Raw genomic sequence first — 260,051 nt, forward strand, 5'->3', positions numbered from 1 at the left:
GCACTTTGTCATAAAGGGAGTTGCCCTTTTTTTCATATTGTAATAAATCCTTTTTTTTTTTTTTTGCTTTTTACCTTGAGAATCTCTGATTTTAATTGGGGTAAGGATTGCTGTCCCACACAGTTCTGGGGGTTCATTCCCGGATATTTCCTGTTTGTGAGGGGTCTTTCCCATACCAAATTCTTAGGCAGGCATCCTCCAGAGAGTTCTCCTGTGGTCCTTGGGAACTTCTTCGATCGGGTAAATTCCCAAAGAGAGACACTCGGAGAAAGCAAAAACAGAAGTGGGCTATCAAAGATAGAGGATTAATTCAATCAAGAGATAAGCCGGCTGAGAAAATTTTGAAATCAGGTAATTTGTGCACCACCCAGGTAGGGTAAGTGACTGGTAGGGGGAGAAGTGACTTAATGATTAAGAGGACTTTCCCTTTGCCAAGAACTGGTGATCTAGCTGGTGATTAGGACTGGGAGACTTTAAGCAGTTGAAGTATATGAAGGGTCCCATTTCCCCTTGATATTGGGAAGCTATAAACAGTTCAATTCCATCAGGATTCTCCCATTTTCCTTTGGTAAGATCCTGGGGAGCCCTCCATTAAAGACAATAAGATGCTGTGAACCTTGGAAAAGGAACAATCTAAGATAGCTGGCTCTAAAAACCTATTTAGTGTCCTGGGAAGATAGCCCTTTAAAAAGAATTGGGATAAAATACCAAAATGTATAGGGAGTAAATACTGTTGTTTTGTTTGGGCAGGTATACTTGGAGGAACGTTCCCAAGGACTGGGTGTAAATTCAAAGGAGTCTTCAATACCTGGCCTGCCAACTCCTAAGGCTTCTGCTCCAGGACTCCCCTCCTTGCTTCCACCCCAAAGCAGGACTGAGAACAGAAGCTTGATTGATTTAGAAAAGCAGTTTGGGTTTGTGTATTTGAGCCTGTATTTTCTGTTTCTCTTAGCCCAACTATAAAGGAAAAGATTTGGCTATTTGGAATTTAAAAACTGCTTGTGCTTTGTGCATAATTGGATTTATGCAAATAGCTTTTAGCTAGAGAGAAGGATTAGTTCTGAGATAGGAAAAGTTTTTAACTGCCACATTATTTGGAGTTTTGAATTCAGGTATAATTGTCTGGTGAATTGTTGAGCCAGTAATCCACTTAAGGGAATATGCCACAAGCTACTCAGAGGAATATGATCCTGAATTGTTACATGTGGAGACCAGAATCTGGGCAAGAGGGAGGACAACCTTGGCCTCCTCTTAAGGTGGAATCCTTCTGACTCAGTTTCCAGTGGTGTTCCTTTGAATATGAGCCCAGGTGATTATTCCTGCCTCTGCTCTAAAGTGGAATTTTTATTGCATACAATTAGCTGAGGATGTTTTATCTGGTTATGTGTGTGCTCTCAGGCTGAGGTCTGAAGGAATAGTTTTGATGCTGATGTGGGAAAGATTCCTTTCTAGATTCCCACCCTCTCCTAGTTAATAATGTAAATTAACCTTTAACTCACAAATCCTGGTCCCTTTGAATTCCAATAGAAGATCCGGACCTGTCCCAGCCCCACCAGGATCTGAGCCAACTTTGGGACTACACCCAAAAGCTCCTTGAGCTAAATTTCACATTTTAAAAGAGCCACGCTGGGACCCCCTCTTTGCAGAGATTCCAAGCATGCTAGCCATGTGAGGACCCTCTGTCCACTGGATGCTCTGTCCGGTGCCCTCCTTATCTCCATCTTCACCTATCTCCTTACTTCCAAACCCAATAATAAACCTCTTTTGTCAATTTAGCTCTCAGGCCAATACATGCAGGGGAGCTTTGCTTGACTCCCTGTACCCCAAACCTGCCACTAGACCTTAACGAAACCCTAATTTCATTTAGGTGCCCCAAATCTAGACCTCAACAATGCTATTATAATCATGTCCCTGCTTTTTACTCTTATAGCAAATTTCTATAATGGGGCAAGTGTCCAATAGAAACTATGAGCACCATTCAACTATATAAGATCTTGTAGTGAAAATGTGTGGTCATTATATCCTAAATAAGTAGATAAGAATTTGGTCTAGTCATCTATCTGTTGTTAGATGCATATATCTGTCTGTTCCTTTTAGCATTTCTCTTTTTGCTGACTTTTCTGATAGGCATCTTTATTAGTGGAGACACAAATGATTGGGGTGATACATGACCCCAGATGGGGGAGTTAAGAGTACAGAACCCTAATTTGTGTGCTGAATAGGTTCATTAGACTCCAGGATGGTCAAAAATTATTAACAACATATGAATTAATGCCAAATAATTAAGACAACAAAGGCACTGGATTTGTTAACAGACCAGGCCACTCAGACTAGAGAAGCATAGATTGGTATTAGATTACTTGTTGGCTGAAAGAAGGTAGGGTTTGTGGGAAATTAAATTTTTGCTGTGTGAAAACTGAAGATAATAGATAGGGGAAGAAAGACATCAGAAAATTGGCCTATGTCTCATTCCAGACCTGGCCCTCACTTTAATACCTCTTGGTGGTTTTGTAATGCCGGAGAAACTGAGGCAGGAGAAAGATTAGAGAGTTTTTAATATTTTATTAATGGGAGAGTAAGATTGACTGGACAGGACTCTCGTCTCAGATTATCCAGTCAGACAGAGATAAGTATACTGGGACCAAGGAATCCATATTGGTCCCAGGGCTGGAGGACCCAACGAATCCAGCGTCCAGCATACAGCTGCCAGACGCCATTCTCCAGCAATGAATGGAGGAACCCCAACTTCTTAAATACCTTTTTGGAGACAAAGAAAAGAAAGGGAGGGAAAGTTTTTATCAGGGAGGGGAAGCCATAAAACCCTAAAAAATCCGGAGACAAAGAAGTAAAGATATCCTGAGTTATCTTGGAATATTCTAAAGGAATATTGTAAATCCTTGAGGACACAAAACAGTCAGGAATCTACTCTCTTATCTTGCTAATTTATAAGAGATTGAGACAGAACAGTTAAGGAAACTGAGACAGGGAAACTGAGTCAGGACAGTTAAAGAGAACTGTGGCATAACAGTTTTGGTCTGGAGGCAGCTGCTGGAAGCTGAGGATAGCTTTAAGTGGGGTAAAACTGAAATGGGTTGTGGTCTCTTTAAGAAACTGTATTTGTGATTCCTTTCAGATTCCCAGCCCCTCCTGGCTGAGGCATATCAGTCCAGGAAGCCAGGCCTTTGATGCACAAATCCTGATCAAAAACACCCCTTTGAATTCCAATAGGAGATCTGGGCTTGTCCGAGCCCCCACTGGATCTGAACTAACTTGGGCTCTCTCAGCCCCTCCCTACTGGTTCTGAACCAACTTGGGCTCTCCCAGCCCCTACTAGTTCTGATCTGCTCCAGTTGTCCCAGCCCCCATTCTGATGATCTGCTCGGGTTTCCTAACCCACCAAGACAAGCAATATAATGAGCTTCTATCTGTAATGCCGAAGAAACTGAGCAAGACAAGAGATTACAGACCAATTCAATAGTTTATTAAATGGAGAGAAATACTGGGACCAATGGATCCATGGTTGGTCCCAGGGCTGGAAGAGACTATCATCTCAAAGAATCTAGCCCGGAGTATCGGGATAGCAAGCTTTTTATAAAATAACAAGAACAATGATATAGTAGGGGAGGCATCTAGATGGGGATAACCTAATGGTGGGGGAGGTTACTGATATTCAAATGACATTTAAGAAGGAATGTCTATAAAACCTTTATCTCAAACATTAAGAGGGAAAGGTTATAACCTAAGGCAGAATAACTAAATAGGACAATTGGAGAAACTGGGTCACGACATTAAAAAGGGAACTTTGGCACAACATATCAACTAAAATCTTTGCTGGTGGACCTCGGTGGCTTACCCAGCTACCAGGACTTTCTGTCCACTGAGAACTGCATTCTCAGTGCAAAACTCCATTTTCCATAGATCTGCCCACTGGAATAATATTCTTTTCCAGTGCCATCCTCTCTTTACTCTCACCTATTTCCCTAACTAGACTTTATGCTTCCAATCCCAATAATAACCTCTTTTATCAATCTAGGTTTTCGGGTCTGTAAATTCCTTTACAGAGAACCTTTGTGCCACCTGTGAATCCTCCAAACTCCCTACCCTTGCACCAAAACTCAAGGGGTTGCAGGGGAGCCAAACCTCTCCATTTGGTTCTCTGAACCCCGAATCTGCCACTAGACCTTTTAATTTTTTTTATATAACTTTTTATTGACAGAACCCATGCCTGGATAATTTTTTACATTATCCCTTGCACTCACTTCTATTCCAACTTTTCCCCTCTCTCCCTCCACTCCCTCTCCTAGATGGCAAGCAGTCCTATACATGTTAAATAGGTCACAATATATCCTAGATACAATATATGTGTGCAGAACCAAGCAGTTCTCTTGTTGCACAGGGAGAATTGGATTCAGAAGGTAAAAATAGCCCGCCAAGAAAAATCGAAATGCAAACAGTTTACACTCATTTCCCAATGTTCCTTCTCTGGGTGTAGCTGCTTCTTTCCATCATTGATCAATTGAAACTGAGTTAGATCTTCTCTTTGTCAAAGAAATCCACTTCTATCAGAATACATCCTCCCACAGTATCGTTGTTGAGGTATATAATGATCTCCTGGTCCTGATCATCAGTTCATGTAAGTCTCTCCAAGCCTCTCTGTATTCATCCTGCTGGTCATTTCTTACAGAACAATAATCCATAACATTCATATACCACAATTTACTCAACCATTCTCCTATTGATGGACATCCACTCAGTTTCCAATTTCCCTATGAAAAGGGCTGCCACAAACATTCTTGCACATACAGGTCCCTTTCCCTTCTTTAGTATCTCTTTGGGATATAAGCCCAGTAGTAGCACTGCTAGATCAAAGGGTTGAATGGTTGGATTAGTTCACAACTCCACCAAAAATGCATCAGTGTCCCAGTTTTCCCCACAACCCCTCCAACATTCATCATTATTTTTTCCTGTCATCTTAGCCAATCTGACAGATGTGTAGTGTAGACCTTATCATTTAACTCCCTGACCACCAGAAACCCTAATTTCATTTTGGTTCCCTAAATCTAAACCTCATCAGAACCACTCCCTGACCATCTCCCCTGGGTGACAGAGCTGTCATAAAGGGTAGAGCAGACATAACTAGTCAGGATGGTAAAGATTGAACAACTTGGCATATTAAAAGGACAAGGATGGAGCCCAGTAGAGAAAAAAGGGATTGCTCTGGCCTCAGACACTTACCACGTCCTAGCTGTGTGACCCTAGGCAAGTCACTTAACCCTAATTGCCTCAGCAAAAAAAAAAAAAGAAAGAAAGAAAGAAAAAAGAGATTGGAGACTGAGAACAAGATGATTGATGAAATGTATCAAGAATGGTATAAGAGGTCTTCAGAGATTAATAAAGAGGAGGGACTAAATGGGATAAACTGAATGAAGAATGTGGCCTTGAGACTTTGCAATAACAAGTTGTTATGGTTAAAAGCTGGGGGTGTTCAATTATCTTAGATAAACATTTCCCTCCTATCTATCCCACCCTCTTAGTTTGTATTTAAGTACTTAATGGGTAAATCATTTGTTATTTACTAATATTCTTTTGTTTCTGGGATAGATTTCCTCTTTTAGGGTATAAGCCTGGACTCCCCCAGAAAATGGGAGAAAAAGTCAGAGGAGCTGTGGGAACTTCAGGTTAGGATCTGTATAATCTTGTATTTTGCAGTTTGCACTACTGATGCCTTCTGTGTTGGGAGTTGCCTATTTTCTTGAGATCCTAATACTTTTTTTTGTTTTTTACCTTGAAAGTCTCCAATTTTAATTTTAATAAGGGTTATTGTCCCACAGTGAAAAATCAAATCAAACCAGTAAAAAAGAGAGAGGGAGAGAAGAGAGAGAGAAGCAAAATAAAATGCAAGCAAACAACAAAAAGAGTGAAAATGCTATATTGTGAACCACACTCGGTTTCCACAGTCCTCTCTCTGGGTGTAGATGGCTCTCTTCATCTTTGAACAATTGGAACTGCTTTGAATCATCTCATGGTTGAAGAGAACCACATCCATTTGGTTCCCTGAACCCCGAACCTGCCACTAGATCTTATCATTTAACTCCCTGACCACCAGAAACTCTAATCTCATTTTAGTTCCCTAAATCTATACCTCATCACCAGCCCCCACTAAGATACCCAATATAACAGCTTCTCCTTCAACTAAGGTCTTTGCATTTGGCCTAAGCAATTTGTCAGGACCATTCTGCCCACTAAGAAAGCATTCTCAGTGCCAAAACTCCATTTCCCAATAGAAACTGATTTCTATCCAACAATAAATTTTCATTTTTGCAATTAATAATTTGGGAATGAGTGGATTTTTTCACTCCTAAACCTGCAGTCAATTTAAAGGGGATTCTTAACAACTCTCTTATTGCCAACCTCTTAACCACCGGAATTGAGACCACCCAAACTGCATCAATTTCACTTGCCTTCAGTTCATGCAAGTCTCTCCAGGACTCTCTGAAATCATCCTGTTGGTCATTTCTTTCAGAACAGTAATATTCCATAATATTCATATACCACAATTTACCCAACCATTCTCCAGTTGATGGGCATCCATTCATTTTCCAGTTTCTGGCCACTGCTAAAAGGGCTGCCACCAAGTTTTGGCACATATAGGTCCCTTTCCCTTCTTTAGTATCTTTTTGGGATATAAGCCCAGTAGAAACACTGCTGGATCAAAGGGTATGCACAGTTTTTGATAACTCTTTGAGCGTAATTCCAAATTGCTCTCCAGAATGGCTGGATCAATTCACAGTTCCACCAACAATGCATCAGTGTCCCAGTCTTCCCACATCCCTCCAACATACAACATTATCTTTTCCTGTCATCTTAGCCAATCTGAGAGCTGTGTAGTGGAATCTCAGTGTTGTTTTAATTTGCATTTTTCTGATCAATAGTAATAGAGAACCTTAAGAAACTAATTACATAGGAAAAAGAAACAAATCTTAGGTTCTTCAAGTCACTGATATGCTAATTTTATGGTGTAAGGGTAAAATTGAGGAGTATTGAATTCTAGGGCTTCACCCCACTATTGAATTCTGAGAACTTTTGTGATTACTGACCAACCGTTCCTTATCCAGCCAGCTTTATGGCACTCCCAAGGCCAGGTTAGCTTATTATTGCTACATCCTCCTCAGGAACTATACTGCATCAAAATGATGAAATCACAAATCTAGTTGATAATAAGTTTTCTTTTTCCACAATTAAAATGCATAATATCATTTGTCTTGAATAGAAACTGTCTTCCAACACAGGGAAACTTGGGTTCAGACCTTATTCTTTATCTTACAAACTGTGTGATTCTGGATAAATCACTTAACCTCTGCTCTAGTGGAGGAATTGAATGGGAGTTTATTTACAGTTACGAAAATTGAAATTGAACTTAAATTAGAAAATTGAAACTTAAGAACTGAGAGTCTTGGATATGGAACAAGGAAATAAATAAGCCTCCTTGGTATTTCAAGAATGCGTTCATTAGCTTAGACACCTGTTCTTTCAAGACTGTAAAGTAAAATCTTTCCTACATTCTTCAGTGAGTCAGTGAAGTTCTTGTTGAGATATTTTTGTTTTTTACATCTAGGCAACTCTTATGATTATTTAAGTTACAGAAAAAGGGCTGATATTTTGGTTGAGGGAATTTATTCATTTGAGAGTTCTATGTATTATTAAAATCACAAGTCTTACTAAGGGACAGTCTTATTTTTATCTATTAAATGAAACATGGAGATTTATCGGGGCCATTAAATTTTGGACTGAACTTAGAAATTGAAAATTACTTTAAAAAATTATTTTAAGCTTAACAAAAAAGTGAGCTTAAAAAAGTGAGCATTTATTTCTATGTTCATACCAGATAAGATAGGATTACATGTGAAATTGCAGGTCTCCTATGCATATCTTGCTTTGGTTTTTAATTATGTAATAAATTTAACATCCAATTTTTTTTTATTTTAATAGCATTTTATTTTTTCCAATTACATGTGAAGACAATTTTCAACATTCATTTTTTGAAAGATTTTTAGTTCCAAAATTTCTTCCCTCCCTCCTTCTTCTTCCTCCTCCTAGCAAGCTGGTAAGCAATCTGATAATACATGTGCAATCATATAAGACATTTTCCTGTTAATCATCAACATTCAATTCTCAAATCATGTTGTTTATCTGTGCTTCTTTTCTGTCTTCTTGATGGGGATGTGAAACTGTGTTCCCTTTTGATCTGTAAAATTAACGTACTGAAATTCTGTCCCCTTTTGATTCCTGGTCTCTCCAGCTCCATGAATTCTGTGAGACAGCTTCTCAGGCTGGGCCATTTCTAAGGCAAATCACTTCCACTGATAGCCGGATCTCCATTCAAATTCAGGCTGAAAAAGCCTTCAAAGTAATTTCAATTGGGAAATCCTGGTCTGATCAGTTCAAACTGCCCCCAGCTCTTCCCCCCCTCCCCCAAAAATCTGCTCATAAAATAGGTTTCTGATCTCTCATTTTTTTTTTGCAGAATGTCCAAAGTAGCATGCTTTGCTTCTTTGGCATAGCTGCCAGGACCCTGCCTGCTATGAAGACATTCTCTTCTCAGTGCCAGCCTCCATTTCCCTGATAGGACTTTGCCACTGAAGAAGTCAGTTTTTCTGGCAAAGCTAACTTTTCATTCAACAATAAACTTCCCTTTTTGCCACCTAAAATTTTTCACATTCGTGAATTCTTTCACGAAGGACCTGCCCAATCAAAAGGGGATTCCCACAACTTTCTGCCACCAGAACCCCATCATTCTTTTCTCCCTGTTCTTTTTTTTGCACCTCTCTGTTAGAAGGTAGGTAACATTCATCATCAGTCCTACAGAATTGTAGTTGGTCATTATTTTAATTACCTCTTCAAGTTTTTGGAAAAAATAATATTATGTAAAAGGACTGCTTGCCATCTGGGGGAGGGGGTGGAGGGAGGGAGGGGAAAAATCGGAACAGAAGTGAATGCAAGGGATGATGCTGTAAAAAAATTACTCTGGCATGCGTTCTATCAATAAAAAGTTATAAAAAAAATGTTATTTCATTTGTTGGTTCTGCTCATTTCAATTGCATCAATTTTTCTGAAACCATCACTATTGATGCGGGTGTGGTCCCTTTAAGATTCCTTTCTTTCTGATTCCCAACCCCTCCTAGTTGATGCATTATCAGTGCAGGACCTTTTGATTCACAAATCCTAAAGTAAATTGACTTCTTGCTCTAAAGTAAAGTAAAGTAAGCTGACTTCTATAGTGGCAGAGTTCTATTCCAAATGGAGTTTTGGCACTGAGAATGATCAGCGAGCAGGGTCCTAGCAAAGTGCATGGGCCATCTGCAAAGAATGAGTCCAGATACTGCCCTTTTTAAGGAGTCTTAGGGTTTCAGGAGCCAAAGTTCCCAGCTTAGATTCTTATCAGTTTTTAGTCTAGATCTCCTATTGGAATTAACAACACTTCAAAGGGGTGCTTTTTGACCAGGATTTCAAATTGAATCAAAGGCTTTGGCATCCTGGTAAGATAACTTATCTGGGGAATATGCCTTCCCCAGGAGGGGCTGAGATTCTGAAAGGGATCACAGATTAAAAGGAATTACAGTTTCTTAAAGGGAATATAATTTTAGTAAAGAAAACAGTTCTCTCCTGCTTCAATGGGATATAATACACAGGAATTAGCAAGGGAAAGGGTTTTAATAATTTAATAAAGGGGAAAACAAATTCCCTAATGGAACTTACAATTATCCAGAAGATGCTATTGTGTTCAGGATAGCAGTTCCTAGTTCCAAACAATGGGGAGAGAACCAAATGTTGGGGTTTGGTCATGTGAAGAATTCATAATGGCCATTCTTTTTAGCAAAAAATTTATGAGAAAACAAAATAAAGAGGTGAAATAGACACCAGGAGTAATAAATATGAAATAAGAGTTAGGAGAGTATTTAGTAAGGAAAGAGGTTTTGATAATTAATAATGGAAAGGACAAGTTCCCTAGTGAAACTCAGTTAACCAGGAGAAAGGAATATTCCATGAGGGGGAAGCATTCTTGTAACTGGCAAGCTAAATCCTAAAAGGGATTTAGCACCCTAAAAGAGTTAATTAGCTACAAGAAGGAGAAAGTCACCACAAAGGCAGAACTGGGGGGGTGGAATTTAACACAAAGGGGTTCAGCAAATTGTCTGACTGAACATAGCAAGGTGGGGCTACTCATTACCTCCACAGAAGGTGGGACTGTTTTTTTTGTTGTTGTTTTTTTGAGAGAAAAAAGCATTTATTAAACACAATACTGTACACTTCTGGGATTACAAATACAAAGTAAGCAAGACAGTGCTTTCCTTCAAGAAATTTTTAATAGAAGGTGGGACTGTTAAGATTAAATTGATTCCCCTGCTTGTCTCAGAGAGTAATGTTAGTACTTAAGGCTTTCTCTGCCAACTCCACCTAGTTACTTAGGACCTCATCAATGTCATTAAAAAGAATATGCCAGGAGATTCTAGTGTACTAGAATGGGAGGCTAAATCCATAGGGAAATTTAGTAGACAGGTTAGTAAGAGAAAGGGATTACACCATTGATCAGTGAACTAACCCTAAAGGTATTTAGCAAAGATCTATACTTTAGGCAGATATATTATAAGGGAACTACAAACTCAGATTTGACATCATAATTTGGCTTTCTGATTGGATAAGTAAAGATGAGGTTTGTGGAACCTTCCCACTTGAGCAAAACCTTCCTGCTTGCCCCAGGGAGAATTATAATTCCATCAGTGCTTCAGATTCTATCTGCCATCCTATTCTGGATCTCATTACCTACTAAGTGCTTTACAAATAAATATTGTCTAATTTTATCATTATGTCAAACCCAGGGAGAAAGGTGCTATTATTATACCTATTTTACAATGGAGAAAACAGGCTTGGGAAGGTTAAATGACTTGCCCAGCTAATGAATGTCTGAGGCCAAATCTGAACTGACTATACCCATTGCTCACTTCCTTGCTGTACTTAGATGCAGTATAGTATTACATTATTACTGAACTATATAAATGTAAATATGCACATACACACACATATATTTAACAATTATAAATTAATAGCATAGAATAATTTACCTGTCAGATCTAGGGCTAAGGGAAGAATTTATGATAATGAGATAGAGAACATATAAAGTAGATAAAAGGATATAAAATGGATAATTTTGAGTACATTTAAGAGATTTTGTTCAATTGTAAAATCAATGCAGCCAAGATTAGAAGGAAAGGAGAAAACTGGGGGAGGAGAAGGAATTTTTATAAGCAAGTGTCTCTGATGATGGTCTAATTTCTCAAATATATAGAGAACTGAGTCAAATTCATAATAATTCAAGTCCTAATTGATAAATGGTCAAAGGATATGAAATGGTAGGTTTCAGAAGAAATACAAACTACCTATAGTTGTGTGTGGAGAAAAATGCTCCAAATTACTTGATTAGCAATTAAATTAAAAATAATGTGTTGGCAAAGGATTGGACATCGAGGGGATGCTCATCAATCGGGGGAATGGCTGAGCAAGTTGTGCAAGATTGTGTTTATAAGAAATAACAAGCAGAATGCTTTTAGAAAAATCTGGAAAAACATGAAGTGATACTGTTGTGCCACAGTTCCCTTTTATTGTCCTGCCTAAGTTTCCCTAATTGGTCCTGCCTCAGTTTCCTTAATTGTTCTGCCTCAATCGCCTTAGTTGCAAACCCTCCTTCCCCCTCCCCCCCCCAGTTCATTTTGACTGATATAACTTGTGGAGTATGGGCTAGCTCCCTCGAGGGCCTCGGGATCAGCCAGAGTCAGGATAAATTAAAGTCCTTGGTCTTTAGGGGGAGAAGTGAAAGAAGCAGGCAAACTGCCACGAGGCTCTACAATGATGTTTCCTGGATTCTCAAGTCCAAAGTCACCAATCTCTGTCTTCTTTGTCCTGCTGCAAAAGTCACTCTCTCACCCTGCCCTCAAATCCTTGTCTATGAGTATCTTAACACCAAACATTCAGTAAGCACCAGTGAGAAGAGCCATTTATCCAAAACATACGCTAATAGAGTCATTGTCCCACATAGAATAGGTAATGAGCCTTAAGTGCTGGATTGTCTGATTCAAGCACATCTTTTTCTGAGTTTCAATCCTTTACAATAACTCAGGGCTACTTGCTCTAAGATTATGGATTGTCAGTGTATAAACTCAAGATGAGGAGTCAGACGTCCTGGCTCCTAACTTCTGTCATCAAGAATTTATGGTCCTATCCCCCAACCTGTCAGAACCAGGATTGATGGTTCCTGCCTGGAGATTCCCATTCACCACAGTTTGGACTCCACACCACTCCCATCTCCCCACCTTTGTTTAGCTACTGTATATAAATATGTCATGGAGAACTCACATTCTCTGCTGGATCATGCCCCCAGCATAATCTCTCCCTTTCAAATAAAGTATTAAAAACTCTCTAATTTCTATCTTGCCTCAGTTTCTCCGGCATTACAATACAAAGTGAAGTGAGAAAAACCAGAAGAAAGAACATTGTTCACAGTATGAGCAAAAATGATGAACACTGTGAATGATTTAACTATTCTCATTAATGCAACAATCCAAGACAACTACAAAGAATTTATGAAGAAAAATGTCATTCACCTCCAAATAATTGATTGTCTGAATGCAAATAGAAACGTACTTTTTTTCTTGTCTTTTTTTTCTTTTGTTTTCTGTTTGCAACATAACTAATGCAAATATTTTGCATGACTTAACATGTGGTCTATACCTAATTTATTTCTATCTCAGGGATGGGGAGAGAATTTGGAACCCAGTATTTTAAAAAACGAATGTTATATTTTTTGCAAATTGAAAAAAAAAACTTTCCATTAAAAAAAGTGCCATAATTCTAAGTTTTACCGATGTTTTCTTTCATTGTAAAAAATAGCATTCATCATAGTATTCCTTGTGTCCTTTCTCCTCCCCTTGCCACAAAGCCATCCCATGTGACAAATACTATTTTAACAGCAAAAAATAAAAATCAACCTTATATCATAATTTAAACCATTCTCTAATTTTTGAGGATCCTTTTTAGTTCTTTGCTATTACAGAAAGTTTTTATATCTTTGTACGGGGCCCTTTCTTTTGGAAAATGTATTTTGTAAGGTACTGATTGAAATTCATGCATGAGGGGGAGGCAAAAGGCAAAACAAATAAATCTTAAGATTTCCCTAAATGCCCTCTGGAAGTACCAAAGGCATAGAATCATCCGGACCAAAGGAATCTAAAGGAGAAATGGGCGGGGCTAATCGAGCACTGTCTTCGGAACGGGCGGGGCGTCGTCACGTCTAGTGACGTCACAGAAAGACCTCAGGTTTAGGCGCGGGCGCCGCCGACTCTTAAGAGAGTTTGTCGGCCTGCCCCGGAAACGTTACATCCCCCTGGGTCGCCATGGGCAGCAAGATGGCGGCGGCCACTCGGGTCGTGCAGGTAAAAATCAGGGGTTACTTTTCTTGGCCTCCAGGTGGGACTGGGCAGATTCTGGTCAATGGCCACCTCCTCCGGTAGGTAAAGGATCTGATGGCGGCTCTGGGACTGTTTGGGAAGGGGTGAGGAATCCTTGCTGGTGGAGTGTGTGGAGGTGGACGTTGGACTCTGCCCGGTTGCCCTTGCGGTGGGACGGGGTATGTGCCGGCGAGTGGCCTCTGTGAGGCCGTGGAGAGCGAAGGGCTAATGGGTCCCGGGCTGATACGGCCCCTCTTCTCGGCCGGGGTTCCTCTTGCTCCCACCGTTCCCTCTCTGTGTTGGAGCTTTGCCCCCGGTTGTTTGCAGGGAGAGGTGGGGCTCCGCCATTCCAACTCTTTCTCGGCCAATCACAATGCAGGTAATGTTCCATTACAGCCAATAGGGAGGAAGGAGGGGCGGGAAAGAAATTAGGGCGGGTCCGGGAGGACACTTGGTGCGTGCTGTCAAGGACTCGGGAATTCCTCTAGTGAGTGTCCTGGAGGGACCCCAACATCAAACTTGAAGTATAACTGAATGTCATTCAGGAAACGTTAAGCATCTATCATAGCCGGGCGCTTGCTAAACTCTGAGGCAAAGGACAACCCCCTGCTTTTGAGGAGCTGGAAGTTTGGTAATGGAAACATTCAAACCACTAAATGTAATCCCAGACGTGGCTCTAGATAGCCTTAAAGGGAAGAGATGAACGAAAGACTGATGACTGAAGACTTCATCTGCTGTGCTAGAGGCAGCTAGCTGGAGCTAGAGCTGAAAGAAGCACGTGTACATTCCCAACCCCTATCCTTACTAGCCGCATAGTCCTGGGCAAAGTCCTCATCTGTAAAATGGAGAATTTACTGCATTGAGCTGGTGTGATATTTGTAAAGTGCTTTGGAAACCTTAAGGTGTTGTATACGTGTCTAGTCATTATTTCTGTGAATAAGATACTTGAGGTTCCCTAGAATTTTCATTTCAGTATTGACTTGTCAGCATAGCTTTGCTATGTACTGAAGAGAATCCAAAGGTGATATAAGAACTCAGTTCCTGACCTCAAGGCAGCTTGATAATACCTATAGGAGAAGGAAGGTGCTCGATTTTAGGAAGACTGACTTAGAATCCTCTTAAACCCCTATTTTATTAGAATATTGATTATGCATTTTGCCTCTTAGTCTCATCTTTCTCTTTAGTGAATAAGGATACTTGCTTTATCTTTCCATAGTAGTTGTGAGGAAAGTGAATTATAAACCAATAAGTTCCTATAGGTTTGTAACATTTACCTGTCTTTTGATTTCTCTTCCACTCTGCTTTGCTGATCTTCAATTCTCTCCCACCCCCTCCACCTCCTACTAAAAATGTCTAAAAGCTCTCTTTTTAGATCACTTATTTTCCTGTTTACATTTTCTGGATGATCTCATTCCTTCTGGGTTCAATTATGTTACCTACTGAACTAGTCCTAGTAGAGATAATTATTAGGGCAGCTAGGTTATGCACTGCAGTTTCTTGACTCTACCCCTTCAGTCTAGTCATACTGTCAACTACTGTATCAGTTGTCTCTGCCCTTTCACCCAGGTTATTAGCAATCAATTCCTCAATTGATCTTCTTGAGTTTCTCTAATTCAGCCTCCACAGTTACCAAAGTTATTCCTAAAACATAAATTCGACCATGATTCTTGCTCCCTATATTATTTCCTCATGGATAAAATGCAGACTTTTCTATTTGGCATTTAAATCCTTTCATAATCTGGTTCCTATATCTTTCTAGACTGTATATTATTGCTCTTCACACCTGCCGTGTTCTTGCCAAAAAAGTATGGCCTAGTTGCTGAGTTGCTATTCTTAACACAGGACCTTTGATCTCCATTTTATTTATCCTTTTTTTGGAGGAAGGGGCAAATTATTTTGTTAACAAGGCCTTTATTAAAAAGGATGGTTATTTGGCCAACTCTTTTAGACCAAATACATACCTCATTATTAGGGGTTTCTTGGAACTTATGTGTGAAAGGAAAAATGGAAAAATGGATGATTGAGAAATCAAAGGGGACTTTGATAAGTAGGCCTTACAGGTAAAAGAAGAAAATTTAAAAAAAGTAGATGTCTCCCTCCCTCTAGAAACATCTGATGCAGTCCTATGGTTTTGGTGTGGTCTGTTCTGGAGAAGAACACTTCTCAGGTCACTTGTAGAAGTTTCCTACAAAATTGATCTCAGATTTCCAATTTACTTTGCCAATAAACAGGTAAGATAATGAAAGTTAGCTCAAATCTTATGTCTTTCTTCCTATTTGGAATCTTTTATCGGACCAGGAAATTCACAAGCTAAATAACCTATGGTCTTTACTTTAATGACATTGCACAGGCTGTCCCCAGGCATAGAATGTCCTCCTCCATTCTGCTTTTTAAAAACTAGCTTCATTTAGAGTGGAGCATAAGAACTACTTCTTTGGGTTATCTTTCCTAGTTCCCTGTTTTCCCTTTGGAAATAAGTTTCTTGAAAAGCAGGGATTTTGTTATTTATTGGCTTTGTATTTCTAGCACCTTATACAGTACCTGGTTTGTCTCAGGCAATTAATAAATCCTGCCTAATGAATTGATAATATTCAAATAGCTTATGATCTAAAACATGCATTCAGATATAATGCTGAGTAGACTATAAAAAGTACATAAAGGAGGAAGAAAGTATTATGAACAATTGGAAAAGAGTATCAAGGAAAAGGTAACTAGTATTTGAGCTGAACCTTCAAAGATGATTGAAATTTCAGCTGGCTAAGCTAAACAGAAAGAAAAACTTTTATGGAAGAAGGAATAGAGTTTTCCTAGTGGGTTTAGTATTTTTCACGTGTGTGTGTCTGTCTCCCAAATAAGCTGCTATCTTTGTGATTAACCAATCCCAACATGTATATGATCCCAAGGCTTTTATTCAACATTGCTGACAAGTAAACCCCTCACTTCCAAGGCTTTACATACAATAGAAAGAGTACTGGATTTGGAGTCAGAGCATCCGAGTAGAAATTGGTTTTACTATTTTTTGTTATTCAATTGTTTCAGTGTCCCTCTTCAGTGTTCTTCTCTCAAATATAATGTTCTCTGAGAGCAGGTTTCTTGGGGGCTTCTGGAGAAAGCCTTCTTCAGTTAAAAGTAATAATCACCCCAAAGGCAGCCAGGAGTCAAAGTCCAGATCCTTTATTGTTTCCTTCAAAATAGCCCAATTAGCTTTCTTAGAGGCCTATCTCTGTCCTTGGTTCGGAGAGCTCTTGCTAATGGTTCTTTGCGTCTCCAGCTTCAACCTCCAGCCAGCACAAAGGTGGAAGATGGAATGAATCTGACTCTGCCTCTGAGAGTGGGCTTGTGGGCTTCTGTGTCTGGCCCTGAGAGCTTTTTGCTTATATGCTGTGCACCGAGTATACTCCAATCCTTATATCACTAGGAAACCATTATTTATTGTAGGATTAAATCAATGCTAAATTAGATTTAACCATTGTCTCAATTCCACTTAGTACCTTGTTTTAAGTTCTGGCCCATAATATCTCCTTGTAGGATCAGATCAATCATACTGAACCATGCTAAATTAGATAATTATTGTCTCTCTCAATTCCAGTCTTAGTACCTTGTAAGAATCATAACAGATACTGAAGTGGTTTGCCATTTCCTTTTCTAGATCACTTGACAGATGAGGAAACTGAGGCAGACAGGGTTATGTGACTTGCTCAGAGTCACATAAATATCTGAAGGCAGATTTGAATTTATGAAGATGAGTCTGATGTCAGGCCTGACTCTCTGTGCACTATTGTTATGATACAGGAGCCACCTGCCAGTGGCTGCTGGAGGTCTCAGACCTGTAGAATGTATCTCTTCATGAGAGAGGATGATACAAGGAGACTGAGAAGCACTTGCGTTCTCTGACCTCTCTCCTCTTCCCTCTGCCTCCAATTTATTTCATTCCCAATCCACAAGGAACATCTGTTTACTTTACTTATAAAGGCTGCTTTGCAGCTCCTTCAAGTGGTATGATTCACAGCTGTGGAGGCTCTTGGAGAATTGACCTGCCCTTTTACTTAGACATGGTCTATAACACACTGGCATCACCTAGCTGATTCCTTTACCTACCTGCATAACTTTGCAATCACTTAATCTTTTTTTTTTTAATTTAATTTTATTTTATAATAACTTTGTATTGACAGAATCCATGCCAGGGTAATTTTTTTTACAACATTATCCCTTGCACTCGCTTATGTTTCGATTTTTCCCCTCCCTCCCTCCACCCCCTGTAATCACTTAATCTCTTTGGGCTTCAACTTTCTCATCTGCAAAATGAGGTTGAGTTAAGATAGCTTTTGAAGTTTCTCCTAGCTCTAAATCTCTGATATGGGTCCTATAACGATTAGGAAGCTTCTTAGTTTTTTAACATCAAGTTGAAATCTACTATTATGAAACTTTCATTTATTGCCCCATTTATTTCATTTATTAATTCTTTTAACTGAGGTGGAGAACAAACCTAATCTTTTAAACACAGTAGACCTTTAAATATTTGAAGACAAGTATCATGGCATTTTTTTTTTAATAAATAATATTTTATAAGATTTTGAGTTCGAAATTTTTTCTCCTTCTCCAAGATGGCAAGTAATCTGATAATAGGTTATGTCTGTGGAATCATGTTTTCCACATTAATCATGTTGTGAAAGAAGAAACAGAAAAGGGAAAAGTCACACAAAAAAGTGAAATACTTTGGTCTTCATTCAGACTTCATAGTTCTTTGAATGTGGATTGTATTTTCTATCATTCTTTTGAAATTTTCTTAGATCATTGCTGAGAAGAGCCAAATCGGTCATAGTTGATTGTCACACATAGGTGATTGTTCTCACTTCATTCAGCATTAGGTCATATTTTTCCAGGTTTTTCTGAAATCTGCCTGCTTTCTTATAGCACGATAGTATACCATTACATTATATAGAACTTGTTCAGCCATTGAAGGGATGTTGGGCATCCTTTCAATGTCCAATTCTTTGCCATCACAAAAAGAGCTACTGTAAATATTTTTGTACATGTGGGTCATTTCCATATATATATATATCTTGACTTTTCTTGGCTAAATCTAACCATTTATTTTAATTGAATTCCATTGGGTATGATTACTGGTATGTATTACTACAGGTTGTCATATCCTTTCTCAATGTGTTCAAAATACATTTCAGCTGTTGTAGGAACTAGGGAAGAGTAGGACAGGACTATCATTTCCCTCATTATAGAAACACTACCAGCTTTAATGTCACTAATGCTACTGAATTATTTTGGATTTTTGTTTTTTGCATTCTGAATTTAAAATATAAAATAAAATGAGCATTTCCATATGTATAGTAGAAAGCTCAAACTGAATCTCATGTAGAGCTTTTTAATATATATATATATATTTAATATATATATATATATATAATAAATTAGACTCATTTTCAAAACTTTTTCTTGCCCTAATTCCTTTCTGCTCTATGTATTTTTTTAATGCCTCAATGGTGTTCTGTTTTTCTGAGATCATTCTGGAAACTAATGCATTTTTGACTGCGAGGTCACACTGTTAATCCATTTTGAGCTTGCAGTTTGAATCACAAAAACTGTTCTTTTAGTCTCATGTCTTCCATCCTTTACTTGTGATTTTTACTTTTAACTCCAAAATAGAACTGTGACAAATATAGAGCACTGGGCCTGGTGTTAAGAAGAGCTTAGTCCTTGTGGGACCCAGGGCAAGTCACTTAAATCTGCTTGCCTTCGTTTTTTCATATGCCAAATGAGTTGGAGAAGGAAATGACAAACCACTCCAGTATCCAAGAACCTCTCTCCCCTCATAGGGTCATGAAGAGTCAGATAGTAATAAATGACTGCAAAACAACTATGAAATTCACATTAGACTATTTTTTTACCCTCTTAAAATCTTTTTGGATCCTGAATCTCTCATCTAGCTTGCTTTAGTTCTCTCTGAATTTTATGTCATTTGATAAGCAAAAACATGCCTACTTTGATCCAAGTCATTGAAAAAATATTTAATAGCACAAGGCCAAGGATATGGGGCCCTAAGTGGCCTGCTGCACTCCCTTTGGCATGATTGGCATTAAATAGTGCTGTATATTGAGAAATGTTCCAGGTTTAGAATTAGAACATAGGTTCCCATTATATTCTACCCCTCTTCTCTAGTATATATCCTTTTTTCTCAGCTATAAAATGAAGGATTGAGTTAAATAAACTCAAGTCTCAAGATCTAAATCCGGTACCTTAAAAGCTTAAATCTTCCTTTTGAAATATTTTGCAGGAACTGTAATTCACTAGCTCTATAATTTCAAGACTTATCTATTCCTCCTTCCCTCCCTTTTTAAAGGACTTAGCTCTTTTTCAGTCCTTTAACACCACTACCATAATTTTTCTTTAAAAAGTTTTATTGATTTCTCAGTAACACCCCTCAATAAAACTCTTGCTGCAAGAAACAGTTAAGCAAAACAAACCAACGTGTTGATTATTTATTATCTGATTAACATAAGCTTTATTCTCTCTTTAATCTACTAAATTTATACAACGAGTGGGGAGGAAAGACATAACTAGTAAATAGGTTTTTTAAGAGTCAAAATTGTTTAATGCATTGATCCAAGTCTTGATATTTTCCATGTTCCTTTATATTGTGATTACTTTATTTTTACTTCAGCCTTTGTCAGTTCATTTAATTCTAATAAACTTTGAATTCATATTTTTTTAGTTTATTATATTTGTGTCACAATCTGTTCAGCATTTTCTAATCAATGTATATCTAGTTTGCTTCAATTTATTATTAATAATACTATAAATATTTTTAATATACCGGCGGATCTTTCCTTGTAGCTTGCTTTGTAAATGGGTGTGAACAATTGAGTCACTCTGGCTTGATTTAAAATTGTTTTCTAGAACCCACAAATTCATAGCCCCATCACCAGCTGTTCTTCCAAAATTAATTATTTTCATCTATTTATTAAACAATTAATTTGTTCTAAACAGTACCTCAGGTACTGGGAATACCTCTCTCAAGAAACTTAAGAAGACTCATGGTTCCCAAAGACTTGACAGCAGAAGAAAAGCTCTTGTTCTAACACTAACAGTTGAAGCCAAGCCTTTGAGTGGGGATCCAATTTTGGACTTGATTTGATTATTTGTTTCCTGAGGACCAGCTTTGTTGAGTTCCAAAGGGACTATGGAAATTAGCCAGCAAGTGATTTTATTATAGGGTTTGGGGTGGGATGTGTGTGACCACAATAAGAGGTGGGAGAAAAAAAAGTACTGAGTTGGTGGTAAAAGGTACTTCAACCAATGAAGTATGCTTCATTAGCCTAAGTTAATGAAACTGTAGATAAATATAGTATAAGTAGACATTTAGAGTTATTTGATTAGTGACCATTTCTTTACTTTTCCCCTTCTCAATTTTTCTTTAACTGACTACTTTTGGAGCTTTCTTAAATACTTAAAAGTAAAGAAAATCTTATTTTAAGCATTGTGTGAGTGAATAGGCTGGGAGGGATAAAGAGAAATTAGTGTTATTTGAATGTTTTTCCATTGACAATTGAGATACACATACACACATACATAAAATTAGAGGTTTGTTGTTCCTTTGAATCTTAGAAATAATGGATTTCTAGTGATGATCTAGGTCATCAAACGGATGATAGATAGCAGTATTTCCAAGTGGGCCCAATTAGATTAAAATGTTATTGGGAAATATTTAACAAAAATTAATAATACAATAGAAAATAGATAACATTACCTTTTTTTTTCCTTTCAGATTTTGAAACATCTCTTTTTGGTTTAACTTTTTTTTTTTTTTAACATTTGTTGAGTTCCAAATTTCTTCTGCCCCTCCCCCATCTACAGAGGAGGCAAGCAATATATCAGTTATATATGTGAAATCATGTAAAACAAGTTTCCATTTTAGCCATGTTGGCCCCCCCCAAAAAAAAAATGAAAAAAGTATGTTCAGTCTATATTCAGAATTTTATTAGTTTTCTCTTTGGAAGTAGATAACATTTTTCATTATAAGCCCTTTGGAATTATCTTAGATCATTATATTAATCAGAATAGTAAAATCTTTCCTACTTAATCATCATAATACTCCTATTTCTATATACGGTGTTGTCTTGGTTCACTTTGTATCAGGTCTCTTCCTAGGTTTTTCTGAAAGTGTCCCCCCCCCCCTTCCTCATTTTTAATAATATATTTGTACAATATATATATATATATATACATTTTCAGAAATCTCTTGGGATACTGACCTAGGAAGTGGTATTTCTGAGTCAAAGGGTTTGTAAAGTTTTATGGCCCTTTGAGCATAGTACCAAATTGTTCTCCAAAATGTTTGGATCAGAATATTGCATTTTAAAACTTAAATTAATCGTGGTCTGCAAGAATCTTTTTGTATTGATAAATTGTCCCTTTTCTATTTTGAGTTTTATACCACTGGTATACATTGATGTAAGCCAGAATCATATTCTACACCAATTCTTCAATGTACTTTCTTCTAAAAAGTCTAAAAAGTCATGAGGTGATTATGTTGCCTTTTTGTTATATATTCTCTTAGCTCTTCTTCATGCTATAAGAGTTCATACAGGTTTTCTCATGTTTATCATATTTATCATTCCTTAAGAAACTGTAACATTCCATTAAATTAATAGAAATTTGTTCTGCCATCCTCTAGAATAGATGACTTTCTGTTTTGTTTTAGAATTAATAGACAACATTCTACATAGCACTTGCTGTGTGCTAAGCACTTTACAACTCTTATGTCAAATTACATAAATAATTCTAAGGAGATAAGTACTATTATAGTCCCCATTTTATAAATGAGAAAAACTAAGGCAAACAAATTAAGTGACTTACCCAGAGTCACATAACTAATAAGTATCTGATGCCAAATTTTAATTTAGATTGTCCTGATGCCAGGCTCTACACTCTACTGCTCCCCCTAGCCAGCCTAATAATTCCAAATTGATTTCCTAAATAGTTTGATCAACCATTTAGAGCTCTATCAACAGTGTATGGACATATCTGTCACAGTGTATGGATATATCTGCCTTCTCACAATCCTTCAATATTAATCTTTTATCATCTTTGCCAATTTGATGAGTGATTCCTCAGTTGTTTTAATTTGCATTTCTTAGGAATTTAGGGAAAACTTTCTTATCCTTAGACCACTAATTAATCAAGTGGGAAATGACTGAAGTATATGCTTTTTGATATCAACTGAAGAAGAAAAAAGAAAACATGCTATCATGAAGTGATAATGTGCAGTCCAGTAGATAGAAGGATCTCCTGTAGATGATGAGGCATTGCTTTAAAAAAAAAAAAAGTATGTCAGTGAAACAGATTAGATAAGGAGGACTTAGAAGTAAAGGAACATGGTGGACCAATGTTTGTTACAACCAAAAACACAAACTCCATCCTGTTATGGGACAAGACCTTCTTGGCAACTTGCCAGTTATTTGACAGATAAACATCGTATATACCAAAAGAAGCTCTAAATGGATTTAGTGATCTAGTCAATGAAAGTAGGAGAAAATATAAACCTAAAAAAAATTCTTTGCTTCTAATAAAACATAAATTTTTCTCTGACATCTCTAGAGGAATTAATTCAAATCTAAGATAGCCATCATTTCCCTGTAGATTTTTTACTGGCTTAAAGGATATGAAGAAAGTTTTCAAAAGAAGAAATGGAAGCTGTCAGCAGCCATTAGAGGGAAAAGTACTCCCAAACAAGGGGCAATAGTAAGAGAATGCAAATGAAAATTGAGGAATCAGCCATCAAACAAAGATGATAAAGAGTCAGTGTCAGAGGTTTAAAGGCATCCAAACTAGTTGAATGGACAAACAATTCAGGAAATCAATTTGGGATTATGTAGGAGATATTAAACTTCCTGCTCTTTGATCCATTGAACCCACTGCTGGATTTATAGCCCAAGTATGTCAGTGGCAGTTTGATATGCTCCAAATATTCATGATAACATTTTTCATAGTAGTAGAAAAACAAAGTGGGTACCTATTTTTTTTTTTTTTTTTTTAGGTGATAGCTGAACAAACTTCTGTGAATATAATCAGACAAGAATGTTAATGTTTTTGGTCCACAAGAAATTATTAATATGAGAAACATGAGAAAAACCTGTATGAACTGGTACAGAATGAAGAATCAAGCAGAACAACACTACAATGTGATTATAATAATGTAATCAGAAACTATTAGCAACATAATTATTTAAAATGCAGTAAACTAATATTGGTTTTAGATGGGTGTAATAAATTATGAACTACTGGTGAAGGATGCTGCAAATTTGCTTATTGGGAGGTTTTCTTAAACCATTTCTGTTGCTATTAGTGAAGGTATTGATGGGGTGTAGTAATAACTTTAAGGTCCCTTAGCCTTGGGAGTGCTATAGTTTGACAAACATTGCTGGCTGCCAATTAACAATCTATTAGTCAGTGATAACAGTTTCTGAGACAATAATGAGGAGCATATCAGACCACTCAAATCCACCTATAAATTGTAAAATTAATATTATTGATTGACATGTGAAGTACCTGGTCTCTCTTTTTCCTATAAATTTATCTTAATGATTTTAGTATTTTTAAAAACGCTCATTGTTAAAATAATTTTAAAAAATTGTTATTAGAATGTAATTGGCACTTACTCCTAAGATTTCACACCCCAACTTTTATTTTATAACTGAGCTATATGCTGTTATGCCCAAAGGAAATAATGTTCTCTAAAGATGATTTTTCTAAATCTTTTAGCATTTTTTTGGGAGGGGTATATTTTTCTTCTGTGCTAAAAACTTAAGTATAGTCTGGTGGGGAGGAAGGGAGAAACATCAGACTAGAATTCTCTTTACCCACTAGTTTAATGAATCTGGACACGCCCCCTCCTTTCCCTTCCCATTTTTCTCTTGAAAAAGCATTTGCATATAACTAATAGAATACAATTTAACAAAGATGAAATAATGTGAAAATGCTTCTTAAAAATGCAAAATATTACATAAGTACACATTTATAGAGGTATGATATATGATATATCCTTCCTGAAATAACTGAAATGTTGATATTTACTTAGTATTTTTTCAATTAAGAAAGTGATCATGGAAATGATTTTGCAAAGGAAATACATCCACACCATTCTATTAGTTTTCTTTTAAGGGTTTGGGGAGGGTGGGTAAACAACATCATTTATAATTTCTGAATCAAAGTATACTTTGTAAATCTGACTTTACAAGTGATCTTAATTCTCATATTTTTATTTATTTATTTTTTTAGGTAGTCAAGCCACATACTCCATTAATAAGGTTTCCTGACAGAAAAGGCTACCCCAAACTGAATGGTAAGTATCTTCTTACCTCAGATACATATGATAAATTGCATTCTTTCTTATCATTGATTGTTATGTCTTCATAAATCAGGGAGGCTTTTTATTTTTTATTTTTTCAAGCTAGCCATGTTAGTGGATGTTAGTGGAATAGAGTGAGTTTAATTTAACTGTTAATTAATTAGCTACTCTATGCCAGGGAAATTTAGGACCAATTTTTCTATTTATCTTTTTCTTCTAGTTTATACTTCTTTAATGTAAAACTGATAAGGCACATAAAGTATTGGGAAGTGATATAGAGGCAATGATGACATATTAGATTGTTTCTTCCTTTTCATTGATATTGAATTTATGTCAGAAATACAGGGGATGGAGAAGGAACGTAAAATATAATTTTCTTCTAGGTAAAGTATTTTTTTCTTGTGGATCTAATATTTCATTCCCATTTTCCCTTTCCTTTTCTCTCCTTTTTCTTCTAGATGCTTCCCCTAACTTTATCCCTCATTTTATTCTTTAGATCTCTAGACTGGAAAGAAATCTTGGCAATAACTATCTTTAAATGAAAAAAGGTCTTCGGAGGTTTCTCTGCCCTTTTTACCTTTTCCTCTTGCTTTCTCTACCATCTCCTTTATTTCCATTTAAAAACCCTTCATTCAAGCAGTATTCCTATTTGTTAAAGATGTATGATTGGTGATTTTTGACTAATATAGTATGACAAATTATGCAACAAAAGTTGATCCCTAACAACAACTGTTATTTTTTTGCAAATTATTTTATAAGAAAGTAATTAATGGATCTGTTAACTATGCTAACAAAAAACTTTTCAGCTGAGAGAACTCCCTTCTGAAAACATTGTAGTTAATAAATCTGAGAATTCTCTACTTGAGATAGTAGAGATTAAATGGCTTACAAGAGTTACAGTAGCTAGCAATCAAACAAGCACTTAGGCACATCCTATGTCTACAATGTGCTTAAGCACTGAGGATACAAAAGCAAAACAAATGAAACAGTTCCTATTCTCAAGTATTTTATGTCCTGTTCTGTGAAATGACATGTACACACATAAGTAAATGAAAAGTATGTACAAATCAAATACAAGGTAATTTTTTGATTGTACAAGAAAGAGTAAGTGTGTCTGGAACATAATACATAGAAAGGAAGTTATATGTAGTAAGGCAGGCTAGTTCCAGATGGGGAAGGGTTTTGAGTGCCAAATAGAGGTTTTTTTGTGTTTTATCTGAAATATAGGAGCAAGACACTGGAACCCTTTGAGTAGGGGACTAATATGTTCAAAATGTGCCATAGGACTATCACTTGCTAATTAAATAGAAGATTAAATTAAAAAAGAAAGAAACTCGAAACATTGCAGTATGTTCAGTCAGTCAGAAAGCATGTATTAATCACCTGCTGTTTCTTGCACCCTGCTAAGTTCTGAGGATTCAAAGAAAGAAAGTGGGAGGGGTAAAGAGAGGCTGAATTTGGATCGTAGCCATGTGAATGGAGACAGAGATTTGAGACACATTGATATAGAGATGACAAGGTCTGCTTGTGAGAGATGAGGATGAAAAATTGAGGATGATCCTGAGGTTAGAACTAGAACAATGGTGGCACTGTCAACAGAAATGAAAAATTGGGGAGAATTTGGGAGAAAATATTTGAAGTATGGGGCTATCCAAAGGGAAATATCCAATAGGAAGTTGATGATCTATGATGCCGGATGTTGTAATAATGACAGTGATAGCAGCCAACATATATATAGTGCTTACTATGCTAAATGTTTTACAGTAATTATTTCATTTGATCCTCAAAGCAACTATTCCCATTTTACAGATGAAGGGGGACAAATAGAGGTTATATGACTTGCTCAGAGTTACAGGTTAGTAAATGTCTGAGATTGCATTTAAACTCATGCCTTCTTGACTCCAAGCCCAATGTGCTAAGATTTTGGAGTTGTCTGAATAGAAATAACTATGATCCTATGAAAACAGAGGTCACTTAGAGAGATGGGAGACTCAGAACAGTTTTGGTTATTCCCACAATTTTGGAGCAGCACAAGAATGGTTCAGTAAATGAGACTGAGAAGCTGTTGTATTATAAAAGAAGTGTTTCAAGAACACCCAAGGAAGAGAAAACTTTACAGTTTTCTGGAAACTGTCCAGTGCTGCCCAGAGATCACAAAGGATGAGATCAACTGTTTGTGTATAATATGCTACTATATTAGTCACAAATAAACATTATCACGCCTTTTAAATATATGTTGGAATATTGCTTGAATGAAGTGCATCTTAGTTCTGAAGCATGATTTGAGCCAAGATCTTTCTTGATTTCAAGCCTAGCACTCTATTTGCTATATTTTGCTGCTTCAGTTGAATTAGACTATGACACTGTTTTAGTTTAAAAACACAATTTTAATGAAATAATCCTGCCCAGTTATCCAGAGAGAAGTTGACAGGCAGTTAATGTTGAGCAAAACAATGGAAGAAAGCCCTACAGCCTCCCAATTTCCTGATTCCATTCCCCTGTTCCTTGAGGATCGTAAGTGGTAGGAATCTAGAAAATGCAGCAATGCTAAAACTATAGAGCCTCCCAGATAGCAAGGCCTTGGCCAACACTAAGAAAGGGAAGGAGATTCAATGAGGCAGCAGGTGGAAAGGGGTTTTGAGGTAGAGGCAAGGCAGCATAATTTATTTTCTCAAACCTTAATATATTATTCATGTTGCTTCTGTGCAACATTAGTGTCTACAATTGCATTGTAGTTGCAAGAATGGATTAATTTATGTAGTACAAGAAATACTATAAAATTCTTAGATAATTTCTCTGATTTTAAAATTCTTCATTTCAGTACCCGAATCTTTAACATCATCTGTGCTTCCATCTCACTCTTCTGCAATATCACAACATTCTTTGGGTGGTAAATCATCAGGTTTGCCAATGAATCGTGGTCCACCAGATTCTGCTGAAATAGTAAAAACATTACCTCAGAAATATAGGAGGAAATTCATGTCTCCAGAAGAGATGGAATTTATTCAAGTATGTGTTTTCATTTGTTACCTCATAAAAGTATGATAGTATTTTTTGAAACATTATGTAATCTTTTATTTTTTTCTCTTGCAGCGTGGAGGTCCAGAGTAATCGCTGACAAGCATATTATGATTGTCAGACAAGAGAGTGGTTATCTTCACAATAAAGGCCTTCAAAAATGACATGTTAAACTGTATATGAAACCAATTTAATATAAGATGCTGTATAAAATGCAGGGTTACAAATTTAGATAGCCATTTATATTTCCTAATTTGTTTAAATCAGCTTGTCTATAAATTAGGCTGAAGATTTGAGTTATTATTTCTTAAAAGTATAGGAATTTTTGTAATTTAGATAGCATATTAACTTTTGATTTTCAATTATCTCTAATATTTAATGTTGCTCAGGTTTAATTTCCAGTAACCTTAATTTCCCATAATTTTTCATTGTAAGAAATGGAAAGTACTAGTTAGGTAGAATCATTGTTTTAGGAGAAGATATCAGAAGTCTTGAGATCAGATGAGAATCAATGTTGTACTATTCTGACGGGTAAAATTGAGACAGGATAGGTCACTGTTAGTGAGAGTGGGACAATAATGAAAAATGATGATGAATAATGAATGATAAAATAATCAGTTACCAAACTTATGTTTGTCAAAAACCATGAAATGACAAACAAAAAATGAAGTGGAAGTAGGGGGGATATGTTTTAAAAGGTTTTTTGTGTGTGTTTTAAGAAAAGAAAAAGTTCCTGCCCTTTTGAGTTTGTTTTGATCATGTATTGTGAGCACATATCAAATTAAATATTTATTTTTTCCCACTCGTCCCTGTCACATATTGGTTAGTGTCTAAAAGTATTGCTATAACATTTCTAATATAGCAAATTTTTATATTTGGTAACAATAAGGATTTTTTCCATAAAGATTAAAGTATGACAAATATCTTATTGTTGGGGATCTTGGCTCATAAAACTAAATTCCATTCTGGTAGTCCAGCTTTGGTAAAACAAAATGATAAAGCTGTTTTGTATTAGTAAACGTTTTGAGGTATTGATTTCCATATAATTTGTGAGCAATGAATAGTGTATCACTGCTGAGAGCAATTTAGTTTTGGTCAGTTAGGTGGCTTAGTACCAAGACTGGAGTCAGGAAGACTCTTCCTTTTAAGTCTCAAATCTGGCCTCAGATACTCACTATCTGTGTGGCTCTGAACAAGACATTTAACAGTATACCTCAGTTTCCTCATTTGTAAAATGAGCTGGAGATGAAACTGACTAACCACTCTATCTCTCTGCCAAGAAAAACACTAAATGGAGTTATGAAGAGCTGGGCACAATTGACATCTGAACATATTTGGAGTTTACTTGATAACTTAAAAAACAGTTCACTACTCTTTTCTATATACTTTGTTATACTGTGGAAAACTGGCTTTCAGAGTAAGCATCTACCTTTTGATCATCTATTTTTGTGTAAAATATGGTAAAATATATTGAGGAAAAGGGTAAAGAATCACTTTTTATTTTTCTGTATTGGACTGAGTTGAAATAAAGCTATGGAACAGCAGTAGAAACTATATAGTCACTGTCCAATTTACAAGGCAAAAGTCTCAAGTCCAGATGGCTACCCTCTCTTCATTTTGAAAAACACCAAAAACTTGTTCAGATAGTGAAGTTGTGAAAAGTAGGAACACAGGAAACTGAACATAGGTATAGGTCTGAAGAGAGCTTATCTGCCTGTTAGGTGAAAGTAGTTTTTACTGTTTGAAATTCCTTTTCGTTAACAGGCATCCTCTTTTCAAAATAGGGGTTTCTTTGATGTTTAAGTCACTCATATAATGTGAATCAGCCAGCATGCTTGCTTTCTAACACATAATACTAACAAAATGGATCTTTTTTAAAAAGGTGGATGATTTGGAGCATCAAGTGCTTTGGGGGCATGGGACAGACTTGGGTTTGTGTTACAGTGAAAGCCTTAGAGCCATAGTAAGAGTGAGATGAGTGCCTAGTTAGAGGAGTACAAAAAGGATGCTGAGTTGCCATTTCAAGCATTGTCTATTTTGAACTTTTCTAAGGGGAGGAAATTCCCTCTTATTTCATATTGCTTCGTGCTCTTTTTAAAATTCCTGTTAGTCTTGTGGATTGGTGAAGTCAACCTTTGGGGTGCTCTGTATTTGGGCAAATCACAGACCCTGCATATCTCTATTTGTAAAATAGATATAATGGTATCTATTGGGCCTACTTAATGAGAGGCAGCGTGATGGTGTAACAATTACCACCACTACCACCTTGGATCCAGAGTTAAGATAATGAAGTGCGCACAAGTTCCTGCTCCAACACTTAATAGCTTCTATAACCATGGGGCAAATCAATCAGTTCCTTCAAATTTCTATATCTGTAAAAGAATAATGACAATTGTATTTCTTACCTCACAAAGCTATGGGGAAAGGATTGTAAATCTTAAAAGCATTGGATCAATGTATTAGAAGATTGTTGTAAATACTGAGATGTTTGTAAATATTTTTATAAACTATAAGAAACTATATAAATGTACATTGGTTTTATGACTACTGGTCCAGTACTCCTGTAGATAGATCTGATGCCATTAATTTGGTTATTTTTTCCTATTAATGCCATTATAATTCATGAATGGCTGCTTATCTATGCAACTCCTATCCATATCCCCCATAAATCTGGGGACACACACATTTTGGGTACTTTCCTGTATATTTATTGATATTGCAAGGACACTGAAGGGAATACTCAGTTGTCCATCAGTTATCTTTGCTTTCTACCGACTTTGTGATTAGCCCATTTATTTTTTCAAATGGGCACATATTTCTCTGATGCTCTCTTTTATGCTGTTGTGGCATTCTTCTTCACAATGTGCTGCATTAATATGTATTAAACAGCATAAATGTGCTCTTTAAGCCTACCCTGTTATCTTCATTTTCCCCTTCTTAGTCCCCAGCTTCCTCAGTTGTTCAGTGATTGTAGTGTTTTATGAGTCAAACCATAGAAGATCACTGGAAGAACATTGGTTTTTTAAATCATGAGCCTTTTGTTTCAGGAAGAATACTGAATTTATTAAAGGCACTGCACATTTTCCCAAAGGCAGTCAAGTTTTCCAATTTGTTTCTAGATTTATCACAGTACATAGCACCATTGGCATAGGGATGTGGTACACTTTTCAAATAGACACATTTTTCCTATGACTCTTCCCCTCTTAAGTATTTAATATTTGTTGGTAAATGGCTTCCAGCCCAGGAAGGGAAAAGGGGGGGGTGGAAATCACCTGTACATATAATAACTGTCTTTCTTTTACTTCTTGTTTTTAAGATATTTTGAATTTCTAGACCATATGTGAAGTTATGCAAAACATTTCCATAAAAGTCATGTTGTGAAAGAAAACAGATTGCCCACAGATTGAAGTATGCTTCAGTCTGTATTCAGACAAAATCAGTTCCTTCTCTGGGGATAGACAAGATTTTTCATAAGTCCTTCAGAGTAGTTGTGTATCACTGTACTACTGAGAATAGCAGTCATTTATAGCCAATCATCCCAGAATATTGTCATTACTTTGTACACAGTACATTTCACTTTACTTTTTCATAGAGGTTATGACAAGTTTTTCTGAGAGCAAACTGCACATCATTTCCCATATTCCATCAATCACATACCACAATTTATTCATCCATTCCCCAATTCTAATTTATGGAGGAAACAGAACTGGAGGAGGTAAGTGCAATACTGGCTTATTGCATAGCTATGTTAAGAGACAGAATTTGAACTCCAGTCTTGATTCCCAATATATCACTCTGCCCCACTACATCATGCAGTCTTGCAAGACTTGTAAGTCTTGTTTAAAAACAAACTTCCTTGAAATCCCAAGTAAGAATACTAAGCTTCTAAGTCTAGTTTAAAAAAACAAACTTTTTCTTGAAATCCCAAGTAAGGACACTAAGCATACCTTCCACTAGCTGTTACTTTAACTCAGCTTAGACCAGGGTGAAAACACAGTAGCTATTCTGCAGTTTCCAAATTATGTTTCATTTTCAGAAATGATTGGGACACAATGCAAATCAAATACATGTTATGCCAGTGTAACTATTGGTTATGTATAGCGTATTCTCTACCAAAACCATGCCTAGGTCTTATCAACATTGATTCTTCTACACTCCTTTTTTTCATCCTTTTGAAAATGGCCAGTTAGAGTGTTTTGTTCATTGGAATTTTTTTCCATTTCATCAAATGTATTTTTTTAAGGATTTGTTTTCTTCAGACAATTTTTGTTTCCTTTTTCAAACTCCTGCGAAACTCATTTCCTTTCCCCATTTTCTTCTCAAGATCCTTTTTGAATTCCTTCAAGAGAGCCTTTTGGAGAGTTGGAGATCAATTCATATTCTCCTTTGAGGCTTTGAGGAGACAGTTTGCCTTTACTGTCCTCAGATTTGAGGTTTGTCCTTTCCTGTCTCTATAATAGCTATGGTCAGAGCTCTTTTTGCTTTTTTGCTCTCTTTTAAAGGTTGAGGTCTGCTCTTAGGGTACAGGGGAGATTTTCCAGAGCTGCTTTAGAAGATGACAGTTGCTTTATACTGCCCTGGGGTTGGTGGTGCTTCAGACTTCCTACCCAGAATAGGTGGCCTGGCCAAGATCCTGTTATGCTGGGGTTAAGGGGGTTGCTATATTCCTTTTGTAGTTGCAATGGAGGTCTCACAGCTAGTCTGCTGATACACTGGCTTCTGAACCAGGACAGAAATCAATGTTGCAGTATTTTGGCCAAAGGGTGCCTTCTCTGCCCTGGGTTTCCCTGCTCTGGGTTATATCCTCTCCTTCCCCACCTGCCCAATTGAGACAAACCTTTCATGAAACCCTTCCAAGGTATCTACTGGAAATTTGTTATACTCCCAATATTTGTGGGTTCTTCACTCCAAAATTGACTCAGAGGCTTGATTTGGTTTCTGAGGGAAGCCAGGGAGACCTCCTGTCTACTCTGCCATCTTGGCTCTGCCCCCTAATGCTGGACTTAAAATCACTAAGACTTGAATTCAAATCCTATCTTATACTATTGTTGTATGACTAAGCAAATTACTACTTTTCTGAGCAATTGCATCTATGAAATAGATGTAATGTTGCTTTACTACATCACTTTATGAATTTCTCCAATATCCTCATTCTCAATAATTTGTTTTGCTACCTTCCTCATTTTCCATTTAGGGGAACAATCTTCAATTTTCATCTCATCCCATTCTCTTTGTCCTAGCCACTCAAGCCCGTTTTTGCTCCTTTTTCCCTCCATGTCATTCTTCCTAGCTTCTGCCCTTACTAAATCTATTCTAATGGCTGTTACCCTTTTTCTCCCCGCTTTGTGCTTCCTCATTAATTCTGCTTTCTTCCCTCCACTCCACTACCTTTTAACGGTCCTACATGCACCCCCCACAGTTCTAAGTTCACTATCCCCAGGGTGAAACCTAATGAAACAAGCTTTGAAGGTAAAATATATATATGTATATACTTCTTTCCACCAACTTAAGTAAAAGGATTCTAGATTTTGGATAAGGAACTGTAAAGGTCAGTCAGTTAGCAAAACCCTTAAACTCCCCCTTTACTCATAACGAACTGAGGTTCAATCAAATCACTTCCTCAAGATCCTACTGGGCAGCATTCAGACATGTCTCTTCAAATTCAGGACTCTTACTATTCCTTTTTTCTCTTCCCTCACATGTCTAGTTTTTGTTTGTTTGTTTGTTTGTTTTTCCAGGACTCGAGATCAAGGGTATGAATCCTGAATTTGATATTTGGCCCTGGGCAGCTTAACTCCGGAGTCTCATTTTCGCCGTATGTAAACTAGGAATAAAGATACTCGCACTGCTTATCTCTCCAGCTTGTGAGAAAACTACTCTGTAAACCTTAAAGTTTTGTTTTTGTTTTTTTTTTTTAAACCCGAGTTATTGATGAGGACAGTTTTCGGCTCAACCAATGTCTCCCTTTACAGTTCCAGGGAATGAGGCATGGAAAGATGCTTGGTCCAAAGAGCCTCGGATTAAACCGTGGCGTCCCTCGTTACCATGACAATAGGAATGAATGCCCTGAAATTTTATGAAAATGACTCCTCCGTGCCAGGCTCGAGGCGAGGAAGAGTTTCAAGGCCGAGGAAGATTTGAAATTTACTATGGGACCCTGGAGCCTTCCGCTACTCCTACCCTTTATCCTGTATCCCAGATCCCGATTCCCGTTTTCTGCAGAAAATGTCCAATTCTTTCGAGCCCCCAATAAAATGACAGGTGACCGCCATATAGACTCCCTTGGGCAACCTCTTCTTATATGTTCATTTCCGGTGATGGGCGGGGCGGCAAGCCTGAGTCACTAGAGAAGCCACAGCGGTTGCTAGGGCCGGGGGAGGCGGGGATTCGCTAGATATACACCCGGAAGTAATCTCTTTGTCGCTTCCTGGCGGGGGCGGGAGTTGCTGACGCCCAATGAAATGACGGTATCCATAATCGTCCCGCCTATCACGGAAGTCTGGGGCCGAATGCTTTAAGAATCTGTGGGGAACTGCAGGACGGAAGTGACTGTTGGGCCGGCTGAGGTCGCTTTAAATTCCCTTCCCCCCTTCCCCTTCCCGGGCTGTGCGCGGGCGTCAATGGCGTTAGACGTGAAGTCGCGAGCGAAGCGCTACGAGAAGCTAGACTTCCTCGGGGAGGGACAGGTACCCGCGCTCTGGGTGCCTGTGGTCGGGGGCGGGGTGGGGGAGCTCGGGAGTCCTGGACCCGGAGCAGGTGGACCGCGGACGTCGGATGCTGCCCGGTCGGGCCGAGGGCTAGGCCCCAGTGTCTGGGGCCTTCGGCCCGGCCATTCGCTATACTCTCCCTTCCCCTCCCTATTCCCATCAGCCACGCGTGGAGAAAATAACTTTCTGTGTTCTTCCGTTCTAGTTCGCCACAGTATACAAAGCCAGGGACAAGAACACCGGCCAGATTGTCGCTATTAAAAAGGTGAGTTTTGCCCTCTTGTCTTAGGGTCTCGGAACAAATAACCACGAGGATTTTAAGGTAGAGGGAGGAGCATAGGTGTTACACAACACTCCCTTACTTCTTAAGCTGCCCTGGCTCCCCAGTGCCTCGGGCAGCAGCTATAGAATCCGCAGATGTTCATTTAAAGCCCTTCTCAACGGAGTTCCGGCGTGTCTTTACTATGCAGTTAACTTTTTATGCGATATTTGTACCAGCCAAGTAACCTTACTGCTCCTCCTCAGATATCTCCAGTCTTCCGTCCTCCATACTTGGCGTGCCTTACATCCTTATCTCCTCTTCCAAGTTTCTAACTTCCTTCAAGGCGTTGATCAACCCAAGTATCTTTTGTAGATCCACACAGCCTGCCTGGTCTGGTCTCCCTTCCCAGTCTTTGCTTTTTTCTTTCTTTTCTAAAACAAAATATTTAATTTGTATCTCTTTTGTATATAGTTAAAGAGTTATCTGCTCCACTGTACAAAATACGCATCCAGCAAATACAAGGTGAATGGATTGGGATTAGGAATTTACAGGGAAGGTGTTTGTTTATAGGGAAGGCTTCCCTATCCTGATGAAATCACAGGTCCAGTAATACCTATTGAGAGGCACCATGGTGTAGAGAGCTTTCCTGAGAATCTGGAAGTTCTGAAATCAAGTTCTCCCTCGGACACAAGGTGCTCATGTGACCCTGGATGAGTTATTTAAATCCTCTGGGTTGCAAGTAACTCTTGGTAATGTAACTTGTGCTAATAATCTGTGTTGATAAAGGGAGTTCTTAGGGAGGAACTACACTTAAGAAATCATAGATTTAGGTCTAGCTATCTTCACTTATACACATGCATATATATTGACACATGTAATATATAATCTATATCTATATCTATATATCTATATATATATATATATATATATATATACACATTTAAAAAAATTTATTTCCTATTCTATCTTTAATTCAGCAGCATCTGGCACAAAAGTAGACTTTTATTTTCATGCTTATTGATTGAGAGAGTACTTTTAGATTTTATTTCTTCTATATGAATCATTATTGTCAATAGAATTAGAATAGACCGATTTTCAGGTATCATCTCTAACACACATTATTGCCCCTGTGACTGGATCAAATAATTTAGTGTCATTAGCCTGAGCAGATCTCTAAAACTATAAATTCCAGAACAGTTGCAAAAGGAGCTCCCAACAGTAACAAAATTAGAAATTCATTTGAAATCAGGTCATTAACTAAAACAACACCCAGGTGAATCCCTTAGCTTTTTAACAGTTTGTAGGCCTAGAGCAATGATGTTTACTTTTATTTAGGATGTAACATAGAAACTTGTTTGTTATGATCATACAATTTTAAAAAATAAACATAAAATCTTTTTTTACTCATTTTGACCTCTAAACTGCAGATAATATCAAACACTATTATCTTGCTCATCCCAGAGATTCCATGACTGTTTATTTTCTGGTTTGGATTTCCCTCCCCCTCCACTATTTTGTGTTTCTAAGTTTTGTTTTCGTTACTATCCAGGCAACTCACTATTTTGATCCATTATCCCTTGTCGTAGAAATATTTTCTTTTGTAACATAGATGATTTGAAGTTTCTTTTCATTTTCTTTGGCTATAACATTAATAAAGTCAACTTATTTAACAGAAGAGAATTAATTTGAATTATTTTAGTCCCTTGCTGTTTTTTTTTTTTTTTCCAGGTTCAGTGGAAAGGGCACAGAAGACCTAACTTTGAATAAATGTTCTGCTACTGAGTACCTGTATGACCATGGGAAATTATTTAATTTTTTCAGGCTCCTGTTTCTTTATCTGTGAAGATAAGGAACTAGATTTTTGATGATATTTAGGGCCCTTTCCCCCTTTCAATCTTCAATTCTTTTTTCCAGCTGCTTTTGTCTTGGTGACCTTTTTTTGCTCATTCACACTTATTTCCTGCTAACTCTGGGGCTGAAAGGAAATGGCTGGCCATTTGAGGCTTGGAAGCACCTTGCACGGTTCTCATAGCTATCTTTTGCCTTGAGGTAGGACCACATCTAAAATAAACTACCCTGTTGTAGTAGCAATGAGATACTCCTAGAATTATTAGTCTTCCCTAAACTAGCTGGAAACTTTGGAAAAGTAACTTAAGTTTCTTTCTGGAATTTTTAATCTCCAAGATGAGACTGAACTAGTGATTGCTGAAGTGCATTCTGGTTTCTAAAACTTATCACCAAGTCTAGTCACTCAGCTTGCAGTCTTTGAATCATAACTGACTGTTCACACTTTTTTTCAAACCCAATTTCTTTCCCTTATCCCCCAAATCCAGTCAGTTGCCTGGAGCTTTGCCTCTACAATGTCTTTTGCATTTCTTGCCTTCTTTTCAATTCCCTACTTCTAGACTTCCTTCATCAACTTTTTCCTGAGTTATTAATAAAAATGGCAAAAGGCCTTCCTGGTTGGAGGGCTTCCTCATTTCAGATTTTTTTCTTTCCATATCATCTTCTTCATAGCTCCCAAAGCAATTTTTTAAATAAAAACTGTATTTAGTATTTTCCTCAGTTATATAAAAAAACTTAAAACATTGATTTTTAAAACTTTGAATTCCATCCTCTCCCCCCATAATGCAAGCAATTCAGTATATGTTATATATGTGAAGTCATGCAGAATATTTCCATGATAAGTCACATTGTGAAAGAAAATATTTTCATAATAGTTATATTGTGAAAGAAAATAAAGAATTAAAAATTTGCTTCAATCTGCATTCAGACACCATTAATGTTTTTTCTTTGGATAGCAGTCCTTCAGAATAGTCTTGCACCATTGTATTGCTGAGAATAGTTATGTTATTATTCATAGTTGATGATCGTACAATGTTGATGTTACTTTTTACACAGTACATTTCACTTTGCATCAGCTCATGGAAGTGCTTAAGTTTTTCTGAGAGTATTATTATTCTGTTCATCCTTTCTTATAGCACAATAGTATTCCATCATAATTACGGATTACATTTTATTCAGCCATTCTCCATTGATGAGTGTTTCCTCAATTTCCATGTCTTTGCCCCCAGAAGAGTTGCCGTGTGTGTGTGTGTGTGTGTGTGTGTGTGTGTGTGTGTGTCTTTTTTATTTTGTCTCTTGGATATAGACTAATGTGGTATTGTTAAGTCAGAGAGCATATGTGGCTTTCTAGCCCTTTGGGCATAATTCCAAATTTTTCTACAAAGTGGTTGAATCATTTCATAGCTCCACCTTTTGGTGCACCAATGTCTTAACTTTTCTGTCCCCTCCAACATCTTTATCATTTTCCCCTTTTGTCTTATTAGCCTATCTAACAGGTGTGCCGAAACATCCCAGAATTGTTTCAATTTGCATCTCTCCAATCAAGAGTGAGTTAAAGCACTTCTTCATATGACCACAGATTGTTACGATTAATTCATTTGAAAACTCTTCCTTTCTTTTGAACATTTATTAATTGGGGAATGGCTCTTTTTATAAATTTGACTCAATTCAATTTGAAGGCTTGTATATTGAGACTTTCATCAAAAAAAAAAAACTTTCAAATTTTTTTCACAACTACTCTTGGTAACTGTATTTCCCTTTTGTTTATTCTCTCTTTTCATCCTGTCCCTCCTCAACTGTGTTTGGCTTCAGTCTACTCCCTCCCCAAGCAAGCTTAAAATAGAGGCCTGACTATTTAAGAAGCTTTAGTCCTTTTTTTTATCTCTAGAACAAAATTTAGACTTCTTAATTTGGCTTTTAAAGTCTGCCAGCCATGTCTCTTGCTTTTTTTTAAGCCCAACAGGTTTGTAGTTCCCCAAGCTTAATATTTTATCTCCTATCAGAGTGCTTCTGACTGGCCTGTATAACTGGATTGTTCTCCATTCTAAACTCTTCCTCTTAGAATTCCTAACTTCCTTGTAGGCTGAATTGCCCCCAAAGAGCTCTTCTCAGATTTTTAAAAAATTTATTTACTCTATATAAATCAGAAGAGTGTAAGTTCCTTGACAATAGGGAGTGTTTGTTTTGTACCTATATTGGTGCTACCAATATAGGTCATCAAAATGAATGATTTAAATTAACTTTGAAGTTTAGATGATCTGCAATTGTAACTGTCTACTTCTACTTCCCTGCATATATTAAAAAAAATCAGGAGTTCATCTCATGAAGGTGTGCTGGATCCATAGAACACAGTGTTAAATTGTCATTGTTAGCATTTATAACTCAAAAAGTCAGCAAGTGCTACAAAGGGCTTGGTACTTTATTTTGTAGATTGTACTTAAAAAGTGTCCAATTAAATGTTAATACAGATTAAAATTAAAAATGTGTCATGCATACAAGCTGGTTGGTTGTGTGTGTATGTTTTCCCAGAAATCAAGTTGTTAAACATTTATCAACACATCCCTAACATAGGACCTACAGTTGAAATGAACTTTGTTTAGGCCATCTGATATTTTTCTACCCAAATGCAGCAGTCTCTTTTCAACAAAATCTTAGGCATTCTCCTAGTCTACTTGAATGCTTCTAATAAAGGAAAGCTTATTTGACAATAGGATTTTTGTCAAATCCTTTCTATTTCCTTGTTACCTACAAAGGAATCCAGGTGGTCCAGTGGATAGTGCAAATCTTAAAGATCTTTGAATCCTATCTCCTTCACTTATTAGTAGCACCATCCTGGGCACCTAATTCACTTCTCTTGGTCTCAATTTCCTCATCTTTATGAGGATGTTGAATTCATTATTGCCTTGAGGTTCTTTCCAGTTTCAAATCTATGATCTCTTATAGTATTGTTTCCAGATGTTTTACCATCCCGATTGCATTTTATGTCCTCCTCAAAATATGATACATGTAAAATTGCATATTGTATTCCACGAAATATCTGACCAACACAGATTATGATGAAACTTTATTTACATCAGTCTTTTCTAGGGTGAAACAACCTAGGCTTTGTCCCAGGGAAGACAATTTAAATTTACAAAATAAACTTTCAGTACTTAATCAGGATAAACAATTGAATCTAGTAATTCTTTAGGCCGAATAATAGGAAGTAATAATTTAGGCCGAAAAGAAACTTACCTAATAGAAAGAAAGTTAGGAGTCAAGATTAACTCCAGGCTTCTTTTATCTTGAAGGAGAAATTACCCTGTCTTCCCTAACCCAAGGCACATCCTATTCCACTTGTTTGAATTACTGTTTGTGGTGGTTATCCTGGACCCAGAATATCTAGTTTCAGCCCTGAGCTAAATAGTGCTTCTAAAAATTCTGCATTCATTATATAGCCAGTTGATTTCTGAGGAAAATAAGGTTACTTTGCACAACTCTCCTCTTAATTCACTTGTATGTCATGGTATCACCTTCCTGATGTTTTGGTCATATTTAAAAACAAAAGACAAAGGACAAACTATTAATTTATGTCAAATTTGTCCATGTATAACTTGAGATTTTGGAGTTTTTTCCCCAACTTGAGATTTTGGAATTATTTCCTCTTCCCTTTTCATTCTGTTTTGGAGTCAGCAAAATCAGTCTTAGAGTGTTGCCTTTGACTTACTGGTTAAGTCATGTAAGCTCTCTAGTCCTCAGACAAGACACTTAATTGAAGAGTTGTTGAAAACAATTCACCAGTTATTCACAGGTCCCAGCCAGATATCATCCCCTTCTCCAAATTTCATCTTGTTATTTTCACTTCATTCAACCTAGTAGGTTGTAAAGCTCAGTTTTGTTGTTTATCACAATAATTCTCTATTTCAACTTTATATCATCTGTAGATTCCATAAGCATGTCTTCTGCAGGTTCACAGATGTGTTGGCTAAACTAGATTTCTGGTTCTCTCTAAAAACAAATTCGACTTTCTAATCTCTGATGCTTAGTAATGGAAATATTCATTGCAGATTTCATTTGACTTTGCGGTGTGGCATAGTGAAAAAAGCACTAGATGTGAAGTCAAGACATGTAGGTTCAAATCCAGACTCGGCTGTATCATATAAAAGTCATATATCCTTTCTGAGTGATCTTCGTTGCCCCCTTTTGTAAAAGGGAGGTGGAGGTAAATTGGCCTAGTCCATAGAATTCTGGGTTAAATATGCTTAGTCATTTAATATCTTTAGATACTTGAGCAAGTTTTGTATAGTCTGTTTGGACCTTGGTTTCTTCATCTGTTAAATGAGGTATTGAAGTAGATTGGGATCTTAGCCTTTTTTTTTTTTTTTTTTCCAATTTTGATAACTTTCAATATAATTCTTTTTTTTTTTTCTCTAAACAGTTCTGTATATTCAGTGCAGTTAAAAACATTCTAAGAAGTCCATACACTTTACCACATTCAAAAGGGCTCCATAACACAGAGCAGGTTAAAAATCCCTGGACTAGATGATTTCTTAAGGTCCCTTTCAGTTTTAAATCGAGGATTTACTGTTATTTCCTTCATACCCATCCTTCAAGTCCTTTTTTCAATGAAGGTTTTCTTTTTTTTAATTTTAATTTTATCTCTACTTACAAGTCCTCCTATGGCTTCCTTTAGAATTGATGTCATGTGATATCACACTCATATTCTATCTGTAGCTTGTAATTTAATTGTCTACATTTTAGAATGTAACATCCTTAAAGGCAGAGTATGTTTTTACTTATCTGTCACAATGCCTAGCACATTAATGTTTGAGTAGAATGGACCAAGTAGAATTATTTAGTATGTCATCAGATTCTTTTGTCATTATTGAAATTTATATATTAATAATCACTAAAATTTGGGCATGGTCATTCAGAAATCTTAGATTTCATTATCTATATAATCACCTGTCCTATATTTGCCAGTTAATGTGCAAAATATAATGAGACTATGATATATTTGACTTGATGAAATCAAAGTATACAATATCTCCTCTGATTTACCAGTTTAGTAACCCTCTCAGAACAACTAGTGAAACTAATTAAGTATGACCTGTGGGGTTTTTTTGAGGTGAAGAGATATTTAATATTTTTAACTTTTTAAAATTAAAATATTTTTACTTAACAGGCATTTATTTTTCCTTTCTACCTGCCACTCCCTTTGAAAAGACAAATCAAGATACTTAGAACAAATATAAATATAGTCAAAACAAATTCATGTCCAAAAAAAAGTGTCTTATTCTATATTTAGTCTATCACTTTTCTGTCAAGATGTGGGTAGCATGCCCAATCATTTGTTTTCTGGAATAATGATGGATCATTACATTGTTCATATGTTTTTTTTTTTTAATATAGCTTTTTATTTACAAGATATATGCATGGGTAATTTTTCAGCATTGACAATTGCAAAACTTTTTGTTACAATTTTCCCCTCCTTCCTCCCACCCTATCCCCCAAATGGCAAGTTGACCAATACATGTTATATATGTTAAAGTATGTATTAAAGACAATATATGTATACATGTCTATACAGTTATTTTGCTGTACAAAAAGAATCAGACTTTGAAATAGTGTACAATTAGCCCATGAAGGAAATCAAAAATGCAGACAGACAAAAATAGAGGGATTGGAAATTCTATGTAGCAGTACATACTCATTTCCCATACATCTTTCGCTGGGTGTAGCTGGTTCAATTCATTACTGCTCTATTGGAACTGATTTGGTTCATCTCATTGTTGAAGAGGGCCATATCCATCAGAATTGATCATCATATAGTATTGTTGTTGAAGTATATAATGATCTCCTAACTCTCTCATTTCACTCAGCATCAGTTCATGTAAGTCTCTCCAGGCCTTTCTGAAATCATCCTGTTGGTCATTTTTTATAGAACATTCTATATTTTATTAACATTCATATACCACAATATATTCAACTATTCTCCAGTTGATGGGCATCCATTGTTTAGAGTTTTTATGTCTTTCAAAGTTATTTTTGCAATGTTTTTATCTCTTGGTTTGATTTATTTCACTCTACATCAATTAATATTATTTTTCCCAGACTAGTCTAAAATCATCTTTTTACTATTTTTAATATGCACAATAGTGTTGCATTACATTCATATGACATAGTTTGTTTAACCATTTCTCATTTTATGGACACTACTTTAGTTTCCAGTTCTTTATCTTTATGAAAAGAGCTCTGTAAATTTTTTTTAACACAAGGACTCTTTCCTTCTTTCTTTGATCTCTTTGGAATAGGGGCCCTTTAAGTGATATCATTGGCTCAAAAATGCAATTAAGTAATTTTGAGGCTAAGTTCCAAATTACTTACCAAAATGGCTAGGCCAACTTACATATCCGTTAACAATGCATTAATAGTCTCTTTTTTCCTCAGGTGCTACAGCAATTTTCATTTTTAATTATATTTTCCAATCTAATAGATATGCAATGGAACATGAGAGTTGGCTTAATTTTAATTTATATAATTCATGATTTAGAGATTTGTTTTCATGTGGCTTTTGATAGCTTAGATTTCTTTGAAAACTGTGTGTCCCTATCTTTTGGCCATTTATCTTTCAAGGAATTAATTCTAAAAACATTTTTGAAATAAGACTTAGAGAAACTTGCTGTATAGATTTTTCCTCAATTAACTCCCTTCTAATCTTAACTCCATTGAATTTGTGCAGAAGCTTTTTATTTTATATAATCAGAATTGTCCATTTTTTCTTCTTTGATTCTCTCTATTCCTTGTTTAGTCTTGGATTCTCTTTCCCATCCATAAAGATAGTGATTGATTACTTTGCTTTTCTGAGTGCCTTTAAAGCTGTTTTAAAAGCTTAGCAATCTTTGCTCCAAATATAGACATTTAAGTCAGAGACTCGAATTTTGCAGAATCTACGTTTTTTCCCTTTTTGAGAGTGGAGCAGTACTTGCCAATCTTCAGTCTTCTGGCCCTTTGCCTGCTTCCCATGATTTCTTAGATCACTAATGATGATTTTGTGATCATTTTTATAAGTACTCTGGGATACAATTTATCTAAATATGAATATCTTAAATGTAGAGGTTGGACAGTTAATTTTTAAAGTTTCCATCTCTAGGACTTCGAACTCAGGTCTAGTTGTGGTGATCTCTAGAAGTGGTACATGTTTACAGGATAATTAATATGGTACTAAATTTTAATGTATTTTTTTTCCCTCCAGATCAAACTTGGACATAGATCAGAAGCCAAAGATGGTAATCAACATATAAAAATATTTACTGAATTAATAAATGAAGCCCTTTGACATGATGGGAAAAGCTTCTGTTCTTGCATAAAGGGAAGGCTTGAAGGGGTCAGTGAAGTGTAGACATGATGTAATGAGTCCTTGCATCCCAGATGTGACAGAGAAAAAGCCCACAAAGCTCCTTACCATATGGAACCTTTGAGCTTTCCAAAATCACTCCTCCTACAATCTGAACCCTTTTATTTACTTGCCCTTTCCAAGAGCATGTTTCCATTGAATGTGGGATGTGATTTTTTTGTTTCTTTTAATTAAGAAACAAAAGAACTAATAATTCATTTGGAGTTTATTTAATGAAGCTTTGGTTTAGAGAAAAAGAGTCAGTCAGTATACTCTTACCAGACTGACTTTTTAACATGGAGCAGTTTGAGTGGTGAGCAAACTTAATTTAGCCAAATATTGGAATAAAGGAAATGGTCAACTTTAAGGACTGCTTTAAAACTGGATATACCCTAGAGTGGGAGGAAAGGAGGTGGGATGGATGCCAGAAACAGGTCATCCCCAGGAAGAATCTTTGAACGGGCTCTTAGAGCCTTGTATTTGCTTTCTCCCTGTATTGTGATTCCACTTGGCTTGACTTTCTAGGGGTGAATGTTGACTCATGGAGAAAAGATTATGACTTGAGGCCAATCCTGGAGCATGCTCATCTCTCATATACCATAGCATGGTTCTGTGGGCTCTTTGTTTGCAGAGTCTCTGCTGGGAATGCATTTGCTAGATGTTAACCCCCTAGTGTAGCAAAGGATAGGAAACTTATTCTTTTCTTGATTTCTTTTTTTTTTTATTCTTTTTTTAAGCTTAATATTTCCAGAGATATCATGAGTAGAACATACACTCTTTGAGGGCAAGAACTCTTTTCGTTTTTTTTTTTTTTTTGATTCTTGACACCTCCTCCTTCCCTGTAGTTGTTTGCACAGTGCTTTAAATTGATTGTAGTTTAATGAGTACTATACTGAGTATTGAGTACTATAAAAAAAAATTTACACCAGTATATAGAATGTGTGCCCTCAAGGACTATAGCGTCTAAAATCCTATTCCATACAAATGATGTATTTCAAATAAATATATGTTTAACTTCTCTTGTCTCACAGAGGCAAAAAAAACTACTAAGGCAGAGTGTTGTGTATATTATTAAATGCAGGAACTTTTTAAGAATATTTGTTAGATGTCAGAAAAGATGCTTGTATTTCTTCACTTAGAGGAAAGTATATCTCAGAATTGTTGATTCTCTCTTTACTCTTTTGCAGGTATCAACAGAACAGCTTTGAGGGAAATAAAATTACTTCAGGAATTAAGCCATCCAAATATTATTGGTGTGAGTACAGCCTCATCAAAATTTGGAATTTGGGTATCTGATCTTTTATTGAATGTGAGAAGATTGCTTTTTTGGGATGATAAGTTGCTGCCTTAATGAAAAACATTAAAAGTTTAGTAACCAATAAAATGTTGTCCACCTTGCTGCAGATTTCATTTCTTTAACTTCATGGTTAATGAAATAACATTTTTTTGACCCTGGCCAGTGACTAACTGTTAATTTGTATGACTTTTTTTTTGCTTTGGTGGGGAGGACAAAGAGAAGAGTAGGGTGGACAATATTCATTTTAATGCCAGTAACTATCTTCATAGTATTTTATACTTTGTTCTAAAGTATTCTTTAAATTGGGAATCTAGGAAAAAAGTCAGTTCATAACTTCCATATGTGGGGGGGGAATAGAAAGCAATAAGAACTAGAGTTTGTTTATAGAAAAACTAATTAAATTATACCATTTGAGATCACATAAATAGATAATTCAATAACGTGAACTTATAGAATGAGTTTTGAGTACTTAGTGATTAACAAAACATACATGAACTGGCTCATAATCTGTTCATTGTTTCATTTTTAAAATAGGTCTCAGTGTTAATGTGTATGACAAATCCATAAGAATATAGAGGAATAAAAAAATGTTTTGTTGTTTTCAAACAGCTCCTTGATGCTTTTGGGCACAAATCCAATATTAGTCTTGTCTTTGACTTTATGGAAACTGATTTAGAGGTAAGAGTAGCTCAAGACTTCTGGAGGAAACTTATTTGTCTGATATCAAAAGGATATAAAAATTGCCTTTGTGTTTATGAATACACTGCTAGTCAGAGGAATGTCAGTTTTTTAATCATAGCTTTACATGTTCTAAATCTGTAATATACCTAAGTTCTCCACATTTTACCTCTTATTTGATTTATCATTTTCATCTTTATGTAAGCCACACAAATTACACAGAAAATTTTCATTTTGCCCTGTTGATATAGTTTAATTAATTAATTTATTTATGTTACAGTGGGGTAAAATCTGACCTATCATTAAAAGCACAAAAACATTTTTTTCCTTAAATAATCCCTGTAAGAAATAGTATCAGAAACCTCATGATATTTATATAGTGTTTTATTGGAAGAAAAATAATTTCTCTTCCTGAAGTTTAAGTATATACTATGAAATTGTTTCACAGGTAATAATAAAGGATAATAGTCTTGTGCTGACACCTTCACATATCAAAGCCTACATGCTGATGACTCTTCAAGGATTAGAATATTTGCATCAACACTGGATTCTACATCGGGTAAGATATTAGCTGTCATGGTCAGTATGATTGCTTCTATATGTGATGGTTATGACAAATTTAGGGAATCAATAATTAGGGACCAACTTTGTCATTTGAATACTATCCCTGTGTTGCTGTATTAGATAGATGTTCAAGGCCCAGACACTCCTAGTCCTCCTTATTACTAGGTGCCTTTTGTTAGTTCATATTTGAATTTCAAGGAGGCAAAATTACAAAAGTCTCTTAACTCTTTAGCAGTGGTCTTAGGATACTCCCACTACCAGTGTAAGTTAGCACCTTCTTTGCAACATAGAATCTTAAAAAATTGCCTAGAACATTGAGAAGCTGTTATTTTCCCAGTCACACAGTTTTACATCATGGGTGGCCTTCCTGACTTTGAGGCTGCTTTTCACCCATCATTCTATGCTACCTTAATAATATGTGTGTAAATAATCATCTGCTTAGCCAATAATCATTTATTTGTTTCCTATGTGTGGACACTTTGCTAAGCACTGGGAAAAGATTGGATGTGCCCTGAAGGAGCTTATATTCTAATGGGAAAGACAACCAATAAAAGGGAGCTAAAAAATTTGAGGGGAAGAGTAGAGGTGAAGTTCACCTTTGAAGAGGTGACTTGGTAGAGAAAGTCTAATAGAAATTAATGCAGCCTGGAAAGGAATGAAGACAGGGTTGACTTGAACTACCTCCAAATTGGAATTTCTGGGAGGCCCAAGAGTGGAGGTTTCTTTTTTTTTTTTTTTTTTTTAAATTTTTATTTAATAATTACTTTATATTGACAGAATCCATGCCAGGGTAATTTTTTTTTTTTTTTACAACATTATCCTTTGCACTCGTTTCTGTTCCAATTTTTTTCCCCTCCCTCCCTCCACCCCCTCCCCTAGATGGCAAGCAGTCCTTTATATGTTGGATATGTTGCAGTATATCCTAGATACAATATATGTTTGCAGAACCGAACAGTTCTCTTGTTGCATAGGGAGAATTGGATTCAGAAGGTATAAATATCCCGGGAAGAAAAACAAAAATGCAGATAGTTCACATTCGTTTCCCAGTGTTCTTTCTTTGGGTGTAGCTGCTTTTATCCATCATTTATCAATTGAAACTCAGTTAGGTCTCTTTGTCAAAGAAATGAGTGGAGGTTTCTTGAGGTGGAAAAAGTAATCCAGGGATGGAATGAGCATCCTGGATGAAGAGATTACTTGCCTTGGCTTGGTAGACAAAAGTTAGTGGGAATGAGTCTGGAAGATAAGAGCACTGCACCAGGTGCTGGGAGAGATAAAAGCTTAGAGTAAGAAAGCCCCTGTCTTTATGGGGTTTAGTCTCATTAGAATACACTGTGGAAACTCAGGTAGCACAGATACATAATTTGATATAAATGCTTTAGTTATAAAACAATAATTCTCACTTTGCCATTATCTCAGATGGGTGTCCTAAAGCCTAACTTTATTGTGAGGAATTCCATCCAGTTACAATTTTTTTCTCCAGACGATTTGTGTTTTATACTCTATATTCTTTAAAATGGTAATATGCTAGAGAGTCTTACATTAGACTTAGTGCTGATCAATTATAATCATAGCTGACATTTATATAGTATTTTAAAGTTCATAAAGCACTTTATATGTGTCACTTTGTTTGATCCTCACAGCTACTCTCTAAGTTAAGGAGTACAAATATATTCCATTTTATAGATGCAGGAAATGGTTGTTCGCTTCAGTTCTTATAGCTAGTAAGTAACAGAAGCCAGGTCTTCTGAATTTTGCCAGATTTTGTTATACTCAGTTGCCTCCCATTTCAGGTATTCTTAAGTCAGTGTAAGATTTTGTGAAAGCATTTGCTGATATACTTCATTGTGTCAGAGTTCTCATAGTAGTCACAAAACACTGGTATGTTAGTTAGCTCAACAACATGGGGCAGCTAAATGGTACAATAGAGCACTGTCTGAGAGTTGAGAAGATCTGAATTCAAATATTATCTTAGACATTTACTAGTTATTTGACCCTGGCCAAGTCACTTAATTCTGCTTGCTTTAGTTTCCTTGTCTGTAAAATGAGCTGGAATAGAAGATGACAAACCACTCCATTATCTTTTGTCAAGAAAATTGCAAATGGGGTCACAAAGAATCAGACATGACTGAAACAACTGTATCACAATAACAAACACCATGGGATTATAATTAAGGAATACTATGACTTTCCAGATTTCAACTAAAGAAAATGATAGACAAATCTCGCAGCAGATGAAAAGACCAGGCCAGATTCGTGCAAATTCAAAAATATTTTTAAAGAAATCATTCTTTTATTTTCAGGGACATCAGACTTAGACAAACTGTATAGTAGAAGTCCTTTGGGTTTTTGTTTTGAATGAATATTAATATAGATTTTCAATTAGCAAGCTAATGGTCCAGAGTGTTAGCATGCTTCTTTTCCAAAGTATCTCTTCAAATATTGAAATTTGTACACTCTATATAAATCTTACTTTTAGTGACAAATGTACAGTATACATGGCATTATATCATTATAATGTTTTGGCTCTTTTAAAAATCAAATTAAGCCAGTTAAATTTATTATTATAAAATTTAATTTTCTCTTGTTTTCTTTATAGGATCTAAAACCAAACAACTTGCTGTTGGATGAAAATGGAGTTTTAAAATTGGCTGATTTTGGTCTAGCAAAGTCATTTGGAAGTCCCAATAGAGCATATACACATCAAGTTGTAACTAGGTAAGCTAAAGTAAGTGGCTGTGAGATTAAAAATTGATTCCTGGTTCATTGTGGAGGCTACAATGACTGATAATATTCCTGGTGATTTAAGGAAGTTATGAGAATTATTTTTCTATTCCTTACTCACCTCTTGTTAACAGACTTGGAAGAATTTTAAAGAGTAATCATTCTTTTCTGGTTATCTGAGAATGAGGTACACCAGAGAAGAGAAAAGGAAAAAAGTGATACTGATACATAGAGCTGCTGCTAAGAGATAAAAGGAAGTCTGGAATATCAGAAATGGTTGTTAACCACTCAATATATGGTAATAGTAACATTCAAGCTTAGTCTAAGGCTGTGATAAGGGGGATTGTCCCCTTACTTATGATATGGATCTTTGAGGGGGAACAGAAGAGTCACAGCGAAAGGCTGTATATAATAGTGCTTGCACATGGTATGAGGTGGGTGGAAGACTTCTATGTGGCCACTGGCAACTTAGTTTTGGATAATAATTATATCTGACAAATGACTGAACCAGGTCTTGTGAGACAAAATAATATACAAAAGGTTTTAAAGAATCAAAATACACACAATGTAGATTGCTCTCTGCAGCACAGAAGGAGAAAACCCATAACTGGACTAGAATGGATACTAACCTAGCTCTTAACATTTGGAATGTCCACTATGTGAAAGGCACTTAGCTGTTCGTTTTCTCTCAAGTATCTTGGGGGGTTGTCTCAGGCATTGCTAATTGGGTACTGTCAAAAAACCCAAGTCACCTTCAGAATGTCTGCCCACAGCCTGGTGATATAACCTGAGCTTAAAAACACTCTTTTAGGAGAATGATGGCAAGTTCATGGAACAGAGTTCACTAATTGAGACACAAAAACCCCCTACAAGCCACATACTGATATAAACTTAAACTGTAATATTATCTATCTTTTATTGTATTTTTATTTATCTTGTTAATGACTTCCAAGTTACATTTTAATCTGATTTGGACTGTGTGCTGAAGTGTTATGGACTTGTATATGGCTTTGATGTGTTTGATCTTGATATAGAGGATTGGGCTGATGTTTGATTGTCCTTGCTGTGTATCTGCCTTGTTTTATAAACATAGTTCAAAACTTTATTGTAAATCTTTCATGTAAATGAACCTTGCTGTTAAGAGTACTGAAGATCATTTAGTTTGTAATGATAATTTCTCTGCCTGTCCAATATCTCTTATGTAACTTTCAAAATTCTCTCTTAATTTTCCTATCTTAAGTCTTTATACTCCTTTGCAGATCTACTCAGTCTCCCAGATAAATAAACTACTACTTTGAGATTAATTGTCCTCCATTAATAATTTTTCCAGAGCTGGTGATGTATTCGGCACAATCATGTAAGAGGAACTGAAAGGTTTTTGTTGTTATTCTGCCCTTTTCAGTCATGTCCGACTCTCCAAGATCCCCATTTGGGATTTTCTTGGCAAAGATGCTGGAATGGCTTGCCATTTCCTTTTCCATCCCATATTACAGATGAGAACACTGAAGCCAACAAGGTGAAGTGGCTTGCCTAGGGTCATCCAGCTTGTAAGTATCTAAAGCCGTATTTGAGCTCAGAAAGATGAGTTTCTAGCTAGTGATCTATTCACTGTGCCACCTAGTTGCCTAATGTAAAGGTAGTCTTAAATATACCTAGACTTGTAAGCAATGGAAAATGAAATTTTTGATAGCAATTGTGAGGAAAAAAAACAAAAATTGAATGAACAAATCTTTTCTATTACTTTTTGTTTCTCTTTTTTAATATGTCAAAATCCCAAATGACAAAATAGATAAGTAAAACATATTTTTGTATTTCTATTTTATTTTTTAAATTTTTCATTGATTCCATTATGTCACCTACATTTCCCAAGGCATCCCTTTTAGAGAGCCTTCCTTTTTAGCGAAGAATTTAAAAAAAAAAAAAAAAAAAAAAGGAAATGCAAGTTCAGCAAAACTAACCATCATATTAAAGAATATGTAGCAACTAGATGGCGTAGTAAATAGTTCTGAGCCTTCAGTCAGGCAGAACTGAGTTTAAATTTGGCCACTTTTGCTTATTAGCTATTGGACCCATGGCAAGTCAGTTCACCCCTGTTTATCTCAGTTTCCTCTGCTGTAAAATGAGGATAATAATAGCACTATCTTCCAGAGTTGTTGTGAAGATCAAATGAGATGATAATTGTAAAGTGCTTAACACAGTGCCTGCCTGGCATGTGATAAATAAATAAATGTTAACTTATTATATCACACCCATAATTTCAGAAGCAGGCTGAAATGCTTTCTCATATCTCTTCTTTGGGGCCTAGGTTAGTCATTAGAATTTTTCAGCATTCCATTTCAATCATTTTGTTGTATTCCCCATTTACAAAGTTGTGGTTATTGTGTATATTGTATTTCTGATTCTATTTGTTTCATGAAGTATAAGTTCATATGTCTTCCCATGCTTTTCTGTTTTAATCAGTAATTTTTTCAGCACAGTTAAATTCCACTACATGCACAAATCACATTTTGTTTAGCTATTCTCTACTCAATAGCCATCTACTTTGTTTCCAGTTTTTTGTTACTACAAAAAATACTGCCATAAATATTTCTGTGTATGTAGAAGCATCTCTTTTCCATTCTTGTCTTCTTTTAGATGAATGCCTAATTGTTGGTAAATTATTCTTAATCTATTAAATGCTGATAATTAATTTTCAAAGTGTCTGTTGGCAAGATTCTAATTTAGTGTTCATTTGCATTCTCAAGTCTTTTTCTTCTAAATTTGTCTGAGGACATTAAGTGAGTTGTTGATCTCAATAATTGAATAAGCTTCACCTATTTTTAAAAAAAATGGAATTAAGAAAGAAGGATTGTGATTTTATTTCTTGAAGAGCTAAGAATATTATTAAGATGACCTATTAGACAATCTCTTTTCAAAGAAAGCTAATGAGGACATATATATATATCCTTTTGATAGTATTGATTACTGAATTTCTTGTTAACTTCTTTGTCTTTATGTCCTTGCAATTTACAGTTAGTATATCTTCCTTATCTTAAATTTAATCAATATGTAAAATTTCTAATTTGCACAGTCAAAAGAAATAGAAAATCAGTTCGTTAGATGATCAGGGTGACTCCAGTTCTCGTGGACATTATCATACTCTTCCAAAAAGGAAGAGAGAAGCAAAATGGTAAGGTGGAAAGAGAGCTTACCCAGATGTCTCAAATTCTGGATTTTAGCCTTAATCCTGTCACTGATTAGTTGCTGAACCTTGGACAATTCATGGGGGTGTAAACTGGATTAAGATAAAGTGCCTTCTAGCTCTGCCAGTGGATTCTAAATTCTAGCTGGTCCAGCAAAGAGCATTGGGCAAGGTATCAGCAAGACCTGAGTTCAGACCTCTTAGACCCTAGATATAAGACTTAAGTAACATAACTTAAGTCTCAATTTCCTCATCTGTAAAATGAAAATAACGATAATACCTATTTCCCAGTGTTGTTAAATGGACTATGTTTCTAAAACACTTTGTAAACTTTAAAATCCTATTAAGATTATGATTAACTGTAAGCATGGAGTTAGGGCATTTCCCCAATAAGGGAAGTATTACTAGGGTTCCAGGAAGGGGTGCTTTTTTTTTTTTTTTTTTTTAAGAATAAGACTCCAGAGTCAGGGAAATACTTCAGTTTTCATCGCTCTCCTATTGGACAAAAATGCCCAGCATGCTACAAGGTTGTCCCTTTTTCTTATCCCCACTCTGTGGGCTTTCATAATCTTTGGGAATCTATTGCTGATCTTACAATAGCCATAAGGGACAAAATTATATATATTGTACAGAAATTTCCTTTTATGACTTACTTTTCAAAAAATTAATCCATTCTGTAAAGCAAATGTGACCTGTGCTGTTACGATGTAACCAGGAAAATCAGTTGAATTTTTTGTGCTTTTATTGTTAAGAAGGCAATATTTTTAATTCTTTCTTCAGATGGTATCGAGCCCCTGAGCTCCTCTTTGGAGCCAGAATGTATGGTGTAGGGGTCGACATGTGGGCTGTTGGCTGTATATTAGCAGAATTGCTTCTGAGGGTAAGCCTTGAATTTACATATAGACTCTTTTGTATTGTGTGTATGCCTTTCCTTCTATTAACCTGATGAGCAGTTTTTAAAAATTGTGATTAGAAAGCAGACATTTTTCCGCTTTAAAAAAAAATGAAATGTCTAACTGAAAGGATTGATAAGCTAGGTAGTGCTTTATAGTTTGTAGTGTTGAGTTTAACACCTAAGATTATTTAATTTTTATTATTATATGCAGCTATTCTGCAGAATACTCGCACATAATATATGTTGTATATCTGAATCAGTGTTGACTAAATGTGTATTTTTTAGATACATACACACACAAACTGTTCTTCCTTGGAAGCCTAGCTCAAGTCCCATCACTTCCATAGAATTTTCCCTGGCTTATCAAATCTATACTGATTCATTTCCTGCTCTAAACCCTCATAGCATTTGATCACTGTATCATTCTTAATTATATTTGTGATACATCAAAATTTGTGATTTTAACCTGTTTATAAGTTATTCTTAGCATTAGTGTCAGAAGTAGGAGTTCAAGTTCAAAATATGAATAGAATATTCATTTATGTGTGTGTGTGTGTGTGTGTGTGTGTATACACATATAATATATTACTTGTATTGCCTCTCCCACTATTCTTAATTTATAATAATTGCTTAGGTTTTTCTCTGTCAATAACAATCACATTGCCACATTTGCCATTATTTCAGCTTCATGTTTAGAGTGACCTTTTTTGTCCTCTACCTCAAGTCATTACATTAATTTCCATGTAAAGGACATTCTTTGATGTACATTGAGTCATCTTATCATCTAATACAAAACTTTGAGGTCTTGATGAACTTTACGTATGAAATGTTCTCAGGACAATACTGGGATTCATCTGTGTAATAACATTTAGGACAAGGGATCATCCAGTCTCTGGGGCCTCCCCTTCCTTGTTTTATAAAGGAGGAAACTGAGGCTTGCAGGAACCACTTGCTAGCCAGTGGCTGCTAATACGTGCAATGAGCTGGATTTTTAGCATAAGACGTTTGATTGTAAATCCGGGACTAGTTCACCAGACTACACTTGATTAGATTGGAATAACTCATTATTGATGCTTATCAAAGTAACAGTTTAGCTCTAGGTAATCATTTTCAGGGAAAAGTTTCAAATATTTTAGAAACTTACTGGAGTTAGATACTTTTAGGGGTGGGATATTTTATGAATTCTTTTTATAGGAAGTTACTCTTTTTCTTTCTTTCTTTTTTTTTTTTTTTTTTTAAATTTCTTCCAGGTTCCTTTTTTGCCAGGAGATTCTGACCTTGATCAACTAACACGAATATTTGAAACTTTAGGAACACCAACAGAAGAGCAGTGGCCTGTAAGCCTTCCTACATTCTCTTTGACTTTGCTCTCTTTGTTGATGTTGTCATGTGCTTAAATGCTGGCATCAGATGAATTTCACTGCAGGTATCTAGTTTTTTTAGTAGAACAAATAAGTATGGCAATATTAAAACATTTTAATAGATCATATTCCTTGTAGTTGTGGGAATGACAAGACTATTGCAAATTATATAAGGATTTTTTAAATGGAATCATTTAGATATATTAATAAAGTACAATAAAATCATTAATAAGCATCTGAAAAAAATAAAAATGCCCTATGGATTATCTGTGTATTTTTCTTATGAAGCTATATAACTCAAGGGATTTAAAATATATTTAAGAAATAATCCTTCTATAGTGGTTCAAATAGATTTTACTCAGATCCAAGATTAAAGGATAATTCCTTTAATTTTTGTCCTTTTTAAACCATCATTAACAAGTTAAAATTGTTGCATTCCCAGAATATCTAGGCCCTGTAGAAATCTCTTTTCTCTAGATTTCTGCTCCTGTTTTGGATCTGTTTTTGTATTTTTCTTCTTGTTGCCTCAGTAACTCACTGAATGTTATAGTCTTCAGAGTGCCTTTTAATAACATACTTCATTCTCTTAAAAATCATTGTGGGATACTAGAGAACCAGGTGGATTCAGAAGATCTGGGTTCATTCAAACCCTGCTTCTTCCCTATAATGCCTTGTGATCCTGGGCAAATCATTTTACCTCTCAGTGTACTGGGCCATTTCTGTAAGTAAGCCAGTCTCCTCCATTTTCTTTTCTTGCAAGGAATGTTTACATTGACTGAATATTTCAGTAAATGTATAGTAGAGAGAAAGGTCTATGTCTTCAGAATAAAGGTTTATTTCCTAGTCCCCACTATGATCCTTACTATTAAAGGAAACACACTGAAAATGTAATTGAGTTGAGCATGTGCTTTTGCTCTTAATAGTCATCAACAACTTGATGATGTAGATTATGTTCTTCACCTTAAATTTATCAGTGTTATAATAACATAATAATTGAATAAGAAATTCAACACACACATATGTGTGTTGAACAACATATATGTTGTGTGCCAGGTTCTAGAGGTGGTTAAGTGCTACTAAATATTTTGTGATTTAATATATTGCATTCCTTTTTTAAAGCTTTATCTGACAATAAGAGTAAGGTAGGGGCTTCTTCTAAATCTCACCGTGCTTAAATACTTAGCTTCCCTTTTCTCCATATCAAAATAGGGATTTTTTGGGGGAGTATAAAATGTAAATTCTGTCTATAGTCAGTGTAGCCTCACTTAATAAATGTCATTTCTTTTTGCTGAAAATTATAAGGTTTGTAGTACAGAAACTATATCTGTTTGATTTAAATATTTAACATTGCCACAAATAAGTTCTTAAGTATTTTTGGTTCTTTGTTCTTTTCCCATTCCTTTCTTGTATACCTCCAGTTTCTTTATTTTTGGTCCACACCTGTGATTTTACTAGTGTAGAGGATTCTATATTTATGCAACTGCTTCTACTATCCATCAGTAACTACTTTACAACTTAGCATCTTAGAATCTTGCCTGGAACACGGAGAGATAAAGTTGATTTCTCCAGATTTACAAAGACACTATGTTTCAGAGACAGGTTTTGAATACAAATTTTCTTAACTTTAGGGACAGATTCCTCCATATTGAACCTAGCTGCCTCTCTGTGTCTTTAATAATTATTTAGAGTGCATAGTTTAAAAAAAAAAAAAAACTGTGAGCAAATTATTTGCCCAAGGACTGGGAAATGGCGTAACATTGTGGAATATTATATAATGGAATATCATTGCATCATAAGGAATGAGGAGTATGGAAAATTCAGGGAAACATAGACTTATGTGAGATATTTCAGGACAAAGAAAGAGCAGAGCCAAGTTACACAGTCATTTCTGTTTCTGCCAATGTAGAAAAAAATCGGCATGAGAAGCAGCAGCAGAAAGCTCTGGTAAAGCACCAAATCAATGTTGACACTGCGCCATTAAAGTGGAAGAGTATATTGCTTTGTTTTGATAACTTACACACTTTCTAGGGGTAATGTAGGTAGATTGATTGTATATGTACTAGAAAGTATCTTTTGTGTCATATTGGTGGTTTTTTTTAATACATTGTTTTTCCTATCCTTAAGTCTGATAATTTTTACAATCTCTATAGGGAATGTGTAGTCTTCCAGATTATGTGACATTTAAGAGTTTCCCTGGAATCCCTTTACAACATATCTTCAGTGCTGCAGGAGATGACTTACTAGACCTCATACAAGGTTTATTCACGTTTAATCCTTGTACACGACTCACAGCTACACAGGTATTTTAACATATCCTTTAAAAAATGTGTTAAGATAATCTTATAAAAATGTTGGGGAAACATTTTCTTTAATGTAACAATAATTGCCATCACACCTTGAAAGTAAAGTTGCCATTTGTAGTATCCCATTAATATTTTTAAGTTTCTATTTTGGAACTGTAGAAAAATAAGAAGCTGGATTTCATTTATATCTTTTGTGACCTGAATTAGGGAAGAATACTTGAAACAGTTTTCAACAGTGTTGTATTTTTATGATGGAGACAGGAAGGAGCTTTCTTTCTTCACTGAGATTGCTACATAGTATAGAAGAAGTTTCATTTTTCCATAGTATAGTCATAGCTTGGAAAACAATCTATTTTACAGACTCAGTTGTTTTTATTGAAATCCAGGACCTCTCTATTGGATACTAGAATTTTTAGACCACAGTTGCCAAGAGTTTGTTGAATTAATAATGGGAAAATTAAGTTAAGTGGGAGGTTATTCTTTCAAGTTTGTGTATTTGTATGAAAAGTACAAATTCTGTGGAGAAGATAAAAAGCAGTAGATTTGGGTTCTAGTCTGAGCCCTGTCACACTTTAGCTAAGAGATCCTTAGACAGATCCTCTTGTGAAATGAACTTTGATTATTTAACCTTAAAAGCGTCTTTGAATCTTGTGGTCCTAGAAGCAGCTATACCCAAAGAAAGAACACTGGGAAATGAATGTAAACTGCTTGCATTTTTGTTTTTCTTCCCAGATTATTTATAGCTTCTGAATCCAATTCTCCCTGTGCAACAAGAGAACTGTTTGGTTCTGCACACATATATTGTATCTAGGATATACTGTAACCTATTTAACATGTAAAGGACTGCTTGCCATCTGGGGGAGGGGGTGGAGAGAGGGAGGGGAAAAATCGGAACAGAAGTGAGTGCAAGGGATAATGCTGTAAAAAAAATTACCCTGGCATGGATTCTGTCAATAAAAAGTTATTTTAAAAAAAAATGAATCTTGTGGTCCTGTTCTCATTAAAGTGACCATTATTTTCAGTTTTTTGGGTGGTAATATATCTGTCCAGTTTTTAACATGTTTGAAAACCTATCTTGCAAATTTATTTTTTTGAAATATTTAGACTCTCATTAAAAATAGAAATAAAGGCATCATGATGGCGAGGCCATTTTGGTGCACAAATAATCCTTTAAAAGCCAATACCAAATACAAAGCAAAGTAAATAGAGTCAGGAAAACAACATACACAAAATCAAAAGTGACTTACAAAATTACAAAGAACAGACATAACTTGAAAAAAGAGGTATGAAAAGGCATTCCCAGTCCAGCATTAACTAAACTTGAGCTAAGCTTTTAATTTTTATTTTTCTAATGCAATTTTCATTTTTAGGGATACTGATAACCCAAGAAATGTTTATACCCCAATTAGATATGCTTGGGCCTCCCTCAGTGAAAAAACATGAGGTTTCTGTGATGTTACTTAAACATTTAATTTGTTCAGGCTAGAGAAAAGAGGAAATATAATGAGAAATTTGATTGCTTATTTAAAACTACTTTGGTACTTTTGGCTTTTTTTTTTTTTTTTTTTTTTTTTAAGGCATTGAAAACTAAGTATTTTAGTAACCGACCAGGGCCTACTCCTGGATGCCATCTGCCGAGACCAAACTGTCCTGCAGAAGCATTGAAGGAGCAACCAACTCTAGCTGTGGCAGCTAAACGGAAACGGACAGATGCTTTGGAACAAGGTAGAAACACTGGGTTTTTAAGAAATATACAGAACTCTATAGACTATAGATACAAATATTTTTAATAATAGTAATGGCTAGCATTTGTAGGGTGTTTTGAGATTTAAAAACTTTGCAACTAATATCTGTTTTGATCCTTACAAGCATCCTGGGAGGTAGGTGCTCTTATTACCCCCTTTTAATAGATGAGGAAACTGAGGCAAGCAGAAGTGAAATGACTTGCTTAGGGTCATGCAGTTAGTGTCTGAGGTCAGATTTGTCACTCACTGATTCTGATTCATTGTTTTGACTATATCACCTGGCTGCTAACTAATGTTAATTACTTAGTTTAAGAAATACAGATATCCTAAAATTTCATGATCTTCATCTTACACAAGATTTAGATCATCAGTAGATAGATTTAATCTGTAGGATTTTTAGTTGAATATTTTATTTAGGTTTTACCTTTAATAAGAATTTATCATTAATTTGAATTTCCCCCTTAATGTTTATCTCTTACTATAAATATGAAAATGTGTTAGTAAGCATTTATTTAGCACCATATAATGTTCTAGACACATTTCAAATATTCATTTGATCCTCACAATAACCCCATAAGATCAGTACTCTTATTATCCCCATTTTATAGTTGAGGAAATTGAAACAGACAGGCTCAATAACTTGCCTATCTTTGCCTAGCCAGTAAGTGCCAGAGACCAGATATATGAGCCTCTTGACTTCAGGCCCAGCATGCTATCTACTACACCCATTGCCTGGATCAAATATTTATAAAGACATTTGGATTTTCTACTGACATTTATTATTATGCTAATTAAAGCACATTAATGAAATATGACAGAAGTAAAGTTGGAAGATGCCATTTTAACTTTTTCATTTAATAGTTTATTGATGCCTTTTGTTTTTATATCAGTCATTTCCAAATATATACCCTCCTCCACTCCCAATGACTCTTCACTTCTAATTTAACTTTTTACAAATTTAAATTATAGAAGTTGAGCAGAACATATTATAACTTTATATGCTTCTATTGAAAAGTGCACATCATTTACTCAGAAGATAGCAGCCTGCATTTCATACAGTAAATTAGCAAAAAAATGCCTGGTCTTAATATTTTTTTTAGCGAAGGTTGTGATAAATTTCTTTTAGTATAATTAGTGCTGAGTAAGTGATCTTAGAAAATCTTAATATGGGAGAGATAATTGGAACTTATTAACCAGTAAAATTGTTACCATTTCTTCCTAGGAGGATTGCCGAAAAAGCTGATTTTTTAATTACTGTGAGTACTGGACAGCATTGTGCTGATGAAAATAGGAAAAAAAAAAGCAATAATGGGAAAATACTAAACATTAAATGAACGCTATAAAAAAGTGACTTTGTAAATATTCTACACATGTAAAATATGTAAAACTCTTGGTGAAATAAAAAAATTTTGTAAAAAAATCTGGTTCCTTAAATGAATTATTCTGTAACTGATTATGTCTTGATATGCCAATTCAGATTTTAAAATAGTGGTGCCCTAACCCTGCAGTTGGTTCACTTACTGATTGTTTGTTTCTCCTCCCTTCCTTTACAGTACTGATTCATACTCCTAACCAGTCAAGAGAAAAAAATTGGATCCCAGACTGTTGTTGATTTTGACTTTCATCCTGAATGACAATGATTGCATATAAAGAGCTGGATATGAATTCTCTAGATCATTAACCAGTAGATATTGGAGTCTGTGTCTCTGTCTGTCTCTGTCAGCATGGCAGTGTCGGGTGGGGATGGTGTCGGATTTGGAGGGGAGGGGTGGGTAGTGATGATCACTGCTTATTATGACCAGTGACTTACAGTTTTTTCTAAAGAAAGTGACCTAGTTAAGAAAATGGCATTTGAGATTTATTAGGTTTAGATTTCAGGAGTCATCTTAAAGTCCCTCATGATCCCTACAATCCAATCTTTCCAGAGTAATTCAGTATCAATCCTTGTCATAATCATGTTTAATCCCAAATTACCTCTACATGACATTCCTGCCCCTACCTCCATGCCTCTGCTCAGACTGTCTCCTCCTCTTCCCTGCTGCACCCCCCCTCTTGGAAACCCTCTCTCTCTTTGAGTTTTAGCTCAGTGTCCACCTCTTAAAACAGGATCTTTCTTGATATGCTCAGTTAAGTTACCATTCTTTCCAACCTCACTCTCCAAATCAGTTAGGATTAACCAACTTACCCAGTCACACCACTAGTAAGTGTTAAGTGTCTAAGGTCATATTTGAACTCAGGTCCTCCTGACTCTAGCATCTGTGCTCTATTCATTGCGCCACCTAGCCTCTCATATCTATTTTATATTTACTTCTCTGTGTTCCTGTAGTTGTTTTGTTTCAAAAGAATGGAAGCTCCTTGAAGATAGGAACTATTTAGTTTTTATCTCCCCAGTGGGTGGCACATAGTTGGTTGGGCTTTATAAATGCTTGTCAAATTGAGAATTACAACAAAAAGCTAACTCTCAAAGAATTGAGTAATAGTACTCCCAGATATTGCAAACTTGGATGTGTCTGAAAACATTTCAGCTCTTGGCTTTGAAAAATTATCGCACTCATCCTTTATCTCTGAACTCTAAATTTCCATGACATGGTGTTGCCTTAGAATATCTCTAAAGGTCCTTTCCAGCTTTAACAAACTTCACAAAGATATAAATGCATCTTGTTGCCTTGGCAGTCATGATATGAAAGATAAACCAGAGGTACCAAACTTGCCTGTGCAATTCTTGAGTGTAGTTCAGATTAGATTGTAATTGGAAAATGCTTCACAAAATAAAAGTATAAGATGACATAGATGTTAATTTGTGGTTTTCTAAGTCAACTCATAGCCTACAGGGATCTATTTTTATTTAAATTTGACACCATAGATAGACACTTATGTGTTTGATACTATGTCTCTAACTAGTAGATTCTGTTCTGCTTATTTCTCTTATCTAACAATCCATATCCACATAAAACAATTTGCTCTCATAGAGATAAAGATAGATGAAATCATCTCAGCAGCAGCTCTTTTCTTCGTTTCAGGCCTGCTTCTAACACAGACTTAAAGTTTTTCATTTAAACACTTGATTTAATGTTCATGATCTCCATTGTTCTAGCATCTCACAATGAAAGAATGATTTGGCCACCTGGCTTCAGGTAGGTATGTGAAAATATTGGACTTATTCTGGAAATAGATCTAATAATGAGAAGAAATGTGGAGGAGTGACTACAGAGCCATCTCAGAAGATAGAATGATCTGGATCCAAGCCTTATCTCCAAACATATACGTGTGATCCTAAGTCACTGCAATGTCTCAGTACTCTAGGCAATGTCTCTAAGATTATCAATTGCACAGCAGTTACCAATTCATTGGCAGAGGGAGTTTTTACAAGTTGATTTATCCTTCTAAACACTAGTCCTCTAACCCAATCCTCCAGAGTTAGCATCTGTTGTCCATCTAACCATGCTGTTTACAAGTGCTTTTGCAAGAGAGATTTGATCTTTATTATTATTTTTTTTTATTTTTATTTTTTTGCTGAGGTAATTAGGGTTAAGTGACTTGCCCAGGGTCACATAGCTAGGAAGTATTAAATGTTTGAGGCTGGATTTGAACTTGGGTCCTCCTGACTTTAGGGCTGGTGCTCTATCCACTGTACCATCTAGCTGTCCCAAGATTTGATCTTTAAAGACATGTCACCGACTCTCCTCAACAGTGAGGTGATTCAGGCCAGTTCCAATGGTCTTGTGATGAAGAGAACCATCTGCCCCGAGAGAGAGGACCACAACCTAGTATTTTCACTCTTTTTGATGTTGTTGGCTTGCATTTTGTTTTTTTTCTCTTTTTCTCATTTTGATCTGATTTTTCTTGTGTAGCATGATATATGTAGAAATATGTGTAGAAGAATTGCATGTGTTTAACACATATTGGATCACTTGCCATCTAATGGAGAGGGTGGAAGGAAGGGAGGGAAAAGAATTAGAACACAAGGTTTTCTAAGGGTGAATGTTGAAAATTATCCATGTATATATTTTGAAAATAAAAAGCTTTAATTTTTTAAAAAAGAGAATGTTCTTAATAAAAAAAAAATTAAGTGGATTTTTCAGCCCCATTTGCCTTATTATTAAATAATTCAATAGAAAAAAAAGATGTCACTTCATTGTCAAATACACGATCACATGTGAGTTTGTGGGTTTTTTTTTTTTTTTATTCTGTCCACAGATACTGATTTTTATAAAAGTAACCACAAGTTAATTATAGCTTTTGAAAGTTTCGTTCCAAAGTGTACTTCAAAGTACTCTGAAGATACTGCTTTGTGGGGAAATGAAAACCTCAAGTTTATAGTCTTAAGTCTTAAATTGATCAATCTTGAGCTTGGATCCCAAATTTAGAACTGAAAGGGTCCTTAAAGAACAGAGAAACCAGCATTTTCATTTTACAGATAAGGAAAGCAAGATCCAAAGAAGCAGTTACTTGTTGATGGTGACACAGAAACAAAGGAGCAAAATTAGGATTTGGACCATTATCTGACTCCAAATCCAGCTTTCATTACACTGAATCACAATTCCTCTAGAATTAGTCTGCCATTTATGATAGGAAATAGAACAAAAAGAAATTAGGAATTCCCATTCGGCCACCACTCCTGAGTTTTGGTAGCTGCTACGTATTATCACTCAAAAAATATTGTTTAAAAGATGAGATTTTTTTTTCTTTAGAGCAGTTTAAGATTATTGAAAATGGTATGTGATTTCTCAAATATGTTCCAGTCTACTGTCGTCCTCATATTAATATCTAGACTCGGGCATCTGTACTAACAAATTAATTTAACTCTCCATCCTGGTGTTATGGTCTAGGTAAAAGACAATTTTCATCCATTTGGTTTTAATGTATAAATAGTTAATGATTGATTCTTTTGACTAAAATCTGTGTTCTGGAGCTTGATATAAATAGCACATTTTTTACAAATATGAACATAAAGAACTCTGTCATAAATAGGGAATTCCTCTTCCATATGTACTCTGCATGTCTTTGGCAAACATTTGTTTTATGTTTCTCTTGATGTTGATAATATGAATTTTGGGATTATGTTCTCTCTATGGTTACATTTGTGAAGGAATCTTGAAATGAGATATCTTAATATATGCAGTGGTGATATTTTGTTGGAGAAATGCCATTGAGGGCTGCCATTTTGTTCTGACAAATCAATTTTTTTTCTTGTAACCAAGAACAATAAGTAGTGAAAACTCTTTCAGTCAATTGTATGACTGATTTTCAGCCCATGAAGAAAATGGAATTTAGTGGCCACCCACCTCCAAGCTGCAGGCAGGAGCCACATGAAAGGAGATTGACCTACCAGGTTGAGTTAGCCATGTTAAGGTTAGATTTGACAAAATTCCACTAAACCCCCAAATAGAAGTCTTTAATGTTGGTAGAAGTTTTGTGGGGGTGGAGGAATAATGGGGATAGGTGACCCCTTTCTACTGCCACCATACATCTTTAGGAATGGGGAAGGATTTTTTTTAAGACTAGTCCCTAGAGATTATTTTTTTTTTTTTTCATTTTGTTTGGGAGAGAGACTCAAGGGGATATGGGTCATTGGTAAGTACAATATGGTGCAATTAGTTCACTTTAGTGTTGCAAGGAAACAACTATGTAAAGAACTATCAATACAATTCACTTTTTATTATAATAGTTATAAAAGGAAAGCTAAGAAAGAAGGGAACAAAGGGAGCAAAATTACAGTAGGACAAAGAGATAGGAAACTTTTGCGATAAAGGTAAAACAAGGTTTGGAGAGATAAAACAGTAGCCATGGGACTAGGTTAGGGTAGTACATGTGAATTTGGGTTATTTGAATACTCCATTTACATATAAAAAGTCTACTTCGACTTAGATTTTTAGAAAAAAAACTCAAGTTTAAGACTCAATGTTAGGGTTTTCATTTTCCTCCTACAAATTCTTGTATTTTTTACCTGATGATATCCAACACATTTTGGAAAAGATTTTTGTATTTTAGGAACAGATTTAGAACTAGAAGGTGCATTAGAATTAATCTGATGCAAACCCATCATTTTCCAAAGGAGAGAACAGGCCACAAAAGGTTAATGTACTTGCCCAAGTAAGAGGCAAAAGAATTTCACTCAGGCTCTACATATTTGGCCAATTACACTTTACTCTCAAAGCATTGTGTGAGACGGCAACACAACCCCTGACTCAAAATGACTATTCAGAGATTTTTCAAACTGAAGATTAGAAGTTTTAGAATCTCTTGAAAAGTGGGCAGTCTGCTCACTGAGTGCTGAAAGGAAACTGATGGTTTTAGAGTTAGAAACGACTAAATAGTCAAAACCATAGAAACTCATGATCCCCACCCCTTATTCGGTTAATTTTTACTGCTCAATGCTTGCTCAAGTGGAGGTAGCAAAGGTTTGCTAAATTCTAGTGGAGTGGATATGGTTGACTTATTGCAGTTGTGTTTCCTAAATTTATTATGGTAGCTTGTTATAATGTTTGCTCAAGCTTGCAGGTGTGTTTGCCCAAGTTTATTGCTTGTTACAATGTTTGCTAATGCTTGCTTGAACTGATGTGAGCGCTCTATTGTAATGTTTCTACAAAGAATTTCATTCTTCCCAAACCCTTCAGAGTTTCATAAACTAAAATTTAGGCTATAGATTCAATCTATCTTATTTAATGATTTTATGAGAAACATACTAATCCCTCTCAGCATCATGAGGTGGTTAGAGAACAGACCCAATATAAAGATGAAGAGCTATTAAGACAATATTGACAATGCAATAATTAATTTGTAAAAACTAGTTGTTCTAACTACATGAACAGAATGCCATCAATAATTAATCTTACTTTATAATTGATCTTTCTTGGCTACCTGCTTTATTGCATAATTTCTGAAGGTATGTGTGAGCCACTGATAAAAAGATGTCTAGAAGAATCCATTAGTTTGTTCTATATTTTTGCATATATCTTGTTGTCCATCAAAGTTCTGACTATATTTAATCTGAATATCAAAAGGATTAACTAAAAAAAGAAAAAAAGTATTAACTTTTTCTGGGAATGGAAATAGCAAATTTGTGTATGTATATGTGTGTATATGTTTATAAGTGTATGTCTACACACATCTTATTCATATTTTGTATTCTTTTGGCAGGGTTTTGGGGTTTTGAAAATAGTTATCATACTAAACTTCCAGTTTCACATTCCTTCTCTCTTGTGATGCCCAAATAAAACTTTCAGAGACTAGAATGGCTTTCATATCCAATCAAACATCCTTGCCATTTTGAATGTAAGTTATTTAAAACAGCATGAGAATTAAATGCTCATATAGTTAGTTCTCAGTATGTTTGTTCCCCTTTCTCAGATAAAAGAATTGTGGGTGAATGAATGATAGTCTTGATGGTAGTTATACTGTATTTAAAGAAACAGAATTAACTCAATTTCTGGATAAAGTCTAAGATACGTATATATCTAGATCTATATCCATTTATCTATATATCTACAAATATATAGATATAGATATATCTCCAGTACAGTGGTCAATAATAGCAAAGTTTTCTGACTTTTGAGCTTTCACTTTCTGTGTATTCTAATAATATTACTATGGATTTTTTTTGCCTCCTTTATTAAGGCTACGAGAACGAATTTACCATAACGTTCAAGTTAATACACCTTCCCTTTTATCCATTACATAGGATTTTGTTTTGAACCTCCCTATTTATTGCTGCAATGTGTTACAATAATCCACACTTAATTAAAATATGTTGTATATCATGCTAATATGGCATATAGTTGTCCATTCTCCTCCATGAGGGGTAGGATTATGTCACATCTAAACTTTGTACTACATCTAGCACCTAATACTGTGCTTTTTTCACAGTACCTAATGAATCATCATATTTAGGATTATGGGATCACTTCAAAACTACAATGACAAAAATATTTATACATTATATGAAATAAAAAAATACTCATATAAAGAAAAAAAATTATACCTTATATGAAACTGAAAAAAAAAGATGCCTATTTATCAAAATCCAGGTGTTATAAAGAAAAAGAGTATACTTGTCAAAGGAAACTGTATATCATTTACCACAGAAGATAAAAAAAGGAGTTATTTTCTGAATATAGCCAATTTTACTAAATCAAAGACAACTTCTTGTTAGGCTAGACAAGGGAAGATGTTCCAAGTTCTCTGGAATCCTCCATCTTCAGCAAATAAGTCTTGTTTGTACTGATAAGAATATGTTCAAGGACACTAGCTGCTGAAACTGGGCTTGTAATGAATAAAGGAATCACACCAAAATGGGAGAAAGAGAACAAGATGGAGTTAGTTATATTCTTCCCCAAAATTCACTTTCAATAGTAGTGACTAATGAGTGTCTACATTATCTATCTATCTATTATTATTAAGTGCTTAGTCCTTGAAATAAAATGTCAAGGCAGTTACTAAAGTGAAAAAATATTTTAGTTACAATGAACAAACATTAAGAAAATTGGTATCTTAAGTATAAACTCAACTTAATTTTTTCTTCTACAGAAAAAAAAATCAAAATAAAAAAAATGCCACACTAACTAAGTATTTTATAACAAAGCATTTTAGTAAAATATAGGATTATATTCTTATCATTAAGCAACCTATGTTTTAATAAAATACAGTAATAAATATGGATTATTAAAGCAAACTATAAGTGATTTACACTATAGTCAAGTAGGATATAGATGATATATAACACAAGCAATTAATTACAGCTGAGAAATATCTATTCAAATAATATATAAGGCATAAGTTTTTCAGAGCTAAGTATTGTTCCATTTTTTTCCTTTCTCAGCAAACTATAATAGTTCTGTAATTGCTCAAAGTAAAGACTGAATTACTTAGGCTCAAAATTAGTTAAATGTTATTTCATAAATCAAAAGTGATAGCAAACTACAATAGTTAAATTATTGAGTAAGTGATTAGGCTTTGGGGGGAAAAGATGAACAGAAGAGGACAGGGGGTGGGGGATGAAATGAGAATAAGTTAACAAAGCATTTTGAATAAATAAAGACGAAAGAAAAGACTTGAGAAATCAGGTAAAATTAAAGATAACAAAGTAAATAGATGCCCATCAATTGAAGAGTGGCTAAACAATTTGTGATACATGAAGGTGAATGAAGAAAAGCACTGAAAAATTTATATTATCTGATACAGAATAAAGTTAGCAGAGCTAAGAAAACAATTTACACATTGCTGCAATATAGATGGAAGAAAACAATCACAAGATAACCAAAAGTTCATGTTACAAAGTTATGAAAAACAAGCATTGCTTCAAAGAAGAGATAGAAAATGCCTCTATCCCATTCTTTTGCAGAGGTGAGAATTCCATAAGGGTGGCACATTACACATATTTTCAAACTTTTTCTATATTTTCATCAATTTTGCTGATTTTTTCCTCTTCTTTTTTTTTAATAAACACTCTAGTTACCATCTAACTGCCTTTATCTTTCTGGACAAAACAGCAATCATTTAACAAGCATAGTAGAAGATAACTAAAATTAGACAAATGCAAATTAATTAGACTTGCTATAAAAAGAAAAGAATGGAATTCATTTTTAGAAAAATTCATGCAGAATCCAACACTATGTTGTCTCTGAGAAATACATCTAATGCAAAAAGATGGATATGTTTAAATGGAAAGGTTGGACTAAACTCTCATTCCACAGCTTGGAAATTTATATTCTATCTAAGTTCATTTCAAATCTCAAAGCACTCAATCATTCTTTTAGCGAATGCTTCATCTTAATGATAATCAAGAATGCTTTTTCCCAAACCACAGATCACAAATTATCCATGCAGTCTCATTCTATGTCCAGGTCCTGCTATAAAGCTTTTGTAGAGAAACTATCCAACATGCTAGAAGTTTTAGGTATTTTAATATTTGGTGGATAACAATGCAGGTTGGTAATTGTCCTTTGCTCTTTCTTCTTTTAAAAAAAATCATTTTTGTTTTCCTAATTACATGCAAAGATAGTTTTTAACATTCATTTTTGCATGATTTTGAATTCCAAATTTTTTCTCTCTCTTTTCCTCCCTTACCTCCCCAAGATAACAAGCATTCTGATATAGGTTATATATATATACAATCTTTTTAAACGTTTCCATATTTCAGTTTTCTTTGTAATCATATAAAATTAGATTCTTGTTCCACAAGTCACCACTGGTAATATTCTACACTTGACAATCCATGCTACTTTTCTTCTTCATATATGTGTGTTACACTATTTTATTTCATTGAACATTGTGTGTTCCATGATGCAAAGCTATAGAGCTTCATCATTATCAAGAACCTAACCATGCAAGCTATATTATGATTATTGACATAATTTTGACTCCATTTGGCATAATGACTCCAGGCTTGGCACTTTATCCGCTGTGCCACTTAGCTGCCCTTTCCTGACTCATAATAGGTATTAAATTAATGCTTTTTGACTGATCTCTTTGAGCCTAACTTTCCACTTATAAAATAGGGATAACTCCTCTTCCTGCCTCACAGGATGGTTGAGAATAAAGTGCTATGTTAATGTATTATTTTACACTTATAAAATGTTAGTATTATGATAGCAGTTTAAAAAGAAAAAGTCCATAGTTGGCCAGGAAAAATGTGTATAAAATTTATAATAAAAGATGTTAAAATCTGTCAGAATATGTCATATCAAACAAACAAAATAAATAAAAATAAAAAATAAAGATGAGCAGAATGTTGACAAATTGAATTTAGGAGATAAATCAGATAATCTACTGGAAAAAGCAAAGATGCACTTTTTTTCAGTAGTGCATATATTATTCCAGCTAGTATCCTCAGGTAAAAGAGGCTCAGCTCAGGTTGTGGCCATATTTGCTCAGATATTTATTATATGGAAGATATAAAGCAGGAACAAGTACCTCCTCAGTCTCACTGTCACTGTGTCTCAGTTTTCCCCAATCTATTTGTCTTCTAGGGCAAAAGTGGCGAGTGGAAATCTCTTTAAGACAGTTTTTAAAAGTACTTGAATACAAGCGTCATGTTCTCCAGAGCTGTCTTTTTTTCCAGGCTAACTGTACCCATTTCTTTCAAAAGATGTTGTCAGAGAATTCACCAACCAAGAGATCGTTCGGGATAGCTCAAGATCAGCTGAGAAGTTGGCTGTGGGTGCTGGCTTGTTACTTAGCTTCAGACAAATAAAAAAAATTTACAAATCATATACATATCACTTTTAGGCATTAAGGAATACTCCATTGAGAGATTATGCATTACAATATGACCAATTGGGCCTAAGAATTGCACTGAAGCTTCCTAATTCCAAGACAGAAATTAGGCAGCATTTGATTAGGATTGTGTGAGGGTGTACCTGAGTCCTATTATATATTTCTTCAGGAAAACAAGCATCAATTGTCTTGAGCCAGAATTCCTTATATGGACCAGATGTTAGGTGTGGACATAGAAATAAATAATACTAGGAATATAAAGTGGAGTAGAGTAGATCAAAGTACAAGAGGATTGTTAGTCATGACATAAACAATCTGTGACAAGCAAGTCCTTACAAAATACAAGGAATATCTGTCCAAAAAGAGCTTGATCTCTGACATAGAGAATGTTAGGTAAATTTAGAATTTTATATGCTGTATAGCCCACAATGCAATGGAATATTAACTTGATAATATGATCTAAAAGTGTTGCTCTGAACAAATTGGACAGCAATTTAATTTTTTTTTAAAAATTTATTGATATTTTGTTTTTACTTTAGCTAAATTTTTCCCTCCATCTCTCTCCTTTGTCCTTCTCAGAGAACCATCCCATACTGCAAAAAAATTAATTAATTGACTAATTAATTACTTTGAAAATAGATTTTTATTTTCAAAATATATCCAAAGATAGTTTTCAACATTCACCCTTGAAAAACCCTGTGTTTCAATTTTTCCCCTCCCTTTTTCTACCCACTTCCCTAGACAACAAGTAATCCAGTATGTTAAATATATACAATTCTTCTATATATATTTCCACATTTATCATGCTGCATAAGAAAAATCAGTTCAAAAAGGGGAAATGAAAAAGAAAACAAAAAACAAGCAAACAAAAACAAAAAGGTGAAAAAACAAAGTTGTGATCCACATTCAGTTCCTATAGTCCTCTCTCTGCATGCATGTGGATCTTTTCATCACAAGTCTATTGAAATTGGCCTGAATCATCTCATTATTGAAAAGAGCCAAGTCCATCAGAATCGCTCATCGAATAATCTTGTTGTTGCTGTGTATAATGTTCTCTTGGGGAAAAAATTAATTTAAAAGGAAAAAGAGAAGAAGAGAAAAAAGCCAATTATATATTAATAAACTCAAAGAGGGGGAACCCACATCCCTCATGGCATCTTATTTGTTTATCCTAATTGTTTGGGAGTTCTTCATGATATCAAGCCTAAATTTGTCTTTTGCAACTTCCATCCATTATATCTCGTTCTGTCTTCTAGGGCCAAAAGGGGCAAGTGGAATCTCTTTAAGACAGTTCTTTAAGTGCTTGAAGATAAGCATCATGTCCTCCAAGTTGTCTTTTCTCCAGACTGATTGTGCCCATTTCTTTCAACTGGTTGTCAATAGAAATAATCTGTAGGGGCCTTTATCAATCTAGTTCCCCTTTTCTGGATACGCTTCATCTTATTAATGTCTTCTTTGAACCGAACAATACTACAGATGAGCTCTGAAAAGAAGAGAATAGAATGGAACTATTACCTCTTTATTCCTCAAATTTGGCTTCTCTTAATGCATCTTTGACCTGTGGTGGTTGTTGCTCTATTACACTACTGACTCACTGAGCTTGCAGTCTACTAAAATCCCCAGTTTTCCCCAAAATTGTTGTTTAACTATGCCTCCCCCAACTTGTACTTTTGCAGTTGATCTTTTATGCCCAAGAATAAGACAAGACATTTAGCTTTATTGAATTTTCATTTTGTTAGATTCAATCCAACGCATTAACCTGGGGTCATTTTAGATCTCTTCATCCATATCATTTAGCAGAGTATCTGCCACAAAGTAAGCACTTAATAAAAATGTTGATTGATTGACTGATTTATGTTAGCTATCCATTCCAGTTTTATGATATCTGCAAATTTGATGAGCATGCTATCTGTGTCTTTAAGTCATTGATGAAAATGTTAAAGAGTACAGGGTAAAGTAGAGATCTCTACAGTCTTCCATTAGATATCTACTTCCTGCCATGAAGACACTGAATTATTAACGATTATTCTCTCAATCTAGTCCATCCAGGCAATTCTGAATTCATGTAATTGCATGAACATAGTCCATGTCTTTCCATCTTCTTCACATATTGAAGGTTTTGCTAAAATCTAGGTAAATTATATTGAAGCATTTCACTCGTCTACTAGTTTAGTTAGCCTATGAGAAATGGAAAAGTTCCTGGAAATGACTTTAATTAATGACTCATGCTGATTTATTTTAAGCACCTCTCCCTTTTTTAGCTGTTCACCAATCATCTCTTTGGTCTTTTATGAAATTCTCCCAGAAATTTAAGTCAAGTCCAGGGAATTAACTTGAATTTTCAGGTTATTCTCTCCATCTTTTTTGAAAAGGATACATTTGCTCTTAGTCATGTGATATGACTCCAATTTTCCATGATCTTTCAGTTTCATAGATAGTAGGCTCAGCAGTCACATGGGCCAATTCTTTCATCATATAAGGATGTGGTTTACCTGGACCAGGTGATTTAAATTCATAAATAACCAGACATTTTCTTACTGTCACTCTACTTATCCCAATTGGGTGTCAATTCTCTTTACATCATTTTTGACATTTCAAGTATAAGAATTACTCTTGGTAAGGAAAGAATAAACTAAAGAAGAATAGAATAGTATTGCCCTCTATTGTCACTTGTCATCATCCAACCACTCCTTGTAAAGATTCTCTCCTTTCTTTGATCCTTCACTTTATTATTATTATTTTTTAAAGGACCAGTAAATTAGTGGAACATATCACGTACTCAACATACGGAAGCAAACAAACACAGTTGTATAGTGTTTGATAAATTCACAGATTCTAGTTACTAGGGAAAGGACTCATTATTTGGCAGAAAAATTCTGGGAAATCTAGACAGCAGATTTAGACCAAGATCTCATACCATCTGCCAAGATATATGAATATATAGATATAAAAATAAAAGGTCACATTATAAACAAATTAGAGAAGCAAGGAAGTAATTATCTTTCAGTTCTATGGATAGAAGAGTTCATGACTAAACAATGATAGATAGGATGACACAAGACAAAATAGACAATTTTAATTTTTTAGATTTTAAAGTTTTTGCAAAAATTAATCTAATACAACCAGTTAAAATTAGAAGGGAAACAATTAAGGGTGTGAGGAGGAATCTTTGGTGTCTCTGATAAAGATCTCATCTCTATGAAACCTAACGATCTACTTTCTGGAGGAGAAAATGAAGGGATTCAAAGAATATTTGTTTGGGGAATACTAATCTCCAGATTTTTAGTGAAAATGAAAGAATTCTATCTGTCCCTGTTATCTTTCTTGTTTCTTCTGAATATGGTATGCCTATCCAGAATCAAGATCTAATCATGGATTTCTTCCCACTAAGTCTCAGGAATACAGTTGAGGTTAAATTTGCCTGCTTGCTTTAGAAATTCTAGTTCTTCTTATGTATTTCCTAAAGCTTGGTCATTTGTACACACATAAAATTTGAAACCATGAGTTTTACTAGTGGCTCTTTTTTAGGTTTGGTCTCCTGGGAAGTTTCAGGTGTCTCAACTCATCTTCCTTCTTTGTAAATACTCTCCATGGTATCTAAATTGAGATATGCATAGTCAATCTTCTCACTTCCTTATCCTTTTTAACTTAAAGCTCTTTTAATAAGATTCGTAAGACACCTGGAAAATACCTTCTTTTTGGCCTTTATTAGATACACTCCATCTCTGGCCAAGAATCTGTCATTCCTAAATTTAATATCATCCTGAAGTCCAAATTTCATTCTCAGATACCATCTCATTAAAACAATATATATATGCAAATGTTTTTTATTATTCATTAAAACATTTCTTTGAATTTAAATTTTTTTTCATTCTTTCCAACTCCATTCCCAGAATGGAAGAAATATGATATTGATTAAACATGTGTAGTCTTGAAAAACATTTCTTATTGGACATGTTTCAAAAAAAAGCACACAAACTGAAAAGTAAAGTTTTTTTTTTAAAGTATGTTTCAATCTGTATTCAGAGCTCATCAGTTCTCCCTTTGAAGTTAGATAGCATTTATGGGGCCTTGGATTATTGTCTTGATTAGAGTAGCTAAATCTTTCACTTAATTACCTTTACAAGACTACAGTTGCTGTATACACTGATCTTACTTTGCATTAGTTCATTTAAGTCTTTACAGGGTTTTCTGAAAGCATTTCCCCTTGTTATTTCTCACAATAGTGTATTATCTCAATCATATACCTTATCTTGTTCAGTCATTCATTCCCCAATTAATGAACATTCCCTGAATTTCCATTTTTTCACAACAAAAGAGATGATATAAATACTTTGTACATATAGGTCCTTTTTCTTTTTCTTTCATCTCTTTGGGATACAAATTTAGCAATGCTATTGTTGGATCACAGGCTATATACACAATTTCATAACACTTTGGATATAGTTCCAAATTATTCTCCCGAATGGTTGAACCAATTCACAACTTCACTAGCAGTGCCTTAGTGTTTCAATTTTTCTATATCTCATCATTTTTCATACCATTTTCTTAGCCCTTCACTTCCCAAATTAATTTCTCTTCAACCTTCCTTGTTTTCAGTAGACAGCAATGATAAAGTACAACCTGTACTTCTAGTTTCTTTTCCAAATTTTCATAACATGTAGCAATGTTTTAATAACACTTTAGCAATAAGTTCTTTATGCCCATGTGAATCACCAAAAGTGGGGTAGTTGTCACCTTTTGATAAATCTTATGAAGTTCTCTGTTGCATATTAAATATATACTCCAAGAAAATAATAGACCGCTCTCTTGTTATATGTCAGGTTGAAAAATAACTCCTTCAGTCATCCAGAGCAAGAATTCACCAATGAACCTCCCTTTTCTCTTCTTTTGGACTCTTATTGGGTGATTTCTTTTTCTTTTTTTTTTTTAATTAAAGCTTTTTATTTACAAAACATATGCACAGGTAATTTTCAACAATGACTTTTGCAAAGACTTCTGTTCCAAATTATCCCCTCCTTCCCCCCATGCCCTACCCTATATATGGCAGGGTTAAATATGTTAAATATGTTAAAACATATGTTAAATCCAATATATATATACATCTTTATGCAGTTATCTTGCTGCACAAGAAAAATTAGATCAAAAAGGAAGAGAAAAAATGAGAAAGAAAACAAAATACGAGCATACAACAACAGAAAGAGTGAGAATGCTATGTTGTGGTCCACACTCAGTTCACATGCTTCTCTCTTTGGGTGAAGATGGCTCTCTTCATCACTGAAAAATTGGAACTGGTTTAAATCCTCTCATTGTTGAAGAGTGTTACATTCATCAGAATTGATCATTGTATAGTCTTGTTGTTGCTGTGTATAATGATCTCCTGGTCCTGCTCATTTCACTCAGCATCAGTTCATGTAAGTCTCTCCAGGCCTCTCTGAAATCCTCCTGTTGGTCATTTCTTACAGAACAATAATATTCCATAACATTCATATACCACAATTTATTCAGCCATTCTCCAACTGATGAGCATTCACTCAGTTTCTAGTTTCTTACCACTACGAAAAGTTTCTTACTACCACAAACATTTTTGTACATGTGGGTCCCTTTCCTTCCTTTAAGATCTCTTTGGGATATGTTACTGGGTGATTTCTTACTTAATAGGTTCTATGGCTCTACTATATCATCTATATTATTCCTTTTGGGGGGTATTAGGTGTCTTTGTTGAGGTTCAGAAGGGACCCCAAAAGGTTGGGGTCATAGACCAGTGCACAAGGTATCTCAAAAGAATTTGCAAGCTTGAACCCATCTCTAAATCAAGGGGCAAAGTTTATTGTAATTGTAATGTCAATTGAAGTGCACTAATTTCCAAAGGAATTTTGCAAAGATTCGGGAGTAAGGAGACAAATTTGTTCAGTTTTTCCTGTCATTAATATATTAATTTTATGGCCTAGAGATAGAACTGTGGAATAGTCTCAGAAATTTGGTTATCACTGACCAGCAGACCTGGGACTATCCTAACATCAGGAGACTTTAGAATCATTGACAGATTGTTAGAACAATAGCATTCTAAGGTCAGAGTTGCCAGAAGATCCCTAATTTATCTTCCTTAAAGTCTAAGGGAAGAAATATTATTATATTCCTAGGCCAGAAGACTTTTACAATCATTGACTGACAGATTGTCAGAACAATAGCATTCCAAGGTGAGGGGGACCTTAGATTCACCAATTCCAAAGCCAGAAGATTTTAGAATTACTGACAGACTGTTAGAACAGAAGCACCCAAGGTCACGGGGACCTCCTTGTTGCTATATCCCCATGAAGCTATTCTCCATCAACACTATATCATCTTGATCTCACTCAGGTAGAAATACAGAACTCAGTCTAGGCCCCAACCTAACCACAGAATAACATGGAAACTTTGATTCACTCCATTTCCTAACTGGACCAATTCAGCTCTTCTTATGTAGTCTAATAGTCTCCTGCTCTTGTCCCAAGGGTTCACCATATTTATACCAGACAATCCAGATCCCTTTCATCAATCTAGGACTCTTGAATTCAAGGATCCAACTGCCTCAGCTTTCTCCAGTAGCAGGAATTACAAGAATGTGCCACCTTTTTTTTATCATTCCTGGGAGAACAAGAAGCTTCTTCCTCCTTAGAACATTCAGGTCTTTCATCTTCAGGAAAAACCTTGTCAGTTTTTAGATTCTATTTATATCTGTTTATTTCATGTCCTTTAGATAATATTTTCCATTCTCTTATATCAGGGGTCCTCAAACTTTTTAAATAGGGGGCCAGTTCACTGTCCCTCAGACTGTTGGAGGTCCAGACTATAGTAAAAACAAAAACTTTGTTTTGTGGGCCTTTAAATAAAGAAACTTCATAGCCCTGGGTGAAAGGGATAAACGTCCTCAGCTGCCGCATCTGGCCCAGGGGCTTATGTTGACAAGAATCAAATTTCTAGTTTACTTTAGATCCCCAGTTTTACATTGAAATCTCACTAAAAACCTAGAGCATAAAGAGTCCTTCTTTGAATCCTTCCATTTTCTTCTCCAGGAGAGAAATGATTGAGAAGGGGATGAGAAGAAAGGGAAGGAGCCTACTACGTACCAGGCACTGTGCTTAGAGTTTATGCAATATTTCCTCATTTGATCCTCACAACCACCCTATAAAGCAGGTGCTTTTACAGTGGCAGAAACTGTGGCAGGGGTTAACTGACTTGCTCAGGATCACAGAGCTATGAAGTGTCTGAGGTTGGAATCAAATTCATCTTGTCTTCCTGCCAGTGCTCTGTATTCTCCTCTGCTTAGTTACTCAGCTGTGGCAGAAATACAAACACCATATTGTGAGCGCAAGTCACTGCACAATTTCCCCTATTTTACATAAAAGTTAAGGTTTTTTAGCTTAAAAAAAAATTACTTGGGGATATTTTTAACTCAACCCTAAGCACCTGCTCAAATCTTTTAGCCAAACATCACCCTCTTGATAACTTGACAACCCCATTCAACTTCCTTTTTTTAGTTTTGACAATCTGACAACCACTTCTTCAACTTTGCACTAATCAACCTTCGCCAGTGTGCCCCATTAACCAATCCCTTCTATCAACTCCTTAACTGTCCCACTTACCTAGTGATGCAGTTGCTGGGCCTGGACACAGGAAGATCTAAGAGTTGACCCAGAGGTCCTCAAACTTTTTAAATAAGGGGCCACTGTCCCTCAGACTGTTGGAGGGCCGGACTATAGTAAAAACAAAAACTTTGTTTTGTGGGCCTTTAAATAAAGAAACTTCATAGCCCTGGGTGAGGGGGTTAAACGTCCTCAGATGCCGCATCTGGCGTAGTTTGAGGACCCCTGCAAGACAATTCCTAATGCAATAGACCACGTAACATCTAGCTGCCTTCATTTCCTCCACTGTAATATGGGAATAATAGCAATACCTCCCTCTCAAGGTAAGGAAACCAGTGAAGTAACATTGCACCTCATGCAATGCCTGGCACTCAGTAAGTGCTCAATAAATGCATCATCTCTTTTCTTCTTCTTTATTTACTCTGGTCTTGTCAATTATCTTTTCTGTTTCTTCTGGAGTCTTCCTCGGTTCCACTTCCTAAACCTACTTGATGAATGGGACTGATTGAATGAAGAATTTCTCAGCATTGAGACTGAGTCTGGGTCACATGATCCCTATTCCCAGAGCAGGAGGATGAGGTCTTGGGGCTCAGATTTTAGGAAGTCACATGATCCCTATTCTCAATCTTGAACCCTGGGTTGCAGGGATTCATGTGGACTCTAAAGATCACACCTTCGAGTCACCCTCACAGGAAGTGATGTGACCCACAGAAGTAGCAACATTGGTCAAGGATAGTTACTTCCTTTTAGTCTGTCCAACAAAAGGGCTCGGGATGGCGCAGAACCAAGATGGTTGTGAGGTTACACATTTCGTTCTGACCTTCTCCTACATCCCTCAGATTAATTAGCAAACCCAGCCTCTGAATTAGTTCTGGACCTGCAGAATCCATGAAGATTGGGAGTACAACAAATTACCAGCAGAAAATAACTTTGAAGATCACCAGAAAAGTTCTGTTTCAATTGGAAATGGAGGGAGACAGCCAAGCACAAGCAGCTGAGCACAGATGCCAGAGTAGACAGTGCAGAGTCCCAGGGCAGTGCAGAGTCTGAAGGGAGGGAATATACGGGGAGGAAGCCCTAGCTGCAAGCCAGAGGATCAGCAGAGAAATTAGAAAACATCCCACACAAACATAAAAGGTAAAAGAGTGAACCCTGAAAGACCAGAATCTCATGGGACCTGGCCATGCCCACCCAGCACTGGGAGTGAGTCAGCTCTGACCCAGTGCAGCCGCAGCAGCTTGTAGAGGAAGCTTGGAAAACCTCCCCTCCCTAAAAGCAGGTCTTAATACTTTTTTAAAAAAATGAGTAAAAAAGTAAAGAGAACTCTGATGATTAACAGCTTTCATAGCGAAAAAGAAGAACAAATTTCACACCCTGAGGAGACTAAAAGCAGATTGTCTCCAGATGAAGCCCCAAAGAGTGATATAACCTGGTCTCCATCACACAAGGCTCTCCTAGAAGAAATTTAAAAGGATCTCAAAAGAGAGCTAGAAGAAAAAAGGGGAAGGGAAAGGAAAACTTTGCAAGAGAGTTTGGAAAAGACATAAACTCATTAAAAGGTAGATTTGAAAAAATGGAAAAAGAAAACAACTCCCACAAAACAGAATTTGTGAAACAGAAAAAGAAAATAATTCCTGAAAAGGCTTGGGTCTTTTCCTATCAGAATTTGTGAAATAGAAAAAGAAAATAATTCCTGAAAAGGCTTGGGTCTTTTCCTATTTTAACTGGCTGTTCTACTTCCTACTAATCAGGTTCAGGAGCACATGGTGGGAGTTGGGATGGCTCCTGGGTATGTCTGGGCCTCTCCCTGCAGGGTTTAAATAAAAGCTTTCTCTTTGAATAAAAGCTTTCTCTTTGTACCTGATGATGTCTCTGATTAGTTAATTTGGGAAAGGGGAGAAATGTCCCTCACATTGATCTTTCTTAATTCTTTTGTGTCCTTCTTACTTGTTCTTGATTTTGCTTTTCTTTCATCCTGGAAAGAGAATATAGACAAGTACTTGGACCTGGGGATTTTTCCCCTTCTACTATCCCTCAGTTTCTCCTAATTTCTAACAAATTTCTCTTCTCAAAAATCAACCTCTGACCTACTTCATTATCCTACACAATTTTCTTCTCTTTCTTATGAAACATTTTTGAGATTGAAAGATTAGAGAACTCTAAGCAACACAAAAACCAACCACAGTTCCAGAAAACCAAAGATGAAGCATACTACTACTTCTTGCCAAAACCATGAAAGACTCCAGTTGAAAAATAAGATAAATATTTTTAGATATGTACAATATAAGAATTTGCTTTCAGTGACTATGTGAATTTGTTTAAAATGTCTTTTTTTCCCCTCCCTAATATGCAAAAGGGAAGTGAGATAGAGAGATTAAATGCTTGCTAATTAAACAATAAAATTGTTTGTTGTTTTTATTTGTCTTTCCTTCTTGAAAAGGACCCTTTCATCTGGGAGATGATGCCTTGATTTGCAAGTGAATTGGAATGAAGTGAGTGAGGATTGTAAAAAGTCACCAATCTCACTTTCTCCTCTAGAGTCATCTGAGTCCAATGGCAAGATATAGATTAGTAAATCTGGAGATGGCTCTGAGGGTAGTGGGAGACTTTTCAAGCTAAGATCTTTAACAGGTCTCAGTTGGACTGGGCAATGTCCAAACAGTGATTAAAGATAAGTGAAAAATGAGGCAGAGAAAGGCTTTTTGTACATACTTAAAAAAAAAATCATTCTGAGAGGGAAAGAGTGTTTTTTGCCAAAACAGTTAGAATTGCTCTTTACACTCACTCTAAGCTAATCAGAGCCCAATAATCACCTGGAGGTTGGGCTGATACCTATTTCTGATCAATCAGTGAGAGCCAGAATGATATGGTTTAAGGTATGGTCCTAGCCTGTAAACACCAGCTTTGAATTTGGATTTGTCCTGCCAGATTTCAAAATATACTAAACAGCATTTATTACTTAGTATTGTTGTTGCTTGTCCTTTGTTTTCTTTAATAAATTTATTTATTTAATGTTTTTCCCCCAGTTATATTTACAATGATTTTTTTTTACATTTGTTTTTAAAACTTTTGAGTTCCAGATTCTCTCCCTTATCCCCAATCTAGTCCCCATTAAGAAACCACATATGAAGTTATAAAAAACAATTATCCTTTGTTTTCAAAGAAATCCAATGGCACCACAGGTGTTGTCTTGACTAGCTTTTGAACTGGATTTAGGTGAGGAGAGTTGTACAAAGTCATTATCTTCACTCTCTCTTCCAGAGTTTTTGAAGTCAATGGCAGGACAATAGTCAGGACAGTCAGTGATGACCTAGGATGCAATGGATGACCTTGGCATTTTCCATGTCTAACCAAGCTTTGCATGTTCTACAGGACCTACTTCAGCCTCCTTCATGGCCATTAGAACAAATGGTTCTCATCTGTCCATTCTGCTGGGGGAAATCTTCACATGTTTGGAGTAGACACTCTTCCTACCAACTCATCAGTGATTTCAGTCCTGTAACCCTCAACCTGGTTTAACCCATCTGCTGAGACAGTTTATCAAGGTGTAAATACTGTGCAAACTACAACTTTTTGGAGTTATAGTGAGAGTTGGGTGAATCAGATGGATAAAATAAGTAGATGAGCAGCCCTGAAAAGGACTCAGCAAGCCCTCACAACAAAGTTAGTAGTCCTCCCTGAACACCATTACTTGGTACTTATACTCCATACTAAGCACCGACATTACAAAGAGCACAAACAGCTGCTTCCCTCAAGGAGCTGACATTTCAATGGGGAAAGCAAGATGTATAAATCAGAACAAAAAATATAAAGAGAGAATAGATAGGAGGTAATAATCTCTGAGGGTATCAGGTAAGGCTCTGGTACATCTTAGCATCTTAAAAGAAGCTAGGAATTCTCAGAATTAAAAAATTGGGGAAAAGAGCATTCCAGAAAAAGGAAGCAGCCAATTCAAAGACATGGAGATGATAAAGTATTATATTAAAAAGTGGGAAAATAGAACACAAAGTGATTGTAGGATGTGATCTTTTTGCTTCTCTTCAGCCCTAAAATGAAAAAATCATATGATCATATCAATAAGCTAAAGAATTCAGAAATGGAACCAAATAGTTATAAGATAAATAGTACTTGATAAACCCAAATTTGGAAAATAATGTGAAAAGTCATTCAATAAAAAGGAACTGTATTCAATTATAAATTATTTGGAAATTTTAAGTTAGGATGATGAAGTGTTTAGTCACTTCTTAAAAGACTTTTACTACCATAAAATCCAACTGGATCAATAAGATAAAAATTAAAATAATAAACATAGCATGACCTACTTCCTTATCTCCATCTAGGTATATTTTAACATTTGGAGAAATCAGATCTACAGCTATGAACCTCCTAACATAATATTTCATATTATGCTAGATGAATTCAGAGCAAATGGCCTTCACTGAAACAATGGCATGGAACTGAATCAAGTAAAAGTTCTCTGTACCTGTGAGAAACGGATGTCAACTCCAACACTTCCAGAATAGAGGTAGTCATTTTCCACTTAATTCTGATGTCTCCCTAACATAGCAGGCAAGGGAAACTGTTAAATTCCTCATGGCAAAATGCTAAAGGTTTACATCTGAAGCTATTCTGCTTAATCACTTCCTTTTCTTCTCAATACTCAGCATTGATTTTTCTCAGTCTATCAGCCAAAGAGGCACCAAATGCTCAGTGAGATAGTCTGAGGACAGGCTGACTTCTCTTGTAGACCCAATTCTCTTTGCTACCATCATCTGTTTCTTCTCTCTACTTATGTCAATCTAATGTGTTGTAAACATGCGCAATCTTTTTCTTCCATTCAAAAAGGTCAATAGACACTTATTATGTACCTACCATTTGCCATCTGCTGTGTTAAGTGCAGGAGATGAAAAAAAAAAGGTAAAACATGGTCTCTACTCTCAAGGAGCTCAGTCTAAAAAAATTTCTATAAAGAGATCAGGGGAACAGTCATCCAGCAAAGAGACATAATGAAATCCTGCAGCCAGATAGGAAACGGGGAGATAACTGCCCTGGGGAGATTCTCCTTAAACAGAGCATCTAAGGGGAATTCTAATCAGGGGAAGGGATGGGGAGGATACTTTTCAATCAGGCTGAAAGCATCTAGAAGGCACACTGTTCTATGTCCTGGGTCTTCCTTCATTGGCTGGATCATGGAACTTGTACGAAAACCAGTCTGTTTGAAGGGGATTATCATCAGTTCGGCCACCAGGTGGAGGTGTTGCAGTCATTGCAATTCATGAAAATCTCTTTCCATGTTGTAGAGAAGTTGCTACCTATGAATCAACAGACACAAAAATGAAATTAAAATTCTTTTGAAGCATTGAAATAAATAAAAATGACAATTTTCTTTTTACAATATTTTAGGAAGAAAGAACCTATTAGCACAAAAATGATCATTGTTACTTTATTTGAAAATAATCTATATACCTAATGATTAAAGGATGACTAAATAAATGATGGTATGTCAACATGGTGGGATATGTGCAAAAAGAAAGCAGAATTAAAAGATCACACATATGGACTTTTATTATTTGAACGTCAGTTCAGGCTTATAGAGTATATAGAGTATAAAGTATAGAGAATACATTGTGCTTTGTACAAGCTAATATTATTATTATCATAACTTTTGTCTATACTTAGAATTTTATTCCTTTTTATTTCATTTGTTGAAATATGTTAGGTTTATAATAATACAAATGATTAATTTAAAAAATCAAAGGTTTAAGGTCCTTTGATCCTTTCTGATGTTGGTAAAGCATCACTAACTCAGCCCTTTGGGGCTTTTGTTTTCTCTTCCCTTTGAAATTGGATTTTTGCTTTCTTTGTAGTTTGCCATGAAATCTGATCTTTTCCCCTTTATTTTCAGTGACTCTGGCTTGGCCACTGTTATTGGCATCCCATGAGATAAGTTTCTAATGTGAGCATGCTTATCTGAAAATGTACATGAAAATACCATTGTTGATTCACAAGAGTTGAGAATTTGATCCTCTCCCGGATCTTATGTCTTAATTCTTCCACTAACCAAAGGAAATCTTTTTCCTGTTCTGATTTATTTTGCACTTATTTTCTTAATCACCCAACCATGTTTATTCAGTGACTGTTCTATAGTAGATGGAAATTCACAGATAAAGTCTTCACCAGATCTGGGAGAATATGCTAACATTCTTTGTTTGTTGTTCATTTGTGTCAGTCATATCTGAGTCTTCATGACCCCATTTGGGGTTTTCTTGACAAAGATAGTGGAGTAGTTTGCCATTTCTTTCTCCAGGTCATTTTATGAATGAGGAAATTGAGGCAAACAAATTTCTTGCCCAGGGCCACACAGCTAGTAAGTGTCTGAGGCCAGATTTGAACTCAGGAAGATGAGTCTTCCTGACTTCAGACCTGACATGCTGTGTAATATGACACCACCTCGCTGCCCTTTAAATCTTCGATTTTTAGAATTTATAAAATTTTCTGACTACTAATGTTTTAATAGAAATGTGTGGGATGTAGAAGACCTTTGCCCAAAAGGACTACTCAGAGATCACTCAAAATAGAAAGCAGAAAGGTTGTTTATTATACCTCCAGAGAATGAGCTGTTCTATCAAGAGGTATAGAAAGAGAAAGCTCGTGGTAGGAAGGCTAAAGAAGTAGTAAAAATACATAGCTTTTATACAAGAGATTACATCACAAGTAAAAGAGCATTGAGAAGGGGAGGGGGAAGCATCTAATTGGTTGTTGCTCTCCAGAGAGATTGGAATGGAAGGTTTCTGTTTCCCTGAAATCACCTGATTTCCAGGAAAGAGAAAATCAGGCCTTCAGGCTTTTAGATAATTAAACAGACAATGGTGAAGATAATAGACTAAATATCGATAAATGTCAAATACTGATAAATGTCATCAGCTCAGGTTAAGTAAATATGTTTATAGCTGGCCAAGGCTCAAGTAAATATGAGCCTGCACATATTATACAGGTCATAGGGGAAACACAGAAATAATGAAAATAAAATACAGGAAAAGAATTCATACATTCCTGTAAGTTCTTCACCTTATCTCTCTATTCCACACAGAAAGACTACTGATTTGGGGGAAAGGAACATCAAGAGACTCTGACCTTTCTGTGTGACCTCAGCCAGTGAACTCAAGCTTCCTGTACTTTAGGTCTTCCTTTTCATGTTTCTATGAAATGCTCAATAGAATATTTAAAATTTTCTAACATTAGTTCCACACAAAACTGAGTATGAGAAATAGAACCTCAGTTGCTTGAGGGAAGAAACTGAATCATTTTGTCCTTGAATTTTAAAAAATGTATTTATTTTTAATTTATGAAATAAAACAAGTATCAGTTTTGCAAGCTTTATAAATGAATGAAGAGAAAGAAAGATTTAATGAATCAAGAATTGTGAAGGCATTTTTATTTGGAAGGACCTAAGAGGAAGCCTTTGGCTAAGTAGGGCAGAAACCTTTTTGACCTGATATAGACAATATCATATACACCAAGAGGAGAGCAGATAGTTACATTTTCTAATTTCTTCTTTAAAATTAAGGTGAATTATGGACTTTTTGATTTATTGTAGATGAAAGACAGTTGCCCAAAACTCATTAGCTGCTTCAGAAATACTCTAGAGACTTGTAAGTTAAGAACTTACCAATTCATGAAAGGAGGAACTGATTCTTCCATTCTTGTGGGATATTTTTTGTTATTAACATAGACTTTGCTAGTGGTTTACTATCATCAGAAGGAGTTTTCTTTTTAAATGTACTAATTATTCCTGTAAGTAACTCTGGGAACTATATCTTTCAGGCCTTGGTTTAGTCAGTGCTACAATGAGAGGATTGAACATTGGATCATCTCTACCATAATTATCTTCTCCATTAGAACATAAGCTCCTTAAGAATAGGAATTATTTTATTCTTTGAATTTATATCTCTAGCACTTAAAAAGGGAAATGCCTGGAACATAGTAGGTGTTTAATAAGTGCTTATTGATTGATTGACTGGTATCAGTTGATTTTTGTTGAGTCCTGGCCCAGTGCAGAAGTGGTAGAAAGGGGTCAGTCATTAAGGGCAAACAAGAGAGTCTACAATCTTCTGAGGAAATAAGGCTTAATTTAAATCATGGTTAGATAGAGTAAGCTAAAATTTAATGGACTGAATCAGAGTTCAACAGAACACCAAGTTGGGAGTCAATATGGTCCCCTCTGCCTGTTTCTGCACTATGAATTTTATAGAATGCTTTTGAAGAAAGTCAAATTGATCCTCTAGTGCCCAGTTTCTTAAACTGTGGGTTGAGACCCCCTATGGGGGTATTTCTATACCTATATGCCCAGGGACACATAAAAATTTCTCGGACAAAAAAGGCTTGTGATAGGGGCAGCTGGATATCTAGCTTCAAATCCAGCCTCATACACTTAACATTTACTAGCTGTGTGACCCTGGGCATTACTTAACCCTAATTGCCTTGCCCTCCAACTCCCCCCAAAAGGAGGGGATAGTGAGTGGAAAAAGTTTAAGCAGCCCTATGTCTAAGACACTGAGACCGTTGTGCAGAGACTATATGGATACCCTATTTCCCATAAAAACAGCACTTAAAAAAAAAAAATTCACATTTGTCACTTTCCAAATGCCTGTCTCTGATCCTCCCCCAAAACAAAGACAGAGAGTGAAACAAAACTAATTATCTCCCTGACCACATGGGATGATATATGGCTCATTCTGCCCCCATGGTTGTTCAATCTTGTGCATAGCCCTGAGGTCTATGGCACACCAGTGCTGTCTGTGGGGGTTTCTTGCATAGATACTGGAGTAGGTTTCCATAGTTCCCTACCTGTCTTCTAAGGGGTAGTCTAATTTCTCCAAGGATAGTAAACCTTTTAGCCTCTCATATTCTTGGCTCCAGAAGCAAGGCCACAAAGAGCATCTCTGTTTCTTAATGTTAACCTCCTCCGCCTGTTTAACTTGCTCTCCGCCTTTCCCCTGATAGAGGGGGATTGTAGCCATTGATGAAGCAGGGCCTTGAGGAGTAAATACTGGGGGAGAGCAGCTGCAGCAGGATTTGTGAGATGAGGCTATCTTTGCAAGGGCTCCCCCAGATCTGTTGGGCAAAAACAAAAAGAAAACTAATCTAAGATCCTGGCAGGGCTTTTCCAAGCACAGAAAATGATAAATATGTGCAAGATAGGCTCTTTGAGAGTGGGCCCAATAAGTGTGATCTAAAAAAATCCCCCAAAACTGAATGCTGTGTAGTTGATTATTCAGTGTGATCTAGAGAAAAGTTGAGAAAATGTTCCCAGCCCTGGTTTTTGGCCCAAGTGGAAAAAACTGGATATGGGCCACTGGATATCCAGACTTCTTCAACTTTTTCCACTCACAACCTCTCTTTGCCTGAGAAATTTTTATGTGACCTTGGGTATATACAAATATAAAATAAGTATGCAAATCAAACATTTGTTGATAATCAATCATAATTTTACAACTTCCATATTCAATTATGCTAACCCATATGAGATTGAAACCCACAGTTTAAGAAGCTTTGTCCCATACTATAAAACTCTCTTGATTTCACAACTATCCCCGCTTTGGTGCTAATCATACTCATGGAGCAGCTCCATAATGAGACCTCCGTGGATCCCTTATTCTCAAATGCCTCTTCTTAGTCTTGTCTGTTTGTAATTTGGGCCTTCAAAGTGATTTTGCACACTAGGGAAGACATCGAAAACATATACAGCAAACAATCCTTGTAAGGAAAACTAATAAAAAACATACAAATGTACTGTTTCATAAAAAAAAAAAATGGGTGGCCATGATGTTAGCCACTTACAAGGAGATCAAGGCTCCTTCTTATCTGTCTGGAATTTATTTTACGTCCTTGGCCTCCAGGTAGGTATGAAGGGATCAGGAGTGCAGCCAGGTAAAGCACTTCTGACCTATGAGGGAGCATACCTGCCCCTCTCTGCCAGGACTAAGTCTATAGCCAGCCTATTTTGCAAGGCTTTGCCCTCAGTGCATGAACTACAGAGTCCCTCCTGCCACAACCAGCACTTAAGTTCATCCTCTTCAGGAAGGATAAGATGCAGGCTACCCCATTCTTGCACAGTAAGGTGCTAAGGATTTGCACTCAGGTCTTCCTACCAAAAGGGATAAACAGCAGATACGTAGATGGTTACATGTTTGCTGTGTGAGTATGTGTTTGTAGGAAGATCAAATGTGTCCTGGGGACATCCCGTCCCACAACATCCCTGACAGTTTTTGAGAAGCTAATGCATGTTTTATTATTGCACAAAAATAAAATCCCAGAGGGGCTCTCAGAAAAGCTTATCAGTATATATTTGTTCTCCCTGGAAGAAAAATATTCTCTATATGTTCCTTATTCCACTTTCTTATATGGACACATGATATAATTACATGCTGCCAACTATTACAGAGCAGCTAGGTGGTATAGTGGATAGAGCACCAGGCTTGAAATCAGACTTCAAATCCAGCTGTGTTACCTGGACAAGTCCCTTAACCCTGTCTGCCTCAGTTTCCTTATCTGTAAAATGAGCTGGAGAAGGAAATGGTAAACTACCTCAGTATCTTTGCCAAGAAAATTCAAAAAGGGTCATGAAGAGTCAGACACTACTGAAAATGACTGAATCACAGCATTGTTACATCATGTTTGCCATCCTATTACCTGTCCATTTGTCCCCTTCGGAGCATAACACAGTAGGAGCCCTATAGTCCTCCAAGGTGAAAGGGGAGATACGGTGCACATCCAACCATAGTCCAGTTAAGGGTGTGATTGGGATTTTGGTCCTCTTCCTCTTGGCCAAGGACCACTTGTTTGGTGTTGGGGTCTCCTTTTAGCCTGATTGGATGCAGGAGCTGATCAGGGTTGCTTCCTGTTCTGGGCTGAGATCAATCACGACAGGCTTCCCACGGGAGTGATGTGTCCAGGTCTTCTGCTTAGCCACAGGGATGGCAGTAACAGCAGAATCTGGAACTCCTTCAGGAATCAAACTATTGACAAGATAGGCAGCTAGAGCTCTATGATGGGCCTCTACATAAACATCATTGGCAAACCATGACTTATGAACTTGTATCTATCCAAACAGAAAAAATAATCAGCTTACAGAAGAGGTAACAAGTCCATAACATACATACAACTAATAAAAATAAGCAAAATTACAATAGGTGAATAATGAAATACAAAAAGGCAGCAGTTTTAGGGGTGTCAAGTCCTTTGACAGCAAGCATAATTTTCAGGAGTCTATGCAGATTGAAGTATATATTATTTTTACTTCTTTTTTAGTGGTTATTTTCCCCCTTTCATTCTCTTTCTTCTTTTATAAGATGATTAACATGGAAATGTGTTTACATGATTGCACATGATATAATGTATATCAAATTATTTACTATCTTTTGTATAATAAATGTAATAACTTACATTTATTAAATGTTTTACAATGTATAGAGCATTTCCTCTTGAAATCACCTTTGAAATGTTTATGGCAGCCCTCTTTGTAGTGGCCAGAAACTGGAAAATGAATGGATGCCCATCAATTGGAGAATGGCTGGGTAAATTGTGGTATATGAATGTTATGGAATATTATTGTTCTGTAAGGAATGACCAACAGGATGATTTCAGAGAGGCCTGAAGAGACTTACACGAACTGATGCTGAGTGAAACGAGCAGGACCAGGAGATCATTATATACTTCAACAACGATACTGTATGAGGATATATTCTGATGGACACGGCTCTCTTCAACAAGATGAACCAAATCAGTTCTATGGTCAATAATGAATAGAACCAGCTACATCCAGCGAAAGAAGTATGGGAGATGAGTGTGAACCACTACATAGCATTTCCACTCTCTCTGTTTTTGTCCACTTGCGTTTTTGTTTTCCTTCTTGGGTTATTTCTACCTTATTTCTAAGTATGATTTTTCTTGTGTAGCAAAATAACTGTATGGATATGTAAATATATATTGTATTTAACATATACTTTAACATATTTAACATATATTGGTCTACCTGCCATCTAGAGTAGGGAGTGGGGGGGAAGGAAGGGAAAAGTTGGAACAGAAGGTTTTGCAAGGTTCAATGCTGAAAAATTACCCATGTATATATCCTATAAATAAAAATCTATAATAATAATAATAATTGACAAATAAATATTACTTTAAAAAAGAAATCACCTTTGAAGTAGTTAGTACCAATATAATTTCCACATTCTACAACTGAGAATCCATGGCCTTTTATTTTATTTTATTTTTTAAATAATAGCCTTTTATTTATTTATTTTTACTAAAATGGTACTTTATTTTTTATTTTTAAAAATTATTCCTTTTTTATTTTCAAAATATTCACATGGATAATTTTCAACATTCATCCCATCAAAACTCTGTGATCTAATTGTTTACTATCTTAGGGAGAAAGTTAGAATTCAAAGTTTTATTTTTTAAAAAAAGAATGTTAAAAATAGGGAGTCTGGCAAACACCTCTCATGTATCTCTGCAATATTTATACATGTTTGAGGACAGGCTTGTGTTGACTATCTCCAGGTTCCAGGTATTTTTTAGAGATTCTTTAGGTAATGTTATTAAGGTATGCAAGTGATAAGACAGAATTTAATGAAACATGCTAAAATCTAATCAAATTGACCTTCCAGTAATTCATGTGCTAAAAAGCAGCTCAGATCTTATGGATGTAATTCAAATACTAAGAAAGCTATAAGAATACCTAATTAGGAACCCATTATTCTCTTGAAACTTCAGAGAATTTCAGTTTTTATATAGCTCTTGCTCTTTTTATCTTTACCCAGGCTCTGTATCTGATATGGACAATGCCATCAATGGGTTGAATGAAGAGTATTATAAAGATCTATCAAGGATTGAATTGGAAAATGAACCTTTCCTTTAATATTATCAGAGACTTAAAAGTATGAAAAATATGATTAAAATTTTTCTTTCTAATTATTAATGCAATTTATATGTAAAATCCTTAATCCAGTTTTTAGAACTTAATACTAAAACATGCTTAAAGCCTGTATTTCCCATCAGAAATATATGGAAGTTAATCATGTATCTATCCTAATTCTTAAATTTAAAAAAATTAATCTTTTTTTTTAAACCAAAGTTTATTACTCCATTACATTTTTAAAAAACCCATTTGGGGCAAAGATGATGGAATGGTTAGCCATTTCCTTTTCCAGCTCATTTTACAGATAAAGAAACTGTGCAAATAGGATTAAGTGACACAGCAGGTAAATGTTCAACTCAGGTCCTCTTGATCCAATCTTGGATGTTACACAAAAGTTTTAAGGAAGGTTTAAGCATGGTCCCTCTTAGGTCTGCTTTTCACAATGAGTTAGCTAGGTTTGCTAAGCTGCCATTTCTTCTTTCTTTTTAATGGTTCTCTGGAGAGATGTGTGTAGTAGGGAAACAGAAAAGAAGTTGACATAAAAACAAAAGATAGCTGTTAAAAAAGCTGTTTTAGAGTTGTTTACCCCTCCCCCAAATAGATGTGGTCAATGAAGCACTGAATAACCTCGAAGGTATTTTAGAAATGTTAGAGAAGACCCTTTAAAAAAAAATCTAGAGTTACAAGGGTAGGAATTAAATTCCTACCAATTGGGCAGGAAATGAAATATTAGGAAGGATAAGGATGTAGGTAAATTTATTTCTGTGAGATGACAATTTAAGAGAAGCGGCCTGCCCAGTAAGGAGCTAATAGAAGAAAAGTTTGGAAATTACTTTGAATAACAATCACATATTTTACAAATAAATTCCTTTAAGAATTCATATCAACTTCTATTGATATCAGAGTGGGAAGAGTAGAAGCATTGAAGGGAAAGGAATTTAAAGCTCAAAATAATAATAATTTTTAAAAAGAATGTTAACTTTTTTATATGTAATTGGGAAATATTTAACCAAATAAATAAAATATATTATTAAGAACTCATATCAAAAATAAATAAATAAATACACAATCTAGAGTCAACTATCCCAGCTCCTTTGAGAGATGGCTACTATATTTTATTTAATGAGTTGTTACTGAGTAGGAGGTTCCAGGGAGTAATTCTGCCTCCACGATGACAAGTGATGAGGGTGGGAGAATATCTTTGTCTCTCCCTTTCCTTCTTTCCTAGTAAGAAAAAATGACAACTAAACTGAGTGGTGCTGGTGAGCTGCCTACCCTTGTGCAGGTGGCCGGAAAAAGAGTTCAAGGATTCTGAATTCTTCTTGTGCCTATATTGTTTCCTTTTTTTTTTTTTTTTTTCTTTTCCAAGAACAGATGATAAACTACTTTGTAATTTTCTGGTTGAAATCTCGGTCTAAAAACTGAAAGAAATCTTGAAGCATTTTCAAAATCATGACCAACATTTGGTAACAAATGAAATGACATTTATTTACTGCTTCAAATTTGCAAAGCACTCAAAATATATCATCTCCCTTGATCTTCAGGATAACCCTTTGAAGAAGTCATTACTCCCAGTTTACAGATGAGGAAACAGATAAGTTTCAGAGGTTAAATGACTTTCTCATAATCAAATGACTATTGTTAGAAGTGGGGTTTGAACCCAGATATTCCCATCTCCATATCCTACAGGCTGCTCACTGTGCCATTGTAATGCTGGAGAAACTGAGGCAGGATAGAGATTAGAGAGTATTTAATAATTTATTTGAAAGGGAGAGATTTACTGGGACCAAATGGATCCATGGTTTGGTCCCAGGGTTGAATGAGACTATCATCTCCAAGAATCCAGCAAACAATATGAGTTCTCAATGACACACACACACACACACACACACACATATATATATATGTATATATACCTACGGCTCAGACACGGGAGGTAGACTGAGGCAGGGGCAGAGTCAGGATGCTGAGAGCAGGAATGGGATTCTGACAAGGTGGGGTGAGCCTCTGGAGAGGGGATGACATAATGGGGGGAGGAACCCCAGACATGGGGAGAGGCATTCTGATATTTTAAAATGTAAGATCTTTTATCCTTATCAAATGTTCTGATGATTAAGAGGGAGGGATGGTTGAGCAGAAAAATTAGAAACCGAGGCAGAACAATTCAGGGAAACTGAGTCAGGACAATTTAGGGAAACTGAGTCAGGACAATTAGAGAAACTGAGTCAGGACAATAAAAGAGAACTGTGGCATAATATTCCATGCTCTCTCTTCTGAATATTCAAATCATTGAATTACCTTCCTCTAAACAGATCTTAGCACCATAATTTTGGCCAACCCTATGTAAAGCAAATAAACCAAAATAAAACTAGAAAAATGCAAGGACTTATGACAAGGACAACCCCAGAGTTAATCAGTTCCCTGTTGCAAATGTATCAGGTCCTCTACAATTGGGGCATCTCAACCAGAGAATCCAGTTTAAAATGGACAGTTCAGTGTGAGTTAGGTCTGTGGTCATATGTGCATTTAACTCAGCCTCTATTTATATAGGGAATAGCAGTGCTCGAGACAGTCCTGCTGCCCATCCTAAGAGACCCAAGTCTGTCAGGGAGTCCAAAGGGGGGAAAAGTGGGGCTTGGAGTAGATCCACCTGTCCCCTCTCAGAAGAACAGTAGCTGTTACTAGGATTCAGATTTCTGAGCAGATTATGCACAGTTAGACCAAGGCAGGCAACCCCAAAATATTAGAGGTCTGATACCAAACTGCAGGATCCTTTGAGAATGCTGAAATACAAATTAAGGAACTGGAGTTACAGGAGTGGGAGTGGAGAAACAGATCAGAGAGACAGCCAGTCCCAAAATAAATGTTTTTCTGGTTGTTTCTAAAAAATAATCCCCAAAACTGAGTCTGCCAGGGCAATTTTACAGAAGAAGGGATTTCAAAGTTAAAACATAACCAGCAAATCATAGTCCAGTAATTTTAAGCAAGAAGTAAAAACAAAAAGGACTGTTTAAATAAGGCAAAGTGAATAGGAATTGTTCCCATTCTTTCAAGTATATTTGAGAAAATACACAAGTTTCCCCAATTTCCTATCTCTTCCTCTCTTTTTTTCTCATGGAAAGGAATTATCAAATAACCACATCACATATAAATCCCAAAAGAGAATCAAAATGCCTATACATAACAGACTAGTACAGTAAGTTTCCTAAAAATCCCTCAAACATACAGCAATAGTTACACAAGTTTTACAAATTCTATCCCGAATCTTAAACACATAGCAATAAATGATCCAATCAGAGTTCCTAAATTCTCCCATATCAGTTCATCAGGGGTAAGGAATGAAGCCTCATTCAAAACTGCTTTAGGCTGGGCACTTATGGTGGAGACTCTCAGCCCATGCAGGGGATACATGTGGTGTGCTGCCTGCTATCTAAGCTTCGGATGGACCGATCCATGTCCCAGAAGGGGTTCAATAATCTATAATTTGACCAAAATCTAGAGCAACAACAAAAAAAACCTCCACATATCTAACAAATAAAGGTTAGAACAGTCTGAAATGGAAAGAGTTGGTTCACGAGATTGCTACAAAATGTGAAGAGCCAGTAGCTTCCTATGTGAAAAGATGAGTTTGCTTAAGAGGACAGACAAATGAATGTCAGCTATAATCCCAAATAAATAGCAGTTAGGTCTCACTGTGCTAATTATCCTGTCATTATTCAGGAACCTTTAAAAACCTGAATATCCACAGACACAAATATTCCATAACAGATAGATGACCAGGGTAAATTGCTCTGATCATAGAAATCAAAGGAGGAAAAAATACAGGAACACAATTATAACATAACATAAGTAGTTAAAACTCAACTTTCAACACATCCAGGATAAAATAGCTTTAATTCATTTTTACTCCAGTTAATTGTCCCACTAACTGTCAGAGGGTGGAGCTTTAAAACTCCCAAATACCATTAACTGTAAGCCCAATAACAAATCCCATTAACCAAAGTTTCAGATAAATCCTAAACAGATATTTACCATAACCTTATATTTATAACAGTATGAATATGTCTCAGTAAGTTCACTTCTTTCATATCTAAGTAGACAGTTTCATAAGTGAACATTATACATACAAATCATTTTGCTTTTAAAATGCCCAATACATAGATATTCCAAATTACATTTTGTCCATAACAGAAACATTTTCAAAAGGACAAAAAATATTATTTTCAGAGGCTCCTTAAATGACCTCAGGATGACCCAATACAATCAATTAAAACTTAGAATGTCCTAAACAGAATATCCTAATATCACATAAAAGAATCCGAGATTCTTTAAAAAATTAAACTTTTAGACATACCATAACCTTATATTGATAACAGTAAGAAATTTGTCTCAGTAAGTTCACAAGTTATCTTTCATATTTAACAGAAACATTTTCAAAAGGACAAAGAAAAACTTTTATTTTCAGAAGTCCTTTAAATGATGGGCATAACCTCAGGATACAATCAATACAATCAATTAAACTTCTACAGAATATCCAATTCCACATAAAACAATCTGAAAGATTCTTAAAAATATCAATTAAACTTTTAAAAATAGCTCTACCAAATTATAGATCATATTTATGATCATATTCCTTAACCAAGGAAACCATTATGCATCAAAAGAAACAAATATTCAGTCAATTAACTTAAAATCAGGCCTATCTCTTGAAATCATCTGCCAAAGCCAAGCCTCTGCAGAATGTGGCTGGAACACATTTAGTGAGGGGGAGAGGATCCCACGTGGCTGCCCTTCCTCCCACTCCACCTTCAAAGAGGCAGGGGGGAGGGAAGGTGAGCCCGTTTCTTCCTATCCCACCCAACTTCTTTTCTCCTCCCAAATACCTTCCCAATACTTTCTCTTATTCCCTAAAATCATCCAAACCTTTAATTGCTTCTACAAAGCAATCTTTCATAAATCACCTGCATTCTTATGTCCAGCAGAGCTGGAGTTGAAGCATAACCAAATCTAGCCTGCATAGCAGGCAACAGTAAAATTATTTCCCACAATTTTAAAACTGCCCAAAAGAATACTCAGAACAAACCTGGCATGCAAAGGCAAGAGTAAAATTATTTCCCACAATTTCAAAATCATCCTAAAATTCCTAATCAGATGTTTTCTCCTGCCTGAGTTCCAAAGCAATTAGCATAAACTCCTTTGTCCTCCAGAGGCCTTATCCGCCCAGCCCAGTCTAGGACAGGTTTGAATTTGAATCAGGTAAGGTTTTATTGCTCTTTCCCTTGAAATCCTATTAGTGGCTTTGAAAACTGCTCCAAAAGAAAAAATTGTCAGCTGGTTTAGAAATAGCCACAATTATTCTGTTCTTACAGATCAGTGCAACAGGTTGCAGGGGTCCTCAAACTTTTTAAATAGGGGGCTAGTTCACTGTCCCTCAGATTGTTGGAGGGCCAGACTGTAGTAAAAACAAAAACTTTGTTTTGTGAGCCTTTAAATAAAGAAACTTCATAGCCCTGGGTGAGGGGGATAAACTTCCTCAGTTGCCGCATCTGGCCTGTGGCCATAGTTTGAGGACCTCTGGAAGGAATTGGAAATCACAAGCAATTTTTATACTAAGTATGGTTGCAACATTGAAATAATCAATCCCCAAATTTCTTAATCATTGCTCTTAAAACTTAACAGAGATCTTAACCAACAGAACAGACAGATAAGTCACACAGAACACAGATCACCCAGACATAGACTGCACAATAACATTTAACACATATAATCAGAGAGTGCCCCAAAAGGTGCTCAGAGTCAGATCAGACCAGATGGGTCTTAGAAGACACAAAACCAGAGGGATCATCCAGGGTCCTGTTAATGGCCTTCTCAGAATTTAATGCCCATCGGCATTCTATTATTCTGAGAATCCAGATGCTACAGACAGACAGAACAGGTAAACAGATCATATTATGTCCTAAGACATTCAGACTTACTTTCCAGTGGCCAAAATGAAGGGGTCCCCAGTCAGACCTGACTGCTACTGAAAACTGCTCTTTCCTGGAGACTCTGGTAAAAAATCTCCAGAGGGCCAGCTTCTCCAGGCAAGAACCCAGATCTCCAGGAGCCCTGAGGCCCAAAGGGGAGACCTGAAAGTCTCTACTCTCTAATCCTGATCATTTTCTAACATCTCGGTAGGAAGCCTCCAAAATGTAATGCCGGAGAAACTGAGGCAAAATAGAAATTAGAGAGTATTTAATAATTTATTTGAAAGAAAGAGGTTTACTGGGACCAAATGATCAATGGTTTGGTCTCAGGGCTGAATGAGACTATCATCTCCAAGAATTCAACAAATAATGTGTGTTCTCAGTGATTCAGACAGGCAGGAGCAGAGTCAGGATGCTGAGAGCAGAAACAGGACTCTGACAGAGTAGGGGAAGCCACTGAAGATGGGGAGAGGTATTCTGATATTCTAAAATATAAAATCTTTTATCCTTATCAAATATGCTGATGATTAAGAGGGAGGGGTGGTTGAGCAGAATAATTAGAAACCGAGGCAGAACAATTTAGGGAAACTGAGGCAGGAACATTTAGGGAAACTGAGTCAGGACAAATAGAGAAACTAAGTCAGGACAATAAAAGAGAACTGTGGCACAACACCATGCTGCCTCCCTAAAAAAATTCAAATGTTTCTATCAGTATTATATACATTTACCACGAGTAAGAATTCTGGGAAATGCAATTCAATTTATGCAATTCAAATCTGGAAAAAAAAAAAAAAGACAAATGTAGCCCTCTACATTATCCAGTCAGATTGCCCATTTATTTTTAAATGCCTCTCCAGAGGTCAATCAAAGAAGTCTTCATTCATTCATTAATTCAGGAGCTATTAACATCTACTATGTGTTAGGCACTATAACAATCTCCTTACAAACAATGTCATGTAATTCTTCTGGGGTTCAACGGAGACATAAAAATGTTGGGATCCAAACCAGTGCTGTGAGGTGTCTCAAAGGGCAAAGTTTATTATAATTGTAATGCCAATTAAAGCAGAATAAATTCCAAATGGGGTTAGCAAAAAGCTAGGAGCAGGAAGATAAATTTATAGAGAAAAGTTAGAGAAACCAGGTGCTTCATGTCACCCATATGCTACTTTTATGGCTTAGAGGTGGAGTGGAGAAGTGGTCTGGTTCTGACTGTGTGCGCAGGCACAATACCTGTAGTGCCCTGGGCAGAGCTGGTGGGAGGTGGGGAGGGGACTTTTCACAGGTATGTTTTTGGGCCTGAAAAGTCACTAGGTCAAGTGAAGGGCACCCGATTTTGTTCTGCACTTGCATTAACTCTAAGTACCTCATTATTGTTGCTCATTGTTCTCAGAAACCCGTTATCACTAACCAACAGACTGTTATCTGACAACCAGCACTATCTGTGGGCTCAGCATCCTGGTCAGATGGAGGAAATTGGAGCAGGATAGCCCAAGGAACGAAATACATCATTTCTAACTGTATCACTCCCAAGGCCTATGGGCTTGAGGTCACTGATACATCCTTATACCTCTAAACTCCTCCAGTCTCAGCTGGAGGTCTCAGAAGTCTTAGGAGCCTCTGCAGGGTATCTCCTTGTTGAGGGTGAAAGATACCCCAACAAGGTGAGGGGGCCCAGGTCAGTGTTGCAGGTATGGTGAGAGAATTCTCAAACTTCATTTGTTTCTGAATTAAGTGACAAAGATTTCTCTCGCTGGCAACAGTAGTTTATTAGCAAAAAGTATTAGTAAAGAACCAGGAGCAAGAAGATAAATTTATAGGAAAAAGACAGAAATCTGGTGCTTCATGTCACTGATTTTATTTATTTATTTATGCTAATTTTATTATGTATCTCAATATTGAATTTTATGGTTTAGAAAAGGAAAAATTGGAAAGTGTGCATCTCACTATTTGTCTCAGAAACCCTGTTAGCCCCGACTAACAGATCTTTATCTGGAAGCCAGCATTCATTGACCTACAGATTGTTATCTAGCAGCCAGCATTATCTATAGAACTAGAGCATTTCAAAGGCCCCGTGGCCTTAGGGCTACAGCCGCATTTCCCTAGAAGCTGTATACCATCATCCTTAGATCACAGAGGTCAGGCCAGTTAGTAAAGAGTGCAATGTTGTCACCCTAAGGCTTGTAAATAAACCTTTTTTTGTTCCTCACAAGACTACTCGAGAAGTCACACCTGCACGATTATCCATTTTACATATGAGGAGGCTCAGTAAGGTGATTTTTCCATAATCCCAGGGCTGATTAAATGAAGGTATTTCTGAATTCAGTCCAAATTGGCAAGCAGAATGAATGTCTCCTTTCTCCTCCCAACAAAAAAACAAAAGATAAAAAGTTTTTAAAAAGCTTTTGAAGCCCCCTCACTTCCAGCTGCAGTTCAGAACAAAACATTATTGTTTTTTCTCTTTGGGACAAGTCTATACTGACTTTTTTTTTTTTTTTTTTAACAATAAGATATCACTGTTTTACATTCTCTTCTTTCAAAGGAGTTGCTGGAAATAGCTGATGGAGAGTATGTAGCATAAGCCCAAAACAGCTAGGATTGGTGACCTTTTATAGTTGACAAATTTATAAAGATCTTAGAGTGCTACAGAGAGGCTATTCTGCATAAACAATCCCCTATCCTCAGGATACACTAAATTATTTTGAAATTATAGGCTCAGGTCTTTGAGGCTGGTTCCAGAGGAAGCTGCTGGGGAATAAGGGACAGTTTTGGTTTCCAGAACCCCTCCAGATACTAAACAAGATGAGACATGAATGCTTCCAGGATTGTCAGGTGTGAGCTGGCCAGGAATAATGCTTGACACATTGTCACGGATCTCTGGTCAAGAGACTAGCCTTGTTTCCTTGATTCTCCGGGATTTTAACTAGAGTTATAAAACCAGCAGAGCTATCACTAGGAATTATGGCTTCCAGGGGGTGAGAGGAGAGACAGAAACCAGAAGCCATTGTGGAAAGGTCAACCTTGCTGCTTTTGTTAGTGATCCTGTTATTCATCCCTGGAATACTGTGTGACACAGGTCCCCTGATCCCACACTGAAAGGCAGGTAGTCCAACTTAATTGGGTAGGGATCCATTTGTCTAGGGTGGAGATGGGGGTCTCCCCAAGATAAAGGTGTGTTAGAGGGAGAACCTTTCAGAAAGGAACTGCTGCCCGAGGTCAAGTGAGGGAGCATGTTATCAGGCTTTTTGGAGGACAGCCACAGGAAAAATAACAGGTCTCCCAGATGTTGATGTCCTAGGACGAAAACCAAGCCAGTTACAGCTCTGCAAACAGGCTTAGGTGCTATATTTTCCTTTTGTTTTTAATTTCATTTTATTGGGAACATTTTAACATTGCCTTATACCAGTTTTACCTTTTCTATCCTTCCATATAACCAAGAACACCTAAGCAGTTAAGCAAAACAAGACCAAATCATATTTTAAGACTCCATCCCATGCTACTCTTAGTCCACAAAACGATCTACAAAGGGGAGGGAAACATTTTCTAATTTGTTCTATGAAACCAAAATTGGTACTTGAAATTCACATGATTTCAAGTGCCTTTAAATGCTTAAAAAAAAAACCCTCAAATATTATTGTAATCCTTTTTTATACCATTCTCTGTTTTCAGTCAGTGTTTACCACAACCCTTCCTCACTTAAACCCAATTTATTTGCATATCATGGCATTGCCACCACCACTCTTCCAGAACAAAGGACAAACAGATTCTGAGTTGCTCCACAGGGAACCCAACTGGAACTGGCCAGTTTGAACTTTCTTTGGTTAGTTTTTCTCTTCTTTTCTATCTTTTTTCTCTTCCCTTCCCTCTGTCCGTGTAGGGTATCATATTCTTCCTGCAGGTGCTTTGCCCCCCAAAAAGTATAAATTTTGATTGCTGAAACCTCACAAGAAATCTTGGGGTTTACATGCTAGGACCATACCTTAAACCATATCATTCTGGCTCTCATTGATTGATCAAAAATAGGTATCAGCCCAACCTCCAGGTGGTCATTGGGCTCTGATTGGCTTAGAGTGAGTGTAAAGAGCAATTCTATCTGTTTTGGCAAAAAAAACTCTTCCCCTCTCAGAATAATTTTTTTTTTAAGTATGTACAAAAAGCCTTTCTCTGCCTCATTTTTCACTTATCTTTAATCACCGACTGGACATTGCCCAGTCCAACTGAGACCTGTTAAAGATCTTAGCTTGAAAAGTCTCCCACTACCCTCAGAGCCATCTCCAGATTTACTAATCTATATCTTGCCATTGGACTCAGATGACTCTAGAGGAGAAAGTGAGATTGGTGACTTTTTACAACCCTCACTCACTTCATTCCAATTCACTTGCAAATCAAGGAATCACCTCCCAGATGAAAGGGTCCTTTTCAAGAAGGAAAGACAAATAAAAACAACAAACAATTTTATTGTTTAATTAGCAAGCATTTAATCTCTCTATCTCACTTCCTTTTTGCATATTAGGGAGGGGAAAAAAAAGAAATTTTCAACAAATTCACATAGTCACTGAAAGCAAATTCTTATATTGTACATATCTAAAAATATTTATCTTATTTTTCAACTGGAGTCTTTCATGTTTTTGGCAAGAAGTAGTAGTATGCTTCATCTTCGGTTTTCTGGAACAGTGGTTGGTTTTTGTGTTGCTTGGAGTTCTCAAATCTTTCAAAGTTGTTTTTTCACTATAATGTGATTGTTATTATATAAATATTCTTCTGGTTTATCTCGCTTTACTCAAAGGTGCTGAATTATTTAATTACTTCTTAGAGTTTTTGAAAAGGCTTAGAACTAACACATTTTAACACATTCTCTTCCCTTTGAACCTAAGCATACATATTAGCCAGTTACCAAATCTGACTTTGAAATGTCAGTATTATTAATAAATGTTTTTTTTTACTAACTTGCTCCCTGGATTATGTGAAGTAATCAAAGGGAAAAAAACACACACACATTTATTACAGCTATGTAATTAAAGACAATACACCTAAAAGAAATATAAACCCTGTATCTTTGGTTTCATATCTGGACATGGGGTTTTCCAGTGACTAGAATGAAAAAGAAGATGTAAAAGGTGGGGAATTTGTCAGTGTGGTGTCAGCAAAGATGCTGGCAATAGCATCGTGAACCAAATGGTGGGCAATGGTATCAGGAAATGGACTTTAGAGGTCCTAAGCCAACTTCTTTCTTATGGTGATGTTGGAGTCAGCACAACAAATGGGCTAGTGGTGGTTGAAAATAAAAAGATGCGGTTGCTGATAATTCAACAGATATTTAATGAGAGAAATCATATTGCTTATATATATATATATCTTAAAACAATATGTTTTTATGAAAAAACATTGTTCTGTAATCAACCTTGGTTTCTGTTTTCTATGATCTAACTCTCTGAAGCATGCTGTTAGTTTTTAGGGACTCAATCTTAGTTAAAGTTCACGATGTCCCAGTAATTGTGTCAGGACCTTAAGTTTTTTTTTTTGTTTTGTTTTTGTTTTTTTTAATGATTGCAAGCTTAAATGCACTTTTGATTAATCTTAGGAGGAGGGGCACATTCCAGTTACTGAAATTTCTAGCGTCCTGGGAGTTCTCTATAAATGAGGCTTGAAAAAGTGGAATGATTTGGCCAAATCTACATTTTGTTAGTGGCAGAGTAGATCCCAGGTTTCCTTACTTCCTGACCAGTATTCTTTAGAAAGGAGGAAAGTTGAGGAGTGGATTTGACCATGGACTTCCATGCGCAAGTTCTTGGGAACAACTAAGATTAATCCAGTTCCCCTGGAAGGGAAGAGCTATTTTTCAACCTTTTGGAAGAATTATAGAGGCAAAGAAAATGAGATCATATGTTCATAGGATTTATAGTTGAAAAGGACCTTGGAAGTCATCTAGTCCAGATCTCTGTCTAGCTCTCTCTGTGTCTTTGTCTGTCTTTTGGTTGGGGTTATCACCTTTTCAAATTTAAATTTTTTTAAAGTGATAACTTTTTTGTGGTGACAAAGAATTAAAAGTTGAGGGGATACCCATTAGTTGGGGAATGGCTGAACAAGTTGTGTTATATGATTGTGATGGAATTATTGTACTATAAGAAATGATGAGGGTGATGGTTTCAAAAAAAAAAAACTGGAAAGACATATAAACTGATGCAAAATGAAGTTAGCAGAACAAGGAGAAATGATACACACAACAGCAATATTGTAAGATGATCAACTGTTAATGATTTCTCAGTAATAAAAAGATCCAACAATTCTGAAGGACTTATCATAAAAAAAATGCTATCCACATCCAGAGAAAGAACTGATAGAAACTGAATGCAGATTGAAGCATATGAGTTTTTATTCTCTTTACTTTTTTCATGGGTTTGTTTGTTTTGTTTCGTTTGTGTTTTCTTTTACAACATGACTAATATGGAAATATCTTTTGTATGACTGTACAAGTATAACCTGTGTTAAATTGCTTTGTCCTTTTAGGGAGAGGAGAGAGGAGGTAGGAGAGGGAAAATTTACAAATAAAAATTTCTTTAAAAATGAATGTTAAAATTTGTTTTTACATGTAATTAGAAAAGATAAAATATTAAAGTAAAAAAGTGCTCTCTTTTTCTTTTACATCTTTTTCATTTCTGTATATATCTCTCCCTTGCCTCTAACAAGTGAGCTGTCTCTTCTAAGAGAAAAAGAAAGAGAAAAAAAAAAGTAGTTTAGTAAAACTAAGCAACACATCATCTGAATCTGGGAGTACAAATAATGTTCCAAATCCAGGAATAGTGACTGTCTGGTTTAAGGCATGAAGATGGAATATAAAATGTTATGTGTGAGGAACAAGGAAAAGGGCAATTTGAGTATGTGAGTACACTAAAAGATATAATGTAAAAGATATTATGCATCCTCAAGGCCCTAATTACTGGGGGAAAAGACTCATTATTTGACACAAATTCTGAAAAAGCAATCTGATAAAAATTAAGATTAGCATTTTGCATCATATATACCATAATAAATTCTAAATGAATACATGATCTGGATATAAAAAGTCATATCATAAACAACAGGATTAGAGAAAGAGATGTCACATTACTGTTCTTTGTTGTGTCCTGCTTTCTAGAGCCCCCAAGTTGGGGTGACAAAATGTACTGTGCTTTCTAGAGCCCCCATGTCAGGGTGATTAAAATATACCATCTTAGTGGAGGAGTGATGAGGCAAGACTCTGGAGATTGGTTAAAATATGGACTCCATTTATTCTAAGGTCTCTTCCCCCTATATGTCCTTATACCCTTATATAACCAAAGCAACACTGCTTATGCGCTAAGTATATACTGCCCATGTGGGACCACATAAACAACTTGCTATTGTATGTAGTTTGCCACCCGTATCACTCTGACTTCTCAGGAAGGCTGAGAGCCTTTAGAGGAGATAGAGAGCCGAACCAGACATTGTCAGCAGTTCCCTCTGGGCTGAAGGGTCTTATGCCTCACCCAGAGTTCCCCCACTATCTGTGGCCTTCTACAGCTCTTGATTAAACAAAAGAGAAATAGAGCCTCACAGTAGTTAAACAAGATAATTTTTATTAATTAAATTAAATTAAATTAAAAGGGTTTGCACAAACAAAATCAATCCAGCTAAAGTAGAAGAAAAACAGTTAACTGAAAAAAATCTCTATGGCAAACTTTTCTGCTACATACCCATTAGCTAAGATAATAGGGAACTGATTCAAACATAAAATAAGATCCGGTCTACAAGAGATAGGATATAAGCAGGCAGTTTTCAAAAGAAGATATACCAACTACCAACAAATACATTAAAATGCAACAAACCACTAATATTAGAGAATATTAAATTAAAAAAACTCTAAGGTTCAAGTTCACATTGATCATATTGTTTAAAGATGACAAAAAGAGAAAATGGCAATTGTTGGAGGGGCTATGGAAGGACAATGGAAAGTTCTTATGGGCTAACATACCATCTCACCAAGAGAAAACAAAAATTTAGGAGAGAGGCCCATTTCATTTGTATTTTTTCTTTTTTCCTAATGTTTTCAACTTTCTCTCTTTTTAATCATCTAGTGGTTGAAGTCATCTCTCCTTACTAAAATCCTATTATAAAGTAGATTAGTTTCTTCACTTGCCCACTCTAGGGGCTTTCTTTACAGTCTTTCTGGCCTTTACAAAATAACATAAACTTTTTAAAAATGGCATACACTTATAATTACCTTTGATGATTTTTAAAAATTCAAACATGGTAGTCTACTTATAGACTATCACTACTACATTGAATCTATTTTAAATGCCATCAAATAAAAAGAATTATGAATGATAGAGACATCTTTAAATTGGAAGTTAAATCTATTTATATACATATGTGTACATACTTTTATAGCAATGAATATTTTATATATATGTGTATGTATATGTTTATATATGTATATATATTAAAAGATTAAGATTTTGAAAAAATTATTGATATCTGTTGTTTTTATACCACTTTCTTTTTGAAAATATTCCTTTCTCTCCTCTTTGTGTGTGTATATAATCACTGCTCTTTTATTGACCAAATATCAATCCTTTTTTTTCTTTCTTTCTTTCAAGTAACATTCAGGGAGAGGACAGTCTGTTGGAACTTATAGGACTAGATTGCTTCAGGGAGTAAGTATGACAAAAGTTCTTTAGTCTCTTCTTGACTCCCTGTCCCCACAAAGTCAAATATATTTTAATTTGTTTACTTGAACTCAGGGAGATGACTTTTCAAGCCAAAGAAACAGGGGCAATTTTCAATGGTATGCCTTTGCAGAAGAGCCAGATTAGCTGTTTTTATACATGACTGTTTCTTTTCCTGAGAAGTTGAATATAGCAGTTATTTCAATTACTGCTTGTCTAATGTGTCCAAAGATTTCTTTCATTGAAAAGGGTGGTGGAGTCTTATTTTCCATTCCTTCAAATCCTTAACAGACTTTCTTTAAATTCAGACTACAGAAATGATCAAAACTCTCTGTTAAATATGACTTGGCTGAGAGGATATGATCTCTAATGAATGAACTTCAATGTGCCTGGGCATACAGTCTATTTGGACTGCTTGTTTTTATTTTGTGATATTGTTGTGATTATAATTATCAGAGATTGCTGGAACAAGAGTCATTATGGGAGTTATTTAACACTTAAACTTTTTTTTGGGGGGGAGATTTTTTATATTTAAATTTTTTAATAGTATTTTATTTTTACAAATATATATTAAGTTAATTTTCAAAACTCATTTTTGTAAGTCTTTGTGTTCCAAATTTTTCTCCCTCCCTTTTTTTTTTTTACCTTTCCTTTCCCTAAGACCAGAAGCAATATGAAATAGATTAAATATGTGCAGTTCTTTTAAACATATTTCCATATCATGTGAAAGGAAAATCAGAAGGGAAAAAAAAAAACACAAGAAAGAAAAAAAAAAACAAAGAAAAATATGAAAATACCATGCTTTGATTCACATTCAGTCTCCATAGTTCTCTCTCTGGATGCAGATGGTATTTTCCATCCCAAATCTATTGGAATTGTCTTGGTTCACCACATTGTTGAGAAGAGCCAAATCCATCACAGTTGATTATCACATAATCTTGTTATTGTGTATGATATTCTCTTGATTCTGCTCTCTTCACTCTATCAGTTCATATAAGTCTTTTCAGACTTTTCCAAAATCAGTCTGCTCATCATTTCTTATAGAACAATAATATTCCATTTCATTCATATACCATAACTTATCTGACCATTCCCCAACTGATAGACATCCACTCAATTTCCAGTTCCTTGCTATTACAAAAAGGGCTGCTACAAACATTTTTGCACATGTGTGTTCCTTTCCCTCTTTTATGATCTCTTTGGGATATAGAGCCAGTAGTGAGACCGCTGAATCAAAAGGTATGCCCAGTTGGATAGCCTTTTGGGCACAATTCCAAATTACTTTCCAGAATGTCAACACTAAAACTTTATTCATATCTTTTGAACCCAGAAAATGCACCACTATGCATACATCCCCCAAAGACAGAAGGTAAAAGACAAAGCTATTCACAGCAGCATACAAAGAACTTGAAACTAAAATAATTCTCTGTTGGTTGGAAAATGGCTAAACAAATTGTGGCATGTAAATGTCATGGAATATTATTGTGGTATAAAAACTATGACTATAAAGAAGTCAAAGATGCATGAGAGGACATAACTCAATAGAGTAAAATGATGAAGTACAGAAAAATAATATATACAATGACTACAAAATGGAAATTAAAATATAAGGGTAGGAGTTGCTTGAATAAATCATTGTAATCACCCTCCCCTACTTAAAGGTAGTGAAAAGGTGCTAAGCCTGTTACATTTACACATCTAGATAAGAACACCTCTAGATAGTTCACTGATGATGCTGTTGCTGTTTGTCCATGACATTAAGGAAGTGATATACAAATGATATACAAATGAATTGGATTTAAGTAAGGAAAGGCGATACAAGATGACCTGCCTCACTTTTCCCTCCCTGGCCATCTGTAGATCAAGATAACTAGAGATAGATGCAATGGGAACAAGATGTGGATACTTAACTTCAGCTGAGTTAGCTAAAAGGACTGTTCTGATTGGTAAGAGACTTATTAACACCATGAAAACATATAATACCTAAAAAACCAGGTAGATGGTTCAGAATTCAAGAAATCTGAAAAGTAGAAAAGAGAAAGTTTTCCAGCTAAATTTCTGAGAAATTGAGGGAGTGGGAAGGGAGGTATAGAATGCTAATTCTTGATGTCACTCTTAATTTCTCCACCACTTTTGATAAGAGTAGAATGCTGTAAACTTCAGAAGTCTCTTTCTTTCCCTTAGAGTCCCAGCAGCACTCTCAGCTCAGCTGATGTTAGTCTGCATGAGAAGCCAAAAATCTATTAAATGAAGTGAATAAAATAGATTCAAGGGTCTGCAAAGCATTCAGAAATATTGGAGGGGAACATTTTAAGGGCACTAGCAAAAGAATTCCTAGGAAGTATGAGTTTCCTTTTGACACATGGAATTTCTAAGCTTGAGCTCTAGTTTGACATCTAGTTTCTAGGACAATATGCCAGGGCTTTTGAAGCAGGATATTTTGTACTAATTGTTCTTCTCATACCACCTGAGTAAATTAGTTATTGTTGAGTCATTTCAGTTCTGTCCAACTCTTTGTGACTTCATTTGGCGTTTTATTGGCAAAGCTTTGGGAGTGATTTGCCATTTTCTTCTTCAGCTCATTTTATAAATGAAGAACTGAGGTATAGTGGCTTGCCCAGGCTCACACAGTGTCTGAGTTCAGATTTGAACTCATGAAGATGAATCTTCCTGATTCCGATGTGCTATCCCATTGTGTCACCTATTTATTTGATTAAATATCCACTTCTTAGAACTAATTTAATCCATCAGACTAATTCATATTAATTTATAATCATACCAGTAGAATTAACATTAACTGATAATCATGGTAGAAAGCACAATAGTGGGGGCTTCTGAACTGCAATAGTGGAAAGCCAAGCGCCATCCTAAACTTTCAGGGTTAATTTCCTGAGGAGATATAATAGACACACTCTGGTGACCTGTCTTGTCTTGTCAATGAAATGGGAGCCATGAGAGTTGCTATATGTGTGTTCCAGAAAGAATAATAACAAAATAATCAAAAGTGAATGCTGCGAAATTGCAATCAGTAAAAAGATTTTTTAAAATCCTCAAAAAAATTTTTTTTGGTAGAATTGGGGATTATGGCTATGGAATAGTGCAGACCCTGCTTAAAGTGTTTATTTTTTGAAAAAAAATTTAATATCTTTTGTTTTTTTATCTCATCTTTATTCCTTTCCCCTTTCCTACCTAATAAGACATTGTAACAAAGAATTTTTTTTTAAGAAAAGAGAGAAAGAATACGCAGTTCAGTTGATGTATCTGTTGGTTTTGCTGAACTGCTTTTTCTTTCTATTTTAAAAAAATTCTTTGTTTCAAACAATGTCATGTTGAGTAGGGGAGGAGAAGGAATAATTTCAAAATGAGGGCAAGGTAAAAACAGAAGATATCAACAAAAATTAAAAAAAACAAATATTTTAAATTGAAGTTCAAAATAAAACATTTTGTTCATTGTCTACTAAATTGGAATTGTGATTCTTGGGGTGTGAGGAAAATTATTAATTACTGAAATGTGGGGAATATTATTGTATTATTTGAATCTGGCCTTGCATAGCAAGAAATTAAACTTGCATTGTTTAAAGATCAGATTAGTTTGCCTAACTCAGGACATGCTGAACTTAGAAAACAACAGGGGATCCAAAGATTAATATTCAGAATTTCCAAGTTCCTGAGAAATAAATTTTAATTAATCTATGCACTTTATTTGAAAACACATTACACATCAAACAATCAGATGAGTATTTCCTTATCCCTTTGTTTGATTCCTATATAGTGTGAAATTTATCAAGGTTTGGGGGAGTGAAACACCTTTCAACTCTGAACAATTTAATAAACTTCTTCCTAAATTTTTCTAGTTCTGAGTTTTATTTTCAGCCAAATGAAGAAAAAATGAAGAAATGTCTATCTATGTCATAGGGAAAGTTTAACTCGATTATGTATGTGTGTATGTAAATAAAATATATCTATAACCCTTTATGTATGTTTTCTCCTCTCTCTCTCTCTCTCTCTCTCTGTCTTTCTCTCTCTCTCTCTCTCTCTGTCTCTCTCTCTTTTTCTTTCTCTCTCATATTTACTTTTTCTCTTTCTTCTACAGGTTTCTTAAACAAATTAATAATGTAAAGAAAATTGGACAATGAATATTAAAATGTCAAAGCTTTATTTGAAGCTTTCTGGGCCTATTCGTTGACATTCTGATACTCTAATATCTGTGATGTCATTGATGTGATAGTCCCTCCATTCATGCAGGGTACAATACATCTTGGCAGTTAAATGTTACAGTTGATTGAGCACTGAGGAGTGTAAGGAACAAGCTATGTTTGCCTCAGTTTTCTCTGCTTGTTTTTTTTCCCCTTTGAAGAACTGGTGTTAATTGATTTGATCAGTCACACAGACTCAAGTCCTCTTGACTCCAAGGCCAATGCTCAAACCAGTGTATCATCAAGCTCTCAATTCCTTTCAGCTCATTAGCTTCTACTTAGAGCATTGTGGGCACTTAATAACTGTTTATTGAGCTCAGGTTTAAAATGGGTATGACAATAACAAACATAAATAAAGCTTTGTAAACCTTAAAGCATTATAAAAATATAATTATTATTAACTTGCAAGCCTGGATGTCCATCCAAAAGTTAGAGGTCTTCTTTGAGTTCCTTTAATATTTCCAAAATGCCAATAGATACTGTTTATTTATAGTATTCACAAAAGAGTTGATAATGCTAATTACAAATCATTTAAAACTTTTCCACTAAAGCAAATTTCCTAAAAGTCTTGAAAATGTTTGATAATTCAGACTTATTCCTTTCAATTAACAGGAATTATATTCCTGTTTCCCATTTTACTCTATTGCCTATAAATACCAGCAGGGAGAAGGGCAACAAATTCGTTCCTACTCCTACATTAAGCTTACATTCTAGGAATTTAAACCCCATTTTATAAAGGAAGGCACAAAATACTGAAGTTTATTGGCTTAGTGAAGTCCACACAGGGAAACAGTTTCAGAACAACAATTAGAAAACTGGAAAAAAAAATACTTAAGTGTTCTGCTATACAGTTAGAACTGCTTCAGTTCAAAATATTTCAATCCTTTTCAGTATGTCATGATTTGGAAAAGCAAAACTTTTTTTGCATCAAAAATTGTATAAGTAAATTTGAAAAAAAAAAGTAATGTGACTACTTATCAACTTCCTATACATTTGTTGAATTGAATTGAATTATTTTTCTTTTTCTTAAGATCAGCTAAAAAATACTTATGCTATTTCAGAAAATCATTTTGACAAGTGTACTCAAATACATTTCAATATATTTAAAATTTTTAAAATTTCCTTTAGTCTCTAAGAAGTAAAAAAAAAAAGAAAGAAAGAAAGAAAGAAACAATACAAAACTCCAATGTAATCATCTCCTAGTAGAGAGCAAGAATATGTCCATAGAAAGAATAATGTACAAAAAGCAATGAAAACACCAGTTACAAAGTTCCTAATTAAAAGAGGTGAAGGTCAGGGGAGGAAGAAACTTATCTGAATGAATGTTCCTAACCCTATCATGAACTACTCTCTCTATTATTGTTACTGAGTTTTTATAAAATAAAATGCAAGCTCACGTATAATTTACAAGAAAAGGACTGCTTTCTAAAATATTTCTTCTAAAATATTTGCTAGTCTTTAAGAACTCAAGATTCTGGGAGAGGGCCCTTTTACTTGGAAGGAATGTAGTTTTTCTAAGAAGCACAATGATGCATGATGAATGGAAGACTAGCTCTTTTTCAGGCTTTTTATATATTACCCTTTGTCACGATTCCACAGTCCAGCCAAGATGGTATTCTTGGTGTTTCTCAGAAATAACATTGCATCTCTATTCTTTCTGCCTTTGAGCCAGACTGTTCTCCATATCCATGATCCATTCTCTTCCTACCTTTACTAGCTGCTGCTAGCTCAGAAAGTCTAAGCCCAATCTCCCCCTCCCCAATTCCTATTATTTTACCCCAGCCCCACCTCCTACTCCCCAGGTACAGCCTGTGAAGTAGAGCCCAGCTTAATCTGGCATCAATGGGAAGCAGACCAAGCTCCCTTGGCCATTGTTTGGGCCCTGATTAACTCAGAGGGAATATAAATAGCATTTTTTTCTTTTTTCTGTTTTGGCCAGAAACTCTGAAGGTCTTCTTCCATACTGGATTTTTCTTTTTGCCTAGGTACTAGAAGACATGCTCTGCCTTATTTCTTAACCACTGATTGGGTATTGTTTTAGTCAAACAGACCTGTTATAAATTTCAGCTTAAAAAGTTCTCCCACTACATCCAGGGCCATCTCCAGTTGTCCTGATTTATATTTATAGTTTTATTTATGTGACTATGGAGGAAAAAGTGAGACTGGTGACTTTGCACAGCCCTCTTTCACATAAATCCAATTCACTTGCATGTCATGGTATCACCTCCCTGATGTCATAGTCATCTTCAGTAATGAAGAATAAACAATAACAATAATAATTTCACCGCTTAAAATTCTTAATTTTCTTCAAAATTCAGCTAAAAGGTGATTTGCGATGGTAACCTTTTGGTCTTACAGTAGAACCTGGTATTGATTTGGTAGATTCCCTATTTAAGAGAAGTCACATTCAAACAATTGAATTCCAGGCAGTGAGTTTGTTGTTGGAGTATTAGGAGGTCCTTATTTCTACTTTAACCTGAATGGTCTACTAATTTGAAAAGATATAGTTACAAATGTTATCAGAAACTTTCTGATGCCTTTACAAAAATACCCAATTACATTAGAATTTTTTACATGAGCTAAACCCTCAAAATTCTTAATGAAAATCAGATTGACTCTTTACTGACTTGCTTATTAACCACATGTTTCATAAGAAAAATTCAAGATACGAAGGTAAATATTAGAATTGGAGCTAGGGAAACAGGTTCTTCCAAGTGTTTCTTTAAGTATACATGTGGCCCAAGTAGGCTTTATGAGGGATCAGGGCTCTGGATCTGTTTATTTTGTACTTAATATGGGGTTAGGTATTGTTTCTAAAATCTGTGGTATGTTTTTGAAAGACTGAGGAACTCTTATCAACCCAATGAACAAGAACACATAATGAAACATGTTACCCATTTTCAGATAAAGAGTTGATGAATTCAGGACGCAGGTTGAAACATTTTTTTTCTGGGCAGGGAACATGACTGATGTAGGAATTTGTCTTGACTATATATGTTTCAAATGGGTTGGAGGAGGCAAGGGAAGTGGGAGTATGAAAACGTGGACCTGAAAATAAAATAAAGTTGAATTTAAAAATTCTTAATCATGCCATTGAATTGTACTTTAATAATATTCATTGAACATCAACAATTAAGTGTTTGTTTTTCAGAGTTATGCTGATGGAATCTTAGCTGCTGCCCCAGCCCCAATGTATCCACCCTTTACAAAAGCATCTTTTACCCTTTTCCATGCATATCCTGAGATATATCCAATGATAGGAATTTTTCCCATGTCTATCTTATAGATTGTCCAAATGTATCTGAGATTGCCCAATTTCCCTTTTTCCTATCCTTCTTTCTTCTCTATACAATCCTTCATCTTCCTGTGCTGCTGTGCTGAGGTGCATCATCCCTCACTTCAAGTAAATGTTCAAATAAATGCCCTTATTTGATTTGGAGATGGTTTGAGCCTGAATTCTTCCAGAGATAACACTGCAACATACTTCAACACCCCACATTTTGGGGTACCCTAACCATAAATATATGACTTTCTTTTTGAAAGTTATCTTTTAAAAGAACTTTCATGACTGTAACTTAATGTAAGTAGTTTAATGAAAACTAAACAATTTGAATCTCTCCAAATCCCTCTCTTCTTCACTTTCACACTTGACAGTTATTTCTTATATACATACATGATTTCATATTTCCATTTGAGAATATGTAATTAATATCTTCAACAACTATGGGATATTCCATTTATATTTTCCCATTATAGTTGAACTTTTGAGTTGTTTCTAAATTTTCAAAGAATTTCAAAAACTGAAAATCCCCCAATAAACAATAAAGAGATGAATTGTGAGTGCCAGCATTAGAAAACACAAAGGTATATTATAAAGTGTTACTCAAAAAAAGTAGTAAAAGGAAAAGATTGGAGAAATATATGATCACAAAACAAGGTGAGCCAGTCATATTAGGAAAGCAAATGATTAAGAATAATAATAATTAGTATTTGTATAATTCCTTATGGTTTGCAAAATACAATTATGATCTTATGATCTTATCTGATCTCCACAACAATCCTATGAGGTGGATGGTTCTATTATTCCCATCTTACAGGTGAGGAAATAGAAATTCGAGGTTAACTGATTTGCCCAGGGACACATAGCTAAGGTAAGAAGTGTTTGAAGTTGTATTTGAACTCTGACATGGGTATGCTGGAGCAAGCTTCCAAGAGCCAGTTTGTTAAATTTTCAATATAAAATTTAATAGTTTGTAAATTCTACAAATTGGGGGTTGATTTATTGTTCTGTTAATTTTCTAGATTTAAGTAGTGGAGAAAATGTTAACAATATAGATTAAAATTAAAAGCATGTTAATTGGACCATTTTTTCCTCCTAGAAAGCTGGTTGTTAAATATTTATTAGTGCATCACTGTATCTTTTTGATCCCAGACCCAAAGTTTACTATTACATGCTCCAATGGTATTCACACTAAAAAAAATTCACAATTCTCCAGTAAGTTGGGTGGATCTCTTGGGGAGAATTTTGGTGGGGGATGGATGAATTGCTTTATGTGTGAGACTTCAGATCTGCCTCACTGGAGAGAATAGTCATCTTGTGTCATACAGAGAAAAAAATACTGGATTTCATGAGCAGATGGGTTTAACCTCTGTCTGTGATATGTACTGCCTGTGTGGTCCTGGACAAATCCCTCTGTGATCCTCATTCGTAAAATGAGGGGATTGGATTAAATGAGGGCTTCCAGTTCATCAAAGTATAAACGTTACTATCATGAACCTCTTTGTATTGGTTACTTTTTCCCTTCGGGGTAATTTCATTGAACTATAGATTCTAAAGTAGAACTGTTGAATAAGAGCATAGAAAACGATTGTATAGCTCTTGTTACATATTAGTCAATTGGTTTCCAGAAAGATGGATCCAATTTATAGACACTAGAATAGAAAAGTGTATCTGTTCCTCAAAACTTGGCTGATCTTGGGTTTCCAAATTTCTATTCTTTGGCTAATTTATGGTACCATAAAGTTGATTTATCTTTTTTTTTTTTTTTTTGGTGAGGCAATTGGAGTTAAGTGTTAAGTGTCTGAGACCATATTTGAACTCAGGTCCTCCTGACTTCAGGGCTGGTGTATTTTCACTGTTAAGTGAAAATTAGATTGATTTCTAGTTTTGTGTTGTGTAACCTTCAGCATAGGAATAAGTTATCTTAAATCCAAATTATCTTAGTTTTGAGAGGGAATTTTAAAATATTAGCTTTTATTTCTTCTCAGCTACCATGCTAACAAGATCTGGAATTAATTAAAGTTGTCAAAGGGAAAGAAGTGGGTAGTAGATGACTATTTTCTAATAATACACAAATCAATGTTTATTGACTTGTACAGTTTAATTTTTGTTTGTTTTTTTTTTTTTTTAACTCAAGATTGTTCCCCTCCCTTCAAAAACACTCCAAACCTAGGAGTGAAAGCTGGTTATTTATAACATTATGAATGTGTGCATGCATACACCAGAGTTATGATGTATAAAAGAAGCCAACTCAATTTTATTTCAGGAAAATTTTGTGGGGAAGAAAATCTTGGCCAACTTGCAAATAGACTGTTTCTTGAATCGGAGAAAAAACACACATCAAAAGATATCCATCCAAACTCTACCTACACCTCAGGAACAGTATGTTCAACTTTCTCCCTCAAAAAAGAAAAAGGTAGGGGCAAAGTCTATGAGGCTTTTTAAATTAAAAAAGAAGCAGTCTCTGTTGTTAAACAGTACTTTATGAGTACTTTATAAGCAAGGAGGGTAGATGCTCATAAAATATTCCCATACAGGATTTCTTTTTCTTTTTAATGTTTTGTTGATATCTTTAAAAAAATTTCTTGTTACTTTCTGATGAGTCCCTTACCCAGTCTTGAATCCTGAAACATATGTAAAATATAATCAACATATTAATCATTTCTGACAATAGTAGAAATATATTAAGACCTCTCTTTTACTTAAGGAAAATGTTAAGAAAAATTATTTCAGTCTAAGTCTTGAATGGACTTCCCTGAATAGAAAAAAAAACCACTCAATATTAATCTTATAATTATTAATACTTAACTTCCAAAGAAGTAAGGCCCTTTTGTTTCATGTCTATCAAAAATCTTATCAGTTTTATAATGGGAAACAAATCACAATTTTCTTGAAGTTAATAAGAAGAAACTCAAATTCCCTGAAATTAAATTAGGATGGTAAGATTAAAGGAACTCTTCTGATTGATGAAATTAAGAATAACACCTTTTTCTTCATCCTTGAACAACAATACCATGGTAAAACCATCCCAGCAAATGTACTATATTGAGGGAAACCAAAGGCTTTAGTGAGTTAGGGGATGTTTATCCCAAGCAAATGATGGAATGGATAGATAAAAACACTTTCTTCCAACAACCATGGAGGCAGTTGAAGCAGGCTGTAAAATGTGGAATGCTTAGAATTTTGTCAGACATGGAATAGACTCAGATAGAGTCATCCACTGCATCCCAAGACGTGGTTAGTCACACTGACTTTTATTTTGCCTTTGGTCTTTAATGACTCATAAAGAGAGAACAAGGCTGATGAGTTTGTGAAACTCTTATCTCAGCTGATAGGCAGATTAAGACATCATCTTGTCATTGAAAACAAAGAACATTATTTTATTACAAGGATTTTTCTTCCTCTTTTTCAGGGATGGGGATAAATAAAAATAGATGAGAAGGAATGGGATGACTAGATTTGGTGGATTATCAATAGGATAGCATAAATTTTAAAAAAGAAAAAGAAAAGATCCAGGAGGCATTTTTTAAAAATGCACCAAAAAAACACCCCAAAACACAGGTAGACGGGACAGCTTTGAAAACTACAGGCTGAATTTACTTATTTTAAAAAGAAAAGCAATCTAAACCTACACACAGATCTACAATTTTCATACAAAATCTTTTTTTTCCTGTCCTAGGTAGATGAAAAATGTTTGTTTTATTTTATGTTTTTTAATTCGGAATAAAAATAAAAATTTTTTTAAAGTACTTGTGGGCCATTCTGGCATTGAGTTATAGAAAAGTCATACAAGAAGCTTTCTTTAGGCAGGGAATTCTTTATAAGGATTATCAGTCAAAGCTAACTATATTGATTAGTGAGAAAGACCCTAGCAAGGATTTGTGCTTGAGTACAATATCTGGATTTTTTTTCCAGATCCCCTAAAAAATGAAGGGGCCAATAAGGGGCCAGCAAACCCTGCCTTATATAAGGCAGAATGACTCCTACAGAGCTCTGCCTTTACCTCTTTTTTGATTTTGCTTTATTGTTTCTTGATATCTCATTGATTTAGTTTCTACTTCCCCAATTCTAATTTTTAAGGAATTATTTTCTTCAGAGAGCTTTTGTACCTTTTCTTCCATCTGGCTTTACATAGTTCTGCCTCCCTTAAATCCAATTCACTTGCAAGTCAAGATACCATAATCCTTTTGCCATTAATCCTAGTCAAGAATGAACAACTGTTTTTTGAAGGGTTCTTCTCTTTAGTGGATTTTTTTGTGTGCCTCTTTTACATTTGGACTATTTTATTTTGTAAGATGTCATTTTTTTCAGAATTTTTTGTACCTCCTTTACCATGCTGTTGACTGTTTTTTCATGATTTTCTTGCTTCACTCTCATTTTCTTCCCCATTTTTGTTCTACCTCTATTATTTGATTTAACTCTTTTTTGAGCTCTTTTATGACCTGAAATCAATTTACAATTTTCTTTGAGGCTTTGGATTTAGCTTTTTTGACTTTTTTTCTGAGTTTTTATCTCTTTTCACTGTAGTAATTTCTAAGATCAGATTGTTGTTGTTGTTTGCTTGCTCATTTCCCCAACCTACCTCTCGACATTATGTTAAAGTTGGACTCTGCTCCTTCATTGCCCAAAGTTTCAGAGTTTGTGTGTGTGTGTGTGTGTGTGTGTGTGTGTGTGTGTAAGATAGAGAGAGAGAAAGAGAAACAGGGAGAGAGAGAGAGAGACAGACAGACAGACAGAGACAGAGACAGACAGAAACAGAGAGAGAGAGAGAGAGAACTATTGTTTTCAGAGTTAGGTGGGGGGGGAGGCATCTATAAATTTCAGTTTTTCCAAAGTGATAGTGATGAGATTGTAATCTCCAACTTGTTGTGTCTCAGAAACACTGTATCTTAGTTTATACTTTGGTTCTAAGTTGGCTTGTCTTGGAAAAGCTGTATTTTTTAGATTGCTTTAGTTGATATTTTATCTTTAAGTTGTCTTGTAGGACTATTGTATCTTACTTTAAATTATTTTAGTTTATACTTTTATGGCCAGGATGCTGGCTATATTGACTTAGTTTGTGGCTGGGATTCTGGCTCTGAAAGGAAGATGCTTAACCCTTAACTCCCACTAATTTCTAAATCAAAACTAGTATATTAGTGGTATCCTAAAAGCTAATAAATCCAATCCCTTAGCATATCAGTGGTTTCTTGAAATTAATGAGTCTAAGCCATAAAATTAGCACCTTAAAATTAATGAACAATAATAATGAAATACCTAATCCACACACCCCAATTCTACCTCTATAAAAGTTTGTGGCCCACTTCTTAGCTAAACTTCCTTTGGGAACTTAGCCAGTTGCCAACAGCTGGCTATAAATGAAATCTTTACTTATTGATTTGGAGATGATCTAACCCTACAAAATCATTTGAGACACCTCAGGAGACCAGTTGGGATCCCCAGTATTTTAGGGGTTCAGAGCTTCTGTACCCCAGTAAAAGAATCTAAGATATGATCTCTGTTGTCCTGGTCTGTGGTCTAAGTCCGTGCAGGACCACAGGCACCCTTTCCACCTTGGACTGTGACCAGGGTCCCTACTGCTAACATGCTAGTTCTTGTCTTGGAACTGGGACTGTGACCTGCAATCTCTTATGGGCAATACAATAGAGTCCTGAATTCCCAAGGTTCCCGTAATCTTTTGACCAGCTGCCTGACCCCCTTTACTGTCTGTGGACTGAGGAGTCCCCCAAACTGTTGCTATGCTGACTTACCAGGCATGGCCTGGCATAGCCTTATGACCTTTAAGTTGTCTTGGGCTGGAAAACTGTTTCATGTCATTTTGCGGGATAATTTTAAAGTTGTGTGGAGTGGAATTTGGGAGAGCTCAGGGGGGACTCTACCTAATTTACGTCACTGTTTTTGCCGTTTCCTAGCTAATACCCATGGAACCCTCTGAAACTGAACCCCAAATTACATCTTAGCATTTTATGGAGCGCTCTTAAGTGGACAAAGCGCACGGCTCACAGGTCTGCAGGATATGTGGTGCAGGTATAATTATCCCCATTTTACAGAAGAGGAAATTGAGCCAGAGAGATAAAATGAGTTGCCCATCCTGCACAATGTAAGGCAAGATTTTCAAGCAGGTTACCTGTTCTACGCTCCAGCCCCTCCGAAGAGCGGCCTTTTCTCCGGGATTTTGTTATTTCCAGCGGATTTTTCCCTTCAGATCTGAGTAAAGAAAAAAACCTAGGGAGAAAAGCCGCGTTTCCTTTAATCAGTGCAATCAGCCACCGTTTGCTCCATCCCGGCCCCCTACCCCGTTCTCTATGTAAGAACGGGGAGCTCAGAGACAGCTCTGCTCCCCTTGCACAGAGGTGTGGGAGAGGAGGCAAATTTGGGGAGCAGCTACTTCTTCCCACCGGGAAGTAATTTGCCGGCCTAGGCTGTCCTGACGACAGCGGAAGTCAAGGGCGAAGCTAGAACCTATCACTCCCCGGCTCCAGAGAGGCAAGGGTGGAAGGGGGCGCATCGCGGCTCATTGTCTGTCCTGGGCGGGGGGGCGGAGCCTGGGGTTGATAGAGGGGGCGGGGCTCCCGGGCGTTTGTTTTTCCTGGGCTGCCCCGCGAGCCCGGAGCTGCTGTGGTCGCTGGGAGTGGGAGGCGCGTGAGGTTTGGTGTGCACAGTGTTCCGGCCGCTGGAGCCCGGGAGCCGTCCGGGCTGAGCGCTGCTCCTCTGCAGCCGCCGCCGCCGCGATGTCAGCCCCTTGCTGCGCAGGCCAGGTGAGCTGGGCCGGCTGGGACCGGGGGGTGGCTGTCACCGCTCCCGCGCCTCCGGGGACCGAAGCTTGCTCCGCCGGGGAGCTCCGTGCTGGGAGCAGGGTTTCCCGATTCGTTTGCCCTGGGGGTTAGTGCGTGCGGGGCGACACCCGCCAGCCTCCCAGTCCTGTCCCGACCCCTGGGAGCGTGGTTAGCGCTCCGACTCGCTGTAGTCCCTTTGGGCCGTCGGAGGAACGGCCCGGCCTGGACGGTCCGCGCGTCCCTCGGTTCGGGTCCCACGGCTGGCGGGCTATCGGAAGGGCTGAAATGCTCTTCGGGGAAAGAGGAGCCTGACCTTACTCGGGCGGGTCTCCTGCCCTGCTTTTATGAGTATTTCGCTTTGGTATCTCTCCTGCTGATCTCATTGCAGCCTAGTTTCTCCTCTCGAGTGAATCATGGAATCCCAGACTGCGTGGGAGGGGCCACCCGGGGCGGGCTGGTGTATCCCCCACCTGTGAGGGAATCCCCGCTGCTGCATCTCCGACAGGTGGTCTCCGGGCTTTAACTGGAAAGCTTTCGAGGACGGGAACCCGCCTCCTCGGAATCTGGGGGAAAGCCCGGCCAAGTTGCACTTTCCAGTCCTTTTTGGCCAAAAAGCAGCTTGAGTTCGTCCAGTAACCGTCCTCCGAAGAAGGAACTTGTGAGGAGACAGTTGTACCCTTTGGGTATTTCGACTTTACATGTGCTATAAAGACTGGAGCTCTGGCGTGCGCAAGCTGATTTTTAAATTTATTTTCCTTAGTAGGACTTGCCTTAACTTGTTAATGTGAGCCCTTCCCCTTCGGTTCCTTTGGGATTGGTGCATTTCCAGCTCATTAGTTTTTTATTCCCGGGACACAGTGGATTGATTCGGGACTTGTTCTTTTCATTTTATTTCATGCCCAGCGGGCCTTTGGTCTTAAAGGATTTAGGAGTGCTCCTACCTTTTCAAATTTTTTCTTCTGAAATTGTGTCCGCCTATCTTAATTCAATAACCTTAACCTTAACTCCTTAACCAGGAATTCTCTTGCTTAGTGAATCCGGATTGATTTGGGGAGGCTACTTGGTGTAGGTATACACATATAGTGTGTGGGGGGAGGGGAGGAGGTGACGTCAGCAAGACCTGGGTTCAAATTCAGTCAGACACTTAAGCTGCATATTTTCAGTTTCCTCCACTATTAAAGGGAAGGGATTGGGTGCAAGACCTCTGAGATCCCCAAATCCTTATCTGGACTTTGAGAGATAGCCCTTCTAGAGTGAAGACTTCTCTCTTCTCTCTTTCCTCAACATCTACCAAATCATAGGTGCTTAATAAATGCTTATTGCCAATGCAAGTTGTTAAAAATAACCCACTTGGGGAATATAGTTGTATAGTTAATTATTGTTAATAGGTGTAGCTCATAGAGAAGTCCACAAATGAATTTGACGTTGGAATAGTAATTGATTTGTTCAAACTGGCCATATTTTAGATGATCTGCTAACTTCAAGATGGTTCTGAAGTCATCACCTGTATCTTAGTTTTAACACCGTACTTAATATTCATTCAGCCAGGTCTTTGTACACATGAGAATTTTAAATCGAGGTTAAATGACTGACCTGGGTCAGAACCAGTATTTTGAGACCAAAGTAATGTTGTAAAACTTTACTCCTGGAGAGTTAAAGGTTCCCAGGCTTGTAAAAGCAAACAAAAATTTTTTGATGGAAGGCATTGATCGTTTATTGGTACCAAAGAGTAGTAGCTAAGTTAATCGGTATTTTGGTTGAATTGTATTTTCATTTTTCTAAAATCCCCCCTTTTGATACCTTGGAAGGAACAAATTACTAAGATGTTCATCAGTCTGTGAACTTGTGTTTTGTCCCAGTGTATTTTCATGGCTGTGAGTGAATCATCACTGTCTTATTTGGGTCTCAGCAGCAATGGGGGTGTATGTGGTGTATGTATATAAAGATGTTTGTAAGGAGCAGTGGGACTCATAGCAGTTACAGTGAACAGTATCGTACTGAAAACAGTATGATACTGTAAACAGTACAAAGGAAACCTCATTTGAGAGTTCCTAACACTAGCTTTACTGTATCAACCAGTCTTTTTTTTTTTTTTTTTCCCATGAAGGCAAAGGAAGCTTGTGTTCTTAATAATGATATTAAAAGGCCACTTTTACATAGTGATTTTCACTTTTCCCAACAGCAGCCCTCTTCATATTATCTCCATTTTATAGATGAGAAAACTGGAGTTCAGAGAAATTAAATGATTTGTCCATAGGCATAAGGCAGAGTGGATAGAGTGCTGGCCTGGAATTTGGAAGACTCATTTTCATGAATTCAAATTTGGCTTCACATACTAGTTGTGTGGCCTGGGCAAGCCACTTAACCTGTTTATCTCAGTTTCCTCATCTGTAAAATGACTTGGAGAAAGAAATTGCAAACTGCTGCAGTTTATTTACTAAGAAACTCCTAAATGCTGTCATGAATAGCAGCAACTATAACACAGTCACTTAAAAATGTGGGGAGGAGATTAAGCATCTTTCTCAGAGTTTGGCACATAGTAATCAAGCAGGCAAGCAGCATTTATTAAGCATTTACTCTATGCCTTAATAAATGCCCAGTTGACATAAGTGGCAGAGCCAGAACTCCAGCCTATGCTTTCTGAGTACCAGTCTTGTGTTCTTTCTATCACACTTGGGCCAAGGTAGCAAATAATTCCTTTAAATTATCTGGGATTTGTCAGACATATGAGGTCCCATTTTATTGCTTTGATCATATAATTATTTTGATTTTTTTGTGTACACCCATCCAGAATTGGAAGCTACCCCCCCCCTTTTTTTTTTTTGCTTGGTTTTTCTGCTGCCTTAAAATCATGTTTTTCTCCCTGTTAGGCTAAAGTTTTGTGTCAAGCCTATTTGGCTTAAAAATACATTTCTAGATCTAAAATTAAGGACACATTTTTCCCAATATGAATTAATCAGGAGATCACTGGAGAATTTGTAATTATGTGAATAATGTAACAATTTTGATGCTGTTTGTCTTTTAATATATATCAAGTGCAAGTTTGAGATTTTAAAAACTGAACTTGGCACTTATTCAAAAGACATTTTTTGAATAGTTACTTAATACATGGGTGCCCAGTACTTTGAGAGATCTAAAAGATATATTTCCTATTTCTCCCTAATGTCTCCCCATTGAAATTTGTTCCTTCCCCCCCATTCCTCACCACCTAAAATTAATAAAAAAGAATTTATTAATAGAAAATTGGACTGCTAGGTGGAATTATGATTATAGTATTGGGTCTGGAGTCAGGAAGATATTTTCCTGAATTCAAATCTGGTCTCAGACAGTTACTACCTATGTGACCCTAAACAAGTCACTTAACCCTGTTTGTCTCAGTTTCTTCATCTGTCAAATGAGCTAGAACAATGAAATGTCAAACCACTCCAGTATCTTTGCCAAGAAAACCCTAAATGGGCTCACTAAAAGACAGACGTGATTGAAATGACTCAATAAACAAATAGAAAACCAGAGGGGACCCTACCATATTCCATCTGTACCCCTTCCCATCTCTGCTAGATTTATTTCCTTTAATGATCTTTCCCCAGGCTATTTGCCACTGTATTCCTCTCTCATTGTTCGGTGTTTTTTCTGATGATAAAGGAGATGTAAGGTTATTGTCCCTTTGAGTGTTCTCTTTGGCTGGAGAGATAGTAGTGTGAGTGGGAGGTATATGAATGTTGCTTATAATCAGATGATCATTATTCTAGCACGTCTTAGTTCTTATTCAATTAAGCTGTTAGGGAGCTGCCCCAAGAATACAGCTTAGTTTTCAGAGCAGTTTAAAAATATATACATATTGCTGTTGCATTTTGTAGATTTCGAATTATTCTAATGATTAGACTTTATTTTAAAGACCTTGCCACTTTTTTTTTAAAGTGCTGATTTGTAGATTTGATGTGTTTTATACAAGGTTCTCTTTGTTTTCCTTAGGCTTAGTAAGGTGTGTGTGTGTGTGTGTGTGTGTGTGTGTGTGTATGTGTGTGTTTAAAATTTCATTTTAAATCAAAGGCAACCAGCTGATATCTGGCCAAGAGAATCAGACCTAAGCAAGGTGCCTCCCTCCTCCCAATGCTACAAAGAGGAGAAAACCACTTCTGATGTTTAGAGAAGATATATTCAATCCTTTCTTTAAGAGAGACAATGATAGCCCACATAGCGTTTATTAGGTCTAAAAGGGTAGATTAACTTTTTAGTTTTGCACAGTATCACTTGGTATTTTAGTTAGTAACCTCAGGGTATTTGAAATTGAGTGAAGGAAGGCAGATATACTCTTGAAAAGGCATTTTTTTACATTTTACTTTAAATATCTGTAGGATTGACTTGACCAAGAGGTGGGGTGGTTGTGGGTTAGTATTGTTATCTATCTATCTTTTGATGTTTTTCCAAATACATGCAAAAATAGATTTCAACATTCATCTTTGCAAAACCTTGTGTTCCAACTTTTCTCCCTCTTTCCTCCCCTTTCCCCCCCAAGACATCAAACAATCCAATATAGATTAACCATGTGCAGTTCTTCTGAACCTATTTCCATGTTTATCATGCTGTGCAAGAAAAATCAGATCAAAAAGGAAAAAAAAGCAACAGAGAGAGAGAGAGAGAGAGAGAGAGAGAGAGAGAGAGAGAGAGAAGCAAACAAACAATAACAAAAAGTGAAAATACTATATAGCATTGTTATTTGGAGCAGGACTTCTAAAACTTTTTTCCATTACTGACAAATAAATCCTAAAGAAATTTATTTTAAAATAATTCTTTAATATACATATAATTTACCATTTATTAGACAAAAACAAATTTGCTTACCAATGAGAGGGATGTGCTTGTTTGTTTTTACATAAAGAATTAAATCTTGCTAGAATATTTGATACTGCAGGACATAGAGTATTCAAAAACCTTTTATTGTTGCCAAATGTTGAGTGACCTTCACATTCAGTTACCCCACATGGGATTGGGAGCCACAGTCAAGAAGCTTTGATTTACAGTACTTCAAATTAGTTAAAAACCTTTTTGCTTAGTTTAGTTCGGACCTTATTTACTCATTACCCAGACTGTCTTAAATAGCATTTTAATTTTTTAAAATAGTTTTTTATTTACAAAACATATGCATGGATAATTTTTCAACATTGACCCTTACAAAACCTTCTGTTCCAACTTTTCCCCTCCTTTCCTCCATCCTCTCCCCTAGATGGCAGGTAGTCCAATATATAGCATTTTAATTCTTTTGTTTACTTTCTGTATCTCTCCCTCTCCAGTTCTTCATTTTGAAGGGGGTGCAGTGTCTAGGAGAATACAGCAGTATTCTTGAGGCCCCCCAAACCTTGAGAATGCTATTGACAATGATCCTAAAATCTCTTGGCTTTAGAAACAATAGTCCTAGAAACTCTGACTGACAAATAACAATCTGTTCATCCGTGATAATAGGGTTTCTGAGAAAAATGATGAGGTGCATACAAGACCACTCTTCTTTTACCTTTGGGCCATAAAATGAGCATATCATTGACATGAAGAACCAGATATTTTCTATCTTTTTTTATAAATTTGTTTTCTTGCTCCTGGTTCTTTGCTAAATCCTTTTGGAACTTGGCCTGTTTTAAGTTGCTTTTACAATTTTAATAAACTTTGCACCTTGACTTGGAGATGGGTTCAAGCCTGCAAATTCTTTTGAGATACCACAAGACATCAGTCTGTGACCCCATCCTCTTGAGGGTCTCCTTTTGAACCTCAACAACTTAACTGCCACGTAATTTTTCTGAGACTTTTTGTCACTTCTGGTTCAAAACCTAGAGTAGCTCATTCATTGTAGACTATAGAAAGAATTTAAAATCTTAGAGTGGCATTTAAGATTACTTTCCCTTCCAGCCTACTTTCCTAACTTGAAATAAGCGTGATATAATATTTCTTTAAACTTTCTTTTCATTCCAGCTCAATTGGACTGGATGGGGTCACAGAACACTGCCCTCAAAGAGCTTACAATGTAATAAGAGAGACAGCAAATGTACAGAAAAGCTATAGATAAAATAAATAAGAATTAACAGAGGGAAAGCAATAGAATTAAGAATGGTTGAGAAAGACTTCTTGTAGGAGATGAGTAGAGATAAGGCTTCACCAGAATCAAGCAATAGAACCTCCAGAAGTCTCTGTATTTTACCTGTAAGGTGTAAGAAGATTGGGAAGATGGGAGGGGGCTAGGTTAAGAATGGTTTTGGGTGTTAGAGGATTTTCTATTTGATTCTGCAAGAGAAATGAAAAGCCTCTGGAGTTTGTTATTATTAGCAGAAGCTATTTCTTTCTCACTCCCCACATCTGTGGCAGAACTGGACCTTCATCTCTGCCTGGAAGAAAACCATTCCCTGTCTTTAGGGCCCAGCTCTGGATTGTTAATTTGGAGTTGGTGGGCAATTAAGAAACCCACCTAGTTTAGCCTTCCTCCTTTTAAAGAAGAGAAATGTAGTCTGTGTAAGATTTAAGTGGCTTGCCCAAGGACAAACAGCTAATGAGAGCTTCACCTCTGCTTTTGACCTTCCCTGGTGTTCTTTCCCTAGTACTGATGCTGTTTCCCTTCCTTTATATTTGTATTATTCTGAAACGTGATCTTTGTTCTTTGTTTTTGAAGCTCCTTTTCTAAAGTCCAGACCTCTCCTTTTTTTTCCCCTTACTATTTTCTTCTGAACATTTCCTCCTCTCTTTCCCCCCTTCTCCTTTTTTTTTTAGATTATAAACTCTTGGGTTATTTCCATTTTTATACTCCAGCATCAGGGCCTGGAGTCAGGAGAATTCATTGTAATGCCAGAGAAACTGAGGCAAGATAGAGATTAGAGTGTTTTTAATGTTTATTTGGGTTTCTGAGAGGGAGAGATTTACTGGGACCATTAAAATCTATTTTTGATCCCAGGGCTGAATAAGACTTTCATTCTCAAAAGAATTCAGCAGCGAATGTGAGTTCTCAATGACATATATATTACTCTAAGCTCAGGTAGATAGACAAAGGCAGGGGGTGGTGGAGTCTACCAGTTATTGACAATGATCCTAAAATCTCTTGGCTTTAGAAATAATAGTCCTAGAAACTTTGACTGACAAATAACAATCTGTTCATCTGTGATAATAGGGTTTCTGAGAAAAATGATGAGGTGCATACAAGACCATTCTTCTTCTACCTTTGGGCCATAAAATGAGCATGGAATCTCCAGGAAGCGACCATCAATCTAGTTCTGACAAGTTGGGGAGAAGCGGGGAAGGGATAGGACCACAAATTCCTACAAATTGGTAGGATTTAGAGGTGTCGAACTAAAGCCAGGAAGTCTGAAATTTAGAGATAGAAGATGCCAATTAGGTAGCTGAGATAGAACATCTGAAGTCTTATCTTTTGGAATGCCAGATCTCCACAGCCCTAATTATCTCAGTTCTAATGAGCAGAAAAGGGGTGTTGCAACCATGGGGATTAAAGCAGAATAATTCAAGGAACTGAGGCAGAACAATTCAGGGAAACTGAGGCAGGACAATTTAGGGAAATCGAGACAGGACAATTTAGGGAATTGTGGCACAACATCATCTGTCTTCAAACACTTATTAGCAGTGTGACTTGGCAGGTTAAGGAACGCAATCTTTTTTGCCTTAGATTCCTCATCTGTCAAATGAGTTGAAGAAAGTCAATATCCCTGCCAAGGAAACTCTAAATTGGATCACAAAAAGTCAAGACAGAACTGAACAACATTCTCAGTATTTCTAAGGGTACCCTCTACCAATGGGTTCTTACAGCGTGTTTGTTGAACTTCAGATGCTAGAGCAATAGTAGTTTTTTGTTTAATACATTCACTTTGTGTACAAAGATTTATTCTTTCTGTGGCAGATTGTGGAAACTAGTGGTAAGCCTTTTACTGCTTGCATGATTTTTATATGTTTACATTGAGATGCTTTAAATTTCTTTTCCTTGCCTTAAATTCTAAGAAGGGCAAAGTATGTGGTACTGGTTGACTGTCATTTTTGTATAAAGTTTATTTACTTAAGCTGTTTTTCTGAACTGACCTTAGTTGCCCTGGATGAAACTGGCAAATAATCTGATATTGAGAAAATTGTCTAGTGGAGTCCTTTGCTTCTGGAGGGAAAAATTTGAGAGTGTCAGACCTGTAGAAATGGTAACTTTTGAATCATTTTAAATTTTGTTTCAATTTTTATTTTGTTCTGAACAAAAAAAAAATACACACACACATTATATATATCGACAAACAGCACTCACATATAGAGAGCAGAAAAAGGATTGGATGTGTTTGCAAATCCATTATGTAAAGAGTGCTTTAAAATATATATTAGTTTCAAACTTACTCTGAATCTATGTCTCCTTCTGAACCTCCTATTCTCTTATGGACATTTTTAAACCTGTTTTTAATCTCTCTCTCTTCCCTTCTTCCCTCTCTCAAGTGACTTGCCCAAGATCACACAGTTAGTAAGAGTTCAGATTTGAATTTAGGTCTTTTTTAATACAGGCCTGATACTTTATTCATTATTTGACCCATTTTAAACAAATGCTGAAATAAGCTCCTTTCTTTTTGGTATCACAGTTTCTAATCTTTTTTTTCCCCAAACTGCTCCCTCCATTAAAAGTGAATAATAAATAAGTATAGTCAACTAAAACTAATTCATATATTTGTATGTCCAAAAATTTTTTATCTTAGTTCACCCCTAAATCTATGCCTGTCAATCAGATGATAGTGTAAAGTGTTCTTTGTCATTATTTCTCAGGTGGCATAGTTGATTGTATTGGTTAGATTTCTGCTCTATCAACCAATGTTTTTCTTTACAGTGTTGGGGTTTTCGTACAAGTTCTTTTCCTGGTTCTGTTTATTTCACATTGAATCAGTTCATATAAAGTTTCTTAAGGTTCTTTGAATACATTTACAGCCCAGTAATATTCCGTTATCTACATATGCCCTTAATTTAGTCAGCCATTCCCAACTTAATTTTTGTGCATATGTGAAAAAGGTGGCTTTCTGCATTGGTAAATAAACAGTTTCCTGATAATTCCCTGAACCAGTGAGATCACAGACCTAATCATTACCTTATCTCCATGAATTCCGACTCATTTTTGGTCATGGTCTTTTTTGCTAAAGGGTAGAATTCAGGACTGCTCCTTTATTATTATTTTTTATTAATAATAATAATATGTATTTCATAAATTCCTTTTATAATTTTCTAGTTTGAGATAAGAACCCAGAAAAAGTAAAAGGAGCTATCCTTAGAAACTTAATTATTCTTCAGCTCTTTCAGGCCTTCTGCTTGAAGGCCCTCATTTTACAAAAGAGAAAAACTAGGGTGGGGGAAAGGGGATGTATCTTGTCCAACATCGCACAGTTATTAAGTGACAGGGCTGAACCCAGATACTCCAAACCCATTGGAGCCTTTTCTGCTGCATCAGGTTGCTTCCAAGATCCATATTCCAAATAAGAAACCTCAAATGAAAACATTTACTTGTGTGTCAGACCAGTTACTAGCCCCATCCATCTCAGGTAATTTGGCCTCTAGAAGAAAATCCCCTAATAAGATAGCATGTCTAAGGAGCCTAGTCTGATGCTTATCTCGGTTTAGTAAAGCCCTATTGAATTGCCCTATTGAATAAGTCAGTGTCTCTTGAATTTGCTGTTGCTTGCGTGCCTTAGTCAAGTGAATACAGAACTGAGATTTGTTGCTGAGTAATATTTATGAAGTTATATCCTGTGCCTAAGCTGGTGTCCCTAAATATTTGTTTGAATCTTAATGATCCTATTTTAAAGCCCATTTTTATCAGCGGGGATATCCCCATGACCTTTTGTTATTAGCATGTGGCTTTTTCCTCCCTTCAGTTCTGCCCTATCTTATAAAATAATACGGCGTACAGTAGATGGGGTGGAGCTTCACAATAGTGGTTTGATTACATAAAACATCTGTTTGAATTTTACAGGAAACAGGATTTTACATTTGGCTTTTCCTTAGTAGTGTGCCTCATGAGACGAAAATTGAGCTCGCATTGAAGGAAAACAGCTGTTGTGGAAAAACTTAGTTACACTGAACTTCTTATTGTAGAATAAAATTTACATGAAAAAAGAAAAGCTTTACAGTATAGTGTGATTAGATTCAGTCCTGTGGCATCCTTTCCTCCCCCTCAATCAGGAATGCCTAGTCAAAACAAAATTTTTTTTTTAATGGTCATGTATATACAGAGATAATTAGGAGAGATTTAGCATAGCAGACTTCTGTTTGTGTCTTTAAAAAAAATTTTTTTAACATCATTGTCATTTTCCCCATAGTCTCTTCCTCTACCCCTCAGAGAGCCATCCTGTGTAACAGAATTTTTTTAAGACAAAAAAAAAAAGAGAAGAAAAATTAGCACTAGCAATCAATACGTTGAAAAAGTGTGAAAACACATGCAGTTGCACAGTGTAGACCTTTTGACTCTGAGGTGGTCTCTCATCTTTTTTTTGAGTTTTGCTTGATCTTTATAATTTTGCAGCCCTCTCTTTTGATTTTTGAGTGTGTGGTTGATATACATTGTTGTAATTGTGTGTGTATACATATATACATACATATATATATATATATATATATATTCCTCTTCCCTTGGTTCTGCTTACTTCATTCTTCATCAGTTCCTTTGTATCTTTACATGTTTTCATGTATCCATCACATTCATAGTTTCCCATAGCACAAATGTTATTTATGTACACTAGGGCATGTACATAGTGCAGTGGATAGTGTCCCAGACATGGAGTCAGGAAGACTAATATTTCTGAGTTCATATCTGGTGTCAGACACCTGCTAGGTGACGTTGGGCAAATTCAAGGGCAACATCAGTTTGCCTCCACGTTCTCTTCTGCAAAATGAGCTGGAGAAGGAAAAAATTATTTTTGCCAAGAAAAATCCAAATGGGTCATGAAAAGTCAAAAATGACTGAAATGACTGAACCATAGTCTACTACCTTCACAGACCACAGTTTGTTTAGTTATTCCCCAATTGATGGGCATTGACTTACATAGCTTTTATAAACAAATCAGCTCTATTTTAAATTATATTGTACAGGGTTTTTGTTGAATTTACATGGTCTGGTCTGTTGCTCATGTCTTCTCACAGATGGAAGAAATCTGCTGTAGGTATGAGTTTGGATTGGTGATCTAATTGTCCACATTGCCTTCATTCTTGGCTAGAGTTTGACTCTCATTAGGAGCATCAAGTGACATGCTGGTAGCCAATGGGAAGGTGGTATTTTGTTTTTTTTTATCTTAGTATTCACTGAATCATTCTAACAACTGTGCTTTCTAATAAAACTGGCTTTTTAATCAATCAACAAGCATTTTATTAAGCAACTCCTGGGCTCTCTGCTTTGGGACATAAAGAAACAATTTTTGCTTTCAAGGAAAGTTATGTGCATAAGATATGGCCAAAAGGTAATGGAAGGCGTAGTCTGTGACTAGAGACAGTGGTATGTGAGCAGCTCTTTACCGTCTTTCACTACCAAATGTTGAGTGTTTCTCATGATTTCTATACATTTCAGTGACCTCTTCTTTTAATAATAATAAAAAACCCCACTAACTTAAAAATAGCAAAAACTTGACATCAGTATTAAGATGGGATGTTTTATTTTCCACAGTGGGGATTGATTTTTTTTTTAATCATTCTTCATTCTGAATTTATTATTCTCTTTAAGCTATTCTTTATAACACAAGGAAAAAGAAGGAGTTGGTGGGGGGAAGACTGGAAGCAGTTTTAAATTAACCAATTGAGTCTATTAGCCATGTCATGTTCTGTACAAAGAAGGATATATAAAGTAGGTAATTGTAAGTATGACCGTGGTTTTTTTTGGTTGTTGTTGTAATAGTTCTTTCCATTTGCATTGTTGCCCTCACTTAATCTAAATCAAAGCTTCTTAAACTGTGGGTCAGGACCCCAAATGAAGTCCAAGTAATTGAATGTGGGGGTTTTGAAATTATGATTTATTATCAGTGAATGTTTGAGTTGTATGTCTATTTTATATACCTCCATATCCAGACTGGAGGAAAAATTTCTTGGACCAAAAAGGGGTTGCGAGTGGAAAAAGTTTAAGATAACCTGGTCTAAATAATATGCTTTGCTGGTTCAAGTCCCTTCTTTCAGGAGTGACTGTCAGGAACCTACATCAAGAAAACTTTTGTAGGTGAAAAATGATGGGCCTCAAAAATTAGTCCAGGGAATATGGAGAGGATTTGGATGCCTACACCCAATTTACCAGCCTAGATTTCAGTCATGAGTGATTTTTTTTTTCCTCCTCTTTGTTTCATTTTTTGCATGTAATACTTCTGCAAACATATTAGTATAGTTGAATTTTAATGGTGTATAGAAAGATACAGAAAAATAGGCAGTTGAGTCAGTGATAATACTGGAAATAATTAACCAGGGCTTCTGACTCAGTGTTGAATGTGGAGCCACTAGATTGTCTGTCATTCTTGTATATAAGTTTAATTGCTAGAAAGAAGCTCTTTCTTGCCTAGAACAGATGATAAGAGAACTTGGTGAATTGTGGAGGAACTTGGCTATTTTTTGGATCACCAGTACCAAAGGGGAATCTTGCAGAGGTGGAAGGAAGGAGAGATGGAATTAATTTTCCCACAACTAGAATTTACAGACCAAGTCTTTACTTATTGATAGCATGTGAAAATCTCTAAAATCCTTAAGTGGTTTTCATTGGGCACCAGAGAAAGAAGAGAAGCACTTCTGGTAGGACCTAATAGTTGTGGTTGGCAATCCTGAGAATCACTTATGGTGGTAACCAATGGAATTTTTGACAAAAATCAGATGCTGCTATGCTAATGGAAACTGACATACTTTTATCTGATACACCATAGGTAACCCTTGATTTACTACAATAATAGAAGGAAGTAGAGGCTGATAATTATACAAAGGATTGGTCTTGGTATTAATTATACAGTGGAGATAACATAACTGAAATAAACAGGGGCTATGGCCCTATTTTTTGGTCATTCAACAAATTCATTAATTTTCTATATGTAAGGCACTTCAGTTGGGACTTCCCCAGTTCTAACGGAAAAGAAATGAAAAAGTTATTTCTGTTTTTTACTTTTTGAGTTAATCAGGGTTAAGCCTCTGACTTTAAATATATAGTATAGGAAAAAAGTTAGTTATCCAGTTAATTGCAGTCACAGAATCACAGAAACCCAAAGCCTTAAAGGATCATGTAATCCATTTCCCTCATTTTATTGATGAGAAAAATGAGCCCCAGAAGTGAAGTGACTTGGGATTTGTGCTCCTAGTCTGGTTCAACAACCATGGAGTGAGTCTGTGTCCAACTCTTTGCTCTCTAGATTTGACTTTTCCAGTCACCCACCAAAACCCTAAATTTCGAAGGCAAGGCTTGGTTGTGGTGTTCCCAACCAGTCTTGGTGGGACATTTCTCCTAGATAGCACAGAGGGGTAATACAGTTTATTGTTAAGTCCAGGAAGACATAATTAGGACCCTGAGAAGTTACAGTATCATAAGATTTTAGAGGTGGAAGGGATACATAATTTGGATTCAATGCTGGAATGATGGATGAAAAAAAAATTAAGAATTTACAATATGCTAGGCTTTAGGGGTAAAAGTAGAAAAGTAAGATAATTTGCCTTCAAGGACTTTACATTCTTGGTGGGGTGGGAATAATACATATGGAAAGTTTCAGCTGCCAGTCAGATAGAAAGTTCTCATGGACTTAGGGTATAGTGGCAAAGCATTAATGCTGATTTTTAATGTCTTTTGCACCGATTAAAATCCCATCAGTTTCTATTGTTGAACTGGGAAGTCTTGAGTTTGAATTCCAACTCAGACCCTTACTAGCTGTGTGATCTGGAGCAAGTCCCTCACATTCTCTGAATTTCAATGTTGTGTTTTATAAAATGGGAATAATAGTATCTCTTGGAGTGGTTGTAAAAATGAAATGTAATGTTTGTAAAGCAATAAAGCACTAAACTAAACAAGCATCTATGAAGTATTGTTCAGTAGAAATACCACATTTTTCAAATATTCTATTACTTCTAATAAAAGCATTTGTCTGATTTGATTTGAGTTTTGGAAAGCATTTACAAATTGCGGTTAAGTGACTTGCCGAGAGTCACACAGCCAAGAAGAATTAAGTGTCTGAAATCGGATTTGAACTCAGGTCCTCCTAACTTCAGGGCTGGTGCTCTATCCACTGCGCTACCTACCCATCCCTTGGCTATTTATACATGCAGCTGGGTATCTTAAGTATTGGGATCTTTCTGACTCCAGGTCCAGTGCTCTAACCACTAAGATATTGAACCTCTCAATCATTTCACTTTTCTAGGCCCCAATTTCCTTAGTTATAAAATGAAAGGGTTGAAGTAGATGACGGATAGGGCCCTTTTCAGCCCTAGATCTGAAATCCTATACTTCCCTCACAAAGGCCCCTAGTTATGATTTGGGATTGTGTAGAGGGTAAAATTCTGGATCTAAGTAACTTGTAATCACACAGCTGGGTCTCTGGACTTCAGCTGAGGCTTCTGGATTGTCTTAGTTTGTTTTCTGACTTCAGTTACTTTCTTATGGTAATAGCTGGGAAAATAGCCACACATTTTTGAGCCCAAGTCTATGTAGCTTGGTGAACAAGAATCTGGGCTAAAAACGGAAGTATCTTAGGACACAAAGGCCATTTGCACCCTGGGATGAAGGAGAAAGGAACTCTTACATTACCCCGAAGAAGGGGGCTCCTAAATCCTGGATGGAGTTTACTATCCGCTTTTGTAGTGTCATATAATGGTTCTGCCTTTTTTGGAATTAAGGTACTAGTTATCTAGCTTAATTAGATCATCAATGGCAGGCCCAGCTGGCTAAAGCTGCTTTAAAATATCACTGTTCTTAAATGATTAACATTAGGAAATAATAAAACATCTTCCTCCAGGAAGTCTCCTTGGAGTCTCTTATGGTTGGAACTTATCTACTCAACCACCTGCCTTAGGAGTTGGGATATGAGAAGAGATTTAACTTTCCATTATTTTTACACACACACACACACACACACACACACACACACACACTATTAATATGTGTACTGTATGTGTCCTGTATGTATATAGTGTATGTGTGTATATGTATACTGGCCAACAGTCTTTCTTTTTCTACTGGGGAAACCTTCCACCATTTTGCTTTCTTGTAATTAGAACTGGGGTATTAAAAGTTCTTAGTCTGTGAGTGAGTACTACACTGATAGCCCCTTGTCTCTGCCCGCTTCTCTATTCCTTGGTAATTCCAGCAATTTAAAATGTTTTTTTCTTAAACTCTTTTCACATTTTGTGAGCTGAGTTTCCATTTGGATCCCCACCTGCATTGTTGAACTTAAAATGAGGCATATGTTTAAATCTCTAGGATGAGAGACCCAAATAATGGCTGACATTTTGTTCAGAATTTCTAGACTTTGAAAGGGAATCCTTTCTGAGATGCCTCTCCTTAAGGTAGTTTTATAAAAGTTTCAAGTGGTTGATTATTTTTTGCTAGGACTACTTTGGGGAAGTGTGGTTAATGAATTGAGACTTGGGTTGCAAATTAGTTTAAACAAATTCTATCTAACCTAAAGTTTCAGCTACAAATAATTCATGGGGTGGGGTTGGGGGAAGGAGTGCTTAGGAGGAGGTAGAAATATTAAAAAAAAAAAAAGAATAAAAATCTCAGGGCTGTTTTGTGTTCTTTGTAGTAAAGCGATCCTGTTCAACTTGTTCTTTCTCTTCTGTAGGTGTGGAGAAGGGAGGTAAGGCTCTAATCAATGGAAGACCAAACAGGCTTTTAGCTTGTTGTCAATCCATTTTAGCAAGGTGAGCAGAGAGCCTAGATCATGTAGACATTTTTATGTGAAAGATTCTGAAACTTAACCCAGCAGTGTTTGAACTTTGTGTTTAAACTAGTAAAGGCTATTAAGAAGGAATGTTCTTATCTGTGCTCCTGAAACTACTAACTTGAGATCCCTTTGCAGATTTTTTAAAAATTTAAATTAAATTTTATTTGCAAATTAGTATCAGCCATCTTTCCCCTTCTTCCTCTGTCATTCTTGAGAAATTGAGGAAAAACAAAACTTGTAGTTAAAACAAATTTTTTTCATTGGCCATGTCTATATATACACATACATATATATACATACAAACGTATACATATACATACATGCGAATCTGTTTTCATTCTGAGCCTATCAGGTGTTTCGTAATGAGTCCTTAAAAATTGTAGTTGGTCATTGTATTATTGGAGTTCCAAAATTTTCTTTTTTTTAAAAAATTTTGTTTTAATTACTTAAGATCTACCTTCACAGGTAGATCTATCCTATCCTATCATTTCCTATCCTAACATTTCCATTTTTATTGAGAACCTCCCGCCCCCCCCCCCCAAAAAAAAAAAAAAAACAACAAAGCCTGTTACAAAGATGTAGTCAATCAAAACAAATTTCCATATTGACCAGGTCCTAAAAAAATTTGTCCTTCTATACTCTGAGCTCTTCATCTTTCTAATATGTAGTGAGTAAAGTAGCACGTTTCCTCATTAATGCTCTGCAATCCCGATTGGTTATTATTATGATTAAGTGTTCAGTATACAACTATGATTGAGTGCAGTAAACCAAGAGAATTTGAAACTCGGTGGAAAATGCTATTCATATGCAGAGAACTGTGGAATCTGATTGCAGATCAGAGCATCCTATTTTACCTTTTTTGTCTTTTTGGATTTTCCCTTTTATTCTGTTTCTTTCACTATATGACTAATGTGGAAATATGTTTCCATAATTGCAAATGTATTAAAAAGACTTCAGTACAATAATACTCTATCCCATTTATATATCACTTTGTTCATGCTTTGTCCAATTTATGTGCATTCTCTTAGATTCCTATTTTAAAAATAATAATTAGATTTCTATTCTTTGCCACTTCAGAAAGAGCTAATTTTTTTTGTATACCCTTAGAATTTGTTTTTCTTGGGACTTTTTTCTTATTCTTTACCCTTTGCCTCCTTTGATCCTATTTCATTGTTGAGAGAAATGTGTGTGTGTGTGTGTGTGTGTGTGTGTGTGTGTGTGTGTGTGTGTGTGTAGATTTCAAAGACTATTGCATTACCTCCTGCTATCAACCTGCTCCACTCTCAAATTTGGATTTCCAGGGGAGAACAAAGCTGTGTTCCTATTTCTTCTTCCACTACACTGAAGGGTGATAATCAATCAGCTATCAGGCAATCAACAAATATCTATTAGATTTCTGCTGTGTGCAGAGAAGCACAATGCTCCCTACTTGGGACACAGATGCTAAGAATAAAGTCATTTTACTCAAGAGAGAAGGAAAAACAAACATTTAAGTGCCTACTACTTGCCCCCATGGTGCTAAATTATCTTATTATATCCTCTCAACATCTGTGGAAGATAGGTGCTGTTTTTGTATCTATTTTCTTTTGTAAGCAGTTGAGTAAACCAAGAGGGAGTTTTAGTATTTTGTTCAGGGTCACATATCTAGTGAGTATTTGAACCTGGGTTAGAACTCAGTTGTTCCTGATTTCAGGTTCAATAATCAATCCATCTAGCTACCTAGCCATTAAAGTGGGAGAGGGGAGAGCTTAAATATAAAGAGAATAGCAAAGTACATAAAGTAGTTAAATATAAGATAGTGGGCAGAAAGGCACTAGAAACTGGCATGAGAAACTTTATGCCCAAGATGGTGCTGGAGCAGCTAGGTGTTAAAGAAAAGGGCCTTTCAGTTGAAGGTAATACCAAGCTTAAGGAATGACCTAGATAGGGGTGTTAGTGTGAGGAACAAGAAAAAAGCCTGCAGGCCATTCCTGATGGAAAGGAAAAGCTAGGAATCCTAGTTCTCTCAACATCTGTGTGAAGTTAGATTTAAAATATATGGTTCAGGGGAAGGTTAGCAGTGATTCAGGTGGCCATATCTTTAGTTTGGGTTCTGGAGCAAAGCTTTTTAAAACTGTGGCTCTCAACCCCATATGGGGTTGCTTAACTGAATATACGGGTCACAGGAAATTTGGCAACAGTAAAAATGTTCTGAATGTTCCATGTCCTGCAGTATCCAATATTCTTCCAAGATTTAATTTTTATGTAAAAATAAACATCTCATTTAGTATGTAAATTTGCTTTCATCTTTAATAAATGGTAAAATTATATATATATATATAATACATTATGTATGAAAGATTTGCTTTAAAATAAATTTCTTTATGATTTGTTATCAATAAGTGTTTGATTTGTGTACCTGTTTTATATATCTATACCCCTGGGGTCAAGTAAAAATTTCTTAGGTGAAAAGGGATGGACAGTGGAAAAAGTCTTTGAAACCCTACTCTAGAGCATCATTTTTAGAACTTGCTTTGGTTTACATTTAGCTATTATATTTTTATTTTACAAGGAAGGGAAATATACTCATCCCTTTGTCAAATATATCCATAATTTATAGCTTAAACTAATGTTTTCCCAACTATGTTTTAGCCCAATGTAAATAGCATTGAAAATGTCAGTGCTGGTATTATTTTTCTCTTTCAAGATATTATTTATGAAATCAAACATTTTAAAGCCTATACTTCATCCTCCACCTTACCCCATCCCACATGCAGCAATTTCTTAACAGTAGGCTTACTTTCATCTTACCTTGCTCTTAAAGTGTCTTCATCTTCTTTTTAAGTGGTTTAAGAACTCAAAAACTTGGGGAGCTTTTGGATCCCTTGCAACATCATTTATGGGTTTTTTTAATGTATTCAAGACCAAAAGTGTTGGATGGCCAAGTGAGTGGTAATTGAGCTTACTTTCCACCAAATTTACCAGTATCTTTTTGAAAAATAAATGTGAAATTGGAAAAACTGTTTTTTTGAAGTAGTATTGACATTCTAAGAGTATCTCCCAGTATTTTTCCCAGTATTGAATCCTACCCCAGTCCTCTTTGGGGGAGGAGGGATGTGTCTATGACAGCAACAAATGGCATCAAATATGAGAGGTTGCCTACTGTGGAAAAGTTGGGGCAATTGGCTTGCTTTTTTTTTTTTTTTTTCATAGTTCTTCAAGACAATGCAGAGAATTTTTTAACCTCTCTTATCCTTAATTTACATATCAGCTGATTTATAGGAGAAAAGTTTTAAGATGAAGTGGGAACTGAGGAAAAACCATCCTTGCCCATAAAAATGGGGTGAAAGATTAAATTTAGCAATCAAATCACAATCAGAGCGGTGGCTTGATTAGCTGCAGATGTCTTGGGGAAATTCTAATAAAAGAGTCTCCATGGACCAAAAACAAGGAAAATCTGTATTGGTGTGAAGTGGGGCCTTGAACTAAAATTTATTTATGTGAAATGGATAAGCTCCTAGGAAAACAAAATGTCCAAATCATAAAATACTATGGAAACTTTATGAAGCATTTTACAGCAGAGTAGTAACTTCAGAAACAAATGAAAAATTATCTTAACTTATAAAATATAGGGGATTTGCCCCTGGAGGGGAGGAGGAATTTTTATTCCTTTATAAATAAGCAGGTGTACCAAAAAAAAAAAAAAATCCAACCAGAAAAGCTCCAACCATTTAGTCTTAAATTGTGGTTGGAGAAAATGTATTTTTTCCCATTAATTCTTAATAGTTCAGAAACCTCAGCAGTTCTCTAGGTCTGGGATATCCTATAGCTGAACAGATCCTCTTTTCTGTTCCCTCTAATAATGTCCCCAACAAATGATTTTCTAGCGTCTGCCTAAAAAACTCGAATGAGAGAGGCCGGCTTTCCTCAAAGGCAACCCATTTCCCTTCTGGATAGACCTATTATGGTTTTTCCCATGCACTATATCTTTTTTTTTTTTCCTAAAGCAATTGGGGTTCAGTGACTTGCCCAGGGGTCACCCAGCCTGGAAGTGTTAAGTGTCTGAGGTCAGTTTTGAACTCGGGTCCTCCTGATGTCAGGGCTGGTGCTCTAACCACTGTGTCACCTACCTGCCCTCCATGTACTATGTCTTAATCAGCTTCTTTGCAACTTTCATCCTTTACTTCCAGTTCTGATCTCTGGAGCTAAAGCAGATCAGGGTCTAATCCCTTACATTCCCTGACTGATGCTCATGGGGTATGATCTTGACTCCATCTTGATACCTCTTCTCTGAAAACTCTAAGTTATCAAGATCCTTGCAAAAAACTGCCACAAAGAACGAAATAAGAAAGTACGAGTGGATCTGGACTGATTAGGAGAGAGCCATCATATCATTACCCCCCTAATTGCTGGACATTATTCGTTTCAGTGCAGCTAGATAGCTTATTAGGCTTCTTGGCTGCCATATGACAATATTGGCTTATATTTTAGACCACTAAAATCCCAGCTCTTTTTCAGATAGACTGATATCTACCCATATCTTCTTTATCTTGTAGTGTTTCCTTTTTTTTTAAAGTCATGTGAGACTTTACATTTATTCCTATTACATTTTTATTGATATTGTTTGTTTTGCTATCATCTAGATTTCCTCCTTGACATCTGTAAAGAGCCATTCCTTATAACAAGCGTTTTAAAAAATAAAAGAGAGGGGAAAAAAAAGCAGTGAAACAGATCAGTACTTACAGAAAAAAAAAAAAAACTCTTGATATATGCAATATTCCATACTTTTAGACCTCTGACTTCTTCAAAGGAGTGGGAAAAGGTATCTTGTCTCTTCTTTGGGACCAATTTTCTTTATATATGTTTCGTGGAGGCTGTTCCTTCTATTTACATTATTTTAATCATTGTATATATTGTTTTTATGTCTGTGCTTCACTTTGCATTTTGTCATGAGTCTTTCCACATTTCTGAAGTCATCATGTTTGTTATTTCGTATATTATTCCATTATATTCACTTTTGATTTTTTTTAAATGTGTGATTGCTCTTTCCATTTACTTGTTTTAATAACTTTATATATTTATTTTTTGGTTCTACTTTCTTCCTTCTGCATCATCAGTTTATGTAGATCTTTCCATGTTTCTCTATATTCATCCCATCATTACTTTTCTTTTCTTTTTTTTTTAATTGTTATTTAATAATTACTTTATATTGACAGAATCCATGCCAGGGTAATTTTTTTTTTACAACATTATCCCTTGCACTCGTTTCTGTTCCAATTTTTTTCCCCTCCCTCCCTCCACCCCCTCCCCTAGATGGCAAGCAATCCTTTATATGTTGGATATGTTGCAGTATATCCTAGATACAATATATGTTTGCAGAACCGAACAGTTCTCTTGTTGCATAGGGAGAATTGGATTCAGAAGGTATAAATAACCCGGGAAGAAAAACAAAAATGCAGATAGTTCACATTCGTTTCCCAGTGTTCTTTCTTTGGGTGTAGCTGCTTTTGTCCGTCATTTATCAATTGAAACTCAGTTAGGTCTCTTTGTCAAAGAAATCCACTTCCATCAAAATATGTCCTCATACAATATCGTTGTCGAAGTGTATAATGATCTCCTGGTTCTGCTCATTTCACTTAGCATCAGTTCATGTAAGTCTTGCCAGTCCTCTCTGTATTCATCCTGCTGGTCATTTCTTACAGAACAATAATATTCCATAACATTCATATACCACAATTTACCCAGCCATTCTCCAATTGATGGGCATCCATTCATTTTCCAGTTTCTAGCCGCTACAAATAGGGCTGCTACAAACATTTTGGCACATATAGGTCCCTTTCCCTTCTTTAGTATTTCTTTGGGATATAAGCCCAATAGAAACACTGCTGGATCAAAGGGTATGCACAATTTGATAATTTTTTGGGCATAATTCCAGATTGCTCTCCAGAATGGTTGGATTCGTTCACAACTCCACCAACAATGCATCAGTGTCCCAGTTTTCCCGCATCCCCTCCAACATTCATCATTATTTTTTCCTGTCATCTTAGCCAATCTGACAGGTGTGTAGTGGTATCTCAGAGTTGTCTTAATTTGCCTTTCTCTGATCAATAATGATTTGGAACACTCTTTCATATGAGTGGTAATAGTTTCAATTTCATCCTCTGAAAATTGTCTGTTCATATCCTTTGACCATTTATCAATTGGAGAATGGCTTGATTTCTTATAAATTTGAGTCAGTTCTCTATATATTTTGGAAATGAGGCCTTTATCAGAGCCTTTAACTGTGAAGATGTTTTCCCAGTTTGTTGCTTCCCTTCTAATCTTGTTTGCATTAGTTTTGTTTGTACAAAGGCTTTTTAATTTGATGTAATCAAAATTTTCTATTTTGTGATCAGTAATGGTCTTTAGTTCATCTTTGGTCACAAATTTCTTTCTCCTCCACAAGTCTGAGAGATAAACTATCCTATGTTCCTCTAATTTATTTATAATCTCGTTCTTTATGCCTAGGTCATGGACCCATTTTGAACTTATCTTGGTATATGGTGTTAAGTGTGGGTCCATGCCTAATTTCTGCCATACTAATTTCCAATTATCCCAGCAGTTTTTATCAAATAATGAATTCTTTTCCCAGAAGTTAGGGGCTTTGCATCCCATCATTTCTTACAGCACACTAATAATCCTTTGCGAGCATATACCACCAGTTCATTCATTCTTTGTTCATCATTCCTCAGTTGATGGTCATCTCCATTGTTCCCATTTCTTTGGCATCACAAAAAAAGTATTGCTTTATTTTGGTTCAAATGTATGCTTTTTTTTTGGTGTGTTTTTTTTTTTTTTTTGTCAATAATATCCTTGAGGGACATAGATATTATTCACATAATTCTAAATTGCTTCTCAGAATAATACCAATTAGACCAGTAATTGAGTATGCATGTCTTTCTATAACTGCTCCAACGTTGATTTTCATCTGTTTTCCATTCTGCTTGTGTGAAATAAAGCCTCAGATTTATTTTGAATCAGTTTCTCTTATCAGTGGTTTGTAGCATTTTTAGCAGTATGTTTAATAGTATACAATTCTTTTATTCATATTCACATTCCTTGAGTACTAATCAATTGGAAATAGCTTTTGATTTTGCAGATTAAATTTTATCTTAATAGATTTGGTTTGACTTTCCTGTCTTGCAGGACCTTTTTTTGGACCTTCCCCCTTTCATCCCTTATGTTAGCTCTCTCCAATTTTCATGGAATCTGCCAATTTGATGGGCATGTTTTTATCCAAATCATTGATCAAAATGTTTAGCACAGGGCAAATGGCAGATTCCTGGGGTGCTCAACTGGAGTTCTTTTAAGTGAGCATACAATGATTAATCACTGCCTTTTGGGTTTGATCATTCAGCTGGTCAGTTTACCCAGCGGAATTTTTGTCTAATTTATCTCTCTTTTCAGTTAGACTAGCACGAGAGTCTTTTATCAAGTGCTTTTGTTAAAATCTGGTTCTATAAATGTTTAGCATTTTTATGACTTGTCAGTCTAGTAACCCTGTCAATGAAAGGAAATGCATTTAATCTGGCATGTGAGGAAGCTGTTTTACCACTTTGGGATTGCCACTTCCTTTTCTAGGTGTTCACTAACTTTTCCTTTAATAATACGATTTCTAGAAAAATCTTACAAATCAAGTTTATTGGCCTATAGTTGTAGATTCCAAAAATCAGGGAAGGCCTTCTCCAGGGACAATGGGGAGATCTTAATTTTCACAATCCTTAGATCCCAGAAGGTCCAGCCCCTTCATACGAGAGCTGATCTAAATTCTTGCAGATAGAGCTTCTATTTTTAAAACTAGATTAGGGGTCGGCCTTTAAAGAGATCACCAGGAGTACCTAAGTATCTAGTTCTTTCCAGTTACCCCAGGATTTTAGTTTAGTGACTTGACGTCTTGAGGGGCAGGGTGAATTGTCTACTTACTATTTTGTTGCCTCAACTTTTAGTAATAGGGATCGTTTTTATTCTGTTCTTTCCAGTCCAAAAAAATCATTCTCTCCAACAACAGAAATGCAATACCCAGTACATAGTGAAACCCTTACTAATCTGTTTATCAGCATTTCTTTCACATAGCCATTCAGGGCCATTTCCAGTCATTCTGATCTGTATCTGGCCACTGGACCTAGGTGGCTCTGGAGGGAAAAGTGAGGCAAGTGATCTTGCCCAGCCTTTTCTTATTGAAATCGAATTCATAAGAGACTCTTAAGAGTCATTAAAAGAACTATGTAATTACCTAAAAGCAATCCATTCCATTTTTCTCCTATCCAATTCTGGGCATACTGTTGGATTGATTCTGTGGCTTGTCCGTCAAAATACATGCCATCATTTGGACAATAGGCATTTTTTATTTATTTATATTTCCTTGTGTTGATAACTAGGTTGAATTTTTGAATGATTATGATTATCATTTAAAAAGCTCAAAAATGTTGAATTTTTGAATGATTATGACTATCATTTAAAAAGCTCAAAAATGTTCCAAGTTTGATACAGTTAGCATGATACCATTAGTATATCATAGCTTTTGAAGAACCTCTCCATCTTTAGGGAATTCTTTTTTCCATTTGACCTCTGTAATGAATCTGCTCCAGGATGATGGAAGACATATTTGATAAGCATTTGCCTCTCAGTTTTATGTCTTACTTAATATTTACCATTAATCAATTAAGTGGATTAAAAATCCACTGAATCCTACTCCTCTACCTCATTCTAGTGCCATGTGCTCCAGGATGGTGGAAGACATCTTTGACAAACATTTGCCTTCCAGTTTTATGCCTCACTTAATATTTACCATTAATCAATTAAATGGATTAAAAATCCACTGAATCCTATTCCTCTGCCTTATTCTAGTGCCATTGTGCTATGGTGACCCGGATTCTTGGAGGGAGTGCCAGCAGAATACAATCTGACTTTTTCTCCCATGTTAGAAAGGATTAGAATGGGGTCCTAGCCACAGTCTGCTTGGCTAAGTGGATTAGTATATTCTAAGCACTGGCTGCTTGAGGATGAATTATTTGGGTATGACAAGCCCAGATACAGTGAAAAATGGAAAATGGCCTTTTGCTCTATCCTGCTGCCTTCCATTTTTGCAGAGATAATGCCACAGAGACAGAAAAAGGGAAGAGGAGGAGACCTAAGAATTACATTTTTAGACCATTTGTAAATATTACCTTGAGCAGCTGGTAGTACAGTGGGTAGAATATCAGCCCTGGAATCAGAAGATCTGAGTTCAAATGTGTTTCAAATACTTCCTAGTTGTGTGACCCTAGGCAGCTTACTTAACTGTGCTTGCCTCAGTTTTCTAGATCTCACTCTTATTGATCAACATAATGGACTTAACTGAAGGAATTGATTCCTATCAATATTGATATAGTTATTGCAAACAAAACCAGAAGGCAAAAAGGAGGTTGCCATTGCAGCTAAATGGGAAGATGACCAGCTAGACCAAAAGATAAGAAATTGATATCTTTTATCGTTCTGTTTCCATTGATCACTGCTGAAATATTCTTAATATTTATTGTTGGTCGACTACTTCTACCTTGCTTCTGGGGATTTTTTCACATATCCTAATAATCTGTGCTACTGTCTTTCTATTTACCCACAATTTGCTTTGAATAAAGTATAACTTTCCAGAGCTATACTGTAGTCATTATCCCATTCTATGAAGTCTCAGTGATATCTTACATTCAGAATTTTTAAAATTCATATTTTTCTTTTTTTAATTGATATTAATCATAGCACTTTGTTGATCATATTCTGTGTGGTTATGTACCTTACACATTATGAACCATAATGTGGTTTTTTGGTTTGTAATCATTGCCACTTTCTACCTCTTTTCTAAAGCAATTTTCTTTTCTTTTCTTTTTTTTTAAATAACTTTTTATTGACAGAACCCATGCCAGGGTAATTTTTTACAGCATTATCTCTTGCACTCACTTCTGTTACGATTTTTCCGCTTCCTCCCTCCACTCCCTCTCCCAGATGGCAAGCAGTCCTTTACATGTTGAATAGGTTATAGTATATCCTAGATACAATATATGTGTGCAGAACCGAACAGTTCTCTTGTTGCACAGGGAGAATTGGATTCAGAAGGTGTAAATAACCCGGGAAGAAAAACAAAAATGCAAGCAGTTCACATTCGTTTCCCACTGTTCTTTCTTTGGGTGTAGCTGCTTCTGTCCATCATTTATCAATTGAAACTCAGTTAGGTCTCTTTGTCAATGAAATCCACTTCCACCAGAATACATCCTCATACAATATCGTTGTCAAAGTGTATAATGATCTCCTGGTTCTGCTCATTTCACTTAGCAACAGTTCATGTAATTCTCTCCAAGCCTCTCTGTATTCATCCTGCTGATCATTTCTTACAGAACAATAATATTCCATAACATTCATATACCACAATTTACCCAGCCATTCTCCAGTTGATGGGCATCCATTCATTTTCCAGCTTCTAGCCACTACAAACAGGGCTGCCACAAACATTTTGGCACATATAGGTCCCTTTCCCTTCTTTAGTATCTCTTTGGGATATAAACTCAGTAGAAATACTGCTGGATCAAAGGGTATGCACAGTTTGGTAACTTTTTGAGCATAGTTCCAAATTGCTCTCCAGAATGGCTGGATGTGTTCACAATTCTACCAACAATGTATCAGTGTCCCTGTTTTCCCACATCCCCTCCAACATTCCGCCTTGTCTTTCCCTGTCATTTTAGCCAATCTGACAGGTGTGTAGTGGTATCTCAGAGTTGTCTTAATTTTCATTTCTCTGATTAATAATGATTTTGAGCATATTTTCATATGTCTATAAATAGTTTCAATTTCTTCATCTGAGAATTGTTTGTTCATATCCTTTGACCATTTATCAATTGGAAAATGGTTTGATTTCTTAATTAGAGTCAATTCTCTATATGTTTTGGAAATGGGGTCTTTATCAGAACCTTTGACTGTAAAAATGTTTTCCCAGTTTATTGTTTCCCTTCTAATCTTGTCTGCATTTGTTTTGTTTGTACAAAAACTTTTCAATTTGATATAATCAAAATTTTCTATTTTGTGGTCAGTAGTGATCTCTAGTTCTTCTTTGGTCATAAATTGTTCCCTTTTCCACAGGTCTGAGAGGTAAACTATCCTATGATCTTCCAATTTATTTATAATTTCCTTCTTTATGCCTAGGTCATGAACCCATTTTGACTTTATCTTGGCATACGGTGTTAAGTGTGGGTCAATACCTAGTTTCTGTCATACTAATTTCCAATTTTTCCAGCAATTTTTGTCAAATAATGCGTTCTTATCCCAAAAATTAGGATCTTTGGGTTTGTCAAACACTATATTATTAAAGTTATTGGCTGTTTTGTCCTTTGACCCTAACCTGTTCCATTGATCAACTAGTCTATTTCTTAGCCAATACCAGATGGTTTTAGTAACTGCTGCTTTATAATATAATTTTAGATCTGGTACAGCTAGGTAACCTTCATTTGATTTTTTTTTCATTAATTCCCTTGAAATTCTTGAACTTTTGTTTTTCCATATGAACTTTGATGTTATTTTTTCTAGGTCATCAAAGTAGTTTTTTGGGAGTCTAATTGGTATACGTTAAATAAATAGATTAGTTTAGGTGGTATTGTTCTCTTTATTATATTTGCTTGCCCAATCCAGGAGCATTTAATATTTTTCCAGTTGGTTAGATCAGATTTAATTTGTGTGGAAAGTGTTTTGTAGTTTTGCTCATAAAGTTTCTGATTTTCCCTTGGCAGATAGATTCCTAAATATTTTATATAATCAGTAGTTACTTTAAATGGAATTTCTCTTTGTAACTCTACTTGTTGGGTTTTGCTAGTGATATATAAGAATGCTGATGACTTATGTGGGTTTATTTTGTATCCCGCAACTTTGCTAAAGGTGTGGATTGTTTCTAATAACTTTTTAGTAGAGTCTCTGGGGTTCTCTAAGTATACCATCTTATCATCAGCAAAGAGTGATAATTTGGTTTCCTCGTTGCCTATTTTTATTCCTTTAATCTCTTTCTCAACTCTTATTGCCAAAGCTAGCATTTCTAATGCAATATTAAATAGTAACGGTGATAGTGGGCAACTTTGTTTCACTCCTGATCTTATTGGGAATGGTTGCAGTTTGTACCTGTTACATATGATGCTTACTGCTGGTTTTAAATAGATGCTACTGATTATTTTAAGGAAAAGTCCATTTATTCCTATACTCTCAAGAGTTTTTTAATAGGAATGGGTGTTGGATTTTATCAAATGCTTTTTCTGCATCTATTGAGATGATCATATAGTTTTTGTTAATTTGATTATTAATATGGCCAATTATACTGATAGTTTTCCTAATATTGAGCCAGCCCTGAATTCCTGGTATAAATCCTACTTGATCATGGTGTATTATCCTAGGGATGATTTTCTGTAGTCTTTTTGCTAATATCTTATTTAAGATTTTAGCATCAGTATTCATTAGGGAGATTTGGTCTATAATTTTCTTTCTCTGTTTTCAACCTGCCTGGTTTAGGTATCAGTACCATGTCTGTGTCATAAAAGGAATTTGGTAGGACTCCTTCAATCCCTATTTTTTCAAATAGTTTATAAAGCATTGGGGCTAATTGTGATTTGAATGTTTGGTAGAATTCACATGTGAATCCATCTTGTCCCGGGAATTTCTTTTTAGGAAGTTGATTAATAGCCTTTTCTATTTCTTTTTCTGAAATGGGACTATTTAAGCAATTTACTTCCTCCTCTGATAATCGGGAAGCCTATATTTTTGGAGGTAGTCTTCCATTTCGCTTAGGTTATCAAATTTATTGGCATAAAGTTGGGCAAAGTAACCCCTTATTATTTCTTTAATTTCCTCTTCATCGGTGGAAAGTTCTCCCTTTTCATTTTTAAAATTACTAATTTGATTTCCCTCTCTCCTTTTTCTATAATCAGATTTACCAAAGGTTTTCAATTTTATTGTTTTTTTCATAAAATCAATTCTTAGTTTTATTTATTAGTTCAATAGTTTTTTTTACTTTCTATATTATTAATTTCTCCTTTTAGTTTTAGAATTTTAAGTTTAGTAATTGATTGGGTTTTTAATTTGGTCTTTTTCTAGCTTTTTAAGTTGCAGGCCCAATTCATTGATCTTCTCTTTCTCTATTTTATTCAAGTAAGCCTCTAAGGATATAAAAGTTCCCCTTATTACTGATTTGGCTGCATCCTATAAATTTTGGTATGATGTCTCACCGTTGTCATTATCTTGAGTGAAATTATTAATTGTGTCTATAATTTGCTGTTTCACTCAATTATTCTTTAAGATGAGATTATTTAGTTTCTAATTACTTTTTGGTCTATTTACACCTAATTTTTTTTTGAATGTAGTTTTTATTGCATTGTGATCTGAAAAGAAAGCATTTACTATTTCTGCCTTCCTGCATTTAATTTTGAGGTCTTTATGTCCTAATATATGGTCAATTTTTGTGTAGGTTCCATGAACTGCTGAGAAGAAAGTATACTCCTTTCTGTCACCATTCAGTTTTCTCCAGAGAGCTATCATACCTAATTTTTCTAATATTCTATTTACCTCTTTAATTTCTTTCTTATTTGTTTTGTGATTTGAATTATCTAAATCTGAGAGTGCAAGATTGAGATCTCCCACTATTATAGTTTTGCTGTCTATTTCTTCTCGCAACTCTCTTAACTTCTCCTTTAGGAAGTTAGATGCTATACCACTTGGTGTATATATGTTTAATATTGATATTGCTTCATTGACTATAGTACCCGTTAGCAAGATATAATTTCCTTCCTTATCTCTTTTAATTAGATCAATCTTTGCTTTTGCTTAATCTGAGATAAGGATGGTTACCCCTGTTTTTTTGACTTCACCTGAAGCATAATAGATTCTGCTCCAGCCTTTCACCTTTACTCTGTATGTATCACCCTGTTTTAAATGTATTTCCTGTAAACAACATATTGTAGGGCTCTGACTTTTGATTCAGTCTGCTATCAGCCTCCTCTTTATGGGAGAGTTCATCCCATTCACATTTATGGTTAAAATGACTAATTCTGTATTTCCTGCCATCCTAATATCCCCAGATTATACTTTTCTTTTTCTTGCCCTCCTTAAAGCAATTTTCTTAAGCAATTTTAGGCACCCAGTTTTGAGTTTTTCTACTTTGTAACCTTTGTTCATTTTTGTTCTATAAAATTAATTCCAAGACTGTTTCAAGATGATGTTTTATTTTAATATGTTTGAGTTTTTGTGATATCTTCTGGTGTGACATTCACTTAAAAAAAATTAAAGAGAATTAAATAATTTTATTTTGAGCTTTTGAGAGGATAACCCCCTAAGATAGTCAGACACTGCAATGCTGCTAGATGGAAATTGTCAGCTACAGCAACAAAGAGTATAGATGATGCTTTCTTCTGTTAAGCTCAATGCTTTCTCCAAGGATCAGTTTAAATTTCTATTGATAGAATATTTTCAGCACTAGATGTTTGGGGGAATGGTAGTGCAGACAATCATACAATATAAATAGTAATTTTTTTTATTCTTGATCCAAGCCGGTAATTTCATTTGAGTGCCAGGGAAGAAATTCCCATTGGTAACTTGCTCTGCCTCTTAAAATCTTAGTAAGTGACTTATGACATTTTCCTGCTTGTCCAGGATTATATAGCTAGCAAATATATCAGAGATAGGCCTAAATACCTCCTTGATTTTTGAAACTAGCTTTCTGTTCACTGGGTCTGGCTGCCTTTTAGTAACCTGAAGTAAAATTCACATTCTGTAATTGTGTTACCAGGTAACAGAGCTGACACAAATGGACAAGCTTCTTAGCCAAGTAACATACAGTTGTTTAGTTAACATTTTCATTTAGCTAAGTGGTAATTTGAGAGTAAAGTGAGGATTTTTTTTTAACTTTCCAAATCAGTTATTTTTATAATCAGTTCTGTTCTCTTTTGACTTTCAAGTTTCCACCTCTAAACTATAATTTTTTAATCGTGGTCTGATAGGTTTTCTTAAGCTCCCCATTAAAAAAAAATCATTCCTCTTTTGTAAATGAAAAATTCACAAATATAGCATAGTATAATAATAGTATTATATGAGTAGCTTCTTGGTTATCATTTAAAACTTGCAAAACAAAAAGCCCAGTTTTTATTGCTATTCCAGTCTGTTAAATAGAAAGCAGGCTATAAGCAGGAAAACAGCCCATATTAAAAATTCAGGCAATACTTTATGTTGTTTTGAAAGGAAATATGCTCATAATTCAGAAAATCAGACACTTGAAATCTTCCTTGAGCTTTTTGTTATTGATATACTGAAGAAATAGCCATAGAAATAGAAATATTAATTGTTATTGTGACTTCTCTTTGGAGCCACAAATAAAAATTTTTTTCTCTCCCCTAATTTTTCTTGACCGAAAAGTCTCTTTTATTCTTTTATTAATTGTAAAATTATATCATGTAAACATATTCCTTCTTGAATGAATAAATAGGGAATTATTGTCATAACTCTCTATACAGATTCCTTTGGATGCTGTGTAATTTCTCTATTTGCATTTATAGTAGAAACTTTTTTTTTTAATTTAAACTATCCTAGGTGGTAGGCCTGGAGTCAGGCAGATTTATTTTCTTGAAGATAACTTATTAGTTCTGTGACCCTAGAAAAGTCATTCAACCCTGTTTGCATCAGTTTCCTCATCTGTAAAAAATGAGTTGGAGAAGAAAATGGCAAAACCATTCTTACATCTTGGCCAAGAAAACCCCAGATGGAGTCATGAAGAGTCAGACATAACTGAACAACACTGAAATCCCTTTTTAGAAATGTTCATATTGTACATAGGGCAGGAATATACAAGTGTGTGTGTGTGTGTGTGTGTGTGTGTGTGTGTGTGTGTGTGTATGAGAGAGAGAAACAGAGAGAGAGAGAGAGAGAGAGAGAGAGAGAGAGAGAGAGAGAGAGAGAATCTTCTGTGTGTTTTACTTGAAAAGACATTCGAGTCAGGAGTTTGGAATCTTTTGGAATCTTTTGGAAGTTTGGTAAAGCCTGCCCTTCTCAGAGTAGTGGTTTAAGTGCTTAAAATACATAGAATTACAGGCAAGAAATAATGTTGAAATACAGGTCTCAAAATGTTAAAAAAAAAAAAAAAGTTCATGGAGCTCAGGTAAAGAACTTCTGTTCTGGCAGAGGGTGTGGGGATGTGGGTATGCGTGTAGGTGTGACTGTGGATAGACTTTGATTCCCAATACTTGCAGTCCCACCCTTCTCTCAAAATATATTTTGAAAACCCAAACTGAATTCAAGTCAACAAACCTTTATGGAACATCTACTATTTGAAAGAACACTGGTTCTTTAATCCATCTTGGCTGAAATGTAGAACCACATGAAAGGGGAGTAACTAATGGGAAACAAGACTGGAATAGTAGGTTTGAGCCAGATTATGAAGGGCCTCTAACATCAGGAGCTTTAATTTCAGTGAGAAGCAAGTGCAGGTTTTGGAGTAGATGAATGATATAATAATGGAAGGGTTGAATTAGATGATCTTGTAGGCTCTTTTCAATTCTGTATGTCTGATGTCTTTGATTACAGGATGACTATAAAGTGTTAGGCTGTGTGTAGAAACAACTGGGAGTCTAGATTAGACAGTACAGACCAATAACAGTAGCATTTTTCCTGATGAGCTACCTTTAGTCTCTTAGGAGCCTCTCTTACCCAAGTCAGGATTTTGGGAATTTAGAGCTGGTAACTATATAGTCCAGACATTTTGTGGTCTAGGGGAGCCTTGGGGTTTCTTAGGAGCTTTTCAGTGGATCCATGAAGTCAACTTTTTATTTTTTTATTTTTTTTTTAATTTTTATTTAATAATTACTTTATATTGACAGAATCCATGCCAGGGTAATTTTTTTTTTTACAATATTATCCTTTGCACTCGTTTCTGTTCCAATTTTTTTCCCCTCCCTCCCTCCACCCCCTCCCCTAGATGGCAAGCAGTCCTTTATATGTTGGATATGTTGCAGTATATCCTAGATACAATATATGTTTGCAGAACCGAACAGTTCTCTTGTTGCATAGGGAGAATTGGATTCAAAAGGTATAAATAACCCAGGAAGAAAAACAAAAATGCAGATAGTTCACATTCGTTTCCCAGTGTTCTTTCTTTGGGTGTAGCTGCTTTTGTCCGTCATTTATCAATTGAAACTCAGTTAGGTCTCTTTGTCAAAGAAATCCACTTCCATCAAAATATGTCCTCATACAATATCGTTGTCAAAGTGTATGATGATCTCCTGGTTCTGCTCATTAAGTCAACTTTTTATAATAATATTAATAGAAGTCAATTGATAGATATAAACCCATACAAACAAAAGTTCTTTGAGGACCTCGAATTGTCAATCAAGAATTTATTAAACCTTATGTCTCAAGCATTTGCTAGATCCTAGGAATACAAAAACAAAAATAAACCATTATCTGGTCTCAGGGAATCTGTGTTTATCAAGAGAGACAATACAAATATAAGCAAATATAAAATCAATATAAATTATTTTTTTTTGGTTGGGGGAAGACCCTAGCAAGTACAAAGATCAGAGGTTTCATTAGAAGTCTTCTTTTATATAGGTAAACTAGGTAATGTCTAAAATCTCTTTTTGATCTAATATTCTATGTCAGGATGGGAAAGGCAAGATTGGTGGATGGAAGCTTATCTTAAAAAAAAAAAAAAAAGCTTGGAATTCAGAATTTTTAAGAGTGTAAAAAAGGTATCTCAAGACCAAAAAGTTTGAGTGCTACTAATACTGTCCAACCTTTTGTTTCCAAGATGATGAAGTTAAGATCCAGAGAATTTGTGATTTCCTCTAGATTTTATCATTGCAGAGGAGAATGATGAGTGCTGAGAGTTTATAAGTTTAGGGGTACAGAGATCTCTGCTGCTGCTAAACTCCTCTTCTCCTTTAGGAATTCCTGTGAGCACTGAGTGGGGTGTGTCAGGAATAAGCAGCCTCATATAGTTATTTATATATTTATATAGTCTTCTTGTTAGGGTAGCTTGGGACAGATGAGTGATATCTTTGCATCTTCATGTGACTTTATGGACAGAATTTTTTTTCCCTCTACATTTAGGAATCACATTTCTGCTATTTATTTGTCTAGACATCATTTCCCCTGTTTATTTAAGTCTTGTTTAATAGTGTAGGAGGAGGTTGATTTCCTGTTTATATTTGTTTGTAATTTTCCTAGTGTTGGGGACATCTAACCTTTAGATATCACAAATATTGTTGAAAAGCTGTTGTATCTGTGAACACTAGAGTGGTAGAATTGTTTGCTATAAAATAATCATGAGGAAAAAAGTTGACTATGATCGTATTTCTGACATCTGAAATACTGTTTTTTGAGACCCAGTGAAGATTTTTCCAAAATTGCTAAAAAAAATTTGTTTCAAGTCTAATATTTTCCTTTTCCTTTTAAAAAAGGGTCAACTTTTATTCTCCTCCTAACTCACTTTTGACCATTGTGCACCATCACCATCTACTGTGCTATCTCCCCTCTCCCATTCCATGAGTTCCTTCTGCTACCATTGACTCATGTCTAAATTTTCTTTAAAAAGTCATTAGAAAGGTACTCATTAATATTCAAGGTAGATTTAGTATAGAATGGCTAAGACTTAATCATTCATGGACAAAAAATTAAAACATAGAACAGTAACTTGTAACTTCTGTTACTTTTCTGGGAGATTGGTACTTAAAACAGTAACTTGTAACTTCTGTAACAGTAAAACCCCAAACCTTTAGTGGGTGTTTTGAAGAATCATTTCATCATCATTTCTGTCAAGCCAGAGCAGCCTTTAGAGTCTGGTGGGCATTTCCTTCTTTGAGAAAGAGAAGATGGTAACGTGGAAACTTTATCGGCTGCCATTCAGCTCCGACCAAGGAACCCAAGAATTCAAAAACTCCAGAGGTGGCCAAGAGAATTTATTTTGTTGCCTGAGTCCAGGCTCAAGCTTAGACAGTCTGTAGCTGCATGCAATCTCCATTACTGAAGTAGGGATGGATTAGGGATATCCAGCCATGAGGAGTCTGAAAGGTGGAAAGAGGGTGTCAGAGGGTGGAATAATTTCTTTTAAGATCTATATTGACTGGGCTGTTCTTCCTGGCCTTTGCCATCATGGAGATGAAGAAGTTTGTCTCAAAGTACTTCAATATGAACCCAATTCTATCATTCAGTAAATAATTATTAAATGTCTACTCTGTACCAGTCATTGAGCTAAATATGTGGATATTTATGTGGAGCTAAATCTGTGCCTTCAGAATTTAACAGGGGAAACGGCATGCACAAACAAGCTATATACATAATAAATACTTAAAGTGTCTGAGGTCGGATTTGAAGTCAGGTCTTCCTGACTTCAGGACTGGTGCTCTATCTACTAGATAAAGTTATAAAATAAAATTAAGCTGAAACTTGTGTTATGCTTGATAGGATTGGGGGTTGGGAAGCTAAATAAGTTTTATTCTTCATATTCATATTCCTTACTTTCTTGATTCTTTTCTATAGTTCAGGAGACTGCCTGTTTATTACAGATTGTGTTCAGCTTACAAATGGAATGTGGCTTTTTTTTTTTAAGTTCTTGTTAAATCTTGGGGTTTTTGAACCTTCAGATGCTAAATATGGATGCATACCCAAATAATGTTTTGTCTGGTTCCTGGTCCAAACCACAAAATACTTTTATTTTTTTTTAAACCATAATATCCCAGAAGTATATACTTTACTAATAATGTCATAGGTATTAGTTAACCACCACACAACTGTATGACAATGTATTTAAAAAAAAATCTAAGCTAGCATCTTGTTCCTTCAACCCAAAACTTAACTGGGTTCCCATGGACACATCTTAATTTGGCCAAATTCCCAGTCATTCCTAATTTTTTTTTAACTCCAGACTTTTGTCCCCTTCCTTCCCTTTCCACTGCCACCACCTGTTGCTTTGGACCTCTCCACCCTTCCACCCCCACTTTCTGGCAAACAGTCAGAACCGACCACTACTTTTTCTATTCTTTGCCCTGTTGTGCAGTAAGCACATGGCAATAAACCCCCCTTAGAAATGCTCCAAAGGGCTAACAGTAATAGGAAACAGATGTAGTGAAAATGATCATGCATGGAAAATGATCCCTTCTTTTTTCCTCCCTTTGTGGGAAAAAATAAAGGGATGTTCAACAAGTATTTATTAAGTATTAACTGTATCCCTTCTCCCCATTTAACTTACTGCTTAGATACAATACACAGTGATAACTAGAATACAAAATAATACATAAGAATATTAGAGGAATTTTAGTGCTATCATCTAGTCCATTCTATCCATTTTATAAATAGGAAAACTGAGGCCCAGAAATGTGACTGAACAACAATGTGAACATTACACTATTTATGGCTAGTCACTCATAGCAGTAACCATTAAACATAGTAAATGTCAAATTTAAATTATTAAATGTTGTAAGTTTTATTGATTATAATACTAAACTATTTATATGTACCCAGTCTTCATTTTGTAGTTTTGTTGTTCCAGATTTAAAGTTTAGACCAGATGTTCTTAATAAACAGGAAATGTCAGGATAGGGGGGTGACTTTAAGCAATTCATTCAATGTCTCTGGGCCTCAAAATTATTATTATTCTTTTTATTGTGGGGGGGAGCGAGTTTCATTTTCCTCAGAATTATTATTATCTGGAAAATAATAGTATTGGACTAGATGCCTCAGGTCCCTTTTAGCTATAGTACAGCACTGTGATATTATAGATGACAGGGGACTAAAGCATGAATGAATAAGCATGCTGAATGAGTGAATAAAATTGAGGGTTAATGAAGAAGAGGAGAGAATAATAGAAGTATCTCTTGAATATTCATAGATATTGGCACACACAGTGATTATTTAATTTAGTTTTAGTTCAGTTCATCCTCTTTTGGGCTGTGCTAAGGTTTTATTTATTACTGGCTATTATCTCTTTCTTTCATTGCTCCCACCTCCCAATTAAACAAGAATTCCACTTCCAATAAACTGTTACAACAACAAGCCCAAATTATTCCCCCAATTTGTTTTACTGGATTTTGTACTTATTGTGAAGCTTTTAAAAATTTGTTTTGTGAGGGGAAGGTAATAGGAAAGAACTAATTAAAAAAAAATCACGATTATTTTTATGAATTGTTTTTAAACAGTGTTAGATTTGGTGTCAGAAGAGTGCTTGGTCCAAATCTTGATTCTGATATTTACATATTGTCAAACTGGACGAGTTACCTACCCTGTAATACCCTCCTTTTTCCCCTTGACAACTTCACATAGTCCAGCAATTTTGCCATGTTCAAAAATGTTTTTCTTATTTTGTATTTTCCAACTGTTTCCTTTCTTGTAGGAGAGATGGGTAGTGTGCTTCACTTTCAGTCCTAGACTCCTGATTTACTTTGATCAGGGTTCTAAAGTCTTACTCTCCCCCCCCCCCCCCCCTTATAATGCTGTCATTATGTGAATTTTTTTTTTTGGCTCTGCATCATTTCATAAAAGATCTTCCTGATTTCCTGTGAAACTGTCCATTTCTTAAGGCATGATAATATCCGTTACATTCATACTTTAACCATTTCCTACTAGGTGGGACACCTTATTTTCAACTTCTTGGTTACTACAAAAACATTTTGTACAAAGAGGTCCTTTGCCTCTTTCTTTGATCTCTTTGGATATAGGCTTATTAGAGATGCCAGTTGAATTTTAACAGCATTAAAATAAAAAAGGATTTTATTTGCATACTTGATAAGTCTGGACAGGTAGCTGCCACTTAGGGCTGGGCTGCCCTTATCAGAAGGAAAATAACATATCTTCAAAGAGGTCCCAGTTAATATTCTTCATCTGATAACTTCAATGAGGTGTTAAACTGGAAACAGCCCCACACCTTTAGGGGTTGCTGATAATAATCTATTTTGTAAGCTTGCCTAAGCTTCCAGGTAAATGGGGATTGTCACTGCTCAGATTGAAAAGATCAGTAGCCATAGAAGCAGAGAGCCAGCAATAAAGTTAAGTAAGCCTAAAACTTAGGCTAAACCTAAACTATGGCTAGTTACTATTCATAACAGTAACTATTAAACATATTAAATGTCAAATTTAAATTATTAAATGTTCTAAGTTTTATTGATTATAATACTAAACAATATTATTTTCTATTAAACAGGGCTCTGTAGGTCTCTCTACAAGTGCCAAGGGCTGGACTATAAAGGACAGATGACGAAGCCAAGGGAATTATCCATTAGGAGCATATGTAATAATTCAAAGTATTTTAGTTGAAATTTAGTTCAACAGTAAACTAAGAACTCCTGGCAAGGTGTTCAGTAAGAAGAGCCTGTAGGGAGAGTTGGAAGCATTTCTTCTCTTGATTTCCTCTTTCCAAGCTTGTCCCTGTGTAGAGATCATAGGAGGGATATTGTGACCCTTCAAGGGTCTAAAGTAGGTGTCCAGTTTTTTATATATAGTAGGTAAAAGATGAAGATAAAACTGCTAATCAATTCAGCAGTGGTTTTTTTTTTTTTTTTTTCCTTCTTTAGTACTGATCATATGTAAGGCACAGTGCCAGGCTGCTGGGAATACCAAGAAAGGAAAAGTTCACAGAATTAAAAAAAAGACACCATACTATTATATAAGAAAACTGAATGGGAAGCCAGATAACCTAATGTCAGCTGTCAAATCATTTTTCGCCTTTTTTTTTTTTTTGAGCCATCTTAAGTTTCCTCATCTGTAAAATGTGGGTGAGATTAGCAATGAGATCCCTTCCAGCTCTGCAGTTCTGATTCTTTGAAACGGAGCTTAGTCTAATCAGACACTTTTGCCTCATTTATATATCAATGACTGCAGTCGACTTACTGTATTTCAGACTATAGAGCTCCTTTACACCTTGCTTGATTGCACAGGGCTAAATGTACTAAAGCACAAAACCTTTAGTAGCCTGCCAGGGCTCAGAGAATTGGATTGAAATGGATACCTGATGGAAGGACTGGCCAGATCTCACTGCTGTAGTGTGGACCCCTTACTCACCACTATTATTCTCTAAGTCTTAATGCTTCTCATTCTCATTTACAAGTCTAAAACAGTAAAAATAGCAGTTTGTTTGGTCTGCTTCCTTTACCAGTAGTTGTTTTCTGTCCATTTAATTCTTATTATACTTTGAACAACTGAGGGAAAAAAAGACTTATCCCTTATTTCCTATCTCAAAGGATTCTGGTTTTTTTTATTTTTGTGTTGTTAAAGGCTTTTGATTATCAGGAGTGCTTTTTGTTGTTTTGTCAAAGGAACATGACAGTGGGGGGTGAATTGGATTGAAGTGAGGGAGAATTGTGCAAAGTCAACAGCCTTTTCTCCTCCAGAGCCAGGGTCCTGTGGGAAGATACAGAGTAATATGACTGGATATGGTCCTGGATGCAATGGGATATCTTGGCCTTTTTAAGCTAAGGTCTTAGTTTGTCTAAGACAATTCCCATTCAGTAAAAGACTTGATAAGAAATGAGGCAGAGAATGGACTTTTTTTTACCTACAATAAAAAACAAGTGAACAAAAAACTGAGGGGAAAAAAAGAGGTTTATTCCTCAATGTCTGCCTTGCTAAAGGCCTTTTATTATCAGGAGTGCTTTATAGGTTCATAGGAAAAGAATTTGGGAAATGCTCCCTCAGATTCATATTAGGAAAGTCACTTTGTATTTTCCAAGATACTTAACTGTATTTCATGAGTGACTAGTAAATTCAGTCTTTTAAATTTTATTGACCATCACTGATATGCTCCAGTTTGAAAGTCCTTACTACTTTTTTTTTGTTTGTTTGCCATACTTAAGATTCATTATTTGAGGTTTTTAAAACATTTTCTTCCATTTTCAAAATTTTCTTTTTTGTTCAAAAAATTGAGTGCTTAGCTTTTGTGATTTTTTTTTTTGCTTGTTTGCTTTTTGAGAATTAATTATATCCTATACTGTTTTAGATTTTGAAGCCTTTGGTACAAAAAATATTTTATTAGAAAGAGTTTAGTTACTACAGAAATTAAATAAAAAGAACTTTTCATTAGTGTCATGTTTCCTGTTTTTACATCCTGAGTAGTCTTTTGCTTTCTGCTATGCACGAAGTGTTTTGATTTCAGTAGACCATCTCTCTCTAAAGTGCTATACTTTTTAAGCAGAAGATGGAGGGCCAGGGTGAGTCAGAACTGGACAGAGCTCTGAATCTCAGAAGTCTTATCTTAATCTGAGAATCAAATGACAATTAAATTGCTTTATAATCCTTAATGGGCTAGATAAATTTTAGTTATTGCTTTTTTTTTTTTAACAAATTTTCTTTGCAGGAAAAAGAATAAAAAGAATATATGATTGTTAGCTTTAGTTTAGTAGTCAATAAATATTTCTTAAGGGCCTGTTATGTACCAGGCACCCTATTTTGCTAAGTACTGGGGATACAAATAAGAAAAAGACAGCTCTTGGCTTCAATGAATTTATAATCCTAGGAGGAAGACAATAAAGAAACTATAGGAAGCTAAAAAAAGTTTGGCATGGGAAAGAGAACATCAAGTTTGTGGGCCAAGCAGAGCACCTGATGAAGAATGAATAGTTAAAAACTTCAATTATACCCCAATAAGAAGGATTGGCTGAAAAGTTCTGAACTCTTAATAAAGGCAAGGTTTTGGGAGGAATTTATTGCTCTGCCCTTCAACCCTCCAGTCTTTGGAAAAAGGCTATTATGGGTACTAAGATATGTTGAGTATCAAAACTTAGTTAATCTCAGTGAGGATAAGCTTTGAGTTGGGAAATAATAGACCTTTCTTTCACTATTGATTTATATATATGTATATGTAAATAATATAATTTGTGTGTGTGTCAGAGAGAGAGAGAGAGAGAGAGAGAGAGAGAGAGAGAGAGAGAGAATGTGGCACAGGAATGATATAAAGTATAACCAATTTATCATATACATACACATGTATGTATACTATAGATTGAAGTTTTTCTGTGCTCTCTTGAAATACCAGAAATAGAATGGAGAATTTTTTTTTCTCAGCCTTCTATATCCTGAAATTCTTTGATCTTGCTTTAGACTTAATTGAGACAGGCTTTATCATTAAGTGCAGTTTCAGGCAGGATGTTGACAATTTGAACAGCTCTTTAGATGGAAATATTTTTGAAAGTAGAAAGCAATATACTTGAATATGCAGTTGACACTTACCTAGGAGATGACCTGTCAAAAACATCCCATTATCTGAAGATCTTTGTGGGTGGTGATTTTTTAAAGGTAGATTTTATTACGTATCATACATACACATAGACTTTGAAATGGCAGAGCAGATCTGTTTAAGGGTGAATAGTAACATTTCCTTAGAATAGCCATTACTGTGCAGAACATGAAACTTCACAACATGGTGTTTGTGCCTCTCCGTTTTATTTTTTTTTTTTGGGACGAGGTGACATGACTCAAAACCTAGGACAAGAGGAATGCTGTCTGACCTAGTTACACACCTTTCCCCACTGTGTGGGACTTTACCTGAAAGAATCACTTTGGAAGTTTTGGGCTGAGAGGAATGATTCTTTTGAAATTTAAGTAAGTGCTATCTCATCTAAGCTGGGTTGCATTTGTTTAGTCTATTTGATTAGAAACAAATAACTCAAAAGAACAAACCCCTGCTCAGATATTTGTGTGTGAGGCTATTTTTTTTTTTAAAAATCATTTAATAAGCATTTCATTGTAGTCCCTGTAGTCACCCTGAACTCTTGAGCTACAATTCAGAGTTCTAGATCTTAGTTGACTAACTTTTGCCCAGTTATCTTGTTGCAGAAACAAAGTAACTAACTTTATAAATTAAAAGATGTAAATAAGACCTTTTTTGTTGTATTAGTTTTACCATTTTGACTTCCATATTCTATTCTGTTCTCCCTTAAATTTGTTTTATTCCTTGTTGATGTTTGTACTTTAGGAGAAAATTTTCTGGCTTTGGCAAAATGTTAATCTTTTCAGATTCTTCTTTAAAACAAATAGTTTCTGTGAGCCATTGGTACCTGCATAGTGGTGAGAATTAAAGGAATTCCTCCAGAACTTTTGGGAGGGCTAGAGAATTTGGTATGAGTTGCATATGGATGAGAATGTGTTCACCCGCTTATTGGAGTGAGTACCCACTTTGGTTGTTGATGTCCCTAGAAGTGCTTTCCCTGACCAGGTCAAAATTCAGTTTTTTCAGAGAAATTGTGATTTCAAAGCTCGTCAGAAGTTAGTCAGTGGAGGGAGATTATTGGAGCAAAATATATATATATATATATATATATATTTAAAGTTACTTTGGGACTGAGGAAAGAAAGAATAAGAAACATTTCAGAAGGAAAATACGATTAGTCAAGATATTTGTGTTCAGTACTTATTGTAGTATTGGCTTCTTTTTTCACAAAATAAGTTCTTACATAATAAAGGCTGTTTCTCTGTTTACCAAAACTTTTGTTACAGCTTCTAAAATAGAGATTTTTAACCTGGAGGGTCTGCAAACTAAAATTATTTTTTATTGATAACTATTTCAATGTAGTTGGTTTCCTTTTGGACCTACGTATATTATGCATTTAAAAGTATGATTTTGAGAAAGGGTCTTTAGACTTTTACCAGTTTGCTAAAGAGTACCATGAGCAAAAAAAATGAAGGAGTTTTTTGCTCTGGGACTGGACTTCTTACCTTTTTAAATTTTTTTTTTTTTTTTTTTTTTTTGCTGAGGCAATTGGGGTTAAATAACTTGCTCAGGGTCACACAACTAGGAAGTGTTAAGTGTCTGAGGCCAGATTTGAATTCAGGTCCTCCCTACTCACCACCTAGCTGCCTTTGGACTTCTTAAGTTTTTTACACATTTGACCCCTTTTCGCTTAAGAAATTTTTACGTGATCAGGGATAAAAGGATATAAAATAGACATACAAATCAAGCATTCATTATAATAAATCATAAAGAAATTTATTTTAAAATTATTCTTTGGTATACATATAATTTTACCATTTATTAAGAATGAAAGTAAATTTGGATACTAATGATGGATGTGCTGTTTATTTTTACATAAAGGAATTAAATCTTGGTGGAATATTTGGTACTGCAGGATGTACACAGCATTCAGAAACGGTTTACTGTTGCTTAATTTTTTTCAACCCCTATCCCCCATATTGTTATGCAACTCTATATGGGGTTATGACCCACAATTTAAGAAGTTTTGCTCTAGGAAAGGTAAGGCTTTAAATCATGTGGATCTTAATAGTATGTAAGAGTCAACATGAAATCCAGCTTTTGGTTGATGATATGTAGGTGTAGTTCTAATCTTTTTTTTTTTTTTTAATTTGCCAGGATGTTGAGTATCTTACTTGTAGTGAGCGCTTGTTCACGGGATCATAACTGCAAAAGTGAAAGGCTATTGAGACTATTAAGCCTAATGCCTCCTTTCTGCTCTAGATGTCCAGTGATTTGCCCCAGAAGGGGAAACTGCTTGATAAGCTTAGATAGTCTAGCTAGTATGTTAATGAGGTAGGATTTGAATTCTGTTCTTTCTGACTGCACAGTGGAGAAGGCAGGGCAGTTGAGCAGTGTGCCTCCTCTCTTTTATACTGTGGGACTGCATGCAATGAGCTCATAACATTATCTGATTGACAGCTAGCACTGGAGGCTTTTTGCTGACCAGCTGCTATGAGCTGTAAGGCTCAGGAGATCTTCTCTCCTACATCCCCAGTCCTTCCAGCCCAGCTCTCCCAGGCAACATCCTGGAAAGCAGCTCCACTGAGAAAGAAACTGTCCCCATCATCTGTCACACACAGGGCAAGCCAGAATTCCTCAGCTAAAACAGCAAGGAGAGAGAGAGAGAGGACCTCCTCTCAGACCCTGATGAAGACAGTCCAGAACACTGAACCCAAGAGCATTGGGAATAGCAGTATTTCCATCCCAGAGCCCTAAGGAATCATCCGGGAAAGTCATCTCTGGGGATGTAGCCTGCTGACTGCTCCTGCAGGAGCTATAGCCACATCCACAGCAGACTCATAAAAGAATATTTTTGCTATCATAATCCATGGCACTATCTATGGTTCAACTTCAGAAAATGATCATTTTATGAGTGGAAATGAAATCAAATAAAAGGCATCATTTGGGACCATGCATGGGGGCTTTGTCTCCCCCATTAGAATATGAGCTCTTGGAGACTGGCTAATTGTATTCTCAGTTATTAGCACAGTATTTTGCCCAGAGCAAATACTTGATAAATTCATTCATTCATTCATTCATTCATTCATTCATGCATTTGTTATTATTCATTCATTCATCAGAGTAGCATTGTGAGAGTAGGATTTAGGTGTTTCTGGATATTCTCCCCATTCTCCCTGGAGTGTTGAACAAAGATTTGGTGACAGCTGCTTCGTTCTGAACCATTTCTTTTCCCTAAAGTGTGTTGGTGTTAGATATCAAGGGATCCTGCCAATAGTTTTTGGCTCCATAGCCTGTTTCTGTGCATTTTTGAGGTCCAAAAGATTCTGTGCCGCTACTGCCTTAGACATAGGGGAAACTGCTTGTTGGCTTGGGGAGACTGGAAAAATGTGTTTATGACAACATTATTGCTGCCTAGGTGTTTGCTTGGCTTTTGATTAGGTATCCCATTTTATTGCTGTAGTTTGAATAGTTACTTAGCCCTGGGCAAACATAGAGATAACTCTAGAATCTACAATCCTAAAGGAGCATGGGTTTAAAAACCTTGTGTGATTAAAGTATAGCATGGAAAAGTGAAAAGGATGCTAGATTGGAGGCAGAAGACCTGGCTTGTACCATTTACAACTTGTGTGTGTGTGTGTGTGTGTGTGTGTGTGTGTGTGTGTAAAACTGGACATTTCATTTTATTTTAAATAAAATATTTAATATATAAGTAAAAGTATTTAATTTTCCCTCACTTCCAAGATGAGGAGGTTGGACTCTGTGGTGCCTTTCAAAATTTTCAGTTTTGACATCTGTATTCCAAAGAACTGCCCAAATTCCCAATTATGGAAAAATATATGTAAGAGTAGGAATCCTATATTTTTCAATTTTCCAGTGCTGGTGACAGGGTAGCCTTCTGCTGCCATCCTGGGAATGGTAATTACCTTCTCCAAGCAGGATTCCCCATTGACTTTTTTGCCAGGTTTTGCATGCTGCTCTATTCTTGTGCTAATCTGAGCATGATTGTCCTGAGTATCTTCCAGCTGCTGACACATCTGGCTTTCATCTTGGCTCTTGCTTTCTGCTTTATAGCTATGGTGGAGATTGACACAAGATGGTAAGAAAGCAATATTCTCTCTTGTTGGCCGTTTGCCTATTTTGAGAGTAGCTCAGGTGTTAATGGTAACAATAACAAAGGAAATGTTATGTTAATTTCCTCGTGTAGTTATGTTTAGATTTAGGTACAGTTGCCTTAAATTGGGCAGTCTGGCAGGGGTTTATTTATAACTTTTCTGCAGGCTAGCAAGGAGGGTAATGAATTCCAAGATTTTAAAGTACCGCCCCAATTTTGAAAAGTGTAATTGCTACATTTTTGCTGAACTAAATGGAAAACACTACAGAGATAACCAAAAGATAATCAAAACTCCCTATATTCTTCTTAGGTTTTGGTAGCAAAGTTTGAATCTGATTAAATTAGCCTAGCTTTCCTTTCAAATTTCCCACAATCACATTTCATTTGCCATGATTTGTCTGACTGCCAATAACCAATTAGGTACACATTCTATGCATTCATTTGTGTATCTGTTAATAATTGGGCCCAGATGCTCGGAAAATTGATTTAAATGTTGAAGCTACTGTGGGGCTGGTTAGAGCATGCATTAGCTTCCTTTAAAAATGTTTTTTCTTCATAATGCTAGGTAAAATTACCTGTATTGATGGAGTAAAAGCTCATTTGTAGATCCTGTTCTTCAGAAAAGAAGAATTGTTAAAAGTAGGAGGAGAAAAAGAAAAGCCAAAATGAAGGAAAAAAGGAGGGAATGAGTTGAAACTATGGAAGATAGCTCTGAGACCAGGGGGCATGAAGGGAGTCTTGGGGGGAAGAAAGCTAATTATTTCAAAGAGACTCTTCAATATATATTTTAGGATTGATAACTATGGTACATTATTATTATTATTTTGGTGAGGTAATTTGGAGTTAATTAACTTGTTCAAGATCACACAGCTAGTAAGTGTCTGAATCTGGATTTGAACTCAGAGCTAGTGCTTTATTTACTACATCATTTTGCTGCCCCATTATCATTTTTTAAAATAGTTATTAATGTCCTCACAACATATTTATCTTTGTTACTAAATTTAGATACATAGTACTTCGAGCTTCTATAACATAAAATTAGTAGTAGTATTCTTGCTGTTGTTTCTGAAACAGAATATTGTGAATGTATCTTTGTAAAGAAGATGGGAGGAGGAAAGGAAGGAAGCTAGTGGAAAGGCTGTTCTCATATAATATAGTGTGTTGAATAATGAAAAAGCATTCCTTTTTTATCCACTGTTTTACCACAGGGTACCGAACCAGGTTTGGCTTTTGTTGTTGAGGCAATTAGGGTTAAGTGACTTGCCTGTATTCCCATAGCTAGTAAGTGTCTAAGTTAGAATTTGAACTCAGGACTCCCAATTTGACTTTTAAAGGCTTCTATCATGTCTCTTATTTCCCCTTCTTTCTAAAACAAGTATTACCTCTGAAGTTCATTACGTCTCACTTGAAATGTTGGAATGACCTTCTATGGACTTTCTTTTCCCTACTAACCCTCAAGTATGTTCTTTGAGCAGCAGCTGGATGAGGTCATCAAAAGTCATCAGTGATTCCATGGTGCCTACTGAAATTAAGTCTGAACTCCTCAGCCTGCTGTTCAAGGCTTCAGTTAATCTTTCTAATTTTCATTTAATAGCCAGTCTGGAGTACTCACTATGTCTCATGCTTTCCTGCCTGTGTTTCTTTTTCGTATATCTTTGGATGTGCTCCCTCTCTTTTTACTCATCAAAACCCAAACCTTTTTTAAAAACTTCTTAATGCAACCTTCTTCTTTCCTGATCCTAATCCTCCTGAACTTCCATATACTTTACGTAGCTAGATAAAATATTACATTCTTATTATGAATCAGGTACTGTGCCAAATGCTGGGGATACAAATACAAGCAAATGAGACAATCCCTTCCCTTGAGTATATATTTTGTACATTTAAATGGGAGAAAACAGCACTTAAATGGAAGCTGGAAAAGGTGGGGTGGAGGGAGAGCCAACACAGAGACAAAGAATATCTATAGATGGCAAGGAGTGACTTGCACACCTGTTTCTTGCCAAGATAAATATTAAAAGTGAATTTAAGGAAGAATATAATTGACTCTTATCTTATTCTGTATTAACTGTTTGGCTGTGTATCACCCCACATGAACTTCCAGACCAAACACAGCAGCTGGTTTCCTTTAGTTTTTCTTTCTTCTTATTGGTAGAGAAAAATTTAAGGTGGAGTATTCTGGAATCCTAGGAATGTTATCTTCCCATGTCTGGCCTGATATCCAGTTTGCTCTGGAACTTCAGAAAAGCTACTAAGAAGATAATTCCCTTATCTATTTCCTAAAGCAAATGGTATAAATTTTCTTTTACCAAAAAAAATGCTATTTTTATTTGTATGGCCCACCTGCATTTTAATGATGTCATCTTTCTTGATTTTTTAAAATAATGTATAATTCTTGCTTGCTAAATCACAAATGGTGTATTCCCTCTCAGGAATCCCTATCAGTTGCTAGAAGGAGAATGACAGCTTTTTTCTGATTCTAAATTCTGACTTATTTAGCGGTAACTAGTTAAACTGATAAATAAAGAATCCAAAAGAAAGGAAAAACTTGCCTATCAGAGGCGGGGGTGGTCCAGGGACAGAGATCATGGTTTTTGTTTGAAGAATGAGAGTAGATCACTGGCAGTGTGATACTTTTGGCACATTTACTTGTGTATCTGTCTGCTTGTATACCTCTTCTACATTGTAAGCTCTTCTCAGTAGCTGGGACTTTTTTGTTGTTGTTTATCTTCAGATCTTTTTTATCAACTAGCCTGCTATTTGAACAAGTATATAGGAGGCAGGTAATAAACTGTGGCCTAATGGTACATGTGAGGAGAAGTCTTCTCATTAGGGTGAATTTGAAGAAAGCCAGAAAAGAAACCACATTAGCACAAAGTCTTGTAATGATGGATGCTTTTTCCCTTAAGAAAACTTGGTAAAATAAAAGAGGCGTGGAAATCAGTAGGGGGATTGGAAGGATACTAATGATACATGCATTAAAGAATGCTTTTGCTTTTAATCATTTGAAATGGACTGAGATTCCAGGGAAGAAGGTTAAATAACTTGAGAAAAGGCAGCTTGATAGTTTTCCTGTATAAGTATGTTAATAGACAGTTATTGTATGCCTAGGTTATGTTAGGGCACAATTTATTTTTGTGCAACAAAGGCACAAGAACCTTTTTCAGGGATTTATTTAAGAAATCTATGTCTTATGATATAGTCAACCCATTTTCCTGTGCTTTTTTTCCCTGAGGCAATTTGGGGTTAAGTGATTTGCCCAGGGTCACATAGCTAGGAAGTGTTAAGTGTCTGAGGCTATATTTGAACTCGGGTCCTCCTGACTTTAGGGCTGGTGCTCTACTGCTCCAACTAGCTACCCCTTTCCTGTAATTTTGATACAGTCAGTGCTAGAGTAATACTAGTTATCTTGTAGGAAGGATCCCAGGGTAGGGCAAAATACCGGATTTAGCTGTATAATCAAAGAAATATATTGTTTATAGGATAATACATTGATGTTAAGGGACAAGTCAGTTCTCCACAGCTGTGGATTTTAACATCTGAAGGAGCTGCAAAGCAGCCTTTGCTGACCCAGGTGTTGTGGACTGGGAATAAGATAAATTGGAGGCAGAGGGAAGAGGAGGGAGGTCAGTCTCTCAGTCAGAGAGGTCAGAGAACAGCAGCTGTCTCTGTCTCCTTGTACCATCCTCTCACAAGAGGAGATCCATTCTGGGTTGGAATTCCTGCAGCCACTGTCAGGTGGCTCCTTTGTATTCCAACAATAGATTGAGAACTAGAAGGCACCCAGGAAGCCTTATAGACTAATATTAATTTTACAGATGAACAAAGTTAGGCCCAGAGACTTTGCCCAAGGTCTTTTGCACCTCAGGCGGTTCCCAGGTTCAGAATAGCTGGCTCAGCTTTGGTGTCATAGCCACCTTGGGATTATGCTGGTTCCTCTAGGGAGATGATCTCTTGGGAGATCAATCAGCTCAGGTGTTTTATGAGGGTGGCAGAGAAATCTGGTTAGTTTCCGCCCTAGGATCACAGGCAAAGACGCACCTCTCAGGTAGCTGGGATTTTGTGACTACAGAAGATGTAGCTAAATGGGTTTCAGAAAAGAAGATGGGGTGAGAGTAAGGACATTTCTGAAGAGAGGAGAGGAGGAGAAGGAGAGAGAGAGAGAGAGAGACCAGTCTGGAAAAATTCCAATAGCTTTTCTGAAGTGGTAGAATGAATTTTAATTTATTCCCTTGGTGTGGAGAGCAGCAGAAAGGGAGAAGAGAGATGAAGGGAGGTAGTTAGGGCTTTATTTGTTTGAAAGGCTCTTCAGTCATACAAATCCCCTTCCTAAATTCCAAATAATCTAGTATGACAAAAGAGAATTTGACTTGGCTGTTGGATGAAGTTCAAAATAACTTTTTTTGCCATCTTGAGGCATAAAAAAAGGAAAATGATTTTTCTGGATCCTGCTTTCTCTTCCTACTCTTTCTTTTTCCTTCCACAGTCCTTACTTCCACCTTGTTCATTATAATTTATCAAACATCGTTGGTTCTCAATGCAGGAACACATTTCATTTTTCTGTTTTTGTTCTGGATTTGCAATTTCTTTGGTGTAAGATTTTCCTTGACCAATGCAAATTGGCAGCAGTTCTGCAGCTTAGTTGGTTCACAGAGCCAGTATTTGCAATGCAGGGGGCTGATTGTCTTCCTGCTATCTCAATGCTGCTTTCCTCCCTCCATCCCTCCATCCCTCCATCCCTCCATCCCTCCATCCCTCCTTCCCTCCTTCCCTCCTTCCCTCCTTCCCTCCATCCCTCCATCCCTCCTTCCCTCTCCCTTCCCTTTTCTTTTCTCCCTTCCTTTCCCTCCCTTCCTTTTTAAAACTATAGGGTGAGAGAATTTGGAAAAACGAATTACATGTAGTTGAGGTTTTTGCACCTATAACTTCACAATAGTTATATAAGCACAGAAGTTTAAAGCCCTGCACAACTTTTTGAACGTCTATTGCTGTCTTATTCTCTTTTAGTCCAGAGGTTTTGACCTTTGGGGCTCAGGAACCTCTGACTTAACTACTTTATTTTCCATCTAGAGCTGCTAGAACATTCAAAGAACATTGAATTTGAAGTCCTCAGACCTGTGTTTGAACTTCCTGCCTTTGTGACTCTCAGCAAGTCATTTTACCTCTTGTGAACCTCAGTTTCTTTATCTTTGATGTCTCAGAGGCAGGAAAATCTGACTTTAATTTGGCTTCAGATCCTTATTTAGCTCTCTGATTTCTAGTCAAGTCACTTAACCTTTGTATGCCTCAGTTTCCTCATCCGTAACACAGGGATAACAATTCCTATTTTACCTACTTCCTACTTCCCAGGATTGTTGTGAGGAACAAATGATATAATATTCATAAAACACCTCATAAACCTTAAAGTACTATGTAAATGCTAGATGATATTATTGTTATTGTTGTAACCAAGGGACTGGTTTCAGAAACTTCTAAGTCTTGTATGAACTAATCCAAAATGAAGTGAACAATACCAGAAGAACAATTTATATAACAGCAACAACACTGTAAAAAAAAAAAAAACCAACTTTTAAAAATTCCAGGAATTCTAAGAGTTATAGAAATACTAGGCTGCTAGTATTATGCCACAGTTCTCTTTTATTGTCCTGACTCAGTTTCCCTAATTATTCTGACTCAGTCTGCCTCACCTTCCCTGCTTCTCAGTTCTGCAAAACCTCTCACTCTTCATCAGAATACTTGATAGAACATCAGACTGCCTCTCCTCTTGTCTGGGGCCCCTCCCCTGATTATGTCATCCCCCTTTCCTGGAAGCTCACCCTACCGTGTCAGAATCCCGTTCCTGCATTCAGTACCCTGACTCCACCCCTGCCTCAGTTTGCCTCCTGCGTCTGAGCCACATGTATATATGTCTTTAAGAACTCTCATTATTTGCTGGATTCTTGGAGATGGTAGTCTCATTCAGCCCTGGTACCAAACTATGAATCCAATTTGATCCCAGTATATCTCTCCATTTAATAAATTATTAAATACTGTCTAATCTTGCTCAGTTTCTCTGGCATTACACTAGAATAAAATAATAGTAATGATTATAATTATACTGTCATTCTCTTCATCCCCAAATTTTTGTGAATAAAGTTCTTTTTAAACTTAAAACTATAAATATGAAATATAACTAGTCACAGGTTAAGTTTTTGCCTTTAGTCTACTTAGCCTCTGGAATTTTAATGTCTTTTACTGCCTGAAATTATTCTTTGCATGTACCATCTGCTTCACTTTTAGCTAATATTCATCCCAAACACTGATAAGTACTTATTTTTGTGTAGAGCAATCTGCCTTTTCACCTGGGAGAAATGTAAAATTTAAAGGAGTCTGACCTCTTGGAATTCAGATTGTATCTTTTATCTAAGATCTTTTATCAGCTTTGGAGCCTCGAAAGCTCTCTAAGAATTTTACAAAACTCACACTGGAATACTTGTCACTCAATAACTAGGGCTATTTCCTCATCATGTTTACAAATAAATTTTGTTATTATTTTTTCTAATTCAGTAAAATGATTTGTTGGCAATTTATTTTGGATGACATTGAATATATAAATTAGTTTAGGTAAAATTGTCATTTTTACTACATTGGTCCAGCCTATACATGAACAATTAATATTTCTTCAATTATTTAAATCTGATTTTATTTGTATAACATCTAAAAAATTTTTTTTGTTCACATAGTTCTTGGATTTGTTTTGCCAACAAGCTTTTAGAAAATCTAGTTCCCAAAGAGACCATGTCTTTTTCATGTCTGATATTTACAGTAATTTTTAAGGTATTTATACAAGTAGCATTCCCATTTTACAGATAAACAAATTGGATACAGAGGTTATGACTTGCTGTCATCAGCTAGTAGGGGAAAATATTCCATTTAACATCAGGGTTGTTCCCCCATATGAATTCTGTTGGCTTTTACAACCCAACTTAGATTTTAACATTGTAGCATCCTTCTTTTTCACATTTACTTTGGGGAAAGGTAATGGATTTTTTTCATACTGTGAATTAAGGTTTATCAAGTGAACATTTTTGGATTGTCACTTGGGAGATGTCGGTGAAGTAATCAAGGGAGGTGTGTTGAAAACTGACAGATGGAGTTGACCTTCACAGTTCTGTCTCTCTTGCTAATGATAGGCCTTTCCCTAACCCTGGCTATAGGGCCAGGATTAATTTAACTCCAGTTAGTTTGGTTAATTAGTCAGAATTTAATAAAGCAACTAAGGATCTAACCAGAGATTTCACCAAGAAGAGGAACAAGCTCCTTGAGAAGAGTGAGGTATCTGGGCTTTGTTTCCAATTCTTTGTGAAATGTTACCTGACTTATTAGCAACTAACCCAATCTGAGGAGCGCCTTGGGCCCTGTGGGTGAAGGATGATATCATTCTTGCCTCTTAAAGAAATCTGCTTCCAGTATAATGGCCATTAAGCCGGACTCTACATTATAAAATGCTTTCTCTTTCTAGCATATAATTATTTTTAAAAAATAATAGCTTTTTGTTTTCAAAATACATGCAAAGATAGTTTTCAGCATTCATCCCTGCCAAACCTTTGTGTTCCAAATTTTTCTCCTTTCCTTACCCTACCCCCAAGACATCAAGCAATCCAATATATGTTAAATATGCAATTCTTCTATATGTATTTCCACATTTATCATGCTGCACAAGAAAAATCAGGTCAGAAGGGAAATAATGAGAAAATAAAACAAAAGTAAGCAAACAGCAACAAAAAAGTTAAAATTACTACGCTTTGATCCATACTCAGTCCCCATGATTCTCTTTCTGGATGCAGTTGGTTCTCTCCATCACAATTGGAATTGGCCTGAATCATCTCATTATTGTTGATCATCATATAATCTTGTTATTGTCATGTACAATGTTCTCCTGGTTCTGCTCACTTATAGTCTCTCCAGGCTTATCTAAAATAATCCTGCTGATCATTTCCTATAGAGCAATAATATTCCATAACATTCATATACTGCCATTTTCCAGCTGATGGGCGTCCACTCAGTTTCCAGTTTCTTGCCACTACAAAAAGAGCTGCTTTAAACATTTTTGCACACAGCTTATAATTCTTGTATGTGGTTCAGCTCTATTTTTTTTTTTTTTTTTTTTTTTACCATTCTCAGCCTTCTGTATTTCATTCTTATCTTTCCCAGGCTCCCTTTGTTTCTTTCTCCTCTTTTAGACTTCTTCTACTGTGTTCTAGATGCACAATCCTCATTTCTGATTTCCTAAAGCCTCCTATTATATCTAAACCTGTGATCCAGGAAGTATCTCAATATTTCAAAATGATCTCCACCCAACCTTCCTTCCTAGAATGTTAGCTTCTTAGCAAAGTAACCTAGTCATTGCTCCTATGTCTCTCATGATATTTTTACCTAATTATCTTAAAGCCCAATAACAGTGATGTAAGTCACTGTCTTTATTGTAAATGTTTATTTCCTACTGGCATCTAGTCTTAAAGCTTTCTTGTATAGCATATGCCCCAAATCGGAGGATTCGAGAGTTAGCAGAACCTTAGTGTTCATTTAATCCAAAGCATCTGTGAAAGACACCCCCTTTATAACATATCTGACAAATGGTCTTCCTTCCTCTGCTTGAAGACCTCCAAGGAAGAGAAACACAATAAGCCTTGAAACAGCTCATTTAATTTTTCAGCAATTCTAATTGTTTTTCCTGATAACATTTGCCCTCTGTACTTTTGTACTCTGGGATGAAACAGGACTAGCATTATCCCTATTTTATGTGATATCCCTTTAGACAATTTCTTGAAGACAATTTCTCAGGTCCCCTTTGAGGCTTCCTTTCTTCAGGGTAAAAATACCCAGTTCCTTGAAATGATTTCAAGACTTTTTACCCTCCAGATTGCCCTTATACAATTTCCAGCTTACTCCATCCCTAGCAATCATTTCATCCTGGAAAATAATTTCTGACAGCTCCTGGGATCCTTTCTTCAAATTGGATGATGACTCTAAAAACCTCCATTTAAAGAAACTGTCAAAACTAGCCATCTCTTTGTTTTCTGATATTGGTAGTCTTTCCCTCCTCCCTCGTTCCTTTCATGTCTTCCCCATTAGAATATAAGCTCCTTGAGGACAAGGACTGTCTGTCTTTTTGCTTGTACATGTATTCCCAGCACTATGCAAGTGCCAGACTTATTGACTTGATTAAAATACATTAGTGATTTAGTACAGTGAATAAAACTTTGGGTAATGTTCTTCCTAAATGGTGGCACCCAAATGGGAACATCATGACTACAATAATTTTTTTTAAAAAGTCTTTTATTTTCAAAACATATGCATGGATAATTTTTTAACATTGAGTCTTGCATAGCTTTGTATTTCACATTGTCCCTTCCTTCCCCCATCCCCTTCCTTAAATAGCAAGGAATCCAATATATGTTATACGTGTTAAAATATATGTTAAATTCAATATGACTACAATAATTTAATTGAAAAGTTTGATAAACTGCACTTAGATTCACTACCAGAAGCTGTGGGTTCCCAATACCTGTGAACTCCTGTGCTTAAAGACATAACAGCATTTTTGTGTGTATGTTTTTTTCAGTTGGCTTGCTGCTGTGGATATGCTGGGTGTGCCTTGTGCTGCAAATGTTGCCCCCGGATCCGGCAGTCCAGGAGCACTCGCTTCATGTACGCACTCTACTTCATCCTCATCTCTATCATCTGCTGCATCATGATGTCCAGAACGGTAGCCACAGAAATGCGGAAACATGTAAGTCCATTTAGATGTGGTGGATGCATTTTTGGTCCAGAGACCTGGGATATTGGGTTCTGCCTCCTTATTCGAACTGTTTAACCCAGGACAAGTTCCCTCACCTGTAGAATGAACATAATACAAAGGAATTTAAGGTGAGAAATGAATTTAGATTAGGGTTAGAGTCAATCAGTAATTTTTGTTAATAGAGTTGCCTACGGCTCTGATGTTGCCTTATCTACTTCTGTTATTTACATTTATTTTGTTCAATATTTCCCAATTATGTTTTAATCTGATTCTGGTTCATTAAAGTCTTATTTGATGATATTTCTGTAGTGGATAGAGAGTTGATCCTGGAGTCAGAGAGGCAGGGGTTTAAGTTCTGATTAAATTATTTAACCTTTTTTTTGGGGGGGGGGCTTGTTTTGGAGGCAACCAGGGTTAAATGATTTGAACTCAGGTTCTTCTGACTCCTGTGTCACTGCCCCCATTTAATCTCTTAATAATGCAACCTAAGATATGGATGATTTGTCAGTTTCCTCAATGATAACTATTTCTGTGATAGAAATTTTCTATATAGGTAAGAACATGGTTCTAGAGGAAAAAAAAAGAAAGAAAAATGCTTTTATTATTTTCTTCAAAAGGTTGTCAGGAAACACACACAAAACCCTGTTTATATTGATGAATTCAGTGTTCATGATAGGTGCAAGAATCCTAACGGGTTGAATAGCAGCATTGTAGGAGTGGAGAGATGCTCCTACTACTCTTTCTTATCTGTCTTATTGAGGACAGGCTGTTGCTGGTGGGGTGGGGGGATCCTTTCCAGTTTTCTAGAACAGTAAATACAGAGCTAGGCATATTGCCATAGACTCAACCTATTTCTGGGTTTCATTCTTCCTGCTTCAAATAGCGGGTTCTTTCCATATTGCAGTAATGCTGTGTTTAGTCAGCCTGGGAAAATCATGTTAATTTGGAATTCAGGAATAACAAAGGGGCCTGCACTCAAGTTTATAACGCCATTTTGTCTAGAAAGAAAGGGCAGAGTAAGCATAATAGAGATAAGATTTCAAGGAGAGTGCTTTAAAACTGTGAAAACAACAGAGCCATTTCAAGCACTTAGGAAACATTGCTAATATCAAATTCTTACCTAATCAGTGATTTAAGTGATTGGATTTAAGGGGCTTTATTACAAAATACTCTATAATTGTGGTTGTACATAATGTAAGTACTATAAAGTAATGAAGTGGGCTTTCAAATATTCTATAATCCAGATTCTTCCCTCTCCTTTGGATGGACTTATTAAACTGTTACTATATGTGTGCTTTTGCCGTGATTTATTCTTGAATACTTAGGTTAGGAAATTATAGAGCAAACAAGATCCTCATGTCCTATTTAGGATCAAGAGCTGTTACTTTTCAGTAAGCATTTAGGTATCTACTATATGCCAGTCACAAAGCAAACTATATATTGGATAATTAGGAAATAAGTGATAGAAGAAAGGAAGTGGAATTAAGATGTTGAGAAAGGCTTCCTGTAGAAGGTGGGATTTTTAGTTGGGAGTTAAAGGAAGTCAGCGTGATTTTGCTGGGAAGTTCATATAGTGAAGCAGCGCCCTTCTTAGGTGTATTAAAATTAGCTGAAGATTTTCAAGCATTTCTTTTTTTTTAATTTCTTTTTTCATTTACAAAACATATGCATAAATAATTTTTCCAACATTGACCCTTGCAAAACTGTTCCAAATTTTCCCCTCCTTTCCTCCACTCCCTCCCCTATCTGTCAGGTAGTCCAATACATGTTAAATATATTGAAATATATGTTAAATCCATGTATACATATTTATACAGTTATCTTGCTGCACAAGAAAAATCAGATCAAGAAGGAAGGAAAAGAAAAATTGAGAAAGAAAAAATGCAAGCAAGGATCTTACAACCACTTGGTGCATATATGTTTAATATTGATAATGCTTCATTATTTATGGTATCCTTTAGCAAGATATAGTTTCTTTCCTTATTTCTTTTAATCGAATCAATTTTTGCTTGATCTGAGATCAGGATGGCTACCCCTGTTTTTTTTTTTTTTTTTTTTTAATTTCACCTGAAGCATAATATATTCTGCTCCAGTCTTTTACCTTTCCTCTGTATGTATCGCTCTGTTTTAAATGTATCTCTTGTAAACAACATATTGTAGGATTCTGGCTTTAAATCCAGTATGCTATCTGCTTATGTTTTGTGGTAGAGGTTACCCCATTCACATTTACAGTTCTAATTCTGTATTTCCTTCCATTAACCCCAAATTATACTTTTCTCTTTCCTTTTTCCCTTTCTCTCCTTTCCAGTATTTTACTTATGAGCACTACTTGTCTCAAGCAGTCCTCCCCCTTTAGTGATCCTCCCCCTTTCTTAAACCTTTCCCCTACTATGTCTGATTTTCCTTCTATTTAGCCTACCCTTTCCCTTTTTGCCTTTCCTCTCCCACTTTTCTATAAGGTGAGAGAAGTTTTTTGGTGAAACCAGAGATATCTAATATTCTTTTTTTTTGAGCCAAATCTAATGAGAGTAAGATTCACACAATATTTGTCACCCTCCCTTCTTTCTTCAATTATAATAGGTTTTCTTTGCCTCTTCCTGAGATGTAATTTCCCTCATTTTACCTACACTTTCCCTCTTTTTTTTCTGTTACAATCCCCTTTCCAGCTCTAATGGAATTTTATATATTATTATAACAGTAAAATCAGATCATATATGTATTCTCTTTGTATATCCATAACAAAAATAGTTCTCAAGAACTAATTTTTTTTTCCTTTTATCTTTTTTTGCTTCTCTTGAGTTCTATATTTGGAGGTCACATTATCTGGTCTTTTCATCAGAAATGAATGGAATTCACTATTTTCATTGAATGTCTATCTTTTCAAGCATTTCTTATCTAAGATAAGGAATCATACAGGAAAAAAGAAATTAAGGTATCTTATGGGGCAGGTAGGTGGTACAGAGAGTAGAATAATGGGTCTGGAGTCAGGAAGGGTCATCTGGAGTTCAAATGTGGTGTGGCCTTAGACATTTATTAGCTGTGTGACACTGGACAAGTCACTTTAACACTGCCTCAGTTTACTTATGTGTAAAAAGAGTGAAGGAAGTCACAAACTACTCCAGTATCTTTGCCAAGAAAACCCCAAATGGGGCCAAGAAGGATTGGAGAGGAGTGAAAAATGACTTGACAACAACAAGCTTTATAATCACCTTCCTCAAAAACTTCCAACAGATATTTTCTTTGTTTATTGATGGATCCACCACTGGCTTCTAGCTGTGTGAAGTTATCTTTTGACAAATAACTTTCCTCTCAATTAGCCCTTTGTAAACTCTGTAGATATAGCCTTGAAGTGTAAATCTTACAAGTTTGGCTTTGAAAGGGCTTAGCTTTGAAAGGTAATTCTCTTTTATCTTTTTAGGTCAAAGTATTTGTCTTTGTTTTTCCTATTCTTGGGTAAGAATCTTTTTCCACTTTAACACAAGTATAAGACAAATAAAAAAGTTAATAATTATTATAATTATTTAATTTAATATTTTTTTCCTTAGTTACATGTAAAGCATTTTTTAACACTTGTTTTTTGAACTTTTGAGTTTCAAATTCCCTTCTTTCCTGCTTTCTCACCCATTCTTTTGGAGAAGGAACATTTGAGGTTATGCAAAACAATTTATTAAAATTATTAAAATTATTTCTTTCTAACATAATTAAAAATTATATAAACCATGTCAACTCTCTCTCATAAGGGCCCCAAATTGACTAATTCTGGTTCTGAGCTTAACTTTAAAAAAACAAAAAACAAAACCCCCCCAAACTTTGGTTTTTCTTCTTGGCAACAGCAGTTATCAGCTGACTCAGATATATTTTCCTTTGATAGTAATAAGGTCCATTCCCTTTCTGTTAAAGTATGTCTCAGACATCTGGCTTACATAGGGGTCCTATTTCCTACCTTCATACACAACCTCTAAAGCCTTGACTTAGTTCAGTGAGTGTTGATTTAGCATCTTTGATGTATTCCAACATTGTCCTGAGCACCCTAGAAATCTATGGCATGTTCCCTCAGAAACCTTTCAGTGTTTAGGGGTGAATGAAAGAATTAGAAGAAAATAAAAATAAGCAAAACTTGTAAATTTAGATATAGTTATATATCTGTTTATGACAGATGCATTTGAACAACCCACTTCAATGTCAGATTTTGTTACCAGAAGTAAAAATAATAGAATAATCAATGTTAAGTTTCTTGCTTTCTGAAGGGAAGAGGAGGAAGAATAAAGAATTTAGAACTCAGACTATTAAAAGATTGTAAAAATTTTCTTTACATGAAATTGGGAAATATTTAGCAAAATAAATAAATAGATTAAAAAACAATAATGGAAACATAAGGTAGACCTTTCTCCTCCCATCTTTGGAGTGCTGACCTCTACTAGACTAGATTCCTAGTTATCCTAGGCTTTTTGCAAATTAGCATAACGGTCTTTTCCTCTTTGGCCAAACCACAGACCTAACCCCGAGGAACCAGAATTTTTTCCTATTGTTTCTGCATCCAGACTGGATATGAATGGTAATTAGTCAGGCACCATTAGACGCTGCCTAATGTGGATTGGCGGCCAAGATAGTTCATCTGCAAGCATTTATTAAGTGCTTTCTTTGTGCTGAGGTCTAGGGATACTAAGGAAGGAAAATGCCCTCAAGAAACCCCTTCTAATGGGAAATAACATGTAAATAGCTAGATACATATGAGATAAGAGTAGATAAAAGATAATCCTCGAGCAGAAAATACTAGTTGGCCATTGGAGAGTGAGTGAGATGCAGTTTGCCTGAAGGGAGATTTTTGAAGATGAGAATATTGCAGAAATAATCAGAGACACTGAGTTGAGAGATGGAGTGTCATGTGTGAGGAACAGCAAGTGGGTCATTGTGGCTGGATTATAGAATATATGTAGAGGAGTAAAGTGAAAGGCTTCCAAGATGATAGGAGAAAGGACCCAGGTGGAAGACTTTAAATATTGGAAAAAAAAAAATTGATCCTGGAGGTAATAGAGAGCCATGGAGATGTGAGTGGTAGGGAATGGGATGACATGGTCAGAGCTATGCTTTAGGATTTTGCTAAAGTTGGAAGAGGTTTGAGGAAGAGACTAGAATCTTGTTGCCAAAAGAAATATTAATCCTGTGCCCAGATATATGATATGAGCTAAATACTATAAACTTGAAAAAAGAGATAGTTGGAAGTAGCATGAGATATAATGTATTTTCTAGTGTCAGAGACCTTGGTTTGCAACTTGCTTCCTGTATAGCAAATCATTTTCTCTCTGATTCTCAATTCCTTCATCTACAAGAGGAGGGAGTTGGGCTAGATTACCACTAAGGTCCCTTGTAGCCCATGGCCTTTGATCTGTTGATAATTAGAAATAGAATTATCTGGGAAGCTTCAGGAATGAGGCAAGTTTTGAGATGGGCTTTGAAGGATTGGATTGTAAGATTGAGATTGGTGGGAAAATGGAGAAAAGGAAGGAGAGTATTCCAGATAGGTTGGGTAGATGGAAATGACATGGGAGCTGCCAACGAGGCTGAACTCAGAGAGATGAATCTTGCTGACTCCAGCTCCAGCCTTCTATATCCTTTGTGCAACCTAGTTGCCCAGAATGTTCCCTATACTTAAATATTAAATTCCATTGGAGAATTCTCTTCCAAATCCTTCATTTGATGGGTCAATGCCTTAGCTGACTGATCAGTTTTACCAAAATAAATATTACAATATGCCATGTAGATTATAGAAAATAGAATTACTTTTTTTCTTTTAGGCAGCAGGAGCTATTTCAAATTCTTAAGAGAGAAAGGGGCAAATTTTGGAAGCCATTTGCAGGATAGATTGAATGTTGGACTGGCAAGATCAAGAGAATTAAAAGAAAAGGTGATAGTAATGAAAATTTCTGAACTTTTTTTTTACTGATTATAAATGTGACTCTATTAAAATTCTCCTTCATCCCCTTCTTGAGCTTTTCCATGGAGCAACAACTAGAGTATCATGGAGATTTTCCAGCATGCTAACCTTGGCCCACAGTCACTTTTGTCTCACTCGCATTTTTTCAAAGTTTATAATAAGAGCTGCTGCTATCATCATCATCATCATCATCATCATCATCATCCCCTCACAGTTCCTTCTGAATGGAAAGGCTCTCAATGGTTCAGAAGTGAAAGAACTCCTTGTGGAGACTTAACTATGAGCCTTTGCTTTGTTTGACCCTGCTTTGAGAGCCTATGGAAATTTAGGACCATGTCTGAGAAAAGAAGAATGAGAATTGTGAAATTGCCATTGCTGGGAAGAAAAACTTCTTTTACACCCACACCAACATTCTTTCCTTTCTGTTAACTGTATGCATGCTCTGTCTATAGTCACATGAACCTCTGGTGTGTGGGAGTGAGCAACAAAAGTACAGTCCTTTAGCTTGATTTATTTAGAGCATATCCTGGTAAAGAAGTCATAGAAGGGGAAAGAACAGGAGAGATCATCCAGTCCAGGAATTTTTCAACTTTTGGGGCTCACTGGCCCCTTGGACAGTTAGTTCATGGAAAGCTATGACTCCTCAGAATAATATTTTTAATGCATAAAAGGATTATAAGAGAAACTAACTCTTCTGATGTACAGTTTTCAAAATATTTTTTTAAAAAGCTCATATACTTCAATCTAGTCCAATTATATAAACAAGGAAATTAAAGCCTGGGGAGCTGTGGTGCTCTCCCAAACCACAGAATTCTGAAATGACACTTAAAGGATTTTTTTGGTATAATTTGTCATACCTGGATCTCTTGATTCTAGGTAAATTCAGTATTGGAAAGAGCTCTGTTTTTGGCTTCAAATCCTAATATTTCTATTTACTAATGTAAATAGAATTGTAGCATCCCCAGTGTTTTCATTTATAAAATGAGAATGAAAAATAGGTGTGCTACACTTAGATGTAAGTTGTTCTATCAAATAAGGCAGTAAAAATAAATTGCTATATAGCTGACTGCGGTTATTTTTTAGTAATAGTTTGTGTTTTTTTACTTTTTTACACATGCTCTCCTATTAGTTATTTGTGCGTAATTCTTGGTCTATCTTTCCTCTCAGTACGTCATAAATGTTTGTTCAATTGAATTGGATTTACAGTGGCTTCTCATACCTTCTTCTCCTTTCATTTTAATAATAATATTTATATAGTTCTTTACTATGTTTGAGGTGTTGTGCCATGTGCTTTACAAATCTCATTTGATTCTCATAACCACCCTGGGTTATAGGTTATTATCCTCATTTTACAAATGAGAAAACTGAGGCAAAGAGAGAGATTAAGCAGCCTGTCCAGAGTCACACATCTAATTTGAGGCCTAATTTGAACTCAGTCCTTCTGACTCCATACTAGGTGCTCTAAACACTATCTACCACTAAAGAGTAATGTGTATAATTTTTAAAATTTGCAACTTTTAAATTAATTATTATTTTAAATGTTCAATGTAAAAATATTTTTTAAAATTCAGAAATGAGAAATTTGTTTATCCACTTTGGTTGCTTAGTTTATAATTTCTTTTGTGATTTTCTTCCAACTCTTAATCTGTACCTTTCCCTTTTTTTCAGGCCTGACTTTGCCAGAAATCATTGCTGGCATCCTCTTGGATGATGGTTCTTTGTGTGCCTTTTCCTCTCTTCTTCCTTTTGGTTCCCACTAATTTGTGAATTTCTTGGGAGTAATGTCATTTTGGCTCCCTTTGCTGTCCTTTGCATGTGATATCTCCTTTTAGGAATGAAGTTATTTTGATAATGACTTGCTGAAGCTGAAAGGGAGGGTATGACTGCATACTATCCGTAGCACATAGTTATTTGGCCATGGGAGATAAAATAAACTCTTTGCTCTTAAGATTAATGAGTATTAAAAAAAACAAAAACAAAAACAAACAAAAAAGATTAATGATTTTAAGGAGATGAGACATATTCATGTTATAAGGATATCACATATATCAGGCTCTTTGTAAGTCTTAAAGTGTCATATAATAAATGTCAATTATGTAACTTATTTATACAAAATATAGTATGTTTTAAAGATTCAAGTGATTGTTAAGACATGATTATAATGATAAGTAACATTAATATTTGAAATTACTTTCTTCACATATCTTGTCATATATATTTAAACAGTTCAATCTGAATCCAAGAAATAGTTCCCTGAAAAACCCATATCCTACACTATTCCTTTTTACTAATGTGGTTTAGGTTTCTGAAAATGTTTCAGAATTTTTTGAGACCCTCATTCTTCCTGAAACATCTCTTGGTCCTAATGTAGCCTTCTGTAGCCAGCTAACACCCCTTTTCCATCCCTCTGGGTTGAGTATTTGTGGAGAAGCTGTCTTTAAAGCATGGTGGTTTTATTAGGAAGGAGGAGGGATGAAACTGTCACCTTCAGGATGTATTTATTTGGTGGCTTTCCATGTGAAATAGGACTTGCCTTAAAGTTGCTCTGAAAACAAAGAAACTCTTCGTTGGCAAATAATATTCAAGTTTAACCCAATGTTCCCTGTAGCTCCCCCAAAACCAAGCAAACCAGATCTGTCTGCTGAATGTGTTAATTTGGACTCTGGTTTGAATGGAAGATGCTTGCCGACTTAAGTGAATTTTGTACTTGAGACTGAGTGACCATAGATGCTAATGGGAATGTTGAAACCCCCTGGTGGAAATGGGTATTCTTAGGCCAGCTTCCATGTAAAATATGAGAGCCAGACCAGCTTCAAAAAAGAGAGTTGTTAACCCAGTGGGTTCTTTTGTCTCAAATTTTTTGAAGATTCCTTTTATTCCCCTACATTATATGCTTTTCAAAAGTTTTCTTAATGAATTCAGAGAGGAAAGTATCCTCAGAGATGATGAACATGTTGAGGTTCAAGTTGCCAAGGGTAGAAAGGGATTTGTGCTTTTTGCTGGGGAACATCAAAGATGGGGCGGAAGATTAAGGGGAAACTCATTAGGGATGTGTGTGTGTGTGTGTGTGTGTGTGTGTCTGTCTGTCTGTTGGCAGGCATCTGGGGGAGACCTCTGTTCCTTCCCTCCCTGTCTGGTTGATTGTGAGAAAATTGGTTTCTAAACAACTTTCTCTCTCATCCAGATATCATCCAGACATAACACTGTGTGAGAAAGTAATAGTTTCCCATAAAGAAACTTGAATAACTTGAAAGGCTTTCTTTAACCTCTTCCCCATCCACCCTCCCCCTACTTTCTTGCCTCAAGGGATATCCTTGTCCCCCTTTTCCCCACCTTCCACCCTGGACCCACAGAAATGCCTGCTGGGAGAACAGCAGTAGAGAATGAGTTCTGTACTAGATGCACCAAAGTGAACTAATGCTATCCTGCTGAGATTCTTTTTGAATCTGAACCAAGGACAAAGAGGTTTGATTCCTATCCAGTAATTAATAAGGTTGCCAGGAAGTAGAAGAAAAGAAACAATACTTATTGTCATGAGCTGATGAAGATAATTTGTCTTTTTTTTTTTTTTTTTTTTTTTGGTGTCAGATGTTAGCTAGATCTTTGCTTCACAATTAGCTTATATTGTGGCTTTGTTTGGGGGAAAGGGAGGAAAAAAAGATGGTCAGAAATTGTCTTCCTAAGACTTTCCCTCCTCCCCCCAAATAAAAGATGCTTTTTTGCTCAAGGCTGGCATGTGACAAGGAAAACAGGCCCAGTTGTCAGGCTTTTGTGACTTCTTACAGTTTGTACCAGAAGGTATTATCATTTCTTATAGATCTATTGTGTAGCAAGAAGAGCAAGAAGGTGACATTAAAGAGCAAAAATGAAGACCTGTGAATTTTAATATATATTTGATTGTGCCATACTTTTGCTCACTCATGTTCTGGTAGAATTATGGGTTTAGGAATCCAGATCATTTAGGTTCTACTTCTGCTTCTGACACTCTTCCCCTTTCTCAATTTGCCCCTTTTGTTTCCCCAGCTTTTACTATTAATATTAGTTTCTGGCTTTTTTTTTTTTTTAAGTCTGTGCTAGGACCAGGTGTCCCTTCCAGCCCTAAAATTCTCTAATACATAATGATTTCATTTATATTCACTAATACCAGTTGGCAAGTCACTTAATCCCACTTGTCACAGTTTCATCATCTGTCAAAAGAATTTGAGAAGGAAATGGCAAAACCATTCCAGTATTTTTGCTATGAAAGTACCCCAAAAGGACCACAAAGAATTAAGTATGACTGAAAACCAACTGAACAATAACAATAGAGTCAAGGATAGGGTTCAGTTTTGTGTTGCTGCCCCCAGGGTGCCCTCTATGGTAAAGATGTACTGTTTACTTCAAGTTGGAAACTTAAAATCAGAAGGAGTTCTGAGAATTGATCTAGCTCAGACAGTCAAATAGTATTTTAAAAGTGGATTTAAAGAGGATATAATTTTTGGGACTCAGATCACTATTCCCTCAGAAGTGCTGAGGGAGGATTGGCTTATACTGCAGTGTTGTTTGAGGGAAAGGAGGAGAAAAGATGATCAGAACTTACCTTTAAAATGGTCAAGAGATCTAGTTAACATCCAAATACCTCCCCCTTCCAAAAAAAAAAAAAAAGAGATATAAAAAGAAAAATTATCTTCACCAGCTTAGGACAATAACTATTGTTTCTTTTCTTCTATTTCCTGGCAACTTTATTACTTTTACTGGACAGAAATCAAGCCTCTTTGTCCTTGGTTCAGATTCAAAAAGATTCTCAGCAGGATAGCCATTAGTTCACATTGGTGCCTGTGGTTGGAGGCTGGGAAAAAGTAGATTTGGAGGCAGTGATGAAGATCCCTGAAAGTGGGGCCATAGGCTCCAGTCACCAAAGGCTAGGATATCAGGAAATATGTCTGGTTTATCTCTCTCTAGTAGTATGTCTAAGGATTGTTATCATTTTCCTTCATTTATTGCTTCTGATTTCTCCCCTAAATAGGCTAGAATTCACCCCAAAAGAAAATGTCATATAACAAAACCCATCCCAGTCAGCTGAGAATCCCAATTTTGAAGGGTGCCAGAAAAAGAGCTTTTATAGTCTTGATTGGCCATCCTCATCACTGTTTAACAACTTTGAATTGCTAGGGAATAGTTCTTTATGTTTAATCTAATTCCCTCTCCTTGCAACTTGAGCCAATTTTTTCCTACTCTATTTTTGGTGGAGATTAAATTCAGATGAGCACCATCTTGGGTGAGAGAGCTCTTCATATGCTTCACATATTTGAGTATTACTATTCAGTCACATTCAATAAGCCCTTTCTTATTCATGTTGAATAATTGAAAAAACTGAGGTCTCTTACTTTTAACTCTTTAATTTGTTTGTTGAGAGCCCTAGTATCTCATTCTTTTTTTAAAAAAATTGATAAACATATGTGCATATATGTGTCTATATATGTATATATGTGTGTATATATATATATCACTTTGATTTCTAAGTAAAATCATTGATCCCTTGTAACCAACAATTTTAAAAAGAAAATGATAAAATGAAAAGCAGTTTAGCAAATATAACCAATGCTTCAACTAAATCTGATATTAAGTACTGTTCTACTCCCCTACCCTTTTATTTCAGTAAAGAAGGCACAGAGAGGTACATTTTCTTCTCTCTTTTTTCATGACCAGTCTTGATCATTATAATCACCACAGCATTCAATTTCTTTCTTTCTCTCTCTCTCTCTCTCTCTCTCTCTCTCTTTTCCATTTACAGTGTTGTCATTGTTTTCTGATTTCTTTTTTGACTGTATATCATTTTATGGAAGTCTTTGAGTCTTCATCTTTAATATTCTTATTGTACAATATATTCCATTACCTTTGTATACCACTATTTGTTTCTGCATTTGCCAGTCCATTAACATCTGTTTTCTTTACAATTTTTATTGCTACTGTAAAATTCTTTGTCTTTGATCTTGGGGTGTGTGTGTGTGTGTGTGTGTGTGTGTGTGTGTGTGTGTGTAATATATAATATATGCACAGGAGTAGGATTTTTAGGTTAAAGGATATGAAATCATAAATATCATATGATACAAAATAAGTTTAATTCCAAATTCTTTCCCAAGATAATTGGACCAATTTGTTGTCATACCAACAGTGTATTAATCTTACAGCATTAACTTTAACATTGCAGGTTAAACCACGGCAGATAATTTTGCAAAATTTTAGTTCCCCTTTTGGCTGTTAGCTGAAGCTAGCAATGTAAGCGTCCTGTCACATTAATGAAATCTGTCCTAGGAAAACATCTTTGTTCAGCCCTGATACCCAGGAAGGATCCTTTTGCCTATTAATATGGGAAGAAATGTTATACAGAAACCAATTCTGTTATACGGAAACCAGATATAAGTTCTAAGCTTGTTGAGGACAGAGACGGTTTCATTTTCCATTTTTGTATGTCTTGTGCCTTAATCTCAGTGAATTTAAGGTCAAATTTATGTTGTGACTGTTCCAGAATGCTAGGAGTTCAGTGACATCTATTTATCCTTACCCAACATGTACATAACTAGGAGAAATACAAATACAAACTCTTAAAATCTCAACATTAAAAAGGATCTCAGAGGTAATTTATGGCAATTCATATCTGATTAGGAATTCCTTCTACTAATAGGTACCTTGTTTCAACTTCAAGATTTCCAGTCTTTTTTTAGATAAGAATATCCCTAGGTCATTTAGCCTATCCCTATATGACTTAGTTTCAATTTGCTCTTTCTATTGCCTGTTAATATGGCACTCAGATCTGAACATCCCAGATTCTGAGGAGATTGGGACTATTTATTACTTTTGAAGATGCTGCTTTTGGAAGGGGGGAAGAATAGTATCTCTAATATAATATCTATGTGTAGTACATAGTAGGTGTCTAATAAATGCTTGTTTAATAGCCTAATGTAGAATTGCAACAATATAGAATTATTATTATTATTTTTTGGCTTCATTGTCAAATTAGTAATTTCTATTGATCTTATAACTTGTTGAAACTCCCAGGTCCTCTTCATACAAACTAAGATATAGTTGGGGGAATTTTAACTAACATTTACACACAAATAGAATAGCCTAATTGAAGATGAAATAGATTTTGCTTATATAGTAAAGGTTTTACATGATATTGATATTGGAGAGCTACAGCATTTCTAGAATAATAATTCCCATCTTCTCTTTCTGCTGCTTTCAATCTTCATATAACTTTTGTTCTTAAAGTCTCCTTTCAAAGGCTGCCTAAATAGCTGTCTGTCTGTCCCTCTCTCTTTCATTCCCCCCACCCCCCAAAAAAACCCCAGAACATAGCATAACACCCACAACTATATTTGCTGTATTGGGAAACAGAATTGGCTAGTATGCTTTTTCTCCATTTCTTGGCCTTGGCCTGTCTATCCACTTTTTTCTCACTGGAATGCCAGGGATCCTAGAAATTAACAACAGAAAGGGATGTTTGAAATTTAGTCTAGCCCCTTTACTTGTTAGGAATGAAAAAATGAGGACCTAGAAATATTAAGTGATTGGTCCAAATTACAGGTAACAGAGCCAAGGATTTAAAGCTAGATCTTTGGAGTAGGGGACAGTTGATCTCATATGTGCACATACATGCTTTCTTCCAGGTATCATCTCCCTTTCACAATCTATAGTGTTTCAGTTCACAATACACAAACTTTTCTACTAAAATACTTGTCTGTAGGCATAACTTGCCTTAAAACTTTTCATGGACTCCTTTGAATACAGATTTGCTTTTATTGGAAAAGCAAATGGAGTTTCTTATGCTAAATTAATATGTAAAGTGAATATCTCCTAATTTGTTGTGTGAGCCTGAAATAGTTTTACATTTGGTTAAAGTGAGGTATGCTTGTAGAGGTCTAGAATTGGTTATTTTCTGCTAAATGGACAGAGACCACTTACATTATTTTGAACTGAGTATTACTTTTTAAAACAATTTTTGGCCTTGAATTTGTTTCACCCAACCTTCTACATGGCCATCTTGCTTGTAGAGAAGTTGATACAGGGCCAGACAAATCAAACAGATCAGTGACCTTGATGTTCAGGAGAGGTTTCTTCTGAACGTTTGGTCAGTCTAAGGAAGTAACACCCTTTGGCCTGAGATATATTTATCTTTTTAATATAGAATGTGTGTGTAGCCTCTGTTTTCTTTGTTAAAAATCAGGAAAGGGCTTGGAATAACAAATATTTGACCAGAGCAAATTATCCTTGTTAAAATTTAGCCTTCTTTCCCCTGTATAAATTTAACTTTTTACTTAGGACTAATACTGTATTAAGTCATGTCTAGAACGTATAGAAGGTTTGGGTAAGTATTTGGGGGTGAGTATTTCTCAGGGCTGAGGTGTGTGAATGACCCATTGATTCAGTGTGGTGGAGGCAGAGTCCATTTTCACTGCTACTTCTCTTAGAGCTTTCATCCATCTTCATGTTCTATTCTTTCCTTTCCATTGTGACAGCCTTTGCTCTCAAGCTCCCTCTGCATATTACTTCTACTCTTATGCTGTTTCCATCTTTTTGCAGTCTTGGAAACTTACTCTTCTATGGAAGCGTCTTTTTCTTGTCTCTTCTGTGACTTCTGCTCCTTTACTTCTACTCTTAGATACACAAGAGTCAGAAAATAGTTACCTTACTCCTTGTTCCTTACTTCCCTCTGCTTCTGTCCCTCAGGACACTTGCCTTCCTTAAGGCCAACAGAAACAAAGCTCAAACGTAAACTAGAGGCGGAGGGATAGGATATCCCTCCAGCCCCAACTTAGGTCATGGTACCCATGCTGTAGATGAACTTAGAGATATTCACCTGGATGCCATAGGAAATAGAACACCTTTTGTCTTTATCTCAGGGCTGGACTCAATTAATGAATGAACTTATTGATTGCTCACTGATTTGAACAGTAGGATAGATAAGTAATCAGGAGCACTATAAAGTTGAACTTATGATCTAAAGGGGTCAAGAAGGGGAAGGGCATGAAGCAGGAACAGAAAAAGGGATGATGGAAGTGTTTCTCTGTGTGAAGGATAACTATAGAAGGAATGAGTCACAGGGAGAACTGGAAGGACAGAAGTCCATGTTCAGTGACAGGAATTTCAGTCTTGTCAAGGAGAAAGCTTTCTTTCCTTGTCTTGTGACATTTGGATAGTATTACTGACCTAATGATATGAAATTTGCAATAATAGGATACTTCATACACAAGCATTTTCTTATTGGACTGAACAAAGAAAAGATGTTTTCCTACAACAGATTTCATTTTGTGTTGAGACTGTCCACACAATTGCAGACCTCAGCTGACAGCTAAAAGAGGAAGTGAAATTCTGCAAAACTCTGTGGTGTGGTTTGACATGCTGTGTCTCGAATCAAGAAGTATTTCCCAAAACAGTATCAGCAAAACAGTAATTCTTTGTAATGTCAAAGTTAATGCTATAAGAACAGTAGTACAAAAGAGGTTATGAATTTGTCCAATCATTTTGAAAAGGAATTTGGAATTAAGCTTATTTGATATAATATGAGAAAAAATGACTTTATTTTTTGCCCTTTGCCTGAATCAGTTTCCTCCACTGTAAAATGGGGATAATAATACTACCTACCCTCTGGAGTTATTGTGAGAATAAAATGAAACAATATTAGTAAAGTTTTTTGTATCTCACACTGAATAGGCTCTTAATCAGTTCTTGTTTTCTTCTCCTATTCCATCCCCCTAAAGAATTAAAATCTTTCAGAGAAAAAAAAGTTCTTGGAAAATAATTTTGTTTACCTTAAACCTTGTTTCTCCATGCCTTTCCCCCCTTAGTCCTACCCCATGGCTTTGATGTGGAAGCATGTATGTTGACTAATTTTAAAAATTATTTCTTCTTCTCCTTTCCATTCAGATTCCTTTTTTTGAAGATATTTGTAAAGGCATTAAAGCAGGGGACACTTGTGAGAAGCTGGTGGGCTATTCTGCGGTTTACAGAGTGTGTTTTGGAATGGCCTGTTTCTTTTTTGTCTTCTGCTTATTTACAATCAAGATTAACAACAGCAAGAGTTGCCGGGCCTACATTCACAATGGGTAAGTGGCTGTTATGTGGGTTCCTGTTTCCTTTTGTTGTTAAAGTTTAGTCATTGTAGTCGTAACCATTTTACAGATGGGAAGACTAAGGCGTTGCAGGGTTAAGTGATAGTGATGTGCCCAGGGTTACATGGTTGCTAAATGTTTGTGGCTGGATTTGAATTCAGATCATCTTGACTGGATTAGACATTGTACTATCTACCTGTCCCATTTTCTTACCTTGCTAATTTCTTTACAGTTCTGAAGAACCTTTTTGATTTACTCTGAACACACTTTCTCCCTGTTTTTCAGCTGAAATATAGCTAGAAAGTAGTATGTCATGGGGGGCTACCAGGGCATCATGAGGTCTTGAGAAATTTAAGTCTGAAGATGCTGAAATCTTCTTTGTGTAGGGTGAAAAACACCAAGTTCATTTCACGTATCAGGAGTTTTATATAGCTTCTCTCTCTCTCTCTCTCTCTCTCTCTCTCTCTTTTCTTTCTTTCTCAGTAGTATTTTATTTTTCCAAATTCCTATAAAGATCTACATTTTTGGAAGATTTTTGTGTTCCAATTTTTTTTTCCCTCCTTTCCTTCTTTATCTTTTCTTCTCCCCAAGACAGCAAGCCGTTCTGATACAGGTTATTCATTACGTAGCTTATCTTTCTCTCTGTTCATTTGTGGAATTTTTGCTTCTTGTAAGACTCCAGAACCCATATCTCTATCATCACAGCTATGATCATATATTTAGTTGTAAGAAACCATTAAAAAAAAAACAAACTTTCTTTTATTTCAAATTATGGAATAAAATAAGGATTTTCATAATATAATATTTTTAAATTTTTTATTATAGCTTTTTATTTACAAGTTATATGCATGGGTAATTTTTCAGCATTGACCCTTGCAAAATCTTCTATTCCAACTTTTCCCCTCCTTTCCCCCACCCCCTCCCCTAGATGGCAGGTAGACCAATTCATGTTAAATATGTTAAAATATATGTTAAACACAATATATGTATACATATCCATACAGTTATTTTGCTGCACAAGAAAAATTGGACTTAGAAATAAGGTAAAAATAACCTGAGAAGGAAATCAAAAATGCAAGCAGATAAAAACAGAGGGAGCAGAAATGCTTTCATAAACGTAGTATTAAAAAATTACACATGAAACTGCAATTCTATTATGTATAATTTGATGTTCCCTTTAAATATATTATAATCATGTCGATTTTTTTTCCTTTATGTCCCACTTGCTCTGCCCTAGAGATAGTTACCATTAGACACAGATATGTATATATGTGTGTGTTTATGTATGTGTATGTAAAAATCATTCTGAACTTCTATTAATCAGTTCTTCCTCTGGATGCAGATAGCTTCTTCTTTTCTATATGTTTTCTAGTTAATTTGAGAGATCACTTTAGTGAATTGTTGTTCACTTTCTTTTAGAATATTTCTTTTGTAAGCAAGTTACCCATCTTTCTTCAATGTATTTAAATTATATTTTTATTTTATACTTAACATTTAAATTCCTTTTCCTCCCTGGCAGATTCTGGTTCATTAAACTTTTACTTTTGGTGGCTATGTGTTCAGGAGCATTCTTCATCCCAGACCAGGACACATTTCTGAAAGGTAATAATAGGCAGTTTGGCGTCTCCATTTTGTCTTGTATAATTAACCACTGGTGCAAGCTAAAGGGAGTTTATTGATCAAAATGATAGTTTTCTTGGACCTTTTTCAGAAAGTATTTGCTTCTTTCCTTTGTTCCTTTGTTTCTACCCAATCTATATTTTGCTCCTATTTTCATATTATTTACATTCTTGCTCCTTGACTATATATATCCTGTTAGTTCTGGGGTAATTAGTAAATACTATGAAACTATAACTTAGAAAATCCCAGAAAGTAATTTAACAAGCATTTATTTTCTTTTCCCTCTCTCCTCTAAGTTCTCAGCTTCCTGGGGAAAAAAAGACAAAATCCTTTTTAACAAACTTGATAGTGAAGAAAAACAAATTCTCTCATTGCTCATATTTTAAAATGTATATCTCAGTGAGCAAGCCTGGAAAAACTTACATGAACTGATGCCAACTGAGAAGAATCAGGAGACCATTGTACATAATACCAGCAAGATTATATGATTATCAACTATGACAAACATGGTTCCTCTTAGCAATACAGTGATCTAAGACAATTCTATAGACTTGGGATAGAAAATGACATATGCATCTAAAGAAAGAACTATAGAGACTGAATGCAGATCAAAACATAATATTTTTTGTCTTTTGTTGTTGTTTGCCTTTTATTTCTTGTAGTTTTTCCCTTTTGTTCTTATTTTTCTTTCACAACATGAATAATATGGAAATATGTTTAAAATGATTATACACGTATAACCTATATCAGATTTTTTGCTGTTTTTGGGAGGGAGGACCTAAGGAAGAGAGGAAGAAAAAAATGGAATTCAAAAATCTTACAAAAACGAATGTTGGAAACTATCTTTCCATGTAATTGGAAAAATAAAGTACTATTGAAATTTTTAAAAATTGTATATCATTCAGAAATGTAGCATAATAAACTATGAAATTTATTAATATATTAATTTATAAGCCCTAAAATGCAATAATAATATATAGATGAATTAATCTTAATAATTTATTGATTTTGTGTATGTGTTGGTTTCTGCTTTGCAGCATGGCGCTATGTGGGGGCTACTGGAGCGTTTCTTTTTATAGGAATACAGCTCATCCTACTTGTGGAGTTTGCACATAAATGGAATAAAAATTGGTATGTATTATTATAGTAAAACATTATAATGGTACTTGTCAAAGTCAATTTATCTTAGGCATGAATGTTCCTTTTTTCTTTCGAGAGGTTTCTTAGTCTAGTTATGTTCTTTTAACTTAAAAATTTTTTTTCTCATGTGCTCTGACAAAAAGTTCAAAATCAATTTATGATCTACTAAATATTAAATATATTTAGGTTCTATTAAGTAGTTATGGAAGCATTTAAGATCCTTATGGCAAAAAGCTGAGTATAATGTATGTGCTGGATAATAAACAGATATACATTCATGTGTATAATATGTATGTATATAATATCCACATATACACATACATGTTTATAATGTTGGATCTTTCAGCTATACTGCTGATTACTTCCTTCTTTAATTATCTCTATTTCTGATTCTGACTTTTTGGTCAAAATTATTTCATGTCACTCCATTTGGAGTTCAGTCTTCCTACTTGTCTTGGTTGTTACTTTATCACATTTAGTGGTTTCTGTAAAAAAGAAGTAGTATGTTTAAGTGGAAAGAGCTATGTATTTAGAATAAAAGAACCCAAGTTCAAATACAGGTTATGCCTCTTATAAAAATGACCTTGATCAAGATAGTTAACATTTCTCAGCCTTCATGTCTTCAATTGTATAAAATGAGACAGTTGGAGTCAGTTGGCGTCCTTTCCAGTCCACTTAAGGACTGTGATCCCAAATCATTTATGTACATTTATTATACAGTTTTAACAAGATGTCATTATTTTTTTTCTTGCAAACTGTTTTTTTCTCAGAAATTAGGTACATAGTTCAAAGATGGAACTTAACAATAAAACCTAGTGTCCTTGGCAAAGTATCATTTATTTGCCTATAAAACAAATAGTGTTCTCTTGAGACTGCCTGTTGTTTTTTTGGCTCTGTTATGTTCTGATTACTTCTGAAGCTATTTTTTTCCTGGGCCTGTAATATCCATGCTGTTTTGTTGGCTGGCACTTCTGAAAACGGTTGGTTTATTTTAAAACTTTTTAGAAATCATCATGTGAGCAGTTTAAGCCTGTATAGTCAATGCCCTCACTTGTGCCCTTCCTGACCTTGCAACTGATATCTCAATGAAAATCCTGTATTAGCATCTTATTAATAAAATTTATACTTCAGTTTTTAAAATAAAGAATTAACTATTCTGCTCCAACCTTTTATCTTTATTCTGTAAAAAAAAAAAAAAAAAATTAACTATTTGAGCCAGTAATAATGTTCCCCATAATGATCCGGTTTAGTAGGATTTTTCTCTTCAATCAAGAGCTCATGCTGCAGGAAATGGGTTCGGTTCTTTCTTCCATAAGTTTCTTTCTTCCTTTTAAAGGGATTTTGAGAAAGAAGATTTCACATAATGCAGTGCTATGTAAACTTTTGTTTTTAAACTAGAATGTAGAGATCATGAAGAATTTTCCCTCCCACTAATGAGAACAGTCTTCTGGATTTTCAGTTAAGATTCAGGTATTCCCTAACTGATTTTCCCAGTCCTGCTCACTGCCCAGCCAGCTCTTTATATGTCCAGTTTCAGCTTGCCAGCAGTCTGGTGCTGTCTGTTTCTGGACCAGCCCCTTTCCTGGCCCTTCTCCCACCGCTCTTGCCTATTCATAGAAGAACAGCAAAACAAATATATTTCAGAAATCTTAAAAGATACTATCCTGACAGGTTTCTTAAGATGTGCGATATTCAAAAAAAAAAAAAAATTCCCCTTTATTTGGTAACTGAGAACACTAGGCTGGACATAGAATCAACAAGGCCTGAATTATCCAGTCTCAGAAATTTGCTAGCTATATGACCCTGGGCAAGTAAGTTAACCTCTGTTTGCCTCAGTTTCCTCAACTGAAAATGGGGGTAATAACACTTACCTCTCAGGATTGTTTTCAGAATCAGATGAGAAAATGTTTGTAAAAAGTACTTAACATAGTGCCTTCCAGCAAAGTAGTTCTATAAATGCATATTCCCTTTCCTTTATCATCATCAACATTATTTTATTTTTTATTTTAGTTTTTGATAGGAAAAAACTCAAAGCAATTACTCTTCCAGGAAATGTTAATTCAATCTGGGGGAAGTGAGAAGGTGAGCTCCTTGATAATATTCATAAGTCCTTTTGTCATTTTAAAGACTGGAAAACTCCGCCATTACCTCCTCAGGCCTTACTTTAATGCATTGATGTGACCCTGAGTTCTCAAAATTTATGTCAGTAGACTGTAAGCAGTGAGCAGAGGAAAGATCATTGCTTTCTAGACTCAGAGGACCTGAGTTCAGATCTCATTTTTTTTTTTTTTTTTAAATCTTACTTCTGACACTATCTGTGTGAAATTGGAGAAGTCACTCCACTCTTTCTGGGTCTCAGTTTCTTTGTCTGTAAAGCAAAATTAGACTAAATGGTCCTTGAAATCTCTTCTTATCATCTTAAATTCTCCTAACCCAGAAAGATTTCATGAACATTTGTTTTAGAGTCATTATCTGAATTCAGATCCTCTCAGAAATACTAATCCAGTGACTCTGGTCTCCATTTTCTCATCCATAAAAAGAAGGTGTTGGACTCTATGGCCTGGAAGATCCCTTCCAGCCTTAAATAGAAATCCCTCACCTTATGAATATAATCCTAGTGATACAAGTTGGCAGTTAAAGATCTAATGAGCTTAAACTTTGAGGAAGCTCAACTGATTTGTGTATGAGTCTGTGATAATTCATTATAAAAAAAAAATCCAATATTGAATTCCATTCAATTTGTGACTCCTTCCCTTCTCCAATGATGGTGGGAGAAGGGGTGTAGATTAGGCGTTTTAAGACATCATTTCCTACTCTTAATGTATGATTGTTGTCTGGTAACCAGTGAATAATTTTCGTATGCTACTGGTGGAACCAAACAACATCCTTATTAACATTCACTTTATAGTGTATTGAGATTGTTAGTCACTTTTCCGTCGTGCGGTACATTAGCTGCCATTTACAGTTTCATGGCATCTGCAGATTTGACTGTGCCTTCTATGACTTTAGTCATTAAAAACTAATTAAATTAAATAAAAAATTTTCATAATCTAATGTACAGTGTATATACATATTATATATGTATGTATATATAATACTTGCACATACAAGTCAAAGTAAAGATCAAATTAGAAAAGAAGATAGTAATAAGATTGTAATTAGAGTAGCTCCAGTCCAACCTGTTAAAATGTCCCAAAACTGAATAATGAATAGAAGCAAGAACTATTGATTCTCTCACCATTCTGTCATGACCACCAAGAGTCTGAAAGAACCCAGAAGCCTCAGTCAGCCAATATTTAATCTCCTTATCCAAGTTCGAGATTGATATACTTTATAGCTTCATTTGCAAAAACATCTTAGGGGATGATGGAAAATTAAGCTGTGTTGCCTCATAAAACAACCCAAGATGATAACTTGGCATGAGATTCAATTGAGTCATTATCACAAAGACATTCATAGATGAAACTGGGAAGGGCCCCAGATATATTAGCATTTTAATAGCAATTTTATAGTCATCTGTTTTCATTACAGTGATGGGAAAACGATAATATTAGCACTCTCTTACCTTCCCACTTAAAGTGCTACGTGTGGAAATGGAAATGATTGTGATGAAATTGGGAAGAGCATCTGGTTCTGACCAAATATATACAAAGGAAACGGGCAGTTGAGGCACCACACTTCTAAGAACACCAAGAGTCTTTACTCTGTCTTTGAGATACCTCAGAACATATTCTAAAAGAATGGGAAAAAGTCTTAGCCGGTGCTCCTGCTCTGCCCCAAGTCCTTTGTAGCACTTAACTGCAACAGTGAGATGATAGCAATTATTATTGATACCTACTTTATTAACTTGCAAATTTTAGTTCTTCACGAATGCATGAGGTTAGTTATTTTATAGAGTAAATAAATTCCATTTCAAGGATCACGGAACTCAGAGGTTTAGAAAATATGAAAATTTCATTGTGTTATTTTTTTTGTTTATTAAAAAAAAAAAAAAGAATTGGTAGCAGGGCAACTAGGTAGCATAGTGGGATAAAGCACTGGCCTGGAGTCAGGAGGCACCTGAGTTTAAATTCAGCTTTAGGCATTTGACACTTACTGTGTGATCCTAGGCAAATCACTTAACCCCAATTGCCTTGCTTTCACAACCAAAAAACAAAGAAAAAAAAATCTGGTAGCTTGGTGCAGTAGAAAGAAGATTGCCTGAAGAATATTGAATTGAGACTTCTAATTTTGTCTTTATTTTTTATTATCTGTGGGCCTTCATGTCCTACTTTGTAAAATGAAGTGAGACTAGATTACCTCTGGGAAGTCCCATACTCAGCTTCCTAAATATACGACTGGACAAAACAGACTATAAGCTTGGAGATCTTCTCCAATAAAAGGTCTTCCAGACATACATATTAGATTCTAGGGCAAGGGTCCTCAAACTACGGCCCGCGGGCCAGATGCAGCAGCTGAGGACGTTTATCTCCCTCACCCAAGGCTATGAAGTTTCTTTATTTAAAGGCCCACAAAACAGAGTTTTTGTTTTTACTATAGTCTGGCCCTCCAACAGTCTGAGGGACAGTGAACTGGCCCCCTATTTAAAAAGTTTGAGGACCCCTGCTAGGGGCATATGTAACCACAAAGGTAACCTTATTTATTTTTTTTTTTAGCAATATGTTGAATCAATTGAGGTGCAAAGTGCAGAAATAAGTGTTTTCCTATGCTGTTTTTCATTGTCACAGAAGGTGATTTGTGTAAAGTTTAAACAAAGTGTGGATTCCCTATTGATAGCAAAGCTGTCTAAATTTTCCTATTTGCATATAACAGTAACAAGCCCCAGAATAGCCTGGGAATACCTATTTCCAGAATAGTTTGGAAAACTTTAGTGAAATCCATATCCAATGTGAAAAATGTTGATTAAGCCATCCTTGTTGGAAAAACAAAATGGATGGAAAATTAAAATAGTGACATAGCTGAACTGATAGCTGAATGAATTAGTTAATGTGTCTTAAACAGATCCTCTTGATATATAAATTGAGTAGGTAGAGATTAGGTTGGATTTCTTTTGTAAATTGTCCTGTGCTTTTAGTGATCCCTACACAACAACACATTTCTTTATCTCCAGTGTCTTTTAGGGATTAGGCATTACTTTCTATCACAGAAGACCACTGTTTGAGAATTATCAAAATTATAAAAAGCCAAAAGGGCAGTGGAAAGACTGTTGTTGAACATAATTAAGCTGTAGTATGTTCCTACATTAAAATTTTTCTTTTCCCTTATTTGTATCTCTAGCCCTTAACCGAATACCTGACCTAGGTGCTTAATAAATGCTTATTGACTAACAGACCCATTAATTTCATATGAATTGTAGTATAAAAAATATTATCAAAATTTTTTTTCTATTCAGTAGCCATGAGTTGGTCATGAAGCAAGAATTCTAATCAAAAGATGGGTGATTGAGGATGTTATAATAATATTCCTTAAATATGGAAGGAACCATAATAAAAACATTGGTTTTCCTTTCTGGAGGATATATGGAAAGACGAAGTAAGAATTTTATAGTATAAGAAGGTGCCTAAGGGGTTGTAAGGGGTATCTTTAATGGTTAAGAGTGGGTTGTGCCAGAATCCTGTTAGTTTACTTTTGAGATCTCAAACTGTGATTCTCATCATTGAACAGTTAACAAGAGATTTTACCTAGAGAGGGCCAAGAAACTGTATCAGTATGGATACACTAGCCCTTAGTTAGAGGCCTCCTTATGGAACTTGTCATCTGGACAGTGTATGGTGACTGGTGGTCTGAGAGCACTGAACTCCACATAAGTGGGATACTAGAATGGGCTTGGTATGTTGAGGGAGGCAGAGAGGAGGCAATTTAACCTTGTAAATATTAATTCTGTCTCAGAGTCTCAGATGGACTCACAGGTCCATCAAAGTAGTGAGTATAAAAGACTGGAAAACATAACATAATAGATCAGGAGAAAAAAGAAGGGGCAAACTCAATAGAATATTATTTTTATACAAGTCATTTTCTCTCACTTTTTTTTTAAATTGTTCATCTGCTAGCACAGTAAATAGATCAGAGTACTTACTCTAGTGTCTGACATATAGTACACTTAATAAATGTTTTCATCCTTGTCAAATTTTTTCCTACTTTATTTTTTCTTCTTTTAATTGGGGATAATTTTGTGGTCAGTAGTTTGAATCATTATTGGACTGTTATTTACCACAAAATGATTGCCATCCCATCTTTTCCCGTTTTCATTCATCTTTGGTTATGGTAACTTTTTTTAATCATGGACTTCCTTGAATGCTTTCCAATTTTCTCAGAACAGTAAGAAAATTTTTATTCTCTCTCTCTCTTCCCCCCTCCCTCCCCTCTCTCTTTCTTTTTCTGTGTTCTTTGAGATTGAGGTTGCAAGAAGCAACCTAATTTTAAAAGTCAGATGATAATGATTCATGAAATGTTTTTCTTCCTTTGTTTCTCTCTCTTCATTTTTAAAGGTTTGGAATCATGCCTTTTCCCCTTCTCTCTCCCACCAACATTACTTTTTTTGGTGTACAAGTGTTTTTTTTTTTTTTTCCTATCAACATTTTTATTGAGAAACAATAGTTAGTGTCACTCTGCCTTTTCTTTGCCCGATGTCCTCTCCTTGTTTTTTCTTATATAAAAATTCTCCTTGCCTCCTCTTCTAGTTTTCCCAGGCCTATCTTTGTCTTCATCATTATAATTTGAGTTGTCTTGCTGTCCCTCTTACCTGTAGTCAGTAGTAAGGTATAGAAAACATGACTTTGAATGATGGTAATTTGGTCACAACCTGGAAGAGAGAAATGCTGTCCAACAGAGCTTCTAAGGCAATTCTGGAATCGGTTTGGTTCATCTAGCATTTCTTAAGTGCCTGCTCTGTGCCAAATACTGTGCAGGATGTAAGGATTGCAAAAACCAAAAAGGGACAGTCCTTCCTCTTAGCAAACGTAGAGTCCTTTGGAGGGAAGTGACATCTGTACAGATAAATAAATAGAAAATATGTACAAAGTAATTGGAGAGGGCAGGTTACTTATCTAGGGGATTCAGGAAAAGGTCTCATGAAAGAAATTGAAATTTGATGAGATCTGTGAGCTCCTAGAGACAGAAATGATGAGGACTTTCAAGGAGCAGAGGATGATGTGTGCAAGAGAAAGATGCGAAGGGAACTGACCAGTGTGAAAATGGAGTGTGTAAAGGGGAGTAATGTGTAATCTACTTGGAACCTAGCTTGTGAAGGGCTTTAAAAGCCAAGGGGACTTTGTTTAGGTATTACAGTGGATAGAGCTGGGCCTGGAGTCAGGAGATCCAACTCCAAATCTGGTCTCAGATACTTTCTAGCTTGGACAAGTCACTTAACTTCAATTTCCACATCTTTAAATAAGTAGAATAATAGCGCCCACTTTCCAGACTTCTTGTAAGGATCAAATGAGATAGCACTTAGCACAGAGCCTGGCCCATAGTAATCACTACATAAATGTTAGCTATTGTTTGTCCCAGAGGCAATAGGAAGCCAATCATTGAAGCTTTTAGAGCAGGGGAATGACATGGTAGAACCTAATAAAATCACTAACATACTAGAATAATAAGGAAAGCTTCTTTGAACAGAGCCTTGGAGAAGAACTGCTGTAAATAGTACTAGAACTCTACTGTATCATGTAATCATGCCATTGTTATTAATGGTTTCCTTTCAGGGCTTCATGAAGATGTCCCAGAGTAAAAAGATAAAAATATCCTATGTTTCTAAATCTCAAAAGTTCTAAATCCAAGTATCCCTTTAAGGCGATGGGGATGATAGTGGTGGGGGGTGACTGTCCAACTTAGACCTGGTCAGAAGTAGAAGCCCGAAGCAGTTTCCAGTGGGCATTTATAAATTCCTTAGACCAAATGGGTCAAACATTTCCCAGCCATCTAGCATTGTCATGGGGTGCATTCATTTCAGAAAGCCTTTTGTACTACTGTTACATCATCCTGGGGGCTGAATACAAGGGATTTATTACTTCAAGAGTATTATAAGACAAATGATCCTCTGACTAATCTTCCTCCCTCTCTCTCTCTCTTCTCCCCTTCTTGGAAATAGGACTGCAGGCACAGTTCATAACAAAATGTGGTATGCCTTTCTGGCCCTGGTGACTCTTCTCATGTATACAATTGCTGTGGGAGCGCTGATCCTGATGGCCTGGTTTTACACCTGGGAGGAAGGCTGCTTGCAGAATAAAATTTTCCTTGGTGTGAGTGGCGGCCTCTGCTTACTTATTTCCCTGGTAGCCATCTCGCCCTGTGTACAGAATCGTAAGTATGGGGACTACTTCCTTCCCTTGCTTCTGCCTCATTGTCTTGGAAGTCCTAGAACAGTGATCTCAAACTCAAATATTGACTCAGACAATCACCAGTTAGCATTATCTGTTTTGCATTTTTGTCCTTTTAGTTAAAGATTTCCCAATTAGATTTTAATCTGTTTCCAGCATCAGAAAATAGCTATGTTTAGCACTAATGCTCTAGAAGCTTGTGGCTTTCTATTGGAAGATGTTGTCATTTATTCACCAATGTGCTTAGATTGATGGTAATAGGAGAATTGGAAATCCCACCTGAGATTCCATAAGGGATCCTATCCCTAGGTTACATCCCATATATCGAGACTAAATAACGTACATGTACAAATATGTGCCAGTTAAATATTGTTAAACTGAATTTGCAAAAATCATTCAAATACATATTCCTTATCTTCAAGGAATTTGGAGGGCATAGAGATCTGGAAAGGCATGTATGAGTTGCTAACTAACAAATGTACACATGTTCTCCTAGTCATCTATAGCCATGAGGTTCTGGTAATTTCTCCTATAGGAGAATATTTTGTTCTTATTTCAGAAATAATATATTAGAAGGACATCTTTAAATTTACTTTAGTCCTAAAACTCCCCTCACATTTTTATGATCCAAGCCAGTACTTTTATCTTTGGGGTAAAGAAAAATGTGGTGGATTCCCATGATGACATGACCTTTTTGTCATGTTCACTCATCACTGCCTTGCCTAACAGTTTCAAGAGGGTGGAGAAGAATGTTGTTGGGTTAATAAACTTGTGCCTTGAGTGTCTTAGAGGCGAATAGATTATTAGTATTGATTTTTAACTAATCTACAAAGTTTTGGGGACTAAGAGAAGTTTGGATTATTATAATTGAGAGTGTTTTTCTTAAGGCTTGAACAAGGTCTATTGTGATTTCAGCTTGTAAGTAAATTAAAATATATGCCAGGTTAAATATTCCCTTCCCATTCTTCTCCCCATCACTGCTTGATAATTTTGGCCACTAAATAGAATCATCCCCTCAATACCATGTGACAAAGAGACCATATCTATTACGAACATTTTGTTTGAATTTCTTATTCTGGAGTCCATAGAGTCTGTGATCCATGAGTAAATTTCAGAGAATCCCATGGAGTTGGATGGGAAAAGAAATACATTTTTATTTTCACTAACCTCTAACTAAATTTAGCATTTTTTTCCATCGTGAATTTTTAAAAAATACATAACATTCTGGAAAAGATCCATGGACTTCAGCAGGCTGCCAGTGTTGTCTGTGACTTAAAAAATATATATTTTTAAAAAAACTTCTACTTTAAACATATTCAATGGAGGTTCTAAATCATGATGACTTTATCTGAGAAGGGCACATGTGAGAGTTGGCTTCCGTGACTGGCAGTGCATTTTTCATTTTCGTTTTAAAGATTCAGTAGCATGATGAGTAATTTGTGAATTCCTTGTCATAATTGTAATGTCATTATAAATCAAAAAAAATTACAACAAAAATGATTAGTCATGAAACAAGTTTAATGTTCCTATGCAGGAGCTAAAAACTCTAAATTGTAGCTGAATCAGTCTGTTCATTTAAAATTCAGCATCTTAGAAGCCAGGGAGACCTTTCTTTTTTGGAGCCTGGCTCCCAACAAATTTCTTTCTTAATTGGCACTTGTTCTGTTCTTCACTTAGAACTCCATCAAGCATTGGTGTCTTTGCCCTTTACAGATGAAGAAACAGAGATGTCTTTGCGTACCTTTCTAGGGAGATGATGTGCATATAGCTGTGGAATAGAGTTTGTAGTCTTTTGTTTATTCCACTGAGCTACTGGGGATCTCTAACAATAATTGGAGTGACACTTTCCTTGTACTGTGCTTAGGAATCAGATTAGGTCCCTGGAGCTGGTTACATCTTCAGGTGTTGGCAAAAAACTCCATAGTAGTATGGGCCAGGGTTCTGCTTTTCATTTACGCAAGTTCTCCTTAAAAAAAAAAAAGCATAATAATTAATATATTACAATGTATAATAAATAATATAAGTAAAATATGTAAAGCATAAATATATAAATACACATAAAAAAGTTTTAAAAACTTAATTATCTTGGAAAATTCTCAATAGTAACAGAAAGTACCTTTTGTGTGAGAGTATTTGTAATTTCTTTCTCCCCAGTTCCTTATAAACTGTGGCAGGCCTCTAATTTCAGAATCAGGAAGTTAAGAGTCAAATTTAGAGGATATCCACCAGGAAAAAATGATGTTTCCCCTTTCTTGATGTTTGTACCATCTTTATAACAGCATAGTACAATAAAGCATTGGAATTTGGAATTGGAGATCCTTGGGTTGGAATTTTGGTCTTTTTCTTGTCTTAAGTTTGGGAATTTGGGCCTTAATTTCTATTTAAAAAAAAAAAAAGGCGGTTGAACCAGATGGTATCTCAGGCCCCTTCTGGTCTCCTAGAATTCTCTGACCATGTATTTCTTCTCCATTTTCAGGGCAGCCTCATTCAGGATTACTGCAGTCAGGCCTCATTAGCTGTTATGTCACTTATCTCACCTTCTCAGCTCTCTCCAGCAAACCTGTGGAGACAAGTGAGTGATTCTTTGACTCATTATTTGTGTTGAGTACATGTGATTTGTGGGGGAAGGACTGTTCTTTCACATTTAAAAGTTGTCGTTTGAAAACATAAAAACTCAAATGAATTGTTATTTCCAGGTCTTTTAACTTAAAGAAATCCTTAATTAATGCAAAAATGGCAGCCACTTGTGCTATGCTGAAGCAAAAGGATCCATTTGGAAGCCTCCTTTAACATGAACTCGTTTTTATTTCTAAGTGTCTGACTTAGCCAAAAGTTGCTTCTGTAAGAACATTAGAAAGGACAGGTAGATGGACTTGAATTAAAGTCTGACTTCAGACATTTACTACTTTAAGTCATTTAATCCTGTTTGCCTCAGTTTTCCTCATCTGTCAAATGAACTGGAGACTGAAAGGGCAAATTACCCAGTATCTTTGCCAAAAATACCCCAAATGGGGACATGACTAATAGACTAAACAACAAAAGTCTTGCTGTGATTGAATCCTGCAAATAAAGTTCTAAGTTTTTTTTTCTTGCTCTGGATTTCAAGCCATTCCCTTCTCCTTTTAGACAAAGTAGTGATTCATCTTTATTAAAGCTATCTTCATAGTATAAAAGCTTGAGCATGGCTGCTGGATTGTGCATAATAAAATAGACAAATCTCCTGTGTATGGAACTTTAAATTCATTACTAATCACATAGTCTACATCTTCCCTCTTGGAATGAGAGAATTTTGGAGGCTCAGTATGCACCATACCTAATTTTTTTTCCTATGTATCTGTTCAAAAGAGGAAGAGTTGCAGATTTGAGTTTGTAGATTATGACATTAAAGTACTTACTCTCATTTAAAAAAAATAAACAAAGAGAACAAGCTGGATGTTTTTGCTTTAAGCTCAATTTCTTTCATGGCTTTTCACGGACCTAAGATTTTGACTACTGTGCTACTTGGTTATGGCAAAATCCTTGAAGTCTTGCACCAGCACTGGGTGCACAATTATTTTAATTTCAAACGGCTATACTTATTCAGAATAATGCCGGTTTGTGGCTGAGATCAGACTGCTATTTAGAAAACGATTTTTTCCACTGGACTGAAAACCAACACCCTTCAAACCACTGTGTGCATAGCTATTTTTAAAGTGCAATTGCTAATAATAATTTTAGTGCAACTTCAGATACCTAGAATTTGCATGTTTATGAAATGGTTTCTAGGGTGTTAAAGATCTGTGCTAATTATATATGGTCAAAGCTAGTAATTAAACCTGACTTCTTTATTCAGAATTGGTGTCTATGTGCACTAGGACATTGGGTAGTATTAAGGAAGTTATTTGTTATGATAAACTAGTTGATGTAACTTTTTCGATAAGTTTTTATTTTTAAAGGGCCTAGTTTAAATATTTTCTTTAAATATCCTGCCTCCTTCTTAGGAGGTATAGGAGTACAGAATGAAATAAAGGCGCCTGTTTTACAAGGTATTTACAGGGAAGTAGCCTCCAAAATGACGCCAAGCTTTTTTAGTATGATTGTCTAATATAGAGCTCATTGAAAATATATGCATTTTCTCATCTTTTTTGGAAGAGGTGGGCCTCCAAAATTTATAAAGAGATAAGGGGAAGGGAATGGGATAAAGTGAGATATAGAAGGACTTGTAGATTTATCGCCTGTGGGATATAGTGTATAGATTCATGAGAATTGGGATGAAGAGGGAGGGAAAGGGTAGTTGAAGAAAATAAGGGAAGGATTTATGGGTGAGGGGAGGTTAAGCAATAACAAGGCAAGTTAAGGAGTAGAAAATTTAGCAGGGATAAGAAATAAGAGATATGCACAAACACAATAACAAAGGTCAGGAATAGAATTTATTAGAACAAAAAGTAGAGCTAGTAATCATTGATCTCAAAGAGTAATACTTAAAATTTCAATCAAGAGAAATCTACATTATATGTCAAGCCATATTAATAGTGTTTTAGATGCATGTCTATGTATTTGTAAACATGTATTTATATATGTGTGTATATATATATATGCTTGTGGGTACATATATGTATGCATGTGTGTGTGTATATGTATGCATGTGTTCTATTTAAACACACCCACCCACATACACATAAATATATTTGTGCTTAACTGTGGCCTTCTTGGGAGACATGGTGAGTGGGGGAATAAAAGAGAAGAGAAAGAATAAAGTAAAAAGTACACAGCAAAAAGCAAAAGAGTAACTTACAAGGAAGCAAAGAAAAGATGGACAGTCAAGAATATAATATCTTCTATTATATGCTTTCTTGAAATTGAAATTTATTGTTACAAATTTTGAATTCACCTTGATGTTCTGCTAGGCATTTGACAGTGTGGTGTTTTTTTCCTTTTTGACTTTATTTTCCTATTTTTTTTTCTTATTTTTTCTTTAGTTTTAAATAAATAAAATTTAATAACTTTTACAAAATGAAGAGATGAGAACCAGAGCCTATCAGTTTTTGGAACTGTAGGATTCATAGTCACTTGAACCTGTCTTTAGGGCAGCCTCAGCCAGAATGGAGTCTAAGGACTTGTTCCAAATGGGGATGCAGATCTCTTGACTGCAGCTCCTCTTGGTGAATCCTCAATAAGGAAGTGGGGTTGACATTCTTTAGAGAAATAATCTAAAGTCAATCCTGTACAATGTTAGACTTTGAAGAACAAAGCTACACCCTTTGCTCAGCCTTTGGGATTCTGAGGGAAAGCAAAAGTTGGGTTTTGTTGTTGTTTTTCAATCATTTCCAAATCTTCATGACCCCATAGATCATCACATGTCAGATTCTTTTATTCTCCACCAAAGTCTATCCAAGTTCATGTTTATTGCTTCCATGACATCTGTCCATCTTGTTCTCTGCTTTTCCTTTATCTTTTCCAAAATTGGGGTCTTTTCCAATGAGTCCTGTCTTATTACATGGCCAAAGTGTTTTAGCTTCAGTATCTGTCTTTTTAGTGAATAGACTGAATTAATATTTTTTCCAAATTTATCAATATTATTTTATTTTCCCCCCAAATATACATAAAGTTTTCAATATTCATTTTTGTGAAACTTTGTGTTTCAAATTTTTCTCCTTTCTTCTCCCCAAGACAGCAAGCAATCTGATATAGGTTAAAAAATGATTGATTTGATTTCCTTGCTGTCCAAGAGACTCTCAAATTGGGTTAGCTTTTCCTGAATGTTATCATCTTCTTCTGTGAGTTGATGGTAGGTTCCTCCCTACTCACTGTGGTTACTCTGTTTTTCCTTTCAAGTTTTGGATAAAAACCAGAAGAATATAACAATTTGCTCACCTAACTTTGGCCAGGAATTCCACAGAGATGAAAATCTGGTTACAGGTCTGGGTACCACCCTCCTGTTTGCTTGCATCTTATACTCTTGGTAAGTATTTGATCCCATGAGCAGCTTTGAGGACTTAAACAGTGGTGTTGGAGGGGAATATTTGGATCAGAAGGAAGCAAGTACCAATTTGGTTGATGATACTCTTGGAAATTAAAAGAGAATGCTAGAGTGAGATAGTTTCTTCTTTGGGCTTCTTATTCATGAATCAAAGAGAGGAAACTTGATGTTTATTGCTTCCATTGACTAATAACCTTTGATCAAAGACTCCTAATTGACTCCATTTGAAATTCCATGTTCATTGAGTTGGGGAATACAAGGGCAATATTAGCAACTTTATTATCCAAAGACATTCCTTGGGCTGCCATCAATTTGTAAGCTGTCCAGAAAAGATGGGAAATTTTCTTAGTGCAAAAATGCATGATACAGCCCTCTCCAGTAGTTTTGGCAAGATATAGTGAACACAGGACTTCTCTGCTTTGTATTGTGAAATTGGTTTGTGTGTATTGGTTTGAGTTGTTCTGTCTGAAGAAATCTGGATTGGAAAAGGGGAGTGAAAAAAGATAAGTTGATTTCAAGATATAGATTTCCTTTAACATGGCATTTACCTGTCTACCATTGTGTTTTGAGCCACATATTTGGTTTCTGCATGAAATTCAGTTTTCCCAGTGAGCTATCATAACCTTCCCATTACAGAATTTAAATAATCATGATGATAATGGTGTATTGATGAAATCCTTTTTCCTTTTAAAAATTTTATATTCTAAATATTCTTTTTTTTTAAATTTTGGGTTCCAAATTATCTCCCTCCCCTCTCTCACCCACTGAGAAGCCAAGAAATGTGATATCAATTATGCATATGAAATCATTAGCCATATTGCAAAAGAGCAGTAAAAATAAAGTGAGAAAATTATATTTCAATTTGCACTTAGTTCATTTCTCTCTCTGGAAGTGGATAGTATTTTTTCATCATGACTCCTTTGGAATTATCTTGGATCACTGTATTGATCAAAGTAGCTAAGTCTTTCAAAGTTGATCTGATCATTTTCTTTATTTTCTCTTCCAGAGAATACTAATGGTAGATAGCTCACATTTACATAACCCTTTAAGGCTTGCAAAGTGCTTCATGTAAATGAATCTCATTTAATTTTCATATCAGCCCTATGCATTAGGCCAGTATCTTTTAACCCCATTTTATTTATTTATTTTTATAATAATAGCCTTTTATTTTCAAAATACATGCAAAGATAATTTTTAACCTGCCCTTGTGTCTCATATTTTTTCCCTCCCTCCATCCCCTTCCCTAGAGAACAAGTAATCCAGTATAGGTTAAACATGTGCAGTTCTTCTATACATATTTCCCCTTTTATCATAGTGCACAAGAAAAATTCAGATCAGAGAGGAAAAAAAAACTGAGAGAAAAAAAGCAAGCAAATGACAACAAAAATAGTGAAAATACTATGTTGTGATATACATTCAGTCCCCACAGTCCTTTCTCTGGGTATAGACGGTTCTCTCCATCACAAGTCTATTGGAATTGGCCTGAATTTGTTGAAAAGAACCAAGTCCATCAGAATTGATCGTCATATAATCTTCTTGTTGCTGTGTACAGTGTACTCTTAGTTCTATTCACTTGGCATCAGTTCATGTCTTTCCAGACATTTCTGAAGTCATTTTGCTGAGCGTTTCTTACAGAACAATAATATTCTATAACATTCATATACCATAATTTATTCAGCCATTCTCCAATTGATGGGCATCCATTCAGTTTCCAGTTTTTTTGCCACTACAAACAGGGCTGCCATAAACATTTTTGCACATGTGAGTCCTTTTACGTCCATTAAGATCTCTTTGGGATATAGGCCCAGTAGAAATACAGCTTGATAAAAAGGTATGCACAGTTTTATAGCTCTTTGGGCCTAGTTCCATATTGCTCTCCAGAATGGTTATATCCCTTCATAATTCCACCAACCATGCATTAGTGTCCCAGTTTTTCCACATCCCCTCCAATAGTTATCATTATCTTCTCCTGCCATCTTAGCCAATCTGAGAGGTATATAGTGATATCTCAGAGTTGTCTTAATTTGCATTTCTCTAATCCAAAGTCATTTAGAACATTTTTTCATTTGACTAAAAATGATTTTAATTTCTTCATATGAAAATTATCTGTTCATATCATTTGACCATTTATCAATTGGAGAATGGCTTGTATTCTTATAAATTTAAGTCAATTCTTTATATTTTAGAAATGAGGCCTTTATCAGAGCCCTTAGATGTAAACTTTCCCCCCCAGTTTTATGCTTTCCTTCTAATCTTGACTGCATTGGTTTTGTTTGTACAAAAATGTTTTAATTTAATATAATCAGAATTATCCATTTTGCATTTGCATTTAATGCTGTCTAGTTCTTCTTTGGCCATAAATTTCTTCTCTCTTCACAGATCTGAGAGGTAGACTATCCCTTCTTTTCTTAATTTGCTTATAGCGTCACCCCTTTATGTCTAAATCATGAACTCATTTCGAGTTTATCTTCGTATAGGGTGTTAGATGTTGCTCAGTGCCTAATTTCTGCCACATTATTTTCTGATTTTCCCAGCAATTTTGTCAAATATTGAGTTCTTATCCCAGAAACTGGAGTCTTTGGACTTATCAAACACTAGATTACTATAATCATTGATTATTTTGTCTTATGGATCTAACCTATTTCACTGATCAATTACTCTAATTTCTTAATATTAAATGGTTTTGATGACCACTGCTTTATAATATAGTTTTTAAGTCTGGTACAACTAGGTCTTCTTTATTTGCATTTTTTCCCACAAATTCTCCTAAAATTCTTGAAATTTTTGTTCTTCCAGATGAATTTTTTTTTATTATTTTTTCTAGCTCTGTAATTTTTTGGCAGTTTGATTGGTATGACACTGAATAAGTAGATTAATTTAGGTAGAATTATCATATTAATTATATTAGCCCAGCCTACCCATGAGCACTTGCTATTCTTCTAATTGTTTAGATCTAACTTTATTTGTGTGAAAAGTCTCATAACTATATTCATATAGTTCCTGGTGTTGTCTTGGCAGGTAGATTCCCAAATATTTTTATATTATTCATATATTATATTATATTATTTTTCTTTGTATATCTTAGTGCTGGTAACATAGAAATACTAATGATTTATGTGGATTTATTTTGCATCCTACAATTTTGCTAAAATTGTTGATTGTTTCTAGTAGTTTTTTAGTTGACAATCTACAGGGCTCTTCAAACTTTTTAAATAGGGGGCCAGTTCACTGTCCCTCAGACTGTTGGAGGGCCGGACTATGGTAAAAGCAAAAACTTTGTTTTGTGGGCCTTTAAGTAAAGAAACTTCATAGCCCTGGGTGAGGGGGATAAACATCCTCAGCTGCTGCATGTTGGCCCGCGGGCTGTAGTTTGAGGAGCCCTGAATTTTATCATATTATTTGCAAAGACATTTTTTGTTTTCTCATACCTACTCTAATACCTCTAATTTCTTTTTCTTTTCTTATTGCTAAAGCTAACATTTTTGAATGGTGATAGTGGGCAACCTTGTTTCATCCTTGATCTTATTGTTAACCCTATTTTATAAATTAGGTAACTGAGGTTCCAAGAATATGAAATGACTTGTCCAGAGTTTAAATCTTAGATCTTATATAAAGCAGGATTCAAAGTGATGTCATGTCCAGCTCCTTCTCTAATCTGCTGCTTTGCTCCTTGTGATCTTTTCCCCTGTTGAAGTAATGAGAGGGAACGAAGCTTAAAAGATTTATAGTAGAAGAGAACATTAAAAGTTTCATAATATATACCTTCTCATTTTAGGGGTGGGGCAGAATACAGGTTTAGAGAAATCAATAGACATGATCACATATCTAGTAAATTGCAGACCTGGTGAATTAAGACTTGAGTCATTTGAATGTGAATTCTAGGGTTTCAGTTTTTTGTTTTTAATAAGGAGACTTGGTTATTTTTCCTACCTATTTCAGCTTATATTTGGCAACAAAGATTTCTCCAAAAGAAAGGTTAAGTGATAAATCAAAATTCCCATTAAGGAAGGAAAAAGGAGAAAAATCTGTGTACAAGAATTAGATTTTCCAGTGGGTCTTATTAGAAGATATTCTCTACAATCAATTGAGACTACAGAAGGGTTGGAGTTGGGAGGAAGGCCTGTGGTATTACAACACTGTAATTGAGATTATGGTGTGATATCCTTCAAGGTTTGCAAAATGCTTTTTATACTTTATCTTATTTTGTCTTCACAACAACATATAGGTGCTATCATTATCCCCATTCTGCAATGGCTTCTCAGCTTTCCTCTTTTGCTTAAGAAAAGTCCCTTCTCTAATTCATATAAGAAATGACCTCTTAGTTTCCTGGAATTTTTGGATGATGATTGGTAATGAATAAGACACTGTTTGTTGTTATTACTTCGAGAGCCAGACTTTGGGATTTGAGGGCATTAGAGCTGGTTGAAGGGGATGAGAGCTGTAGTATTAAATTGCTCCCTTTGACCATCTGCTTGAGAACTACTCAAGGTAGTAAGTAGAGAATGGATCTCAAGTGCTGTGAGGCTGTTTGGGCCCAAATGAACAATTATCTCTAAAAAAGATAGAAAGGTTTTAGGGGTGACAGCAAAGGAGAATGAGAAACAATTAAACCCATAGAGCCAGGGTTTCAGGGTAATAACCACTTACTATGGACAGAGTTGGGAAAGGCAGCTAGTGGTTCATTGGGTAGAGTGCCAGGCCTAGAGTCAGGAAGACTCATCTTCCTGAGTTAAAAATCTGGCCTCAGACACTTACTAGCTGTATGAACTTGAGCAAGTCATTTTACCCTGTTTGCCTCAGTTTCCTCCTCTGTCAAATAAGCTGAAGGAGAATATGGCAAACCAGCCCAGTATCTTTGCAAAGAAATCCTTAAATAGGGTCATGAAGAGTTATTTACAATTAAAATAGTTGGACAACAGTGAAATAACAACAAATATGCACAGGAGCTTTCCTAGAAAGTTCTGCCTCTAAATTGCTTGGCCATTGTCAGTATGAGCGCCATGGGTTTGAAGTCTGAGAAAGTCTTTCCTACTCTATTTGTCTTGAAGTCATTTGGTGATCTGGGTTTTTGATTAAACTCTCATGAACTATTCCTCAAGTTCTAACCTGCTGTAATCTAATCAACCTACCCTAACCTACCATAGGGATGGTGAACAAGTTTAATGTTCATTCAAGGCCTTTGGTTCATTAGTTTATATATCGGGGTGTTTTGCATCTCTGAGATGGCTCAGAAGGCTGTTATGTGGGTCTATGGTAGATTTTAACACAGGATCTTCAGTTCTAAATCCAACCCACTTTCCACTGTAGTATGTGCACATATAATTAATACATAACATGTCATTAAGACAGTCATCTAAGTTACTATTAAGGCAGTTTTTGTTTGCATTTCTAACTTTGAGTCTGTATATGACATAGAGACTACTTCAAAAATGTTAATGACTACTTTTCCAGGTTGAACTATAATCATCATAGTGGCTATCATTTATTTACACTTCAAAGTTTGCAAAGTGCTTTTTTATATGTTATCTCATTTTATCCTCACAAGAACCCTATCGGCACTCTCATTATTTCCCTTCTACAAATGAGGAAATCAGTGTCCCAAGCAGGATTCGTACTGGGGTCTTCCAGTCTCTCCATACAGTGAATGTATCATTGTATCACCTAATCCATAAAAGGAATGGGTGGGGAGGGGGAGGATAATGAAAAAGAATTATGAGTGCTACCAAAGATAAGGGAGTACAGGATCTAACCATGAACCCATGGGCTTGTGTGAAGCTGACTTTTAGCCAGAGAAAGAGGCAGGGCTTATGCTGATTTTAATGTTTAGCAGTACTAGTAAAATTCTTAATCTCAAATGTCTGTACATAGATAGACGCCCAAATTTACCTAGTAAGCAAGAAGAGTTAGAAGCCTTATTAACGCAAGGGGATAAAGCCATGTAGGAATTACTGAGTCATAGAACTCAGGATTTATAGACATCTATCTTGGTGGTACAGGGTTTAGAACCCTGCTCTTGGACTCAGAGAGACCCAAGTTCAAATCCTGCCTCAGACTACTTACTAGTGATGTGAGTCAATCTCTTAACCTCTGTGTCATCAGTTTCTTATCTATAAAATGGAATAATAGGGCCTACCTCATAGGTTTGCTGTAAGAATCATGTAAATGCTTTGCAAGCCTTAAAGCTCTTTAGAAAAGTGAGTATTGGGACTGCTAGTTGTTTGAATAGTTCAAATCTAGTCTTAGACACTTAATACGTTCTAGCTGTGTGACCTTAAGTCACTTAACCCCAATTGTCTCAGCAAAAACAAAAAAAATTATATATATATATACATATGTGTATGTATATATATGGTGAGGATAATAATAGCTGAGATGTATTTCTGAATGAAGGAAAGGCTTAATCCAAAAGAAATAGGATTCAAAAAGGGATGATTGGGAGGAAGGAAGGTTTGGTTAATCTTGTTCACTCAAGTGAGGATGTCCAGAACCTAAATAGGGGAGCAGAATAGAAAATATTTGGGTGAAGAGCAGTAGAAGCAGAAACAATTTTTTTCTTTCAGTCTACTACAGATTGGGCACAGACGTGTTGTATAGTAGTGGTGGGAGACCCCAGTTATCCAAATGTCTACTGAATGCTTCTCTCTAGACATGTATTAACCAGTAAAATTCAGTCTCTTGTGACTTTGGGCAGTCCCTTAATGTTTGTGGACCTTTCCTCATCTTTAAAAGGATGTTGTGCAAAATTTGACTCTAAATGTACAGATGACTTTGAGGTTCCTTCTCGTTGGAATGGTCCTACAAACAAATTTCATTCCACAAATGGTGGAGGAAACAGCAGGGGAAATCTATACTAGATCTGATTACCCCTGATTACTGGGATGGAAATAATGGGAACTTTGGGGAGAAGTGGCCCTTTCCTCCTATAACTGGTGATAGAAAACAAGAAGAAAACCAAGTACAGTCTGATTTAATAGTTTAGATTTGAGGAGATCAGATTTCCAAGGGTTTGGAGGGAAGAAAAGTGTAGGGTTCCCTGTGAACTAAATTTCTATATGGAAAGTCAACTGACTTGGATTTGAATGGAAAAACCACTCTTGTTCATCATATATAAATACCAAATGTTCTGTTTGGCATTCAAACCCCTTCATAACCTAGTCCTCTCTTACCTTTCCAGTTTCCTTACACCTTATGCCCCCAAATGCACTCTTCACTCCTGTGACACTAGTTTCCTGGTTGCTCCATGAAAAAAACACTCCTAGCATATTCTCTCTGACTATCCCCCATGTCTGGAATGTTCCCTGTCCTCCTGGGCTTTCTTTAAGTTCTAACTAAAATCCCACCTCTACAGAAAGCCTTTTCTAACACCTCCTTATTCCAGTGCCTTTTCTCTGTTAATTATTATGCTATATATAGCTTACTTTGTAAATGTTTGTTTATTGTATCCCCTATTAGACTGTAAGCTTTGAGGGCAGGAATTATCTTTTGCTCTTTTGTAAAGAGCACATAAAATCTTTGGCACATAAAATGAATGTTTATTGAATTGAATATAGAATTTACCCTATGCTTTTATAATGTGAAGCAGTTTGGATTTTTCTCCCTTTTAAACAAATCTACAAATTTTTCTTCTATAGAACGTTTAAAAAAATTGCTCATTGACATTTACTTTAGTGACAATTTTTGTCCCTTCCAAAACTTAGAACCAAACAGTGGGGCATAGGAAGATCTAGTATGGTCTTCTCCGAAGTTGTCAATTTTTTATGTTGACACCTGATATCTGCAGATGCTGAAGTGTTAACAGTAAATCTATAAAAACTGTATTAATAGAAGGAAGAGAGGAGGCAGAAGCAGCCACATGTAGCAGTGGTGGGAATTATAACAATCATGAATTTAGAGCTGGAATGAGCCTTTTAAACCCTCAAGTTCAGTTTCTTCTTTTTATTGGTGAACTAAGGAATATTTTCTAGAATAAGTGACATGCTCAAGGTCACCCAACTAAGGAATATCTGAGGATGAAATTCAAATATAGGTCTTTAGGACTGCAAATCCAGTTTTCTCTACCCCGTGGTAAACTGCTTCTCTGAGAAGGAAGATTTTTCTCAGTGGAATGCTAACATTTCCCATGAGTGTATCACTTGTTGGAAGTTGGCGAATTCTCCTGGCAAGAAAGAGAAGCAGCTTGTCAGAGAGGTCAGTGATTAATATTTAGAGTAATAGCAACCTCCTGCAGATCTGCATAGACTTCCAGAAACTTTACTAAGCAAATAGTTCTTCAAGTTTGTGGAAGGAAAGGATGAGATGGAATGGAAATTAGGTTTGGAGTGGGACATGGCAGATAGGGCACAGTAAATCAGGCCCAGAGGGAGAGGATGAAATCAGTCTGATTGGGGAGGCCTCCAATTATGAGTGTTTTACAGTTCATTTTTGCTTTGCTTCTTCCCACAAGTGATTTAAAAAAAAAAGTTTTTAACAACAGGTTTAAAGGATGGGGATGAAGGGGTCTCTGTTAAACTCTGATGTTTCAAAATTATATCTCTTAAGATTTAGAAAATACTCATAGAAAAGCCTTAATTTAAAAACTTTTTTTTGGAAGGCGGTAGAGAGAGGAGGCTATCCCTCCTTCCTTGGAGTGTTAAAGTTATATTTTTGACGCATATCTTTTGGGTCCTGACATTGAACTTTCTATTTTTTTAAAAAAAGCATACAATCTTTCATATTGCTGATATATAAATATACTATTTGCTCTTGGATCAGAAAAGTCTTCCTGCTTTTTTATTTAAGTGGTGATGTCAAAGGAACTACTAGCTCCTCATTTCCAGCCTGTCCACAATGCCTCTTTTTTGGGGCCTGCTTTTCTCTTCTCCTGTCTGCTCTTTTCATACATATATACCATGGATTTGAAATAGGAATTGAGAGATGGATAGCAGTTTTATCTTGGCACCTTGTTCTTTGATCATACTTTAGTCCAGACTACAAAATTGTGCTTCATTCTTCTTGCTCATTCACATTTATATTATCAATGTTTCATAATGGTCTGTTTGGGGTAAATAGCGTAATACTAAGAATGATGACAATGTTGTGTATTGTTTCCATTCCCCTTCTCATTTTTAGATTGTAAGCTCCTTTTATTTATATCCCCAGTTTTTAGGACTGTATCTAGAATTCAGTAGGCAATAAATGTTTATTGACTGAGTGATTAATAATTAGTGATGTGGGGACTTCTTATTCTCAGCTGCCACTTTGTCCATTATGGTTCTGTGCTATCATTTGATCCAAATGTGATGCAAAAAATACACTGTTTAACCTTTTTAAAAATATTCTTCTAGACCAGAACTTCTTGACCTGGAGTTCCTTGACTCTGAAGTTTTTTGTTTTTGCTATTTTAATGCAATTGGCTTTTTTTTTTTTTTGGTAATTCTAGGCATTTTGTTTTATGTATTATTGTGAGAAGGGGGGGGGGCATAGGCTTTTTTAACTGGCCAAAAGGATCCACTTAGTTTTATGATAACTTTTTATGGAGATTTTGCCATAAATACTGATGTATTGCTATGGGCAGCCAGCCTGCTTCAGCTCCCTGCCTCCATCGTCATGCAGTATCTATCTCTACTCTTTTGAGAGACCTCACAGGGAAAGATAAACAGTTGTTTTTTGGTAATGGCTTGAAGTTCAGACTTTCTTAGAGACAGGAAGGTGAACTAACCTAAATGGCTTCTGTGATTAAGCACACACAATTCTATAATTAGAAAACAATGAGCAACAGGAAATATTTCTCTAACACTTTGAGCTTAACTTGGTTTAAGGAAAATGCTCATTTGCTGTCCTGCTACTTTTGGGGGCACTGTCATTATAGGTATCAAATTGGTGTCTGTACAGGAGTCTGTATATCAAAATTCTAAATGGCATTTTTTGGTGCTTGGGGTAGAAAATCAGCTGTAGAAAAAGAACGGGGATGTGTTGGGTTTGGAATGGAGTATGATTGAAGAAAGGAAATAGTCAGGAGAAGAGATTACAGGAGCCAGTATTATGTGGTGGAAATGGGGTTGGATATGGAATTAGATAGATCCGGCTACAGATCTTGGATCACTTATTATTTGTGTGACTTTAAGCCCGCCAGTCAGGCCTCCTATTTGTAAAATGGGCTGATTGGATTGGATGATTCCCAAAAGTCCTTCCCAGCTCTTGAAGACAGAAAACCTGGATTCTAATCACATCTCAGTTATTTACTAGTGTGATTATGGATAAATTGCTTACCCTTTTATCTGAGCTAATTTTTCTCAATTGTAAGAGAGAGAGTATTTACACAACCTACCTCACAGGATTGTTAAAAGGAAAGTCCTTTGCAAACCCCAAAGTGCTGTCTAAATGTGAGTAGTTATTTTTCTGGGGCATTTAGGCGGGACAGTGAATAAAGTGCCAGATCTGAAGTTAGAAAGACTCATCCATCTTCTTGAGTTCAAATTTGGCCTCAGACACTTAACTAGTTGCTTGACTGTATGTAGTAAGTTACTTAATCCTGTTTGCCTCAGTTTTCCTGTCTTTAAAATGAGGTAGAAAAGGAAAATAGCAAATCACTTTAGTATCTTTGCCAAGAAAACCTCAGAAAGAGTCAGACACAACTAATTGCAAAATTACAACAAACCACTTTAGTATCTTTACAAAGAAAAACCAGATGGGGTCATAAAGAACAAGATATGTTATAATTGTGCATGTTTATTAATATTTCTATTTTTGGTGAAGCTTGGTCTTTTGATCTTATTGCTGTAAATCTCTGCACTTAGAAGAGAATTCTAGTCTCTCCTTCCTTTCTTTCTTGCCTCTCTTCCCTCCTTCCCTTTTCCCCTTCTTCTCTCTTCCCTTCTTTCACCTCTCTCTCAAACACATCTACCTTCTCTCTTCTTTTTTTTTTTTTTTTTGCTTGCCTGGTTGCTTATTCATTCATTTATTCATTCATCCATCCATCCATCCATCCATATCTGTTTATTTAGTGAGACAGTTGGGGTTAAGTAACTTGTCCAGGGTCAAACACCCAGGAAGTGTTAAGTCTCTGAGGCTGGATTTGCACTCAAGTCCTCTTGACTTCAGGGCCAGTGCTCTGTCCACTGTGCCATCTTGTTTCTCCCTTCTTTCTTTTTAATAGTGTGATTCTGGCCACCTTCAGCACAAATGAACCCTTCTTAAAGAACCAATAATACCAGGTTATGGACAACAATACTAGAGAGCCTTAATACATCCACATTACTTCTGGACAGACTTCTATTCATTAAGGAGATTAAACTTTATAGACTTGGAAGGGTTCTTTAGAAGTCTTAAGTCCAACCCAGATCTGAACAGGAGTTCCCTCTGTAGCATCCCTGCCAAAAGTAGCCTTTGGGCCTCCTGTCACAGAATTCCAATAAAGTGGAATCCATTATTTCCCAAGGCAGTCAGTTCTACTTGTGGATATGTCTAATGGCCAGGAAATCTTTCCTCACATCAAATTGAAATTTGTTTTTTTGAAACTTCCATCTCAAACATTTAGAGTCCCATCCGCATTTGCTGCTATGTGATCATTTAACTTTTTATTTTTTATAATAGGTTTTTATTTTTGAAATACATGCAAAGATAGTTTTCAGTTTTCAGCATTCACCCTTGCAAAATCTTGTGTTCAATTTTTCTTCCTTCCTTCCCCCGACCCCGCTCCCCATAGACAACAAGTAATCCAACATAGGTTAAACATGTACAATTTTTAAAAAACACATTTCCATATTTATCATGCTGCACAGAAAAAATCAGATTAAAAAGGGGGAAATATGAGGAAAAAAACCAAGAAGGGAACAACAAAAAAAGGTGAAAATACTATGTTGTGATCCATATTCAGTCCCTTAGTCCTTTCTCCGGATGCAGATGGCTTTCTGCATCACAAGTCTATTTTGGAATTGGCCTGAGTCACTTCATTGTTGTAAAGAGTCAAATTCATAACAGTTGATCATCACATAGTGTTGTTGCTGTGTACAATGATCTCCTGGTTCTGCTCACTTCACTCAGCATCAGCTCATATAAGTCTTCCCAGGTCTTTCTGTCATCCTGCTGGTCATTTCTTACAGAACAATAATATTTCATTATATTCACATACCATAACTTATTCAGCCATTCCTCACCTGAGAGGCAGCTACTCAGTTTCCAGCTGTTTGTTGTGACTCTTTAACTTTTTAAGAAAAATAAATACAAGTGTGAAATTACACACGTGTCCAGCACTAGTATCAGAGTCACCATTGGGTTCTTAGGGAGATTCCATCTGGCAGGTTGCAGAGTGTACCAAAGCCTCTGTTGGGGAAGGTTAGTATTAGATGTAATTTTTCACCATCCCTCTCTAGTCTTTTGAAGATCTTTAGAAAGGTTGAAGCAAGCAGGTTACTTTTGGATGAAAATGGGCCTTGGGTAGCAAACCTGCCCTATTACATAGGGCAACAACAACAAGTCATTCTGCCTCCAGTGAAGAGGTCCAGGGAGGCTTGAAAGGCTGAAGGCAGAAATGTTGGGTTTCCACCTACATTGTTATAAGGAAGCTGACAAGTCTTAGCAGAAGCTAGAGTGCTAAAGATGAGAATTTCCTGGGCTAGAGTCATTGCAAGTAATAACTACGCCTACCCTTAAATTCTGTGTTAGTCAAAGTTAGAATGCTGTAACTGACTATTTAAAATTAAAAAATCTTTATCATAAGACCAATTAATTGCCCCAAGTTATATTCCACTAATACTTATCTAAAAATGTTTTCTAAGAAGAAAGAAAAGATAGTTCTTTAGTATTATCTTGTCCTTGAGAATATAGGCCTAGAAAAACGAATGGAAAAATTGGAACGGAGAAGGGGCAGGCAGAACTCTCTTACTCAATTTTCCCAAAGATGTTTTTTATTTTGAACAATTTCTGGATGATGGTGAGGGGAAGCAGAAAAGGGATGGGATGGAGAAAGGAAGGATAGGAGAAATATATGTATTTTTAAATTTTTATTTTTTTACAAAATTTAAATTGATTAAGGAAATAGGTCACATATGACTGGTTCTGTCACTAATTTGATCTTGCATCAATCATATATTTTGGGGCCTCAGTTTCTTTATCTGTAAAACAATGAGGTAAGCTTTATAAGGTTTCTTTCAGTCTCCACATACTAAATTTTATATTCATATATTGCTCCCAAGTCTTAAATCTCCCCCTTTCCACCAAATGACTTCTAAAAACTGTGTAATAGGAAGTTTTTACATAGAAGAGTTGTTTCTGTTAGATCCCTTTCCTTTTTTGTTCATCACGGACAAACAGAAATAAAAGGATGAGAAGAGGCATTTCTTTTTGCCCTCAGAGGCATTACTATTTTAAAAGGAAAGGAATCAGTGCCTTCTTTGCTCATGGATTTCCTTTTCATGACTTAATTCTTAAGGTTTTTTATGTCATAGACCTTTTGATAGTCTTATGAATCTTTTAGAACTTTCTCAGAAAAATAATTTTAAATGCATAAAATTAAAGACATAAGGTTCCAAAGGAAACCAATTATATTGAAATGCACTTAGCACACTAAAAACATATTAGGAATCTGTGATCTACTTAAGAGTGGGCAGAGGTATACTGCAATTATTCCCCTCACCACACCCAGACTCCCTCCAGGAAGAAGTACAAGGGATGATAACATTTGGTAATATTCTCAAGCAAGCAGCACCCCTAGGACTTGAGGCTGGGAAGTACCTTCTCAGTGTTACAATATACAGAACACCTTCAATGCTAGGTGCCAGAAAGTAAGCTATTCTTTCTACTGTCTCCCCCCTGCAATGCAAAGTATGACACAAGCTCCTTAGTTCCTTTGACCAGGTTCATATTCTGCCATCTTTTACATATTATGAAAGAAATTAATCTAGGTTGGGAAATGTTTGTACCCAGGTTAAAAATACCATACCAGGGGAAAGGGTAGAAAACTTTAGACCAATCCAGGTAAAGAAGCTTTATTTTTCAGAAAGCTTTGAAGTTAACTGTGACCCATTGGTATTCAGGGCCCATTGATAATCAGAACTCAGAAAATACTAGTATGATTAAAATCAGTATTTTACTACTTCTTTTCCTAAAATTAAGTGATATTTTTTATCACTTTAAATACTTTAATTCAATGCTCATATTTAAATTCTCCTTGTGTCTTTTTTTTTTTTTTAACTTTCGGGGTGAATTTTCCCCCAATGGTTTAAAATTTTCTAGGAATATTTTTATATTCCTAGCATATTTATATATTCTTGAGACTATGAAGGACATATGAGACAGGAAACAACAACTTTTTCTCATTGCTGATATTTTCTTGTCAGCCCAAGTTTTAGTCTGCTTCTTATAAATTCAAGAATCTGATATCTGAGATTTTTATTTAGATTTTGGTAGCATGCAGATGCCTTGGTAACAGAATTTAAAACATTTAAAGCCAAATTCACTTAGTAAGCTTGTAATTCTATGAATAAACACTACTTTTAAATTAAGTATCATAATTTGGTTTGCCAGATTAGACACAGATAGTGTTTCAGTTAAGGTAGGGTGTGGAGTCAGGAAGATGTGAGTTCAAAGTTAGGGAGTTGGAATATATGACTTCTGGCTTTCCTTCTATTCTCTGAAACTATTGAATAAATTCTTGCCTATAATATGTGTTGCCCATTTATGAACATGGCCAAGTTGCTTAATTTTTCTTGTCTCAAAGACATCTATTGATCTTCACTGATGAAGGGGGTTTCTATACCAGGAATCCCCTTCACCAATGAAACCACAAATCTGCACTTAAGGAATAAGAATCTTGGACTACATAATCTCTGAAGGCTCTTCCAGTTATGCATAACATACATTTTGTTCTTAAGTCAGTAGTGTTTTTTAAAACTAGAAAGTTTGTTGCCTGATCTGTTCATATATTCTTTTCTTCACATGTTCTTTATTTTTAAACATTCATTAAAAAAAAAAAATTAAATTCTTTCCCTTCTTCCTGCTCCATCCTTACCTATTGAGAAGGCAAACAATATAATATTAATTATACAGCATATATATCTTGTTAAAAATAGCTTGCCTTTCTATAATAGCCTACAAATTCTGAATTGATTTCAACAGTCTTTGAAAATGATGATGATGTTACTTCCTTTTTTATGGTTGAGGGACCTGAGGCTGGTGGAGCCAGGATATTAACTCGGGATTCTTAGTTTATCATTCTCATTTTTTTTTAAATCAAAGCAATTTTATTCATTTATTTTTGATGGAGGTTGAATCATGTTGGGAGAGAAAAATCAGAACAAAAGGAAAAAACCATGAGAAAGAAAAAAAACTGAGATGAATATGGCATGTGTTGGATCTATATTCAGTCTCCATGGTTCTTTTTCTGGATGCAGATGGCATTTTTCCATCCAAAATCTATTGGGATTGCCTTGGATTAGTTTATCATTCTTGATACCACCTCTTAAACATGCACCTTATATGTTTGCTTTTGATAATAACTGAGAAACCTTAATATTCTTCTACTAGCTAGTTCCTATTATTTGCATCCCCTCATTATGGGTTTCTTAGGACTCAAATTTCTTATGATTAAATCTGTAGCTCAGACATGCGTTTCCTTTCTTGAATATTACATTTTGTTTAAAAGATTTCCTCTTCTCCCAAGTGTATAGCTTCTACCTTTTCTCTCCTCAAACTTAGTTGCCCATATTTAAATTCTTAAGATGTTTTTCCCAACAGTTTAAAATTTTCAAGGAACACACACACACACACACACACACACACACACACACACACACACACACCCTCCCCACCCTGAGAAAAATCACAGAATTTTTTCCACCTCACTTGCTATTATTTGCCAGATTCTGAAAGGAAAACTAATCTGGGTGTGTCAGTTACACATCCACCTTGTGAATTATGTAGGCATTCGTTTCTGTGCCCTTTGTAAATCTGGCTTGGCCCTTTCTTCTAGCACCTCTCTCTAGCAAAAGGAAAATGAAAAAATTGCAACCCAGACAGAACTTAGATGATCGCTAGTAAAAGGTTATATGAAGGGGCAGAAAAACCAACCAAACAAACATAAGCTTATGATGGTGGGGAGGAATGGGGTTTAGCCAAGAGTGGCTATTCTTTAAAAATGCCTCAAACAGATTTTAAAGAAGGGAAAGGGATTTGTATGTGCACGAATGTTTGTGGCAGCCCTCTTTGTAGTGGCCAGAAACTGGAAACTGAGTGGATGCTCATCAATTGGAGAATGGTTGAATAAATTGTGGTATATGAATATTATGGAATATTATTGTTTGGTAAGAAATGACCAGCAGGGTGATTTCAGAAAGGCCTGGAGAGACTTACATGAACTGATGCTGAGTGAAATGAGCAGGACCAGGAGATCATTATATACTTCAACAACAATACTATATGATGATCAATTCTGATGGATGTGGTCATCCTCAGCAATGAGATGAACCAAATCAGTTCCAATGGAGCAGTAATGAACTGAACCAGCTACACCCAGAGAAAGAACTCTGGGAGATGACTATGAACCATTACATAGAATTCCCACTCCCTCTATTTTTGTCCGCCTGCATTTTTGATTTCCTTCACAGGCTAATTGTACATTCTTTCAAACTCCAATTTTTTTTTTTGTACAGCAAAATAACGGTTTGGTCATGTATACTAATATTGTATTTAATTTATATTTTAACATATTTAACATGTATTGGTTAACCTGCCATCTAGGGGAGGAGATGGGGGGAAGGAGGAGAAAAATTGGAACAAAAGGTTTTGCATTTGTCAATGCTGTAAAATTACTCATGCATATATCTTGTAAATAAAAAGCTATAATAGAAAAAATGCCTCAAACAGTGGATGCTTATGAACAAATGAAATCTTACTACCAACCAATCAACTTCCCTCCTCCTCAAAAACCCCACCAAAAAAAACCTCTCTGTTCCTTAATTTCTTCATCTATAAAATGTAATGGTACCAACCTCAGAGAGTGGTCATGAGGCTCAAATAAGTGAATATAGGCAAAGCACTTTGCAGGCCTTAATACATTATAAAATGCATTAGAATTTAATACACTTAATATTATTCTTAATTATTCTCTTTTTGTATGAAGTATAAATTTAGGGTGATCCATGCTTTGACCTAGATGTTAGCCTTCCAAATGACAAGATAACCTTTGTGACATTAGGAAACCTTCACCAAACAGGTCCCATGGGAAGATATGTTTCTTAAAGGCTTTTGCATTGACAAAATAATTTGTATTGGCGACTTTCCCTTCTTTTTCTGTTTTCCCAGTCTAACATCTACAACACGGTCCAGTTCAGAGGCTCTTAGGGGAAGATACGCTGCTCCTGAACTGGAAGTAAGTTTATTTCTTTCCTCTGTTTTTGCAACTTCTCTGCAAACTTTTTTTTCCAGGAATGCATTTAGTCATTTTAAATCTTATTTATCTACCCCTGTGTTTATTTAGCTGTGCATTTTGTATGTTGCATCCCTGTTGGTCTGTATTCGTCATCCGCTCCTCTCCCTGGGAAAGAATGAGAAGATTAAAGACAACGCTAGTTGGCACCTTCCCATGTGTGCTGTGGGGGCGAAGTTGTTTAAACAGTTTTGAGGCTCCCACCACCAAAGCTGGCTCTCTGAGCACAGCTCCTGCTGCTTGGGCCCCCGAGCAGATGTTTGATTAACTGCTCCATGCTGTGCTCTTGAAGCTCTCTGCTGCTTCCCTCCCGAACATCCTGCTTCTGGAGGCTCTGAGCTGTAGTGGAATGTTTGATTCTTACTTCCCTATTGTCATGAGTGAAGAGCTGAGGGCTTGGGACAATTACATGAAAGAATAGGACACCTTGGGCTGCAGGGACAATACCTAGGCAGGCAAAGGGGAAATAATGGTGCAACGGCCATTCATCTTAGGTCTGGGCCCTGAAACTCTCTGGTTCTGGGCTTCCCAGTTCTGGTGTTTTGCTTTGATAAGTCCATTTCCTCTTCTCTACAAAATAGTTTTCCAGTCCATCCCGAAACAAGCCCTGCAAAAAAAGAAAAAACAAACAAAAAACCTGAGCTCAATACAGTATAGAGAGTAACAGTGATAGCAAAGCCCAGCTGCCAGCCCCGTAGAAATGCAAACTTTTATAAAGTAGGGCTGGTCTGGACTCTGGCCCCGGGTCAAAAGCACGAGGCCCATTTTGACCTCCGGCCATTGGATAATTTTTCCTGCACCCAAGCTGAGATGGTTGAGGTTGTTTCCCAGCCAGTACATCCAATTGGATCTTTCTGGCACAGAAGAGCAGAGATGACTGAGCAGAGTTTTGAATTGATTACATAATTGCCCATCCTTTATGAAAAGAAAAGCCTCCCTTCTTGCTACTGAGTGGGTGACCACCTGCTGAGACCATCCTGTCACATTTTCAATATCTTGATTGTGTTTAGGGTTTAAACAAAAAGCAACAGCCAACCTCATGATAAGATTTTTTTTTCTCCCTTCTGTACTCAATCTGGGGGGAAAAACCTATTATTTTTTTCTTTCTGAACTAATGAATATATGGTTTGCTGTTTACTTACCAGGAACACTTATTTTATGAAAGTGTGCTTTTTGGAGACAATAATAATTTATGTTAAAGCTCTGAAAGGGACTTGAGGCACTGCTGGATTAAACCCAGGTCTGAATCCTGCTTCATATATACTTATTTATATGTCCACGGGCTAGTCATTTACACCCTCTGCACATTCGTTTCCTCATCTGTGTAATGATGATAATAAAAATGTCCATCTTTCAATGTTAACTGAGACTCAAGCGAGGTGTTTGGAAACAGTTAATGCACTTCATAAATGTGGTCTATTGCTGCTTTAATTAGGAGTGGGATTTAAAATGCACTGACATCATTGGACCTCTAAGAGAAATAAATGTTATTTTGCTTTGGAGGAGTGCATCTTGTTTTCATTAGGGATAATGACTAGAATCTTCAGGAGAGCTTTCCATTTCTCAACTAAAAGCGGAAAAAGTTGGGTTTCTGGGGCTAGCTCTTGTCTGACTGAGGCTATGAACCCAGATGCTGTGTTTTACTTTGACATTCTTTGTTCATTAGTTCACTGTGACAATCAGAGTCATTGTGGTGCAAATAATAGCCTTGGCTGGATCCATCTTGAAAGCTGTTAGGATCCCAGCCCCAAAGTCAGGAGGACCTGAGTTCAAATCTGGCCTCAGACACTTAACATGTCCTAGCTGTGTGACCCTGGGCAAGTCACTTAACCCCAATTGCCTCAGCCAAAAAAAAAAAAAAAAAAAAAAGGCTGTTCGAATGAATATAACTTTGTTCCCTTTGAACATCTTTCATTGAAAAAAGTTCATTGAACTGTTGGGACATGCAGAATCTTTCACATGCATGCTGGAGGTGGTGTTCTATATTGGGAACACTGAATTTAGAAACAGGACCTGAGGTTTCTTTTGTTTGTTTGTTTTTGTTTTGTTTTTGGATGGGGAGGCAATTGAGGCTGGAAAGTCAGAGGCTGGATTTGAACTCCTGACTATGGGGCTGGTACTTTAAGGGACTCTGCTACATTTAGTTTTGGTCAAATTAAATTACCTCCTCAAGTCTTAATTTCTCACCTTTAAAAATAAAGGAATTGGACTTAGAAGCATAATGGATAAAGTGCTGGGCCTGGAATCAGGAAGGTTTGTCTTCAGATCCTGCCTCAGACATTTACTAGCTTTGTGATTCCTGATTTTGAATCCTGTTAACTTTTCTCAAGCCTCAATTTCTTCCTCTTTAAAATGGGGGATAATTATGGTATCTTCATAGGGATGTTTGTTGTGAGAATCAAATCTATAGTTAACATATAACTTTCTTAACCTTAAATCACTATGTCTTGCCTTAAACCACTGTTGATCTTGTAACAACTCTCTGTTCTGAAAGTTAAATTTTGTCTTATAGGTAGCTCGTTGCTGTTTTTGCTTTGCTCCTGATGGAGAAGGTAAGTGGGAAATTGGGTTTATTTGTTCCTAAGTCTGTCTCACCCATAAGACCTGATATATGGACACTTTAACTTCGGGTAGAATAATTTTGTCAGTGGTAGAAGTGTTTGACATGTTCTCTCTCTCTCTCTCTCTCTCTCTCTCTCTCTTTCTCTCTCTCTCTCTCTCTCTCACTCTCTCTCACACACACACACACACACACACACACAATTTCCCCATTTCTCTCCCCTTGGGGGTTATATTAATTTCTCTCATTTTTTGCCAGGGCTTTTGTTTACATTAAAACAGTTGGGGGGATTTGGAGGAATTGCAAGCCGCTTTAAAAAAAAAAAAAGGTTTGAAAATAAAAATGTCAGCAGTTCTTAAAGTCTTAGGTTTTTTTCTCACTTCCTTTCTTTCTCTAGAGATTTTCCTTTTCCTGTAGAGTTCTGTAGTAGAACGGCAGGATACGGACTGGACTTGTTATTGCGTTGGTAGAAGGAATTCCTAGATGAGAGAATTTCTTCTACCAATGCAAGTCAGCACCTTGTCTGGAACTTGGTCCTGGAGAGAAGCCTTAAGTGCCTTGCTCAAAATCGACATAAATCCAGGGCTAGACTCCCTGGCTCTTAGACCTGCTCTCTGTCCACTATGTAATATTGCCTCTCCTTAGCTAGCTAGAACACAAGGCCTGATCTAGAGACAAGAAGACTGGAGTTCAAATCCAGTTTCAGGCTCTTTCTACATCAGTCCTCCTGGGCAAGTCACTTAAACTCTGCCTCAGTTTCCTCATCTGTAAAATGAAAAGCATAATAATAGCACCTACCTCCCAGGGTTGTTGTAAAGATCAAATCAAATAATTGTAAAGTGCTTAGCACAGTATCTGGTACATTGTAAGTGATTGATATATATTGTTATTGTTACTATTATTGTTTTTGTTATTATAATTGAGAGGTGTACTAGTTTAACAGGAAGGATATTGGCATTTGGAGTTAGACATTTTACCTTTACCATTTTACTAGCTCTGTGATCATTAGTAAGTTATCCCCATCTTTGAATCTTCAATTTCTTCATATGTTATATGAAGAAAATAATAATACTTAGATTGTTCATTTTAATAGATTATTGGGAGAATCAGAAGACTCCTCTCCACTCTTTTCTCTTCCCTCTTTCTTTCTCTTTCTATTCCCTCCTTTCTCCCTCCCTCCCTTCCCTCCTTTTCTTCCTCTTTCCTTTCTTCCTTCTTTTCTCCCTCTCTTCTTCCTCACTGTCCATCATTCTCTCCCTTCCTCTCCTTTATTCTCTCCCTCCCTCTCCTCCTTCTCCTTTCTCCCTTTCCATCTCACTACCTCCCTCTCCTTTTTCTTCCTTCATATTCTCACTCTTTCTCTCCCTCTCTCTCTTCCTCCCCTGGGAAGTTGCGCCAAAATGAATAGGGCTCTTGAGTGAATCTCCTTTCAGCTAGAAAGTGCTAAGGACAGTCACCCTTTTGTAAGGACATTTGAGCCAGGATGAAACCTGCACTAAGGACCCATGGGGCTTCCTTCTGCATTTCTTCCATGGTTAGAATCAGAAGGAGCTGGGGGTGGGAACTGCCCCGTAGCAGCACAGCCCTTTACTTCTTCCCTTATTTCCAGCAGATGTTGACGAATCTGATGGTCGGAGGGGAGGACAACAGGTCATCTATGATGAAAAGAAAGGCACTGTCTACAGCTATACCTACTTTCATTTTGTCTTTTTCTTGGCCTCCCTTTATGTGATGATGACAGTCACCAACTGGTTCAAGTAAGTAGCCTTAGGGGTTTTTCCTTAGGGGTTCAAGGTGGGTGGAGGAAGGGTTGTAGGAGCAATTTTGAATGATGTAATAATAATAAATAATTAATAACACACTGTAATAATAGCATATTACACAATAGTTAATTATGGCAGGGATGGGGGGAGGAACAGATTCTGGAGAAGGAAGAGTTTTCTTGAAAGTCCGTAGGACAGAAGAAGCTTCTTTGAGGGCAGCACTGTTCTGTGTCACATATGTGTGCATATATGTAGTAGGTGTGTAATAAATCATTTATGGTGTAAGTGAATTAATATAGCTCTGAGACGTAATTTCTGAGTGATTAATCATTTTGTTAATGGGGCCAGCACATTTATTAATAAGAAAGAAGTCATTTGTCCATCTTAGACCAAAGACAACCATGGTGGAAAGATTACAATTTATATATTCTTTCAAGAGCAGGTGTTCCTTAGGATAGGAATCAACTCTTGAGTGATTAGCAATTAATGAGAGAATGTTGAAATGAAGGGAGCTGAGAGTGGCATCACGTTACCCTAGGACTGAGAGACTATTTCTTTCTTTTTCTTTTTCTTTTTCTTTTTTTATTATTAAAGCTTTTTATTTTCTAAAACATATGTGTGGACAATTCTTCAACATTAGCCCTTGAAAAACCCTGTGTTCCAATTTTCCCCCTTCCTCCATGCCCTTTCTTAAGATGACAAGGAGTTTAATATATGTTAAACATAGTAGAAATATATGTTAAATCCAATATATGCATATATATTTATACAATTATTGTGCTGCACAAGAAAAAAAGGAACCAAAATAAAATGCAAGCAAACAACAGCAAAAAAGAGTGAAAATACTGTAGATGGTTCGCTTTATCACTGAACAATTAGAACTGGTCTGAATCATCTCATTGTTGAAAAGAGCCATGTCCATCAGAATCGATCATTGTATAATCTTGCAGTTGCTGTGTACAATGTTCTCCTGGTTCTGCTCATCTCATTTAGCATCAGTTCATGTTAAGTGAGACTATTTCTATACCCAGACCACCCCATCCATGGGTAGTCTATTCAGAGAATTTATTCTCCATTCAAGCCTGAGTAGAACACAAAGCTACTCCATCTGGGTGGAGTCCAGTGTCATTATTGGCAATATCCCTAAACTTTTAAAAATTGGGACTTTAGGGAAAAAAAAAGAGTAGCCTTGGATTTCCCTAAATCATTGGTTATTAATAATCATTTTTCTCAGTTGCCAAACTATCCACACTCTTAAGAAAGCTTGAGAGAGGAGGGGCAGAGCCAGGCTGGTAGAAAGCATGAAGTAAGGAGTAGGGTGTGGAAGACCCAGACTCAGGTTGTATCTCTGACACACAAACTGACTATTTGACTTTAATCAAGTCCCCTACTTCCCAAGTAACTGAGAAAGTGCAAATCTGTCTTCTCTCTGGGGCTTGCTTTCTTATAATAAAATTACAGGTGGAGTTTTTAAAAAGATGGCTTTTAAAAAAGCCACAAATTGAGAGTAAGGGATTAAAACATAGGAGCTCCACATGGCTCTGTTGGTACCACGTAATGTCAAGAGAATGAGGAGACCCTTTCCACGCTGCTGGACCCCATGGGGCTGATTTAGGGGAGGATATCAGCAGTCAGACCAGATGAGTAGATGATGGACTCTGAGCATCATTATTGGAAAGGATGCTGACATCTTTCAGTCGAATACCAAGCATGTATTAAGCTCCTATAATGTGACCTTCTGTTCTAAGTACTGGGATACCAAGTTGCCATTTTAATTATGAGATCCTGGATGGTTTGAAGCATGATTTTTACAACGAAGAGAGTTAAGGGGAAAAGAACTAACTTTCAAGAAGTCTTAATCTGTTTATCTTTTTTTTTTTCAATAGCTATGAAGGTGCTCACATTGAAAAATTCTTCAGCGGAAGCATATCTTTCTTCTGGGTCAAAATGGCATCTTGTTGGATGTGTGTTTTAATCTATCTGTGGACCCTCTTAGCACCTCTCTGCTGTCCTACTAGAGAATTCTCCGTTTGAAAGATCTGCAAGCCCTTATCAACAACCGTCATTCAGTTTGACCAGTCTGCCAACTAAAAGATTGTATTTTTTAAAAGGTTTTTTTTTTTTTTTAATAATAATGTCAGTAATGATTGGAATCTAAAAAACTCTCATGAAGTTGCTATAGCACCAGATTGGCTCAACAGGGCTCAGGAGAAAAAAAGCATTCGATAAGGATGTTTGGATTATATTGAGTTTTTTCCCTGTGAAATTGTGAAAGAAGCTACCATTCACTATGGGAAACAGTCGATTTTTTTTGTAATCTTAGAAGAAAGAACTGTTTGGATCCACACTGATCATACATATGCTTTTGACTTTCATAACCTTTTATAATAAAATGATGCCATTAAGTTCAAATTCAACAAATATTTATCAAGTGCCTACAATGTGCAGAGCACTATACAAGGATTTTGGTAGAAGTGTTGTAAAGATAAGTAAGACATGGTCCCGGCTTTCGTGAATTGAATAGTTTACTAGGTCTCACTTGACATACACAAGTAACTAGTTGTAATATACCTTTCAGAAAGCAGGATATCAAAAGATTTAGTAGTCTTTTTACATTTATTTTCAGTTTCTTTTTTTTTTTCCCCTTAGAAATCTTGCTGGTAAATCTGAAAGTTATTATTGTTGCAGCAGATTTCTCTCCCTCCCCAAAAATAGAGATCCAGGGTTAAGGATATTTTTGTAAAGGAAAGTAGCCTGAAATCTGTTTTCCACATACAAAAACATTTTAAGCAGCCTGAAGCTCAGTCTTTGGTCTTATGTATAACACTAAGATGATTTTTGTCCTTTGTTTCTGGGATGAAGTATGTTTGAAGCATGGAGTTCTGGTCATATTCTTCATAGTACCCAACTTCCTAATATTTAGGGATTGAAAGAGGAAGTACTTACTCTCAAGGCAGGTGAAATCTATCTTTCAACACAGGTGAAATGTAGTGATTTTAATTCTTTAAACAAATCCCAGAGATTTTGTTTAAACCTTTTTTTTAGTCTTGTTTTCCTGTGGACATGTACATGTCTTTCCCTGAACTTGTGATGCTGGAAATCACAGGTATCATTTATTGTCTTCCTTGTTTTCCTGGGTCTCCTAACCTATTCTCTGCCACTTGTTTATTATAATGTGAATAAGCACAATTTATTGACAATATGGTCTCACTTTTTCGTTATTACTTGATCAAGGTATTGCAGTAATCACAACTATTATTTGTGCTGTTGCATACATAATTTTAGGATAACTACAAAGTTGTCTTTTCTTCTATCTAAACTATGGATAGATGCTTAGATAAGGGATTTAAAAAAATTGTAAGTACTTTAATAATATTCTTAAAAGGGCTTAGATCTCAAAATTGCTTTTTTGGCTGAAACCTGCTAGGCATATGACTATTTTTTTCTGTCCTTTCAAATAAATTTGATGTTTCTGTGCCTAAGAAACAGCTTTGATTATGTCCCCTAAGCTATTAGCACCTTTATTATTTCTATGGGATATATTATGTCCCAAGCAAACTTTGGGACCAGAGTAAAGTAGGTCTGTTGTGAATGTGACCCTTAGATTCAAGAAATTTGTATTATGGGAAAGGATAGTATTTGTCCAGTTTACATACAGCATCCTTGGGCATTTAACAAGATCAATGCTTTAAGTTATTTTCTGTAAGAAATTGGATTTCTAGCCATTGCACAAGGAAGACTTAATAAAATCAGCTGAAACAGGTAACGTGATCTGCTGGATTACTCTGGGTGCTTTATGCTAAATCATTCTTGCCCTAGAAATGAGAGCTGGGGCAAGTGAAGAGCAGTGTTCAGAACAGCTTCAGGGCTCGGTCTAGGAGCTCTTTTTTCTCTCCTGTAAATTGAGAGGACATTCTAAACCATGAGATTTCTTAATGATGCTCTCAACCTTCCAAATGAAAGTAGTTTTTTTATGTGTAAAAGACCTAGTAAATTGAAGTAACCTAAAACATGCTAAATGCCAGTGTTAGAAGTAAGCAGCCAGATAATTAATCTAATGGGAGCACATACATTCCATTTCTTCTCTCTTCTCCATCCATATTATTTTCCTCTTCCCCCTCTCCCTCAACCCCATTCCCCAGACTATACTAAAAGATAGATTCTTCTAGAAGTGTTTGTATCACATACATAACATACATATATGTATATGTGTGTGACACATATATGATACATATAATATATATGTGATATACACAGTTATGCATGTGTTTATATTGGCCACAGTATTCAGTTTTTAAACAGTCATGTTGAATTTTTTCCCCTGTGAAATGATGATAGAAACAATTATCAGTCATCATGGAAAGCACTTTTTTTCATCTTAGAAGAAAGATTTTTAATCCATAGTAATTATGGATAATAATTATGGATAACATTGTACGTATGTTTGTAAATTCCGTTACATTTTATAATTATGAAGTATCACAGGAGCAGAGTAAAAAGGGGGAAAAAATTAACACTGAATGATCACCATGTTCTTTGGATCCATTTGGGGTCATAACTTGAAGCATTTAGATTTATACTAACTCTGGAAGCCTCTGCTTGCATACAGCTTGGTAGCTTTGCAAAAAAATCCATAGTCATGGTCATTATTTATTGCCTCTAAGGCACCGTGTTGTCTGAGAGTCAGGTAGTTCATTAGATTAGGGCCTAGATTGGATAAGGTTTAGAAGCAGCCTGCAGTAGAAGTTAAAAGGAATAATTTGAACCTTTTTTGGAAGAGTAAGTTTTTGTTATTGATGGTGGTGGTAGTTTTATTCTGTGAGGAGAATATTTCTTAGCTTTCTCTCACATTCTTCCTTTCCCTGGGCAGTAAAGACCCTATAATCTAAAATTGAGACAAAACCAAAATTCAAACGGTATCTTGAAACCCTTCAATTATTGTGTCTTGCTCATTTGAGAGAGTAGTCCTTTTCCTCCAAGAACATCCGTTGGCAAAAGTTCAGGGTACTCTTGGCCAAGGACCAGTTCAGAGGGACCATGACCTCATTTTGGAGATTCCATTATCCATCAGTCCTGTTCTATTCCTGAGTGTGACTTCTGAAGATTTGGTATGTAGTACATGACTTAAAATCTGAGGTGCCAAATGGGGAGATTTATATGCTGCTGCTTTGGCCATTGTTTAATTTTTTCCCCTCTTTTTAAAATTTTAAATATTTGCATTGATGCTATAAACATGAAGTTGATGTGCCCAAATATTGGTGGCCTAGGGGACATTTGTAGAAATCTACCTTATTGTAGTACTCAGATGAGTCAATATGTATGTATACTTGTCTTTTTGTGTGCTATGGGATGTTGTGATTCTGGTGATAGAGAAACTGGAAAAAAAAAAATCTGTGCCAATATTAGTTACCTAGTCTACTTTTGGTTGTTTGAACTCAATCATCTCACTGGCCTTTATCCAAAAAAAAAAAATGAAGCTTCCTATGAATATTTAAAGAAATTACTTTTAGGGAATCTATTTTGCAAGATTTCCTCACTTGTAGAAGCTAGAAAATGTCCTCATTGCAAAATCCCTTCATTCTTTCTCACTTGATGTTCAGATTGTTGAAGAATAACTCTTATTTTTTTTTTCTGTCTGTTTTTATGATAAAAACACTAAGATGGAAGGTCTTTGGGGATTATTGTATATAACATATAAGAATATTACATTTGATGACCATACGTCCTTCTAGAAACCAGCCTATAACATATAAGCTATTAAAGGGTCTTACTCTATAGATCATACTCTGTGCCACATCCAGCATTGCCTGACACAAATTTTTCGTGTCAGATTTTGGAAATACAGATTTTCTTTCTTTTTTTGGAGGGGGGGTGGTGGGATAGGAGGAAAAGCTTGAGGAAACTTTTGCAGAAGAATTGGGAACCATCTTTTTTGGAGAAGTTAGGGAAAGGGTTATGCAATATAGATGGATTGGGGGAGTGGGATTTTGAGGATCTTAGTTTCTGTGTCTATGAATAGGAGGTTTACTAGCCAGAGACTTCCATTTTCTTTTTTCCTAGTCTCTTAGTGGAATTTGTAAAGTGAGCAGCCATGAACTTTGGGATAGAATCTCCCAAATACCATCTTTACCTTGCGTTATAAAATATTCACATGTTTTTTCTCCCACGAGTTAACTACACTGGTGCTTCATGCTATCCTAAGAAAGGAAATTCCAGGGATTGTATATAAACTGCTGTGGCTACTCTCTTTCCCCCTTTCCTTCTCTCTAAATAATGTCAATTTGATGCATACTTGAATATATATGTTCTTTTTAAATCAAAGAATGTTCTCTTGTGAAAGGAAAGGATGCAGTTTCAGGAACATCAAGCCCAGGAAGAAAACTGGGTGGTAGGACCTTAGATTGGAAGGACAGGGACAACTTGGGATTTGATCATGAATTTATAGGCCACGTCCTGAATTTAACCTTCCTGTAGTATCATTTGCTTTCTTTCCATTGTCTTGGAATCATTAAGCTTTCAGCAGCTTTAAACTTAGTGCTATATTCTGGGTGCAATTGGGATCTTCTCTGGACCTTCCATAACATGAGACCCTAGGAGAGCTATTCACATAAATTATGGGAAATATTGTCCAGTCTGAAGTTTTCTTATCAGCTCTCCAAAACTCCTCCCCAAATGGATGCTTAATCAGAACCACAGAGGCAGTCATTTTGGAAGAGAGGGGGGTAGTATTTTATTTTTAACCAAAGAGTCCCCTTTAAGAATTTTTAAAAAATCAGTCATTTTGATAAATAACTTAATGGAGAGAAACAAAATGGGGTGAGAATTCAAATGTAGATGAAGTTGGATCTTATTTATATGAGCAAAGTTTAATGAAAGTAAATCAATAAGGTGATCCTTTCTGGTGAAGGAGCCGTGGAAATTCTTGCAGGGGAAGCTTGTGGCAGATTTATAATATATGTCTTTAGAGGATATTTATAAGAAATTTAAGAGGATGCTTTTTTTTTCTTCTTCAATAAAGATTGAAATTTAACTTTATTTACAAAAATGGCTGCAAAAAAAGTTTTTGCAATTTTTAAACTTTGGTGATACGTTTTACAAGAAATATTTTATAAATGTTTTTACTTTCCTGAAACAGAGACTTTTTTTAAAATGTAGTTTTTGGAATGTTTTTACTTAGCTGTAGTCAAATAATGTGGACATGTTTGCTAGATTAGAGTTTGAGGAATAATTTGTATGCTAAATGTACCACTGTTTTGAAGTTTGTATTGGCCTCCACTCAGGTGAGGGTTTAGCTTCTTACTGACAATTGGATTTGTATGTGTTGGTTTCTTTTTTCTTTTCTTTTTTTAAGCCAAAAAAACTTCCCTGTTTTTAATAGTGTCTAAAGCAGTCTTTTATGTATAATACTTAGAAATTACTATGTACAGAATTGAATAAAGTTTAAAATGTAAAAATTTGTTGTTGTTTTTTTCCCCCCTCTATCAGGTACAATTTATAAAGTTATCGCCTTGGTGGTGAATTATGTTTTCTGGTGTAGAAAAGCAGTATTTTGTTGAGCACAAAGGTCGCCAACCTTTTTGGTTTGCTGCTTTTTTTGCCTTGTCCTTGTGATTTTCATGAAATAGCTTAAAAGGGGAAAAAGAGAGTGAGAAATTTGCTTCACCCTGGTTCTTTTCAGTGTTGCCAAGTAGAACCCTTGGGAATGATTTGCCAAACCCAGGGAATGATAAGGTTTGAAAATTCTTTTTAATCCTTAACTTAGGGGGGAGGGTAGGAAAGAAGGAAGAAGGGAGAGCGGGACAGGGAAAGAAGGGGAGAAGGAGGAGGAGGAGGAAGAGGAGGAGAAGAGGAGATAGAGTGTGTGTATTTCTGCATCACAAAAGATCTTGTGCTATAAACTAATAAGAAGATGGTAGATGTCCTGCTGCTTTGTTCCCTGTCCCTCTCTCTCACAGAAGAAACCACAGTGCATTTGAAGACCACCTGATGACAGTCAGCTAGCATTTATTAGGCACCTACTATTTGCCAAGCACCGTACTAAATGCTGAGACTAAAAAAATGGCAAATAGTAATAATTCTTCCCTTCACAGAACTTAGTCTAATTTGGGAGACAACATACAAACAAGACATAAGATAAATTGGAGGTAACCTCAGAGGGAAGCACTTGGATTTGAGGATTGGGAAAGGCTTCTCAATGAAAGTGGGATTTTAGGTAAGTCCTAGCTAGGGAAGATATGAAGAACAAAGGATTCCAGGTGTGGGGGATGAGGACAGTTAGTCTTAGTCAAGGAACAGATAGAGGCACCTATCACTGAATCACAAAGTCTATGTCAGAGAGTGAGATGTTAGAGGATTAGACAGGTTTTAAAAAACCAAAAAAAACCCCAAAAAACAGGCTTGAGGGATTTAAGCTAAATGTGGAATTTTACAGTTGATGCTGGAGATAGCAAGGAGCCACTGGAGTTTATTGAGTGAATAATTAAGTGATTAGAATTGTGCTTTTTAAGAAACTTTGACAGCTGGGGACATGTTAAATTTTTTTTTTTAATTTGTTTTCCACAGTTACATGTAAAAAAGCTTTTTTTTTTTTTTTTTTTTTTTACATTTTTCCTTATGAATCATGTTGAGAGAGAAAAGGAAGAAATCACAAGAGAAAGAAAAAGGAAAAGAAAGTGAACATAACATGTTGATTTACATTCAGTCTCCATAGTTCTTTTTCTGGAGGAAAATGATGTTTTTCATCCAAAGTTTATTGGGATTGCCTTGAATCACTGAATCGAAGAGAAGAACCAAGTCTCTTGTAATTGATCATTGTACAGTTTTGCAGTTGTTGTGTACAATGTATCCCTGATTCCGTTTGTTTTGTTTAGCATCTTTCATGTGAATCTTTCCAGGACTTTTTAAAATTAGCCTGTTCATCATTTTTTCAATAGAATGATAATCCATTATTTTCATATATTATCACTTATTCAGCTATTTCCCAATTAATGAGTACTCAATTCGTTGTCACCACAAAAAAGAGCTGCTACAAACATTTTTGTGCATGTAGATCCCTTTCCCTTGTTTATGATTTCTTTGGGTTACAGAAGCAAGGGTGGTCAAAGGGTATGCAGTTTGATAACCCTTAGGGCATCGTTCCAAAATGCTTTATAGAATGGTTGGATCATTGCACAACTCCACCAATACTTCATTAGTGTCCCAACAGCTGGGGACACTTTGACAATAGGGAAAGAGTTGAGGCAGGGAACTCAGCCAGCAGGCTATTGCAGCAATCATTGGTTGAGGTAATAAAGGCTTTCATTAGGATGGTGGCAATGTCAGAAGGGAGTGTCGGAGAGAAAACGAAACACTAAAGAACAATGGAGATAGCTGCCCAGAGGAGAGGAGACACAGACACAACCCCTTTCCCCATAGTGATTTGCCAAATGTTTTTCACCCATTTTCAAACCTCCCATGCTCTCCCCTCTCAGCTGAGGACCTTACTTCCTATTTCACTGAAAAAAGAAAAGAGATCATTAAAAGACAACTCCCTCTTCCCTTTCCATATCAGAGGTCTATTATCTCCTTCAGCTTGCCTTGCTTTCTTTCTCATACTTATTAGTGCTGAAAATGTTCTTATTTATTTTCTTTTACTTAGTTATTTTCTTCAAAGCCATCTGCCAAGAACTCTCTTACATCCCCTTCTCATCCCACACTACTGAGATGCATTCTACTCACACCTTTACCCATGTTTCTCTATATTCCTGCCCCTATTCTCCATGTCCTAAAACCTCATCAGATCTAAAAAGTAGGATCTCTGAGACACTGATAGGTTTAAGCACTTGTTTTTGATCACAGAGATGAATTTTAGGAATACTGTTATTTCAATTGAACAAACATTAAGTGTCTACTTAATGGTGGTAAGCACTGAAGCTACCCAAATAAAACACAATAAAAAAATCAACAAGTACCCTGCATGTACTTACATTTCTATTTTTATATTAATTTAGTCCATGTTTTGTATAGATGAGAGAATGATTGTGTATATCACTTATGTGATAAAAGCAGAATAAGACCTACTATGCATCTCACTTGAAATTCAGGTTAGAGGTAAAGAAAGTGAACAAACTAAAAATAAATGAATCTACTTTTTTTTTTTCAGAAAGTAGAAGTTCTGAATTCATACATATCATAAAAAACCAAGCAAATAACAAGATCCTTCCTCCCCTTAACAGTATCCTTTGGATTATACAGACATGGACCAGATTTCTTGAGACTAACTTTTTATTTTGTCCTTTCCCTTAATGGTGATATAGTAGTTGGGCTTGGAGTCAGGAAGACTTATTTTTTTGAATTCAAATCCAACCTCAGACATTAGTTGTGCAAATCACTCCACCCTGTGTGCCTCAGTTTCCTCATCTTTAAAATGAGCTAGAGAAGAAAATGGCAAACCACCTTATCTTTGCCAAGAAAATCCCAAAGGGGTCATGAAGAGTTGGCCATGATTGAAATATTTGAACAAGTTCTTGTTCTCCTATTGTTTAAGAAAAGAAAGGAAGAGAAGACTTTTTATTATAGAAGGAAAAGCTCTTGGAATTGGAGTCAGAGGGCCCATGCTCACATCCTGTCTGATGGCTTTCTATTTTATGTGATCTTGGGCAAGTCTCTTTTCATGTTTGGAGTTTATTTCCTCCTTGGTATGATAAGGGGTTTGGATTAAAAGGTCTCCCTTTCAGTTCTAGGTTTTTCCTCTAGAAACCATTCAGAAATCGAAGAGCTCTAGAACAAGAGCCCTTAGATTATAGCCCCTCAATAAACTTCAGTGGCTTCCTACCATCCTCAGGCTCATATATAAAATATTCTGATTGGCTTTCCCCTTCCTACCATTCCAGTCCTCTTAGACTTTACTTGCTCCCAAATATTTTGTGATCCAGAGAATATGGCTCACTTTCTGTTCTTCAAACAAAATATTTCATCTGACTTCAGACTTCTTCAATGACTATTTCTCTTGCCTGGAATGCTCTGCCTCCTGCGTTGCCTGGATTCTTTCAAGTCTCAGCAAAAATCTCTCCTTTTATGGGATGCTTTCCCCAATTTTCCTGAATCTAGTGATTTCCCTTTATTTAAGTTTTTTTTTAATTGTAGATTTTTATTGACAGAACATGTGCATGGTAATTTTTCAACATTTTCCCTTGCAACAACTTCTGTTCCAACTTTTCCCTTCACCCCTTCCCCTAGATGGCAGGCAGACTCATACGTGTTAAACATGTTAAAGTATATCTTAAATACAATATATGTGTACATATTTATACAGTTCTCTTGTTGTACAAGAAAAACCGGATTTAGAAAGGTAAAAATAACCTGGGAAGAAAAACAAAAATGCAAGCTAATGACTTCCCTTTATTGATTATTTTCAAGTTATCCTCTATATAATTTATTTGTACATAGCTGACTACCTGTTGTTTCCCTAAATTAAAAGTAGATTGTTTTTTTGCTTTACTTGAGGGGGATGGGGATTCTTAGGACTTAGCACAGTGCCTGGCACATAGGAGGCACTTAAATGCTCTCTGATTATGTGGATAATCCTGAATGTATAAATCTTAGACCTGGAAGTAACCTTAATCATTCAAGTACATCCCCCCCTCTCCATTTACATGCTAGGAAACAAAACCTTACAAAATCATTAGGACCCCCACTTTCTCCCCTTTCCTTTTCTTCCTTAACCCAACACACATTTCTAGCTTAAGTCTTTATTCCATCTTCCATTCAGCTGTCAGTGATCTTTCTAAAGTACATTCCTGATACATCACTTCCTTGCTCTATAAATTCCAGTGGTTTCCCATTGTTTCTAGGATCAAATATAAAATCCTCTTTTTGTCATTTAAAGCCCCTTCTTGCCTTTCCTACCTTTCCCATCTTATCTTTTATTCCCTTCCATGTTCTATGATTTTTACACTGAACACCTTGCTGTTCCTTCCCTGCCCCCCTCTCTCTGTTTCTGTCTCTCCTACCCCCATCTTTCTTGCCTTCTTTCTCCTGACTTCCTTCAAGATAACTGCTTGCATCCCATCTTCTGCTGAAGGTCTTCTCCCCCTCCTAACCACTCTCAATCCCTTCAGAAGTTTCCTTCCATTTACACTGAACATGTCTTATTTGTACATAGTGCCTTAGATGTTTTCTGCCCCTTATAATGTTAGCTCCTTTTGCCTTTCTTGATATCCCCAGGTTTAAGCACAGTGCCTGTTATGTGGTAAGTATTTAATAAACGCTTGTTGACTGACATGTATTTGGCAGATGGATACCTCATGGGAGGATAATGAATGGGGATAGCATTCCTCTGGAAGGGCTGGGGTGTGAAGGAGAGGTTTGCTTCGGGTGGGCCCTTAAAGAAACTTGATTCCAGAGAGCATCTGCCCCATTCATGCTAATTCCTTCTTGCTGAATTTATGGGAGGCCCCTTAATTATAGCTTCTCACCCAGTTGTCTTTTCTAATGTCTGATAATTTGTATTAAGCTGGAGAATATCCTTTGCCAGGTATCCCACCGGGTATGAAGGATTCAGAGAGATTCAGGAGATTATCCTTTATTTGGGGAGGCAGGATAAACTCCTAAGAAAATAACAAAAGAAAGTATGTGATAGGAAGTACTATCACTAGTGCTTCAAGCTAATATGATCACGGAGCACTGGGGTTGCCAAGAAAGATTATGTGGCTTGTGAAAAATGAAATGACTGAGAAAACAAAGATTTGATCTTATAATATTGAAAATAATTCATGGCAATTGCCCAGCAAACTAGAACTCAGATCTCTTCAGCATAGTTAATACAGGGGGACACTGGCTTTTGTACATTAAAACAATAAAATAAAACCAATTAATTAAAAGGAAACAATATAGCTTTGGGTAATCTGATTTCTATTAGATGAAAGATTTCAAAGTTGGGAGGGGGAGAGTGAACAGGTAACTTTTCCTGAATTCAGAAAAAATGTCCTATTCTCCTTACATATCTATAAATAATCAATGAAAATGATAATTGATTAATCAGTATGGGACTACTTTTTAGGTAAAGTATATAGTTTGTTTGAAATGTACAATTGTGAGAAAACTGCATCATTCTTTAGATTTGACTGGGTTTCTGGTCAGCATAGACTTAGGCTTTGTCAAGGATCTCTAAGCAGCAGGTAAGGGTGGTCCAGCTTCCCAGTCGTACTGGGCTAAGCTCAAACAATACAGTAAGGTTTTCTCCCAATTCCTACGACTGAATAAAGTTTTCTCACAAGGAAAAACATTGGCTAGACCTGTAATTGAGTAGAAAGGGAACTGAGCTAGCTCCAGAATTGAGTCATAAGATAGAGTCATCAGATAGAGTTCACTCAGTTGCTATGATTAACCACTTGCTGTCTTCATCTCCTCAATTATTTGATGATAAGGTACAGCTTCTAGGGGAAATATAGCAGTAATCCTGAGGTGCTCTGACCTAGAATGCTTTGTTCTAACGATCAGTGTGCCAATGATTCTAAAGTTTTCCAATCTTAAGATAATCGTCTAAAGACTGCTGACTGTTGGGTAGATAATCCGCTGGTCAGTGGTAACCAAGTTCCTGATTCAATAATGAATAGACCATTCTTGGTTCTATTTCAGGATCATAAAAAACTGTCTTTTTGCTCTTGGTTCTTTGCTAAATCTTTTTGGAACTGAGCCTGCTTCAATTGGTGTTAAAGTTACAATAAACTTTGTCCTTTGACTTGGAGATGAGTTCAAGCCTGCAAATTATTTTGAGACACCTCGTGGACACTGATCTACAACCCTCCACCTTTTATGATCTCCTTTTGAACCTCAATATTCAGTTAGAATAGATATGAGTCTTGAGAAGACTTCAACAATGGATAGCATTTGCACAGGTAGGAAAGAGTGGGTACTTGGAAGCAGGAATCAAAGTCTTCTATGTTTTCTCAAAATCAGATGTTTCCCCAATGTAGAATCATCTCTGTAATAGCCTGGCACATGTTTGTATCCTCCTGGGGAGAGGTAGCTCACTACTTTGTAGAGTAGTGCATTCTATTTTGGGATAGCACTCATTATTTGAAAGCCCATTCCTTTTATAAGACTGTGTTACAAATTTTTCTCCTTTCCTCCCTCTCCCCAAGACAAGTAATCTGATATGAGTTAAATACGTGCCATCCGTTTTAACATGACCATATTTGTCATATTATGCAAGAAAAATCAGGCCAAAAATGGGAAAAAATAAGGAAGAGAAAACCAAACAAACAAACAAAAAAAAGGTAAAAATACAGTGCTTGGATCCACATTCAGTCTCCATAATTCTCCCTCTGGTTGTGGATGGCATTTTCCATCCCAAGTCTATTGAAATTGCTTTGGATGGCCACATTGTTGAAATCATCACAATTGATCAACATCTTGTTACTATATACAGTGTTCTCTTAGTTCTGCTTACTTTGTTCACCATCAGTTCCTATAAGTCTGAAAGCCCATTCTGAGATCAGGCATTTCTACAGTGTTGCCCATTGGTTCTAATTTTCCTCCTAGAGCAACAGAACATTTACTCTCTCTCTCTCTCACATAATTGATAACTGTAATGGTATCTTCCCCCGAATCCTTCTGAGCATCCAGGGTCCAGATGCTTCACCATCCTAATGACCACCTTGTGGACAGTGTTCCTTCCTGCCCAGAGCAGGACCCTGAGTATTCAGGGCTTTTTTATGGAATGACCTATAAACAAATCTGATTGGAGGGGAGAGTTCACGTGGGGGAATAATGGAAAACAGGACTGGAGGGGTAGGGGTAGGATAAGATTTTGGAGATCCTTAAATGCTTAAATTCCTTAATTTTCCAGAGAGGAGCTATTGAAGATGTCAGAACATATATGAAATGTTATTTTAAGAAGGTTAAGCTTCAGGATCAGTTTTAACTCCTCTTTGGCATAATCCCATCATTTGAGTATTTTTTAAAATGCCAACTATATTCCAGTGCTATGCTAAATGGTAGGGATATAAAAAAATGATAGGGATGTATCATCTGGTGAGGTCACTTTGGTATTCTTCAAGAATGAAGAACAAACTCTGTCATAGTGTAGTTGGCTTTGAAAATTTTTTGTGTGTGGAATATAAAGCAAAAGCAAACCCTTTGGCCTCCTCCCTTGTACATCTCATTGCATTCTTTTGTGCTGATTTTGCTGATGTGAGGGAATCTTGACCTTCAGCAACAGGAAAAATTGATTTTCTTCTTGGCATGAATCTTTAAACCCAGCACAGTTTAGATTGTTTTGCATGTTGTTTCTCTGTAGAACAAAATGCTTAATGACCTTATGGTTTGGGAATACCCTTCACACAAAATATTAATAGGATTTTAGAGCCATCTTTGAAATTATCCTGTCTGACCATTCCATTTTCTTTTATGGAGGAAGAAATCGATACCTTGAGATAGGAAATGACCTTTTCTACGGTCATATGGGTGACAATTGGAATTCAAATTCAAATCCTGGCTTTAAACATAATCTTTTCATTATGCCATTTGTCTTTTGTTTTGTCTTTTTAAGACAATTGAGATTTAAACTCAGGTCCTCCTGACTCTAAGCCCAGTGCATTATCCCTGGACCACCTACCTACCCCATACCCTTGCATCTTTTCTCTTGCTTTCTTAGTTCTAGTTTATATCAGTTAGCAGGCTAAAGTGCTTATGAAAAGCATAGGAGACTTTGTTCTAGATTCTTTGTGATCCCATTGGAGATTTTCTTGGCAGAGATACTGGAGTGGTTTGCCATTTTATTATCCGATTCATTTTACAGATGAGGGAACTGAGGCAAATAGGGTAAAGTGATTTGCTCAGGATCACAACTAATAAGTGTCTGAGATGAAATTTGAACTCAGGAAGATGATTCTTCTTGACTCTGAGCCCAACACTCTATTCACTGCACTACCTAGATGCTCTAATGACTTTAAAGATCACATTAAATATTGAACCTGTCTCATGTTAGGTTCATGAATCAGTGAGAAGGATTGATGGACTTGGTGTTTGGGCTTTTCTGAAGAAAAGGAAAACTCATAGACCGGGTTTAATCCCTTGGCTAGTATTAGTATCATTAGTGCCTGATACTTGACTAGTGAAGGCTACAGGGTATAGGTCACAGGAGTCCTCAAACTACGTTCCACGGGCCAGATGCAGCAGCTGAGGACAATTATCCCCCTCACCCAGGGCGATGAAGTTTCTTTATTTAAAGGCCCATAAAACAAAGTTTTTGTTTTTACTATAGTCCGGCCCTCCAACAGTCTGAGGGACAGTGAACTGGCCCCCTATTTAAAAAGCTTGAGGACCCCTCGTCGGAGATAGGCTTCTGGATTTACATTTAGGAAGGCTTGAGTTCTAATTTCACCAAGGATGCTTATTAAGATCTTTGCACCTCTCTGAGATTTGAATAATGTTCATCCTTTGAAGAGGACCTATGATATCACAAGGATGATATTTTGACTCACACATGAAATGGATTTTATTTAGGAAGAGTTGTACAAAATCATCAGACTCTCTCTTTCTTCCTGATCTTCAAAATCCAGTGGCAGGACAAAAGTCAAGATGACTAGTGATGGCCTGGGATGTAGTGGAGCTGACCAAGCTCTAAGTGCTCCAAGTACTTCTTAAACTACTTTCATGGTCCTTGGAACAAATGGTTCTCATCAACCCATTCCACCTGGGGAAGTCTTCACAAGCCTGGGGTAGACATTGCAGTGTATGCTCACAGGTCATCAGCAGAGCCCTGGGTGAGAGGTATCCAGAAAGTACAAGGGAGACCCTGGAAAAGAGGGGATGACTTGTTCGATTTCAGTCTCTAGCGCAGTTTACAAAGCTTTTTGATCCTGTTCTTTCTCCCACTGAACAGAAACTGTCCATTTGGGATTCCTTTGAGATGGAATTTAATTTGCTTTTTTCCCCGACCACTCCTCTCCAGCTTTAGCTAGAGTTACATACTCAGAAGGAAAGTCAGGGGGGAAAGGACTCAGAGGGGAGAGGGAAAAAATTTTTTGGCCCCCAAACCTGGCAGGAAAACCTGGTTTTAGGATCAAAAACTTGATTTCACATGTCTTGCTTTTCTCTGAAGAGGAGAGACAGGTCCAAGTATGAGAGAAGCCAAATGTCAGGGGCCTATTTTCAGATGACTGTAGAAAAGGAAGGACTTCTTTCTCTCTTTTGCCAAGGCAACAGCCTCAGCCTTCCCTGTCAGATTTCCCAGATGTGGTCCCAGATGTAGGTTTCGGAGTCTAGTGTGGGATGAATTTGGATATCTCCTTTATGATACTCATTTCTTCATATTTTTAGTTTGTTAAGGACCAGCTAAATAATGTTAGCTTAGGTTCATCTTCATTCCCAGTGCTGGATGGGTTCCCGTATTTTCCCTTTGAAGGAGCAAATAGATTTTGTTGATGGCATAGGGAGTATTTCCAGCCCTCTCTTCAATCTGAGGTGCTATTTTTTCCTGTTATACTTTTAGCTTAAAATCAAAAGATTAATCATAATAATCAGCATTTACATAATACTTCTAAATATGTTAAGCACTTTGTATATGTTATCTTATTTGTTCTTCATAACAATCCTATAAGTGGGTGTTGTTATTATCTTTATTTTACTGATAAGGAAACTAACAGCTGGAATAAAAATAAAATTACCATCTAGATAGCACTATGTGCCAGATCTTGTGCTAAGAACTTTAAGATGATCTCATTTCATCTTCACAATAATCTTGGGAGGTGGATGATTATTATTGTTTTATTTTTTCTGGTTATACATGTATATTAACTTTTAAAATACATGTTTCTTTATGAATCATGTCGGGAGAGAAAAATCCGATCAAAAAGGAAAAACCATGAGAGAAAAAAAAAAACAACAAACAAGATGAGAGTGAACATAACATGTGTTGATTTGTATTTGATTTCCATAGTTCTCTTTCTGGATGGCAGATGGTGCTTTCGATCCAAATTTTATTGTGTTTGCCTTGAATCACTGAACTTCTGAGAAGAACGAAGTTTTTCATAATTGATCATCACACAATCTCACTGTTACTGTGTACAATGTATTCTTGGTTCTATTTTGCTTAGCATCAGTTCATATAAATCTTTTCAGGCCTTTTTAAAATCAACATTTATTATAGAACAATAATATTCCATTACTTTCATAAACCATAATATATTCAGCCATTTCCCAATTGATAAGCATCTAAATAGGTGATTATTATGATCCCTATTTTATAGATGAAGAAACAGGCAAACAAAGGTTAAATGACTTGGCCAGGATCACACATCTAGTAAATGTCTGAGGCTGGATTTGAACTTAGATATTCCTGATTCTATGCCTGGCACTCTATCTAGTTTGTCACTTAGATGACTAGCGATTTGTCTAGCCACAAAATTAAGAAGTGTGGGAAGCAGGACTAAAATTACATATTCTGGACACCAAATTCATTGCTCTGTCCAATGCGTCATTTATCTGTCTATTTAAACAATATCTCTTTTAGAGAGAGGAATTTGCCTTGAGACATACCCAATAATTGGAATAAGGATTTTTCCTTTTCTCACCTGTTTTTTTTTTTTTTTTTTTCCAATGAGGAAGATTTATCTGTTCACAGAGTCTTGGCTAAAATTTCTCTTCAAAAAAGAGTTTCTTTGCTTTAAAAACCAAGCTCTTTGAAACACAGAACACTCTAGCTCTTTAATACTCATATTTTATTTTTAAATTTATATTTTTAGATTTCCATTTCCTGTTCATTAAGAGCAAGGATCAGAAGCCATACTTTGACTTAGAGTTAGAAATTCCTTTTGGCTCTCTGATTAATTACGTTGACTAAACTGCAGCTAGTCAACATCTGTTTGGAAGCTGCTCTTCCAACAAATTGCAAAGGGATCTCTGGCTCGAGTCCATCACTTTTTCAGCTCTCAAACTGGACTCCCATACAATAAATAATAAAGGAAAAGGCACAGAAGCAAAGACCACCAAGGAACTTGGTGGCAAGTTTCTTGCCTTCCTCTGTTAATGGGTACATTTCTGGCTTTACATATGTGATTAAGAACAAACTCCCCTACACCCTCATTTCCTTTTCCTTGACCTGGCCTTAATACTGTATGTAATAGTCCTTCCGAAGTTGTGTAAGAGCCACCGTAGAGTGCAAATGATTCTGTCTTGTTAAGAGAATCAAGTATGTTAATAATCACCTCTATAAACAATGAGATCAACAGCTGGTACTCTAAATTTACAAGGGAGTCAGCATGGCCCCAAGGGAAAGAACAAAGGCTTCTTGAGCTCTGATCCCTGTGCTTCTCATGCATGGTTGGCCATATGGAATGGAAATATTTTCCTTGAATTTTTCCTTTAAAAAAAAATAACCAAAAGGTCTTGATCATGCCCTGCCATCGACGTAGCCTTCAGAAATATTTGGAAACAGGTGAAAGGTTGTAAAATGGTGCCACAGGAATAGTGCTGGATTATTTGGAGTTGGAAGACCCCATTGAAACTTAATTCTGTTGATTTTGTCTTTGTGGGACTAGAGGGAGATGTTTATGAGTATCTTTGTTCATGGCTTGGCTGGGCCAGAATCACATAAAAAGACTTTGGTTGAGACATTTCACTTCCGTAGTCCTTAATTTTTTTTCCCTCTGTATTTGAATAGGGGTTCTTAATTTTTGTGTGTGTCATATACTTCTTTGGTAGTCTGTTGAAGCTTATGGACCTCTTTTCAATATAACATTTTTAAGTAACTTAAGGAAATGCTAAGTTGTAGTTAGAAGTTAACAAATATTAATTTCCCCTCCTCTTTCTTATCCAACTTCACAGATTCACAGAAATTGTTAGACTTTTGGCTAAAAACTTTTAGACTAGATTAGAGGTTCAGACATGTAGTCAGCAACCTTACTGAGAGCCTCCAGAGTACTCCTTGAAGCAGATTAAAATGTAATTGAAAACCATTTAACAAATTTAAAAAATATAACAGAATCTATTTTTTAATTTTTAAATAATTCACTTTTAAAAATTTTGTGTTGCAAAAACATTTTTTTCAGTTCGAAAATTTTTTTCCTTCCTCCAGCTCCTTTCTTCTCCAGGCAAGCAATACATTAATTATTCATGTAAAACATATTTCTGTATTAGCCAGAACATATATAATGCTAATATGTGGTTTTCTAAGTCAATATTCAGCCCACAGGGATCCTTATGCACAGTCTAATGGCCCTCACTTCAATTTCAATTTAATAGCACCAGGCGAGATGATTTCTGGGGACCCTTCTAATAAATCCTATAATCCAAAGAAACAGCATAGGGAGCACCATAATCACTCTTTTCTTAAGTTTCTGGCATCACAAAGGTGGATGCAGGAGCAGCTTAGTTCCAGAGGTCACTTCAGGCTCCAGTAATAGAGCATTGCTCTCTTATCATTATGGTGGAGCTACACATAATGTGGAGGTAGCATCCTAAGGTCCAAGGCACTTGTTAAAGAGTAGACTCGTGGGATCATAGATTTGGAGTTAGGAACGTCAGAGGCCCCACTCTTCTTTTTACAGATGAGGAAACTGAGACCTACATAGGTATAGCGACTTCCCCTAGCTTTCACTCCCTTGTACTCTGCTACCTTCCTAGCTCTCACCTTGATCTCTGAGGACCTCAAAGAGCCTGGCTCAGAAATTGAGTGCATGTGGAGCTATTAGTGTCTCTGAATGACCTGGCTCTTCTTTGACCAGTCTCTGGGTTCAGGGAGAAGAGAGTAGGGTGACATCTTGGACAGGGACCCCACCGCTTTCTCAGGATCCTGGCTCTCTACCACCCTTCTCCAGCCCGTGTCTCCCCGTCTCCCCCTCTCTAGTCTTTACTTGCTTCCAGCTCAGGCAGAGACTCAAGGCTTCCATGCGGTCAGCACATTCCTTTGCAGAATTATCGTGCCAGGGGAACACTGGGGCCCTGTTTGCTGCATTTTGTGGAGATTTTAGCTCTGCAGGGTTCTCTCAGAAGACATTAAAGCTTTCTTTTCAGTATTTCCAGAAGGAAAAGTGCCTGCTTCTGGGATGTGGCTTCCCTCACTTTCCAGGGGTACTCACTGACATTGGAGGAAGGGGAGATGCTCTGGCCCTTTCTTCACTGCCCATATGGATACTTCTCTCTGGTTGAGAGGATGCTAAGGGTAACTTCTTGCATACAGCCATCCCTAACATGCCCGCTGGTATCTCCTTCAGGCATTCAGTGACTTCTCTCAGATCTGTTTTCAGGGTCCCAGCAAATGGCTCAGGAGAAGAAACTCCAGAAGCTCATGGCTACCTGAGTGAAGTGAGTAAGGAATTTTTCTTTTTGAGTTGTACTTTAAAGAAATCTGAGAATAGAAAGCTTGTGGGGTTTAGGTAAAATTCTAGAGTTTGAAACAAAATGGTTAAAAAAAATCATTTGGAAAAGAGTATGATGATGATTTGAGATCAGTGGCATTTTATCAGTAGGAATCCATCCCAACATAGTGTGAGGTGCACAATGTGCAGCTATGTCAGGGAGAGGACAGAAACGGGAGGACAGAAGTCCAGAAATAACCTGGGGCCATCTTGCTCATTTACACTGATTCTGACCATTCTTTCTGGTTCCTCAAATTAGGGGATAGACAGGTTGGTTCAGGCTGCTGTTGTTAAGGGAAGCCCTGACCAACAACCACAAAGCCATGGGAGAGGGGGGCAGCCCAGTGGGCTTTGTGGTTAGGGAGAAGTCCACTTTCTGTCTGGGATGATTTTCCTGTCTAGTGGTCCTCCATTTTGGTCCTCCACTGTAACCTCTCTCCTTCCCTGTCTCTCTCACCCCTGACTGCCTTGGGGAGGAAGATTAACTCCAAAAAACCGCAACTTTCAAAGAGGAAGCTCATCCCCTCTTCCCCTATGACAAAGCTCCTGGCAACTCTTTGGTTGGTTACAGCTCTGTCCCAGACTGATCTTATTCCCTTTTTCAATCAGGCCATTAGCTCATGATTCTACCAAAAGCATTTGACTAAGTTTTCCATGTAATCTTGTGGAAAAGGCAGTGAATTGTGGGCTGTGGGAGAAGGATATCAAGTCGATTGATTCACAGTGGAGTAACCATTGGTTTCTAATAAATGCTGGTGCTTCTGTCTTGACCAAAAAAAGAGACCTTTAGAGGAATGACGTATGGCCCTATTCTTGGCACTTGTCTATTCAGTGATTTTATCAAATGCTTGTTGAGAAACACTTACCAAATCTGCACATTGTGCAAAGCTGGGAGGGATGGTGAATACCATTAGTGAGTAGCTTAACATTCAATTTGATTGGATGCAATGTGGGAACCAGACCAACAAGAAAATATCTAACAGGGACAGCTATGAAGTCCTGTAATTAAGTTAAATTAATTGAATAAATGCTAGATGGATATATCTGGCTTGGCAGGGAGCACTTGTGGAAAAGAAGCTGAGGTTTCTTATTTTTAGTCCAAAGCCATACAACAGGCACTGGGAAAAAACAAAAAACAAGAGCTCTCCTGCCCTCTGGGGCTTTCATTCTACCCCAAAATTCAATTTTTGTGAAATACATTTCACCTTCTGCAAGTGGTGAGTGGACTTGTGGTGTTTCAGCCATTGACTATCTGATTTTTCCACTGAGAATATTATGGCTAAAATAAAAAGATATTCTATAGTGTCCCAGCCAGGCCCTCCCAGGAATACTTAGAAGGGCACTGCCCTGTCCCCTCCATGTAGATTGGGGTCTCATAGATCAAGAGGGACTCTTAGGGCCATCTTTTCTACTCATGCTCTCACTTTACAAATAAGAAAACTGCCTCCCTCCCTTCTCCCTCCCTCTCCCCCTCTCTTCTTCTTCTTCTTCTTCTTTCTCTCTCTCTCTCTTCTCTCTCTCTCTCTCTCTCTCTCTCTCTCTCTCTCTCTCTGTCTGTCTTTCTCTCCATCTATCTCTCTGTCTCTCTCCCTCTTCCTCTTTCCCCTCTCTTTCTCTTTTCTCTATCTTTCTCTCTTGTCTCTTTTTCTTTCTCTTTTCTTCCTTTTTCTCTCTCTGTTTCTCTGCTTCCATATATATATATATATATATATATATATATATTATATATATATATATATATACTATACATACTAATATATAACACCATATACAGTGTTAGAGGCAGAATTTTAACTCAAGTCCTCTGACTCCTTTATAAACAATCCCTGTACTGTGCTACTTCAGTGAGAATAAGATTGAGCATTCTGCTTTGAGCAGCAGCCCTCTCAGTAGGCTCTGTATTAGCACTTGGCAGAAGTGAAATGTATTTATCCTCAAGCAGGTTAGCTAAATCTCCTGAGCATGAAGGACTTCCTCCATAAGAGAAAGATGTTTTGCAAAAACTGTAGGATATTTCTTCAGTGATATTTCAAGAAAACCAATTTCGTCCATGATGTCTGTGAAGAAAAACCTGCAAACACAGGGAGCACGGTGAATGTCCAATTCACACAAAAGAGGGAGAGGGAAACAGAAAGGAAGGAGGGGAGAGGCAGCCCTGTGTCTAGTGGGAGAGGCTGAAAAGGGTCTGTGGGGTAGCGGCTCATTCTCTATTCCCTCTCTTGGCTTTTTTTTTTTTTTTTTTTTTTACCATGGATAGTGATTTTGTGAGCCTTATGTAGAAAACTCTTTGAAATATGTGTGAATATAAGGCATGCTCACAGTCACCTGTGTGACTGGGGGCTTAATTAGACACTGAGGGGGACCAGAAATGATGGGCTGATAATGCACATGGGTCAGTCAGTCAGCAAGTGCATTGCCATTCTGTATCAGGTAATATGCTAAGTGCTGGGGATATGAAAAAGGTAAAAAATTACCCCTCCCTTCAAGGAGTTCACATTTTAAATGGGGAGACTATACAAAGGGAGATGAAGCATCATGTGAGGAAAAAAATGAATAGCCTGAGTGTTTGGACCCTAGAATGTGTGGAGAGAAGTGTAGAAAAGACTGAAGATGTAGTGAAGGGCTCTGAATGTCAAAGAGAGCATTGTAAATTTATTCCTGGAAGCATCAGGGAGCCACTGGCATTGTGAGGATCATGTGAGATAATATTTGCAAAGCACTCAGCCCAGTGCCAGTACCTACTAGGTACTTAATAAATGCTCATTTCTTCTTCCATTCCCATCTATTGTACCAAGAATTTTGCTCACGACAGACAACACTGTGAGGTAGGTTAATGCACATATTATTATACCCATTTTACACATTAGGCACTGGTCTCAGGGAAAATTTAGATGAAGTACTGAAGATTACATAGCAAATTAAAACTCAAGAGTTAGAATAAAGACTCAAGTGTCCTGATTTCATGTCCAATGTACGATTTTTTTCTGAACACATTTTTTGTTTTCAAAACATATGCAAGGATAATTTTCAACACTTACCCTTGCAAAACCCTGTGTTCCAATGTCCTCCTCTTTTCCCCACCCCCTCTCCTACATGGCAAGTAATCCAATATATCTTAGACATGGTAAAATATATATAAATCCAATAGAGGCATCTCTAGTTATATAATTCTCTTGCTGCACAAGAAAAATCTGATCAAAAAGGAAGAAAAATGAGAAAGAAAATAAAATCCAAGCAAACAACAACAAAAGAAATGAAAATGCTATGTTGTGAACCATGCTCAATTCCCACACTCTGGGTGTAGATGGCTCTCTTCATCCCAAGATCACTGGAACTGGCCTGAATCATCTCCCAATGCACTTTTCGTTATCCCTATTCTAATGAGGATCACTAGAATTTTTTTGAAGTAGAGAGGAAGCTGTAAGTTGAATTTTAATTTTGTAAAATTTTTGAGATTGATTATAACTAGCAATCTTGAAGACTATCCTACTTTTTTCAGTTCCTTGCATTCTTCCCCAAGGTAGGATATTGCACTCTAAACCAAGTGCAATTTGTATATCTTTGTGTTTCTCCTAGTGTCCATGAGTCTCTGTGTGGGAGCAAGCATAGTTAAATGACTTGCCCAGGATCACTCAGCTGGTAACTATCTGAGGCAGGATTTGAACTCAGGTCCTCCTGGCTCCGGGACCAGTGCTGCTGCCCTTAGCACAAATATCAGGTATGTAGCAAGTACTTTGTATTTGTTGTATGACTGAAAGTATCTCTAGGTGGCCCATGGCTTTAGCCCCTTTTAATTTCTGGGATGAACTTCCTCTTTGTAATCCTTGAACAATATCTTATATTTACTTAGATCATGTATTTATTTTGTATAGATACTTAAATGTGTAACTGTCCCCTCGTTCAGTGCTCCCCTGGATTACTGACTAGATAGAACATGAACTTAGACAGACTTTGAGAGATAGTAGAGAGTAGAAGAGCCTGGCTTCCTATGGTCCATGAGGTCCTGAAGAATTGGACACAATTGAATGGCTGAATAACTTTCCTTCAATAGAATGTAAGCTCCTTGAGGGCAAGAACTGCTTCATTTTTATCTTTATGTCTCCATTTTTTAGCATGGTACCTGAAATACAATAGTCATTTAACAAATTATTGATTTAGAAAAAGAGCAAAACTTTAGTATTCACTGGAAGCTTAATAATAGCTAAAGATCAAAGTCCAAGTTTCCCCTGGGCAAGTTATTTTACTTTTATGTGTCTTGGTTGGTTCATTTGTCAAATGGTGGAAATAGGATTTGAATGAACTAACTTTAGTTGTGAGCATCCAAAGAGATGTTGATAGAGCTGTGTAAAAGTGTTATAGAATTGGGAATTACTATTGTCTTTAAAAATAATTCTGATTTATTGAATTCTTCATTCCATATTCCTACATTTCCTTTGTCTTATGACAAGCGAACTCCCACTTCCTGCTCACCCACTCCCTGTGATTCAGTTTTTGTCTCTCAAAATAGAAATTCCCTTCTCTTATGAACTTTCTTCCTTGCACTGTCATCTCTAGCTCAATCCTTCTCTTCCCATACCCTTCTTTGTTCTCCATCTATTTTCCTTTTCTTTCCTTCCCTCTGAATTGTATTGCTTAGTTACTCCAGTTTATCCTAATATTTTTTTCTTTCAGATTCTTCTATAGTTCATGGAAATTTGGGTTTTTCTGGAAGACATCTCTTCTTTGGCCAACCTTTCCAACAACTGGAGTTCCTTCTTTTAGGACTTTAACGCATAAAACCAGGAGGGGCAAGGTGACTCTCTCCTCACTGCCTCTGCTAAACCCTGGATCTCTCTACCATAATAAACTTTCACTTGACATTCAGTTCATCCATTTAAATGACCCACTATAGATCCTTGTTCCTGTTGTCCAATGGCCTCCAGGTCACTCAACTTCTTTTCTCAAAAAGGTTAGTGCCTGGCTCACAGTCTTCCTCTCCATCTCACCTTGTTTCTTGGGCAGCTGGGGTGCAATTAGGACTTGGAATAAGGAAAACCTGAGTTTGAAGCTTGCCTCAGAAACTCCCAAGTTGTGTGACTTTAGTAAGTCACACTGAAGTAACCATATTCTCATTTGAGTACCTCCCACCAAATGCTTTTTTTGATCCTAGTTCTGAACTGTTGAATATTACCTGAGGGAAATCATAACGAGTCTGATCAGTTCTACTAGATCCACATTTTTTTAAAAAATAAATTTTTATTTATATCTTTTGTTTATATGATTGGAAATTTCTCTCAGGATTCCTCTCTTTTCCAGAGATCCATTCTAGATAACAAATGTTGTTCAGTTCTTTCAGTCATGTACAACTTTTCATGACCCCATTTGGGGTTTTCTTGGCAAAAATCCTGGTGTAGTTTGTCATTTCCTTCTCTATCTCATTATACAAATGAGGAAACTAAAGCAAATGGGGTTAATTGCCCAGGATCACCTAATTAATATCTGAGGCCAGATTTGAACTCTTCCTGACTCTAGGCCTAGTGCTCTATCTACTGTACCACCTTAACTGTCCTCTATAACAAATTATATCTATTTATATCTATCTATCTATCTATCTATCTATCTATCTATCTATCTATCTATCTATCTATTTGCTGAGGCATTGGGAGTTAAGTGACTTGCCCAGGGTCACACAGCTAGGATGTGTTAAGTATCTGAGACTAGATTTGTACTCAGGTCCTTCTGACTTCAGGGCTAGTGCTCCATCCATTGTACTACCTAGCTGCCCCTTTTTATATGGTACTAAAAAAATAGTATTTTTTAAAGGAAAAAAAAAGAAGAAAAGATCAGCAAAACAAATTAATATATTGGCAGAATGAAAATATATATGCGACATTCTGAGATCCATAAAGGGGAGGGGTATGGAGATATTTTCTTATATCTCTTCTTTGGGATCATGCTTGTTCTTCGTAATTTTGAATTGTTTGTTTTTGGTTGTTTTATAGTTGCTGTTTTCTATTTACATTGTTATAGTGATTAGCTATCAGCTATCTTATTTTCTTGGCTCTATCTACTTCACTCTGTATCAGTTCTGTATTCATCACATTCATCATTTCTTATAGTACAATAATATTGCATTATATTAATATACCACAATTTGTTTAGTCATTTTATTTAGCTGTCATCTACTTTGTTTTCAATTCTTTGTTACCACAAAAAAGAGCTGTAATAAATATTTTGTTTATATGGGGGCCTTCCTTTTATCGATGATCTCCTTAGAATATAAGTCTAGTAGAGCAATCTCTGGGTCAAAGGGCATAGATATTTTAGTCACTTTATTTGCATAATTCCAAATTCCTTTCCAAAATGGTTGCACTGATTCAAATAGCTTCACCAATGATGAACTAGTGTATCTATCTTCCCATAAATCCTTCAAATATCGACTATTTCTGTCTTTTGTAATCTTTGCCAAATCTCAGTGTTTTTTGATTTGTATTTTTCTTCTTATTAATGATTTATAACATTCTTTCATATAGTTATTAACAATAGTTTACAGTTCTTCTTTTGAGAACTGCTCATATTCTTTGACCACTTATCCACTGGGGAATTGCTTTTGGTCATCTCTCTCTCTCTCTCTCTCTCTCTCTCTTTCTCTCTCTCTCTCTCTCTTTTTTTTTTAATTTTTATTTAATAATTACTTTATATTGACAGAATCCATGCCAGGGTAATTTTTTTTTACAACATTATCCTTTGCACTCGTTTCTGTTCCAATTTTTCCCCTCCCTCCTTCCACCCCCTCCCCTAGATGGCAAGCAGTCCTTTATATGTTGGATATGTTGCAGTATATCCTAGATACAATATATGTTTGCAGAACCGAACAGTTCTCTTGTTGCGTAGGGAGAATTGGATTCAGAAGGTATAAATAACCTGGGAAGAAAAACAAAAATGCAGATAGTTCACATTCGTTTCCCAGTGTTCTTTCTTTGGGTGTAGCTGCTTTTGTCCGTCATTTATCAATTGAAACTCAGTTAGGTCTCTTTGTCAAAGAAATCCACTTCCATCAAAATATGTCCTCATACATTATCATTGTTGAAGTGTATAATGATCTCCTGGTTCTGCTCATTTCACTTAGCATCAGTTCATGTAAGTCTCGCCAGTCCTCTCTGTATTCATCCTGCTGGTCATTCCTTACAGAACAATAATATTCCATAACATTCATATACCACAATTTACCCAGCCATTCTCCAATTGATGGGCATCCATTCATTTTCCAGTTTCTAGCCACTACAAACAGGGCTGCTACAAACATTTTGGCACATACAGGTCCCTTTCCCTTCTTTAGTATTTCTTTGGGGTATAAGCCCAGTAGAAACACTGCTGGATCAAAGGGTATGCACAATTTGATAACTTTTTGGGCATAATTCCAGATTGCTCTCCAGAATGGTTGGATTCGTTCACAACTCCACCAACAATGCATTAGTGTCCCAGGTTTCCTGCATCCCCTCCAACATTCCCCATTATCTTTCCCTGTCATCTTAGCCAATCTGACAGGTGTGTAGTGGTATCTCAGAGTTGTCTTAATTTGCATTTCTCTGATCAATAATGACTTGGAACACTCTTTCATATGAGTGGTAATAGTTTCAATTTCATCCTCTGAAAATTGTCTGTTCATATCCTTTGACCATTTATCAATTGGAGAATGGCTTGATTTCTTATAAATTTGAGTCAGTTCTCTATATATTTTGGAAATGAGGCCTTTATCAGAACCTTTAACTGTGAACATGTTTTCCCAGTTTGTTGCTTCCCTTCTAATCTTGTTTGCATTAGTTTTGTTTGTACAAAGGCTTTTTAATTTGATGTAATCAAAATTTTCTATTTTGTGATCAGTAATGGTCTCTAGTTCATCTTCTCTCTCTCTCTCTCTCTCTCTCTCTCTCTCTCTCTCTCTCTCTCTCTCTCTCTGTATCTCTTTCTTTCTCTGTATCTCTCTCTCTCTCTCTCTCTCTCTCACACACACACAAACACACATATATGTATGTATGTATCCTGGATAGCAAATCTGTCTGAGAAATTTGATGCAAATAAACAGTTATTAACTGTTTCACAGTAAACTGTTTCACAACATCAAAGATAAAATCTTGCTTTTGTAATTGCTTCTACGAATACTGTGAAAAGTATGTAATCTACTTATCTTCTATATTTTTATGGTATGGTACACATATACATTTCTCATTTATTGCGAAAATAGTACAAGTCTAATTTTTGCCAGACTTCTTTTCAGCTTTTTCAGCATTTTTCTTGTCTAAATGATTTGTTTTCTGGTTTATTGAACACTAGAAGATTTATGTTATTTCATTACTGCATGGCAATTTTAAAATTTTTTTCCCGATTGTCTCTCTAACAAGTTCCATATAGCAATAACTGTTTCAACCTTCTCCAACTCCCTAACACCAATGCCATCCTCCTCTCTGTTTGTAGATGACATTGCCTTTTCCTTCACTCAATAAAATTGAGGCCATTTGATCTGAGATTCTTGTCTTCTTTCACTCTTTACCTCAGACTTTCTACATTTTCCCTTGTTTTTAGCTCTTCTCCATATCAAAGTCAACCCTTTTATATTTCCTTGATCCTAATCCTTCCTTTTTCATCTCCTCTGGGAAACTTGCCTTGCCAATTATTCCGTCTCTTTCTCTCACCTTCAATTTTTCTTTACTTATTGGCTCATTTGTAGCTGCTCACAGACATGTTGAAGTCTTTCTCATCCGTAAAGAAAAAGCTTCACTGAGCTCTGCCATGTCTCCAAGTAATTATTACATATTTCTTTTTCCTTTTATTGCTAAACAGCATTGCTCATACATATATGATGTCTCAACTTCCTCAGCACCCACTTCTTAGCTCCTTGCAACACAACTTTCAGTCCTATCACTCTGCTGCAACTTCCCTGTCAAAGTTTGCCAGTGATCTTTTATAACCTTTTCTTAACTCATGTCCTGTTTATTAGAATAGAAGCTTCTTGTGAGTAGGGATTGTTTCCCTTTTTGAACTTGTTTTCCTGTATCTAGATGGCTGCCTGTCGCATGGTAGTCATTTAATAAATATGTATTGCTTGACTTACTGAACTTACTGCATTAACAAATTTCTCTTTGTAGATACTCTTTCTTGCCTTGGTTTTTATTATCATTGCTCTCTCTCCTGATTCATCTTCCTCTTCTCATTACTTTTCAGACTTCTTTGCTGTTTCATTATTCATTACCCAAACACTAAGTATGGAGTTTTCCCAAGATTCTGTTCTGTGCCTTCTTCTTTCTCTCTAGGTTTTCTTCCTTGGTGATCTCAGCTACTACCAATCATTTTTATGTGGATCAATCCCAAATCTCTCAGTGTAGCCAGCCCAAGTCAGTATCCTGCACTCCACTTTCATATCTATCAGAAGACCTGCCTTCTGCACATCTTCCTTATATAATCCAATTGGCCTGTGGAACTTAACCTGTTCAATATAT

General features: G+C 36.1%; 3 protein-coding genes across 5 annotated transcripts; all 3 read left to right on the forward strand.

Annotated features, from left to right (window-relative positions):
• The first annotated feature begins 13,292 nt into the window (after window positions 1–13,292).
• MRPS36 (mitochondrial ribosomal protein S36) lies at window positions 13,293–30,405 on the forward strand. 2 transcript variants are annotated; one of them, XM_051991688.1, is made up of 4 exons: window positions 13,293–13,484; window positions 24,792–24,855; window positions 27,683–27,870; window positions 27,955–30,405. In XM_051991688.1, exons 1-4 carry the CDS (start codon window positions 13,446–13,448, stop codon window positions 27,970–27,972), a joined length of 309 nt encoding a protein of 102 aa, XP_051847648.1. In that variant the 5' UTR covers window positions 13,293–13,445; the 3' UTR covers window positions 27,973–30,405. The 2 variants fall into 2 exon arrangements, with proteins under 2 accessions (XP_051847648.1, XP_051847644.1); XM_051991684.1 differs by lacking the exon at window positions 13,293–13,484 and adding an exon at window positions 23,579–23,695.
• A 3,995-nt stretch (window positions 30,406–34,400) lies between these two features.
• On the forward strand, window positions 34,401–60,509 carry CDK7 (cyclin dependent kinase 7). Its single transcript, XM_051991675.1, has 13 exons — window positions 34,401–34,565; window positions 34,792–34,851; window positions 43,928–43,961; window positions 45,256–45,323; window positions 45,975–46,043; window positions 46,492–46,602; window positions 49,204–49,322; window positions 53,290–53,389; window positions 54,655–54,741; window positions 56,916–57,065; window positions 58,646–58,793; window positions 60,036–60,069; window positions 60,367–60,509. Exons 1-12 carry the CDS (start codon window positions 34,500–34,502, stop codon window positions 60,062–60,064), a joined length of 1,041 nt encoding a protein of 346 aa, XP_051847635.1. The 5' UTR covers window positions 34,401–34,499; the 3' UTR covers window positions 60,065–60,069; window positions 60,367–60,509.
• Window positions 60,510–118,511: 58,002 nt separating this feature from the next.
• SERINC5 (serine incorporator 5) lies at window positions 118,512–236,688 on the forward strand. 2 transcript variants are annotated; one of them, XM_051991701.1, is made up of 12 exons: window positions 118,512–119,455; window positions 174,271–174,438; window positions 190,289–190,467; window positions 191,993–192,075; window positions 193,131–193,224; window positions 201,323–201,534; window positions 204,028–204,123; window positions 207,366–207,492; window positions 224,788–224,854; window positions 227,424–227,463; window positions 229,081–229,228; window positions 231,121–236,688. In XM_051991701.1, exons 1-12 carry the CDS (start codon window positions 119,429–119,431, stop codon window positions 231,266–231,268), a joined length of 1,389 nt encoding a protein of 462 aa, XP_051847661.1. In that variant the 5' UTR covers window positions 118,512–119,428; the 3' UTR covers window positions 231,269–236,688. The 2 variants fall into 2 exon arrangements, with proteins under 2 accessions (XP_051847661.1, XP_051847669.1); XM_051991709.1 differs by having other exon boundaries at window positions 229,084–229,228.
• Window positions 236,689–260,051: the final 23,363 nt, after the last annotated feature.

This window comes from Antechinus flavipes, chromosome 1 (assembly GCF_016432865.1).
Source record: "Antechinus flavipes isolate AdamAnt ecotype Samford, QLD, Australia chromosome 1, AdamAnt_v2, whole genome shotgun sequence".
In the NCBI taxonomy this organism is placed as follows: domain Eukaryota; kingdom Metazoa; phylum Chordata; class Mammalia; order Dasyuromorphia; family Dasyuridae; genus Antechinus; species Antechinus flavipes.

Coding starts and splice junctions, on each gene's coding strand:
- MRPS36 (XM_051991684.1), top strand. CDS start 23,627: ATGAGAAACATGAGAAAAACCTGTATGAACTGGTACAGAATGAAGAAT. Junction 23,696..24,791: donor AAGCAGAACAACACTACAAT/GTGATTATAATA, acceptor TTATTTTTTTAG/GTAGTCAAGCCACATACTCC. Junction 24,856..27,682: donor AGGCTACCCCAAACTGAATG/GTAAGTATCTTC, acceptor TCTTCATTTCAG/TACCCGAATCTTTAACATCA.
- CDK7 (XM_051991675.1), top strand. CDS start 34,500: ATGGCGTTAGACGTGAAGTCGCGAGCGAAGCGCTACGAGAAGCTAGAC. Junction 45,324..45,974: donor GCCATCCAAATATTATTGGT/GTGAGTACAGCC, acceptor GTTTTCAAACAG/CTCCTTGATGCTTTTGGGCA. Junction 46,044..46,491: donor TTATGGAAACTGATTTAGAG/GTAAGAGTAGCT, acceptor ATTGTTTCACAG/GTAATAATAAAGGATAATAG.
- SERINC5 (XM_051991701.1), top strand. CDS start 119,429: ATGTCAGCCCCTTGCTGCGCAGGCCAG. Junction 174,439..190,288: donor CCACAGAAATGCGGAAACAT/GTAAGTCCATTT, acceptor CTTTCCATTCAG/ATTCCTTTTTTTGAAGATAT. Junction 207,493..224,787: donor GCTTGCATCTTATACTCTTG/GTAAGTATTTGA, acceptor CTGTTTTCCCAG/TCTAACATCTACAACACGGT.